The 263,555-nt window shown below is 42.0% G+C and overlaps 1 protein-coding gene across 2 annotated transcripts; it reads left to right on the plus strand.

Moving 5' to 3' along the window:
* The first annotated feature begins 97,260 nt into the window (after positions 1–97,260).
* GAB1 (GRB2 associated binding protein 1) lies at positions 97,261–229,020 on the plus strand. 2 transcript variants are annotated; one of them, XM_040967517.1, is made up of 11 exons: positions 97,261–97,453; positions 187,563–187,857; positions 197,753–197,978; positions 202,012–202,613; positions 204,211–204,296; positions 204,492–204,795; positions 215,629–215,718; positions 217,295–217,388; positions 219,592–219,715; positions 223,678–223,800; positions 226,994–229,020. In XM_040967517.1, exons 1-11 carry the CDS (start codon positions 97,382–97,384, stop codon positions 227,150–227,152), a joined length of 2,175 nt encoding a protein of 724 aa, XP_040823451.1. In that variant the 5' UTR covers positions 97,261–97,381; the 3' UTR covers positions 227,153–229,020. The 2 variants fall into 2 exon arrangements, with proteins under 2 accessions (XP_040823451.1, XP_040823452.1); XM_040967518.1 differs by lacking the exon at positions 215,629–215,718 and having other exon boundaries at positions 97,263–97,453.
* The last annotated feature ends 34,535 nt before the right edge of the window (positions 229,021–263,555 follow it).

Raw genomic sequence — 263,555 nt, forward strand, 5'->3', positions numbered from 1 at the left:
AGAAAAAAGAAAAGCACTTTACAGATGATGTGTGGCTCTTGGGTAGAGAAAGCATCAGTCACAAAATCTGCAGGCCAAAAAGCAGTGGAATGACATTCAAAATGTAGACACAGGATGGACCTCAACCCGAGTATACACCACATCCAGTGAAAATAATCATTAAAAGTGAACATGAAATGGATATTTTTAACCAAAAATAGTTTTTCTTTGAATGTTTGCACTGCAAGGTAACACATGAAAGGAAATTCTTCAGACTGAAGGAAAGTGTTGCCAGATGGAAATTTAGATCTATACAAAGGAAGGAACCATGTTGAAAACATTTGACACCATTGATTTGATTTACAGAATATTCAGGGAAGAAGGAACAGCTTTAGAAAGCTCTAGATTTACTCTGCACCTGTGGGCAGCAATTTGGAGTTGTGCTGTATCCACCATGCACCAAGCACATGGTATACAAGCAAAAGACTCCCAGGAACAGAAGCATACGCATGGATTAGAGCAGTAGTGGACAAAAGTCACCTTTGCTATGGAAAAAAAAACAAAACAGTGTAACAATGGTTTACAAATGAATGTTTAGAATAAATGATTTTAGTAAGTTTGTTAAAGCAAACTCTAAAATTCAAATGGATAGATGTTTAATGGGTATGTAGATAGAGATGGCAGAGTTAAGTGATACAGTATAAAATTTTTAAATTCCATGTGTAATAATAGAAATAAGCTTTACAGAAATCTATAAATTTAATGATTTTGAAATAAAAGTTACATAAGACCATAAAATACTATAAATCAATATTTAGGAAATTAAAGATTGTTAAAGTAAACCATGACTTACAATGCTGATTATTTTTTCTCAAGCTAATTTATAAAATGAATGCAGTCTCAAGAAATTTGTTTTTCTTTGATTGAATACTTGATTCTAAAATGTAAATGTAAAAATTCTAGAAATTGTCAAGACTCTTGGAAATAAAGATGACTTCCTTTCCAGAATAACAGTTCTTTTTAAAGCAGAAATAATAACTAAGATAGTATGGACTGATTTTTCCAATCAGAAAAGAGAAGGATAGATAGATATACATATATGCACACACACACATATAGTGTATATACATATATATGCCTAATTTGTGACAAAAATAAGGTGACTGTCCATTCTGGTATAAGATTAAGGCTGTTCACAGGAGACATAAATTTCCTAACAAACAATGAAGTCGCAAGCAAATTGCAACAAGTTGGTTATTCTAGACACATGAAACACTTTCCAGCAGTGTGTACAGGTTTAACTTTTCAGTACATTTTAGTGGTACAATGAGATAATGATGTAGCACAAAACAAACCTAGTCTTTCACCCTGCATACAAAAATATTGTGGAGTCAGGCATTTAGCATGTTAGTGAAGAAGCCTGCACACCTCATCACTCCCCAGCTCTGACTCCTGACTCCTATATTCCACTCCTATATTCTGCAAATATACAGCCTGGCAGGGTAGGGGAACAGCACTAATGGCTCAGATGCTTGCATTCCCAACTCCTGGTTTCAGATATGAAGTAAACTATTTGATAAGAGCTCTCTACATTTATCAATTTGTGTTTATTTTGCAGTGGCACATTGCATATAATTTTGTCCACTGATAATTCAAATAGACGTTTAAAAATAGGGCCTGGCGTAATAGACTAGTAGCTAAATCCTCACCTTACATGCCTGGGAACACAAAAGAGCTCCAGTTCCTGTCCTAGCTGCTCTACTTTTCATCCAACTCCCTTCATGTAGCCTGGGAAAGTAGTCGAAGATGTCCCAAACCCTTGGGACCCTGAGCTCACATGGGAGACATGAAGCAGCTCCTGGTTCCTGGCTTCAGATCAGATCAGAAACGCTCCAGTTATTGTGGCCACTGGGAAAGGAATGAGGGAGCCGATGGAAACTCTTTGTCTCTCCTCTCTGTAAATGTGACTTTCCAATAAAAATAAATATATCTTTAAAGAAAAAATTTTAAATAGAAATTCTGACAGCTCTTTTAAAATTGAACTTGTAGAGTATAAGACTAGAAGAAGGAAAGAAGTTCTGAAAGAACCCTAGTGATGGGTGATTCGCCTAAAGTTAAAGACCTGAAGAAAGTTGAAAAGGATGAAAGCGAATCACTTGCATTATGTAACTGAATACCCATTTTAAATTAAAATATTAGCGCTTTGAGTGTATTAGTCATATTTCAGTGACCTTGGTTACATTGATAGGATTGATGAACTATAGCAGTGACTAACTACATTTTGTTATTTTATACCTTTCCCTATCTAGTCAATTGTCTAGATACCCCTTATAAAAAATTTTAAAAATCAAATAGCTGTTATCTAATTATAAAATAAATTAAAATGCTTTAAAAATCCTGAGTACCTATTTTCTTGGCAGTTTCAGACCCAATTCTATTTAGGGACCAGACCATATATAGCTTTTAAAAGAGGCTAATATGAATATTAATAGATTCTCCATTATGATGCAACAAATCAAGAAGTATTTTTTTAAACCAGTCTGCAGCTGAAAAGAAAAGTAATAAGTCATAATATTTTGCTTGACTAATTCAGTCATCTTGTCTTCTTTTTCAGTTTTTCCCCTCCTTAGATCTTGGGTTATAATCTTCTCTACTTCCTAGCATTGTCCTAATTTATTTAATAACAAGTGCATATTTGACAAAAAGTCTTTATTGTGATTTGTGTGGTCTTGGTATAAAAATCACAATAGTCTGCTACATAGAGAGTATTAGAACTGCCACCATGTAATTCCTCCAGATATCTCTACCTGGCTAAGACTAAGACATGTGCTCATAAATACTCTGCATGCTATATTTTTGACAGCTTATGCTTCCAGAGAACTTCATCATCCTAATGTGTGAAAGACATGCTTGACCTTAATTTTATTATGTCTCCAGTAATTTGCACTCAAACTGTAAGCCAGAGTTCATAAGGAAAATATTCAAACTTGGACTCAAAACCTGGAAAATAATTTGCTGTTGAAATTGACAGTGCACCTCTGCAGTTTTCTGCCAGTTTCTTGGCCTGGGTAATTTTCACTCTCTTGGCTTTCAGCAATAGCAGAAGAAATTGCGTAAAGAGATTAGCCAATAGTCAGACACAAGCTTATTACTTCCCTCAGCCATAGCTAAGGAGAACACAAAGCTGGAAGGAAAATCATAGTAGTAGAGGTGGCAGTAGTAGTAATAGTAATATGTAATAATGTAGGACCACCTTGGCAAGGCTTTTAGTGATAACCCCAAAGGCTCACATTAGTCAATGCCTTTAGAAATTTGCCTCTAAATCTTCACCACCCTTCCTTATATCCTGGCAAAAAAATAATTGAGAAAACATTCCAAACTAAACTTAGAATCTTATTTTGGAAAGTGATTGTCCAAAATATTCTGTTCTGTCTTCAGCAAGGACACTGGCTGCCAATATAAACAGCTTAGCAATTGTCTGGAATGGTTAGTGCATATTCACTACCTCTTGTGGGGACATCATGATTAGGCCATTATGATTAGGGACTCAGAGGCATAAAAAAGGCCAAGTTTATGTTAAATACTGGAAGCAAAAATAGTTGGCTGGCTACCGTCTGGCAAGTGTGTTATCTTCCCTAATCTATTGACTTAGATAAGTGCCTTAAACAATTCATATCTCCTTTGTCCAGACATCCAAGTGTCATTTCATAACACCTAATATGCTAGAGACTTGGTTTAGAGGGAAGATGGTGAGCATGTTGTAGTGTTGTTTATAAAAAGGATCTTTCTAAAAAGCATACATGGCCCTGGTTGGCAGGAATTTGGTGATAACCACAAAAGCTCACATTAGTCAATGTCTTAACTCCCTCCATGGACATTTAACAGGACCTACTTAACTAACACGTACATCTGAGTATTACTCTAACAGTCTTCCCTGCCCCTTCCCAATCATCTTAATTTATGAAGACTTTTCCCCCTAACATAGTGCTCCAAAAGTAGGTAACAGCAGTATTGGAGAGAGAGTCTAAATCATCTACTGATCTAATAACCATACATTTAGATGAGAGTGAGTTGATTTTCTCCATCACTAAGTTTTTATGATTAAAATAATTTAGAAAGTACTGAATTATTTTATAAGCATTTTCTACCATTTCCAAATAGAGAATTCATTTCTAATTTGAACACTTTAAGTAAATTAATGTATTGTGACCATTTTGTCATTAAAAATATATTGGATATAATCCACTAATATGTAGAATACAAGAAGATAATTTATTGTTAAAGTCTGCATATTTGGGAATGTGATGATCTGCAACTAAACTGAATTCCCTCTGAGGGGATGAACTATATACTTTGTATCCCAATGTCTACTACAGCAGTTGACATTTAAACATTGAATAGATGCCTATGGAATTGAACACAAAGTTGTATTATGCAGGTTCATTTTCTTAAAAGTCAGAATTATAAGAATCTCAGGGAAAATATTGGGCATAATTGGTCAAGAATTTTATGGATGATATGTCATGAAAAAGAATGGGCTAGTGAAATTTTATGGATGATATGTCATGAAAAAGAATGAGTTAGTGGGTGAAAGTACTTTGCGCCCTATGGGATATAAAGGCTCCTGGACATAGGTGGTTAAGAATTGACATTCTACCTAAGCTGAACAATTTATTTTCTAGAAATCTGGAATTAGTACTTATACATAATAGCCTGTTTACTAAAGAAATGTTTATCTGGGGGGTAGACTTATGACTCAGACTCTAGCCATGTGGATCATGGTTACTCCTTTCTAAACCTTTGTCAACAGCTCCCTAATGTCCCTGCTTCAAAATCTGTGACATTTGAGCTTGGTGCATACCCTGAGTTCGATCCGCCTTTGCCTCAGAAAAATACATCAAATGTACTATGCAAAACCCAACTTGATAGGATTTCATTTTCATTTTCCTTTAAAGCCACCATGAGACTAATGAGGCTAATCCTTTATGGTCAGGAAGATAGGGTCGTGGGACAAAGTCATGGCTATCAGCTGAGTATATCAGTGAAATGGGCCAGACCCTTCTAGTGTGTAAATGACCCTGTGACAATTAGAAACACAGCTCCTGCCCTATCTGAGCAGACCAAATAAAAACAAATATTTCCTGCTCTGAGCTGATGAAGTCTGTACCAACAAGTCTGATGAGGATCAAGACTGTATTTCTCGAAGGTTTAACTTCAACTCCCAGCTCTAGTGCCCCTGTTTAGACAAAAATCTGTAAATGTACATACTATTTGGAATGAGTAGTTCTGAAAACCTAGAAGTTCAGGAGCACCCTAATAGTGCTTATGTGAAGTTTATCAAAGGCAAATAGTTAACTGAAATTTACTAATAAAAAAACAGGGTTTTTTTTTTTAAGCATTTTAGGATTCTTTCGTTTTTATTTCAAAAGGATTTCATGCATTTTATTAACATAATTGTACACACTTATGGAGATACAGTATGGCATTTCAAGATCTATTGCATGTACTAATCAAATCACAGTTATTAAAATTTCCATGCACAACATAGTTCATAAGTGCATAAATAATTCATTGATTCAGGGAAGCCAGCTGCATTTGTAAATCTCTTGCATAAGTTTATTATAATTAGAAAATATTGGAACAAGTGTTTGGCCTAGCAGTTAAAACATCAAGTGGGTCACTCACATCCTATGATCATGTAGATTTGGTGCCCACTCTGGATCTTGCCTCATTGCAACACCCCAGGAGGCCTCATATGATGACTCCAGTAGTTCCTGCCACACATGCAATTGACATAGATTCACAGAGTCCTGCCTTCAGCCTTACCCAGATGTGGCTGTTGCAGGTCCATGAGGAGTAAACTAGCAGATGGGAGCATGCTGTCCCACACACACACTGTCCATTTATTCTCTCTGTCTCAAAAAAATACAAAGAATACAAAACATTAAGTATCTACTATGAGGCAGGTACTATGCTGGGTGCTAAGGTTATGAACTTGAACAAGGTTAACTGAGTCTGGCAAGGAAAGGAGATTATCAAGCCAGCAATTATAGTAACAGGAGGAATGAGAGGTTTGATACTTAAAGCATGGCAAGAGTAAATGTCTGAAAAAGTCCTTGAAGCCCAACAATCATATATTTTGCTAGGTTTCTGAAGGCTTTTTATCATAGTGAATTGACATCTTTCCTAACATTTATGATATGTTTTCAATTCACTAGTCACAGCTGCTGCCCACAGCATTATAGAAAATTCCTCAAAACAGAATACATCTAGTTTTGCTCTATATGTGCAAAAAGTATGATTATCATTCCCCAGCTCCTGGCACAGGAAGATGAAAAATGTGTATTCTACAGAGGCTATCTCCTGGCATCCTTCATCAGTAATCTTTAGGCTGTAAGTCTCTTCTTGGGAATATGTAGTAAGAAGAAAATGGTTAAACCAAAATGGTCAGGGAGCCAGAATTATGGCCCAGCAGGTTAGTCCACTGCTTACAATGCCAGAAGTATCCCATAGAAGCACCAGGGGAGACTCAAATACTCTGCTTCTGATCCAGCTCCCAGCTTATGTTCCTAGAAAAGGGCTCAAGTATTTAGACCTCTCCCTCATGGGACAGATGGACTTCTAGATTCTTATCTTTGACCTGACCCAGCCATGAGTCTTGCAGCCAATTGGGAATGAACCATTGAATGAAAGATTCTCTGTGTGTATAATTAGATCAAAGATTCTGTGTGTGTGTGTGATTAGATGAAATGGGATGAAACATTCTCTCTCCCATCCAGACTTTCAAGTAAAGAAAACTAAACCCTGGAAAGAGGTGATGGGATTATGAAGTCAGTTAGAACAAGCATCCATGGAGTGTCACATAAATACCTCTAAATAGCTCTTTATCACTGTGCCTGCCAGAGTGCATTCCTTAGGAAGCATTCCTATAGATGATGTTCCTCCCTCCCATGGCTTACTGATTTGAGATACAGGCTCCAACGACAGCCACCCTGTGCTAGGCAACGAGCCAGCACTTCTCTCTTTGCTCTCTGAATGTGGTCACTCAGAAATGTATCCCATGAAACAAAATTAAAAGACATGCATAATTACCTATTAATAGTGAATGCTAATTATAGGTGATTCTATTGTCTGCAAATTAACAGAGTCCATCTGAGTAATATGGCTGATACAGATACAGCAGGCATGTAAAGACAGGCAGAGAACAAATAAGAAAAAGGGACTTGGTGAACAAGTAATCCTTAGAAACATACCAGCCGATCATGCTGGTTGTCTAATTTTTTCCTGGTTCCCATATTTTTCATTTTTAATAAACCTTTATTTTCACTGAAGTTGTTTTAATGAGTCAGATTTTACAGAAAGACAATTCCACTAAAACAGCTAGGTAGTTTATGTTCACATCTGGCAATTGTTTTTAAACACACTTGAAGGGGAAAGAATAGGACAGCAGAATAGGGTAAGGACACATCAAAACAGAAATATTAGCAGAGGAGGAGCAGTCAGGGCATGATATAAGGAAATAAGGAGTAGGCAGACTGATGGCAGAGAGACACCTGGAGACCTGTGGATGTGAGAGAGAGGAGTGATGCTGCGGTAAACAGATGCCCATGTAGGTATGGAAGCTCCACTGGCAGTCAGATGGGAAGGGGAAATCACTGGGAATGCAGCAGGTGAATCAAGCTATACAATTGGGAGTCCCACTCTCACTGGAGGGCACGAAAACCAGGATGGGGGCAGGGGTGGCTAGACAGAGAGGCACCCAACAACATCCATGAGTGCTGGATAGTTGAGCTGCTTAGATGGAACTAGACTTTAATACCCATTGAGATGTATGAGAGCCAAATGAGATGTAGGACAGACTGGACTAGTCTGCTACACATACTGGCAAACCAGGATGGGTGGGGGGCTGGTTGTGGTTATTGTGGATTGTTCTGATTAGGCAGCAGCTCCCACAGGTTTATGCGAGGGCCAAGCATGTGCTGGGCTGAACCAGACTGGAATGCAACACCCATTGGTTCCAGTGGAAGTCAGGACTGAAAACAGAACCAACCCAGCAATTGCAATCACCAGCTGATCAGGGCGATGGACTGTGCTGGGCCCTATACTTGCCAGTACATACAAGAATCTGGTCTGAGAACACCTCAGACAAAGTTTCTTTGGGGATCTCCCCAATCGAACTGCCAGACTCAGAACCCTAACCATCAATCAACCACCTCAGCTATATGTTGGCAGTGAAAAACTGGGGAAATAGAGACTCTATGTGGGACTATGTCAATCAGTGGATTCTTCAACAACCTCATCTTGCTTGGCATGGCGAGATTGGCAGCAATTCATAACTGGTGAACTATCAAAACCACCTGAGGAAGAATCTCGGAGCATGCTCCACATCAGGGACCTGGGGTAGGTGGGAGACTGAGTGGGGTTTCGCCCTTAATAGCCCCCTTTACCTCAGATACATGAAGGAAGCAATATGGAAATAATAGGTTTACCCACTTTCCTGTAGCCCTTGCACCTTTTTACCCTAATTAACTATGTAAAGATTGTCAAAAATACAATAAAAAACGGAAGAAGTTAAAAAAAAGATATGTTACTTTGTCTGCAGTTACTCACTAAATACCATCCAAAGATATGGTTTTTTCTATGGTGAAGTGCAATTTACTTTGGCATTTTCTAGCAGTTCAGTCCTCAGACTTGGGAGATTTCCTAACTTCCATGTGTTGCTCAGAATTCTGCTCAACTCGTAAGGAGATCTCTGCTGATCTTTGGCGTTCTCTCCGCATGCAGCTCCGCCCTGCAGGATACTCTACCCTGTGGCCGCCAACCTCATCGCTCTCCAAGAATTGTTATACATCTCCTCATCAACCTATCCTTCCTTCTCTGATAGGCAGTGTTTTGAAACATCATTTTGTTGGTTTGTTCCTTTTATGATTGGTTGTTTCAAGCAGTAAAACAAGTCTGATCCTGTTACTGTCTTGGTTGTAAGTGAAGTTTCATTATTTTTAAAACCTCTTTTATACTGTGAAATAAATCATATACACATAGGAACATTTAAAATGCAAATGCACATTTCCACACATTTCTACACATCAGCCAAGTTATGAGCGAGAATCTGAAAGTCATTTTACAATTTCCCTCTGGAGCTCTCCTCAATTTCATACTTTTCCTTTTTCTCTAGAGAAGATAAATTTTTCCAAAAGTCACTTTTATCATTCACTGTTTTTCTCACTTTTATCATCAATGTGTGCAGGCTTCAATAATGTAAGTTTTAGTTTTACCTTTTTTTCACATTTTATAAGTGCAATTATTTTTTGCATACTTTCTCCTTTTTTTTAAGATTTATTTTATTTTTATTGGAAAGGCGGGTATGCAGAGAGGAGAGACAGAGAGGAAGATCTTCCGTCCGATGATTCACTCCCCACGCGGCCACAACGGCTGGAGTTGAGCCAATCCGAAGCCAGGAGCCTCTTGTGGGTCTCCCACGCAGGTGCAGGGTCCCAAAGCTTTGGGCTGTCCTCGACTGCTTTCCTAGGCCACAGACAGGGAGCTGGATGGGAAGCAGGGCCGCCGGGATTAGAACCAGCGCCCATAAGGGATCCTGGGCGTGCAAGGCGAGGACCTTAACCACTGCGCCACCGTGCCAGGCCCTATTTTTTGCAAACTTTCATGAATTATTTGTTTTTACTCTGCTCTTTTATAGAGGTCTATATATTTTTATTTGAAGGGCTGATTTATGAAAAGAGGGAGAGAGGGTCATACATCCTCCATCAACTGGCCATAATGGCCACTCCTCAAATGGCCATAATGGCCAAAGCAGAGCCAAGCTGAAGCCAGGATCCTCTTCTGGGTCTTTTGCATAGATGCAGGGGCCCTATGACTTGGGCCACCCTCTGCTGTTTTCCCAGGCCATTAGGAAGGAACTGGGAAGTGGAACAGCCAGAATACACCACTGCTTATGTGGGATATTGGCACTGCAGGCCAGCAGAAGCAAGCCTGATAGGCCACTGTACTGGCCCCTCTATGCTACTCTTGATATTCACTCTTGTACTTGTATTTTCCTCATTCTCATTGCTGAGTACCACATTTTGTTTTCAGTTCTACCATGGATCCAGCTTTGGGAACTATTGTGAACAATGCTTCTTTGATTATTCTTAAACTTGTCCCTAGGTGCTCATGTGCAAAATTGATCTCATGTAAACACATTGTAGTGGAATTACTGAAGCTACACTGGGTGTCCACATTTGGCTTTCCCTAATGATCAACAATTGTTTTACAAAACGATCAAGTCAAATTACACAAATTTAAACAAAATATGTGGACTTCCCACAGAATTACTTATTCTTCTACATAGGGTATTGACAGACTTTAATTTTTATAAAGCTGATGGATATGTGATAGTATTTGTGTTATTTATTTGTACTTCCTTAATTGCTAGTGAATTTAAGTGAATTTAGTTGCTGCATTTGTCATTCGCTCAGTTTTGTCTTGTTTTTCAGTTTTTCACCTGTTATTAGTTCTAGAGTCATTATACATTCTGGTCCTGGTGGCCCCACTTCTCATCCAGCTCCCTGCTTGTGGCCTGGGAAAGCAGTCGAGGGCCACCAAGGATTTGGGACCCTGTACCCACATGGGACACCCAGAAGAAGCTCCTGGCTCCTGGCTTCACATCAGCTCAGCTCCAGCCATTGCGGCCTCTTGTGAGGGTATGTCAATGGACGGAGGATCTTCCTCTCTGTCTCTCCTCCTCTCTGTATATCTGACTTTCCAATAAAAATAAATAAATCTTTTTTTAAAAAAAGTATATTGCTGTCAAACATATCTTTAATGTGCATGTGATTTTTTAAAAGAAAGGCATATTTACTAAAATAAGCATTATTGTAGAATTTTTAAACTACGGAATTTGTCTTTATATTATTTTATGTCATTTTATTTATTTTTTTTGGCAAGTAGATCTTTTATATCCTCCAATTCTTACATGTTTATGTATTAGATTAAGAAGGCTTCACAGGGAGTTGGCTTCAGGCATCTTTTTGTGGCAAAACTATTTTTAAACTCAGTTTTAAAGTCTCATTATTTGGTATTTTAATACAAAGTTGCTGCTGGTATATATTATACCATTTTTTAGGAGGGCAACTTTGGAAACATTATCAAGACTGAAATAACTACACGCTTTGGCTAACATCTCTATACTCAAGAATTTCTATAACATAATTACTTGTACGAATGAATGAGGATGGAGGAGTATGTGTGAGGGTAGCAATTATAACATTATTTACAATAACTCAAAGCTAATGACAATCTAAGTTGTTTAACTCAAAACAAACACAAAATAAAAAATCTGTTGCTGAGACAAATAAGATAGATTTAATAGTATCCATGAGAAAAATATCCAAGAAACATTATATGACATGTTGCCTCAACCCATTTTTTGTTTAAAATGGTTTTAGACTATATGGATACATTTTATATGTTTAATTATTCATTGACACATTGTTCTATTTTATATGTATAGGAAAGGGGTGGGAAAAGCTATAGTAAATTCATTGTGTTTACTTAAGATTATCTTTTGTTAAGTTGAGAAACTTGATATTTGTTTCCTCCAGCTGCGGATCTTGAGACACAGGGGAAAGAATACTTCTCCCTTTATGCTCTATGTCGTGTTTTTCAATAAAATAATACTTGCATGCCTTTTTTTCTTAATGGAAGTCTGCCTTTTTAGAAAAATGTATTTCTTATCCTTGCTTGCAGAGGGTTAGATCCACAGTGAGAGATCTTCCATGCGCTGGTTCACTCACCAATTGCCTAGAAACAGCCAGGGCTGGGGAACGCCAAAGCCAGAAATTCCATCTGGGTCTCCTGTGTGGCTGGCAGGGCATAAGCTACCTAAATTATATCATATACAAAAGTGATTTCAAGAATACTTAAAGAGGTAAATATAGAAGTCGTATCTTATAAAGAACATGAAAATAATATTCGGTAGCTAAAGGATAAATAAGAGACTTCTAAAAACTACTCTTTTACATGTAAAGCAAGAAATTATCTAATTAAAAATTCTGTGATTATTTAAATGTATATTTAAATAATTGGTTGGAAGTTTTGATAAGACAAATCAACATTCAGTTTTTGAAAGATCTGCATTATAAGAGCATCTTATGTTTTTAAAGATGTCAGGAAGAAGAAAAGGGATGCCTTGGGACACTTCTCCAAATCGAACTCCGTAAAGCAGAAAAGGCTTAGAAGAGATAGATTGAGGGAGACAGGAGCTTGGGGTGAAAAGGCGGAGGCAAATGTGAGGGCCACATGCTGCTGTGCCACCCAATGGTCTCTCCTGTTCTCAGGCCTGCCAACCTGCAGCACAGGGGTGAAGAGGAAAATGCTTTGGCTTAAACAACCATAAGCAACCAGCCCAGTGAGATAGCCTAGCAGCTGAAGTCCTCGCCTTGAATGCACTGGGGTCCCATATGGGCACAGTTCTATTCCACTGGCCCTACTTCCCACCCAGCTCCCTGCTTGTGACCTGCGAAAGCAGTTGAGGACAGCCCAAAAACATGGGACCCTGCACCCATGTGGGAGACCCAGAAGAGGCTCCAAGTTTCCAGCTCGTGGTTTCAGATTGGCTCAGCTGCAGCCATTATAGCCGCTTGGGAAGTGAATCAGTGGACAGCAGATTTTCCTTTCTATCTCTCCTTCTCTCTGTATAGCTGACTGTCCATTGAAAATAAATCTTAAAAAAAAAATAAGCAACTGTTTTTAATGAATGCAGAGCATCTGCACATATTTGTAGAGGATACAATGCCGTTTTGACACATGTACACAAAGTGAAATGATGGAATTATGGGACTGCCATCATCACCATTTCTCAAATATTTCTCATTGCTTTGTATTGGGAACATCCAAAATCCATACTTTTATCCACTTTGAAATCATTATTAACCAGACTGACTCTACTGTGCCTTCAAGCACCAGAACTGAGGCAGGTGTTCACTGCAACAGTTAAGATAATGGTTGGGAAACTTACATCCTTATCAGAGTGCCTGGATTTGGGTCCTGGCTCTGCTCCTGATCCAGCTTCTTGCTAATGCATATCATAGGTACAAAATGAACTCTCAACTCTGTTTTGGCACAGCCCAACCCTGGCTGTTATAGGCTTGTACTATTGTCTATCAGTGTCCAGCTATGTCTCGGGCATTCTTCTCTTACTCCTCCTCCTCTAGCTCCTCTTCCTCCTTCAGGATCTTCTTCAGATTTATTTGGGGGGTGCTGCAGTGTTGTATTAGTTTAAGCTTCCAATGGCAGCACCAGCATCCCATGTAAATGCTGATTCATATTCCGGCTCCGCCACTTCTCATCCATCTCCTTGTTTATGGCCAGGGAAGGCAGTGGAGAATGAGCCAAGTCCTTGGGGCCATGCACCCATGTGGAAGTTTCTCTGTCGGAAGCTACTGGCTACTATTAGCTTCAGATTGGCTCAGCAATCTGGGGACTGAACCAAAGGAGGAAAGATATAATTTTTCTCTCCCCACCCCTCTCTTTATGACTCTGCCTTTTCAAAAACTAAAATTAAACGTAAAAAAGATGTATTCATTTATTTGAAAAACAGAGCTGGAAAGAGAGAGAAATCTACTTTCCTCTGTTTCACTTCCCAAATAGCTGCAATGGCTGGAGCTCAGTAGAGTGAGCTAGGAGGCAGGCGCTTCCCCTTGGCCACCCATGTGGGTACATGGGCCCAAGCATTTGGACTATCCTCCACTGCTCTCCTAGGCCATTTGTAAGCAGCTGGGTCAGAAATGGAACAGCCAGGTTGCTGATGGGAATCCATATGGAATGCAAGCATGGCAGGTTGAAGACCCACTAGGCCAAATACTGGCTCCTCTCTGCCTTTCAAATGAATTAAGTAAACAAGCAAAAACAAGCAAAACCACCAAAACTTATTCCTCCTATCTAACCATAATTTTGTATCCAATCACCAACTTCTCTTCAGTCTTCTCCTCCCACTACTCTTTCTTGCCACCAGTAACGACTCTTATACGCTCTGCTTCTATTAGATCAACTTTTTTGGCTTCCACATTTTGGTGAGAACATGTTTGTCTATGTCTGGTTTGTTTCACCTAGCACCACGTCCTATGTTCTATGTATGTCTATGTATGTTGTCCTCGTTGTCATGAATTTTGCTCTCTTTTTTTCCTGTTGCTGAATGGCATTCCATTTGGTGTGTGTGTGTTCCACATTATCCAGTCATCCTAGGATGGACATGTAGGTGTATGCTGTGTCTTGGGTACTCTGAATAGTGGTATGTTAAAGAAGAGTGTGGGGTCCGGTGTGATACTGTAGTGGTTAAAGTCCTCACCTTGCAAACCCAGGATCCCATATAGTTGACGGTTCTAATCTCAGTGGCCCCGCTTCCCATCCACCTCCCTGCTTGTGGCCTGGGAAAGCAGTCGAGGACAGCCCAATTGGGACCCTGCACCTGCTTGGGAGACATGGAAGATCTCCTGGCTCCTGGCTTCAGATTGGCTCAGCTCCAGCCATTGTGGTCACTTGGGGAGTGAACCATCGGATGGAAGATCTTCCTCTCTGTCTCTCCTCCTCTCTGTATATCCGCCTTTCAATAAAACAAATAAATATTAAAAAAAGAGTGTGAAGATATTTCTTCTACATGTTGGTTTGTTGTTTTGTGGATATATACTCACCAGTGGACTACTGGATTCATTTTAGCTTTTGATGCTGCCATTGCACAAAAAAGTCTGAGAAGACCTAACACTGAAAGACACCTCAGGATGGGCTGGGAAAAATCAAGAGTGGAGAAGTTAACTCAATACCAACCAAGCAGTTAGTATTTACAGGGAAGGAAAAGTGAGACAAGAACTTAGATATTCATCTCTGTTTAATGTTATGATAATTTTACTTGCAAGCTAAACTTAGCATTTAGACATACCAGCTCATCTTTATGCTTCGATTCCTCCCCACAAAATGCTGAGTGTGGCTTATTGTGGTGGTTTTCAGAAGCATAATTAAATGCAATAATGTGCTCACATCTTATCCCAATAAACTATTCCTGGGAGTTGCCTCATCTTGAAAGTCATGACACCACAGTATAACTCCAGTTTCCAGTGTAGAAGCCAGGCTTACAGCAGATCAGGAACCTTCCCTCTTCCTTCTAATTTCCTTTCAATATATATCAAGTTGATCAAATTAATCATTCAACATCTAAATCATCTTAATCAAACTGTGATTTTTCTTGCCAATTCTGTTTCTTCCAGCTCTTCTGGGCTCTACATGGGGTATGATACATCTGTTCCTTCCTGCCTTAGGGAAGCAGGCTTGGAACCCATACTCAGCACAGCTGGGCCAGTCTGGTTGCTGTTTGCAGGAAGGATGAGGGGCCCTGTCGATTTTAGACATTGCGCTATGTGGACAAGATTGCAAAGTACAAAGCCTGATGTTTGTCAGCCTATAATGGACTGCCCTGTTTGTTTTGCATATTTGTGTATATTTGTACACTTGTATGTACACAATTCAGGAAATTATAGTGTACTAGTAATTTACAAATAGAGATGCATAGTGTAGTTAATTTACCAATGCCTCTTTTAAAAGATTGTCATTTATTTTATTTACTTGAAAAGCAAAGAGACAGAGAGTGATCTTCTATCATGTGATTCACTCCCCAAACGCCAACAACAAACAGTACAGGGTAAGGCTGAAAGTAGGAGCCAGGAACTCAACCCGGGTCTCTAACGTGGGCGGTACCTGACCATCACCTGCTAACAGTCAGGGTGTGCATTAGCAAGAAGCTGTGATAAGAACCCAGCCACTCTTACATAGGATAAAAGCATCCCAAGCAGCATCTTTTCCACTACACCAAATGAACACACCCACATTTGACTCTCTAAAAATTTGGATCTAGGACTGACACTGTGACATAGTGAGTTTAGCCTCTGCCTGTGGTATTGGCATCTCATATGAGTGCCACTTCAAGTCCTGCTTGCACTTCTGATCCAGCTGCCTGCTAACATGCCTAGGAAAGCAAGAGGGGATTGGTCCTAGGATTGGTCCATGTATCCATGTGGGAAATGTAACTCCTGGCAGCCATTTGGAGAATGAACCAGCTGATGGAAGACCCCTCTCTCCATGTCGATATCTCTGTCTCTCCAACACTCTGCCTTTCAAATAAATAAATAAATCTTTAAAAAATGGTATCAGAATTATTTAGGTCTGCTTTCTGCTACTTTGCTGCAGTTCATCAAATGTTGGCACTGCTAAGCAGGGGTCCGGCGCAAACTGTGAAAGTCCCTCATTTTATCTTGGCAACTCGGTTTCTGACATGACCTTTGTTCCGAGATCATGCATTTATTTCCTCTGCACCAGAGTTTGAAGCTGACTCCTGGTTGTGTTGGATTTTAAAAGATCCAGAGTTAACATGCTATATTTTGGACTTTGGGGAGTTGGGGGAGGTGTCTCTTTTTGTTTTAAGGTATTTCCTGCATACTTGAGCAGCTTTTGGTATTTGAAATACAGCTTGGTCAAGGAAAGGTGGAGTTCCTTTACTTTGTTCTCTTTGACTGACAGGAAGAGTAGAAAATTCCTCTTTTCAGTTTTTTTTTTCTTTTTAGTAGCTGAGGATACTAATCAGCATATTAACAATACTTTGCCACATTTACATAGTACACAAATGATTTGGACCTTTCCATATTGTTACCAGCATTTTTATCTGTCTCCATGGGTATCTTGTGATAGATTACTGTGGCCTTCTGCAAAAGATTTATTTTCACTTGAAAGACAGAATTACACACAGAGAGAGAACTTTTATTGGCTCACTCCCCACATGGTCATAATGAACAGAATTGAGCCAAGATAAAACCAGGAAGCAGGATCTTCTGGGTCCTTCACATGGGTTCAGGGATCCAAGGGTTTGAGCCATCCTCTGTTACTTTCCCAGGCCATAAGCAGGGAGATGGATCAGAAGTGGAGAAACTGGAACTCAAACAGGCGGCTATATGTAATGCTGGTGCCACATCACTGGCCCCTCCTTGTGGTTTTAATTTGCGTTTTTCTTATATCTAATGATGCTGAGCATCTTTTTTGTGTTAATTTACCATAGGTATATTGTTTGATTGTGAAGAGTCTGTTCATGTCTTCTGCTCATTTTTTAGTTTGATTTTTCGGAGTGTTTATCTTGTTGAATTTTGACAATTTTTATATATATCCCAGATGCTAGCTTTTTGTTGGGCATGTTTTACAAATATTTCTCTCTTCTCTGTAACTTCTCAATCATTTTAGATGGAAATTCACAGAGTAAAACTTTTTAAAATTTTTGTGAGATTCAGTTTATCCTAAGTTTTCCCTTTTGTGAATTTTTCTTGGGGTGTCAAATGTAATAATTATTAAACTAGATCCATATCCTGAAGATTTTCAACTTGTAGGCTTGTGTCTCTTGATGACTTAGAGGCATTTTCAACTACTATTTCTTCAAATAGTCTTGCAGCTGATTTTGATATGAGTGTGGTGATACAAACATCGGCGCTTTCACTTTTATCCCCCAGACAGTTGCTTCAAGTTCATTGCTTCTTTGTTCTGCTATTTCTGCATTACCAGTCAGCTTAACCAATGCATTTTAAGTGTTCTGTTATGATATTTTTTAGTTCTATAATTTTTACCAAAATCTTTATTTATGTTGTGGAGAGAGAATGGGCAAGATCTTTCATCCATGCAATGACTCATTCATTGAGTAAGTGCAAAGGGCAGGCTGAAGTCAGGAGTTGGGGACTTGGCCTAGCTGGCCAGTCACGTGAGCTGCCTCTCAGTGTTGCACTAGCAGGCAGCTAGAATCAGGAGTGGAGCTGGAACTTGAACTAGGTACTTCGGTATGGAATGTGTTTATCTTCACTAGCATCTTAACCACTAGGCCACATACCTGCTTTGTTATTGCTTTATATCTTCACTTTCTTGGCTTAAATTTTCTTTCTTTTTCATTTGTCTTTCATCATGAAGATATTTTTAAGATGCTTGTTTTAAAATCCTTGTCAGATGAATCCAACCTCTCATTTTTCTTGGTATTGGCATCAGCTAATTGTATATTCTTATTTCAGGTTTGATTTTCTTGGCGCAATTTCATTTTCATGTTGGACACCTTGCCAATTATGTTAGGAGACTCCGGATCCTGTTTAAATCTTTTATTTTGGCACATTCTCTGTCTAGATTTTGGGCAACTTTTGTGGGCTGTGGCTCTAATGACAATTAATTCTAGGGGGTTTGAAGTATTATTTTGGTCGGCTTAGTGTATCAGGCCTCTGGGGCTTCCCTTACTGTCTGCTGGTGCTGGCTGGGTGTTAACTGACAACTCTGAGGAGGGTGGCTGCTTAAGTGCCTCTGGGCAAAGGACAGTCTTGGAGGCCTCCTGAGCAGGCCATTTGCTGTAGCTATGTGTCTCTTGCTAGTTCTGTCCACCTGCTGCAGTATTTCTTCCTTTTTTATCTTTTAAAAAATATTTTTAAATTTATTTATTTTTTTAAATGATCTTAGTTGATTAGGGTACAAAGGGTTAAGGGCTACAGGAAAGTGGGTAAGACCATTGTTTCCACACTAATATCATTTTCCCCCCTGTATTTGGGGTCAGGGGAGAAACAAAAGGAAAAGCCCCACCCATTCTAGGTCCCCAATGTGAGGCATGGTCCAAGGGTCCTGCTCAAACAGTTTTGATAGTTCAACAGGTCTGAATTGCTGCCAATCTCACCATTCCAATCACGATGAAACCTATTCAGAATCCACTGGCTGACATAGTCTCTTCATGGTTGGGGTTCTAAGATCAGCAGTTCAGTTGGAGGGATCTCCAAAAAAACTTCATCTGAGATGATCCCAAGCCTGATTCTTGTGTGAATTTGCCAGTACAGGGTCTAGAACAGTCCGTCGCCCCAATCAGCTTATGCACATGCTAGTTGCTGCAATTGCTGGGTCAGTTCTGTTTCCAGCCCTGTCATCCACTTGAACCAGTGGGTGTTGTAGTCCAGCTCGATCCTACCCACTTCATACTCATTCCTCATGCAAACCAGTGAGAGCTGCAGCCAAGTTGGGCGACTCCCCATTACCCCCATCAGGCCTGCTCCCTAACCTGGTTTCATGCATGCCAGTATGTACCACAGGCTTGTCCAGTCTGTCTCACATCCCATTTAACTCTCGTACATATCAGTGGGCATTGAAGCCTAGTTCAACCCAACCAAGCTACTATCCAGCTCACACACATACTGGCAGGTGCCTTTCTGTCTAGCCCCCCTGGTTTTCGTGCTGTCCAGTGCGAGTGGTAACCCCGAGGGAGGTGCCCAGCCCCAGTCCACACTTGTGCCAAGGGAGAATGCAGCCATGTTCAGACCAGAACACAGCCTCCACTCCAGGCCCTGCACTCACCAGTGGGAACCCCAAATCCAATTAGGGTGTCTTCTTAGCTCCCCAACCGAGCCTATTCTTAACCACAGATCATGCATGCCAGTGGTTGCTCTAACCCAGTTGGCTTAACCCTTCACCTGTCTTGGCCTTTGCCTTCGCTGCTGTGGCCTAGTATCCCTGGCTCATGCAGACCAGTCAGTGTAAGAGCCTAGTTTGGCATGACCTGTTCTACATCCTGATTCCTGCTCTTCCTTGTGAGTTAAGATTTGCTCAGCTCTGCCAGGTCCACATCATTCCAGTTGCAGCTCATGTTTGGGGTACCCACCCCACATCCTGCTTTAGGATGCACATTTGGGTGCTATTGCCTTGACCTGCTCAGACTGCTATTATTTCCTTGGTCACAACTATCTCAGCCCAATCACCACCTCAACTCATGAACTAATCAGCAGCGGGACTTGTATTTCCACAGGGTTGGGCCCACACTTCCCCCACAGAATCTACCACTGGATCTGGTTCTCTTGCATGTTGGTTATTGTCTTGATCCTGCCACATGTGACCCATGCTCTGTTCCTCCACCCAGTCAGGTACTAGTACCTAGTCCTGCCAGACAGGCCCCCATCCATAGCTTAGGTATGGACTGGTGTGGCAGTCAGTGATGCTGTATGCTAACAGCCCATCTTGGGATTTGCAATTTGGCTGGTGAATCAGTCTGACCCTAACAGATCTTATGGACACTCCCCTCCAAACCATTCAGGTCTCAGTCCCACACCTGCCCCAAAGTTTCATGACCCTGTTCCTGGGAATTACCCAGAATTCATCTCTCACTTACGCTAAAGCTGGCCTTATTCATGGGTATCCCTAAGCAGCAATTTCATATCCTAAGAACACCAGAGCTCGCCACTGGGCAGCCAGCAGGCAGAGCCTGGCACCATTTGGTGCCCTGGCTGCCCAAAGCCAAGGACTCAATCACTGCCTTTTGGTAGTGGCTTTGGACTGAATCCCCAGCCTTGGATCCGGCCCAGCAGGGGCACCCCCCACAGCCACCACACTGCAGGGAGCTGCAAGACGCCTGCTTCAGTATTTCTTGACAGGTTCTGCAGGGAAGGGAAGGGCTTTTGCTAGCAAGAGGGTGGACTTAAGCTTGAACTTCCCTGATGTTATGAGAGTGAATCCTGTTGAATATGTGCTGCTTTCCATTGCTAGATCAGGAGTAAGGAAACACATGCTTGGATGTGTTGTTCATTTACTTCTAAGATTACTTGTTTTTATTTGTTGAATATTGTCTGTTTCTTTGTTTTAGAACCTTCCCCTCCTCCCCAACAGCTCTGGTACAAGTTTGTACAACTGGAAGTGTTCTCTCTACTGATAATAACCTGAAGGAATATAGAATGTACCCAGCAGTAAGGATGATCATGTCAAGTGTTTCCTACTTTTCATCTATTAATTATTCAAGGTACAGGCAAGTTTCTAGGAATCAACAACAACCCTGTGCCTACTACATTTAACAATCCCTAAATGCTGGAGTAATGACAGGTATCACCGTTGTAAAATCACACACACATATTGCCATCAATAATCATGCATTGTAAGAAAGTCATCGATTTCCCCCTCTCCCCACCAAAACTTGCAACTTTGAGGAGGAAGACCAGTGGGTTAGCAACTAATAATAATGTAAGTGATTAAAATGAATGTTAGGAAGAGGTGAACATGCTCCGTCCTGGAAGCCTCCAGCAGAAGATGGTTAATTGCTGTTTGCTGAGATCCAGGAATGCTTTCCAAAGAAAGCACTTTTAGGTGTCTATGGAAATAATGCAGTCCAGTATATGGGAAATTCCTTCTCTAGAGTGCATGTTCCTTTTCCTGACTTCGATTCTCTTTCCTGAAAGGAGAAATTCTTTACAAACTCTTCCTGTCACTAAGGGGGTGCTTCCTGCGGAAAGTCCTGAATAGCATCCAGTGATTTCAAAACAAGAAATTCTGTGTGATAATCATGAACCCAGATCCAGGTGCTTAAGTCAGGAATGAAAATATTAACCAGATTTTCAATCCAGATACTATTCCTGAGCCTCTGGGAATCTCTCTGTTTTGGTTTAAGTAATTTCTTTTTGGCTCATAAGTAATTTTAGATGGTAGCAACGTTGCTAATTAGACCTCAGTTGTACTGATATAATTCATTTAAGAGTGTGAATACTTCTTTTCCCTTAGATTCATGGTGTTACCGACTTCTCTGACGACCAAGTGAAATATGAACTCCAGTAATAGAGTTTTCCAACTGAATGGCTACTACAATCTCTCAAAAGAATTCATTTGAGCTTTGTTAGTCTTACATAACGGGACTTTTTCACAAAATATTTTATTAGAATGTTATCAAGTAGGCTTGGCACTGTAGCCTAAAGTCCTCGCCTTGCACACGCTGGGATCCCATATTTGTCCCAGTTCTAATCCCACTGGCCCTACTTCCCATCCAGCTCCCTGCTTGTGACCTGTGAAAGCAGTTGAGGATGGCCCAAAGCCTTGGAACCCATGTACCCATGCAGGAGACGAGGAAGAAGCTCCTGGCTCCTGGGTTTGGATCAGCTCAGCTCTGGCCATTGCAGATACTTGGGGAGTGAACCAGCAGATGGAAAATCTTTCTCTTTGCCTCTCTTTCACCCTGTATATCTGACTTTTCAATAAAAAATAAGTAAATCTTTAAAAAAAATTTAACAAGTTGTTTTGAACAGTATCTCCAGGAATCTAATTTGAAGGTAGAAAAGAGATTAATTGTATTATTGTTTCTTACGTCATTTCTTTGTCACAGGAAGGTTAAGTCACTTGCTATTTATCACACAGCTGACCAGAAACAGAATCATTACCATATTACACATTGTGTACCAGTTTTGTGGTCATAAAAGAGGATTTAAAAATCTATGCCAGGGTCTGATGCAGTGGCGTTTCAGGTTGAGCCTCACGTCCCTCTATGGGCACCAGTTCTGGCTGCTCCACTTCCAATCCCGCTGCTGCCTAGGAAGGCAGCAGAAGATGACTCAAGTAATTTCATTTGGGAGTGCACTTCTCTCTCTCCCTCTCTGTAATGCAGACTTTACGATAAATATATAAATAAATCTTGAAAAAAAATCTCAAATGCTTTGTAAAAAGCCTATTTTATAAGTTCATTTGGCTGCACAAAGTTGACATTTAGTCGGCTTATCCAAAGGAGGGGAAGAGTATAAGACAAACATATTCAATTCCAACGTTCTACACCAAAATAAATCTGCATTCTTATTTTTCAAAAAAAATGTTTTTAAAATATTTATATATTTATTTGAAAAGCAGATTTACAGAGAGAGCGTAAGGGCCAGGCTGAAGTCAGGAGCCAGGAGACTCCCACACAGGTAAGAGGGAGCCCAACAGGAGGGCCACCTTTCACTGCTCTCCCAGGTGCATTATCAGGGAGCTAGGTCAGAAGAGGCACCATATGGAATATTGACGTCCCAGGGGGAGGCCCAATTTGCAATACCACAAGGCTGGCCTTGAGACTTTCCTTTATGGCGCAGCTGGATGTCAGGAACACGTTTATCCAAATACAAAGAATAAATAATACTTTGTCTTTCTCAAATGTTTCCTTTTTCAATTTGAATTAACTTCATGAAGACACCTGTAAGCTCAGGGACTATGGTTCACTCTCGGCTTTGCAAAAGAATTGCAAAAGAAGGCTGAGAGCACTAGAGCTGAGTTGATGACAGAAAGGGTGCTCTTGTTAATACTGAGGTTTCCATTTCAGACCCGCCGAGGTGAGGATGGGCTTGGAGTGTGTTACAATAGACATTTCAAAGGGGGATCACCTCTTTCAAAGGATAAGATAACAGTCACTAAAAGCCACAAAGACATTCAGATCCTTTGACCAAGTAATACTACTCCCAAGAATTTTTCCTAAGGAATATTTTGACAGATGTGAAACAAATGTTTCTATCTACAAAGAAAAAAGCAGAAAAAAATTAAATATACAGAAGTAGGCGATAATTTAGTAATATGGTGTGTCACATGGTGCCATATTACACCCAATATATGAAATCATTGTATAAATAATGTATCAGCTGTTTTCTCTATCTAGAATATATATATAGAAGATACTTATAATAGTGTTTTTTTCTAAAAATATAAAACATGATGACAAATAGATTATGATTATAATTGTAGATAAGATGTTGAAGTATATAAAAAAATACAAAAGTGGTCACTGGAGATAAGTGAAATAGATAATGATTTCCTTCATGTTTTTCCATGTTATTTTCATGTGTTTCAATATTTTGTGCCAAGGGCTGTGTCATGCCAAGATTTGCAAGTCGTGCATAGAAAGAAAAGCTTTCCTATCCTACACATAGCATATGAAATTAAGAAATAGCTTGTTTTGTGTTCTTGTGCTGAATAATCTGAGTGATGGGAAACTATTGAGCAGTAACAGCTGAGAACTAACAAGACCGGCATGACCAGAGGTAGGAATGTCCGCAGGATAATCGCAGGGCAGGCTAATGCTGTCCAGGGGGCCTGCACACTTCCTGCTCTGGTTTGAAGGCATCTCCCAAAATTCACACGTTGGAAACCTTATCCTCAATGTTCCTGTGCCAAGAGATGGGACTTCTAAGAGGTGACTAAGTCATAAGGGAATAATGTTATTGCTGGAGTGGGTTCCCTATAGAAGGATGAGTTTGGCTGCCTCCCTTCCTATCTGTCTTCTACATACACGTTCCTGGGCATGCCCACCCCCCCCTGCTATGTATGGCATGGAGGTTCTCATGAGACCCAGACTTCTCCATCTTGGACTTCCCAGAACCAGTAGGTCTCAGAGATTCTGTGATAGCAAAACAAATCAGGATGTCTTCTCCCTGCTGCCTTCTGGGTGGCTATTTATCTTCTTTTCTCAGAAGGGCTTTGGCATCTAACTAATCATCTCTTGAGCCCTCTGGAGTTGCCCCAGTGGCTGGACCCACCCCTTATATTGCTGGGAAAAGCTTTTGAGGAATGAAGTCATTTTTTTTCACTAGAATAAATAACTTTCTCATAAAAAATAATATAATCGGCATAACAACAACATCTGGAAAATATTTTCATTTGTGCTTTCAGATGAAAAAATGCTGGAATATGGGTAGGGCTAGGTTAAGACAGCCTTGGGAATATACTCCTAGGTGGAGCAAGCACATTAAAATCTATCTCCCTATCTTAAAATCAGATAACACTGAACTATACACCTGATGTTTATACAATAAAAAAGAATCCAAAACACTAAATAGTAATAGTCGTGCAGAAAAGACCCATGTTCAGCATGAACCATGGCTTAAACAGAGAAGAATACACCTCTGGAGGAAGTCTGCATTGTGTGTCAGAAATCTAGGGTGCCTCATAAGAAGAGAAAGTCACCTTTTGGTGAGAGGTGGCAGTTGTTCATAAACATGCTTGCTAATAGTGGTTCTTAGCTATGTGATTCCCAACGTCCTCATAGGCAATGGCAACATGGGGGAGAATTTCACGTTGCCAAGATGAGTGAAATGTACCTTGATTAAATGAGAAAGGTCCAGAAATACTAAATCCACACAGTGTTGGAAACTGTCCCAAGCAATTGTCCCCCATAAAATTCAAATAGAACCTCTGCAGGACAACACCACATAGAAAATCAAAGCTGGAAATGACCTTGACAATATCACCAAAAACACAAAGAGTGAGGAAACTGCAGAAACACTCCTCCTGAGATTGAATTTTGTTTCAGTGGGAATGATAGTGCTTCTGGCATATTCAAAAAGGCTTCACTGGAGATCCTCCTATAAGATTGCTCAGGCCAGTTCCCAGGAGCTGCCAGCAGTTTTGGAATTCTCTAATTAGATACATTCTGTGATACTGACACTTTTATTTTTGTTTCCAAGATATATCAACTGGGTTTCTAATTGTTTTTGTGATTTTTCAAAGCTCTATAATTTCATGTAGCCTTCTGGAATAGTCAATTTGAGAGCAGAGACATAGAAACTACTTTTCACTTATATTTTTCATGTTGAGTCTATTTCTCACTCAAAATAATCCAACAGGTTTTAGCTCTCATATATTTTCATTTGAATTAGTTATTACCTAGGATTCACAATGATTAGATAGTTGAGTTTATGCTAATATAGACAGGCTGTGATGAACTGATGCAAGATGAAAGTATCCCGCCGCACAAATTCTTCATCCACTGGGTTTTTCTACAATCACATAACATGATTATGTTTGCTCAACACACAGTTTTAGTCTTCTGATTTTAATCCCCTGTTCCCTGTGACTGAGGCTTTATTACATTTTACGAGGATTAATCTAAACGAAGGATGAGATCTGTCCTGAATTACAGCCTACACTCTGCCCATAGAAGCAGAAAAATCAACAAAAATAAGACTTCCCAAACTTAGCAGAAATGAACACTATCAACTTATTTTCAGTCTTTTCTGTATCCTACTATTTGAAAGTGTACGCAACTCTAAATTCTGGCTTCTTTATAGCTGAAGTTGTAGTTTTAAACTTTGTGGTGCATCTTTGCTTTTTCTGCTTCTCCTTCTACACTCTTACATAGACAGCCCTGGTGTCATGGCTAGTTCACAGCATTTTGCTGCTCTCCAAGGGCTTGTCTTTGCCCATCCTGAGAAAGGGGACTCAGTGAAAGAGAGAAGGAAGTGCACCTTTTCACCCCTCACTTCTGTGCTGTGTTGCTTTTGGCTGAGCAGACGGGTCCAGTTCCTGGTGAGTCTGTTGGGGAGAAGGGGGTGTGGCTTCCTTGGCTGGCCAGGGCTCATCTTCCTAGGTGGCTTTTTGGAGCCTGAACTGCACTTAGGAAAGTAAGGCTCTCTAAGGAAAAAAGATGAAAGGCTGTTTTTCTTGGTTTGGAGATCAAACTGAAAGCCTGATATTTGATTTTCAATACTCTTCAGCCCAAGGAAAACAGTCAAGGAGGTAGGCAGGGTGCTTGCTCTGCACTTATGTGGCCCTGATCCCGTTCCCAAAGGCATTCCCTTTGAGCAAGCAGAACATTGTTCACACCCTGGGTGGCCAGAGTAGCTCCCTCCTGGAAGGATGATCAGAGGGCAAGGGGTGGCCAGCGCTGGAGAGAAGGTAAGCTGCTTGGTGTTTATTCTTCACATCTCCCTGGTGAGGAGCAGGGGGTGGATGGGGGCAGGGAATTGAGTTGACAGGGCTAATGGAAACAGTTCTTTTCTTTGAGGTTTTTTTTTTTTTAAGGGTGAGGAATGTGACTATATTATTCTACTCTCTATTTTCCTACGTCCACAGCATGCCATTGCCTCTCAACAGATATCACCGACTTTGTTACGAAGATTTCTTGAGTGGACACAAGAAAGCATGGCAAGTAATCCAGGGAAATGCACCTTTCCCCCTTCTGCCAAATTCCAGAAGTTTGTCACATACAAATGTGCTCTGATTTGCCTGCTGCTGCCTTTTTTGTTTGTTTATTTGTTTCCCAAGGAAATAATTTATTGACAATCAGGGACACAGTCGTAAGAGAGGGAAGTACACAGGACTGCAAACTAAAACCCAAACGTCAGCAAGGGCCTTTTGGGCCAGGAACACTGCATCCCGAGGCCCTCACAGTCTCCCACCAGCAGACACACAGGCTGGGCATCCAGGAGAGGGGGCAGTAGCTCTGGGGTCCCAGAGAGTGACAGAATAAATGATGCTTCTTTATGAGCTTCAGGGTAAGAAGAGAACAAGGAAGGAGGGTTCTTTACGGCCTAAGCCAGGCTGTTCCCCTCAGGGCTAGCACCATGTGGAGGACTGACCACTCCCCCAACCCCCCACACCAGGATTTTGTAATCTGTTACTGTCTTATCATTCATCTGTTTGCCACTGCAGATGAGCCACCACTGTGGGGGAATCAGCTCCTTAATTCACTCCATCTTGTCCGTAGCTTCTATGTTAACTTCAACCTTCTTAGCAGTCAGCATCTTCACTTTACTTAGCATCTTCTTCCCAGTTTGGGGCTGCGCATAGACAAATTGTTGCTGCTACCATGGCAGTTACTGCTGCCACTTCCCCCTCCTGTTTTTAATTTTTATTTTATTTTTTGTATTATTTACATAATTGTAAATAATTATGGAATGCATGGCTTCAGATGGGCTCAGCTCTGGCTGTTGCAGCCATTTAGAGAGTGAATCAGCGGATGAAAGATTTTCCTCTGTCTCTCCTCCTCTCTGTAAATCTGACTTTCCAATAAAAATAAATAAATCTTAAAAAAAAAACCCTTATTCTCTAGAAAGTAGGCAGGCAAACTACTTATCAGCTTTTGTTCTTTTGAAGGACAATAAAATAACAGTCAATGGTGTCTGCCAAATATTTCTGTGTTGATACTAGAGGAATTCTTGAATATATGACTTTTAAGAAGATGACAACAATGATATTATAAAAAGGAAAATAATCAAATCCATGTGGTAAAAAAAACATACGTGGTTTACTATAGGCTTAACTTTGGATCTCTGTTGTGATTTTCAAAATCTTACTTAAAAGGCCAAGAGAAATGTCTTTAATTTGCTGGCTTAGTCCGCAGATGCCTGTAATAGCCAGAAATGGGCCAATCTCAAACCAGAATCCCAACCTTCAGTCCTGGTCTGTCACTTAGGTGGTAGGGACCCAAGTACTTGAACCACCTTCTGTTGCCTCCCAGGATGTGCATTCCCAGAGAGCTGGATCAGAAGAGGAGCTGGGACTCACAGCAGGCTGTCCAGCCTGGCACAGGAGTGTCCCAAGGGGTGTCTTCACCAATGACCAACTCTTTGCCTTGAGGTCTTAGCAGCAGTCCTCCCCTCTCACCTGTTCTCTTTTTGTGCGGTAGCATCTGAAGTCTAAAAATAACATTTTCCCAACTGAATTGTCACCAAGTCTCTAGTACAGATTCCAAAAAGGAAGACTTCTCCTTGAGATGTTGGCTAGAACAAAAGGCAGTGGCTCAGGAGCTCGGGCTCGGCATGTGTGCTTGGACAGAGGGGAGACCTGAGGCCTAGCCAGCAAGTAGGAGGTGTTCTTCCGGAAATGACGTGTTTGGTGCTGCAGGAAGTTGAGATCACTGTCAGAGGTTTCTTCTGATATCTGAGCTTCGAGATTTCCTGAAAGTAAAGAAGAACTTCCTTGACCTTTATCCCCCTAATCTTTGCAGTGTTTTGGGTACGGCTTCCTATTCTCTGTATAAAAACCCTTTCCTTCTTGGTTTTTGCTTTATTGACCAAACCCTTATAGATATAATCTAACAAGGCAGAAAAGATAGAAAGGGCTAAAGGGCAAATTCTTGATAGGAATTTTTAGTGACTGAGACCCAGATGATTAAATAAGAGTGATCCCCCCACTTCAATGTACTGAAACTCCACTTACCTTCTCTTGTGTGTTCCACTCCAAAGAGAGCTCATTTTTTTAAAGATTTATTTTTGTATTTTTTTATATATTGGAAAGTCAGATATACAGAGAGGAGGAGAGACAGAGAGGAAGATCCTCCATCTGATGATTCAGTCCCCAAGTGATTGCAATGGCCAGTGCTGTGCTGATCTGAAGCTAGAAGCCAGGAAGCTCCTCCAGGTCTTCCATGCAGGTGCAGAGTCCCAAGGCCTTAGGTCGTCCTGGACTGCTTTCCCAGGCCACAGCCAGGGAGCTGAATGGGAAGTGGAGATGCTAGGATTAGAACTGGTGCCATATGGGATTCTGGTACCTTCAAGGCAAGGACTTTAGCCGCTAGGCCACCATACTGGGCCCATAGAGTTCATTCTTTCATTTGTTACAGTGGCTTGCACATTGTAGTTCCACAATACTTGTGAGAATTCAAAAGAACGCCTTATTCTGTTTATATCCTCTTCTTGATAAATATAATATTTGTAGCTGAGTAGCAATCAAAGGGAGCTTTTCAGCTTCTAATAGATTTACAAAATGTCTGATGCTTACATGTAACAAGGAATAGTTTATCCCTCAGTGTAAATAATGTTGGATCAGTGCCAATTTAGTCATGAAGGAACGTGTTTGTAGAGTATGTATTTGTTGGTCAGCTACAGTGTTCAGGCAACACTGTAAGCACTTAGAACAAATTAGTGAACCAGGCAGAGATCCCAGCCCTGATCATCTCACTGCTTTGGTTGGGTTTTGCAATCTGAAACTGATTGTTGGTTGTTTTCTTTGTTCCTTTGTGTTATGTGCCTCATTGTGACATTATTCTTAGTAAGGGGGGGATACACATCTTAATTGCAGATCCTGATGGAAAACTAATTCTACATAGCAGGAAGAGGCATAGAGTCCAAGACCTTGTCTGTAAACCTCATCTTCCTGGAAAGCTTAATATAGGGATGACAATCTCTCTTTTCCTTGCTACCCAATGTCATAGACATATATGGATAGCATTTATTTTTGCATGAAAACCCTGATTCTTTCCCCTTTATTCTTTGCAGTGGCAGCTGGGCCCACTTTCTTTTTGAGCCTTGGCAAATTGTTCTACTAGGATAGATAAATTTACCAGTATTCTCATTCAAGTTTCCTCTTGCCTATAGTTTATAATATTGTTCTTACTATTTACTTAGACATAAAATGGTCTAGAATGATTTCTTGTTCTCTGTATTGTGTTTGGCACATTTCCACGAAGATGTCCTCATTATCTTTACTCATAAGGCACCTCTGAGTGGTTTCTGGAATGAGACTGACTCATTGCTTATGACTAAGTTTGGTACCTTTCCTTTGTAAAGAATTACCCTATGGTTAATCTGAACACACTATAAATATTCAAAAATATTAAGTAATACTGTTGTCGGTAGCTGGCAGGAATATGCCACTCGCATGAAGATATTCTGTTCTTCTTAGTAAAATAAGTACAAGAGAAGGAGAATTCACTCAAACATGTTTTAGGAATGTTTTGCTTCTATTCAGAAATTAAAGGAAACTGAAGCACTCAATGTGTTCCCTGTGGTCCCAAACGATGGCTGAAAGGAAACCAGAGATGACAATGATGCTGGCTGATGAGGAGTTGAAGGCCACTGAGATAGCATCTCAGCCTTTCTTTCTGCATTTAGGCTTTGTTTCCTGCTGCACGCTCAGGGCGTGGAACTCTGAGTAGTGCTAAGGAGGGCTGAGCTGGAAGTGGGTGTGGTAAAATCTGCTCCTGGGGCCAGAAGAGCAACGGGCATCCTGGCCTCAGCACTGTCCAAGTCCAGCTGGGATTTGGCTCTATTCAAAAGAACCAAGTGTTCAAATATAGCATAAGCTAATGGAATCCACTTAAATAATTAGGGCCATCAACACATGGTGCATTGTTTGCTTCAAACGACAGAAATCTTAACCTCCACACTTTCATTCTCTATGTCCAAATATGTAGATAGAGAATAGCATACGCAGCTAAATGTGCTGGCTTGCCCACATTGGAGGAAGTAGGTCAGATCAAAGAAGGATCTAGAAAATGTGAAGAGTATGGGAAGCAAAAGGGAAGGTAGTAGGCAGGATCACAAATAAAAAATTATAAAATGAGCAGAATTCAGGAAGTGCCACCCAGGAGTGTGACACTCTGGTGTGCCAATGATTTTTATTCTGGGCACTCAGATAACAGCACACAGGCAGAGCTTTTCTCTGAGTCCCCTGATCTACCTAAAGATTTATCCTTCAGAAGATGCTAGAAAGATTAATTTGGGTAAACAAGCAGCAGACTGAAGGATACTGCCACACCCAGAGCGGTCTTCCTAAGAGATGCTCCAGAAAACCTTTTAAGAATATGCAGGATTTATTAATTTAAAAAAATTATGTGCAAGGTAGAGACAGGGAGGAAAGGAAGAAGACACTCCCTCACTCCAGCATACTGGTTCGCTCCACAAATGCTTGTGACAGCTGGGAAGGAACTAGGTCTAAGCTAGTAACTGGACGCTCAAACCAGGTCTACCTTGTGGGTGACGGGGACCCACTTGAGCCACCACCACTGTGTCCCAAGGTTTGCATTAGCAGGAAACTTATGAATCAAGAGCCAGAGCTAGGATAGAACCTAGATATTCTGATATGGAAGGAGAATGTCTTAATAGGAAGCTAAAAATCCATTCTCAGATCACTTTTATTACCTGAGAGACATTTTACGTGCATGACACAACATCATTACTCACCTTACGTAACCCTCTAACAACTTGTGTCTCCACCCAACAAGCTACATCCCCTATTCTTTTCCTGTAGCTTAAGAACAAAATAAGCTTCAAGCATCTCATCCTTCTTCAAATGTCGGATTTTGTTTGACTATCATGCTTATGTACAAAATTAAATTCAAGTTTTCTCCTGTTGATCTGTCTTAGGTCCATTTACTTTGTAGCCCAGCCAAAGGACCTAGGAATGTGGCAAGGAGCCTTCTTCTCTCCCAGACAGTGTGCCAAGGCTGAGGCACAGCTGTGGAAAATCAGCAAGACGGTGCTTAATGGCTGCCCTCTCTTTTGTAGTTCATTCCCACTTTCATCCAGTCTATTAATATATTTATTTAAGTAGAAGAAAGTATGTAAATATGTTAAATGTGGAACGCACTGTGGGAGGTGTTCCTGGTTGGAAGCTGTGGTTGGTAAATGGCAGTTGAGTAGGCCCAGCCAGCACATTCCAGTTTTGTTGGCTAACTAGGGAACAGTACTGAAAAGAAATCCTAAGCAAATATTTTCACAGCTAATGGACACAATTACCGCAGTTTCACACAACACTTCAATCTTGCATTGCAGTTAAATTTTCCTTTCACATTCAATATACAATCTTTCAAAAACACATTTGCAGAGTCAAATTTGTTTTAGCACGTTTTTCCAAGCTGTATCAAATGGGTGGAAAATGGGTGGCTTGGTTCAGGCTGTGACTTTCTCTCTCTCTCTCATTTTCAAGACTGTTCTACTTTAGGGAATGTGTTGAGGACAGTGTTGATGTCCGGAGGTAGGAATAAGGAAGGGAGGCTTACGTATACTATCTAGAATATCTTTTAATATGGCAGTTGACATATTAACTTTAAAACCTTTAGTTAATTGTCTTCTTCTACAAAAATTATTTATGCCAGGAAAGATTTGAGGAGAATGTAGTTAAAACTAAATACAATAAGTAACATAATAAAACTAGGAAATACTTTTTAAAGAGATATTTTATTTATGTTTGAATGGCACAGTTACATAGAGGAGACACTTGGTTCACTCCCTAAGTGGCCGTAGTGGTCAGAGCTGATCTGATCTGATCTGAGGCCAGGAAGCAGGAGCTTCCTCTGGGTGTTTGCCACATGGGTGCAGGGGCCCAAGGCTGTGACCCATCTTCCACTGCATTCCTAGGCTATAAGCAGAGAGTTGTATCAGAAGTGGAGTAACCAGCTCCATATAGAGCACATATGGTATGCTGGCATAGAGGCTTAACCTATACGCCACGGCCCTGGCTCCAACTAAGAGATAAATGTAAAAGCCATGTATGTACCAAGCAGAAAAAGTATTGTGGACTACTATATAGACCATCAGAGCTTTACAATGATTCCCACCCCCTAAAAAACCCCACAAAGAAATGAAAAAGAAATATAAACATGTATTCATTGAATTTTAACATCTGTGTCCAACTCCTGGAACAAAGAAAACATTCAAAACAATATAAAATAGTGTCTATTTACACCATTATTGATGTTTTCACCCTGGAAAAAAATTAGCTAATTAGCTTTATTCTGACTATAGTTAACTGGGATAATCAAAATATCATTAGATAAAGGTCATGTGTAGACAGTTGTAGGCTATTTAAAAACACACCCTGAGATCCCGAAAGAGGGTCCAGAGCACGAGTCGGGACTGTGGCTCCAGATCAGAATCCTATGTGTGATCTGTGAGACCTGACTGTGGACAGTTGGTTACCAAGAGTCCATGCAGCATTCCTCATGGCCAAAGCGTACTGTTGATGCTAGCAGTCATGGGGGAAATCACCCTCCCACTCACAGACCTAGGTAGATGTGCTGTCTCTTATTCCCCATCACATGCTGAAACACTGGTTTTTGGAAAGCACAAGTCCCTACTATGAATAGTCAGTAAGGAAACAGAAGAAATGACTCAAATTTGTCTCCCCAACCAGGAGTTTTAGAGAAAGCTTCATGGTTTCGAAAGGAGACAGATAGTATGCAAAAACATTGGCAGGAAAATTCGTGGTGGGAGGGGTTTAGAATCAGTGACCTTCATTAAAAAAAATGAGGAAGTCAAAGGGGTTGTATACTAACAGCCCCCTCTGTTGTTCCGCCTCAGCCTCGACAAGTAGGGCAAGGACTGTTCTAGCCACTTTAGGGGGCGTGAGCTCTACACCTCAGGTGGGGGAGGGAGTGAAAATGGACTTACAGTTCATTGTATTGTTGGGTGCCAGGGTTTGTTCCTTCGAGAAGCTGCTTTTGCCATCAGCACAATCTTAGGATCTGTTTTTAAACATCTGGAAGTACAAAATATGCAATGAGAATAATTAAAACATTCACAGGAATTATAATAAGAATTTGTCATTTTGAGCAGGAAAAGGGGGTTGAGGCTGAAAATAAGACAGTCACCCCCTCATGTGGAAGATGGTGGCTCCCTGCCTCCTGTGACCAGGCCTTTTGTATTACTCTCTATTCAGGCTTTGGTGTCCCCAGAGGTATTCATGTAGGTACAAGCAACGGTATGAGAAATCACACAAAGTCCCCTTGCGTAATTAACATTCTAATGCTTTTCTGTGTTCTGTAACTATGTGAAGTGAGGGAAGTCAGGGATGCCTGCTCAACAACATGTTTCCAGAAGCTTTCAGTTATCAACCTGATAGCAGCTGACAGATTTTATGTCCTAGTTTGTAAAGAATCCAGAACGAGCTAAAACAATACTTTGTCCAACACTGTCACCATTTCAAGAGATTAGCCTCTCCCTTTTGAAATGTTCACCCTCTGTATACAGATGGCAGTTCGGCAGCCTTTTCTGAGAGTTACTCTCATGCAGGTTAATGCTACCTTTGTAAATTTTCGATTTTATTAAAGGCTGACACCAGTGACTCTATTTTGATTTTGATAACTTTTATATTCATTCCTTGTGATCAAGACCCTTTTTCTTAAAACACAACCAGACATCCTGTAGCTAGATTTTGTTTCTTATTGTCAAGATAGACTGACTCTGGTTGTTGATCTGATTCTGTTGCATATTGGGAAGGAAGTGATTAAACCATTAAGCTGCATTTTGTCATGGAACGAATGGGCTTAGATTCTTGCCTATGATACAAGAATTAGAGGACAAGACTTTAAAACAAACATTAGCAAATGAAAAAGATTTATTACAAAGCAAAATTACTCACTTGAGCAACAGAGAGTGGGCATGCTCAAGAGTGAATTATGCCGTGCAAAGTTTGTGGGAGATCATTTCTTTATGCAGTCTTCAGGCAGAGGGTTGGGGTGGGGAGCAGTGATGTTTTCAGTGGGGATTTCCAGGACTTTCTAAATAGCCCATTTAGAAAGTCTTAGGAGTATCTTGGCATCAAGCTAATGATGAGAGTAGCTGGATCAGCTGTGGTAATTTTATCACAGAATAGGTTATAATTGTGAGGATGCAGTCAGAGCCAGGCTGCCTATTTTCAACTGGTGCTGGTTCTGGGCAGTGGCTTCAGATTGCTGACCATATCAGTTTTACAGGCAACCCTGAGGGAAAATGTGGTGGCATATTTACTCTGGCTTTTTTAAAAAAGATTCGTTTTATTTTTATTGCAAATTCAAATGTACAGAGAGGAGGAGAGACAAAGGGGGAAGATTTTCCATAATTGATTCACTCCCCAAGTGGCTGCAAGGGAGCTGAGCGCAATCCGAAGCCTGGACCCTGAAGCTTCTTCCAGGTCTCCCAGGCAAGTGCAGGGTCCCAAGGCTTTGGGCCATCCTCGACTGCTTTCCCAGGCCACAGGCAGGGAGCTGGATGGGAAGTGGATCCACTGAGATTAGAACTGGTGCCCATATGGGATCCCAGGGCATTCAAGGTGAAGACTTCAGCTGTTAGATTACTGCGCTGGACCCTGATTGTTGTTTTCACACACACCACCACCACCCCCACCCCCCACCCCACCCCGTCTTCTCAGCTATATCAATTTGACTAGCAGAGATTTTGACCGGAGTCATTCTTAGACTAAATTTTTCTGAATTCCTTGTTAAGCTTAACAACGATATTCACAATCTCATACTGTTAGGCCAGCATTATTTTGTTAGGATTTGTGCTTCTTAGATTGTCAACAGGCACTGAACATAAGCTTAAAACAAAAATGCAAAACAACGGGGCTCCATGTGGTGTCTCAAAAGCCTAGTCCTTTGCTCACGACTGCGCGACTTCCAATACAGCTCCTGGGAAGGCCGAGGAGGGTAGCATGGGTACTTGGCCCTCTGTGGCCATGTGAGAAACCCACAAGAAGCTTCTGGCTCCTAGCTTTGGACCGGTTCATCTCCACACATCGCGGTTATTTGGGGAGTAAAACAGCGGGATAGCAGACGATGTTTCTCTTCTCTCTGTTAAAAAATCTGCGTTTCAAATAAAAAATAAATATTTTTAAAAGAGAAAAGTATAGATTCATAAAAATATAAAAGAAAAAATGTATCTTTAAAAAAATGAAAGGGCTGGGCCCGGCGCAATGGCACAGTGGTTAAGGTCTTCGCCTTGCATGCCCGGGATCCCATATGGGCGCCGGTTCTATCCCAGCAGCCCAGCTTCCCTTCCAGCTCCCTGCCTGTGGCCTGGGAAAGCAGTAGAGGATGGCCCAAAGCTTTGGGACCCTGCGCCCGCGTGGGAGACCCGGAAGAGGCTCCTGGCTTCAGATCAGCATAGCATCGGCCGTTGCGCTCACTTGGGGAGTGAATCATCAGACGGAAGATCTTCCTCTCTGTCTCTCCTCTCTGTATATCCGCCTTTCCAATAAAAAAATAATAAAAGTAAATCTTTAAAAAAAAAAATGAAAGGGCTAACAAAGACCAAAAAAGAGAAGAATTACATGAGATTAAATGGCCTAACAAAGGTCAGTTGTTTAAACCATTGTCAAATCTGTGTTGGAATAGATTTTTTTTATCTTTTAGGCTATCTTAAAAAAACTGTTTTCCTGTGATTTCTATGGCATGTCAGTAAAGCATACTTTATACACATATATAAAACCTTTTCTCCCTATTAATTCCTCTAGTGTTGAAACACTATGAATATTGTATTTTGTGACAATGTGATTATCTACATAAATTCATTAAAAATCGATTTTATTCATGTTAGGATACACCTGAAACCATTGCTATATTTTAAAATATACACAAAATGCTTTGCTTCAAAGATCTTCAGTTTTTATACGAACAAATAGACACTTCTTAATATTCTAAATAATCTCTCTGAAACTTCAAAAGATTAGATACGATACTTAAAAATCTAAAGTCAATCTTGATGTGGTTTCTCAACCTTGAGAATTTTTAAATATCTGTGATTATTATATGGTATTTTTCTTACTACTTTGACAAAATAAGCCCAAAACCTTAATATTTCTGATATTAGATTATAATTCAGTCCTTTGTCTTGAGATAAAAGCATGACTTCTTAGACTGTAATGGTTTTGCTTTGTAATTTCCTTTTTTTTTTAACACTTATTTTGGGGCCCAGGATAGTAGCCTAGCAGCAAAATTCCTCGCCTTGAACATGCCAGGATCCCGTATAGACACTGATTCTAATCCTGGCAGCCCCGCTTCCCATCTAGTTCTGTGCTTGTGGCCTGGGAAAGCAGTCAAGGATGGCCCAAAGCCTTGGGACCCTACAACCATGTGGGAGAACCGGAGGAAGTTCCTGGCTCTGAATCAGTGCAGCACTGGCCGTTACGTTCACCTGGGGAGTGAATCATCGGATGGAAAATCTTCCTCTCTGCCTCTCCTCCTCTCTGTTTATCTGACTTTGTGACAATAAAAACAAATCTTAAAAAAGAAAAAGATTTATTTTATTTTTATTTTAAAGGCAAATTTACAAAGAGAACAAAATATAGAAACAAAGAGATTTCCATCTGCTGGTTCAGTCCCCAAAGCAGGAGCTGAGCTGAGCCAACCCAAAGCCAGGAGCTTTCTATGGGTCCCCTAAGTGTTGGGGCCCAAGGACTTGGTCGTCCTCCACTGTCTTCCCAGGCCAAAAGCAGCTTGGACACAAACACGTCCATGTCGGGTGCTGGCACATAAGGCAGAAGACTAAGCTGATACGCTACCTCACTGGTCCCAAATTTCCATTCTTTTTGAATGTCCTAGTCTAGAGCATGTTATTATAGTGGCACAAAGAGACTGAGAAAGGATTCAGTCTAGTCCTCCATGTCTTCAAAAGCAACTGTCCAGCCCCAGATCATCTTGCAGGAAGCTCTGGCCTTAGGGCATCCTAAGAGTAGTTTCTAGACTCTTGGTAACTTAATGTTTCTCTCTATGTGTACACAGGGAAATACCTATTTATTATTCACTAAATTCTTTAGATTTTTTTGACAAAGATGCCTGCTATGGATTGAATTTCTGTTTCTTGCCAAATTCCTCATGGTGAAACCTTGATCCCCAGTGTGGAGTATATTTGGGAGAGGGGCCTTGACAGAGCTGATTCAGTTAAATTAAAGCCATTAATCTATTCTCACTGGAGTTCTTATCAAAAGAAGAAATTTGCATACACAAAAATATTTCTGGGATGTGCTTCCACATAAGAAAGACCACCTGCAGAACCAGGGAGAAGGTAGCCATCTGAAAGCCAGAGGGAGAATAGACGAGCCAAATCTGCTGACACCTTGCTCCCAGGTTTCCAGCCTCCAGAACTGTGAGAAACTAAGATTCTGATGTGTAAGACAACTGGTATTAATTATGGCATCCCTAGGAAGCAAATCCAACCACCTAGAGGACTTGTTACAACACGAATCCAATGGGCCTACCTTCAGAATTTCTGATTCAGAGATTAGCGAAACTGTGTTTGCATCAAGACGCTGATGCTGCTGGCCTGGGGACCATAGCTGGAGGTCCCTTGCAAGGATGAACTCTGACTCATCTCTCACTTGCTGAAGACTCAGACCCTGAGAAGTTAGGCATTATCTGGAAAAGATTGTCCAAAGGAGATGACAATGATTTCTGTCGGGTGGAAGAGATAACCCCAAACGCTTATTGTCTTGTGGAAGTTCCATTGACTTTCAAAACATAAATACTTGAAGTAACCTTCTCTCCAGTTTCTGTAAATACGCAACATTTCAGGCTTTGAATCAGCTTCACAATCCTCCCAGTTTGAGCTCCGGCGAGCTGAAAACATTTTGACATGTTTATGTGTGTCTGTATATATATATATACACACATGTATATATAATTATAGTCTTGCTTCTAACTTCTTGGAAATTTTGCTTTGACAAACCCTCCTCATGTAATCATAACTCAGTCACAGTGGTATGAACTTCTAACATACTCCTTTCGAATGTCCCCTTTTCTCTAGGCATGACTGTATCCTGAATTTTAAGATAATCTCTTCCTTAGTCTTTTAGTGTTTGACATCCATAAACACCACAGTTTAATTTTGCTTGTTTTTCAGGCTTACCTGGATGAAACCATACTGTACACATTCGTTGTGACTGATTTCTTTGAGCAACAATACATGTGTAACTTTGTATAAAGAATACTTCCTGTGAGTGGTGCAATAGTTCAACTGGTTAATCCTGCACCTTCGAGCATCACACATGAGTACTAGTTTATGTCCTGGCTGCTCTACTTCCCATCCAGTTTCCTGCTTGTGGCCTGGGAAACAATGGAGGCCGGCCCAAAGCCTTGGAACTCTATATCCACATGGGAGGCCTAGAAGAAGTTCCTGGCTCCTGATTTTGTATCAGCCATTGCAGCAATATGGGGAGTGAACCAGTAGATAGAAGATCTTTCCCTCTGTCTCTTCTGCTTTCCATGTATCTATGTTTTACAAAATAAATAAACATGTATTTTTAAAAGAATCTTTCTAGTAGTCCAGTTTCCAGGTAGAAATCACACCTTTAGATCATCCCAGTGTAACTATAGCGTCAGGATCAGTCACTGGCACATTGCAGATACATGGAAACTACAAACACAGGGAAATGGAAGAATGAATGAAGGGGCAAGTTCACATTTGCATAGAGTGTGTTTAGAGGACAAGAGAGGTTAAGGTTAACAGGGGAGATCCTCAACTAGTCATAACTAGTCTTGTGTAGTCTTCCCTTCCATCCTTACTCTTTCTTCCCTTTTTGGTTCTTTATGTCTTTTTCTTGACCCCACCCTCTGCCCACAAAGCATTTAGATTCCTGCTTGCTCTCTGCTTGATAAGAGCTTTCTGGCAAATGTAATCACATAGCCCCTCCAACTATGAATGGATTTTAAAGGAGGATACCCAGAAAGCAGCATCTATTATCTTTTCCTTGGCTGTGTGGCCTGTATTCTTTGAGTCGTGTCTGTATGTTTGGCACTTGCTGGGTAACTGTGGTCAGAAATATTTCAAATGTGAATGTTCAGTGATTTCTGTTCGCAGAAAGTGTTGAAGGTGAGTTTTGTTTGTTGAGTTTTAAGCAGGTGAGACTCGATGCTTGAAAGCCTGCATATTTTATAAAAGTAAAACATTGCTTTTTTTTTTTTAACCAAGAGGGAAAGGAGAAGGAAAAATACGGTTGGAAAAAAGCAGGTACCATTGCAAATGAAGGGGACAGTATGCCCTCCCATGGAGTGAAGTAAAGACAATAAACAACAGCACAGCAAAAGGTGACAAGTGGAAGGTACCCAAGGAGGAACAGCAGGAGCCAAAAGCTACAGACATGCCTGTTCTTCGTGAAGTCAGTGAAACTCCTGAAACCACTGCAGGAGTTAGCACTTGAAGAGATGGTAGCAGGCCAACACCCAATGCCTAGCAAAGAGGGTGTGTCCAATAAACTGCATATCTAAATAATGATATGCATTATTCAAGTTGATTAAAGCTCTTTGAAGCATTGAGAACTATTTCTCTAACTATACAATTATCTCCAAAATAAAGATCCCCCTGCCTTGGAGCCAGTGTTGAGGAGTGGGTTAAGCTGCTGCCTGTGATATCAACATCCTGTATGGGCATTGTTTCAAGTCCCATCGATCCAATCCCACTTCCAGTCCAGCTCCCTGTTAATGTACCTGGAAAAATAGCAGAGGATGGGCCAGTTTCTTGGGACCCTGAACCCACATGGGAGATCTGGAAGAAGCTCCTGGTTTTAGGATAGCCCAGCCAGGATGGAAGACCTCCCTCTTTGTATCTCTTTCTCTCTCTGTAGGCACCACAAGCATCATCTTGATTGCTATCACAAATGATCAGCCCCTCCAATATACAGTTTTAAAAGGCAAGGTGGACAAAATCACACATAGTTTGCAATCACTTATTTGAAAGAAGCTTATGAATGCAAATACATATACACATACACTTTATAATGTACATATGCTTTTAAGAAATAATAAGATGATCAGGTATTTTTAAAAGCAAGATAATTACTATTGGAAAAGGAAGGAATAGAAGTTGTGTTTTCTTCTCGGAATGGTAAGCAAGTAGCAAGGTTTAATTGGGTAGGGCATCCATGAAAACAGATGGGCTCCTCTCCACATAGAATATGAGGATCACATCATTCAGACTGGGGGAGGCCAGGCCACATGATTTAATGGAGAGAATACACCCGTCAGCCCAGGGAAGAGCTCAGCAGAGAGCCAAGAGCTGGCTGTCATTTGTCCTTGAATATACTTTGTTTTCTGGATTTTTTTGTACTTGTGTATATGTTTTACACAGCTTTTAAAATAACAAAAGCTCTAAAATAAAAATGCAAGATACTTATGAAGCTACCTTTTTCTTAAGTTAGAGGTGTAACTATTGAATAAGTACTTTAAATGTCTTTATAGCAATGTGAGTATAATCCCTAGCAGGTATACCCTATGGACAATTGGCCAACAAGGAAGTTGGTTCATCAATGACCACAACAAATTCACAAGGAAAATGAAAGAGAGAATAGTGAAAATGGACACATAAAGACTGCAAAGTCTGAGGAGGTATATTGCTCCTTTGCCATCTACAGGGCATGTTGGATCCTGATTGCACAGAAATGAACTATAGGAGCTAAAGACAATTGGGGATATGGACTGAAATTTTATTATTTTTGAAGATGGGAACATGAATTCTTAAGATATTAATGATAGAAATGAAAACATTTAGAGATAAAATTATGCTTAGTGTTGCTGTAAAATAATATCAACAAAAGGGAAGTGAGTATAGGTGTACGAAGGCTCATTATGCATTTTGTTTTCATATGAGAATTTTCAGTATAAAGATAAATTATATAGAAAACAGTAGGAGAAGAAAACAAAAGAAAAATAGTAGGAGAGTCAAACTTCTCAGAGTGGAACATGAGCAAATTGTCCTAACAGGACCGTCTATACAACTTTTTTGTTGAAAATGTGGGTCTCTGTTCTGTCTCATAGGATTTACTCTCATTGAGAAAAGCACTCGTTGAGATCTTGGGAGAAGGATGAAGGCTTCATCTCCTGTTGGATTTCATGGGTTCCTTAAATGAGCAGTCTTTAAAACTTGGGACACTGTGCCCTCTTGGGGGACCTGGAGGAGGCTCCTGGCTCCTTGTTTCAGATTAGCTCAGCTCCAGCTGTTGTAGCCACTTAGGGATGGAAGATCTTTCTCTCTGTCTCTCTTCTTTCTGTAGATCTGCCTTTCCAATAAAAAAAAGTAAATAAAATCTTTTAAGAAAAAACAATAAAACTAGATAATCCTGCTTTTGCTTTCTATCTCTAGATTCAGAATCGTGAGGTTTCCGGGTTTTTTGTTTGTTTGTTTGTTTAATGAGGACTAAAAGCATGGGAATCACAAAGTTATAACAGGATTTTGGAAAAATTTCCAGTAAAAAAAAAAAGCATTCTAGGCTCAAAACAGGAAGGAAGGACCCAGATACTAACTAACTACACCTGCTAGAGTGGTTGTGGGGAGAAAGGTGTCATCCTTCACTGCTAGTGGGAGTGCAGACTAGTACAGCCATTATGGAAGTGAGCATGACTAGTGCTAAGAAAATTGAAAATCGATCTGTTGAATGACTCAGCTGTCCCACTTCTGGGAATATGTGGAAAGGAACTGAAATCTACATATAAGAAAGTGACCTGCAGCCCTATATTGATAGCAGCACAATCTACAATACCAAAGTTATGGAAACAATTCAGATGTCCATCAAAAGAGGAATGGATAAAGAAACTACGGTACATCTATCTATGGAATACTATTCAGCCACTATGTAGAAGGAAATTTTACCATTTGCAACAAAATATTCCCAACTAGAAACCATTATATTTGGTGAAATAAGCCAATCCCCAAAGAACAAATATGTTCTCTCTGATATAAAACAAACTTCATGTAAAATACAAAATCAATAGATAATATGTGCAAACGTGTATAGCCATATATTCATCTAGAGGAGCTGTGTTGTGGAGACTAGAATACCAGGAAATGATGATATGGTTGCCATTTGCATCTCTACCCCAGAATAAAAGATGGACTCCCAGTGAAACTGTTAAATATGTTGACAATATGGAGGTGGTGGGAATCTTGGTGGGGATAGAGTGAGTAGGAAGGAAGAGAAGGTTGAAAGGCAACAACCTATATCTGTAAAAGCATATGATGAAAACAAATAATAACACAAAAATGAATCTTAGATATTAAAGAAATGTTCCAACAAAAGTCTCATAGTATTTCTGTATATTTAGACATTTTCATTAAAATGTTAAAAAATAAAGATAAAAATAAAATAAACACCAGTGATTCCTAGGGTAGCAACATTAGCATCATCTGGGATTTTGGTAAAAATGCAAATGCTCAAATTTCACCTTGACCTACTCAATCAGAACCTCTGAGGTTGTGGCAAAGTATGACGCAATTAAACAAGCCCTGCTGGTGATTCTGATGCACACACAGTTTGGAAACACTGCTCCATACTTATCTTGATTTACTCTGAATTGCTTGAAAGAAAGTCTTTGCCACAACTCTTCAGACAACTCTCTGTTGTTGAAGCCCTTGCCCAATCCTACATAACCCAGGAAGCCTTCCAAGTCTGGAGAGACTAATTTCAGTTTCTTCTGTCCTCTGAAAAAGAACACTTCCCCCAAATCCCAGCCTCTCCCAGACTATCCCAGCACAGGATATTCACACTGTTCCTTAAAAGACAAATAAATAAATAGAGAAAACTGAAATCAAAACTTCAAACCAACCACAAAAGCACATCATGTATGTTTAGACAAAATGGGAATAAACATGTGATATGTTTATTTTATCATTTTAAACCTCAAATTCTGCTGTAAAGTATCTATAATACGCTTTTTAACACTGGCTAATAGTAAAGCCTCTCCCCAGTCATAATTATCTGCTATAGAATCACACCACTGGATTTAAACCATGTGAATATCATTTACATTTAAAAATTGTTCCTCAGAGATGATATCTCTGTTGTGCTCTAGTCACTGCATGGAATATATGGCAATTCTAATACTATTCCTGTGGCCTCTTCCCCATGGCATTCTGTGCCTCTGGCTTAGCTGTCCCTGGGAAGAAAAACTGAAAACTTTCTTGGTACTGAGCCATGTTCCCATCTGGAATAGAGATTAAGGAAGAGGAAAGAGCTCTTGTGCACATTATAAATGCCAGATGCTACCACTTTAACAGCCCTGTAGATCCCAATGGTCCTTACTTCAAACTTTTGATTTTCCAGTCCTCACTCAATAGAATGTGTTTATAATAACCATCAGCAGACACAGAGGAGTGGCTTTCTGCATTCATGAGCACTTACTCCAAGTTTGCCCCTGACAGATTAAAGAGAAATCCCTAGACCTTATTGTGGCTTATCAGCTTTCACATGAAACAGTGTTTCCCAGATTGGAGCTTGCTATAGCCCAGGGAATCATGAGAATTGCTGAAGAGGTCAGTATGTCGGCTTTGAGCCAAGAGGACATAAACCACTATCAACAACAAGCGTTTAGCCTCCAGAGTTAGTGTTGACTTACAGCAAACCATTCCATTATTATAAATAAAAGGGTTCTTTGATCACATTCACTGCAAAATCCAGGAAGAGCAAATGGGCCAATGCTGATACCCAGAAAGAGGCAAAATGTGACACACAACAGAATAAAGGGAAACAAACGAATCCAAGAGAATGTGCAAAGGAAAACAATGAAGAGGGAGCAATACAAGAGCAGCAACACTCATCGGCACATTTTCTTCTTTTGTCTGTACTCTCCTCCTTCTTTTCCTTCTTTCTTTCCTTTCTTCCTCCGCTCCATCCTTCCTTCCTTCGCTCCCTCTTCCCTCCTTCCCTCAATGCTTCCTTCCTTCCTTGCTTGCTTCTTACAACACAGATCTTCCATCTACCCGTTCATCTCTCAAATGAAACAGAGTTAAGCCAAGCTGGGAATTCCATCTTTGTCTCCCACATGTCTGCGAGGGATCCAAGTACTTTAGTCATCGTTTGTTGCTTCTCAGCATGTACACTAGCAAAAAGCTGGATCAAAGCAAGAAGTAGAACTTGAACCACATGTTCCCAAATGGGTGTAGGTTTGTTCCAAGTGGCAGCTTAACCATTATGACAAATGCCTACCGTCAACTCAATTTTTAAGGCAATGTTGTTCACTAAAGTAATAATTTTAGGCACATTCTCTAAGAGAGAAATAGTTATGAGGAAGTATAAATAAGCTCTATTAGATCAGTTTTACTATGTTTTCCTTTTGGCTTTAGACTCTAGTATATATTGTTATTTATCCTACCTTTATGTACAGTTTCAAAATTTTGTCCATGATGAATTTTCTTACATTAATTTTAATTAACTTTAAAGTATCTCATTAAAATATAGTTTACCTTATTACTGAATTTTTTGATAGTCCCTAAATTTTACACCCCAGGCAATTGCCTCATTTGTCTCATCCAGATCCAGGCTCCACTTATCATTCATTTCTTCAACATTTGAGTTGTTGCTGATGGAAAAGAAGATATTTCTCTTTTCAAAATTTTTCAACTTTATTCTTACTTATTTTAAAGGGAGAGAGACAGAGAGAGGTGTTCTAGCTGCTGATTCAGTCTCCCAAGTTCCACAGCAGCCCAAGCTGGGAAAGGTTGAAGACAGGAGCCCAGAATTCAGTGTGGACTTCCTGCTTGGGTGCCGTAGATCCAAGGCCTTGAGACATCACTTGCCGTCTCCCACAGTGTGTTAGCAGGAAGCTGAAAGTGCATATGAGCCTATCGGCATCTTAACCTCTGTACAAAACTTCCATCCCAATATTGCTTTCACACGGAAGCCATGAGTATCTAGATTCAAGTGAATACAGGTTTTCAGTCTGAAAGGCTATTTTCACAAATTATGCAGTTGAAGCAATGATTGTACCTTGAAGATTTAAGTATGCAAACTTACTCTGACCAAATTTTTTTCTGGGTGTTCATTTACGTATCTGCAAAATCAGGCAAACCCTCATCTCATGTTTATCTCTTGCTCTGTCACAGTTATAAGGCCCTGACATAAAGGGAGATTCTTGTCCTGCCAGTTCTGGTGAAAAGGGCAAACCAGAAACTTAACCAACTCCAAGGTAGGAGCTGTAATTTGAACCTGATAAGCTTCTCCTTGGAATCAGGTAAGAAGGTTCAGGAAAAACATGTTTTGAATGTTTTCCCTGTGGGAAACGATTTAGAGAGCTGGCTTCATTTTAAGTGTGGATCTGTAGACTCACAGAAAATGGCAGAAATATACTTGGAAAATCTTTGTTGAGAAAAACTAAGGATACAAACCTGAGGAAATATGATTTTCTGTGACTTTGAAATAAATGTGTATAGTGTGTTCCCCCTGCAAATATAGGTAGCTCTGAAATTTGGTTCAAATGGTTAATGATAATGGTTTTTATTAGTTTGCTCTCATGTTAAGGAAGAAGAGAATACTGGGAATTTTACTTACGTTACAAGAATCATTCAGAAGAATTCATGGAAGGTGCCTGTGCTATGGCAGCATTATGGATTAAGCCTCTACTGTGATACCAGCTGCTCCACTTCTGATGCATCTACCTGCTGATGCACCTGTGAAAGCAATGGAAGATAGTCCAAACACTTGAGCCCCTGCTTTTTTTTAAGTTCATGAAAAATTGAATTAAAAGATGTTTATTTTGATGCAAAACATTTTGAAGTTTATGCATAATATTAGCATAATATACATTTTCTATCATTTTTTGAAAATCTTTTGTATATATGGGTTTCAAAAAATAATGCAACAATATAAATTTTTTTTTCGGGCCCGGCGCGGTGGCGCAAGTGGTTAAGGTCCTCACCTAGCACGCCCGGGATCCCATATGGGCGCCGGTTCTAATCCCGGCAGCCCAGCTTCCCTTCCAGCTCCCTGCCTGTGGCCTGGGAAAGCAGGCGAGGACGGCCCAAAGCTTTGGGAACCTGCACCCGCGTGGGAGACCCGGAAGAGGCTCCTGGCTTCGGATCGGCATAGTATCGGCCCGTTGCGCTCACTTGGGGAGTGAATCATCGGACGGAAGATCTTCCTCTCTGTCTCTCCTCTCTGTATATCCGCCTTTCCAATGAAAAAATAATAAAAATAAATCTTTATAAATTTTTTTTTCATTTTACTCAAGCATTTTGATGTACATTAATATTATTTTTAATCTCCCAAATAAGCAGGAGTACGATATTTTACTCTCCCCATTTCCACATGAGAGAACTAGAGTTTAGAAAAGTGAGTTTCCTGCAGCCAAATCAAACACCTATTAACAGTGGCTGAAGCCAGATTTTTATTCCAACTCTGGCTCATTTTAAAATCCCCATGCTCTAAAAGGGATCTGCCAGTTAGCACGCAAAAGCCAAGTTGGTTGTGCCACTGCACAGTCTACAAGCAAAGGATGGTTTATACATTATAAAATGGCTAAAAAATATTAAAAGAATACTTCTGTGATATTTCAAAACAGCATGATACTTCAGATGTCAGTGTTCATAAGTCAAGATTTACTGGAACATAGCCAATCCCGTTACAATTCTCTGTCGCTGCCATCACCTTACAATGGCAGAATTGAGTAGTTGTTACAGAGATCCTATGGCCTGCAACCCTGAAATATTTACTGTTTGGCTCTTTAAGACAAAGTTTCCCAGCATCTGCTTTACATCACCTTGCCTCACAGCTTTAACATTCTTAATCTCCCCTCTATAAATAAAACCAATACTTCACATTAATAGTTAAATCTCCCTGCTTGTACTTCTGATCTACAAGGGAAGTCTTTGTCCTACTTAATGTTCTACTAGTCAAGTCAAGTTTGCCCTTCTTTAACTTAGTTCTACTCCTCCATTTTACTTACATGCAAAAGAAAAATATAAACCAGGACATGGTTGCGACTATGACAAGCCATGAATTTCTGTCATAATTCATTGTAGAAACCTTAAGAAGCCAGGAGACAGCACATTGAAGTGGCAACAAAAGATTCCTTTTACAAGCTGTGTAAGTCCATGAGTGAAGAATATCAAAGTTATGGCAAAGTAAACACCAACGCACCATATTACAAATGAAAATAAAGGAGGTATTGCAATGTTCTGTTTGAATATCATGTTTTTAACATCTACTTCCAATGGATTTTTGCTGCTTGCATTTCCTTTGACAGTCACTCTGCTGACCTAGCATCCCAGACATCATGATGTAAAGTGTTCTGGGAATCCGGCAGTCAGGTCTGAGCGACTTCGGTCTGGCCTTCAAGTGTTATTCATAAAACTAATGTCATTGCTATGAACCAGTTGTGTTTCCATAATCCCCTTCCTTCATGTGAGGAACAAAACTCTGGAGAAATGTTTGCGCCTGCATATGAGCACTGGTTCATGTCTCAGCTGCTCAACTTCCTATCCAGCTCCCTGCTTGTGGCCTGGGAAAGCAATAGAGGATAGTCCAAAGCCTTGGGACCCCATACCTGTATGGGAGATTGGGAGGAAGCTCCTGGCTTCAGAACTGCTCAGCTCTGACTGTTGTAACTAGTTGGGGAGTGAACCAGTAGACAAAAGATCATTTTATCTGTCTCATTCTCTCTGTAAATTTGCTTTTCCAATAAAAAGAAAAACAACTAAATCTTAAGGAGAAAAAATACACTGGACTAATGTGAAGTCTTATTATTAGGGCTGGCAGAATGCATTTCTGTGGCTCAGAAGTTTCTATGCCAAAACAAATTTTTGTAGGTAGAACGTTTACATCTTTGCCTAATCTTCAACACTTTAATTTTGCTTTTACCAGTCTTTGGCCTTAGTCAAATCATCTTTTCATCAAAAAAAATGCTCCCAGTCATCTAACCACACAACTGACTTTCCATAAAAATAAATTCTATTTCTTCACTTTCCTGGCCTCCCAGGTTTTTAACACATTTGATATTTACGAGAGTCTGCCAAAGTCTCAGGAATTTTTAAAACACATCAAGCACCAATCTGGTTTTCAAACAAATTCAATGGGATGAAGTTGAATCTCAACAGGCTAGGAGAAAAGAAATGACTTAAATCAGAAGCAGGCTTGGTTTAAAATTGTCTTGTCTGTGTGGTTGGTTATTTTTTCCTAGATTGTTCCAGAAAAAATAAAGATTCTTGAGAGTGTCTCCTTTGGAAATTGCTTTTTCCCTTCTCTGTCTTTTCCTGCATGATCCCAGGGGGCCACTGAAGAGTGAAGGAGGAATCAGGGAAGACTCCCACGGCTCTTATCAACTTAACCCTTTCTCACTCAGAGTGGCAGCATATGACGGAGTTGCCCTGTGAACCAGCAGTGGATTCCCTATTAAAGGCTCACCCGGCTCCTTGACATCCAGAAAATGTCTTTTGGTTCAGGATCCAGAACAGTTTGAAAACTTACTTTAAAGATCTGAATAATATACCAGAAACAACTTAGAAATGATCTAGAGAACTAGGCAGTTCTAGACTAAATCATTAACATCTAAAGTCTTTAGGGGAAAAAAAATAGGCTTTTAAACAAGACAAACCCTAACAAGAGCAGAGATAACACTTTAAATTGTGGGAAGGAGCTGAGTCAGACCCCATCAGCAAGCTTCACTGAGTACCAGGAACTTGTAGCAACATGTTTTGTTTTGTTTCCAGACTTAACAGCAACTTTGGTCCAATGATCTCAAAGCTTTCTGCAAGAGTAAAGTTGTCCAATGTCCCACTAGAGGGGCCAGGATATTACCACTGACACCATAACCAAGGTTTCTCAGTCAGCACTATCGACATTTTGAGTTGGATCACTCTGGTGTGTGAAGTGGGATGTTTAAGAGCATGCCTGCCTGCTGCCCACTAGATGCCAGTAGTAATCACCTTCTCTGAATTCGAGCCCTGTGACAATTAAAAATGTTCCTAGACATAACCGAGTATCATCAGGAAAAGGGGGCAAAAGAGCCCACATTTGAAAAACACCTTTCTACATGAACACATCAAGGCACCAAGCAGCCAGTAGCACACAGCCAAGTAGTATTTGCCGAACTGGAAAAAGCTGATGGCTCTCCAGTGCTGAGCACCTGAGCTGGCGTACACCACCACTGCTCCCAACCTACATCAGGAGAGGCTCATCTCCCAGACCACCTCTGAGCGGCAAATTGGTTCCCATGGTCAATCAGTTGTCAGTATATATTTTCCCACATGCTACACAGAACTGTTGTCTGTGTTGGCTGATTGGTATTATTCTCCTGGGGATCCCTCAGTGAATTCCAAGCCTAACTTCTGTCTCAAAGGGGAGAATGTGCCTGTGTCACATGAAATGGACAAGGAGCAAGCCAGTAACTACACATGCAGAATCATGCATAGCTTAACCACCAAAAGTACAGAGCCTCTGGCTGGGCAGAAGGAGTGGGATAAGGAATCTATAGAATGACAGCCTAGCACATGCACACTTAAGTGTTTTTTTTTTTTTTTTGCACAGCACTTCTTGGAATTGGTTGCAACATGTATGTTTTCTAATTGATTTATTTAAACAGAACATTTTGTTTGCATATAAACTTTTTTGATATGTCAGTACTTGCCTCAATAAATTATAAAATGCCTGTCCCCTCCCAGTTCTTTATTCCCATCAGCATGTGAACTTGCTGATCCCTCCAAATGAGTCAGTGAAAGCAGTTACAGATTAACTTGAGCAATGAACCACCTCAAGTATTTGGGAAAGAGACAGGTGTAAAAAATCAGGTTTAAAACCGGAGCTCCAGCAGACACAAAAGGAGCATGAGATGCCTTGTCTTTATAGCTTCTGCACACAGCTGGGTATGAACGTGCTCCACTTGACTCTGCGTTCATTAAACCTAGGCTGCATAGCTACTGACTGCAAGGCCTAGTGTTAATACTATGGAGAGTGCAAGAAGACTAGAAGTTAGGCTTTGCTTTTTTTTTTTGGCATAAGCTAACAGAAGGGTGTGCAAAAGTATTTATGCTACGAAGCAGAAGGTAATCAGTAATTTAAAGGAAAAATAGGTGAAGCATGTGTTTTTGGAATTCACACTTTTTGGCCTCACATAACCACAAAGAATTAAGTTTTCATGAGGAGAGAGCAGGTGGTGGGTAGCCGAAGGTGCCCTAAATTTAGGATTGAAGAGCTGTAAGCTGTGATTTCTCCATTTTCTAGTTTGTTTCTGAGCAAGTGACATCTGTGAGCCTCTATTGCCTCATCCTCAGCAAGAAAACAACAGTGCCTCCAAGTGTAATTATGAGCAGCATAGCTTCTGCTAAGTCTTCAGTTGGATGTTACAATTTTGAGTGTTGTAAGTCAATAATATCTCTACTGTGTTACTTCTTACCTCATACAAAAGCCTTTAACATTACCTACACAATAATCCTATAAAATAAGTATTACTAGTCTCCTTTTATAGATGAGGAAATCAAAGCCCAGAGACGTTGAAAAAGTTGTTTAAGTGACACAGCAAGCCTTCAACAGATTTCATTATGCCAATCAGACTCAAAACAATGCACAATTTCCACACCTCCCCATGGTCTTTATTTTGCATAAAAAAACCAAAAAATATGAATAAGCACATTAACATGGAGCCCATTGACACATGACCATTTCTAAAATACCCATCAAGGATAATAATATTGAGTTACCACATTTCAAGAGCAAAAAAAAAAAAACAAATACAATACCTTCAATTGGACACTTACCAAAAATGAGACAAAATTAACTTCAAATTTGAGACTAAAAGCCAAGTGTGAGGTGTGAACAGAGGTCCTGTCCTTTCTTTGAATTAATGAGTTCCAACACATGAGTAGAATGAGGACCTGCAAACTTCAGCAGCTTTTCTAAGGTCACGTTTAAGCTCAAAACCCATTTGCCCCTCTCTAACGAAGGAAAGAAGGAAAGGAGCAGGCCAAATCTATATTCCAGGGTATAAAGAAAGAGAAAAAAATCCAACCAGCTCTTCTTAAAAAATGAAGATTATTTTTCTTTTGGTAGGTCATGAGGAACCTATGAGATGAAAATAGCAGATTTCTACACTTTAAGATTGAAAACATGGAGACAGAATCATGAAAAATGGTCAAGGTCAATAAGGATTTAAAGAAAAACAGATTCACACAGTACCCTATTTCAGGGTTGGCTACATTAGGCTATCTCATCTAATCCTCATGTGAATCATGTGAAGCTCATACCCCATCACTAACTTACCCATGATAAAATCGAGGTGCAGTGACCTTTACTTCCCTGAAGCTATCACTGAAGTAGTCATCTGTAATGCTTTATGAGAACTGGCCAGCTGCAACATTGGACAGTGTCCTCTCTGGCTCCTCCCAGGGCTGCCTGTTCCCTGAATATGGTTCACGACCCACTCAGCCTGCTCCACATTTCACTGTGCATTGTCCATCTGGCACAGAGAAGGAACGCCAGCTGATATGTAAAGTAACCCTGTAGATCTCGCCAATAGCATGTGACCCTTGAGCTAACCAATGTGTCAGAGTCAACCCTCAATTATCTATAAAAGGCTTGCACATCTTCTTGGCAAAATCCTGCCAGACAGATGTATTCCCACAACATAAGTGAATAATTCTGACAATGGAAGGGAATTTTTATCTTGGCTTATGCCAAGTATCAAGATAGATTTACAGATAAAAGGAAGCATCGAGGTCTCCAAAGTCAAGGAGAAATTTGTCCTCTTTGGATTATCTATTGCTGTTTTCCATTAAGGCAGACATTTGGGGTTACCTAAATCTCCTCCCTTATGACACTATTGAAAGCTAGGTATTAATCTACTTTTATAGATGATGAAAATGAGTCCTGGAGGTTAAGCAATTCGCCTTGGGCCATATGGCTGTTAGGTGCCAGAACTGAGACTCTTCGACCTCACTTACCTTTGGTAAGGTACTCCCCTCCCAATAAAACAAACAGCAGAGTGAAATGAAGGGAAAACGCTCCTTTGTTTAAGGCATAATTATAAACAATTGAAGTTTTTGACTCAATTTTCTAGTCACATACTTTCCCAGCTACTTGTGCTGAAGTTATGTCCATTAAATTTCTGTCCCTATCAATACATGTGCTTATTGACTAAGGGCTAATTTTAACATTAGCCCAAAAATATATAATTGCAAGGACAAAATCAGAGATATGTGAATCACCCCAAGTGAAACAGGAATATTTATTAATTGCAGATCTAAGTTCGAGTCTATCAGTTTATTTATATCAACAGTAAATTTCTCATTAAAAAATTCATTATGTTACCTCTGATTTAGATAGTAAAGATTATTATTCCAATATCAACTTGAGAAAATTTAAATGAAGAAAATCACTCAAGACTATTGGCATAGTAAGGACTAGAACTCGGATGCAAATCAAGGCCTTTCTTAATTGCAAGTCTGCAGTCTTCCTATTGCACTAACACCCATGGAAAAGAGCTGTCTGTGTGAGGATTTCAAAAGGCTTGAGGAAAACTGGAGTAAAAGAGAAGTTTATTCTGGTGCAAAATGATTCTGAAATTAAATATAGAAATCTTTATATTGCAACTTTTCAGTCTCTCAATAAATAGCAGATAGCAGAAAGGCTCAAGACTTCACTGCTGGACTGGCTTAACACTTCAAATATTCATACTTCCAGTCAGTCCAGCAGAAGAGCTAATTAAATATAAGAGTAAGTTGGGATAGACAGAACCAATGAACTTGAGGGAGAAAAGTCCTGAAACACACTCAGTCAAAACAATTCTCAGTGTACCAATGGCAGTGTAAGGGCACTGAATAACCAGAAATAGCAAATAACCTCAAAGACTAGCCAGACTTGCCCTGGTTGGGGAAACTCCAAGCAATGCATCAAAATTACTTGTGTAAAATCTTTTGATAAAGTAGTAGTTAATCCAGCATTAGGGCTCAGCATTACTGCTCTGCAGTAGGGCTAGTGTGTCTATATTGTGTCTGCAGGAAACAAATTGAATCAAAATCCTGATTGTGAGGTAACCAAGTGTCCAGGTAACCAAGTGTCCAGGTAAGCAAGTGTTAGCAACTGCGCTCAGTAAGTTTTTCGGTGAGACTCGGGAGCAATAGGGAACCCAGCAATCTTCACATGGAAGATTTGGAAAATTGCAGATTAGCCAGAGGAGGAATGAAGACAAAGCCATATTTGTGGGCAGGAAAACATCACAGAGAAACTGTTTGCCATAGGGAGAAGTTTAGGCAAAAGAGAAAGCCATGTGAAAGACAATAGAATAAAAGACCCTGAAGACATTTTAAAGATCTTTAAGGTTAGCCCTCCCATAACAGGCCAATTGAGTGTCAATTTATTTCAAATTTCTTCCAAATTAGAGTCTTTTCAGGAATGAACCCTAGGGAACTCTCCTGCCAGAAACCAGCTCCAAATTCTGGCTCACCAGGTCTGGATATGGCTCCAGTTGGGGGAACATATTAGCACTATCCACATGTTGCTTTTCTTAAAATTTTATTTTTCATTATTTTATTATACAATTCCATAACCTCTGAGATTTCCCTTACTCCCTCCCTAAATCCCATCCCTCCACTGATTTCCCCTATGTTATTATAATAGTATAGCACTTCATAAGCAGTCATAAGTCCACCATTCTGCTATCTAAATGAATCCTAATATTGTGGGTACCTTTTTTACAGGTGTGCAGACTGTGGCTTTGTGGCAACCTTCTCCATGGTTTCAAAAGCCTGGGCAGTTTAACAGAGCCCCTGCATGGAGCAGTGTGTAGTGGAGCTGTGAGAGTGGGCCTGCAGAGAAAACTGCTCAAAAGCAGAGGTGCAAGCAGTAGGAGACATCCACTGTAGAAAGCTGCAAGCAGTGAGGGAGATCAGCCAGAAAAGCCAGAAGTATTAATGGATCACCTCAGAAAGCAGCCATGTGGACCAAGCCCTAGATGGCTGTAGACACTGGAGACATGAACCTCTATTTAAAAGATCCCTTATCCCTAATTAAGGAAATAGCTGGTGGAGCTGCAAAGACTTAGATCTGCCAATAATAAACACTGGCTGTGATCAGCGAAGTTGGAGAGATAGGCTTCCAAAATCATCAGGACCTTGGCCTTCAGCACAGTGAGAAGAGGCCAGACTCAGAATATTGAGAGTTAATATTTGCCTAGCTGATTTTCAATCTTGCTCTGGCCCAATGAATCCTTCTTATTTCCTTGTTTCCCTGTGTGCCTGCCTCAGCATTATAACTTAGAAGTGAATAACTTGGGCTCAGCACAATAACTTAGTGACTAAATCCTAACTTTGCATGCCCAAAATCCCATATGGGTGCCGGTTCATATCCCAGCTGCTCCACTTCCCATCCAGCTCCCTGCTTGTGGCCTAGGAAAGTAGTAGGGGATGGCTCAAAAGCTTGGGATCCTGTACCCATGTAAATGACCTGGAAGAAGCTCCTGGCTTCAGATCGGCCCAATTCCAGTTATTGTGGCCACCTGGGGAGTGAACCAGCAGACAGAAGATCTTTCTCTGTCTTTCCTTCTCTGTAAATCTGCAGAATTTTATGGATTGAATAGGACTTGTCTCTTCCAAATTCATGTACACTTAAACTGTGGTTTCTTAACACCAATGGTTGAATTGAGGGTAGAGAACTGATGTGATTACGGCATCTGAAAGTGAATCTTGTGGGAGATATTTAAGTCATTGGGGGCATGCCCTTGGAGTGTAGGTCTCATGAAAGGTTCACGATTTGAATCTCAGTTCTGCTTAGCTCTCTCTGCTTCCTAGCTCACTACATGACTGTTCCTCTTTGTCTGCCGTATTCAGCCTCCCCAGACACCAACTCTGGGACTGCCCAGAGCTGAACGGTAACCTCCAAACTGTAATTTGAAATACACATTTTACTTACTAAGAAGTTCTGTTGTAGATTTTTTATTTTCCCATTAAGATGTTAGAAATGCTACAACTGTTTTGTGTTACACGTCTTACTCACTGCTGGGTCCTTTGTCCCAGGACCACAGAGGGTGAGGCATATGGACAAGAAAACTTGAGAAATAGAAAGGAAGTGTATGAAGCGAAAGAGAAAGAGGAATCCCTAGGATGGGATAGATACTAAGGGAACATGCCTTGGGCTCTTTAGGGGTCCTGAAAGGGAAGTTCTCATGGCAAATGAGGCATTGTACAGTGACTGTTCTGATTGGTCCTTGGGTATGGCAATTGGGTAAAAGTTCAGTCTCCAATCACAGAACTTGGCAACCTAACTTCTCTCATCTTGTCTGGTGCTCATGATCAAAGAGTAAAAAGGACCCGGTTTGGTCCCTGTCCACCCAGCTGAGGATCTATTTTTCTATCAGCTGCACTTGTGCATTTTAGTTAAAGTAACAAAAAAGCAAATGCAACCACACTTTCAAAATCTCTATAACACACGTTCATAATTCTGTGCAGCTTCCTACACCCCCAGAAGCAGGAGGAGACAAGATAAGTTCAAAGACATAAGAGTTAAAAACAGCTGACCAACCTCTGCTTTTCACAAAAGGTTAGGGTTCTTTAATCCTCAGTCCCTCTTATTGCACCAGCCACATGACAAGAAAAAAAAAAGTCAAATGAAGTATCTGAGAAAGCAAAATAAGCTGTTCCCCCTATAAGCTGTGGTATGCAGCAGAGTGGGGAAGTTAACCTTCCCGCTCCTCTCCCACAAACCACAACCCCCATGGTGACCCAGTGATGATCATTTCTGTACAAGATCTAATCTGAAGCTTGTCTGTGTCATTCACAAGGGTGCTAGTCACATGTTTCACCAGATGAGTGACATTTTGCAAATTCTTTTATAGTTACATAAAGAAATTGACACATCTGCTAAAAATATCAGCGTAGAAATGTTTGACCACCAGAGAGAAACACACAGACATGATCAACACACACAAAGGTAGTCAACACTGGCACACTACAGTTATGTTTCCTCCTTGACCTGTGGTTTCTGTACTTTCAACCATGCAAATTGGGGAAGTTGAGGTTAATCCTATGAGGCACTAGATGGTTGCTAGGATAACTATTGATTTTCTTTCACCTCAAGTAACATTCAATTAAGAAACATGTACAAATTGTCACTGCCTCTGGCTTGAGTGATAATTTATGAAGTTTAGAAACTAGGACATTTAAAATATTTTCAGCTTGGAAGATGTGATGCAGGCTGGAATGTTTGTGGGAAATGTTCTCTATGTGAAGAATTCCTGCTCCAAATATCTTGATTAATGAACAGGACTGCTTTGAGGGAAAGGGGAACAGCATCTCACCTCTGGCAGGGCCTCGGCTGGACCCTAACAGGACCCTTGCAGGGTTTTTTGGAAACTTCAGAGTGAGCCAAACACAGCAGTCAGGCCTCTTCCATTCATGGCTGGGCCAGGTCCAGAGAAACGCCTGGGGCTTGGGACTGCTCTGGAAAGGCTCTGCTCTAGTTAACAGCCAAGCAAAATCCTTTTCTGCTGCTGCTCCCTGGTCCCCTGAGAGAATGAGTCAGCTTGGAGCTCTGGAGGTGTGGGCTGCTGCTGAGATCTGGACACCCCCCCACCCCCCCTCCCGTAAAGAATGGCTCCATTACCTTGCTCTGCTCTCTGCGTCTGTCCTGGAGAAATTCCAAAGCAAAATGAGGCATTGTAGGAAAGAAATATGGTATTTATTGAGTGTTTCCTGTTGAACTTCTTAAAATTACTAAAAACAAGATTACTTTATTTATTTGAAAGGAAGAGTTACAGAGAGGGAAAGACAGAGATCTTCCACCCACTGATTCACTCCCCCAAATGGCTGCATTAATAGGGAGCTGAATCAGAAATGGAGCAGTCAGGGCAGTCATGATGGCTCGACTGGTTAATCTTCTATCTCCAGGCACTAGCATCTCATACGGGCACCAACTGGTGCCCTGGCTGCTCCACTTCCCACCCAGCTCCCTGCTTGTGGCCTAGGAAAGCAGTCAAGAATGGCCCAAAGCCTTGGACCCTATACCCACCTGAGAGGCCCAGAAAAATCTCCTGGGCTCACAGCTTCGGATCGGCCACCTGAAGAGTGAACCAGGGAAGATCTTTCTCTCTCTTTCCTTCTCTCTGTAAATCTGCCCTCCTAATAAAAATAAAATAAATACTAAAAAAAAAATTTCTTTTGAGCATCTGGGATTCGAAACAGTGCCAATTATGGGATTCCAACACTGAAGGAATCAGCTTTACCCACTATACCACAATGCCAGCTCCTCAACTTACTTTAAAAATTATTTTGGTCTCAAAAAGTTATTTGGTCTCACATTAGCCCTCAGAAATGAGGATTATTGCAAGATCTCCCATAATAAGGGAAGATGAGGGAAGATGTGCTCAGGGAGTTTAGGTCCTGTTTCTAGCATCACGCATGACACCTCCGTGGTAGAGCCAGAATTAGGACCAGAGTCCATTCACTCTTAAATCACCATCTTCTCCACTAGATCACTGTCATTTCCCACAAGAAAGGGGACAATTCAGAGCAGCGGTTTTTCTCCATGTCAGAGATTGATTCCTGTCACCAAGACCTTGGATAACACGGCAAAGAAGATGATGTTGAATTTATCATATCCTGTCTCCCAATTTCCACTTCCTATTCTACTTCCACCACCCGAAGCCCTGTTTTCTTCTCTATCAGAGCTCCCCTCTAGCTGCTGAGCTTTCCTGCAGCCTGATGTATTTTCCAATCCACTGTCATAAAGCCCATTTAATCGATTTATTGTCCTCTGCTCTATACAAGTAGAAATCCGTCTCATAAAAGTCTTGGTGGCAGGCATCCTTACTAAGAAATCAATCCTTTCTCTTACCACCAACCCAGTACCAATAAGAGGGGTATTCAATAAGTTCATGGAAAATGTGCACTATCTGTTAAATGCACTTTGCCACGAACTTTCTAACTTGATTTTTTTTAAGATTTATTTATTTTTGTTGGAAAGTCTGATATACAGAGAGGAGGAGAGAGAGAGAGAGAGAAAGATCTTCTATCCACTGATTCATTTCCCAAGTGGCCGTAATGGCCGGAACCTGAGTCCATCCTAAGTCAGGAACCCGGAGTTTATTCCAAATCTCCCATACGAGTGCTAGATCCCAAGGCTTTGGGCCAATCTCCACTGCTTTCCCAGGGAGCTAGATGGAAACGGGGCCACTGGGATTAGAATTGGTGTCCATATGGAATCCTGGTGCATGCAAGGCGAGATCTTTAGCCACCCAGCTACCACACTGGGCCTGCTCACCTACTCTTATACTTCCAATGCTTCCACATACCTTGTTAAATTTGTGAAGTGAAAGTAAAATGTTACATGAATAATTTGTAGCACTTGAACAGTAAGTTCAACTGTTCAAAGATATACCTGAATTGTACAGGAAATACTTTTAGTGAATTTTGAACTTTGAGCAATTTTCTTTTTGAGAAGTGAAATTGTTTATTGCAGTAGCTATAGAGCAGATGTTGATATGTATTCTAATCTAATTTTCAAAAATCTGCTAAAGCAGTCGTCACTTCATTATTAAGAATAACTCGTTAAGTTTGGTGTTTGTAGTTCAAAAATTTGGGCAAATGTTGTTAGCATGCATTTAAGTCTGTTAAGTGTAAAAGATGTAGATAAAAAGAGAATGTGAAAATAAAATGTAGATTTGGGAGCAAACTCTCTTCTTTTTTGTAAACAAGTTTCTGAGAGACCAAGTCCCGGCTTTTGAAAGAAGTTGTAACGAGTTTTGATACGTGGAGCATTCGATGAGCTGGAAGGGTTTCCTCCCTGAGTCATCACTTCTCACTCCCATTTCCCAGGCAGCAAGTGAGCAGTCAGGGAGCCAGCATCCTTCCAAAAAACGTGTCAAAATTCCATCTGAATGGTCTCAGTTTTAGACTTGAGAAGACTTCCTCGTCCTGTGGTGTATTCTGAATAAGAAGATTTGATATTTTAATGAATAACCTTCTACCTAGGAATGGACTAGTGCCAAGAAAACACTTCAGAGCTCAGAGATGCATGTGGTTTCAAACTTCCAAGAATTAAATTGGCGCAGTCTCCCTCAGATATATTATTAAACAGTATATATCAGCAAACATTGTTCCCTGTTTTTTTTGTTGTTGTTGTTAAAGTAACCAAATTGTTCTTTATTCAGACAGACTACTTGGTAAGGATTATTGAAATTAGCTGATCTTATTTAGCTTGTCTTATTAGCTAGTTTTATTTAGCACTGAAATGCATGTAACTATAGCCATTGCAATTATGAGAAGGGAAATCATGTCAAACTTGATGTTTAATTTCAAATCAAAAGCCAGATAACAGTATCTATTACTTATTATTAAGGAGTAACTGCCTTGTGGTTTAAAATAAGGTTCTGTGCTTTCCAAAGCAGAAAGGATGGACAATCCTTATTAGTATGGAAGACCAAGCTTGCCTCTAAAAAAATTCAAGATTAAGGGGAGGGGAAATACGAACCTGTGAAGATGTGGAAAACTCTGCCACATACTCTTTTTTACTCAATTAATCAGTCAGTGCCTGACTAGTAACTCTTTGGACATCTTCTGTAGGTAGCAAGTTGCCTTGGTGTGCCAGAGAACCAGCTTTTACAGAAGATTGCTCCAGACTGTCTTCCAGACACGCCATCCCTTCAGCCCCATTTCCCACCTGGCTGTTTCTCAGTCATACTCATACTGCAGCCACATCCTCTATCAGTCACTTGCTCACCAAACCTCCAGCGTTCTTAGGCTGATTACATGTGATTCATATTTTAATGACCCATTTCAAACGTTACTTTCCTCAAGTTATCGCATGATTCCGGAACGGGCACATTTCTCCCTAATGGGGGTCAAACACTGCTTTTGCATTTACCAAATCTGTTACAGTTATTTGATTTCTTCTTTTTCTTGTTTTGCTTTGTTTTTATTTTTAAATTTTTCTTTCTTTATTTCCTATTTTACTTTTAATGATGTTTACATAGTTGATTAGGATGGGAAGTTTTGAGGCTTAGATGAAAGTGGGTGAGACCATTGTTCCCAAATTTTCTTTTTCTTCTTCCCGTATCTGGGGGAGGGGAGAAGTAAGGGGAGAAGCTACAATCAGCCTCCCAACTAGCTCAGTACCTGGGGAAGAAGAACAGCCATCCGATGTCATCCCAGGGGCTCCGGTGCAGATCATGCTCCAAGGATCCTGCTCAAGTGGTTTCCACAGTTCTGAAGTGCTGTCTGAAGTGCTCCAAGGATGAAGAAATTCTTTCAAGGTCCTTTGGCTGACAGACTAACTTAGAGTCTCCATTCATCCATATATTTGTTGTCAACACTTGTCTGGGGTGCTTGACCAATTTGTTCTGCCCTCCTTCCTCTGCAATGCTGCCAAATGTCCTCTGTAGAACCCAATGGACTGCTATATCCTCCATGTGCATTTGGGTATGACATACACTGCTGTGTCTTAGCCACTGAAGAAGTCCAGTTCTGACACATGCATTCCATGATTAGACCACAGATCCTGCAGTTCTTGCCATGGTTGGAGTTCTAAGTCTAGTATTTCTAGTGGGGGGGGAGGTTCCCCGAGAAATCTCAGCTGAGGTGATCCCAGACCTGACTTGTGTGTGCATGCCTCAGTCCATAACCACATCAGCCTACACAAACACTGGTAATTGCCAAATGGGTTCTATCTCCAGCCCTATCTCTTATGCAAACCAATGGATGCTGTGGCCCAGTCCAACCCTACCCACCACACACTTTGCCCTCATGTATACCAGTGGGAACTGCAGCCATGTGGAAGCAACCCCCAGCTCTAGTTCCTATGTTTGCCGGTATGTGCAGTCGACTAGTCTGGGCTATCCCACATCCCATTCAGCTCCCATACATGTCAATAGACATTGAAGCCTACCTCAACCCAACTGACCCCACTATCCAGCCCTCACTCATGCTCACAGCCTACATAGTCAGCACCATCCCTGCCCCTGCTCCCAGGTGCCCGACCCCGCCCTGGTTCTCATGCTTACCAGTGGGAGTCACAGGCCTTCAGAGAGGTGCCCACAGTTTCCCTACTGAACCTTCTCCCAATCCCAGATATCCCACGATCCAGGTAGTTCTGCTGTATAGCTTGACAGGATTTGCCACTTGTCCCAGCACTTGCCAATTGATGCTTTACCAAAGCTCAACCAAACTTCACATACTCTGGCCCATGCATGTACCAGAGGATACAGTGGGTTAGCCCAGTCTGGCTCTACTCCAACCCAGTTCACATGCAGACCAGCAGGTATTGTAGTACTGCCTGCCCTGGTCTGCCCCCAGTTCCAGTTATCACATCAACTATAGGAGCAGTGGCCCAACAGGATAGTCCCCCACAGCCCTCCATCAGGCTCACACACCAGCCCCTAGTTCTGTGGTGTCCTGGTGGCCCAGTCTGGCATGGCCTGCCTCACCTCAGCATTTGATGGCAAGTTTTATAGTCTGGTCCTGCCTGATCTGCCCACAGTTCCAGCTCATGCTATTGGGTGCTATAGACTAGCCCAGCCCAGCCAGCTACCAGTCCCAGCCCTAATGTGAACTGGCTAGTGTTGTGGCCTGACCCAGCCTGTCCTATACCCTATCCTGTTTCTCAGATCTGCCAGTGAGTGTTATAAACTGAAGTAACTAGCCTTCCCCCAGACATGACCCATATCTTATACCGGTGTGTACTGTATCCTGGCCTGGTCTGGGCAGCTTCCACCCTTAGTTCTTTCATTGACCTGCAAAGACTGTGTCCTGACAGTAGAGTTCCCCAATCTCATCTATCGGTTCTCTTCCCAGTGACAGAACCTGCACACACTCCTGGGTCCTTGGCCCAAACTAACTTAGTTCACCTTTTATCCTGGCAGGAACAGTGGCCTTGCCCAAATTCTTTGCACCCATTCCAGTTCTTACTGTTGGGTGCAGCAACTCAGCCACCCTTGGTCCATTTACAGACACAGTTCTCATGTGGTTCTGCAAGTGTTGAGACCTAGCCCAGCCATTCTACAACCACTCTTGCTCTTGCAAGTATCACTGGGAGATGAAGCCTAGCCCAGTTTGACTCATCTCAGACCCAGTCCACATCCATGCCAAGGGACACTGAAGTCACGTCCAGCCCAGATCACTGCCACCCCCATTCTGGCTGTTGCCTTTACCAGTGAAAACCACAGCCCAGTTTTTGGTTCCCCAACCAGCCTATCCCAGCTACAGATTTTGCATGAGCCAGTGGTTGCTCTGATCCAGCTTGGCATTGCCCATCTCCCATCTTGGCCTTTGCCATTGGATGTTTCAGCCTGGCCTGACCCTGCCTGCCCCCAGTCCCAACTCTTGCTGGTGGTCTGCTCCCATTCCTGGCTCATACAAACCATGATAACATAGCCCAGCATGACTCACACTCCAGCTTAGCTCTTGCACATGCAGGTGGGCTAAGGCTTGGCTGGACCTACCAAATCTATCCCCGTCCAGAAACAACCCACACACTTGCTGACGTGTGGATCTACCTTGCCCAGTCTGACAAACAACAAGGCCTAAATTACACGCTCACCAGCAGGAGCTACAGCCTACCAGGGGAGTTTTCAAAGTTCTCTCACCAGGCACACTTCCATACCTAGATCTCACATGCACCAGCAGGTACTAGGTCCTTACCCAGCAGAGTCTGTCCCCTCCATCCCAGACTTTGTATGAGCTAGTGGGTATTGTAGCCAGGCCTATTTCATTCCATATTCTTGGGTGTGTCTCTGGGTGCTACAGCCTGAACCAGCCTAGCCTGTTCCTAACCCCAGCACCCATGAGTGCAGGAAGGTTCCATGGTTATGCCTAGCTCAGCTTGTCACCAGCCTCAGCTCTTAAGAAATTTAGCTGGTATGGCAGTTTCACAGGGGTAAACCCACATATCCCCCACAGTATCTGCCCCCCAGTCCTGGTTCTTTCTCATATTGGTAATGTCATCCCCCACATAACCCATCTCCTGTTCTGACTCTGTCTGGTGGGTAGTGTGATCTAGCCCTGCCAGGTAGACGCCCAGCCCTAGCTTTAGTGTGCACTGATGAATGGTAGTCAACAATGATCCATGCTGAATAGCCCAGCTTAGGTCTCCCACATGGGCTACTGCATCAGTCTGACCCAGAAAGGTTCTCCAGTTTGCCCCCTCCAAACTGCTCAGTCTCAGTCCCCCCACTTGCCTGCAAGTACAGTGGCCTTATCAATGCAAGCTCCTCAGAAGTCATTCCTCACCTGCAATATTCCCTGTCTTCCAGTGGAGATTTGTGCTGGCCTGGATCTCTTTCCACCCACTAGGGTCCCAAGTTCCTGGCACGTGTGCTGGCCTGGGACCTTATCCCTCCATGCATCTAACATCCAGGTCCATTCAAAGTTCCCCAAGCCTGGTCCACCAGCACACCAGGCCAGCATGCTAACCTGGGGCTCTCCCTTCCCCTCTCCATATTCCACCAGAGACGAAACACTTGTGGAAATCCCCAGGATCGCTCAACCTGCTTGGATGTGAGTCCCAGGTCCCTGCACACCCTGCCAGTCTCATCCCATAGTCCCCCAGCAAACCTTCATCCTAGACCCCACGTGCCTGCTGCCCTGGGTGCCCTGGCACAAAGGCCTGGTATTTTGATTTCTATACTTCTGTACCCCTACTAGAACTCCAACCAGAAGAGTTGCTTTCAATGAGATCTGATACAGGATTTTGGATACAAAATATTCAGTGAGTTCATTTTCCAATGGGAGAGAAATTTTTAGAAGGGTAGAAAAGAAATATGCCCAGAACATTTCTTCCTTCCTGGGTAAAGGAAACAGAAATTGTTCTTAAGCTTGCCTTATCTCCCAGGACTCTTTCTCTGCCTTATTTCAAATAAGAAATTAAATAGGAAATTCACTTTCTTCTTTTCAAATTTTTCCTTCTGTCAAAAATAGAAATACTGATCGTAGAGTTGACAATGGACATGAACTATTCTTCATCATTGGAAAAGAGGAGTAACAAGAAACCAGAATTTGGTTAACCAGAAATTCTTGTTTCCCACAGTGACTCACATTGTGGCCTTGTAAGCCAATCTATTAATTAAAACTGCATATCTAGACTGAAAAAAAATTATGGTTAACCTATTATTTTACTCACATTAGGAGACTTCCAACAACAGGATCTAAGTGATGATATTTATTTATTTGAATGGCAGAGAGAGATCTCACATCTACTTGCTAGCTCCCCCAGCTGCCTGCAGGAGCTGAGACTGGGCTGAGGTCAAGCTGGGATTAGAAAGCACATTCTGGATCTCCCACTGGGTGCCAGAGACCCTAGTGTTTGATTTGTCCCCTGATGCCTCCCAGGGTTTACACAGGCAGGAAGCTGAAATGGGAAATGGATAGGCAAGCAGCTAGATTGTTCTACTAAACCAGGGGTCACAAACTCCCATACGTAATTTTATCCTCCTGCTTGTCAATCAAGGTTTCCCCCTTTGCTGGGATGTATTGCTTTATCAGAGATCTAAAAAGTGTGCCATGAAAATGCAAAAATTAAGCCTCATGTGATCTTTGTGGCTTGGTGGCTTCATGTCTAGAAGCATCACCCTTTTCCTCGTAAAAGACCAAGAACTGGGAGGGACTCCATCCTCCTCTGTGGGTTCTGGCTACAGGGGAGGCTGGGAACTCTCTCTGTTTCTCTTACCCATCTTTCTCTTGTCCTGTATTCTGCTCGCCCAGTGCCCACTGTGACAAGTAACCCATGCTTGTGTGTGTGTGTGTGTGTGTGTGTGTGTGTGTGTGTGTACACGCTCATGTACTTACTTTCTCACATTGTAGACAAATTCTATCGTTTTGTGGACATTATATACATCACTCTTAGCATATTTATCTTTGTCCATGACAAGAACCCAGAGGGAAAAACTTAATACCCTTGCCCACAACAGAATCAGGAGCAGAAGTGGGACTTGCACGTGTGCACTGCCATTTGGGAAGCAGAAGTCTCAAGTGATATCTTGATTACTGTACCAAATGCGTACCCTGTCTTAAAAATGAAAAATCAAAATGTAACTTCAGATAATACACAGAAAAGATTCTTTAAGGTGAGTTTCTGCATCTTTACTGCTTCCTTTGAGGCATTTTAACTTGGTGGTTTGCTGTATAGCAAGGGATTCTAGCTTTCTGCACCCATTGCTACAAAGAGTCTTCTGTGTCCACCACCTGTGCCCTCGGCAGCTAGGGGCACAGCCTCCTAAACCCTGAGGGAGGCCTGTTCCCAGATGGCCTGGCCTGCCGACAAGGAGGCAATGTCCATCAGGGCAATTTGTTCAGTGTCTGAGAGGCTTTGGCTGCTCTCCTGGGGTGATATGAGTTAACGAAAAGCTTGCCCTAGGCGCCCATGCGTCTGTTCTGGACACTGCCAGGCAATGTGTTCCAAGACAGCCTCCTTCTTCTTCCTTTCCCACCATCCTGTGCACCCTGGCAACCGTGACTCCAGCCAGGGAACTCTCTCATAGTCTCCCTTTGTTACAGTAGAAGCTCCAGGGTAAACTCAATAACCTGTTTTCACTATTTAAAGTCTAGTTACACAGATGAAAATTGGATAGGACATGTGTTTCTTTAAAAAAAACATTCACTTATTTATTCATTTATTTATTTATTTTAATTGGAAAGGCAGATTTACAGAGAGAGGAAGAGACCGAGACCTTCCATCTGCTGATTTACTCCCCAAGTGTTCGCAATGGCCGGAGCTGAGTCAATCCAAAGCCAGGAGCCAGGGTCATCTTCTGGGTCTCCCATGTGGATGCAGGGTTCCAATGCTTTATGCCATCCTCTGCTGCTTTTGCAGGCCATAAACAGGAGGCTGGATGGGAAGTAGAGCAACCAGGCAACCAATTGGTCCCATGTGGGATGTTGACACATATAGGTGGAGGATTAGACAGTTGAACAATTGCCTCTTCCCCAGACCTGTTTCTTCTTTTCTGGCTTCGTCTTCTCTAATTTTTCCCAGGGAACAGGACAATTAGATGCTGCAAGGACCAAGCAGAGAAGCACAGGCAATAGAGATGATGCTGACAGCTTAGAGCAGCAAGGTTTTCTTCTGCAGGAATACCTGGGAACCTTCTGGATGAATAATTAAGAAAAAAGAAATTTCCTTGTTAGCTTGGCTCTGAGGCTCTCCTGCTCCTTCCCCTGACTACACACACACACACACACACACACACACACACACACACACACACACACACACATCTGTACTGCTTTCAAACTTCCCAGCCTCAACATTCTTTCCCACGCATCCCTCTTTCTCATGCAGCTGCAAAAGCCCATGGATCAAGCTGCTTCTGCTTGATTACAGACCAGTGAGAAAATGCTAAACTCCTCACGTCAGTGCATTTTCATCTATGAAAAGAGTGGCTCTGTTGCTGCATTTGGCATACAGATGAAGGCCCTGCTGGGACTCGAGTGTCCCCTCCTTAGACCCTGGCTTTGAGTTCTATGTATACTCCTGATCCCACCTTCCTGGTAGAATGCACACTTTGGGAGGTAGTAAGTGATATTTCAAATACTTGGGTTCCTGCTACTTATGTGGGGGGTCCAGATTGGGTTCCCAGCTCCCAGCATAAGCTTGGTCCAACCCCAACTGTTACAGGCATTGGAGAATTTGTGGCTAATGTAACTCTCTCTCTCTCTTTCTCTCTCTCTCCTCTTTCTTTCATCACATTTTATCGTTAAATTGATTAAATGAAATTTTGAAAGAAAAGAGTGGTGCTACCCAACTGCCAGAAGCATGAAAGCAAAGCTGGAAGGACCCATGATTTTGGCGTCATCCACATTCTCTTCAGAAGTTTATCTTCAGCTGTTTCACAGTACTGAAAGCTGTGCACAGAGGTACTGTTGTATGCCCCACAATGGGAACACTAATTACCTGGCATGTGATGTCACTTCCTGGGTGCACCTGATCTACATCCCTTGGGCAATTTTTCCTGGTATGGGAGGATATTAAGCTTGTATCTGTACATGTTTCTTAAATGACAGAGAAAATTTCATGTTAACACATTTTTTAAATCCAAAGCTAAGAGACAAGATAGTGGCTATGTGCTAGGCTTTGTTTGTTTTTGCTTAAGAGACAGAGATGGATACACTGACAGAGGCAGGGAGTGCCTATCTGTTGGTTCACTCCTCAGATATCTGCAAAGGCCTGCCAGAAATGCAAGCCAGATCACCTATAATGGTACCAGGAGCCCAATTTCTTTGACCATCACCTGCTGTCTCCCAGCGTGTGTATTTTGCAGGAATCTAAAGTCAGGAGTATAACCAAGACTTGAACCTAGGCAATCCAATATGGCATGTGGGCATCCCAACTGGTGTGCTAGGCACTGGGCCAAACACCCACCCATTGCAGTTTTAAATGGTGAGTCTATAATTCATTGCAATTTTAAAATCTTTTTATTATTGTATCACCTACTGCTTTTATGACAGGGAGCATGATGTTTTGGCTTTCTTGACCTTATGTCCTTCAGTTACTGCTAAGTGCTGTGAAGATAGGGCAGGTTGTCAGCACAACAAAGACTCTGGAAATTATTCCCAGTGTTGGATGAAGACCTAGTCTATCTAGTCTGATGTGTGAATGTGCTCCCTGGAAGTGCTCCATGAAACACCTGCAGGAATGCATTACCCTGAAGCTCTGGAAAGATGCAAGTAAAGGCGAGGACCCTTGAAAGTACACATAAAACAGAACTTATATAACTAATGGGTAATTCTCAGTAGTGGCAATTACATTTCCAGTTTTACCAAAGTATAAATTTGGTTCAGGGCAATTCTGGGGTTTGAGAGGATGCATGTTTTATTATTTTTTCCTACATCAAGGGAACATAATGATATGTTGCAGAACTGATTTAAATACTTGTGCTTGTGATCAAATGAACACCTTGGACTTTTAAAAAGAACACTGTACAAATAGAAGGAAACTTTATAACCATGCATTTATGTTAGGAAATAGGAGAATTTCTGAGTAAGGTACAGGAGTTGCCAATCAAATAAGACCTAGACAGAACAATCAGACATAATTGTTACCATCATGAAAGCTTCTGGTATAAAGAGAAAAGGTTCTTAACCTGAGAGTTATGAAAAAGTCTCAGAGGACCCACAACCCCCAATAGTCAGACACACAACTACATTTGTATTTGTGAACAATTCCTGGTCAGAATGTCTAGAACTTTCTTTAGATTCTCAGGGGGATTTTTTAAAAAGAGGGGTTAATAATAACAGGTCAAAACTAAAGAACCGTATAAGATTAGTAAATTTTCTGTGAAATGCTACCAAAAAAAAAAAGTTAATTGTACTCATCGAATTGGGGTTTCTCTCACTGATTTCAAGAAAGGGCATGTTTACTTTTTAGGTTATTGAAGTTAAAGATAGGATTAGTCTTTCACTCTCCTACGAGTAAAGGAGGTTTCAATATATTTGGGATTCTCAGAAATTGTTCACAAAACTTATGCCAAGATTCATGCTTCCCATGGTGTTATACTTGGGCTGCTCTGAGCCACATGATAATTTATGACCAGCCCACTGTGTTGAGCCCTTCTCCCTGTATGACTAACAGGAAGAGAAGCTTGGCAGCAACACTGCCTTAATGAATGAAAAATGCAAACCTTGCAAATCCCTCTGCATTTAAATCCCCCAGGGTCCTGATGCAGACACATTTGCAGAAAGCCTGCATTTCCAAGATGAAATTTACTGCCTTTACAGGTTCACTCTGGGCCACCCAAAGTACTAAGTGCATAGACCATAATAAAATAGACTTTATCAGACACATAGATATGGTGATTTTTATTACAAAGCAGGAAATTTGATGAAATGAGAAGTGATAATCATACATGATGTTGCATGCTTGTTTCTATTGTACACAGTCTGGAGAGTGAAAAATAGATCTCGGTTGCTACATTGCTTCTCTGCATCCCATCACAGTATCTTAAAGAAGGAAGATGTCTCCAGACTGCCTGTCCCCTTGCACAGGGAACTCATCACAAAAATAGTAGTGTTAGGGCCCGGCGCGGTGGCGCAAGTGGTTAAAGGTCCTCGCCTTGCACGCCCGGAATCCCATATGGGTGCCGGTTCTAATCCCGGCAGCCCCGCTTCCCTTCCAGCTCCCTGCCTGTGGCCCGGGAAAGCAGTCGAGGACGGCCCAAAGCTTTGGGACCCTGCACCCGCGTGGGAGACCCGGAAGAGGCTCCTGGCTTCGAATCAGCATAGTATGGGCCTGTTGAGCTCACTTGGGGAGTGAATCATCGGAGGGAAGATCTTCCTCTCTGTCTCTCCTCTCTGTATATCCGCCTTTCCAATGAAAAAATAATAAAAATAAATCTTTAAAAAAAATAGTAAAAATAGTAGTGTTACAAAAGAGGACTTCACTTGAATTGTCACGGGCAGAATAACTTCTAACAATGGCTTTTCATGTGTTGGGGGAGACTCTGGGAAAGTGTGGCTAGTTGAAGACGCCTTTGTTAGTGTGTGAAGAATATGCCTTCCTGAAGCATAGGAGCACAGTTCATCTGAGAAGAGGGATTTTATTATCCAATGCAAGACACAAATCACAGTGGAAGTCCAGGATTTATTATGTAAAGCCTTTAAGGCCAGGTATGTTTTCAGAGTTTGGGATTTTTTTATGTTTTTGAAAGAATAACTTGGTGCATAACCTTGATGCAGGAAGACAGGGTGGCAGCCCACAATCACACAGGCTCTCCATTTTCCCATCTGTCAATAACACAGTCAATCGTGTCTCCCCTCAGGGTCCTACAATGGAGATGGGTATAGCAGGAATGAGAACATCGCTTTCATACAGTGACAACCATAGCAGAAAGAAGGGTCAGAGTTTCTCTTTATTTCGCTTTCTAATCAGAGAAAACCTGTTTTCTAAAAGCTCCAGAGATATTTCCCCCTGGTATCTTTGCCCAGAGCTGGGTCCCAGACATAACCCAGTACAAATTCCAGAAGGAAATTCACTCCCTGCATTCAGGAAGCATGTATCTTTCCTATGTATACTGGTGCACTAAATGAACACTGCCAATGCGCTTAGAAAAGGAATGGGGAAGGAAAATTTCATTGAATAAAGCAACACGTGGAAACTAACAACCAGGTCTCTTCAGAGTCAAGGCAGGGTGGCAGCTCTTAAGAGTAGGAACTACAGAAACCACCAAAGTGGTATTTCATTAAAGAATTAGCCATTTAAAGGCCCAAATCTGTATGTCTCTTCTAAGGAGACCTCATGGATTTATATTTGTTACTCAGGTGCACAGACTACTAACTTATGTGACTTTATCCATCAAAGAAGATCATACAATCTTAGGATTTTGTATTATGGTATAGTGTCTTACCCTTAATGAAAGGAAAGAAAGGAATGAAAATAGAGGAGGTGAGGCCAAGAGTGTGAAAAATAAGACTATAAGATAAGTTACTACAATGTGGACAACCTATGGTGCTTGGGCCACATCTATCTGTTGCCTATTTTTGTAAAGATCTGTTAGTATGCAGTGATACTCATTGGTTTAGACATTGTCTATGGTTATTTGTTGAACAGAGCTAAGTAATTGCAACCACGTGTCTGCAAAGCAAAGATGTTTTCTATTCAACCCTCCATAAAAATTTTTTTTATTAATCCTGAACTGTGGTACTTCTTGAGGCCAGGTGATAAGTAAATAAACGTAAGAAGATAAAAATCTCCATGCTCAGATCACAGGAATGGCAGAGTGATTAACAGATCTCAAAGATGGGCTAAGATAGCAACACAAAACTTAGAATCAGTGCCCGGTAGTCTAGGTAAAAGACTATAGGCATCTGAGAATTCAGTCATCACCACTAGGGAAGGAAATCGCCAGAGTAGTGCTGCATCCCAGAGCTCACAGCAGGACCAAAGGATTAAGACATAACTAGGATAAGAGCTTGACATGAGGATGGCTTTTTCCCAACCAAGCTTCTGAATTAAAAAATAAGGGAAGATGATTTTGTGTGTGTGTGTGTGTGAATTTGGAAACTGAAGGCAAGAATTCCTGTTTTGGGCTAGAATACTGAAAATAAGCAAATTACAAATTGAAGAAATATAGTGGTCAACATAGATTTGTTGTACAGAGCCAGGTTTTGGACATTTTTTTAAAAGATCTGTTTTATACCAAAGTCAGATATGCAGAGAGGGGGAGAAACAGAAAGGAAAATCTTGCATCTGTTGATTCACTCCCCAGGAGGCCTCAATGGCCAGAGCTGAGCTGATCCAAAGCCAGGAACCTGGAGCCTCTTCCAGGTCTTTCACGTGGGTGCAGGATCCCAAGACATTGGGCCATCTTCCACTGCTTTCCCAGGCCACAAGCAGGGAGCTGGATGGGAAACAGGACTGCCAGGACACAAACCAGTGGCCATGTGGGATCCTGGCACATACAAGGTGAGGACTTTAGCCACTAGGCTACTGCACCAAGCCCTGAACATTTTATTTAGAATGAAACTGAAGAGGTGAACCTGCAGCAATTGAAATGATTCCTGCTTCATGTTGTCACTGCTTTACAAAGTGCCCAGGACTGAACCAGGTTGGGAGAGATGTAGTTCAGCTGATAATTTCTAGATCCAGTAGAAGTAGGGAGCTGAATAAACCTAAGCATTTTGGTTTTGGGTTAATTAACTTGCAACGTTGCATGTAGGATTGCCATCTACTTTTGGTAGTACTAAAGAAAACCAATTATATACACTCTTGTTTCAGGAAGCCTCCTGTTCATGGAAGTACAGATACATCAACCACATTCTTCTTTGTCATTCTGGGTTTTAATTGCGTTGTTGCAAAATGATGTATGATTATATTTCAGGTAAGTATTTCTTAGAGGTGGCTGGAAAGGTACTATCAACATTGAAAATACTTACCAATTGCATCGTCAGACAGGTTTCCTTTGGACTGTAAATCCGCAGATCAGAATATTCTTCACCTCTACTGGGAGAAGTAGGAAGTAGAGTAATCTCTGGGCCTTCCAGGCATAGCATAAGATTGTTCAAGCAATTTGCAAAGCCAAAGGGGAACTTGGTATTAAGCCAGCATTGATAGGTAGCTGATTCTGTTTTATTCTTTAGAAGAGAGGTAGAGTGCAGGACACCTTAGCAGCAATTTATATGCAAAAACATCTAGAATCACTCCAGAAACAAACGAGATCTTTTCCAAAGTCTTGGAATTGGAACTTAGACAACCTGGAGGTTAGCCTACTAGAAAATATACACCTTGTTTGAAGGGAGTTCATAGAATTTCCTCTTGGAATTTCTTCACATAGTATCTAGGGTGGAATCTCTTACAAGAAAAAAATTAAATAAATATGTTCCTTACAAGGAAATTCCAGATTAAAACTGGAATCTCCCAGAGCTTATACAAGAGGAATGTGAGTGTACTTCTGAAAGTTTATGGAGAATGGAATTAAGTTTATTTTTCACTGATGAAAAAGAATTGAAACCCATATACATTTTTTTCATTAAGTGTATTTCCCCTAAGCCTTTCAAAGACTCCTATCAAATTTCTCTAAACCAACTTATTAATGTCTCAAAGACTAGGTAAGACATTGAATACCAAAATCTAGGAAAAAATAAACTATTTCAGGTCATTCTGGAGAGGAATTCAAATGTTAACATTGAGAACGCCTGCTGTTGCTCTATGCGGCAGGATGGTGAATGAGTATTTGGTGGCCCTGTTTTAACTCATTTTTATTATTTCTTTGTTATAAGAAGTGCAACTCAGTTTTTTCCCCAATTTCTTGCCTCCACAGAGATAATAATTCAAAGCAGGGCCGTAAGTAAGAGTTATGAGTAAGAGTAGAATATATTCAGAAGTGCAAGAGTGAATATACATTTACAGGGTGGATGTGGATGATATTGTAGGGAGAGATATCCATCATGAATGGGCCAAAGAGTTGCCTATGAGGACAGACTGTGGGAAGAGGCCAGAAAAAGAACAAGAGCAAACACAGGAAGTCACAAGGCAGAAAGAGCTGCTTTCACAGGTACTGTCCCCTTTATGGGTGACACTTGGTTCCTAAATAAATACAAAGGAGGTGCAGTTTGGGCAGGACTTTGTGTGTGTGTGAAGCTTTCTGGGAGTTTCATAATACCTCCACATGGATCTTGGTTTCCATTCATACATTATAGCATCTTCTCCTTGATTTTAGAGAAGCTGGTTCATCTTGTGAGAGTGAATATAGTGGACTGACAAGCAAGAGTTTGGGGTTGCAGCACAGAACTAGAGGCGAAATGGTGAGGACAATTTTTCAACCTTCCTAATTGTCCAGCCTATCTTCCCCATATCACCTTTTCCATGACCAGGAAGCCATGTAGAGACCAACATTTCAGGTGAACCTCAGAGTTCTGACTTTTCTTGCATTCACCAGAGAAGACAGACCCAATGTTTACAAGAAGTCCTTCTTTGTGTTGTATTGGTAATGTATGAGTTCCCATTAATTTACTGGAAAGTTTTATTTAGTGTACATTTCTGCACTTTATTTAAGTGCAGGAATAAAAAAAAGTAGAAAAAAACCTTCTTTCATAGAATGTACTACTGCACAAGCTTAAATAATCACAGGAAAAGTTTAAAAATAAAATCCTGAGAAAGCATAAAAGAATACCAATAGTTTCATTATTCACTGCAAAATAGCATATGTTTATGTGGCAAAAGCATGAAAAAACTTGAGGATAAAATAATAGGATAATAGGATAATAAAACCTTGACTAGAAAGTAATGCAACTTTTGGAGGTCACAGTGTACAAATATTAACATGTTATCTTCCATTTTATTGACCAAGGTAGCTTTAAGTTGCAATAAAATAACTATGTTTTTTCTCTTAATCTTCTGTTTTTGCTAGCTTCAACTTGTTTTCTTGCAAAATTGAAGATTATTCATCACATATGTAGGAACTCAAAGATGTAACTATTTCTAAATAAATACCTCAAAGTTTTTCAGTGAGGAAATCTCATTTCTTAAAAATTCATAAAAAAAGAGACAGAAAAGTATCTACAAGGAAATATATGACTAAGTAATTTGCTATAATTTGTGCAAAATAACTTTTACATGAACACAACTGGTCATTGGGTTCATGAAGACATATTTTTTTGCAAATGTGTTTTTATTTTATAAATTTCATTTTTTATAATGATTAAACAGTGGATCAGGGTGGGAAGGATCGAGGTTTAGGGAAAATTGGGTGTATCCACTGCTTCCAACTTTGCTATTTCTTCTTTTTGTTTTGGGGAGAAGGGAAGAAACAAAGGAGGAAGCCACTTATGACTTTCCACATGTCTCATATGCAGGGATGAGAAACCGCCACCTCATATCAACTCAGAGTCTCAATGTGTACGTATTCTGAGGGTTCTGTCCAAAGGTTTGGATAGTTCTGAAATGCTTTCAATTTCACTCATCTGAGGATGATGTCACACTCTCAATGTCCATTGGCTCCATTAACCAAGTTTTTTTGCTGTCATTGTTTGTTTGGGGTAGTTGTTCAGTTAGTTCTGTTCTGCTACAGCATCAAATAAGCTGCCACATTCTCCATTAACAACAGGGTCTGTGTCCACTGGATTTTTGCATTAAGTAGGATATGTTCTTGCAAGTGAGTCCAAGGACCCGGGCCAGGCAACCCAAGCCCTGCTGGATCCCCCACCCCTGGGGTTCATGTAATCCTCACCCACCTAGAAGGCGGACCCCAGGACCCACGCCATGAGACCTAAGTCCTGTCGGATCTCCCACCCCTGGGGTTCACGAACCTGGCCCCCACCACGCAGGTGGACCCCAGGACCTGAGCCAAGCTATGCAAGCCCTGTCAGATCCCCTGTGCCTGGGACTCATGAACCCAGCTCCCCTTGAGCCCAGGCTGGCATGACTTACCTCACCTCAGCATCTGCAATCTTATTGTGCAGCCTGGCCTAGTCTAGTCTGCTCCATGTTCCATCTCCTCCTGGTGGGTGTTGCAGGCTATCCCAGCCAATCTGGTTGCTGTCCCAGTCCTAATGTGAACTGGCTGGTGTTGAGGCCCGATTTGGCTCCTCCTGCCCCCTGTCCTGGTTCTCAGATCTGCCAGTGGGTGTTATGTGCTGGGCCAGGTCTATCCCCAGACCTGGCCCGCATGTATGCTGGTTGGTACTATAACCTGGTGTTCTCTGGGCTGCTATTTGCCTTGCTTCTTGCACTCACCTGCCAGGACTGCATCCCAATGCAGGAGTTTCCCAAGCTCCTCCATTGAGTCTCCTCCCAGTAGCAGTTCTCAACCATACCATTGGGTCCTTGGCCAAAGTTGACTTTGTCTACTTCCTGCCCTGGCAAGAACAGTGGCCTTGCTCAGCCAGCCACACCCATTATGGCTCTTGTTGGTTGTTGCAGCCCATCAATACCCGTTCTGCACCCAGACACAGTTTTCACATAGTTCAGTGGAAGTCAAGACCTAGGCTAGCATGTTCTATGCCCACCCTGGCTCTCACGAGTACCAATGGGAGCTGGAGTCTAACCTAATCTGACTTCCACAATCACAGTGCATACCCATACTGGTACAGGCTGTAGCCATGTCTAGCCAGGCCTGCTGCCCCTAATCCTACTCTCATCCTCACCAGTGGGAAGTCCAATCCAGCTGCGGCTTCCCCTTAGCTCCCCAGCAAGGCCTGACTGCATGTGCGGTTCTTGGGCGAGCCAGCAGAGATTGCAGTTCCACAAGGCGTGGGCCCACATTCCGCCCCAGATTCTGCTATCAGACCCACTTCTCTCACTCTTGTTCTCCCCTCCTGACCAATTTGGTGTCAGCCCCCTACTTACATATACATGTCGTGGACTTGTCTGTGGAAATCCCTCAGCTATAATCCTAACCTGGGCATAAAACCACAGGTTATTCTCACTCACTACCACTTGTAGATTCCATCATTCTTCCATAAATCAAGACCCTTCAAACCAAGAGGATGCACAGCTGGATGGCCCGGGGCCCCAAAGGCAGTGGGCAAAGCCACCCCAGGCCCTTGAGGGGGAGGGGCAGCCACACGACCTGGCTATAGGCATCCGTGTTAGTCAAAAGCAAAACCAAAAACAAACAAAAACTTCCAGGATGCGGTGGTACTGGAAGCCCACTGAGCGTCCACCTCTTCCCCCCTCCGCACCCCGAACCAGTGTGCTCAGCTGTTTGTACCTGTGCCAGTTAGAAAAGCCTCCAAGCAGAGGGTCTTGAAGCACCTACCAGGAGTGCCCCTCTGCCAAGGCAGCCACACAGCCGGACTACCGAAAACATGTTTTTTAAACGGTGAGGGTTTGGAAGTCTGGAGAGACAGAACTGGGACTTGCAAGTGGCCCTGTCACTACAAAATACTCATCAAAGTCTCCTGTGGGCTCCTCTATCTCCCCTTTTCACATCCTGGATTTTCACTTCTATTTGGATTTGTCATCTCATTGTGTATTAATACTAAACTTGCTTCTTCATAGAGTTACAGACTTGAAAACACCCAGGTCTTTGGTGGAATTGTCTTTGATGCTGTCCTAATCAGCATTTCTATGGAACGCATTGGAGTATGGGTCTCATACTTCAGTAAAGAACTACTCCCCTGGGAGCAGTTCAGCAAGTCAATGAGGCAATGGATTTTACCTGCTCAAGTAGATGAGGTGATGTGAGGAACAAATCTAACAGTATAACTTGGTTTCCCATCCCCACCTTCTAGGTTACTGAACTTTTTATCTGCAATTCTGCCAACACTAGTTATTTTACTTGGTATGCAGTTCAACTTTGCTCCTGGCTCCAGATTTCTGACATTTCCTAGTATGTCCCTCAGTGCTTCTCACAAGAATATCTGTTGCCAGTACAGTCCTGTGACCATAGCCCAGCCTTTCAAAGATTGGGTAAGATCTAATACAAAAGTGGGATAGAATCTAAATTCTGACTGGGTTTTAGACAAGTCTAATTTAGACAAAGGTAAAATAGACTAAAGTTTTCAAATCTGTGGGTGAAACAAAGCTAAAAGAGGCGGCTCATACATGGAGACTGTTACAACTTACGGGAGCTTAAAAGACTGTTTCAAGAGCACCAGAATGGATTTCAACAATCCTGAGGTTGGGTTCCAGATACCAGCTTGTAAATAATGATGGTGGGGGAAAAGTCTTGATTATTTTATGTGAAAAAACCTGAGTGTTTGTGTTGATTAGAAGAAGGTCAGTGTGATATGACTTAATTGCTCTAAAGGTTAATCCTCTTAGGAGCGGCATTAATAAAACTGAATACAAATCACAGAAAGCAATAATTTCAGTTTACTCACCTTCAACTAGTCCGCCACCAGCTGCCTTCTCCGTTGTCATCTCCTCCCTGTAAAAGGGTCATTAATAATAAAGTAACCAGGAGAAGGAGGAGGAGAAAACAGAGCAGCCTGAGCTCTTCGTTGCACAAGGAATGGTTGGGACAGCTATTTGGCCAGAATAGAGTCTCTATGTCCACAAAAATTCTCTTGGTTCAACAGGTAAATTGTTGGTTTAAGCAAAAAGGCAATGTAACTCAGACACGACTATCATTCAGATGAGATGCATAAGTATGGCTGAACTGGTTGTTTATCTCTGGCATCTGTTCTGATTCTTTGGTTCCCATAGAGTATGCCTTTAAATATTTTGAATATCACCCCTGGAAACAAGTGTGTCTCATAGAATCCAAGGATAGGAATACAGCTGAGCTTCAGTGAGCGTTAGAGCCAGGAAATGGAATGTCACTGGGAATGCTGGCAGCATTGGCTCTGTGCACCTCCCCTCTACTTCATTCTCCTTTGTCTGTATGAGACAGCTTCCTCCAGACCCTCATCTACTTGCCAGGAACCAGCTGCCTCTCAGTCCCAGTTCCAAATCCCCCAAAGAAGGGATTTGCTTGGCATAGCTCGGGTCAAGTACCTACCCTGTGTCCATGGTCAGTGGCCAAGTGGCTGCAGTACCTTGAACAAACATGGCTGCTAGAAACCTGCCAAGGTGAACTGAGGTCAGCTTAATAATGAGACCATTCTGTGGCCGGCAAATGCCCCAAAATGTATCATATCCTTTTCTCAACCTCCTACAATGTTATAGGACCCCTTGAGAAATAAAAAAAAAACATAAACACACAATTTTGTTTATGCTTCAAAGATGTTCCAAGAATCATGGGATGTAGCCAATTATTTTCCTTGTCCCTAACTCTACTCGCTTTCTTTTTCTTTCAAGATTTGTTCGTTTTGTTTTTTTTTTTTTTTTTTTTGAAAGGTGGAGTGACAGAAAGAATTGGGGCAGGTATGGGGGTGGGTGAGAAATAGTAAGAGAACTTCTATTTGCTGCTTCACTCCCCCCAAAAAAACCACAGCACACAGGCTTGTGCCAGGCCAAAGCCATGAACCTGGAACTCCATCCAGGTCTCCTACATGGCTGGCAGGGGCTCAGGTGATTAGGAAACATCCTCTGCTGCTTTCCTGGGAGCATTAGCAGGAAGCTGGATGAGAAACAGCCCAGTAGGATGTGAACCATGCTCAGGTTGCACTCTGCTGTTGACCCACTGTGCGCAAACCTGGCCCTAGGATTTATATTTTCTTTTCTTTTCTTTTCTTTTTTTAAGGATTTATTTATTTTATTAGAAAGGCAGATGTACAGAGAGGAGGAGAAACAGAGAGGAAGATCCTTTATTTGATGATTCACTCCCCAAGTGACCTCAATGGGTGGTGTTGCACCAATCTAAAGCCAGGAGTGAGGAACTTCTTCCAGGTCTCCCACATGGGTGCAGGGTCCCAAGGCTTTGGGCCATCCTTGACTGCTTTCCCAGGTGACAAGCAAGAAGCTGGATGGGAAGCAGGGCTGCCAGGATTAGAACTAGTGCCCATATGGGATCCTGGCGTGTTCAAGGCAAGGACTTTAGCTGCTAGGCCATGGCTCTGGGCCTGGATTTATTATTTTGTAACATACTGATATAAATTGGTGATTTATATATATATATTTTAAAATGTGTTTATGTAGGTTTTTAAAAATATATTTATTATATTATGTGACACAGTTTAATATAGGCACTGGGATTCCCCCTACCCCTCTCCCAACCTTCCCCCCATGGTTGGTTCCTCCCCTCCATTGTGCAACCACAGTTCAGGTTTAGTTGAGATTCCTTCATTGCAAGCATACACCAAGCATAGAGTCCAGCATCTCATTGTCCGGTCAAGTTCAGTGGCTTCTTGGGGAGACCCTCCCCCAGTCCGAAGGCAGAGCCAACAGAGTAGAATCCCGGTCAATTAAAAGCCCCAACAAAACATCAGCAACGATATATAATGTTAAGGGATAAATTGACAAAGTATTGAGCAACCAATTTTTCAAAATTGGATGCATGGTCTTAACAACTTCCTGTGACTATTTCAATGACATTTCAACAATTGAGGTGCGAAAAAGTTTTAGGAAGGGTGTGCAGAGAAATCTTTCATACCTTAGTGAGGAGTACTTAATCCCCGTGTCCTACCTAGTAAGGTGTGTGTGAGTCCATGCTGACCAAGCCTTCCTTGTTATTTTCTGCCTATCCTTTCCAATTTGTCAGTGTGTGTGTGTGTGTGTGTGTGTGTGTGTGTGTATGTGTTGGGGGGGGGGGGCTCTGGAGCGTCCTCATGGTCATTGCAAAGAGGGTGGGGACCCGAAGTTGGAGCTAAGTAAGAACCAGAGATAGCTCCTCTCCCTAATCTTGAAGGGAGTTTACTGTTCTTCTGTTTCTGAAGACCACTCAGGTTTCCTGGTTGTTGTTCCGATGGCCTTGGATCCTATGATGAAGGATTCAGCTTCTTCCATCCCGTGTGGTAGGTCCAAAGGCAGGGGGGGATGTCCTCTGAGTTCTCGGCCTCCGAAGGCATTCCAGTTCCCCGTGGTCTCTTTGGCAGTTGGGATGTGGTCCTTGGCGCCCGTACTGATAGTCATTGGTGGGGATCCAGGAGTCTCCAGGTTTGGGATACAAGTCTCCTCCTGTCCACCTACTCCACTCTGTGGTCCCCCACTGCTCTGTGCGCATGACCTCCTGTTAATAGGTTGTCAGGGTCGCTCTTGATTCCCCCTGTATGTCTTTGTAGTTTTACTGTTGTCTAATGTTGTCTTGAATCTATTGTCTACAAGTTACCTGTTATGTGCCTGAGAGACAAGGAGACAGAGATTGCCCACCTGCCAGTTCATTTTCAGAAAGTTCTGTAACATCCAAAGGTGGGTCAGGCCAATGGAGAGTGCAGTCATGTGGCTCTCCCACGTGACCGGTTTGGCCAGGACTTAATGCCTGAGTCATCATCGCAGGAAGCTGGAATCAGGCAGATCCTGACTGGAGCCCAGGCACTTCAATGTGAGAGTTAGTGTTCCAAGCAGCATCTTAATCACTGTGCCAGATGCCTGTCCCAACTTTCTTATATCCTAGTGTGTTACATTTCTCCTCACTTGGATATAAGCAGAGAATCTATCTTTTTATATATTTGCCTAATTTGTCTAATGCCAAGCACCTAAGTTTGCACTTGTTGAACATTTGTTGGAGGGAGGGAGAGAGGAAGAGGTGATAAGAAAGAAAAATAGAGAGAAGAAAAGAGGGTGTGTGAGGGCAATCATTTAGAGAAGCTGGGCAGAGGCGGAGCCACTTTCCCAGTGAAGGGTCTCCTGAAATGTGGGAGAAGTTCAGTTTGGTTTGGATAGCTGGAAGTTTCCTTGCAAAACTAAGATTCTATGGTAAGATTCTTACTCTCTGCCACCACCACCAAGGCTTGTACTTATGCAGATTTAGTACTTGCCAAATGTTTTAGACAAGAAGAATTTGGGTGCAAGGAAGAGAGGCTACTCATGTTTCATTAAGTAAAAAAAGAAAGGCTTTCATTTAACACTTGAAACCCTATTAACTACAAGGACAAGGCCTCCAACGCAGAATCCAAACTGACCCTTTGGCCTTTGTGGTGTTTCATAAACATTCAGTCACCTTCCCTCAGCCAACTTCTCATGTCTAGGTAGTGAAGACCTACCAGACGCCCAAGCCCCAGAGACCATCATTAACTAACTAGATGGTCTTCCAGTTCCAAATTCTTGAAGAACAAATCTGATAGGTTTAGCACAGTTTATCAATTGTTTCCCATAAAGTTCAAGTGGTATCATCAGCTGGCACCGGAAATAACAGCAACAGAAGAGTAGAACCATGCCCAGAGTCTACCCTGGGGGGCGGCAGGGACAGGGAGGCAGTTTTCAAGGAAGAAGCCTATGAGCTGAACAGGCAAATTGGCTAGCATGCCAAGGAACCACTCCACTAGAATCTCACTACATTAAACATTCTGAACAATCTAATTGTGTTTCCCAAGCAATTTCCTGTCTGGAAGAGGTTGCTGATTTCTTTGAAGCTAAAATAGGCACATCCCTCACTTATAAAAATAATAAACAGCTTTCTGAGAAACTTCTGAGAAAATATTTTTTTGCCACCTGGAAAAGCACAGTGAGAGAATTCAGCTCCCAGAATAGGAGTGGCAGACATTCCCCTCAACAGATTTCAATTTGTTGTGAAATTCTGTACCATGCAATGCGTATATAATTTTTATTACAAATAAATCTTTAAATTGAAGTATAGTACACATCCAGAAATATGTGCAAATTTTAAGTGATCAGCTAGATGAATTTCCTAAAGAAACACTCCCGTGTCACCAGATTGAGATATCAACATATCATCCTCTGGAAATAGCCCTCCCCTCCCTCATATCACCCCAAAAAACAGGCCTCCGCTTGACTTCCACAGATTAGTTTTGTCCAAAATTACTTGTTCAAATCCCTTGCTCCTTTTTCTTTTTTGTAGCAAGCAGCCTTTTATTTTTTTAAAATAACTTTATAATGGTACATTGACTTTCAATAAAATACACATGAAAAATGTGTAATTTAATAAATTTGGGCATATATACAAGCCATGAAATCCATCATTGACATCACCAAGACAGTAAATATGGAATCCTATGTGGTGGTACAGGGTGTTACCATCACCCTGACTATTTTTCTTCCAATACAGCTTCCTGCTAATGTGCCTGGGAAGGCAGTGTAGGGTAACCAAAGCACATGAACCCTTGCCACCCATGCGGGAGACCTGGATGGAGATCCTGGCTCCTAGTTTGCCCAGGCTGAGTCTTGCTTATCATATCTATCTGGCAAATGAACCAGCACTGAAAGCTCTTGTCTTTGTCTCTCCCACTCTTTGTCATTCGGTTTTCCAAATAAATAGTAGCTTTTAAAATATGTATATATAGCATATTCATTTCTTTCAAGTCCATAAATGCTAATTTACCTTCTGTCATTCTAGAGTGTGTATTTTCTAGACTTTTTATATAGATGGAATTATATGGTAGATCTTTACTTTTGTCCAGCTTATTTCATCAGCATCATGATTCTGAGATTTCTCCATGCCATTACATGTATCCTAGTTCATTCCTTTTTGTTACTGGCAAGTGGAACATTATTTGGATATGCGATACATTGCTTATCCCTTAACCTACTGATGGGCATTTGGGTTGTTTCCAGTTTGGGGCTATTTGAAATAAAGCTACCCTGAACATTCATACACAAGTCTCTGTACAGGCATATGCTTTCATTTATCTTGAGTAAATACTTGAGAGTGGACAATTTAGATCATATGGTGGGTGTATATTAAACTTTATAAGAAACTGCCAAAATATCTTCCACTTTACAATCCATAAATCAGTGTATGAAAGTTTTAGTTGCAAAATATTCCCACAAACATTTAACGTGACCCATCTTTTAATTTTAAATATTCAAATTTAGGTATAATGGTATCTCATTGTGGTTTTAATGTGTACTTCCCTAACGAATGGTGATTTTTGAACACATCTTTTGATGTGCTTATCTGTCATCTGTGTGTCCTTTTTTGTGAAGTGTCTGTACAAATCTTCTGCCTATTTTTAAATGGATTGTTTCTTATTAAATTTTTGTAGCTCTTTTATCATCTGGATACAGTCCTTCATCAGATGTGGTTTGCAAATATTTTCTGTTTGTAGTTTGTCTTTTCATTCCACGAACCTTTTAAAAACACAGATTCTTGATTTTGAGAAAGTCCCATTTATCACTTCTTTCTTTTATGAGTCATGCTTTGAAAGTTGTATCCTTGCTTGATCCAGTGTCACAAAGGTTAAGTCGTTGCTTAGGATACCACATCCTGTATCACAGTGCCTAGTACAAAACCCAGCTCCTTTGCTTCTGATCCAGTTTCTTGCTGATGTGCACTCTATAAGGCAACAGATGAGGGCTCCAAGACTGGGTCCTTGTAACCTATATGGGAAACCAGACTGAGTTCCTAGTTCCTGGCTCTGGCCTGGCCCAGCCCATCAGTTGCAGGCACTTGGGGAGTGAACTAGCAACTAAAAGATGTGTGTGTATGTTTGCATATGTGTTTAAATGTCACACAGATCTTTTGCATTTTCTTCTAAAGGCATTAGTTATGTCCAACATGTAGGTCTGTGATCTGCTGTGAGTGCACATGCATTTGCTGCAAAGTCCAGATCAAAGTTTCAGTTTCTCTGTGTTTACATTTGCATACCCAGTTGATTCAGCATCTTTAAAAAAAACATCCAATTTTTCACCTTAAACATGGACAGCGAGAGATGGATAAGTATCTTCCTTTTGCTGGTTCATCCAGGGTTAGCAGGCCAGAAGCCATAAACTCCATCTGGGTTTCTTGGGTAGCAGGAATTTGGACATCATCTACAGGCTCCCAAGTGCATTAGCAGAGAGCCGGACTGGAAGTGGAACAGCCGGGACTCAAATTCAAGCAATGACTTAATTTGCAGCACCATTAACAGAAGATCCATCACCAGTTACTACACTTGATCTTTGCCAAAAGGCTGAGAAGCAATCTAGCATCAATTATTAAGAGGTGATCCTTTCTCTTTCGATTTCCTGTGTACTTTTATTGAAAATCAGTTGACTATATATGTTAGATCTATTTCTTGACTCTATTAAACTGTTCCATCAATCTGTTTGCCCATCTTGACAAATCATTGCTACTCCATCTCCATTATTGTGGCTTTATAATAAGTCTAGAAGTCAGTAGTACTGTCATTTGTTTTTGTTTTCAAAGTTACTTTAACTTGTTTAAATACTTTGCATTTGCACATGAATTTTTAGATCACCTTATCAATTATCCAAAAAAAAAACCCCAAGAACAAAAACAAGGTTAGCTGCTGGTAGGAATGCCAGGGTATTGATTGGGGTTGTCTCAAATTTATAGATTAATCTGATAAAATATTGACAATGTGTTTTGATTCTGAACTCACCATATCTTAATTCTTTACTTTTTCTCAGCAATGTTGTCTCTTAGATCTAAAGGGTTACAGTTGTGAAAAATCCAGATAATTCTTGGCCACTTTCTCTTAAAATTTATTTCAACACTAACCACTCCTTACTCCTTTGGGGAATCCATTGGTTAATGTAATTGGTCCTGTTTTCATTAATGCACAGCTCTTACTTCATCTGTTTTTTCATATTCTCTATATTCAAACTCAAGAATCATCTGTGTATCTAACCTATTATTAATCACTTGCAATATGCCTTTCATGCCAGTCACTGTATTTTTCATCTTCAGAAGTTTGATTTAGTCTTTATGGTATCTTCCACGTGACCACATAACTGGTTAGGTTATTCCTTTAACTTCATTGAACAACTACTCTAGTCTTTTGGCCACTAATTTTATCATCCAGATTATTTCTAGGTTGGTTTCCACTCATTTTGGATCGTAATTTTCTGCTTCCTTGTAACTGTATTTGAGACACCGAGACACTTGAGATTTTAGCTCGTTGAATGTGAGCTCTTTTTGTTCTTTTTGGGCGTGTATTCAGTTTTGTTCTTGGACATAAGTGAATTACTTAGTAACAGCATGAACCTATAGAGTTTTGCTGTAGGTTTTCTTATTCAAGACCGCAGTGGCATTTGGTGTGGGGCTAACTTTACACCTCCTGAAACAAAATCTTTGAAAACACTGCAATGTCCTGTGAATTACAACGTTTTCCACGTGAGCTGGAGTGAACAGGAGCGTCTCTTGTTGTGTGTGATTCCTGCTGATTTTTTTCCCCACTGATCTTTTTCAGTGATGTTTTCCTACTGTCGGGTGGTTTCTTTACCTTCACTTGCTCATCTGTATTCAGCTGAAGAGTCTAGGGGAAGCCACTTGCAGGGGTGTCACCAGAGCCCCTGTCTGCAGCTGTATGCTGTCCGGTCAGCTATCCTGCAAAATCTATCTGCTTTGCCTAACTGTACCCCTAGATCTATGTCCTCAATTCAGGAGACCTCCACACTCTCCAGCTGACTCTTAGAAAATCCCTGCAGGCAGTAGGCTGGGAAGAGTGCTTGCCTTGCTGATTTTCTGTCTGCAGGTCTGTTCATGATCTGATGCCCAGGGTCATAAACACTGGTGTTTTACATATTTTAACTTTTTTTTTTTGTAAAGTTACTACATGGCAAGTAAATCTACTCTCTTTTACTCTATTTTGTTAAGAAGCTCAAGTCTTAAGTTACCCATCATCACATAGATTCTGGAGGCATTTCATATATTCCAATGACAAGCGTTTTGACAAATACATGTACTAAAATAGTTTCATCTGGGTGCTGGCATTATGGTGCAGTAGGTTAATCCATCACTTGCAGCATCAGCATCCTATATTAAATGTCAGTGAGAGACCCAGCTGCTGTGCTTTCAATATATCTCCCTGTTCGTGGGCCTGGGAAAGCAGTGGGAGATGGCCCAAGTGCTTGGGGTCCAACCACACACAGGGAAGACCTGGATGGAAGTGCAGGTCTCTGTCTTCAGCCTAGACCAGTCCTAGTCACTGAGGATAACATTTGGGGAGTAAACCAGCAGGTGGAAGATCTCTTTCTTTCTCAGTCTTTTCCTCTCTGTGTCTCTCTGCCTTTCAAACAAGTAGAATAAATATGTATATATATTTAAAAGAAATAAAAATATCTACATCTACTTCATGACCTATTTTTACACTATTTTGGCTTTTGATGAAAAAAATGTCAGGAGGTGTTTGTTTGCTTCTTTGCTTGTTTAAGATTTATTCATTTCAGGCCCTAGTGGCTAAAGTCCTCACCTTGCACATACCAGGATCCCATATGGGCACTGGTTCTAATCCTGGCAGCGCCACTTCCCTTCCAATTCTCTGCTTGTGGCCTGGGAAAGCAGTCAAGGATGGCCCAAACCCTTGGGACCCTGCACCTGTGTAGAAGGCCTAGCAGAAGTTCCTGGCTCCCGGCTTCGGATCCACTCAGCTCCGCCCATTGCGGTCACTTGGGGTGTGGACCAGCAGATGGAAGAGCTTCCTCTCTGTCTCTCCTCCTCTCTGTATATCTGATTTTCCAATAATAAATGAATGAATGAATCTTTAAAAAAAAAAGATTTAGGATCAGCACAGTGGCCTAGCAGCTAAAATCTTCTCCTTGATCACGCCAGTACCCCATATGGGCGCCAGTTCTAATCCTGGCAGCTCCACTTCCCATCCAGCTCCCTGATTGTGGCCTGGGTAAGCAGTCGAGGATGGAGCAAAACCTTGGGACCCTGCGTCCATGTGGGATACCTGGGAAGAAGTTCCTGGCTCCTGGTTTTGGAGCAGCATAGCACCGGACGTTGCAGTTACTTGGGGAGTGAATCATTGGACGAAAGATCTTCCACTCTGTCTCTCTTCCTCTCTATATATTTGACTTTGCAATAAAAATAAAATTAATTTTTAAAAAAAGACTTATTCATTTCTATTTAAAAGGCAGATATTAGAGCGAGAGGGGAAGAAACAGAGAAGGTCTTCCATCTACCAGTTCACTCCCCAAAAGGTGGCAACAGTTAGAGCTGAGCTGATTGAAGCTGAGAGCTAGGAACTTCTGCCTACTCTCTAACACAGGTGCAGGGTCCCAAGAACTTGGGCTATCCTAGCTGCCTTCCAAGTTTATAAACAGAGAGCAGGATCAGAGGTGGAGCAGCCAGGACACAAGAAGAGCTTTCCTCTCTGTCTCTCCTTCTCTCTGTATATCTGACTTTGTAATAAAAATAAATAAATCTTAAAAAAAAGAGAAATATTCTGATTTTTTTATTCTGATTTTTAAATGTATTCTCAGAATTCTTTTTTTTTTTTTAATATGTTAGAAGGCACAGGGTAGGATTGCTTTTTTTCCCATATAGATAACTGGTTGGGCCAGAATCATTTATACAAATGGTTGTTGTTTCCGCACTGTACTTCAGTTGCAACTTTTCATAAGGAGTCTGTTTCTTGATTTCTGGTACTCATCCTATTAAATTTTCCTTCATAATTAAAAGTAATCTGAAGTAGTCATTCCTAATTTTATGTTTAAAGGAAAACTGAGTTAGGTAAATATAAAGTTGTACTTATTTACAACCTTATATGGATAAAAGAATTATTGCTTATCCAAATGAAATACATTTTGAACTCAGGTATGAAAAGGTAGTGATTAAAGCAGATGGTTCTAGCAATATAAATAGAAAATATTATATGTAATATTTTCCTGTTAAAACCACAGAAAATTTTTTTAAAGATTTATTTATTTTTCATTGCAAATATTTCATTGCAATATTTTTCAGATATACAGAGAGGAGAGACAGAAAGGAAGATCTTCTGTCTCTTGATTCACTCCCCAAGTGACTGCAACATCTGGTGCTGTGCTGCTCCAAAACCAGGAGCCAGGAACTTGTTCCCGGGTCTCCCACACGGGTGCAGGGTCCCAAGGTTTTGCGCCATCCTCGACTGCTTTCCCAGGCCACAAGCAGGGAGCTGGATGGGAAGTGGAGCTGTCAGGATTAGAACTGGCGCCCATATGGGATCCTGGCACCTTCAAGGTGAAGACATTAGCTGCTAGGCCACACCGCTGGGCCCCTAGGAATTTTGTATATATTTTCAAATAAAATCTCTTTTAGTCCAGTGAGCAGTTTAAGTTTTGAAATCCTAGGATAGAAAATAAAAGTCTACATTTTAGGCAAATGATACCATAATTTGTTTAAACTGGTCATACCAGAGTAGACATTTGGCACACCAATTAATTTGTCAGGTGGGACACCTGCACCCATTATAATGTGCTTGGGTTTGAGTCTCACTTTAGCTCCTGCCAGCGTGCACCCTGGGAATCACCAAATGATAGCTCAAGTACTTGGGTCCCTGCCAACTATGTGGGAGACCTGAATAGAGTTCCTGGCTTTAGCCTGGACCAGGCCCACTTGTTGCTGACATTTGAACAGTAAACCAGCTGATGGAAGCTGTCTCTTTTTCTGTGTTCCTTCCTTCCTCCCTTCCTCCATTCTTCCATTCCTCCCTCCTTTCTTTCTTTCTCTCTTTCCTTCCTTTCTTTCTTTTTAAGATGTATAAGTCTCCAAGTTATGGAATAGGAAGCAAGGAGAGAGAGAAATTAAGATATTCCATGTTCTGGTTCACTACCCACATGACCAAAATGGTCAGGTAGGAATAGAACCAGGCCAAAGCCAGGAGCTTCGTCCTGATCACCCACATGGGTGACTCAAGCCCAAACATACGGGTTGTCTTCCATTGTTTTTCCTAGGTCATTAGCAGGGAGCTGGAACAGAAATAGAGCAGCTGGGACATGAACTAGCGCCCATTTTGCATATCAGTGTCACATGTAGTAGCTTTAACCACTATGCCATGGCAGCAGTTCCACCTGTATTAAAAATTTATTTATTTTTTTATGTGAAAAGCAGAGTTAGAGAGAAAGATCAATCTTTCACTCACTGGTTCACTCCTCAAATGGCTTCTTCAACAGCCAGAGACAGATCGGGCAAAAGCCAGGAGCCTAGAGACCCATGTATGTCTCCCACACAGATGAGAGGGACTCAGGTACTTTGACCATAACCTCCATTGCTTTCCCAACTATTCTCAGCTAACTGGGTCAGAAGTGGTGCAGCTGGGATTTAAAATAGTAATCTGAGATGCCAACATCTTCATCTTTCAAGCTGAATCAGTAAAACAAAGTTGGAGTCTCCTTACTCTGGGTTAAACAGTCATATCTCTGTAGTAAAAAGACTTTTTAGGGACTGGCATTGTGTAATAAATAAAGCCACCACCTCTTATGGCAAGGTATATCAGTTTGTGTCTTTACTTCTGATCCTGCTCCCTGCTGATGGCCTCAGTAAAACAGCAGAAAAGCCTGTGGCCCCTGCCACCTCTGTGCCATTTGAAGCTCTTGGCTCCTGGCTTTGGTCCAGTCCAGTCTTGGCCATGGCAGCCATTTTGAGGGCGTGACCAAGCAAATGAAACATCTCTCTCTCCCCGCTCCTTCTCCTCCTGCTCCCCCTCTCTGTTGCTCTGACTCTTCAATCAAGAAATAAATAAATATTGTAGAAAAGACATTTTAAATAAAGAAAAAAATGTATCAAATCCCTAATTGTGGTAATTAAATGTTCTAAACACAATCTATTTTTTATCACTGTTTCAAAAGGCTATTTTATTATGTATCTGATTCCAAGATTTAAATACAACTTTTCTTAGAAATACTTAGATGTGTGAAAATCTCAGCTTTTGAAGTTTAGGCTTAAAAAATTCTTAGTAAAAAGATATTCAATGGCTTTCACTTATAGCTTGAAGTAAAAATTTTCTTTATGAAGTAATCTACATCTTTTATAAATAAATCATCAAATAGATACAAGATAAAAATTTATGAAGGAAAAGAATTACATCTTTAGATAATGATAAGAATCATGATTTCTTGGGGGCAGGAATGTGGTGTAATAAGCTAAGCTTCTGCCTGCGGCACTGGCATCCCATATAGGCACCGGTTAGTCTCCCGGCTGTTCCACTTTGGATGCAGCTGTCTGCATGTGGTCTGAGAAAGCAATAAAGGTAGGGGATGGCTCAAGTGCTTGGACCCCTGACCTATGTGAGGGTCTCAGCAGACGCTTCTGGCTCCTGGATTCAGATCAGTTCAGCTCCAGCTGTTGCAGCCATTCAAGGAGTGAACCAGTGAATGGAAGATTTCTGTCTCTGTGTTTCCTTCTCTCTTCAACCATGCCTTTCAAATAAAAGTAAATCTTTTAAAAAAAAAGCTTTTATTTTTTTGTTAAAAGAATCATTTCTCTCCTTTTGGAATCTGTCGCGCTATTTCCCCTCCAAGTCTGGCATTGTTTCTTGCAGACATGTCAGCAACAAATAAATGGCACTGGATCAAAGTCCTTCATTCATTCATTCATTCATTCATTTACTCATCCAGCAAACACATTTCATATACATATATGTGCACATATATACACATACACTTAGTATATTTATATATTTTACATCTATCATGCACTTTGCTATGCACTAGAGGTCTTGGTAAACTAAATAAACAAAATAGATTCAATCCTTTTCCTCTGTAGAATCCATCCTCCAGTGAGAGAGGTATTAATAAAAAAAAAACGGAAATAATCATACACATCCCACAGGACAGGTGCACAGGAGAGTAAGGGGGTAGGAAGTATGACTCAACCGGGGTATGAGAAAAAGGTTTCCCGTGGGAGAGAAGGCTGTCCTGGGAGCTGGAGGGTGGGCAGGAATTAACCAGTCTCAATAAAATCAAGGGGATGGCAGCATGCCAAGCACAGCAACAGCAAGAATAGAAGCCTTGTGGTGGAAAGAGAGCAGTGTGTTTGAGGAATCTGAAGGCCAGAGCAGTTGAGCCTGGAAGGTGATAGTAGCACATGGGACCCACACAAGCTGGAGAAGACACGGCACACTCTTTTTGGCAGGCCAGGCTAAGGATTTGAGTCTTCAGCTTATGCTCTATGGGTAGTCACAAAAGTGATCATACCTATGTTTTATAAACATCACTGGAGTTAAAAATTTTAAGAGTCTATTGATTAGGGAGAGTATGTAGATGCACCAATATGAAATCCAGATGAAATACTAAATAGCTAGAAAAAAAATTGGGAAAGGCAATGGATAGATGAAAAAATATTCCACAGGCAAGCCAACATTGGGTAATGATGAGAGAGGGAGGTAAAAAGGATGATTTTACAGAGCTATTTAAAGAGACAAACTGAAAGAGGACATGAGATTTGATGCGGTCTGGGGAGGAGCTCACGGTTCTGTGAGGCCAAGCAGTCAGAAGAAGGCAGTTATGCTTACAGGTTGGTTACTGGGCGGGGGGATAGGGACTTGTGGAGTGTCTGTGCATGGAGAGTAATTTATAGCACTACACACAAGAAGGTGTAGAATAAGAAAAAAATCTTAAGATCAGCATCAGAAATGCCTGCTCAAAAATCTGAGATAGAACAAGCAGATAGAAATGTTCAAAACTGTGATATCTCAGACACCAAAGTTATGAAGGATCTATGGAAGGAATACACACAAAAAATCCATGTCTGAGGTAATAATATGCAAGTGTGTTGGGAGTGACCATGCTAGGTAATTTTAGCAAGAATAAGGGAACTGTGATGGCGACCAGAATGTGGCCCATTGAGAAATGAGTGAAAGTTGAGTAAGTAGCGGTAGACACTACAGCAATGTTACTACAAGTCTGTGAAAGACAGAAAAGCTGTTGGCTAATAAAGGAATATAAAAGGAGAAGGTGTTCTTAAAACCTCCTTTTTTATTATTGGAAAATACATTTACAGAGAGAAGGAAAGACAGAGAGAAAGATCTTCCATTTGCTGGTTCACTCCCAAGAGAAAGCAACAGCTAGAGCTAAGCTGATCCAAAGCTAGGAACCAGGAGCTTCTTCCAGGTCTCCTAAGCAAGTGCAGGGGCCCAAGGCTTTAGACCATCCTCAACTGCTTTCCCCCACAATCAGGGAGCTGGATGGGAAGCAGGGCCTTTGGGATTAGAACTGGCACCCATATGGGATCTTGGTATGTTCAAAGTGAGGACTTTAGACACTAGGCTACCATGCTGGGTCCGGAATTCTGTACTTTAAAAAGGTGAATTTTGGGGCCTGGCGCAATAGTGTAATGGTTAAGGTCCTCGCCTTGAATGTGCCAGGATCCCATATGGGCACTGGTTCTAATCCTGGCAGCTCCACTTCCCATCCAGCTCCCTGCTTGTGGCCTGGATAAGCAGTTGAGGACGGCCCAAAGTGCTGGGACCCTGAACCCGCATGGGAGACCCGGGAAGAAGTTCCTGGATCCTGGCTTCAGATTGGCTCAGCACCTGCCATTGCAGTCACTTGGGGAGTGACGCATTGGACAGAAGATCTTCCTCTCTGTCTCTCCTCCTCTCTGTATATCTGCCTTTCCAATAAAATAAATATTTTTTTAAAAATAAAGGTGAATTTTGTAAAATATAAGCTGTATTTCCAAAATGTCAGTTAAAAAAATATTGCAGGGCCTGACACAATGGCTCAACAGGCTAATCCTCCAGCTCCTAGGGCAAGCACTGCATGTCAGCACCAGTTTATGTCTTGGCTGTTCCACTTTCAATCCAGTTCCCAACTTATGGACTGAAAAGGCAGCAGAGGATGACTCTAGTCCTTGGGCTGCCCTGTACCCTATATAGATTGCTCTTTTGAGTCCCTGCTGCTCTGCTTCTAATCCAGCTACCTGCTAATGTGCCTGGGAAAGCAGTGGAAGATGGCTTAGATACTTGGGCTTCTGCAACCCACATGGGAGACCTGGATGGATCTCTGGATTCATGACTTGCCAGGACCCACCCCAGGTCATGGAGATAATTTGGAGAGTGAATCAGCAGATGGAACACATCTTTTCTGTTACTCTGCTTTTCAAATGCATAAATCTTTAAAAAAATATGACTTGGCAGTTAACAAAAATGGCATAGATGAAGTATGTTCAAAAATGAATGGAACAATAAGATTCAAAGATCAGTTTTGAAGACTATGTCTTTTCCATGAACATTTTGAAGATCACGCCTGTGCATGGATTTAAGTTTTTTTGGCCCCAAATAAACTTATCTTTTAAAGGTAATTTTTAAGAAGATTTTATTTACTTGGTAGGCAAAGTGACAGAGAGATGAAAAGGAAAATAGAGCAGAACTAGTATCCACTAGTTCACTTTCCAAATGCCCACAATGTCGAGGGCCAGGCCAGGCCAAGTGGATGTCTGGGGCCTCAAATTCCATCCTGGCAGGGGTCCACGCACTTGGGTCATCACTGGTTTTCTTCTCAGTGCATTAGCAGGGATTTGGATCAAAAGTGGAACAACCAGGCTCAAAATTGTGCTCTGATAGGCAATGCTGCATTACAGGCAGCGGCTTAATCAATAATGCCACAATACTGGCCTCTACACTGACGCTTTAATTGTATTTTCCACGAACTTTCTGAAATACTCTGTTAATGTAAACGTAAAGAAAATTTCTTTTTGAAAATACTATACACACATAGAAACATCTTAAACCTCTCTTAAATCCAGACTTGATCTCCAGAAAGAAACACAAAGGCAAAAGCAAAATTACTTAAAGGACGTCTTATGGGGAAATAATTATTTACAACAAAGTGGGGATGGTGTTTGGCACAGTGGTTAAGACACTGCTGCCTGGGATGCCTGTATCCCAAATCAGATGCCTAGATTTGAGTCTCACTGCCCTCTACAGCATCCTAAAATGTGTACCTTGGGAGTCAGCTTGAGTGTTGGGTCTCTGTCACCCACAGACGTGACCTGGAATGAGATCCTGGCTCCTGGCCTCTGTCCGACCTAAACCATTCCTGGCCTTTGTGGGCATTTGGGGGATTGGATGAGCAGATGGCATATTTGTTTCTCTTTCAAACAAATAAAATTAATTTTTTAAAAATAAAAATTTGCAAAGTCCAAAAGCTAAATAATACAAGCTATATTACATTTTTCCAATTAAGAAACACTTCATAGGAAGAATACAGGGAGCAGTAAATTGGCTAACGCCTGCAGTTAATTGTTGACAGGTCTTAGCAAAGCTAACTAATTCCGTGTACACACTGCCTTTGGGAGTAGCTGAAAACACATTTGGTGATTTCTTCTCATTTGGAGGATTTGTGGGATGACTTATGTTAACATACTTTTACAGAATTGCTTTGGCTTATTGACATTCATAAAAATTACACTTCCTTGTGTTCTAAAATGCAGCAAAGTCCTCTGACATCTGCATAGCATTTAAAATGGTATCATTTCTAATTTTCATTAAAATTCCTTAAAGTCAGTATGATTTCCATTTCACGTACCAGGAAAGGAAAACTCAGAGACACTGTGTACTTTGCCCAAGGTCACAAGTACTAAACTGGTGATTTGAGAAATGAAACCAGATCTGGAAGAAGCTTATTCTGAAGGACTCACCAACAGATGAAAACCCCAACATAACCAGGTCTCCTCAGAAGTATTTTCTACTAATGATGCTCTTTATAGAAAATAGCTTACGAATGCCAGCTTTATTTTCTGGTCACCTACTCGGTCACTTAAGTAAATGTCTTCTACACTCAGGATATTTCAGAGGCTGATGACGGTCATGGAGATGGGAATCCAAAGGAGAGCTGGGGGAGCATGATACCCACTGAGCATAATGGGGGTGTCGCTTACCAGCGTAGGGGGCTGCAGCTTGGAGCACTCAACACCTCACTGACTCCCAACTGCCACGCGTGCTCCTTACCAAGTGACCCCTTTGTTGCTTCCTTCTCTTTCAGACTTACACTTTGTGTTTCATTTGGGGGGGGGGGGAGCTAAGAAAGTCTTCTTCCTTTCAAGTCTTCAAGCCTGTAGGCCTGTGGCAAAACACTTCCTGGAAGAAGGCAACCTCCTCATCGGTCGAGTCCCACAGAATTATTATTCTTTCACCTTGCTGTGTTTATCATCACAAGAGCACACATGTTTGCTGCACTGTCGTCTTGCTGACCTTCTGTTTATTGTCCTGCGCCACCACTTCCCACAGATGCAGGATCTTTGTCTGGTCACCACTGACACCCGATTTTTAAACTCCACTCAGGTAACATCTTGCACTCACAGGAACTCTCGAATATGAATGCTGTGCTAACAAGGAAACGCCTGAGGTTATTTTTTCCTAGACATGTCCGTTTATCTCCCCCCATATTCTCAACACTTTTATCTGATTATCTTCTAAAATGCACGCGGGAACTTTGCTTTTCAGAAATAATCTTCAAAGTGTTCTATTACAGGATCGTGACCAGACATAACTGTCAAACACGCAAGGTTAGGCAAACAGAACCAGGACATCCAGGAAGGTTCGTTTTCCTAGCCAGCGTCCCGAGGGTAAAATTTAAGCACCCTGTGGAGCAAACAGGCACCAAATGGAGGGAATCCAGCGTGCCCCAGACAGAGCTCGGCGCCCGCAGCCCTCCTTGGGGGTGCAGGGTGCAGCGGGACAGTCCAGATGGGTCTCCGTGGTCCTCCAGCCTTGCAGGGTGGTCGCCATGGCGCGCTCCCCCGCGCCTCGTCCCCGGGATCCCAGCGGTGGAGGGGGGGATGGAGGGAATCGCTGCCTCCCCCTGGGCTGGTTTCTCTATATAGGCTGTCAAGTCGGACAAATCCCCCAAACTTCAGGTCTCCGGCACCATTTAAACTTCAACTGACACCTGGATGGAGTCAAGATGGCAAACCCAGGGCTGACTACTCGGACGTCCCTCGCTCCTCCTCGCACCGGGGCCCTGGCGGCGTCGCCCTCCGCTCAGGCCTGGATTGCCTTTCCCGCCGGGCGAGGAGGCGGTCGGGGGCCGCCGAGCGCCTGAGGACCCTGCTCCAGCTTCCCGAACTACAGATCCCAGGGTGCCTCTCGGACTCGCCCCCTCCCTCCCTCGCTCCCTCGCTCCCTCGCTCCCTCCCTCCGTCGGTCTCCTCCTCCTCCTCCTCCTCCCCGGCCCTTGTTGTTGTGGCTGGAAGCGCTCCGAAGGAGTTTGCAGAGAAAAGTCTGGGCACCACACGGAGCTGGGCCCGAACGTGGGAAGGGGCGGACGAAGAGGGAGCTCGCCGTCCGGAGAGGGAGGGCTCGGGACCCGGGGCAGAGCCGCTTAGAACCTGCCGCGCGCCCCGGGGTGGGGGAGGCGGCCGGGGAGGAGCGCGAGGGGACGGGACAGTGGGATCCCTCCCAGGAGCCGCGCCGAGCGCCTAGTTCCTCCGCCGCTCCCCGCCCTCCTCGGCGGCCGCGAGAGTGGACCCACCCTCCGGCCGGACCCGCGACCTCTCCAGCGCCCGCCCGCTCTTCGCCTTGGAATCGGCAGCTCCCTTCCCTGGCCTGGGACCTGCCCTGCGTCCGCTGCCCGCGGGGAGCTTGGCGGTTTCCCTTTTCCTCCCCGCTTCCCGGGCGCCGCTGGAGCAGTGACCCGCCCTCCTCCGAGGAGAGGAAAAAGGAGAAAAGATCGCGCCCGGCTCCCCGCGACCGAGGGCGCACAAGCGGGACTGGGCTCCGTGTATGTGTGTGTGTGTGTCCCGCTGTCCCTTTCGGAAAGCTCTTGGCGGAGGTCCGGTCCCTCGGGGGGCGGAGCGCAGAGGACCGAGGCTCGGGCTCCGTGTCGGGGCAGAGTCCCGGGGAGCCCCAGCGCTGCTCGGTTCAGCGGCGGCCGGCGGGACGGCGAGGTGGGCGCGCTGAAGACGGAGGCCGGCGCGCCTTGGGTCCCGCGGCAGCCCCGGCTCACGTTCCGCTCCCGCCCGGGGACCTTCGCGGGAGAAGCTCGACCTCACCGCGCCAGCGCGCCGCCCAGCCTTGCCAGCCCCGACGGCCCGGGCTGCGCCCACCCGCCCCTCCGGCTATCCTGTCCAGAGCCCTGATAGGCGCGCACCATGAGTGGTGGCGAAGTGGTCTGCTCGGGATGGCTCCGCAAGTCCCCGCCGGAGAAAAAGTTGAAGCGTTATGTAAGTAAGAACCCCGGCCGCCGCGCCCACACCCCTCCTCGGGCCGCTCTTCTCGGCTTCTCCCCCGGCCGCTGCCCGGGCAGCCTCGGGACTCCAGTGCTGTTCACTCTCGCCCTGGCTCCACTTGACCAGGAACTTCACAGCTTCCGATTACAACCGCGCTGTTTCTCGGGCCTCGTCGCCCCATCGGAGGGCCTGGGCTTCCAGCTGAACGCTACTGCATGTTTTCCTTATTCCTTAAACAGGGGTGGGGTGCCTCAAGGAGGGAAGCCGTCACCTCGCTTTGATAGCTGCCAGTCTGGCCCCAGATTTCGCGTACTAAGAAAACCACCGCCTGCTCCCCTGTAGTCCATCTGTCGCTCCTTGTACCCTCTAGCCGGACCTGAGAAACTAATAGGAAATACCAGCATCTCGAGTGCGCGCAAAAAGGGCAAAGAAAGGAAAGTTCTTAACGCGCCCTGCCGTTTGCCTAGCAGGGTTCACATGTTCGCATTTTTGAATTGAGAGACAACTGAGGTTTGGCTGGAGAGCTTTGGCGGTTGCCTGCGAGAGGAGGGCGCTGGGGGGAGCCTGGTGGCTGGTGTCTGTGCGCGTGGGACTCGGGACTCGCTGTCAAGCCCCGCAGGAGGGGTGGGGAGTTGGGCAGCTGAAGCCAGAGGGGTTTCTGTATGCTGCGGTCTTTTGCCAGGGCACCAGAGTGGTTTATGGAATTTCTGTGATTGCTACAATATGCAGACGTCGTCTTAGCTGTTAGGAACAATGTTCCTTGAAAGAAGCAGCCTTGCTAGAGTGGGAATCGTGCCCTCTTCAGGACTCTGCTGTCTTAGTCCGTCTCCTCTTCGGTTCTTTTGTCACCGACCCCTGCCCATGTCTTTCTCTAAGATGCGTTTTCCAAATAAAAGGAGGACTCCTTGACCTCCCGAACGCCACTGGTCTGAGTGGAACCTGCTTCTTGCAGAAGGACACCTACGTTTGGTATTGAGCACCAGTTAATCCTGTTAGTCAACTGTTGACTTGCATGGCACAGAGTGAAGTGTGATATTTAACTTCACTGACAGCTCCCTAGTGAGTTTCTGGTTTACTTTCCATTTGTTATGGAAAACTGATGTTGTGGAAGGATTGGATACCACCAATCAGAAACCCCGCCTCTCCATCACTCATATCCTGGCAAAGGTACATATTTTATTCCAAACATTTAGCAGAAGCAAGGGCAGGGTGGTTGTTTTGTTTTGCTTCAGTTTTTAATTCCAAAGGGAAGGTTCCAAAGGAGGATAGATGCATTTATCTTGAGAAGGTGCAGTTTAGGAAAAACATGAACCTACAATTGAGTTCTTGGGAGAACTAAAGAGTAAAGCATTAGTTAAATTCGCCAGAGGTTGTAGGATTGAGTGCTTTCTTTTGCATGGTTAGTTTATGACTCACTCAAATAGACATCAAGGGTGTACTAGGCACCAACCCTGGTGCTAGAAAACCCAGTGGGAAAGAACCCTGCCTCTTAAGCTTGCGGTGATAGGTAAGAGTTCTCAGGAAGGGGCCAGTAGGTTGGCTCAATTGGCTTATCCTCAGCCTCCAAGCAGCAGGATCCCATGTGAGCACTGGTTCATGTCCCAGACAACCCATTTCCCATCCAGCTGTCTGCTTATGGCCTGGGAAACAGTGGAGGATGGCCAAAACTTTGGGATTCTGTACCTGCATAGGAGACCGGGATGACACTCCTGGCTCCCTGTTTGGATCTGGCTGTTGTGTCCATTTGTGGAGTAAGCTGGTGGATGAAAGATGTTTGTCTCTCCTTCTCTGTAAATCTGCCTTTCAATTAAAAAATGTTATATACATACACATATATGTGTATATATATATATATATATATATAAAGTTGTCAGAAAGAAAAGCAACCAAAACAATTACATATTGGGCCCAGTGCAATGACTCGGTGGCTCATTCTTTGCCTTGCATGCTCCTGCATCCCCTATGGGTGCCAATTCGTGTCCCAACTGACTGATTTTCCATCCAGCTCCCTGCTTGTAGCCTGGGACAGCAGCAGAGGCCAGCCCAAGGCCTTGGGACCCTGCACCCGCGTGGGAGACCCAGAGGAAGCTCCTGGCTTCAGATGTGGAGCTTAGACTTGGTCATCTCTAAAAGTCTATTCAGGATCTGGTATCTGACTCTGTATTAGTTAATGCAAGGAACAGGTAGGCCATGGCTCAGCTGCACAAAGCTAGTCTTTGCCTTCCAACAGATTTATGAGTCTGTAGGGTGATGAGATGAGACTATGTGAAAACATTGGCTAACAGTGACCAGATAAGTGGTTTAGATATTTTATAGCTTTTTTTTTAAAGATTTATTTCTTTGAGCGGGTTCCTGGAGGGACAATGGGAGGGCGGCAGGGAGAGAGAAACAGAGAGATCCATCTTCTGTCCCCTGCTTCACTCCCCAAATACATGCCACATCTGGGCCAAACTGAAGCCAAGAACCAGAACTTCATCCAGGTTACCCAGGGTGGTAAGGGCCCAAGCACTTGAACCATTTCTTGCTGCTTTTCCAGGTACATTAGCATGGAGCTGGATAGGAAGTGGAGCAGCCAAGACTGGAACCATGAGATGCCAGTGTTGCAGGCTTTGAATTAACTTGTGCCACAATGCTGTCCCCTTTATGGATATTTTATTTATTTATTTTTTTAAAGATTTATTTTTATTATTTTTTCATTGGAAAGGCGGATATACAGAGAGGAGAGACAGAGAGGAAGATCTTCCGTCCGATGATTCACTCCCCAAGTGAGCGCAACGGGCCGATACTATGCCGATCCGAAGCCAGGAGCCTCTTCTGGGTCTCCCACGTGGGTGCAGGGTCCCAAAGCCTTGGGCCATCCTCGACTGCCTTCCCAGGCCACAGGCAGGGAGCTGGAAGGGAAGCGGGGCTGCCGGGATTAGAACCGGCGCCCATATGGGATCCCGGGCGTGCAAGGCGAGGACCTTTAACCACTTGCGCTACCGCGCTGGGCCCCCCTTTATGGATATTTTAAAACATAAGCTTATGTAGACTGAAATCCTACAGATGCTTGAGACAAGCCCTAAGTGTTATTTTCAGTAGTGGGCAGTATTTCCTGGTGCAGCATTAGTTTCCTTTTTAAAATTTTTTATAACATGTATTTAGAAAGCAGAGGAGAGACAGAAAGATCTTCTATCCACTGGTTTACTCCCCAGATGGCTGCAGTGGACAGAGCTGAGCCAGTCTAAGCACAGGAGCCTCTGTATTCTCCGAGGTCTCCTGCATAGGTGCAGGGTCCCAGGCTGGGTCATCTTCTACTGCTTTCATAGGCTGTAAGCATGGAGCTGGATGGGAAGTGGAGCAGCAGAACATGAACTGGCACATATGAGATTCTGGTGCGAACAAGTGGTTAGCCATTGAGTTATTGTACCAGGCCCAGCAGTTAATTAGTTTCTTCCTTTCTTTTTTCTTTCCTTTTTTTCTTTTTTGAAGGTGTAAAATCTTCCATTTGCTGAGGTTCACTCAACAAATGGTCTTAACTGCTGGGGCTAGGCATGGCTGACTCCAGGAGCCTGGAGGAGTTTCACCTGAGTGTCTTATGTAGGTGTGGGGCCCCAAGGATTTGGGACCTCTTCAACTGCTTTCCAGGCACATTAGCAGGGTGTTGGATCAGAAGGAAGCAACTGGGACTTGAACCCATATGGGATGCCATTGCAGGTGGTAGCTTTATCTGCTATACTATAATGTTGGCCCTGGCATTTTTTTTTTATGAGTAGCATGCATGCAGATAGTACAGTAGACTGTAGGCAGGGTGCCTCAGAATTGACGGCCCAGGAGGACCAGGAGTGTTTCCTTGGTTTATCTGTTGAAGTAGTTGCTTAGAATATTTTTTTATTTTCTCAGATTAATGATCTTTTGGTTTTAATATCTAATTAGGATACTTCCTGCTAAATAAGTTTTGGTCATGGAAATGCAGGTGTATGCATGGATTTTCTGTGCTTGTTTTCATGTGGACTATTTTCTGGATAAAAGGGAACATTATTGGCTACCCAGTTGGCAAAATATTACTTGATAATGGATTTTAATGAATGGATTTTCTGTGAAAGGATATCTTGGAGGCTTAGAACTATAATTATGAAATAAGAATTCTGGCATTTAAGAGCATCCTGATTCCGTTGGGAAATATTTCACCCATGGGGTTTTGTCAGTTGTCTCACTGTTTACAGTGTTTATAGAATAGTCCAAATACTAATTATTGTAGTATGAAGGGCTTTGAAGATGAAAAATCATTTTAGTTTTAGCTTTAAAGATATCTCAAATTATGGCCTTCTGCAAGTCCTTTTACAAATCCACAATAAGTTGGGTCATTTCCTAGTCAATTTCAGCAGCATTATTTTCATGCATGTACAAGCCTCTTGAATTTTCTTAAGTTTTTAGATGTATTTATTTACATATTTGAGAGGCAGAGAGAGAGAGAGAATGATCAAAAGTGAGCCCTGGCCTTCTATGCATGTTTACTTCCATGCTCTTGCCACCCAGGCTAATGCCCTGAGCTAGAACACAATCCAGTTGTCTCACACTGGTGGTAGGAGCCTGGTCACTTGGGTCATCACCCTTGCTTTCTAGGGTCTGTAAGAGCAGGAAAATGGAATTGAGAGCTGGAGCCAGGGATTGCATAGAGGTGCAACTGGTGAGTTAACTACCAGGACAGACCAACTGAGGTTTCTAAAGAGAGGGAAAGAGATGAAATAAAAGCAAATACTGGAGTGCTGAGAAGATACTCTAGATTTTTCTTATGTTTTTATTTAAAGATTTATTTATGTATATTGAAGAGGCATATTTACAGAGAAAAGGAGAGACAGAAAGATCTTCCATCCTCTGGTTCATTCCCTAAATGGCCACAATGGCTGGAGCTGAGCCGGTCTGAATCCAGGAGCTTCTTCCAGGTCTCCCATTTCCCATATGGGTGACAGAGGCTCAAAAGAACTTGGGCCCTCTTCCATTGTTTTCCCAGGCACATTAGCAGGGATCTGGATGAGAAGTGGAGCCGCCAGTAATGGCACTGGCGCTCATATAAGGTCTCGGCTTAACGCACTGTATCACAACCTTAGTCCCAGTGAGAATTTTTTATTTCTATTTATAAAGTCTTTAAAGTCTACTTAAAACAGAAATATGGGGCTGGCATGGTAGCCTGGTGGGTTAGGGTTAATCTATTGCCTGCAATGCCAGCATCCAGTATGAGTACAAGTTTAAGTCCTGGCTACTCTACCTTTTTTTCCCCTTTTCTTTCTTTTTCTTTGTTTGTTTTCTTTGTTTGTTTGCTTGTTTCTTTCTTTCTTTCTTTCTGACTTCTGATTTCTTTATTTTATTGGAAATGCAGATCTACAGAGAGAAGGAGGCACAGAGATCTTTTGTCCTGTTTTCCATCTGCTGTTTCACTCCCCAAATATCTGCAACTGTCAGAGCTGAACTGATCCAAAACCAGGAGCTAGAAGCTTCTTCCAGGTCTCCCACATAGGTGCAGTGTCCCAAGGCTTTGGGCTTGGGCTGTGCTACATTGCTTTCCCAGGCCACAAGCAGGGAGCTGGATGGGAAATGGAGCAGCCAAGACATGAACCAGTGCCCATATAGGATCCCGACACATGTCAAGGTGAGGCTTTAGCCACTAGGCTGTTGTACCAGGCACTGCCCTGCTTTTGATTCAACTCTCAGCTGCTGTACCTGGGAAAGTAGCAGAAGATGGCCTATTACACCATAGTGCTGGCTCCTCTAAAATTTTCTTAAAAATGCTTTGTTGAGGTTGGGAGTGGCACGGTATACTGATCACTGTTGTTAGGGTTAAATAAAACTGTCGGCACTGTGCACTCAACAGCAGTGCTCAGATTTTTAAGAAGTAGAGAACTAATGGTGGAATTTTCAACATGCCTTGAACTACTATGTAAGTTTCTAAACAAAGGATTGCTTGAAGCCATATGGCTACAGCTATAACTCTGCAGGAGGTGCTTGCCTGCAGGCTGCCACAAGCTTGGACACCAAGTTCAGGATCTTCCCTGGCCAAGCTATTGGCACTGGGCAGGTGCACACCTCAGCAGGAAAACCTGCTTCTGAGGACAGAGCAAGTGGCTGAGGAGCTGCCTACCAGCCTGGGAGCAAGGCTCAGCCTGTTCTTAGGTGGGTAATCTGTGCTCAGCTTGGGCTCTCTCTGCTCTGCAGCTGTCAATTAATAAGACAGCTCTTGTCTGGACTTTGAGAACACACCCCTGGTTCTGGAAATGTGCCTAGAAACAGAAGTAGCCCCTCCTGCTGGGTGAGCACCTGACATCTGACATGGATGATGGAGCGTGGGCCAGCATCTCCTTGGTTCAGGGACAGTTGAGAACCTGTGCTGGCGTGTCACACAGCAAAGTGGTGTCTGGAAGCTCCTTCTGTCCCTTTCGTCAGAAGCAATCACAGATTCTGATCTTTTACTTGGTGACCAAATGAGCCTAATGATTCTGTTGACAGAAGTATTTTCTTGCCCTCTTGGTGTAAGGAAACATTTGATTGGAATTCCTGATGATTTCTTTTTGCCTTTTCAAAAGTAGCAGGAACACTAACTATTAGCAAAGCATCAACTAACATTATATTTTAATTATTTTAAGATTTTAAGATTCTAATTATTTTAAGATTTTATAATAGTTAATTGTTTCACTGTGTTTAGGCTTAATGATAAGTACAGAATTCTTCATGTAAAATTTGCTGAATCTCTAAATCTGATTGTTGACTACTGGGATTGAAAAATTACTCTTAGGAAGGCATATCAACTGGGAGAGTAGTTTTAAAATTTTCCTGCTTTTGGAAAAAATTATTTTTAAAAAGAGCAATACAGTAATATGGTAAGAACTATCCTTTCATTGTATTTTGCTTTAATAAGTCAGGAAATATGCAAAATATAAAATGACAGGAATGTGGGGCGTACAATTCCATATTCTGGAGTTAATTTTTTCTTTTTAAGATTTGTTTTTTGAAAGAATTACAGATAGAGAGGAAGAAATAGATTTTCCTTCCTCTGGTTTACTGTGCAGTTGGCCACAACAGCTGGGTGCAGGCTGAAGTCAGGAGTCAGAAATTTCCTCTAGGTCTCTAACATGGGTGCTGGAGGCCAAGGCTTTGGGGCATCCTTTGCTGCTTTCATCCCTGTTAGTAGTGAGTTGGATTATAAGTAGAGCAGCACCCACATAGAATAAGGTCTTCATAAATTGCAGATTGAGAAGTGTAAGAAGTGTTTGATTCAAAATATTATGTGCCAACATTCCTGATTTGCTTACAGAAATAGAAAGAATGTGATAGTAGATGGGGTGGAGTACAACTTTTGCAGGATTTTATTTTCACCAAATGTTTTGACACAAGTACGGATGCTTCCAGTGCTGGAAGGAAACCCATGCTAAGTGTAAAGACTTGCATTCAACTTGGCTTTGTCACACACTCACATGAGATGGTTTGACCCTTGTGATCCAGTCCTTCTTTATGGGAGAGAGGGAAGAGCCTGGATCATCCTGCAGTTTAGTGTTCCCTTTTGCAAAAGTTTCCTTGAGTACGAGAGGGTGGAAGGGGAACTTTTTTGGTAGGCTTCCTTCTGGGGAAATAAATCTTAGCTTATTGTTTATCTTGAAGAGTTTAGTGAATGTGTGGGGAACTGATGAAGCAGAATTCTTTGGGGCTTGGCCAGTGTTTGTCTTAACAGAATACAGGCATGCTCACTGGCAAGGGTTTTGGCTGCTGTGCTCCTGTGCTGGTTGCAGGATACAGTCCCCAGAGAGGACAGTGCCTGGTTCACAGTAGAAGTTCAAGAAATATCCATTGACTGAATCAGTGTATTGAGGGAGCTTTTGTATCGTGCCATGCATGTAGTACAGTGAAGGACTCATGCCCTGTTTGTAAAGACAAGCTGTAAATGCACAAACATTTAAATAATTTTACAAGAGATATGTTACAAGGCCATGTATGATTAATTGTCAGATGAGGGATACAGACTGTAATTGCCTAAAGAGTTGAGATTGTGAATGGAAGCGGAGGAGGACTGCCAGCAAGGAGTTCCCAAAATGTGTTTCAGGCTCTGTTCTTGGAAGAACTGAGTTAACTGCTGGCAGCCATAACACTAGCAAATGGGAAGGCTAGCTTTACAGGGAGGAGGAGGACTTCCTAGTGAAAAAAACACCCCAGTTTGAAGCCTAGAGTTTGGATGTCAGCAGTAACTTCTAGCTTGAGAAGTTTTGGGTTGTGCCATGACCCACTGCTGAGGATGGGTTCCTAACTGCAGATGCATTTTCTGCATCAAACCAGAAGCAAACAAACAAAACAACTTGTTTGGTCACCTGAACTGATTAAAATTCAAAAGGGCATGCATTATTTAAGGTTTCTTTATGTCTGTTTTGAGCTAAATAATTCATTCTGGCAAGCATTTCGTTTGCAACAGAGAGGGAGCATGTTCTGGTGGGAGGAAGAATAAAAGAGCCTTTGATTGCCTTGCTTCTGAGTTCCAGCAGGAGGCCAGGGCCGCCCTGGGCTAGCGTCTTATTTTGGACGTTGGAAGCCATCTTAGCCCAGTTGTGGAAGTGCCAGCTAGCGCTGGAAGAAAGAGAATAATGCCATCGGATCATATCACATCCTTGGGACTGTTGATAAGAAGAGTTTCTCTCATTTCACATTCCTTGCGTTAGCATATGGTTAATTTCCACCAAGTTAAAGCTGTATCTTGAATGTGCCATTTGAACTTGTACTGAAGTCAGAATATCTCTGTGACTCCTTTTATCTCTTGTCTGTCAACCAAGAACAGAACACTTAACAAGTCACAGATCTTTTTACCCTGCCTTTTTGGACTTGAGCACAAATAATGTTAGCATTCTTTTCTTTGGATTACTCTGGGAGAGGGAAAAGTGCCCACTGTACCATGGATTTGCACACATATTAAATAAGTCGCCTCTTCAGTTGCCAACGTGATGTTTCCAGGATCCTTAGTACCTGTAGCTGGCAGTACAAGCCTATAGACTTGCTGGCAAGAGGCCTTTAAGAACTGAGGAACGTCCAGGCTTTATGTGTGAGCACCTTAACTAATACAAGAATGGAGAACGCCTGAACTGAAACAAAGAATCTTTTGTATTCTAGGCAATTCACTTATTCACAGGTCAAAGGCTCCCAGTTCTTATTGCTGAATGGCACCTAGGAGATCTAACCTACCACTTTTTCACACACACACACACCCTCCCCCATCCCCCCAGCAAGTTTTGGCCCAGAAGAGTTAAGACTGTGTGCACTGTGATGCATATTTGGGTGTTATCTCTGTTACATTAGCTCTTGAAGCATTCTGATTACAACTTGTAGCTGCCAAGCCCTGTCCTGCAGTATTATCTGGAGCAAAAAATTTTCCATGTGGTTGTTCTGCAGAGCGTTTGCATGCATGTACACATTGCACATGAAGACGTATGATAGAAAGGAATGGTGCTTTTAGGAGGGTAAATGTGAGTTAAAGTTTTTTTTTCTTTTACCTCATTGTTCTTTCCTTACTTCTTTGCATGTTTTTCAGAATTATTTATCATATTTCTAAATTAAGTTTACTTTTTTATGTACTTAAAAGAATGCCAAATTTAACGAGAGGTTTTATATGATGGTGTTTTTTTCCTCCCAGTTTTTTACTTTGATTTCGCATTTTGCCTAGGGACTGCCCTAAGTTATGTGTTAAAAAAAAAAAAAAAAGAAAAAACACAGTCTCCTGAAAGGAAAAAAACAAATGGCTACATTGTTCCATGAATTAAAAACAATATACTCAGGACACAGGGTCCAATATTTCTTTTCACTGTAAAATCTTAGGTCTTTTTTCTTTTTAAGAAGAAAAAATACTAAACTTTAACTATCCTGTTCATTGTTTTTCCTTTCCCTTTCTTATTTATTTTCTTTTGCTTGGACTTGTATACTTTAAAGTTTCTTGAACTAGTTTCCTATGCTCTTCTTTAAGGCTGTTCTTTAAGAACTGTGACTACTGAGAGAAACCATCTCAATTCTATTTTACATTTCAAGGAAAAAGTGAGAGGAGGTCATCCTCTGGTCTGGGTGGGGTGGGAGTGAGAGGAGAGAATGTCAAATGGCACCAAGGTTTTGTGTGACTTACTTTCATGTTGCTTGGTCACATTGAATTCGTCGTTGTCGCCTAAAGGTACTAAGCTGTTTACAGGGGTCCCTCAGACAACTCTTGGGAAGAAGAAAGGAATTAAAAGATGGTGTGCGTTTTTCCGTGAACATTTTGAGGCCTTCTCACTTGGCTGAAACTAGCAGATAAGTGATAATTTACAAGTTTGTTTTTATGAAAGGTATGAGCACATAGCAGTGTTAGGAACAGGCAAGAGAATGCAGCCAGTTTTTGTTTGGGTTTTTATTGTTACATGCAATGCACCCATTGGCCTGTTGCTATAAAGTTTTATTTGCAAAATAGCTTTTTTAAATAGGAGGAAGGCGAAAGTACTCTTTATCCCTTAGTTGCCTGCTCACCCTGGCTCTTCTTACTGGTTTTCACTTGTTCCTCCGTTAGAGAAACCTAACCATCAGTATCATGGGCGTTTCTGCAGACTCCAAACACACCGATTCTTTTGCTTTTTCTCTGAAAGAGGAGCAGTGTGAATTTATATCGCTGTGAAGGAATAATGATGATCCACCCAGCACACACATGGTTTTCCTCTCCCCAAATCCAGTTCTTAGTTACTACTCTATTGGGAAATGTGGTCAGCCCACTTTCTGACTAGCCGGGACTCCTCCCTGGCGTGACTAAAGAACTAAGTGTCTGGTGGGTTTTCTCAGCCCCAATCCATACCCCACACCCATGGGTCCCTCTTCCAGATGATTGCCTTTCTTGGCTAGAGGGATGACGGACCCCGGGATCATTGGGGGTGAGAGAGGCATTTTCATCCTTGCCTTTGCGAAGAAATACTTGGTAAAATGCTGCTTTGGTGTTTGGAATTCCAATGGTGTTGTGTAGAGCTTGATGAGGAATTATTACCTCATTCAGGTAGGGAGGTATTATTTGAACCCTCTGCCTTCTGGCAAAGTTATAATTGACCCCCAAAGTTATGTAGGAGTATTTGGAGTTGACAGGTTTTGCCTGATGCTCTCAGGCTGCAGATTTGGAGCACTGAGAAAAGGTACAAGAAAATACTGAGCTGGTAAGGAAGGTAGTTGTTTCTAGTGATGCTATTTCATAAAATCAAAGCCTTATGAACAGTGTTAACTGGGTTTATCCATCCCCAAAGAGAAGGGCATGCAACTAAACGGGTGCTTTTGGACAGTATTCGTTGTTCTCTCTCTCTCTCTTTTTTTAATGACATCAAATCAGGAGAGGGTCAAATTTACAAATGTGTGGTGCTTTAAAAATGAAATGTAAATCCAATGTATTTTTAGGTGGTTTTCATAATGACCCACAGCATGCACAGTAAAAGGTGTATACATGTGATCTGTTAACAGAGAAAATTACAGCTTTTGTTTATCATTCTCTAGTGTTTGTAATAGGATATTATTTGCCAGGGGACAAAGATGGCATTTGTTCTTTGTTTAAAATGTGCAATGTGGTACCTTGTACAATCTCTTGAACAGCATGAACAAATAGTTCTAGAATTTTGAACCTAGATTATAAACTGTGTTGTCCAATATTTCTCTACTTTTTCTAACTCATTCCTGTATTGCTAGATCATCTTTTTGGCTTTCAATCATGTCTTGCATTCTACGACTTATATTACAAAAACAGTAAGTACATGGAGTATCTTTTTCCCAGTTCCACACATCTCTTTTACTGGAGGAAAATCCAACCTCATTTGACAGGGAATGAAAATTTGCCCCTGGGTGACTAATGGATTTGTCCAGAGGTCATGCAACTTAGCCAGCTGTTCTGTCGGGGTCAGATCCCTCACCTGCCTGGTCAGTCCCTTCAGCCTCTGATGTACGGCCTGCCATGAGAAGGAACCGTGAAGAATTTAGAGAGCCAAAAGGAGACCGCCTTCTCCTTGCAGTTTACGTGCTGCTAGAGAGCGTAGGGTGCTCCCACTGTTGTGAGTTGCACACTGTGCATGAAGTGAGTACGTAAAGGCTTGTTGAGGGACTCTGTGAAGGCTCCGTGAAGCCAGCCGGTGTTACTTAGCCAGAACTTCTTCAAAGGTAGGCACAGTTTTCGAAGCTGGGACTAGAGTGAGACATGATTTTGCTTTGTTTGTTTCCTGTCAGACTCACGAGGTTGGCTGGGTACGCCAGGCTGCTCCTCACCGTCCCTGGCACTCACTTCATAGTGGAATGAAGCACGGGAGCCTCCTTTTTCCATCCCTGGCCTAAACTGTTCTTGCAAGGTTCCCTCAGTGGCCTCCTTGCTGTCAAGTTTAACAGACACGTATTAGTGCCCGTTTTTCATGGGACTGTAGAGTTACATGTTGATGGAGATGATCCATTTGTCTTCTCAAAGTGTTGTTTCTCCTCTCCCTTCTTCACACCAAGCTCTAATTTTCTTAGTGTTGGAGTTCCTGAAGATTTCACTGCTAGCCCTGGTTGGGCTGTCCTTCCCTCTCTGTTAGTGCTTTGTCATTGGTTGTAAGGTTAGGAACTCCTGTGAAAATTTGATAAAAGCTCTGGGCTCTCAGTCTCCATGAGGCTTCTAGAAACATACACATCATAGGCTGACATATTTTCTGATCTTTAAAACTGATCCATGGATTAAAAAAAAAAGTTTATTTCTTTACTAGGCAGAATGACAGTGAAAGAAATAGAGAACGGGCTCTTCCCTCTGCTGGTCTACTCTCTAAATTGCTACAACAGCCAGGTCTGGGCAGGGTGCAAGCCAGGTGTCAGGAACTCCTTCCCATTCTTCCACAGGAGTGACAGGGGCCTGAATACATGGGGAGTCCTGTCTTTCCCTGATGCACCAGCAGGAAGCTGTGTCTGGAACTAGAGTAGCTAAGACTTCAGTATGGGATGCTGATACTACAAGTATAAACCACTGCACCACAATGCCAGATCCCTGTGTGGCTCTTCATGCCCCATTACGTGCCTCCAGGTTATAACTGATTAGGTCTGTAACTGCAGAGCGACCCCTGGCTACTGGAAGTCAGCCTGCCTTTTCCTTAGCTCTCTGATCCTCCTTTCCGCAGACCTGGTGCTCTGGGTGTTCCCGCTCTCACCAGCATCCCTTATCAGCCTGTGGCTTAAGCCAGAGGTTTTCTTCAGCTCTTTTCTCTCCCCCATTCTCCATGCCCACAGACCAGACCTTGTCAGTTTTACTTCACCAGTGTCTCTTGACTTGTTAGGGCTTCTGCTGTGTGAGATATTTTGCCTTTCTTTGAGGTTGCTCCAATAGCCCTTTGGGTCTCTGCCTGAGGCCTATGCCCCTCAACACTGTCTTCATCAAGGCAGCTAGAAAGGCCTTTCCAAGACAATTCTGATCCTGCCCTTTTGCTGCCAGAAGCAGCTTTGTGGCCCTCTGCTCTTAGGAAGGCCTTGGGCTCTTTCCTCAGCTTGCAAGCTTATCTGAGAGGGGCGCTGCTGCAGGTGCCCACACTGGGTGCTGCCCTCTGCACACTGTCAACCTCAGGCCTGCTGAGCCTTCATGATCCAACAAGGTCCTGGGGGTTCCCACTCTGGCCTTTGGTTTTCTCATCCTTTCTCCACCTCTTCGCCCCCCTCCCCCTGGGGCCCTCTGGCAGTTTCCCCTGAGCCCCTGCTTCCCTAGATTAGTAGCTGTCACACTGGATTCTGTCTGCTTGGTTGATGACCCAGGTCCCCTTAGATAAAGGATAGGACTAGACAGGTGAGTATTGGGACTGTGAACCCCAGGCACTCTGGCTGTCATGTGTACTCCTTTCTTCTCTTAAAAAATTAAAAATTATGTTCTGCAGCTATGTTAATATAAACATTACAACCTAGATTGGTCATTATATGCCTTCTTGTCATGTGCTTATTGAGATATTTTTTAAAGATTTATTTATTTTTATTGGAAAGGCAGATATACAGAGAGGAGGAGAGATAGGAAGATCATCCGTCTGATGGTTTACTCCCCAAGCGGCTGCAATGGCTGGAGCTGAGACAGTCCAAAGCCAGGAGCCAGGAGCTCTTCCAGGTCTCACGGGCGGGTGCAGGATCCCAACGCTTTGGGCTGTCCTCGACTGCTTTCCCAGGCTACAAGCAGGGAGCTGGATGAGAAGCGGGGCTGCTGGGACTAGAACCGGTGCCCATACGGCATCCAGGTGAATGCAAGGTGAGGACTTTAACCACTACACTATCACACCAGGCCTGCTTATTGGGATTTTAAAAGAAAGTTATTGCTGAGGCACTTTGGGTACTCCTCAAAGTGCCGTCAAGCCCAGGCTCTGCCTTCTGTGTCTGAGGCAAGTGTCAACTCTATTCAGTGATAACCTTGGGGATGAAGTTGAGATCATCTGTGAGTTGATTAGGACTAAGAAAGTTAAGGAGACTACTTAACTGTTTTGTTACACTTTTGTAACAGCTTAGTGCACTAAACAATCATGATTTAAATAAAAATTATTTTGTTTGGTTATTTGCATAGGAGAGAAAGAAAGAAAGTGTTTGCTTTCACTGTTTGGCTCTCAGATACCTTCAGCAGGCAGGGTGGGGCCAGGAACCAGGAACCTGATCCAAGACTAGCACGTAGGTGACAGGAACCTGCTCTCTTGTACTGTCACTGCTACCTCCCAGGGTCTGCATTCACCGGAAGTTGGAATCGTGAGTCAGAGCCAAGAATGGAACCTAGATACTCTGACGTGCAGGAATGCCTCTGTTGCTAGGACAAACGCATGTACCTACAGAACTTATTTTTAAAACAAAGTCAATGATAGGTTCTATGAGCTGCTTTTACTAACAGGCATGTTTCTTCCTGAGGTTCATGTGTAGAGACACCATTTCTACTAGGATGTAGAAGCTAGTTTGACTCTTTCCGGGGGACATTTAGCAATGTCTGGAGCATCTGGATATCTCTTGCCAAGTGCTTCCCATGCCAGTTACCAGCAGCAGAGGTTGGCACAAGCATATATTTCTGACTTAAATGTCAGCACGTCCAAGTTGAAGAACTTTTGCATGGAGCAATCTTTTTGAAAGCTTGATGCTTGCATCTTTATTCTTTCGTTCTTCCCCAGCCCCACTCCCATCATTTCCAGTAGAAGTCATAATTGGGACATAGGATTGCATCATGTGACGAGAGCCAGGCGTTGATTTCTTCTCACGTCGCTAATGCTGAGGAGGCTGCACTTTGGGATGCTGGAGGTCGGGAAGGGTTTATGTGATAGGGAAATGTCTTTCTCCAACAGGCTGCAGCCATTTAAATCCTTACCAAAACACTCAGTTTGCCCTTGCCCTTCTAGTTGGAGTACAACCTATTGTTGTCTGGGGGAGGGGGTGCTGAGTCATTTATTCATGCTTTTTATTACCTCTTGGCTGGAATATCACCATTCATTGTTCACAAGCTGCCCCACTTGTTTACTTTTTATAAATTACATGTAATCAAGTCCTCTTGCAGGTCTGGCTACTGTAATTGGCATTAGCCACAGAGCAGGGCTGACGAGTCTGCATTTGTGCTGATGTCTCACATTCAGTTTAGGCTCCACTTGCCACACTTTCTTGCCTCTTATATCTGTAGTTTAAAAGGAAGGCAGGGTCTGGTGCTATGGTGTGGTAGGCTGAGCTTCTGCCTGTGTCAACAGCATCCCATGGTGTCCTGATTGGTGGCCCTGCTGCTCTGCTTCTGATCCAGCTCCCTGCTTATGGCCTGGGAAAACAGAGGAGGAAGGCTCATGTTGTTGGGATCCTGAACCCACCTGGGAGACCTGGAAGAAGCTCCTGGCTCCTGGCTTGGTGCTTAGGATTGGCTCAGCTCCAGCCATTGTGGCCATTTGGAGAGTGAACCAACAATGGAAAATTCTTTCCCTTTCTCTCTCTCTCTCTCTTTCTCCCCTCCACCCCCCAGTAATTGCCTTTCAAATAAGAATAAAAAGGAAGGTAAGAAGGGGACTGCGCTACTGTTGTTTTCCTCTCAGATCATCTGAGGGCACTTACTTAGAGCCTGTGTTCCTTGTTTAAGGAAGGGTTTTGGGTAGTGGTTCTCAAACTTGAGTGTGTAACAGTCACCTGATTCACTTGTAACATGAAGATTCTTCATTTTCATGTTTTCCCACATGTGATATTTTTAGTGAGTGTAGGTAGGTTGGGACAACTCCATTTCCAACTTTAACCTCGGCCGATTCTGATGTAGATGTTTCTTAGGTCACAGTTGGGGAAGTTCTGTGTTGGCATGCATGGAGGGGAGATGAAAGAGAGAAAATCGAATAGAAGTAAATACAGAGGGATTCCAGCATTGTGGCACAGCACGTTAAGTTGCCACTAGTGACAAAGGCATCCCTGTGTGATCACCAGTTCTAGTCCTTGCTGCTCCACTTCCAGCCCAGCTCCCTGCTGCTATGCCTAGGAACGCAGCAGAAGATGGTCCAAGTTCTTATCATCCTGCCATGCCCGTGTGGGACAACAGAATGGAGTTCTAAGCTCCAGGTTTTAGCCATAGCCCCAGCTTTTATGACTATTTGTGGAGGGAAACAGTGGATGAAAAAATCTGACCAGTCTCTAACTCTGCCTTTCAAATAGAGAAAGGAGATACAGAGAATGTAATTAGCAAAGAAAGGAAGAATTAAAACTCAGAATGTAACTGTAATCTCTCTTCTGCAAGATGAAGGCGATAGCTGTGATCCTTTAAAAAAAAAAGAAAGAAAAAACAGAAGGTATGGTGATTAGCATAGTGAAACAGTGGTTAAGCCACTGCCCGTGGCAGTGGCATCTCATATGAACATATGTTCAAGTCCTGGTTGTTCCACTTCCTATCCAGCTCCTTACTAATGTGACTGGGAAAATAGTGGAAGATGCCCACGTACTCTAGCTCTGGATACCCATCGCCCCTGTGGGTGATGGATGGAGTTCTAGGATCTTAGCTTCAGCCCGGCCCATCCCCAGATTTTGCAGCTATGTGGGAGTGAGCCAGTGGGCGGAAGATTCTCTCCCTCCCTCTGTTCTTCTCTTCTCTCTCACTGCTTTTGTCTCTCCCTCTGTAACTCCACCTTTCAAATAAATAAATCTGTATTTTAAAGATAGATTTTTTTTGCCATTAATGATTATGATTAAACTTTCAAAGGTGACATCTAGAAAGTATGACAAATGTGAAAGGGAATTTTTGGAAAGGTTAGCATATGAGAAAATACTTAAGTATCACGGAGTATTTCAAAAAAACTTTGTTCAGTCACAGAAGGTATTAAGTATCGATTTAAGAAAGAATGTGCATTCCTGAATCAAGAGTGTATGGATGGCTTATAGCTGAACAGCAGAGATGAAGGAGGCTCAGCTGTGTTCCAGAAGTACTGGTTATTCTGGTTATGGAGTCTAAGAGCTTGTTATTAAAGAAAGCATAGTTTGCATTTCCTGGAATGGTTCAGAATTCAAGTATTTTTGCTCTATTTTATGCAACATACTTCTTGTTTTAATTGGTTGAGATGTGGTTGATTTCAGCTTGGTGATTTTGCACTTTTGTGTTCAATAACCATATTAGAATCTATGCCTTTAAAAAAAAGATTTATTTTTATTGGAAAGACAGATATATAGAGAGGAGGAGAAACAGAGAGGAAGATCTTCCATCCGATGGTTCACTCCCCAAGTACCACAACGGGCAGAGCTGTGCCAATCCAAAGTGAGGAGCCAGGAGCCTCTTTCAGGTTTCCCACGTGGGTACAGGGTTCCAAGGCTTTGGGCCGTCCTCAGCTGCTTTCACAGGTCACGAGCAGGGAGCTGAATAGAAAGTGGGGCCACCTGGATACAAATCGGTGCTCTTATGGGATCTTGGCACATGCAAGGCAAGGACTTTAGCAACTTGGCTACCGTGTTTGGCCCCAAATTTATACCTTTTAACCTAGACTTTGATTTTCAAGTCCACATCAGAGAAGAAAATCAGAGAGCAAGAGACAGACTATATCTAAAAGAATGGTTAAGAAGTAGACAAGGTGGAAATGGTTATATAATCCTCAGTGGAGGTATAATGGATTTTATTTCCAACCATGTGTCTACTGAACTTTTGCAGAAAGCTTTCCTTTTCTTTTTTTAAATGACATTGCATTTTCTGCAGGGGAAAAATTTGGGAGTTATTTATAAAATAATGTAAATAATGCATATCATCATCCTTTGTTAAATCATTGATCTTTCCTTAACCACATGTGCATAAAAATATTCATTTTTCCATAAATATATGCTAGAAACTCATATTGTATTTGAGGACTTTTCACTACTATGGCACTATATTAATTTGGTCATCTTTCCTCCCTCCTTTTTTTTTTTTTTAAACAATCCGTCTTGCATGCTTCCTTCTGCACTGACGTACTTGGGAGAGTGAGTTCCCTGAGTTGCATTCCCCTGCCATCTGCCCAGAGATCTTATAGAATCTTCACATCTGCTTTGTAAGTGTTGAGGATCATTATTGTTATTAAATGGAGTGTCTACCACACCCTCTGCTTGCACTGAAAGCTCCGGTAGGTTTGGTTAGTAGATCATTTAGCTCCTGAAGTGAGAAGGGCTGTTGCTATGTGCTGGTGGAGACCCAGGACCAGCTGCCGTTTATTCTGGCAGCCAAGGAATGAAGACACCCCTCAAACCATGGTTTCTATTCTGCACTGAGAATTACAGGCTGGACTCAGGACTTATCTTCATTTCAGGTGACCTTGTTTTCCAGCTTGTTTGTATTTTTTAAGGCATGTTTTGGTAGATCTTTTTTCTTACTAGCTTCATAATATTCCAAATTACTTTTTCAGTTTCAACCCCTCTGTTTATTATACTGGTGGATGTTTGTATTTACTGAAAACAAGCACAGGTGCTCTTAGCAAGAAGTGCAAAATTAAGTAGGCACCCAGTGCAACATAAAAAAGATACTGCCGATAAATTTTCAGTGGGAATGTTTTCTCTGATGGTTTCCTTTAGGTTTAGCACATAGAAAAATGGGTTATAAAAGGTTAGCAGATTTATTGCTGTTTACATGAGTTACTAAAGGAAAGTGTTTCATTAATGTAGATTTCCCATTGACTTATAATATTTAGACTCATTTTTATATTTAAACAGAAAATGTAGATTATGTTGAATGAAAATCAGCACTCATACCTCTTTATCTATTTCTTCCAATAGTTTTAAAACAGATAAAAAATGTTTTGTGAGAGTTGTATGCATACTAAGGATAATAGTGAATGTGGTAGGGTTTTTGCTTTGCTTTGTTTGGTGTTTGCTCAAGTGGAATATTAGCTACATGTTGAGAAAGTCATGCTCTCACCAGAGAAATGGAATGTGGATGTGAAAGATCTTTAATCCTTCAGATAAGTTCTAGCATCAGAACCGTGCATATGTATTTTCACATAGGGTTCCGTTGTGTATTAAAGTCATGTGTTTCTAAAGCATGTATTTAAAAGACAGAGTGACTCAAGGAAGATACAGGGCAGTTAAAAGAAAAAAAAAAGAAAAAAATGAAAGGACAAACGTTTTATTACTTTCCTGTTCTTAAAGAGAAAAATGAGGCTCTTAGGGGAGTAAGGCCTCACTAGTAAAGAGCCCAAAGCCATTGGCTTTCTGTAAGTTTGATTCCCAGCCTAGAGCTATTTGCAGTTTGCCACATCTTCCTTTGTCCATCATCAGGGAATTGCTATAAATTCTAAAATTCATACCCCTGTACATGTCAAGAGCTTTCTAGCTGCCTCTTAGAACAATAGTAGTATCAGAAATTTGTCCTAATTTCTTTTGCCTTTCTCTCTGCATTTTTTGGTAAGATTTACCTAGTTATTTGAAAGGCAGAATTAGCTCTTCCATCACTCCCCAGATGGTTGCAACAGTTGGAGATGAGCTGGTCCAGAGCTAGGAGCCTGGAGCTTCATCCTGGTCTCCCTTATTGATGCATTGGCCCAAGCACTTATGGCAGCCTCAGCTGCGTTTTCAAGCCCATCAACAGGGAGCTGGATCAAAAGTGGAGCAGATGGGACTGGAACTGGGACCCAGCTTACCAGATAAGCCCCACTGCCAGCTACCATGACTTAATTGTGATTAAGAAAAAAATACTCCACATAGTATAAAAATGGACCACCTCGACTGTCTTAATGTTTACAGATGGGGGTATGTTGCTGTGCCAGCCCAATCCCTTGCTTCTCCATCCAGCCCGCGCAGCCTCCTCAGCAGCTTTGTAAGGAGCTCTAGCACAGATATCTTTCAGGAGGGCATCTGCCTCACCTGTGCTTCCTCCGTCCCAGTAATAGGAAGTCAATTATGTGGGATTTGCTCACTTGATCCACACAGATGATCCTACTTGATGCACATTGAAAATCCCACACCCCTTTCTGCCCCTAGGAAAGGTTCCTTCCTGATTCTAGATTCAGTGGTGTTTAGCGTTGGGCATATGAGGATGAGTCACCGTGGTTAAGTGTATGATGCCATTTGTACCTTCTTTCCAGCTCTCCTTTAACTTCTGAAGATGAAGACACGAGGTTCCAGTTCACTTCCTAAGGCCTGGTGATGTGGAGACAAATGTAGGGACTGGGAAGTGTTGAGATGTTTTTGGAACCAATGCTTTTTGTTCCGAAAAGGAAGCTAGCATCATGGCCCGAGTTCTAAAATTCAGACTATGTGTGGAATGTCTGTGTGGATGAAGAAACACGCTAATGCTTTTTTGGGGGAGGCAAGGAGAAAGAGGAATGAAACATTTAAATGTTGTTTGATTTTTGTGGGGAAAATACTGGAATTTTTGAAGTATGTACAAACCAGAGATGAACAGGGAGTTGCTTTGTGATCTTTTTATTATGTCCATGCAGGAAATAAGAGATAATTATAGAATAGGTAAATTAACTGATGAAATCACTGCATCCTAATCTTGATTTCATTCCTCTATACAGTACATAAATACAATTTTCATTTCTTCCTTCATGGAAGAAGTATTTCACCAAGACATTATTTTTAGAAGAATTGTCAAGTACAGTGGAATGTTTTGGTACTTTGAATATGGTTCTCACAGAATGCATGTTGCTAGTGCTTATGTTTCTGCACTGTGAGAGGAATATGGGAGTGGGAGTGACTTGAAGAGCAAAATGAAAAATCTGTATTCGTTTATAAATGCAACATACATTTCAGGGAAGCCATTCTCCCTAAATGCTTATTTTAAATTGGCAGTTGTTCAGCCAACAGCCAGTAATCTCACTTAGCAAGTGTTTGGCACGCCTGTTTTAACCTGCACAGGTTCAGATCACACAAAGAAAGGGAGGGTGGGGTTATGTGATGCAAGCACCACGTTAGCCTCATTAACATATTTTGAATAACTGTGTTTGACTATGTGCCATCTGCTAGCCTGTTTGGAGGGCTGCCAGAGGAACAGTGGGAATTTCTCATAGGAATGCAGAGATTTGAGTCTGTAAACTTCTCACTTTTTCTTCTTGTGTGGAAAGATTGTAGAAAGTGCTAATTAGGGTACTTCCCTTCCTCTCCCAACAGAACAATCTTTTATATTATTGTCACTATTTTTTTTAATTCTGTATAAAATTTCAGTCTTCTCATTCCACTGCATTTTTATGTGTTTTTAAATTACATACTGTGGAACATGTCTTCAGTATACCTATTGATGTCCTCTCCCGGGTGGATTTGAATGATTTGAATTCCTACTCGTGTGTGTGTGTGTGTGTGTGTGTGTGTGTCTTTCTCTGCGGACTGTGGGAGGCTGGCTGGGCAATCTCATCTATGAACTGATCCTGTGAACACAGATGGTTGGAACAGGACAGACAGGCTAAACTAGGGTGCCTGTAGCGTCAACTCCTACTTAGTGGGTGCTCAGATCATAAAGATGCCAGCTTGGTCAACTCCCTGTAGTATAAAATGGTCTTTACAAGGTTCTAGTTCTGGGGACGGGGTTCTGCATTTTTCCAGAAATAACTTTTTTTGTTTGTTTGTCTTTGATAGCTTTCTGGCAAAAACCACAACACTGGGCTCTGAGAGTAGACGAGGTTGGAGTCAGTTTGAAACCAAGGGCTCTCAGGTGTTCCATCCTACAGGGTTTTAGGAGTGAGAAGGTAGGTGAGGCAAGATGTACTTATTTTGTGGGCTAGGTCCCGGGAGTATCAAAGTCACCAGAGAGCCTTCCCCTACTTGCACTTCCTCCAGCCTGGTTTACCATTGTGGTGAAGGCTGGGTTAGGATGACAATGTAATGAGCTGGTACTTGAATCAGATCTGCAGAAGGTGTGGGTGCTTGCCACAGTATGGTAGTTTCCAAGGTTAGGGCCAGTTTGCAAGCCTGCTTGTGCTTATTTACTCTTGCGTATGGTAAGAGGCTGACGATACTGAATCCCACTCCTCCCCACCAGAAGAGGGCATGGCCAACCCTGAAGGCGTCTTTCTCCTGTATTTCTTCACAGGTGACTTTTAAGTCTTGCTTTCAATCACTTTATTGGGGCATCAGTAACAGGAAAGAAAACATTTAATAGTGCTATCTCTTTTTGAAAAATTTACAAAAAATAGAACCTGGGTAAGAACTCCAGAACACTAAATAAAGTCCTAAGTTTTTATCAAACATATGAATTACCATAAAATATTCATTTTCATTATTTAATTGGACTATTTTAATATATTTATGACTTACACGTTAGTGATATGTGATATGCTTTTAAATTTCTAGATTCAGGTTACTAAATTTCATATCTTCTGTTAAGTTTTCATGATTCACTTGAGCTTGGCCAATTTCATGTCTGAGTCTCAGTTACGATCATCACCTACTTTGAACTGTGTAAACACAATTACATTTTTCACACATTTTAAAAAATCTTTGACAGCCTGTTGAAAAAAATTTATAGGTGATTATAATTATCTCAAATCAGTATAAAGAATACCTTTGATCACATCAGTATTTTTCCTTTTTATTATGAAATCTTAAATATTTCATTTGTAGAGATTCTCTTTGTGTCATTTTGTCTTACCACAGAAACACTTGCAGAATTTTACCCGTTTCCCTATTTACTATGTCCTCAAAAATCTCTGAAGGTGGTAGAGACAAACTGCTTTACAAACAAGCACACATGTGAAGCTAAATTTATTCTAGTCTTAAAAAAAACTAGTGAAACTCTGGTACTGACTTGGGGCCCATTTAAAGCTGATAGAATGCGTATGTGTGTGTAAATTATTAATAATTTGTTTAGGTGTATTCATATTATCAGGCCCAAATATGAGTTACTCAATTGGAATACCAGATTTTTATATATATACATGTGTATATATGAAAGATTCATTTATTTTTATTGGAAAGGCAGATTTTATAGAGAGGAGAAACAGAAAGACCTTCCATCCATTGATTCATTCTCAAAATGGCCACAACGGCTGGAGTTGAGCCAGCCTAAAGCTAGGAGCCAAGAGCTTCTTCTAGATCTCCACATGGATGGAAGAGGGTTCCAAGGCTTTGGGCCATCCTCGACTGCTTTCCCAGGCCACAGTCAGGGAGGTGGAAAGGAAGTGGAGCAGCCAGGACATGAACCAGGGCCCATATGGGATCCCAGTGCATGTAGGACAAGGACTTTAGCCACTAAGCTAACATGCTGGAATAGCAGATTTTAACAAATGAAATTAACTAGTGATTTTTGTGACTTACTAGTTGGTATTGTCAAGGACATGAATAACTTGTTAGCAGTTTTGATATTCTGCATATTTTAGCTTATAAAGCACCAAGAGGAGAAAAGTGAAGAGGCTGCCTTCAGGTGTAGTAAGGTTGAACTCATTTCGCCACTGTTGGGACTTGTCAGGCTCCAGCTGGCTCAGTAACTCATTGGCTTATTTACATATTGTATAATCCAGACTGGCTGGTCCTGTTTTGTTGGTTTGTTATAAAGTGCAGAACTAAGTAAATGTGTGATAACATTTTGAATGGAATTGGAAGTTAAACAGTCCTTGAGGAGTGACAGTATCAGTAGGCCTCAGCTGTCAGGTGCCCCAGGTCTCCTCTGGGGACACTTCCATTTTCTATGAGTAACAGAAAGTCAACCTGAAACTATGGTAACTAGAGTAACACCTGGTGGGAGTCCTCTCCTTCATGCAGATGGCACTCTGCCTGTCACATCTGGTATTGAAAGTTAACTCTGCCCAACAGTTAGTTTTCTGCATGAGCCAAACAGACAGAACTGGTAGAATCGTTTTTCGTCTGTTAAGGCTCTACATGAAGACAAGGAAGGCTAGACAAATCCCATCTCCTATTTCAGTATGTAACAAGAGAACACTTCCATGAGCTTTGTGAAGAGGGTCTGTAATGGCTGCAGGATGCTATGTTGCCCCAGATTCAAGATATTTGGTTTCTGGAAACCCCTACAAGTCCTGTCTGAATTCAGGAAAGTTAGACCTTGTTCCTAAGACCTTTGCAGGGCTGTGTGCCCTCAGTAGCTGTTGTTCTTGTTCAGTTTTAGTCAGCACAGCGGCAGAATGGGATCTAATAACGTATGTGGAAGTCTTTCCCAGAGCACCTCGTCTCTTCAGAGTGGACCTGTTGGTGACTCTAGAGGTCCTAGTGTGACATATTTGTTGAACTCAAGGTTCTGATGATGAGCCTCCCTCCCTTGTTACACAGTGTAGACTGTCACCTGCTCCCATCTTTGGGCTGCTCACTGGAGAGACTGCAGAACTCTCACTGGAAAACTTCAATGTAACAAGCAACCAATTTTCTTTCTTTCTTTTTAACCCATGAGTCACTCTTAATTCAAAATACCCTAAAAAAGATTCTTATTTCTGAGGGCGAGGCAGGTTGCAGCCTGCTTTTTTTTTTTTAGCATCTTTTGTTTATAATAATTAGAGAATAAGAGAGGAAATGGCTAAAATGACATGGCCTTGTGCACATGACCTAGCTTCATATGAATCTTGACTTCAGTGCGTGTTTGTAGTGTCCTGCTCAAATATGAAATGAGATGGCACATAGACCACATGAATGAAAACACCTGGAATTCAAGAACAGGCAAGTTTTTCAAGCTGTTTTTTTCCCCTGTTTTAAGGGAAATAATAGCTATTTGAGGTAAAAAAAAAATCATTTCTAACTTTTAATCTTTGGAATAAAAGTTAAAAATGCACATTCATGGAATTACCATCATTGTAGTGGTTAACCGTTAGGCTTTATAATAAGAATGTGGAGATCTTTAGAGGATAGAATGGAAAAATAAAATCCGATTTGAGGGTAAGGAATTCTGCTTGGACATTGCAAAATAGGGAAAAAAGGGGAATGAATAACTGGCAACACAAACTCCTTTTCCTGTAAGTTCCTTTTCCCTAAATTCTTGCCATCATGCTAAAAAAAGGTTGTTGTTTTTTTTTTTTTTAGTTGATTTTTCTCAGAATCCTGCTGCTTGCTGTTAATAAGAATTTTTCCATGTGCCAAAGTTTTGCTTTTCATGTGACTTTACAGCAACTTGTGTCTTACCAAGAAGATTGATTTTACAATATAGTGATGGAGGTTATTGGTAATAAGTGAAAAAGAAAATTTAATAAAAATTTCTATATAACTTAAATGCAGTGACTACAGGAAAACAAATGTATTCACTTAGGTGACACAAGTTAGTTTATTCTAAGAGAAATATCAATTCTAATTCACCACAGAGTGAGTATGTATATCAAGTTTCAGAAATCAGGTTTTTTTTTTCTTTTTTTTTTTTTGATTACATAGTCGAGAAGGCTGCATCCCAATGTGGCCCACTGATTAGGATGGGAAGGGTTGAGGAATAGGTGAAGGTAAATGAGACCGTTGTTTGCAATTTTCTTTTTCTTCCTGTATCAGCAGAAAGTGGGAGAGAAGGTGAGAAAGCCACACCCAGCATCCAACTGCATCAGTACCCAGGGATGGGTAACAGTAAAGTGATGTCATCCCAAGGTCCTGGAGAAATCTTATTTATTATTATTATTTTTTCCCTTCTATTTTATTTTTAATTTTATGATACAATTCTATAGACCTTGGCATTTCCCTTGCCTGCTTCTTAAGCTTCCTTCCCCCCACCGAGGGCAATTACATTTTAAAAATTTTCAATCTGACCTTCCCTCTCAATGATGTGTTTTTTTTTAAAAAAATTATTTATTTTAATTATTTTTATTTCTTGAAAGGCAGATTTCACAGAGAGAAGGATAGGATACATAGAGAGATCCTCCATCGGCTGGTTCACTCCCCAAATGGCCTGAATGGCTGAAGCTGAGCCAATCTGAAGCCAGGAGCTAGGAGCTTCTTCTAGGTCTCCCACAGGACTTGGGCCATCATCCTTCACTGCTTTCCCAATCCATAAGCAGAGAGCTGGGTGGGAAGTGGAGCGTCTGGGACTTGATGTTACCTGTATGGGATGCTAGTGCTGCAGCTGGACAATCAGCTACATCTCTGTTTGATAGGTGCACAATAATCATTTTAGATTACTGCTATTAAGACAGCATGTTTGGGACCAGTATCATGATATAGCTGGTAAAGCCACTGCCTGCAATGTTAGCATCTCATATGAGTGCCAGTTCATGTCCTGACAGCTCCACTTCTGACGCAGTTCCCTGCTTATGTGCCTGAGGAAGCAGCAGAAGATAGCCCAAGTCCTTGGGCCCCTGTACCCACATGGGAGATCTAGAAGAAGTTTGTGACTCCTGGCTTCAGCCTAGCCCAATGCTGGCTGTTGTGGCATTTGAGTGGATGAAAGGTTTCTCTCTCTTCTTTTCTCTGTAACTGACTTCCAAGCAAATAAATCTTTAAAAAACACTCAGCATGGTTATGTATTCACAATATCCCTTTTATTATTTAATTCCAAAATGATTTTCGCTTCTTATTTTGAGTAGCGGAGAGACGGGGAATGAAAAAGAGTCGAAGCTGAAAGCTAAGAATTCAATCCTGGTCTCCCTGTTGGATAACAGGAGCCCTCACTGCTGCCTCCCAGGGTCTGTATTCATAGGATTCTGGAGGTAGATGCAAGAGCCAGATATTGAACCCAGGCACTCCATTGTAGCATGTGGATATCTTAGCCCATAGGCCAGATACCTACTGTTCTTTGGCCTCCTTTATGAAATGACTTCAGAAAGGCCAGTAGCATCCTGCTCAGCAGCACACCCTGACTCCACTGCTTACTGAGAAGCCCCCACTGTTCTTGTCCACATTATCTTTTGACCAAAAACAGCAAAACTTTACCTGACTTGGGAGATCCATGTGGATTTGAAGTTGGCGGGAAATGAATGTCAGATTCAATCAGAAGAGTATAGTAAAGACATTAGGTAGTTCACAGCCTGGGAAAGCTGGGAAGCAGCTTAGAAATTCTTCATCCAGGAACAGAGGCACTGAACTGGTCCAGGGAGCACAGCCTCTGTGACCATTGCTGTGGTGCCCTAGTCTCCCATGGCTGACAACCAGAGAAGCCAGCCACTGAGCACAGCCACTGCTACTGCCACTAGACATGGTGTTCACTGCCCAACCTGCAACCCAGCCTTCTTTAAGGCCCCTCTTTTTGTAGCTGCTTGAATTTAGGGTGCACGTATTGGATAGGGCCAGTGTACTTGATTGTTTGCCTGCATTCTAGATGTAAGAGCAGCAGAGAAAGCAATGATTGGCTTTTATGGTGCTCGGGTGGATAGGAAGCTCAGATGCTGAGCAACATGAAAGCATCAGATAACTCCAGCATCTAGATCACTGTCATTTAGATAAATGAATAAATCTTTAAAAAATAATCTATACAGGGAAAAATGATTGTATTAGTGTGCAAACAATGATATTACCCACTTTCACCCTGTAGCCCTTGACCCTTTGTACCCTAATCAACTAAGATTATTAAAATAAATTAACAAAAAAATCTGATAAGTTATGAAAAAAGTTATAACAAAGTATGTAATTTTTCAGCATTTTTGTTAACAAAAGTATCCACAGATATAGTGAAAATCAACACTGTTCACACCACCACCTTGAAAAGTACACAGAATTGCCTTCACTGTTACAGGTAAAGAAATTTATGCTTGGACTACTTTCCAGAATGACATAGCTGGTATTTGGAAACTTTGAGAGGCAAACCATGCATCTAATTCACAAACCTCGGTTCTTGACTATGTGTCCATTTTCCTCTGCTGGTACTCAGGAGAGAGCACAAATGACACCCCTGAGTTAAACCAGAAACTTTTCCAGGTGCTTCTACATGGATTCCCTCAATCTATTGCTTATTGCTTATCAGAAACTGCAAGACTGTCCATTTCAGAAGTGATTGGAACCTGAGAGTCCCTGCATGCTTTGGGTATCAATGATGCAGTCCTGGAAGAATCTGTAGAGTAAGAAATGATGAGGCCTAACTAGTTTTGAGGGGGGATCAAGGAAGACAGAGGTTTAGTACATGGTGAGAAAGCCAGATTAAAGGACCCAAAGAGGATGGTTTCAGGAGGAGGGTGTGGTCAGGAGCCTGGCATTAAGGGAATCCAAATAGGATAAGATGGGAAACAGGCCAGTGGAGTATACCTACCATGCAGGAAATTATGGTGGCCTTGTGCAATTGAAAATTGTATTCTGGGGTTGACTGTTCCTACTGCTGCATGCATAAGTCAGAGTATATGTGCATTGGTTGGGCTCTGCCATAGCATCAGCTAGCAGATGCTGGCACGAGGACAAATTCTGTTAAGTTAAACTTGCACCTGGAGAGTGCAAGATCTCAGAGTGGAAGTGGGTCAAGTAGGGAAACAGTGGGCATCTCCCTCCTGGGTTGCCACTCTGACTGATGAGCAGGACTGGGGCAGGCATGACTAGACAGAGTGGTACCCATCGGCAGGCATGTGGGTTGGATAGTGGGGCTTGTTGGGTTGAACTAGGATTCAGTGCCCATTGACATATATGAGAGCTGAATGGGATGTGGGACAGACTAGACCAGTCTGCTGTACATACTGCAAGCACAGGAACCAGGGCAGGGTGGGCCTGGTGGGGTTATTGCAGGTTGCCCTGACTAGCTGCAGCTCCCATTAGTGTACATGAAGGCCAAGTGGGTGATGGTCAGGATTGGGCTGGGTTGCAGTACCTACTGGTTTGTGTAAAAGACAGAGCTGGCCTCAGAACTGACCCAGCAATTGCAACCACCAGCATGTGCATAAGCTGATGGGGCAACGAACTGTGTCAGACCCTGTATCAGCAAGCACACACAAGAAGCAGGTTTGGGATCACCTCAGATGAAGTTTCTGTGGGGATCCCCCCAACTGAATTGCTGAACTCAGGACCCCAACCATGGAGAGAATTGAAGGTTCCATGGTCTGACCTGTGGAGTGCATGTATCAGAGTTGGGCCTCCTCAGTGGCTTAGATGTAGCAGTGGACGGCATGTCTGGGTGCACATGGTAGATATGGTAGTACATTGGAGTCTGCAGAGGACACCTCATACCACAACAGAGGATACAGGTCAGAACAAATTGATCAACTACCCCAACCAAGTGTTGGCAGTAAGTAAGTGGGCAAATGGAGACTCTAAGGTGGACTACGTCAATCATTGGATTCTAGAGAGATTTTGTTGTGCTTGGAGGGGCAGTAATTCAGATCTGTTGAACTATCAAAACCTCATGAGCAGAACCCTCAGAGCATGCCCCACATTGGGGGCTCCAGGGTGGTGTCAGGAGCTGTCCTCCATCCCAGAGTGCAGAGGCGTTTGGGAGGCTGGGTGTGGCTTCTCTCCTTCCCTCCCTCCTTCCCCCAGATACAGGAAGGAAAAAAAGAGAATGTGGAAATAGTGATCTCACCCACCTTCCTGTAGCCCTTGACTTTAGCCACCCTAATCAACTGGGTAAAAATCATCAAAAATAACTTTAAAAGAAATACATACCCTGGGGGCAGAGCTGTGATGCAGAAAGCTAAGCTGCTGCCTGTCACATCCATGGGCTGTATTTTCAGTGCCAGATCAAGTCCTAGCTAACCTACTTCCCATCCATTGCCTTTCTGATGTGCCTGGGAAGGCAAGTGGAAGTTGACGCAAGTACTTGAGTTCTTGGGACTCATAAGGGAAAACAGCAAAGGTTGCAGCTCTTGGCCTCAGCCTGGGCCAGACAGACCTATGGAAAATGAAAAAAATCTTGTGTGTGTCACTTTGCCTGCCAAATAAATCAGTCTTTAAGAACAAAACAAAACCATTGATTCTGACACAGAAAAATTAAAACCATATTCTTTGGATCTTCCCCTTCCGTAGAAATCTACCTTGAAGGGCAGTGATGGAAACCCTGCACTGTTTTAGGTTCACATCCACAAATGACATGTCCAGTTTTGTATTTGAATTTTGAGTTTCTTCTTTTTGCTGCTCTTAGCTTCTTTTCTATGTTGTTTTGGTGGGTTTCTGGGGTGCACGTGTGAATTGTAGGTACATTCAAGTGTTTCTTTCATCTCATTCTAGAGTCATAGCTGTTATTTTCAGGGCCACGTGCCTCAAGGATGACTTACATTAATTCCTCTGAGACTTGTTTCTGCCCATGTTAAAGCTAATCATCCACTTTCCTTCCCACATTCATGGCCTTGTGGAATCACGCAACCATATATGCTACTTGTCTGTCTTTTGGTGAGTCCAAAGAGGCTCATGTTACACAACAGCATCTTTATAATTGAACTTATTTAATTATTTAATTATCTTTCTTGAGAGTCCACAGGCATAAGCCTATGTAACAATGGATATATTCCCAAATTTGTTGCAGAAAATTGTGCAGAAAATCGGATTTGTGTTGGAACAGATTTTAACATCTTCAAGGTTGACAGCCAGAGTCTAATCTGTTCTGGATGAACCCCAGGCAGGATAGCTTTTTCTGACTTAGATGTTGTGTCATCTTGCACATAGCACCATTTCCCCCTTTGTCCTGGGGTCGTCGGATTCCCCTGCTTGTAGTCCTCCCCTGTTGCCGCTACAGCCCCACTGTTTGTCCAGTTGCTCCACCCACATCACTCTCTTCAGCCCTGCAGTGGCTGTCATGGAGACCTGTTAAAAAGGAATAGAAGTAGGGGAAACAAAAATAGAAGCTCTCTTTGCATGTACTTTTTAGTTGTTTGTTTCTGTTCCTCATCTCATCTCACCACATGATGACATGGACACAGATGGGGGAAGAAGGAGAGGGAAATGATACCTCCGATTTCTAGTATTCATACTGTGCCTCCCCTTCTCTTCCTCCCTGCTCACATTCCCCATTTCTCTTTCGTAATCCTTCCGTATCTGTTTTCTCTATTGGCCCTTAAACTCCAGGAAGATTAAAAAAGAAAAAACTTTTGTCAGTGATGGACTTTGCTGGGTCTCCTGGGCCTAGCAGAGAACATGGCATATAGGAGAGATATAGGAAAAAATATGCTTGCGTGATGAATGAGGGGGCAGGAGGGGAGTCAGGAAGTAACCCATCTTTTACTTAACAACACTTCCCAGCTCTGATTTCGCTCATCTTGAACAGACCTGCCCGCTGGGTAAGCAGATGATTCCCACAGTGCCAAGCTGAATGCATTTTCTCACGCAGCATTTTTCTGCATGGTGGTTAGTGTCAGTTGGAACTGTATACTTAAGGAAGCTTTTTGTGGGCTGGTCAAGGAAGTGAACCATAATGTGCAGTGTTCCTGCTATGGGAAAATGCCTTCTGAGCTCAACGAATCTACTTACATGCAAACTTTGAGATTAACAACCTTCCCATTAATTGGGAACTGCCATTACATGTTTTCCCACCCAGGCTTTTTTATTCATTGTTCTTATATAAATGAACAATAAGCTGTTTCTTTGGAGAAGGACTAGAGCTAGAAGTCCTTTCTGGGTTTATAAATTATTACATTAAACTGAATTTCATTCATCCAACAGACATTGATGTATTTCAGATGTGTCTTCAGAGTCCCTGGCACTTGAAAAGCTTTGTGTGACAGGTTCACATGTGAATCAAGTAGGGACTCTGTCCTGGCAAGGTCCCAGGCAGTTTTCCCTTAGATAGCCCAGAAGGTCACTTAGATGTAAAATTCAGCAGTTGATCATTTTCTGAATTGCTGTGTTCATTTGCCCATTTTCTTTGCTGTATGTAGGCCTGTTGTCAAATTTATTTTTAGATGCTAATAGAAAAAACATAGACATTTTTAAAAAAGAACAGTTGTAACCCCCACCTTTATCTTTTAAGTATTACTGAATTTGTCTTTCGTATCAAGAATAAGAAATTCAGAAACTTTTTTATCCTAGCTTTTTGTCATAAAAAGAATGGAGAGCCACATGCATTATGAAATTCATATAAAGATAGGAAATAAAACATTTTCTGGACAAGTGGAATTGAAAGATAAGCTTATGTTCATGGAAAAACACTAAAATTCATGTGTAATTTTTTGTAATAGACTGCTGCCATGAATTCTTTGAAGACCCCCTCCCAGAGTGACAGAATGGTTGATAGAAATCACTCCAGAAGCTGATGGTTTGTACAAGGAGAGTGATCATAGATCATATAGGGATATTAGGCTATACATTTTTTGTTGTTCTTTCAAAACTCTTTTCTGTAGTTTCTAAGCTCATATCAAGTGTGAGTGTTATTCCCCCAAAACAACTATCATACATGTACATGCATGCAGAGCATATAATCCAGTATTTCTTCAAATCACAAAAATATTCAGTGGCCTAAGTTTCTTTCCCCAAGGTCATTTACCCCATGTATCTCAGTCATTTTTATAGAAAAAAACCTGGTTTCTGCGAGCTGGAATGTGGGAAGTCTGGATGTTTATCTAAAAAATTCTGCCAGTATTTGTAAAGTGTACTGAGAACTCCCTGGAGTAAAACATAAGTCTTTTTGGAGCCTTCTGAATTGTAACTTAGATTATGCAAAATAGACCTTTTCTTCTTTGAAACTTGAAAAAACTTACCTAATCTTTAATTTCAAATGATTTGAAGCACAAACCTCTCTGTTAGTGAATCTTTTATTTTCAATTCAAGTCTGTAATGTAAGTGATTTAGTAACTGTTTCTGGCAGATGAGCTAATGACTGCGTCCTCCCAGAACCAGTTACTGTCTCTAGAATTCCACTTTACAGAGTCTACACATGGTGATTCCTGGATCAGTACCTGAATTTGAAAATATGTTTGAGAGTGCTCTTTTTCTTCTCTATAGAAACCACTAATAAATCATATACTGTATTGCCTTGTTAGTTTTATTGTTTTCAGACTTTGAGAGGCGTAGAGAGGGAGACCACTTCCACCCTCCATTTCACTGCTCAGACTTTGCCCATGCCCAGGGCTCTGCCAGGCTAGAGAGGGAGCCAGCAGCAGGAACTGAAGCCAAGTCTCACAGGGTTGGCAGGGATCCAGCCATCACATGCTGCTCCAGGGATGCGTATCAGCAGAAAGCTGGAGTTGGGGGCAGAGCCGGGACTCAAACCCTGGCAGTGATACTCTATTTGGGTATCTTAGGCATTAGGGAAAATACTGTTTCTTTGTGAGTTTCTGCATTATTTTAGCAGTTTCTTTAATGTGAAAATCAATCTACATTGTAGTCCCCATAATTATGTGAAATTGAAAAACTGACATTTGAATAATTTATAAAGATTTATTAGTTTTTATTTGAAAGGCAGTGAGAACTGCCATCTGCTGGTTCATTCCCCAGATGGCTGTACCAGCCAGAGCTAAACCTGATCTAAAGCCGGCAGCTGGAGCTTGTTTCTGGATCTCTTGTGTGTGCAGAATCCCAATGATTTGAGCCACCACACTACCCTCTCATTCCATAAACAGGGGGCTGGATCGGAAGTGGAGGAGGCAGAATATGAATTGGTGCTCATTTGGGTTGCTGGCACCACAAGTGGAGGATTAGCCTGTTGTACCACCATACTGACCTCTGAGTAATTTAGTTTTAGTGAGAGAACAGTCCTTAAATCCTTCAGTGATTCACATCTGTGAATATTTGCTGTTCTGTTTACTACAGAATGATAATTCTTAAAGATAAGCTTAGTCATGTTTCTGTTGACAAAAGTGAGATTATTATCAAGAATTGGCAGTAATTTTTTCCTATTGGATACTTGATCAATTTTTATAATCCATACTTTTTCATCATTATAAAAATTAAAAGTACAGTATATTGATAAGCACATTGGAAGTTTTTTTTTTTTTTTAAGATTTTTATTGAACCTGGCCAAAAAGCTCAGTGGCTCAATCCTTGCCTTGCATGTGCCAGGATTCTGCATGGGTACTGGTTCATGTTCTGGCTGCTCCACTTTCCATCCAGCTCCCTGCTTGTGGCCTGGGAAAACAGTAGAGAATGGCCAAAGCCTTGGGACCCTAAACCCACATAGGAGACGTAGAATAAGGTCTTAGCTCCTGACTTTGGCTTGGCTCAGTTCTGGCCATTGAGGAGTAAGCCAGGAGACAGGTCTTTTCCTCTGTCTTCTCTCTCTTACTCTGCCTTTCCAATAAAAATGAATAAATCTTTAAAAGATTGAAATATTATTTATTTACTTATTCACTTACTTAATTTTATTGGAAAGGCAGAGTCCCAGAAAGGGAAGAGATCTGTCTGCTGGTTCACTCCTCAAATGGCCACAGTGGCTAAAACTGAACCAGTCTGAAGCTAGGAGGCAGAGCCTCTTCCAGGTCTCCCACAGGGGTACGGAGACCAAAGGACTGCCATCCTCCACTCTTTCTTCATACAATAAGCAGGGAGCTAGCTCAGAAGTGGAGCAGCTGGGACATGAACCAGTGTCCATGTGGGATTCTGGTGCCACAGGCAGAGGCTTAACCTACTGCATTGGGGTGCCAGTCCTGAAAGATTGTTTTTAAGGCAGATTTGTTTTTTGGAAAAAAAAGAAAATCATATCACTGCAAAGTATAGAAATTGAAAATCAGCAAAAAGATTTTCCTGACAAGAGGTACACAGTAAATAATAGTTACATTTATGACCAAGAAGATAAACAAAAGTAAGACCATCCCTTAAGCCACTGGTTTGTACTATGGATAGTGTTTTCCTTGTATTTGTCCTTTAAGTGTTAAAGTATTTCTGAACACTCTCAGAAGGAATGGAAGTAAAAAGTAGGTCTATGTATGGGCATTTTGCCCAGCAGTTGAGCTAGCAGTATCTGCGTCCACAGTATCTGGGTTCAGCATACCACTCTGACTCCTGACTCCAATTTCCTGCTGCTGCGATGTTTGTGAGACACCGGGATGGCTCACGTAATTGGGTTCTTGACACCTACAGGAGAGACCTAAGCTGAATTTCTGGCTCCCAGCTTTTATCCAGTTCAGCCTTCCTCATTGTGGTGGAAATTTAGGGAGTAAATCAGTGGGTAAGAACTGTCTCTCATCTTTTGTTTAGATCAGACTGCGTGTCCAATAAATAAATGAATGAAAATTGTTTTAAAATATAAGGTTGTTTTCATAACATGCATTTTTCATAGACTTTTTGAAGTTGTTTCATATGTGCAGATAGAGTATTTTATCCATGTGTAATTTTTTCACTTTCATTTGTTTTTTCTCAATATTAAATTTTTTGCTTGTAATGAGTCAGGTTTTGCTTATACTCGTGGTTTTTTCTAACATCGTTGTTAGCAAAGCAGAAAATCAGAATTTAATGGTACATGTGAGAAGAGGAAACTTGTGATTTTCTGAAGTCTTTGCATTTTTCTCTGCAATAAAAGCATACTGAATTAAATACTAATGTTAGACTCATTCCCTGTTATTAAGAATAAATAAATGAAATGGACAACGCAAAACAAAAAGTAGCATCTGAAAATTTCTCATGTTTCACTTTGAAATATTTTTATGTGTTTATATTTTCATTTTTTATTTGCAAAACAAAGAGACAAAGAAACGTTTCATGCGCTGATTCACTCTGCAGTGACCACAATGGCCTTGTAAAGGATGCTGATTGCTCACAGTAGCTATGGCTAAGTATGCCTCATGCAGAATTCTTGAACAGAATTTTGGGTTTTTTGGATTTTGGAAATTAACAGCTATAATGAGACATCTTGGGGGTGGGCACCATGTGTGAATACAGAATCTATATATATTTAATACATACCCTGTACACCCAGATGGAAGATAACTTTGTGTTTATGTGTTTTTTTTAAATACACTTGTGTTTTCACTACTGCAATCCGTCACATGAGATCACATGTGGAGTTTTCCACTTGTGGTATCATGTTAACCCTTTGAAGTTTCGGATGTTGAAGTATTTCAGATTTCAGATTGCTTAATTAGGGATGCTCAGCCTGAACATTATTTTATGTTCAAATGCTAAGTCTCATGTAACTGGTCTTCATCATTGATTTTTCAAAGCCTGAAGTGATCTTGATCTGGAGGGCCTAAGTAGCAATTCAATTTTTTCTTGCTGGAGAAGCCCCAATGCGATGAATCATTATCTGGTTTAATTTGGCATTTAAAAAATTTTTTTCTTTATTTGAAAACAACTGGGAGGAGCTAGTGTTAGTATCAGTTTGTGTTCTGACTATAGCACTTCCCATCCAGCTCCCTGCTAAAGCACCCGAAAAGCAACAGAGGATGACCCATGTACCCACCTGGGCCTCTGTATTCACATGCGAGGCTCAGATGAAGGTCCCAGTTCTCGACTTGGGCCTGTCCCAACCCCAGGCATTGGAGCCACTTGGGGAATGAACCACCTCTTAGAAGATCTCTCTCTCTCTCTCCATCTCTTCCTCTCTTTCTGTAACTCTGCCTTTCAAATAAATAATTCTTTATCAAAAAAGGGGGAGTGGAGAAGGTAGTAAGGAAGGAGAGAGAATAAAACCAGAGATCTTCATGCCTACAGTAGCCAGTGGTAGGCCAGCTGAAGCTGGGAGCGCAGAATTTCATTCCAACCTTCCATGTGGGTGGCAGGAACATGGGTCGTTGAGTTATTATTTGCTGCCTCCCAGGCTGCCCGTTAGTAGAAGCTGACATTTGGAGCAAAGCCAGTACTCCAAGGCAGGTACTGAGATGGGGAATGTGGGTATCGCACAGAGAGTCTTAATTGCTTTGTGATTTGGCATGTTTTTAAGGTTTGTCCATGTTGTAGCTTGCATCACGGCTTCATTCCTTGTTATAGCTGAATAACAGTGTGTTTATGATTAAATCACAACTTTCCTATCTGAAGTGGATTCAGCTTACTTTTGAACTGAAATGTCCTGATCTTCATTCAGTTTTCACGGGCTCATTTCTCTTACTTCTGTCTGCCCACATCCCATATTTGTCATGAGTGAACGTTTGTTGTACTGTTTCCTCTTCTATGGACTGCCTAGAATGCTACTGCCTTTTGTGGTGTTTTCACCTTGTCTTCCCCTTGAGCTGTTGAGTAACAAATCACCTCCTTCCCTTCATTATCAAAGTATTTATGCATTGCACTCTAGGAGTGTGTGAATTTGATTATATATTTATCTCTGTTTCAGATTCTGACCTATGAGATAAATTCCTGTCACTATCAAAAGTAGCCTTGCAGCAGTCAATAAATTGTTTTGAAGTTAATAAATGAAATTGTTAATGTGAAAAGCAGAGAGACAGAGATCTCCTATCTGTGTGTGCACTCCTCAACTACCCCTTAACACCCAGGTCTGGACCAGTCCAGAGGAGTTCAGTCTGGATCGCCCATGTGAGTGGCAGAGACCCATATGCTGCTTCCTGGGACACTCATTAGCAAGAAGCTGTATAAGATATAGTGGATCTGGGACTCAAACCCAATTGCTGTGATATGAGGATTCCAAGAAGAATCTTAAAATCTGACTCAAACTTCTTTTTTTAAGATTTATCTATTTTTATTACAAAGTCAAATATACAGAGAGGAGAGGAGGAGAGACAGAGAAGAAGATCTTCCATCCCATGTTTCACTCCCCAAGTGACTACAACGGCCAGAGCCAGTCCGAAGCCAGGAGCAAGGAATTTCTTTCAGGGTCTCCCACACAGGTGCAGGGTCCCAAGGCTTTGGGCCGTCCTTGACTGGTTTCCCAGGCCACAGGCAGGAAGCTAGATGGAAAGCAGGGCTGCCGGGATTAGAACCGGTGCCCATATGGGATCTCAGCGCATTCAAGGCGAAGTCTTTAGCCTCTGGGCTACTGTGCCAGGCCCTCAAACATTTTTTTTTTTAAGTTATAAATGTTTTGTGTTTATTTGAAAGCTGGCTAGCAGGGAGGAGGAGGGAAAAGGACCTTCCACCTGCTAATTCACCCCCTAAATGCCATAATAGTCTGGCCTGGGGCCAGGCTGGTGAATGAAATTAATAGATATCATTTGGGTTTCACAAGGTGAGGGCTGTAACGTAGAATAACTGGTGGTTAATGTTTGTAGTTGAGATGCCACAAACTTATATCTTAAGAATTAAGAAAGACAACTTCGTTTCTGGGGAAACCCGTCTTTCTGTTGTTAGTGTAATAGTCTGGTTCCTGGCACATGGTTAGAATTCAATAAATGTGTGTTGAAATGGACCCAGTATCTGTTGGCAAGAGTCGGGAAAATCTCAGTGTTTCTGCAAAGGAAATTCTGTGTTTATTTGTATACTTAGAAGGCCCAAGTTGAAAAGGGACACAGCATGAACATTGTTGGCCAAATGAGGAAAATGTATGGTGAATACCTGTTTGTGGGGCAGAGGCCCAGGACAGCTGCTTTTTACTTTTATGTCTCCTGCTTGTGTAGGACCCTTCATTTGTGCCAGGAGAATGTTTGGTTTTTCTTTTCCCTTCCAGGAGAGTATATTCTAGTTATATTCTTGTTATTAATGAAGCCTTACTGAGACAGAGTACAGAGAGTTCTCTAAGTGCAGGGGCCGAGGGTGCTGTTGTACCTTTTTCAGGGCCATGTTTTAGTCAGGGCCATTAAGGTAGAGGGATGAGGATCTTCAGGCTGCAGGCCCCAGAGCAATCTTCTTGGATGCAGGTTGGAAAGAACTTTGATTCTGGACTACTTTTCTTAGCCACAGCCACAGGTCTTTGAAAGAGAAGAAAGATGTTTTGATAAAAAGTGGTAAATAGAGGTTCCTTTCAGGGTAGCAGAGAATTTCTTCTAGCTTGGTACTGATGACTTAATGTGTCTCAAGAGCAAAAGGAGCCTTCAGCAGGAAGTGAGTGGTGAAAGAAGCATACACCAGTCTGTCAGGGTTCTCTTAATTCCTGTTTTTCTCAGAACAGTCATCAAGTTTTTTGGAATGTGCTGTTTTTAGAGACATGATGCTGTTTGGGATTGGCTAAGGCCTAGCTAATTAAGCAGTTTGAGAAGCTGTTGCAATCCTATAAAAGTGTTGGAATTATAAAATTATTGCAGCTTTTGTTTTTCTTGTTCATGCTGTCCTTTAGTTATTTAGATTCGTACTTAATTTCTATATATCTATACTGTTTAAGTATTTTTTCTCTGTGTGTAATGATTTATAATGTTATTTTATTTTCCTTTGTTGAAACATATCTTTTAAAAATTATTTGAAAGACAGAAGATAGGCATACAGACTAACCCAAAGAGGTATCTCCAGTCTTCTGGTTCACTTCCCCAAATGTCTGTCACATCTATGACTGGTCCAGACAGAAGTCAAGAACTAGGGATTGCTGCCTCCCAGTGTTGGCATTAGCAGGAAGTTGGAATCATGAGTGGAGCCAGGACTCAAGGCCAGGCAGACATCCCAGGTGGTGTCTTAACCACCATGCCAAATGCCTGCCCCATGAATTCATCTTTTCTCACACCATCTGATTGCTTGGTGCTTGCTATATAAACAGTAAGTATCAACCCTTACCAAACATTTTACTTGATTTTTATACCTCTCTGTAATAGGAAAAGACAACATTTTCCCACTCCGTATCAATTTACAAGGTAAAAATCGATGCAGGTGAAAATATATTGTCTAGGGGCCAGTGTTGTGGTACAGCAACTACTTGCAATCCCAGCATCCCGTATTGGAGTGCTGGTTCCAGTCCTGCCTGCCCCACTTCCAACTTTCAGCTAATGTTCCCAGAAGGTAGCCCAAGTTCTTGGGCTTCTGCCAACCATGTGGGAGGCCAGAATGAAGTTCCTGGCTTTGGCCTGGCACAATTGTGGCTACTGTCGCCATTTGGGAAGTGAACCAACAGATGGAAGATTTCAAGCTCTCTTCCCCGCCTCTCTCTCTCTCTCCACTCTCCTTCTCTCTGTCTCTACCTTTCAAATAAATGCTTGCTCTTTTTTTTAAAAAAAATATTTTTATTGGAAAATCAGATATACAGAGAGAAAGATAGCAAAGAGAGAAAGAAAGAAACAGAGAGGAAGATATTCTGTCCACTGATTCACTCCCTAAGTGGCTGCAGTGCTCGATGCTGAGCTGATCCAAAGCCAGGAGCCAGGAGCGAGTGTAGGGTTCCAAGACTTTGGGCTGTCTTCCACTGCTTTCCTAGGCCACAAACAGGGACCTGGATGGAAAGTGTGGCTGCTAGGACACAAACTGGTGCCTATATGGAATCCTGGCCATGCAAGGTGAGGACTTTAACCACTAGGTTATTGTGCCGGGCCCAATAGTGTTCTTTTAAAAAGAAAAAAAAGTAATAATTCCCACAGAAAGTCAGCTGTAATAATAAAAACTGAAGAAGCTTGGTGGTGTTTTTCCTCTTTCATAAACATATCTGAAGCAGGAACACAATATATACATGATTTCCTGATTACTGCCCTGAGTGCTCCAAATCTGATGAGTTCACATGATAACCTGTCAGTGCTTCCTGTTCCTGAAGGAATGATTGAATGCGAAGCCAGCAAGTTTGCTTAACCCAGAAACTAAAGCTCAAGAACCCACAAAAAGTGAAGTTGCTTATGCAGTTGTGCTGAGATGGCTCACATAATGTGACTTGCATGTGCTACGTGTCTCCCTATTGTAGTGACTGGAAAACCATTTTTAATAAGACAGAGTATTTTAGCAGTGCTGAAAACTAATGAGTAAGAGTTATAGCATTGGCTGAATGTGAAGGAGACGCAACTAACCATCAGAGATGTGCAACAAAACTCCCTCCCCTGCCTGAAAGTGTTCCCATGGAAACTGGATGAGCACCAATGAGGTCAGAGCCAGAATATGGGAAATTGGGTAATTTGAAGACAATTTTATAAAAAAAGACGATGAGAATGTGTCCATCAAAGGATAAGACTGTCCGCTGAGAACACACGAGGGCATCAGACTTCTGGCTTTGAGCTCCTCTCTTCATCTCTTGTGCTTTGTTCCACATTGGCCAAACCTATGAAAGTTAGAGAACAAAGAGTGTCTGGGGTCACTAAACACTTGAGCCTTTGCAGGTTAGAGCCAGGTAGAAGCAGGTGGAGAGGTAGCTGGAAATGGCCTAACTTGGCTGTGATGAATGGAAAATCTCTATCATCCCCATAGCACTACAGAACTCGTTTCTAGGAAGAGTCATTGACTGCAGAATGCCTGAGGTTACCCAGGTAGAGTATCTTTAACATGCAATTTCATGCAACATGTAGGTTAATACTTATTGAGAACAATGTCTTAACTCCAAGAAGCATCTTATTCTGTTGTTTGCAAAGGCTTTTGTTGAATGAAACTCCACCATCTCAGGAACAGGCTTCTAACCTAGCAGTTGAGATGCCTGCATTCCACACTGGAGTGCTTGGATTTCTAGATCTGACCTCCTGACTCCAGCTTCCAGCCAGTATAGACCCTGGGAGGTAGCAGGTGAAGGCCCAAGTGAGTATGTTCCTGCTGCACACCCAGGTGAGAAATCTGGCTTGAGTTCTTGCTTCCTGGCTTCCTTCCTGGCCCAACCCTGGCCATCGCAGAGATTTGTGGAATGGACCAGTGGGCGGGAACTTTTCTGTATGTCTGTTTCTCTTTCACTGCCTCTCAAAGAAAAATAAAGAAATCTGCCTTCTTGTAATTTTCCAGTACCAGTTCTTTTTTGAAGTCATACCAAAAACAAAACCAAAAACATTAAGTTGCTTTTTGTCTTTTATCCTCATAGCTTTTTGCTTGTTTGTCATCTGTTTGTACAATACATATTGTTGGAAGTCTACTGTGGGCCAGGACTTGTTCTCAGTGCTGGATATAGACTATAAGCAGGACCAGCTCCTGCTTTCCCAAAGCTTGCACCGCAGTGTGGAGACAGACAGACATGAAACAACCAAGTGTCTTTTGGTGATGACTACTGAGTCTAACACCAGCTCACCAAGGTCCTAGAGAAAACTGGTTGAATTTGGGTTTGAACTTGTTAGAAGCCAGCTGGGGAGCATAGTTGCCAAAGAGACAAATTCCATTTTAGGCTGTTTGAACAGCATGCTGGCTTCTGAGAAGTCCCGTTTGGCTGGAGTATTGCATTGACATTTGGAGAGATACTGCAGACTGGACAGTGTTCCAGAGTGTCCCCATTATAATCTCTTAACAAGTGGAGACTAGCCATCATATTCACATGGAGTCATCATTAGGCCAAACCCTCCCTGTTTTGTCAAGTGTTTCAGATGATGTGATTTCTATACTCAGCCATCCCAGTCTTTCTTCCAATAATTCATTTTCTCTTAAAATGCTGTTCCCAGAATTTAACTCATTTTTCCAGATGGGATTGAAACTAGGATAATATCTGTCAGATAATTTCTTCCGTTATACAGGGCATTTGATTTTAATAATGTAGCCAAAGATTGAATTCCCTTCAACACACACACACATACAACATAGTTGTGTTATCACTGTCAGTACAGATGTACTGTTAAACTTGGTCTCTGGCGTTTCTATATGATTTATTTATTTAAATACAGTACCAAGCATTTCTATCAAAATGTCACCTCATTGTCATTCTTACCATATTCAACATTAAGAGCCTTTTGAATGTTGTTTTTTGCCTGACAGTGTCACTTGAAAAATTAATAAGCATGTACTTAAGATTCATATTTGTGATTAATTACTTAATAAAAAGTTAAAATATCAGATCATTAATTTTAATGTTTATTTTAAATTTATCCTCATCTTCTTGAAAGGTGGAGCAAGAAGGAGATCATTCATCTGTTTGTTTACTCCACAAAGTCTCTGCACAGCCAGGGACAGGCTGGGTCAAAGCTGGGATTCATAATGCCTTCCTGCTCTTCCATGTGGGTGACATGTGCTCAAGCACTTGGGCCATTATCCATTGCCTTTCCAGGTGCAATAGCAGGAAGTTAGAACATAAGTGGAGTAGCCAGGACTCAAATTAGCACTCTAATATGGGATGCAGGTCTCACAAACTGCTGCTTAATTCACTGTACCACTCCATCCATGCCTTCACCCCCCGGGACATTCTTCTTGGTTACAAGTTACTGGCACTTCATCCTCATTTAGGATGGCATTTTAAATAACTGTGAACACTTTTAACAATGTCATCCATTTCATATTTCATCATTTTCTCCAAAAATTTTCAAAAACTAAAAATTCTGTTCATGATATTTCCTGATTTATACCTAGCTCATCAAAAACAAAAAATTTACTCATGGAGCAGTTGCTGTGGATTAAGCTGCAGCTTGAAATTCCTGAATTCCATATTGGAATGCTGGTTCAAGCCCTGGCTACTCTGCTTCTGATCTAGCTTCCTGCTACTATGCCCGAGAAGGCAGCAGAAGATGGCTCAGTGTTCATGCCCCTGCCACCCACATAGGAAACCTGAATGAAGTTCCTGGTTCCTGGCTTCAGCCTGACCTGCTCTCTGGTCTTTGGGGCCATTTGGGAGAAGAAACAGATGCGTGATTGATCTCCTCTTCCTGCCTTTCTCTGTCTGCTTTTTTTTTTTTTTTAATCTGAAAAGCAGAATGACACAGATATATACATAAATATCTTTTAAAATATATTGGGCTAATTTGACATGATATTTGAAACACAGTAGCAATTTCTATTCCTTATCCACATCAAATCTTTACAGTCTGTCTAAATAAACCCAAAGTTGAAGTTCCATCTGACTTGATACCAAGATTGCCTATCTCTGGTTTACCCTGCCTGTATCTACCCTTTTCATCTTTTCTGGAGCCACCGCCCTCCCTGTGTGGAGTGTGTGCAGATCATCGCACCTTGGTTCCTTTGAATGAGGTGAGGCTAATATTTGGGATGAATTTTGCCCTCTTTTCAGGATGGACTGTCATTTCTAGTTGTAAACCCCTTCCTTGATCAAATTGACAACATTGAAGTAAAGTAGAAGTTGAATACTTCTGCCTCTTACGTCTATGAAGGTGACATCAGATTCCCTAGGATCTTTGAAGTCCCATTTACCTGGAGTATTGCATTGACATTTGGAGAGACACTGCAGACTGGACAGTGTTCCAGAGTGTCCCCATTATAATCTCTGATAAAGAGATTTCTGATAAAGCTTAAAGAAAAGTGGGAAAGTGGGTGTGCTGTCATCCTTGCTCCCTGCTGTTACTTTTGGCTGTGCCTGGGTCTGTGTAGTCTCACTAACCTTGCTATGGAGAACAAACTGTCTCTTGCTTTCAGGCCCAGTAATGTGCTCAAAGTACCTGTGTACATTTCTGGTTTGACTTTTAATTCGCAAGTTCTGTGTAAGGCCACCCTGCTTTCTTGTTTTGTTGTTTGGTTTTTTTTTAAGCCCTTCCTTATTTATGAGTTAGTATCAGTAAGACAGAGAGAGCATTGACTTTATTCTTCCTGGGAAAATTTTGTTTTCCAAGAAGTTTGATGTCTCTCCTGTTGTGTAAATTATCTAAGTTAATCACATAACATCTTGGCACCACTCAAATGCCCATACACTTGGCTGGAAGTGTGACTTTCTCCTGCCCAGTACAAAAGTGTCCATGGGTCAGAGTGTTGTTGAACATGCAAAACCTGTACTGTCAAGTGACTTTTCATTGAAGATTTGTATTGGCAGCAAGTACGAGAAATGTATCTATGTGGACTGGAAGGTCAGTGTTTGGAGCATGGTGAAAGAAAAGAAGCCTTTGAATAGTCTCTCTTACTTCTCATGTGCTACAAGGGAAATGCTGAATCCCATCTGGCTCACACTATTTTAGGAATCCTTTGCTGTAGATTCTGAAACAAAGTATATTTGTTTTCTACATTGCTTGTATAGTCTGTGTGGATTTAATAATACATGTCAGGTTGGGTTTTATTTGTTTTTACTTAACTGATTTATAAAGATTAATTTGTTTATCTGAAAGGCAGAATGACGGAGACAGAGATCTTCCATCCACTGGTTCCCTCCCCAGATAGCCACAATGCATGATGCTAGACCAAGCAGAAGCCTGGAACCCAGCATTCCACCTGTGTAGCAGGGATCCAGATACTTGAGCCATCTTCTACCTTCCAAGGGGCATTAGCAGGGAGCTGGATCAGAAGTGGAGCCACTGAAACACTAACACTCTGATGTGGGATGTTGGATTGTACCCGCTCTGCCACAATGTTAACCATACTATAACTGATTTTTGGTCCTCTGGAAGTAGCAGCCTTGCTTCAGTATCTTACTGTCTGTGGCTATTACGATTCATCTGGTTCATAGGGACATTATTGTCCAGCTGACGGGGCTTCGGATGTGCTGCATGGCTCTGAAGAACACTTATTCTGCAGCAACTCCCTTTCAAAAGTGTCTTAATTGGAAGGAAAAACTGTGTGGCTCCCCTGTGTATGCCCCAGAGTATGCTGTAAAGCAGGTGTTTCCTTTGTGCAGTCACTGTTCTGACCTCTAGCCCTCCCTCATTCCCTCCCTGGAATGAAGAATCAGAATGAATTATAAGGCCAGAAAACCTAACAGTCCTTGGATTCCCTTAGTCTTGAAGGGGTGTTTGAGTATATCCTCCCTTAGAACGATCAAGGTGATAGTCACAGCTGAGCGGCAACTTCCACCATTTTGGTAGAATGAAGCCACATTTGTCAAACATGACTGAACATTTTAAGTCAGATTGATCTTTTAATAATTTCCCTTCAAGACGCCTCTATAAAACCTGCTGATTAAATGCACATTTGATATCTAAGAAGAGTCATACGGAACTTACTCCGTCTGGACACTTCCATGATGATTTTGAGAAAGTCTCCTGCAGGGAAATAGCACCTGCAAGACAAGGGACCCTGCTTGTCTTGCCTCTCAGCACTGATCTATCCATGGGTGCAGACGAGAGGAAGATAGGAGAAGAAAGGGAGGCAGCAACAAGCCCTGTTGCTTTCTGTTTCTCTTTGAGGAGCTGATGTCCCTTGAGCTACCTGACCAGGGCAGGAGAGTAGCAGAGAGTTTAGAGACTGGTCTCTGTTGGCCCAGTGCAGTGGCTCCATTGGCTAATCCTCAGCCTCCAAGCACCAGCATCTCAAGTGGGTACCAGTTTCTGTCCCGGATACTTCATTTCCCATCCAGCTTCCTGCCTGTGGCCTTGGAAAGCAGATGAGGACGACTCAAAAGAAGCTCCTGGCTCTAGCTATTGTGGCCATTTGGATAGTGAACCAGCAGATGGAAGATCTTTCTTTTTCTTGTCTGTAAATCTGCCTTTCAAATAAAAATGAATAAATTTTAAGAGAAAAAATCATCACTGTAATTTTCTGCATGTGGTAAAATAAATATTTTAGTTCCTCTGGATCATTGCTTGGCACCTTAGCAACACAGTGTTTTGGCCTGGATAAATCGGAGTCAATGGAGAGGCCTTGTGGGATTGGTTAGTTAGCAGTGAACCTTGTCTCAACCAGCTAGATGAGGACGGCCCATCTCAATCCCAAATGTGCCAACCAAGAGTGACTCCAGATACTGCAAGGTGTCTCTTGGAGGCAAAAGAAAGCCCCCCACTACATACCCCCATCCCTACCCTGTTGAGAACAACTGCTATGCAGAAGTTCACAGCTGAAAAAATACAGGTCCAAAGAACTAGCAAATATGATTAATTTGGCTTTGGAAGGGAATGTGGAAGTCATGTCATTTCCATATTAGCACATGATGCCAATTAACACCCAAAGAAGCAATGACCTAGGGGAATAACTGGATGGCAAAAGGGATTAACTGCAAGAATATGAGGTGTGGCTGTCTGGGGACTACAGGGTTATTTGCACAACTAGAAAGGATGTGAAGGTGTATGTTGAATATTGTGGAGATTGAAGAAAGTAATCAGCTCACTAGAATGTGGCTGGATTCTCCAGCACAGCCCTGTGGAGCAGGCCAGGCCTTGTATTATGGTTTCTCAAGTGTGTGCATCAAGAACTAGACAGAGGACAATGCTTACAGTCACAATAATCTGTCTCATCTAGAGGTGATGTGTTTGTGGAGCTGGGTCGCAGGGGGAGTGGTCCTAACGAGATAGCTAAGTTGCTCTGTGTTCTAAGGGCATTTTGTGTCTAAGAATTCTCACTTGAAGGTCAGAAAATCAAATTAAATATTAGCTGCTTGTGGTTATTTTAAGACTCATCTCAATAGCCAGGAGTATTTGATTCTCACACTTTGTTCCTTTTGATTGCAAACAGCTTTAAAAAAGGTTTATGTTGTACTTCATCGAAAAATTATGGCGCATTGGCAGACTGAGACGCTCTGGGACTCAAACGAGGCCATTCAGAGCTTCTCATGCGTGTTAGCTGCTTTTCATCCTGATCCCTATCATGCTTAGTCGTTTTTTCAAAGATTCTGTGGGAGGGACTGCTCTTGGGGAGGGCAGAAGAGAAAATGGCAGGATATTGAGCCACCAGGTCTACAAAATACCTGCTCTCCGAGGTAGAGTAAAAGCTGCTGACAACTCTCTCATTACTTTTGGCTGATAATTGATAATATTTAATTAGATCTAATCTAAATTAATTAGATCTAATCTCATGGTCCTTTGGTTTGGTTTGCTATTTAGTTTAAGGCTAATGCCATCTTTTCTGAACTATACACAACAAAAATGTTTCTGAAAGTACTGGACAAATCCTTTTTACTAAGTCATAAGAAAAGCATCAGGAGAATTTGTTAATTTATCCTGCTGTTCTGATCGCTGCATAGATGCAGTGGTTATAACCATGCTTCAGTTTGTCTCTTTGTTTAGCTGACTTTGTGTGTGTGTGGAGGGGTGGGGGTTGGAGATAGGGGTTGTTTTGTTTTGTTTTGCAGGGTTGGGGGGCAGATATCTGAAACTTGACACCACAATTCATTGTGACAACTTTCAACCACAGATGTTCACAATTTGTTAAGTTTATAACTGAGAACTTGCCACTCTGCTTTTAGTGTTGAAATTCCTTCCCAGGGAAACATTCTTTTCTCAGAACAAATCTCTCAGAGAAACTCAAAAAGTTAACTATTCTGGTGAAAAAGTCCTTTTTGAACTTTTTGGAACATTGCAGTATGTTATGCTGATTTATCTAAAAACTGGATTGTGAGTTGAATCACTGTGTAGTCCTGGCAGACACGAGCATGTCAGATGTCTTGGCACAGCGTTGGGGTAGAGGGGACTTTCTCACCCATTTATGTAATCCACCATCATTCTATGTGGGAGTTTTATGAAGTTTCTTCTGTTACACTGCATTGCTCAGTTTTTTATGTTGTGTGTGTTACTCAGTAAAAACAAGCTGTGTGTATGTCTGTTTAGGTTTAAATCACATGGAAAAGAAGCGAAATCCAAGAAACTACTTAAGCTTGCCATGATTATATTTAGCCACGTTCCCGTGTTCTCTCTCAGTGCTCCCTTTCAGGTCCCTCCTTTGGAACAAAGCTTCCCAGGCAAACAATAGTGGAAGCCCTTGAAGATCATTTAACCCATTGTGTTCCAACATGTTTTGCAGTGCCTGGGGCTTAGCAAAACCCTGTTTAATACTGTTCACACTGCAACCAATGTCATGGTAGGAGTGAAATAAATTTGGGAATAAAAAACATGAAGAGGAGCAAGGATTTATCTTGCATGGTGACTCTAGAGGAAAAGTGGTCATAAAGAGACTTGGTGGGTGAGTGGAAGAGTCTTGGAGAACCTGAAGATGCACTTCTCAGAAGTTTGAGCATCTGGGACAAGTCAATCAGGCTGGTGAGGCCTGGTGTCTTCTGATGTCAGGGCACAGTTGTGAGAATGAGAGTTTTCCCATGAGAACATGGTCTGTGAAGTTTATATGAGTATACCATCCACATTCTGCTTCTTTTAACTATGAAGAATCCTGTACCTTGGCCTCTCTTTGACTCGACACTTGTATATTAGTAGCAAATCTCTTCACTGGTAACAGCACTGAGGAAGACTCCTTTGGCTCAAATATAACTGCATTTTTTTCTTGTCTCCCATGGGTGACAGAAACATTTGGATTTGTGAAGTAGTCGATTGGAACTTGCAAAGGTAATGTCCCCTTGCGGTCTGATTTTTTTTTTGGTTTCCAAATCTTTCCTTTCTTTGTCTGAGAATCTCTTTTTTAATCACATTCTCCAGTTTCGGGTTACACACCAGAGCTCAAACAGCGAGACCTGGCCTCTCTCTGACCTTGTGGCTCTGGCCTTCGACCAGCCCCACACCTTTAGGCCCTGCAGTTGACCAGTGTCCTGTTAAAGATCAGACTGCTGAAGCAGCCGCTCTGTGGCCGTCACTTCAGAGCAGTGTTTCTGACTGATATGCTTGGCCTAGCTGTACACACTGATGCTGGGACTACAACCAGAACTACCCCCTGCTTCTAATCTCTCAATCCTGAGAGATTTCTGGCAGAAGTAGTGGTAGGAGGACAAAGTGGAACTCAGTGGCCCTTTACAGACCAAAGCGTGCCTCTTGCATCATGGTTCGGGATCCACCAGCAAGACAAGTCAGAAAGGGCTTAGGTTTTTTAATCTAACTTAGAAAATTGATGGAACAGACATAAAAATAACACCAAACGTTAGAAGATGACTCAAGAGTTCAGGAAGAACAATGTATTCATTGTGAGTTGGAAGTATCATAAGCCTGATAGGTTAATAGATACAAGTGACTCCTGCTTGCCAGGTCCAAGTCCTTCAGCAGAACTTCTTGAAGACCACAACTCTGGGCCTGACTATTCCTTCTGTGCTCTGTGAATCTCGGCACTAATTCTGTGCAATTGTGACCTGAGACCCTAGGGATTTAAACAGTCTGCAGACTACAAACGAACTAGGCTTTATTCCCGCTGGTCCCTTCTTCCTACAAAGAGAATTTGAAAGTTAGTAATATTATCAACAAGGCAATTTTTAGGAGCTATGACACCACACACACATATACACACATACTAATATTATGTTACATTATTAGAACCCTTTCTAACTTGCTCTGAATTAAGTGTTGGCATTCTGGGTTCTCGTTTTGAGTCATACATTGAATTTCTTTCAGAGACTCTAGTTAAGATTTCAAAAAGATCATTTAACTCTTAAGACTCAGTTTTCTGGTAATTTTTTCAAGTTTATGTATTTATTTAAAAGGTAGAGTTACAGAGAGAGAAACTTCCATCCACTGGTCCACTCCCCAAAAGACAGCACCAGTCAGAACCAGGCCAGTCTAAAGCTGGAAGCATCTTCCTGGTCTTCCACGTGGATGCAGGGGTCCAAACACTTATGCCATCTTGTGGTGCTTTCTTAGTCACGTTAGCAGGGACCTGGATTAGAAGTAGGTCATCCGGGACTTGAGCTGGTGACTAAATGGAATGCCAGCATTGCAGACAGTGACTTAACTTACTGCACCAAGCACTGGTCCTGAGACTCAGTTTTCTGGTCTTTAAAATGACTCACTAACTTATTATGTTTTTTTCATGTTTATCACCAGGAGTTTGACCCCAGTTACTTTTTTTTTTTTTTTTTAAATTTCGAGGTATCCCTGACTGAACTGTAAGAACAGTTGAATGTGTTTGCTTCTTACAGAACTACAGGTAGAAAGAGACTAGAAATATACCATAGTCCATTTATTTCCATCTTTAGTTAGAACTACATTATAAGCTTATGTAAAATAATTTGGATTATATACCTTACCTCAGTAGGTCTGCCCTAAATAGAAAATAATTGCTTTAGGAAATTCAAAGACTTAGAAAGTAAACTAGGATATGATTATCGTGAAGAATGCTTGACTCTACACAGGAATTTAACCACAGAATTCTTTTGAATGATGAATTTGTCCAGTTCATTAGAAATGTAAATATGCTTTGCAAATGTTTAGTATACATACAAGAAATATGCTTCTGAATATTTGTAGCTCATATTCCCCTGCAACAGTGCTGGCTATCTGTCCATCAAATACTAAGGATCTTCACAACTTCATGCAAAATTCAAAGTTTTTACATCAAAATAAACTTGTCTTTTATGATTTCATTTGATGCAAACCTTTGGTGATGCCATCTTACACGTTCTGTTAACCAATTGGAATTTTCTATGGTTTGAAAATTTTCTTGTGGTTGCGTTGGCATTTTAGATTTGTCATCCCTGCTTCCTATACCCTTTCAGTGGTCCAAGCAGTCCTTACTTGTAAAATGATCAGTTAATATAGCAAGAATCATCTAGTAACCCAGCTGAGGGATGAGCCTGTGACTAAGGGGGCAGGAAACATAGTGGCAGAAACACACAAATGGTTTTCGGTTCACAAATGTTGGGGGCCCTCGCTAGCTTTAAGCAAGCTTCTTCCCCCAAAATCTGGTTTTCATCTATAACATGGGAATAATACCATTACATCATAGCAGCTGAGAGCATTTATCTTCTCTGAAGACAATGACATAAAGTAGATATTCCGTAAAAGTGAGCTGCTTGTCCTTGGCCTCAGATCCAGGGAGCAGCCATTGAGCAGCCCTTGGGAGTTCCAGGCCTAGGCCTCCTTGTGGTGTTAGGCACGCGGGGCTTAGGAGTTGGGATCATACACAGTGAGGTACTTTGATGCAGAGGCTCAGGTTCTTGGCCTCTAGCAAGAGAGTCTGTGAACACAGGAGGTGAAAAGCCTCCTATTGTGAATGTTAGAGTTAGTTTCCACATCTAGAACCTGAGGCTAGTATTATCTGCCTCTTTAGGTGACTGGAGATAACACATTAGCATGCTAACATGTTAACATGCTAATGCATGTTAGCAGCCCCTGACACATAGCCTGTCTCAGCATGTGCTCCAGTCTATTCCAGAGAGGATCACTCAGATGCTGATAATCTAATGCAGGGGCTAACATTTTGGCACAGCACGTTAAGCCTCCGCCTGCAGTGCCGGTACCCCATAAGGGGGCCAGTTCTGAGTCTCAGCTCCACACTTCCCATCTAGCTTCCTGCTGATGGTCTTGGGAAAACAGCAGGAGATGGCCTAAGGACTGCCACCCACATGGAAGATTCAGATGGAGTTCCAGGTACCCGGCTTCAGCCAGGCCCCACCCTGGCAATCACAGCCATGTGAGGAGTGAACCAGCAGATGGATGATCTATCAGGATCCCTCTGATGTAACTTTGCTTTTTAAATAAGTATAAATAACAAATCAATAAATTTTTATAAAAAAACAATCATGGACCAGGCATATTAGCGTAGTGGTTAAGGTCCTCACCTTGAATGCGCTGGGATCTCATATGGGCACCAGTTCTAATCCCGCTTCCCATCCAGCTCCCTGCCTGTAGTCTGGGAAAGCAGTCGAGGACAGCCCAAGACTTTGGGACCCTGCACCCATGTGGGAGACCTGGAGGAGACTCCTGGCTTTGGATTAGCTCAGCACCAGCCGCTGCGGCCACTTGGGGAGTGAACCATCCGATGGAAGATCTTCCTTTCTGTCTCTCCTCTCTGTATGTCCACCTTTCCAATAAATAAATCTTTTTAAAAAATCATGCAAACAATTTTTTTAAAATTTTATGTAACAATGGGTGGACTGCCTTTAGGTTTCATAGACACAACTCCTGTTCTTTTCCGAGGAAGCTCTTGCTTCTGAATGTTCTTGGCTCGCTTCTTTACCAGGAGCAAGCTCTGCTCTTAGAAGCCTGCCTCGGAGTCTTTCATCTCTTCCCCCTCTCCCCGCATGTCCACTCTGTAAGGCTTTTGTGATTAATGTGGAGCGGTTGAAGTCACTGACTTGGGTGCAGGCCAGGCTAGCATTACTGAGGTCATGTATTACTTTCCTGGATGCTGGTTGCGAACGGGATGATGGAAGTCAGAGGAACAGCAAAGCTGCCTTTTGGGGCAGCCACGTGAAAGGTGTGTTTGTTTTCTTCATCATATTTGTGCTGATAGATCAGAATCGTCTGTTTCATCTCGTGGTAATTTTTTTTTTTCTGCAGCCTTTTCCATGCCGCTCTGATATTTTTTTGTTCTCAGGTTAGACTGTTGTATCCTTGCCCATTGTTTGATTGTTGGAAGGCTTCAGCTCACTGAATTTATGTTTGGGGCAGGTAGAATTTGTCAGTGAAGCTGTTTGTTTCTGTAGGTACAGACATTTGAGAATTGTGTGGTGTGTGTTGTTTTCTTCTCTGGAAATGAGATAATGACCTTGTGAAGAGAGTATTCATTGAAGTAGCACGTGAAAGAGGATGAGTGTCTCTCAGGCAGTGCCTAACTGAGGAACAGGCTTTTATTTTCTCCGCTTTTGTATCTGGGGCTTGGGAAACCATGTTTCTGTTGTTGTGGAAAAGCAGTAGAATTTTATCAGACATTTTCCTGACCCTCCCTACTTTCCCTTTTTCCTGAACGATTTCTTTCAAAGACTTGTTTTGCTCTGCTAAGCAGACCCATCATTTAAAAACTAAAGGAACTTGGCTGCTGTCGGCCGCTCTGGTCATCTGTTGGCTTTGCAAGGGCAAAGCTTGTTTGTCAGAGAAAGACAGTCTGAGAAACAGCACTCGGGGAACATGTGACCATTACCAGTGGCTTGTTAACATTTTGTCCCTCGATATCTGCAAATACAGTAGGAACTCGGCCCTTGTGCCTTGTGCCGACTCGACTGGCTGCTGCGGAGAGCGTTCTCCAGGGTTCAGCTTTGTCCTGACTTGTGTGTTCTAGTTGTAGGGATTTGCCCTGGCTTCAGTAACTAGTTGTGGAGGAGGAGCTGGTTTCTAGTTTGGTTGATCTCCTGCTCAACTGTGACTACACGTGCATCTTCTTAGTTCAGCAGTTGTTCTCTGCTGTACTCTCAGTTTGAAAGCAGTCATCTTGAATCAGAATTCCTGGAAGCGTGCTTCTTCCATAATGATATGTCACAGATGTTTGAGTGCTGTGTGCACTCGCCTCTCCATCTTGAATGTCAATTTAGTGGAGCTGGGACGTGGATAATAGCTGCGTTGTAATGGGGCTGCCCCCCTGTCCCTAGGGATGCCGCGTTTCCACTTCACAAGGTGCCCTTCTGATTCTTCTGAAACATCCACCATCAGGTCCTTGAGGCCTGTGTGCTGTTTTGTGAATGCGCTGCTGACATTTCTGTGTATGATCTGGACACAGCATGGTTTGTGTTCTTCCCAAGTCACTTTCTGCATTCCCTTATAAAACACAGTGCATTCTGCATTCCAGAATATTCTTTGAAAATAAATTTTTCATCATTTTTATCTTATACCATTTATGATTTTCCTCTGAAAAGAGTTAATGAGAGATATGCTGATTAAAAAGTCCATTTAGGAGACTAGGTTCTTCTGAAATTTAAAAATTTGTTCAAAAGAGTAGCTGAAAGTATGTTAATTCTATATTCTACTCAAGATGGATTTTATTCAGTGCAATATATCTAACAAAGTAAAACCTTGTCTTTATATAATTCTTAGAAAAACAGTAACTATAACTCAAAATATTTATCCATTCATTTATTTGAAAGGCAGAGGAGCAGAAAAGGATGATGAATGAGAGGAGGGGGAGGGATGGATAGATGGACTTATTGACTTATTTATTTGAAAGGCAGAGGAACAGAGAGGGAAGGTGAGAGAGATGGGCTTTCACCTGCTGACTGATTCAATCTCTAAGCAGCTTCAACAGCTAGGCCTGGGCTAGGCTGAAATACGTTGCTGGGAACTCCATCTGAGTCTCTCACCTAGGTGATATGAGCCCAAGTACTTAGGACCTCTTCCACTGCCTTCCCAAGAATGTGAGCAGGAAACTGGACCAAAAGCCAAGTAGCTCAGATTCGACTTGACGTTCCTCCATAGAGTGCTGACATCACAAATGGCAGCCTAACCAGCTGCACCACAACGCTGGCTCCATCTTGTTCATTTTTCAGTTAATAATTCATAGCTGGTTAAACCAGTAAGGTTTTCAGGAAATCAACTTTTATAGTGCTTTAGGAAATTAAACCAGTTTTAAAAATAGTTGTGTTTCTTGAATTCACAATAAGGTTAACATTTTTTACAACTGAATTTTGTGTTCATTCACCATAGTCAGTTGTTGCCATTGGCTGTCCTGTAGTTTTGAGGTTAAGGTGACTTTTCTTGAGCCTCCCCTCAGTGCAGGACAAGGCATTGTTGTAGAGGTCAGAGGAATGGGGCCAGATGGTCCCCGTGATGGGTGCCAAGCCCCCAGCAGACTTGGCTGCTATGCCTGACAGACGGGGGCGACCACACATGGCAGTGGGATTGCTCACCCTCTCCCCTGGAAAGAAATGAAGCTCTTCGCTTCTGCTGGCACCTTGTGGAGCTCTGTTCACTCTGGTGGTAGCAAGTGTCTGGCCGTTAACTTCTAATGAGCAGTGAAGAAGGTGACAGTGGGGCTGATTCGCAGCCCCTGGGACTGTCTGATGAAATCCACGTTTTGGCATTCTTGAGGTACTTTCAAAGAAATCTGGGTAAGTCATTTAACCTTGCATCATTTTGCGTGACTCTTACAGCAAAGGGAGCCATTCACCACCAGGGTTTTACTGCGGTTTTTCTGTTGAAAATGAAGCCTGGTGCCATAGAGCCATCTCTAAACGTCACACTGCAACCAATAATAGTGCTATCACTGTGGCTTCTCCAGAATGTTAGGAAATGGCTATGGAGGAAAGACAGCTCAAGCGCTCTGGTTCCTCCCATAGCTTATGGAGCCATTGGAGATTCATGGCTGCCTAGGAGCAGGACCACTTCAGGAATAGAAGCCACATCTGAAACCCCTTAATAATACTATAAGGATAAAGTGGATCTGGCAGTTTCTAAATGCATGGCACATAGTGAGCCATCACTGCATGTCTCCTGTGAAGATCATATACAGTGCTGAGTCTCTGACTCCATGGTGTGGGTATATGGTTGTTTGCTGGAGTTGAGTCATCCTGTGCTGTGAGGTGAACTTGACAATGCAAATACTTATGAAAAAAAAGTATCCTAAATACAGTGACTGAAACAAGTTAAAGGATTTTACTGCATTTTCCCTTTCGTTCTGTTATCAGAACAGTCTTGGTAATCCATGTTGGTCTTAGACTAGGGTGGTGCCCCACTGGACATTTGGTTTCCATCTTCTTTCTTGACTATCCTCTTCGTCCCCAGGATATCTCACCAGAGTCTCATTTCAGCTCAAGAGAGTGGAGATGATCTAGAAGTTGTACAGGTCCTTTTCGCTTATGCTCTTATTGCTGAGAACAATCACGTGACAACAGTTAGCTGCAAGCGAGTCTGCAAATGTAGTCTTTAATAAGCCAGACACCCTATAAAGTTTCTGTGACTGTAAAATGGGGGTAAGGAAGCAGTGTCTGAATGCTGAATCAGTGAGCCATCTGCAGTGGTAAATGAAGTTGTATTGGAACACAGTCAAGCCCCTTCATGTATACCCAGAATATAGTGACTCAAGTTGAAAGGATTTGGGTGTCATTTACCTCTCATTCTGTAACAGAACACTGATGGTGAACCATGTCTGTCTGTCTGCTTGCTTGCTTGCTTGCTTTCTTTCTTTCTTTCTTTCTTTCTTTCTTTCTTTTTTGTCTGTCTGCTTTCAACATTACGGTGGAAGGGATCAGTAGTTGCTTCAGAGATCATATGCAATACCCAAAGTATCTACTATATTGCAGAAGAATGTGCTGGCTTCTACTATAGAAAATGAGGAAATGGCTATTAGGAGAGCAGCTGGTACTCCCTTCCACAGAAAGTGACATGGTAAGCAGAGTGAGTCACCTTGGACTTTGTACTTGTGGCAACCAGTAAGTAGCCCATGGGAGAATGGAACAACGTGCAAGTGATTGTTGAAGAAGTTGTTTTCAGAGGTAGGTATAAGGAGCCAGACATGAGATAGGATGGCAAAGGTAGAAGGAGAGAGTGTAGAATGTTACCACCTTCTATGAGCTCTACCTGTATATTTCTTCTTCTTCTTTTCATTGTGTGTAAAAGACAGTGGCAGAGAAACCTTCCATCTGCTAGTTCTCTTCCCAGATACGCCTACATGGGAACAAGGACTTGCATACTTGAGCCCTCATCTCCTGCCTCCCAAGATGTGCATTAACAAGAAGCTCTATCAGAAATAGAGCCAGATCTGGACTAGGCACCCCAGTATGGTATCTGGGCATCTTCTCTGTCTTCAAAGTACAGCATCCTAATGCAAGAATGTCACTCCTCTCTAATGCCCACTGCTCTGTCTTGCTTTATCCCTACTGTACTAGTGTAAGTCAGACCTCACAGGTCTCCCTGTCTAGAGCCTCAACCTCTTCTAAAGCTACCTTCTATAAGTGTGTATAAGTGTGGCTCTTGAGTCTCCATCACTTACTCTGTACCTGCTCAGTACAATCCATGCTCCTTGGTTTGTCACTTCAGGTCCTCCTCCCACTTCTGAACCCTTTCCCTCATATCCTACTCCCTCATATTCACAGGTCAACACACTCTGACTCCATCCTCACAGACATACTTGGTGTTAACCTTACGCCTGGCAGTCTCCCTGAATTTGCCCATTTGCTGCCTGTCTGAATCCAGAGGTTTGGGGATTTGGGGTCTATGGCTCCCAGAGAGACAGAGTATCTTCTATCCACTGGTTCATTGCCCAAATAGTTACAACAACTACTGGAACCAGGCTCATTCCGAGCCAGGAGCTTCTTCTGATTTGCGTATAAGACGCCAAGGCCCTCTTCTGCTTTCCCAGACATATTATCAGGGAGCTAGATCAAAAGTGCAGTTAAGACTTGAACCGGAACCCAAGTGGGATGCCAGCACCACAGGCAGAGGATTAGCTTGATATACCACTGCACTGTCCTCCCCAGTGATTTTTATACTAGTTTTTGGCAGAGAAAGCTAAGGTTTTAAACAATTGTTCAAAGAGCTGAATCTGTTTTTGCACATATTGATGTTTGGAAGTTTTTCTTTGAAAAGCCATGACTGAGCCAAAAATCAGAGGGAGCTTTGTGAGACATACGGGAGGAGTGTGTGGGCAGAAGCTTCTTTGAGTGCAGGAGATGGGCCACCAACAGGAAGGCTGCTCAGTCTACTCCAGAGAGAATTGGAGCATTTTCTGCATTGACTGCAAGCAGCATATCTGACAATACCAAGAGCCACCTAGACCCACTCACGTCGGACTCACACAAGATAGGGTTTTCATAACTTCCTTTGTCCATAGTGGATAAGCCAATGTGCAAAGAGCCTTTCTTCCCTTGTCTTTTTAAATCATGCGTAAAATGGGAAGATTGGTATCAGTCTTGAAATGCTTGCTTGTGCTGGCAAGCGACTCAGTGATGCTCACTCATATCCTATTAATGGAAACCTAGTGAGGTTGGCGACAGTGTGGGGAAGCAGATGGGGGAAGCATGAATTTCCAGTGTGTATTCAGACCTTCTGGAAGGAAGGGTAGGAAAGATGCCATGCAGGTTAGGTGCTGAGACTTGTGAGTTTCCTGGATGCCCGAAGCTTCCACACACCTGGTCCCCAGCCCCCTCTGCAGGGATGTCTGACGGGTGAGAAGGAAAAGCAAAGGAAGTCTCTTTGTTGTGACCTTGTGCATTCTGAAGCTGCTAAGCAACAAGACAGTTTATTCTGGAATTTTTTTACTCAAGTATAAGTTAGGATATGCATCATCACCTTTGTTGTATAAAAGCAACTGCCATACTTCCCCGACCTCACTCTGCTTTAATTACTCCTCTGTAACCAATAACTGGCAGAGAAGTTACCTGGCAGAAAGTGTTCTGTCCATATTGAATGACTAAATACGAATTTTGGCACCTCATTATAAGCTTTCTGAACATGACAAAACTCAAGCAAAATTATCTTCTCACATGCAGACAAAAGAAGCTTGTCTTGCAGTCTCCTCCCATCACCCTGCCAAATCCCTCTTATACATTCAACCATACCTTTCTGTTACCTCCCTTGATGGGAGGATTTTGGGTTTGCATTTATAAGCTTATCCTTTTAGGGTTTTTTGTTTGAGTTTTTTTTTTAAATTGGAAAGGCAGGTTTACAGAGGGAAACAGGGACAAAGGTCTTCCATCCACTGGTTCACTCCCCAGCTGGTTGCTACAGCCAGAGCTGAGCCAATCCAAAGCCAAGAGCAGGAGCTTTCTCTGGGTCTCCCATGAGGTCACAGGTTCCCAAGGCTTTTGTACCATCTTCTGTTGCTTTCCCAGACCACAAGCAAGCAGCTGGATAAAAAGTGGAGCAGTTGGAAGACAAACTGACACCCACATGGAATCCCGATGCTTGCAAGGGTAACAATAGCCATCACACTGGGCCCAGTGTTTCTTCAGTTTCACAATTTATGGTTAGAGTTGCAAATGCTGGGGAGGAGTGGAGGTCTGTGGCCTCATATTACTGAATGGAAAATCCCCTGTTATCGCATAACAGTGTTTCTGGGGCTCTTATGATGCACAGTATTAGCATAGTTGAATGAGTTCATTTTTAAAAATTAACAATCCTAAACAGATTGGCTATCTTTTATTCAAAATGTTTGAGACAAGGGAACATTTCAGATTTTAATATACCTGTGCAAACCCTAGTCATTGAGCATCCCTAATCTGAAATTTGAAATTTCAAAATTTTTGAGTACCATGTTGATACTCAAAAACCTTTGGATTTTGAAGCATTTTAGATTTCAGGTTTTTGGATTAGAGATGATCAACCTGTGTCGTACGGTGCTAAGTTGAGGTCAGATCCAGGCCTTGTGTACAACATAATTGAATTTTAGAAATAGAAGGAAAAAATGTCACCCAGAAAGCTGTGTTTTTATTGGCTTGCTGGATGATTCCATCAGTCTTACAAAAAAATTTAAATCTTTAGTATTACAGTAAGGGTATTTATACAATTTGAACAATTCATATAAATTTGTATGGTTTACAAATATACAATTTAAGGAGATTTATAAAATTTATAGAAATCTATAAATCTATAAAAAAATCTATATAAATTTATGCCACAGAAGAAAAAGCTCAGAATGAGATCATTTGTAAATTGATCAATGTTAGATTTCCTTTTAGGCAGCAATGTACAGTAGTAGGTGTTTGGACTTCACACCATGCAGACCTACAGTTAGTCATCACTATTCTTTGTGCACTTGGAAAAACTCACCTGACTGTAACTCTGTGTCTCCTCATCTGGAAACCGGGAATAGTAATAGTACCTTTCACAGAAGCTCATTCATGAAATAATTCAGAACAGCACCACACATAGTCTGTATTGATGTCCATTATAATAAAGCCTTGCCTGTTAGAACACAGAAACCATGATATTCTTGCCCTTATAACAAGAAGGTATTCCAGGCTAGCATGCCCCTTGCAGAATGCCAGGACCCAGGTTCCTCCCTGCTGGAACCCAGCCCAGAAAAGGCCACACCCCTTCATCCAAGGAAAGCCACCTGACTATCTCTGTTTGCCAGAGAGGCTGAGAAGTGTAATTTCTAGCTTGATGACCATGTACCCACATACAGCTTATTCATTGGGACAGAATAGAAGAACAGGTTTGGATAAGCCGCTAATGATCTGCGCCAAGCATTTTCACAGGTGCAACTGACATTTATTTATTTAAGAAGCTTCTAAATTGTGTTGCTTTAAGGGGAAAGACATTACAAAGCTGCTTAGCACAGAATTTGCATCTCCCAAAAGGGGATCAGTTGTCTGCTTTGGAGAGGGATTTCCCTTATTTTTGGAAGCTCAAATCCAGGGGAGCCCAGAAGGAGCCCAGAAGATAAAGGTGAAAACTGGGCGGATGCATGATGGAAAGAGGGAAAGTTGATTTGGGATGCTCTCCTTCGCCTCCCCCAATCCTCTCTGCCTGCTCTGTAAGTTACACTTAACCCTTATCTGACCTGACAAGTACAAAGTACAGTGGCTTTCAAAGCAACTTTTCTTCTGGGAGCAGTGTCATTATCTCAAAGCACAGGAGAGGGCAGAAACGAGGAGACTTGCACAGGGTAAAACTTCAGCAGTCAAGGTCCTGAACAACATACTCGCTAAGATTACCTCTGACTCCTCACTACTGCCAAAGAGAAAACAAAGGCTAAATATATGCATTTCTACGTTGAGAAGAAAGAACTGTGGGTAAAAATTAACTACTAAGTAAGCAACTTTTCTCAGCAAAGAAAATGTTCAAGTTCTTTAGGGCAGCCAAATGGTGAGGGAAGATTCTAGTGTTATAGCAAATATTGTTGAATACCATACAAAGATTATCTCCTTGAATGTTTTGTTTTCCTTTCTTGTGTATTTGGCAACTGCTAAAAACAATGAGAAGGAATGATGTCTTGAGTTACTGCCTGGTATTTTTAAAAAGCTGTATTTTTAGGTCTGCCCAGTAGCATACTCTGGACACTCTTTAAGCTGGAAATGCTCCTATTTTGTTCTTTAAGTGGAGGCATCTGTTTTTATAGGTAGCCCCTTGCCTATGTGACTGGAAATAACTGCAGTTATTTTAAACAGCTGATCCCATGTTAACAGGAAACAAAACTAAGTCTGTTTTCTCAGTGTCTTCAACCTCCCCCCCCCCACACACACATGGAGAAATAGCAAATAATTGAGAATAGATGAAGTATTTCTAAGAAATGGAATTTGTAGTTGGAGCTGTTTGTTTTTGTAGTCACGAGCCAGTATAAGTTGCTTCATTTCCTACTTTAGGGTCTTTTCAAAATGATTGTTATGTTGTTGAAATAGAGCTCTTGGCTTTTAAAAGATGCGTTGGAAGTGCATCATCGATGCAGCCTTTACAGAAGCGTGTTTATAACATGTTGAAATGTGTTCAGAGGGCGGTAATGTACTGGTGTTTATGTGAGTTGGGCCTTACCAGTTCACTAGGAAAGAATATAGGTTGGAGATGTTTGTAGTTTTTTGATTTCCAGATTTGAGCTAACAATTAACCTGTTGCATTTCTAACATTGAAGAGCATGAGTACTTCGAGAATGTAACTATTAACTAATATATGTAAGGGACTTTGAGGAACGGCACTACAGACACTATTATCCATAAGGAAATAGATGACACAGTTGTCCCTGTTTCCAGCAGATAGAGAAGAACTTTTTACTGCTGAAACACTTGCCTATTGAAGCTAAGATTTATTTTTGTATTACCTCCCATTTAGTAGTAGTTAGATATGATGATATCTATGAGCTGAATGTCCTTGTGTCTGTTCATAAACCTCCTACAGCTATTTGATTTTGAGAGTTTTGCATTTTTTTCACCTGTGTTTGTTTCAGTGGCTACTCACAATTAATAGTTTGCAAGTATCCACTGGCCATAGATTTGAAGCTTGCCCATCCAGAATCTTTCATTTTTGTTTCTGTCTGAATTTGTTTACATGAAAAGTACTAGACTAACTCATTTGAAATAATAGAACCATACATCACAGATTGGCAACCTACAGCCCCTGGTCATGATTTTGTCTAAGAAGGTTCTTCACATTTTGAAAGACTGTTGAAAGTAATATGAAACAGAAGCCTTGGGTAGCCTATGAGACCTGAAATGGTCACTGTTGGCCTCTTTATAAAAGTGTTGGCTGCCCCTAATTTATTAAGTGGTTAAGGATAACCATTGGTTTTGTCAAATCCTGGCCTTGCCATATTCATTATGACCCTGGGCAAGTTGTTTAATCTCTGTGACTTGTTGTCTCACCTATAAATGGGAATAATTACTGTCTATCTCATGTGATTGTGGTAGGGATTAAGTTAATATATAAAACTCTGTATAACAATGTCTGGTACTTAATGGGTACTCAGTAAATATTAATTATTATTGTTACTAATAATAATAACAGTCTTTTAAAAAGTATTGAAGGATCATATATACTAGTTCTTGCTTTCATCTGTTCAGTGTCCAAGCTATCAAAAAGCATTTTCTGATTTCTGTGTCAGAAAGAGGAGACAGGGAGAAGATATTGCTAGAGAAAGCAAACTTCAGAGAAAATAAGAAAGACAGCAGGGGACAAGGGAGAGTTAGGTCAAAAGAGAGGCTGGAGGGCTGTCCAGGGTGTTCAGTGCTAGCATCCCCTCATCCCTTGGGAATCCACCTCAGTTGTTCTGTGTGTCCACTTTAATTGTTCCTGTTTAGAGGAAGGTATAGCTGCTTTTGTTCACTTTTTATTGCACAAGTAAATTTTCATTCTGGAGTCACTATTTACATGGGATATAAATAGGGTTGTTCTCCAGAAAAATCAGTTACATGTGTATACAAAGTCATCATTTAGTGTGAGGGTAGATCAAAAAGTTCATTTAATTGAAAGTAAGAGATCGTGATTCCTAAAGAGTAGGAATATGTAGATAGTTTTTATTTTCTAATTATAATACACATTTTCACTGAACCCTTCCTGTGTTTGGATTTCAGAATTTTCCCACCAAATTTTATTTTTTAATTCTATTTTTCTGAACCTTTTTGAGGTACCCTCATATGTTTTCTAGATCAAACCAGTTCTCTTACCTTTAGCCACTTGCCCTAATCATCGTTATTGCTTCTTGAATTCGAAAATACTTCATCTTCCTTGATACTTGTTTGCTCTACTTGTTCTTTCAGGTAGGAGGAAAACAAGCAGAGCTCTAACAAAATGTCAAAGTGTTTAGAAAACAAAACAGGTAATGAGGTGTAATTCTGTCTTCTTTCTCCACCTTTTTTGCTTGGATCATTGTGTTGATGGATATTGGACTGGAGTGGTGAGTGTTCCGGGATGGGTATTTGATGATGGCAAGGGACTGAAGTAATGGCCTTGCATGGAGATTACACAGTGAAGCCACACATTGATTACCTCATCTTATTAGCTGATGGAGATGTTCAGAGGACAAGATTGAAGAGCTTTCAAGCCCATGGGCTCCCAGGATCTGATCCTAAGAGCTTGGTAATTGCCGTTGCCCAGAGGGACTGAATTAAGAATGGTGGCTCACATCTACTAAAAGACATTTTATGGATGGTGTTAGGACAGTTCCCCAACTCCTTTGGGTTGATTAGGTAAGGTGATGACTTGCAATCAAAGTGAATTTCCCTTCATAGCAGTTAGATGATTCCAAAATGGATGTACATGTTTTTGTCCTCCTCCACTAAAATTTATGTTCTCTTAATTTTCTTTCTCAGTTTCCTTAGTTTTCTTTCTGAGGTGACAGATTTTTGTTTCTTAAACTGCTATCCCTCTCATGACAACAATGGCACATGTAGGTGCTCAAATGTTGTTTAATGAATAAACAGACCAGATATAATTGATCATTTACAATTCAAAAATCTCCCCAGATGTATTTAGATTGCCAGGTTTAGAATTATGTGCATTTTAAATTTAGAATGAATTTTGTATAACAGGTATACAGTTGAAAAAAAAATACAAAGGAAAATTGAACATTACCTCCCATTCCTGGATTTAATGTTTTTGCAATTTAAATGATGAAATGATGATTGTTGGGTACAAATAACCCACACAGAGAAGGCCTATAATTCTCAACCAACCAAAATACTTGAGAGATCTTTTAAACTTTTTTCCCTTTATTCTAAGATACTAAGTTTTGGAGCTGTGTTTGCTCACATAGAACTGAATGGATAAACACTGTTAGCAGCCGTTCTGCCAGTCTCCCTCCCTTAGAGCATGACTTTTGCATGCTTCTAGGACTGGGATAAAACAAAACAAGGAGTAAACTGAGAAAGAGAGTCATGGCATGCAGAGATGGGTGGACTGACCTGGGAGAGCCATGTAGGTAGTTGGAGGATGAAAGCTACCTCCAGACTGGTTAGCAGCCACTCCTCAATGGAGAAGAGGTTGGGATGGGGCAGAGGGGAGAATGGTGAGAGATTCCAACAAGGGGCTCTAGGAAAGGAAGGGATTAATAATTGCAGAAGTATAATGGGAGTCTGAGGCTTAGGAAGAGTTGAAGATTCAATAAACAATTGGTGAGTTTAAAAATGGAAGGCAGGAAGGGAAGAAAGAAAGAAGGAAAGAGGAAAGGGAGGGAGGGAGGGAGGGAGGGAGGGAGGGAGGGAGGGAGGGAGGGAGGGAGGGAGGGAGAGGGGAAATCTGTTGGAATTTGACCCTAAGATATTCTCCATCAGGTGACACCAGTAGTGATCCTGACAAGTAGAGGAGTGGGTGACCTACCCTTGGTTAGGACATCCATGGTCATGGTAGTGTGAATGCTGCTTATTGATGTAAACTCTGTGCCTTAATCTTTAGAGTGAAAAGTCATAAACAGTTGAGCTAATTATAAAACAAAATGTAAACGTTACGCATCTTGGCAGTGCATGGCTACCTTGGATGGATTAGGCAGTGGAAGAATGTAAGGCAAGAGGGAGAGAATGAACATTAATTGTGTGAAGAAAAATAGAAAGTGAACTCTCTAAGACTGAAAAACAGTGGTGTGGGTGTGTGGCCCAGACAGGTGGTATGGTTACTTTGGGAAAAGGAAGAGAAGTGAGCTGTTCAGGCAGGTATTCAGTGGATGATGTCCAAGAGTGGCAAATCCGGTGTAAGCCATTTGGAAGCATGAGGTGTCTCATCTAGTTCCCTTATGATAAGAAATAGATTCACTCCCAGATGCATCAGAGTGAGACTTGTTTGAAAAAGCTACTTCAGTGCTGTTAGCTGGGTTACGTGAGGGTGTTAACACTCTGAGGGTTGATGGACAGAGGAAGAAATCATAAATTCTAATTTTAAAGATTGTGCATACAAACCCAGTGAGGGTTAGAACAGTAGGAGAGCGGATGTACTCTGATGGTACTCTGATGGTACTCTGGTCGGGATGTCTGGAAATGATCCATGAGGGGGAATTAATAACACAGAGGGTCAGAAAGTGGGCAGAAATGAAAGAGGCCAGGTAAGGGGCACAAGGGCTAGCCCACAGGAGAGGTAAGAAGCCAGCACTACCGTGATACAGTTCTATTTAGAGTAGAACTGGGGATGCAGGTGCCTGGGGCAGAGCATTGTGTTGCTTCTGAATCATAGGATGGTTTAACTCCTACAGAACACTTTAACATTACTGCTTGTATTGAACACCTATTATTTCCTGGAATGGGCTAGGAGCTCAGTGGACAGTGGTGACTCAAATGAGTACCTGGCCTCAACTTGCTGATAATGTGGTTAGAGAAACAAGATGCTGAACTATTCAGCAAAAACGTAAGAAATATGTCTAAAAATTGTGACTACAGACTATGTGTTTACTTAAAGCACACAGAAACCCAATGCTGCTTGTATAAAAAACATTTAAATAATGACCCTGCACTAATAGTTACAACATAATTCTTTGGGAGTAGGAGCAGTTCTTTCCCATTTTGCTCTGTTTAACTATAAATATACTACACACTGCAAATCCAATATACAAATGCAACAGCTGCTCCTTTATTGTCGTGTTCTTTGTTTCTCATTTTAATGAATAATTTGAACAGACTCCAAGACATTAAATTAGATGTATAAGCATGCTTTAGGGATTATATCATAATGTTAGTGTATTTTAAACTTCATGGTGATGTCACCATCTTAATATAGTAGATTTAAAGAAAGTGAATTATTTGAGTTTGATGTACTATGAATAGTTTGGCAGTACAGCAGATAAGGAATAAAAACTGAACTCAAGAATCCATGTCCAAGTTGAGAGAACTGGGAAATCCCCAGCACCCTGCTAGTATGTGAACTTCGAAGATTGTAATATATCCATTGACCATTGTTGGCTGAAATTTGCCTTTTCTGGTAGAAATCTAAGCAATCACAGAGACATTGGGGAAAGCTTCCCAAGCAAAGGAATTTTGTTCTGTGTTCCTTGGTACTTCCTATTACTCAGATCTTGCCTGAAGGGAAAGAAATGGAGAGAAGAAAATGAGTGTCTGCCCTCTGTGTCCCTCCTCCCTTTCATAGCAATCACAACAGTCTGAAGAAAAAAAAAAAAGCCCAAATCCAGTGTCCCTTGATCCTGAGCAGTTGCTTGTTCAGATGAGTCTTTGAATACTTCATCTGCCCTGATATAGGCTAAAAGCTGGGTGAGTCTTTTAAGCTGCTGCTACATACATGCAATCCATAGTCATAAATCACTAAATGCTAACTGCTTTTAAAACTTTCTCAAATTTATTATACTCCTGCACTTCTACAGAGGGTGTTAAAAGTGCTAATTTAGTAAACACTTGTTGAGTGCCTCTATTTAAGAATATTTTTATGTAAATTTTCTCTTTTGATTGTTCTCACAGTGCTGAGCAACAGAATTCCAACTGCAGTAGGAGTCATTTTTCTGTGCTGTCAGATACAGGAGATCTTGAATTACCTGTCTGTCTCAAGATGATTGTATTTATCACAGTTATGAGTAAGAAGGCATTGTGGTTGTTGTAGAAGTTAAGAAACAGAGTGACTGAGTCACTAAAACCCAGAAACTGTGCCCATCACTTAAATCTTCCCCCCACCTGGCACCCAGTTTCGCTCAGTGCTGTTAGGAATTCTGATTGACATTCTTGCACACATATCACAGTCAGAAGGATGAGGTCTACTGATGGGTTGTCTGCTTCTGTCGGGCTATGTATCTATCTGGTTCATATTTAAAGAAGTATGTATGTTACTGTGAAACTTGAGTGTTGAATGAGCGGCTGATTCTGGGAGAGTCGGCTGTTGCTGCTGATGAGATCATCGGCAAAGCCCACACTGCCTTCTAAACATAAAGATCCCCACGGGGATCTTCCCAGAGGAGTCACACAGCCTCACCCACTGGCACCAAACCCATGTCCCACTGTACCTGTTCTTTACTTCAACTCCTGTGAAAAGGAATCCATAGATCCCAGACTTTTCTCTACAGAAATGGTTGTTTTATTTGTGCCTGTCCAGAATGTCTGAAAACCAAAAGGAAAGTTTTCAGACCATGTTGGCTGGCAAATCAGTTTTGTTATCTTAGATAAAGCCATAAGTTACCTAGATACCGTGTAGGTATTGGCACTTCCTTAAGAGGCTGTGTTGGAGAGTCCAAAGGTGCATGAGGAAATTGTTTAGCTTATCAAAGTTATACCAAAGTTTTGTCTTTAAGTCAAAAGTGTCCACTAAGAATTTAGAAACTACCTTTTTTAACTTAATTGTCTGATTTGGTAGACATTCGAGGTTACCTCTGTGGGCTGTTTTGTTCTCTTGTGGTTTTCCTAGATTTGTGTAGTTGGTGGCCTTTTTAAGTGTTCTGCTTGCTTGTTAATACTCCACTAGAGGGCAGGCAAAAGAATGAAGAAGCAAGGACCTTCACATTTATGACACATTTAATTGTCCATAGACATCTTGGAAGGGTTTTCTGCTTCATAGTATTTCATAGAATGGCATCTGAAGTATCATGTGCTTTTCAACCTGCATTTAAAATGTAAGCTGACATCCCCAAGTTTAATGATAAATCTTCATTGTTGTAGAAGTTTTTCCTCCTTTCTGGTTTGTTCCCCATTCAGCGACTTCATACTGAACACTGTATGATTGCCTATTGATGACAATGATGATTCTTGTAGGGTTCATCTTGTATTGCACACCTGTACCCTTAGCCCTTCATTCCCACTTCTCGGAACACGTTTGTCAGTCATCGTATGTGTTCAGTTTTCAAAATAGAATGATGGAGGGAAAGAGCCTGGGAGACTAAATGAAAGCCAATGGTTAGTGGTGGCTACCCTAAAAGCTACTGGTGAGAGAACCAGGTTATGAGAGGAAGCAGAAGAAATTCCTGATAGTTGCAGTGCTGAGTTGTTTTTATTTCTCATAATTTTTTTCAAATGTCTACTTATTATAAAGCTATATGAGTATAGAGTAGGGGGCAAAGGTTGTGAGAGAGGAAGTCCTTATTATTACTATTATTTTAAAAATTGTAAAAATTTGCCTTTCAAACCAGAGAGAGGTATTCCATCTGCTGGTTTATTCCTCAAATGGCTGCAATGGCCATAGCTGAGCTGATCAAAAGCCAGAAGCTTCTGTGTCTTCCCGCGCGGGTGCAGGGGCTCAAGGCTTTGGCCCATCCTCCACTGCTTTCCCAGTTCATAAGCAGGGAGTTGGATCAGAATTGGAGTAGCTGGGACTCAAACCGGTGCCTATAAGACCTACCAGCACCACAGGTAAAGATTTTTCTACTGTGCTACTGCACTGGCCCCGTTTTTTGTTTTTGTTTTTGTTTTTCTTTTACCATTTATTTTTATCTGAAAGGCATATATTTGCAGAGAGGTGGAGGAAGTTCTGACTCTTAACCTGTGAAGTTACTTCTAGGAACAAGTAAAAGATGTGGTTTCTCATTCTTCCTTTGTCTGAACCCTTGCAAAAACAGTCCAATTACCAAAATATATATATGTATATATATGTGTATATATATTTCCTGCCAACCTAGAATTACATTATCTTTAAAGAGAAATGTCATGGCTTTGCCTTCTCACAGCCAATTTTCTACAAAATACCAGGTGACGTTTTTACTTTTCTTTTTTTAAAGCCCAATCTAAAACAGAGATGTTTTGTTTCTCCTCCCAATGTCTGTCTACTTTTGGAATAAACCATTCTTTGTTCATTGTAGATAACTGTAAGTAGATTGGGTAGTCTTTTGATTTTTCAATTGTAAACATTTAAATGGCTAAGGGGTAAAGATATTTATTCTCACAAATCTTAGATTATAATGCCTACCAAACTGAATATCAAGAGATTTTGTTCTAAAGGAGTAAGTTCTTAATTTATTAGGTTTAATCCATTTTTATATGAGATTATAGTTGCTATGTTGTTAAGCAAAGATAATAGCATTAGAGTTGAGAATTGTTTGTGTATTTGTTCTAGTCATTAGTTACTTAAATTATTGATTGCATACTGTACCAAATTGATGAAGGAGAACAGAACATTCTTGGAATTATAGCTGGATAACTTAATTATTAGAATGTATCTAGAAGTTCTGCTAAGTTAGAAGGTCCTTTTAATATAAATACCTTCGGTTTTCACATTTACTAAATCCATTTGTTTGAGTTTCAAAAGGTATTTCAATCAGGGCTTCATCTTTCCCTTCATAGTTCAGGCATAGTAAACATAGACCTGGGAGAAAGAAATAGCAATAAGTAAAAAAAATTAATGAACTGCGGAGATCTTAACCTCTGGAAGCCACCTGGCTGCGGAGGCCACTGGGCAAGATGGTCGCTTCATGCCTACTTCATACAAGCCAGCCACCACGTGCACGTGGTGAGCGGCTCCCGGGCCTGCCTGACAAAGCTCCAGGAGCTGACCTCTCAGGGAAGCCTCCAAGCTTTGTTAGGTAAGTCTGACTCCACCTACTGCTCGCTTTGGCTGGAGCTGGGGTAGGAAATGGGAGGGGGCAGATCTTGGAGTCCAGAGATCTTAACCTTAGGCAGCCACCTTGCTGTGGAGGCCGCCAGGCAAGACAGTCACCTCATGCCTACTACATGAGCCAGCCACCATGTGTACGTGGTGAGCTGCTCCCATTTGGCGCTATGTTCTGTTTGCTGGCTGCCCAGCAGGGGAGCTCTGGGATTTTGGTTCTCTGATGCGCTGCTTAGATAGCTCCATGCTGAACCCACAGTGCTTTGAAGCAATGAATCAACTCTAAAGATTCCCAATGACAGTAAATCTTCCTCTGAAGAACCTGTAATTACATAATAATGCTGAGCACCGAATACCAGTTCATTCAAAAACTGACTCTGTGCATGCCCAGCAAGATGTCCCCATTACCTGCCATGATGATGGATCAACAGACGGATCACAGTGGGCAGGGCCATGACATTAACTAGCACTCAAGAACCATATCTGGGGGTGGAATGGATGGGGGGGTGTGGGCCACATCCTGTGGAAATTCTAACCCCACTGGGAGACTTAGGAGAGGGGAGGGTGACAATCTAAGCTGGGTGAGAACAAGGAGCTTAGCCACAGTGTCTAGGGCAGGTTTTGTGTCAGGCGACGGGCTGTGCTGAGCTGAGCCAGAGCCACCACTGGCACGCTTAGCACTGGCTGTGATCAGGCCCGATTGGGGAGCTGGGGGGAGACCCTGGCTAGGTAAAGGTTCCCACCAAGGGGCGCACATGCTGGAATGGGGCTGCATTCTGGTCGGGACACAGTTGTAGCCTCCCTTGGTACAAGCGTGGACTAAGACTTGGCGCACCGGGCCAGGTCAGACTGTAACACCTTCTGGTGTTCTGGAGGACCAGGGCAGATGTGGGACAGACTAGGCTGGCTTTCAACCCCAACTGAGCCATGTATGTGCTATATGTGGGTATGGACAAGCCGTGGCTGGGCTGAAACATCCAGCAGCAAGAACCAGAATGGGTTAAAGGCCAGTTTAAAAAAAAGCCATTGCTCCTGCTAGAATAGGAGATGAACTGAGTGGTGCTGGCCCACGGACCCACACATGTGCGTGAAACCTGGCACCAGGAGGGGTTCTGAGGGAGAAGTCTGAGCAAATCCTCTGACAGGACACGGATCCTTCAAATAAATGCGAGAAGCATGGAAGGAAACAGCCTGGAAAAAGTGTACCACTGGCATACATTTGGCATGGATTGGGGGCAGACCAGGCTGAGTCAGTTCGCGTTGTCCACTGGCAAATACAAACGCCGGAGTAGAGTGTGGGTCGATCCAGGTTCGGTCGCGACAAAAGCAGGATACAACACAGAATACCCAGGTGAGACTGCCTGTGCCAGATGAGACCACAGCACCCAATTAGCACACGTGAGAATCAGGAAGGGGTAGCAGAGCCAACAGGGGAAGAAGGGGTGGACTCCCACTGGAGAGCATGAGCTGGGACCAGACTAGGTAAGGCTGCAGCACCTGTGTGCCTCATATGAACCAGATCAGGGAAGAGCCAGGACGGGTGGACTATTCCTTGTAGTGTTAACAAAACAGAAGGGGGTAAGAGCTGTCGGGGCTTAACCATAACAGAAGCTGGCACTAGGGGCCATTACTGTCAAGTCCAACCACAGAGCCACCTGGAGAGAGCACAACCAAGAGTGAGAGTGACCTGGGAGAGAAATAGTGGGCTCCCCCCTCCTGGGTCAACACTCCCATGGGAGGGTACAATAACAACTAGGACAGGGGCTGGGTTGGCTAGACAGAGAGACATTCAACAACATCCGTGAAGGCTGGACAGTTGAGCTGGTTGGATGGAACTAAGCTCCAGTACCCTTCGACATCTACGAGAGCCCAATGGGATATGGGGCAGACTGAACTAGGCTGCTACACATGCTGGCAAATCAGGGCAGGGGCGGGCCAGGTGGGGGTTATTGGGGATCGCTCCCACTAGGCTGCAGCTCCCAGTGGTTGGTGGGTGTGAGGGCTGAATATGTGATGAGCAGAACCAGGATGACTACAACACCCATTGATTCCAGTGGAAGTTGAGGCTCAAGACGGAACCAATCTAGCAATTGCTACCACCAGCTGAATGGGGACCATAGAAGGTCTCCCAAGAAGCCGTTGAACTTATCTGGACAATAAGATGCTGGACTCTGTGCTTGATATATGCTTGCAATGAAGGAATCTCAACATATATATATATATATATGTAAATTAATACTAGATTAAATACTTTAAAAAAGCATGTTTCAGTGGCAGTTGGATTTTAGTTATTTCCTAGTTTTTTAACTGACTTTGTTTTTGCTAATAGTAATAACTAACATGAATTGACAAAAACAGTTTTGTTCTAGAGAACACTTTGCTACAGTTGGACAACCCTCAGAAATACAGATTCTACCACAGTGCTTTATGGGCACAAGCATTTTAAGTCTGTCACATAGAAGTATAGGACTTAGCTTGTTGCTGCAGGTTTTTCTTCCTTATTTTCTTAACAGCTGCTAATTATGTAAAACTTATCTGTTTGGAAGAAAGAGCAACAGAGCAATATGGTTGGGATTTGTCCTTCCACCTCTGGTTCGTTCCCCACTTGTCAGCAACAGCCAGGGTGAGCCAAGCCACAGCCGAGAGCCAGGAACTCCATCTAGGTCTCCTGTGTAGGTGGCAAGGGCTCCAATATTTGGACCATCATTCCCTGCCTTCCAGGCAGGAAGCTGGATTGGAAGAGTAGAGTAGTCAGGACTTGAACCAAACCATATAAGATGGGGGAGGGTGTCCCAAGAGGCAACTCAACTTACTGGTGCCATACCCCCTACCCCAACAGCTATTAAATTTTTAAGATTTCTTATTTTGTTTTGTTAATTTATTCATTTTTATTAGAAAGGCAGATCTACAGAGAGAAGGAGAGACAAAGAGATCTTTCATCCATTAGTTCACTCCCCAAATGGCTGCAACAGCTGGAGCTGATCTGAAGCTAGGCACCAGGAGCTTCTTTTGGGTCTCCCACATGAGTACATGGTCTAAGACTTTGGACCATACTCTGCTGCTTTCCCAGGCCACAAGAAGGGAAGTGGATGGGAAATGGAGTGGCCGGGATATGAACTGGTACTATATGGGATACTGACACAGATGGAGGATTAACCAGTTGAACTATTACGCCAGCCCTAAACTTAAGGTTTCTTAGAATTGAAGTCAGAACATAAAATTAAAGACAGTACAGGCTAAAAATTAATAACAAATGGTTTTACATACATGTAGAAGGCAAATAGACTCATTTCTTATACCACTAAAATACTACAGTTGAATCCTTCATAGTCCATATCCAGCTGCCCCAAACCATTGTTTAATGTAAGCATCATGATTTTTAGTTGGAACATTTTCCCCATACTTGATATAGAATTCTTTCACTTTTCAGGAACAGAACAAAAATTAGAGTTGCCTTCTACTTGCCTAAATTAATGTACCAGCCAAGGATGGGGAAATTTGTGTACCTGTGTCTGGGTTCCATATGACATCATATCTACATTGCCTGTTGCAGCACCATCTATAGCTTCCATCTATAGCTTTGGGCTAGGGCCCACTGGAGTGCACATGTCAAATGGAAAAATACAGACACGATGCCCTTTTCAGAAATTCATGAAGGTCAGGCCCTACCACAAAGAGCTGGGGGCTGGTGGCTAACTGAAGCCCTCTCATTAAAAGGAGGAGTGGTACCATCTTCTCCCTCCTGCTTGCCTTCTTCCGCACCCCAAATCCAAGCATCCTCGACACCAGTTAAATACAAACAATTGTATATTTAAGGTCAAATACTGAAATGTAAATTTCTGTGGTGAAATGTGGGATGCCCTGATGACATCTCTGAAACCCCAAAGCGAAGCTCCAAACTCCAGACTCACGGTTTATATTTAGAAGACTGTTTTGTGGGTCCTGTATTTTTAAAATGCTGTAAACATGTTTGTGTGGTTATTTTTAGCTTTTACAGACTTCAGTGAACTTCCAAGTTGGCCAGTAACAGTCGGTTGTCTTCTGTTGCCTCAAATGTCAGCCCTTGGTGAATGACTTTGCCTGTCTCCCAGGGCTTGAACCAGCTGGGTGTATAGGTTCTCTTGTGTCAACAGCACATGATAGATTCCTATACCAGTGGCTCTGTTACTGTACTGAACATGCTTTTTTCTTTCTAACTTGTATTACTGTATAACTTGGGTAGAACGCCAGTTGAATTCTGGTAGATGACACTGTCGTTCCTTGGACAGCAGTAGCCTATCTTCTCTTTCCTGCAACCCTTGGAATCTCCTAGTCCCCAAGCATGCACTTCAGCAAAGACAAGTCTCTGAGGTCTGTGTCACTTTTATTCCATTGTATCTACTTTTTGTGGCCCAACGGTTATGGGTGTTGAGTGGCAAGTTGACATACACACGGGAAAACAACAACAACAACAAAAGAACAGTTTAGAGCCAGAACGTGAGAGAATGAGCAGCGTAGCACTTGGATCTGTTAAAAAAGATAATGGATGAATAAGCACCAACAGCTTTTCTTGTGCACTGAGGTCATTATCCACATGATGCATTGATGAACAAATCACTTTTTCTGTTTCCCAAGAAAATTTTTTTTAAAAGATCCATTTTATTTTTATTGCAAAGTTAGATATACAGAGAGGCAGAACCAGAGAGCAAGCTCTTCCATCTGATGATTTACTCCCCAAGTGGCTGCAGCGGCTGGTGCTGCTCCAATCCGGAGCCAGAAGCCAGGAGCTCCTCCAGATCTCTCATGCGGGTGCAGGGTCCCAAGACCTTGGGCCATCCTCAACTGCTTTCCCCGGCCACAGGGAGGGAGCTGGATGGGAAGTGGAGCTGCCGGGATTAGAACTGGCGCACATATGGGATCCTGGCGCGTTCAAAGAGAGGACTTTAGCTGCTAGGCCCCCACACCTGGCCCATTCCCAAGATTTTTTATGAGAGGGTGGCGAGTGAGCCCATCAAGCCCTGCCCAGCCTCATGGAGAGACAGCAGGAGGGGCACAGCCTGATGGAGAAACAGCAGGAGGGGGGCAGCCTGATGGAGAGACAACAGGAGGGGGACAGCATCATCATCAACCTTTAGGCTGGGCCTTCCAGGCACACACATCTGCATTGAAGGTGCTGGACTTTACGGTGCATGCAGTGACTTTTGTCTTGTATTCAACTCTGTGCTTAGCTCCCTCTGGATAAACTTATTCATACTGACTGGTTGAACTTAATGGTAAAATAGTCAGTGACTCCAGAGCGCATCATTTATCTCTTTGAAAATTGTGTCTTTCTAAGGAATTTTTTCATTGCCACATGTCCTTGTTCTAGAAATTCTAGATTGTTTTAGTTCAGAAGAAAATGTTACTGAACATTGTTTTGACTTATTACATCTAAATGTAATTACGAAAATTTGAAAATTTATTTTTGTGACATTTCAGTACTTTTACTCTAGTTGTTAATTTGAAACTATTGTTTTTGAACTGTGATCCAAGCCTTAAATAGCAATGTTTTATGCCACTGTAAATTTTAAATGTTCAGTAAGAAACTTAGAAAATAGGAATGTTTTTCTTTGTTTTGCTGAAACTCATATCAGTTGTACCCCTGCAGTAATTATTTTAGATTGAAAAACTGAGCAGGAAATAGAAATTTAAAATCTCTTGGTTTATGGAAAATACATATTGTCTTAAGGATTTATTTGTTTGAGAATCTATAGAGAGAAAGGAAGAGACAAGGAGATCTTCCATCCCCATGGATTCACTCCCCAAGTGGTCACAACAGCCAGGCCTGAGACAGGCTGATGGGTGGCAGGGATCCAAGCACTTGGACCATCTTTTCCTGCTTTTCCGAAGCCATTATTAAGGCGCTGGATTGAAAGTAGAGCAGCCAGGACTTGAACCTGCACCCATATTTGTTGCCAGCGTTCCTGGCTGTAGCTTTATCTGCTATGCCACAATGCCAGAATAAAAAAACTTTTTTTTTAGTTTCTTTCTTCTTTTTAGATTATCAGTTTGAGTTAAGCATGTTGTTTCCCCAAATAATGTCACTAATAACATAGGTGATATATGTTAATGGGGTGAACAAAAAGTTTGTGGAACACAGTTAAATCAAGAAATAGGTCCATGTACTTGGTAGAATCCCAGTAACAAGACAAAATTTAGAATTTGTGGATTTCCTTTGTAAGAGCTTCATCCTTTTTGAACGTTTTTAAAAACTGGACTGCATAGGGGGTATAAAATTTGAGCTGCTTCTTGGGGACACCTGCATCCACATCAGAGTCCTGCCTATTTCATTTCCAATTCAGCCTCCTGCTGATTCACCTGAAGGCAGCAGATAATGGCTCCAGTTCTTGAGCCCTGCAACCCACATGGGAGACCCAGATTTTTCTGGAGTGCTGGCTGTTGCAGCTATTTGGGGAATGGACCAGTGGATGAAACATACATCTCCTATATCTCTTTGTCGCCTTCTCTAACTTCTAACAACTACTCAGCCAACAACTTCTAGCAACATTTGACTAACTTTTAAAATTTGTTTTTCATAAGATGATTTATTTACAAGTCTGTTAAGAAAAAGAGAGACAGAAAAAGAGGGATTGATCCTCTCTCTGTTGGTTTACTCCCTAAATAGCTGCAACAGCCAGAATTGAGCTGGCCCTAAAAGCCAGGACTTGGGAGCATCTGCCAAGTGTCCCACACAGGTGCAGAGACCCAAGACTTGGGTTTCCTCCTACTTTCCCAGGCACATTAGCAGGGATCTGGATCAGGTTCAGCAGAGGGATTCAAACCGGCGCCCATAGGGGTTTCTGGAGCTATAGGCAGAAGCTTTACTTACTATACCACAACTCTGTCCCCATGACTAACTTTAAATTAGAAAATGAGGTTCTGATGCACCAGCTCTGTCGAGTACTGTGGAGCCAGACACAGATGACTGGGGAGATCCTGTGATGGTGCAGTGCTGTGAGGTTACAACTAGAGTTTATATCTAAATGAGAAGATTTTGTCTTTGAGATGTAACATCAATTTCCCACCCCATTTACTACATTTTTTAAGTAAAAGGCTTCTTTCTTGTTCTTCGCTCATGTTTTTTGGCAATGAGACTTTATGGCATTTGGCATTTCATCCTTATCCTCCATATTAACATTATGGTGAACTCTCAAAACCCAGAAAGCTGTCACATACATATATATACAGAGGAAAACTGAGTTTGTATATGTTAAAGGAAAGCTATGTAACTACATGTGAAAATATGCATCTAAATCAGGTATTATAACTAAAAGGTGTGACCCCTTTCATGGTACTATCTGAAATGATAGGCATCTAGTACTGGCGTGTTGGTGTAGTTTGATTCCCAGGGTTCCTGTGGACTTGGCCATTCAGTAAGGTGTGTTTTTAGTGTGCTGAGCTTGAGAGGGGTGGAGATTGATGGAGTTCATGGCTGAATTCTTAACTGCTCCTCATTGGTTTGTGCCTCATGCATTCCGCCTGAAAACCTAGCTAGTGAAGAACAGGGAGAGCAACAGCAGGGTCATTCACCTTCATCCATTTGTTCAGTTATTCAGGTAGCAGTTACTGTGCATACCTTTTAGCTACCACGTTTTCTTCTTCTTCTTCTTCCTTCTTTCTTCTTCTTTCTTCTTCTTCTTCAAGATTTATTTATTTTAGGCCCAGCAGCATGGCCTAGCAGCTAAGGTCCTTGCCTTGAGCGCACTGGAATCCCATATGGGTGCCGGTTCTAATCCCGGAAGCTCCACTTCCCATCCAGCTCCCCGCTTGTGGCCTGGGAAAGCAGTTGAGGACGGCCCAGAACCTTGGGACCCTGCACCTATATGGGAGACCTGGAAGAGGTTCCTGGTTCCCGGCTTTGGATCGGTGCAGTACCAGCCATTTCGGTCCCTTGGGGAGTGAATCATTGGACGGAAGATCTTCCTCTCTCTCTTCCTCTCTGTATATCTGACTTTGTAATAAAAATACATAAATCTTTTAAAAAAGATTTGTTCATTTTTACTGGAAAGGCAAATTTACAAAGAGAGGCAGAGAAAGAGGTCTTCCATTTGCTGGTTCACTCCTCACATGACTGCAACAGCTGCAGCTGAACTGATCTGAACCTGGGAGCCAGGAGCTTCTTCCAAGTCTCCCCCGTGGGTGCAGGCTCCCAAGGATTTAAGCCATCCTCCACTGCTTTCTGAGGTTATAAGCAGGATGATGGATTATGGTGGAGCAGTTGGAACATGAACTTGTGTCCAAATGGGATACCAGCAAGCACAGGATTAGGCTGTTGAGCTACCATGCTGGGCTTTAGTGGACACATTTTCTCATGCTCAGCATTTAGATCAAAGAGGAGTAAAACAGAGCATTGAGAGAACAAAGGGTTGACTCAAGTGCAAGAGGAAGCACAATGGTGGAGATGTGCACAAGGTATAACAGGCACCCTGGTGCGACTGGTTACTGCTGTGGAGCCAGAATCATGCAGAAAGAAAGCTGTTGCCAGCATTCCTCAACACCAAAGTCCACTGTTTCCAAATGGAAAAGACAGGTTCTTTGCCATGACCTCTTAATGTTTTGGAAATGTTGCAGTCTGTGGGAGGAAAAAAAAAGAATCTTTAAAATGCCAGTTCTAAGCATCATCTTCATGACTGTGTCTGACATCTTTATGGGAATGTGTCATAATTTATGCACACAATTCCCTGCTGTGACCAGCTATCCTCATTTGCCCAGGACTGAGAGATTTCCCAGGATGTGGAACCCTCAGAGCTAACACTGGAACAGTCCTGGGAAAACGAGGATGTTGGGTCCTTCTGCCTTCTGTTAAATGTTTAAACTCAGATACTATCAGAGACAGCACTGTGTGTATGGAATATCATGGGACCTAGGTACATAGCTCTATGGTTGCATTCTTTCCTTAGGTGTGATGATTAGGAATGGATTTAATTTCTCAGTAACTATGAGCATGCTTGGATTGTGTGACGATGCTCATGCCACTTGCCTGTGAGCTGGAGGAGTCATCCTGGACATGCGTTCTACTCCTTGCACCACAGGCTCTTGGGGGGATGGGCACAGGGGAGAACCAGATACCTGTTCTTCCCTAGTGCAACTCCCATTCCAAATCAGTTCACTGACAACATTGACTTAGAAACTCCAACTACCTTTTGTCAAGGCTGGAGCAGACCAAAAGCTGATCTGAAAAATGCTGAGTTGGGGCAGGCATTGTGGCACCACTTTGGGATGTCCCCATCCCAGAAGAGTACCAGGAATAAGTCTAGCCTCTGCTACTGATCCAGCTCTACTGATGTACATCATGGGAGGTAACAAATGATGGTCCAAGTACCTGGCTTCCATGTGGGAGGTCTGGATGGGATTTCTGGTTCCTGGCTTTGGCCTCACCCAGCCCTGGCTGTTGGGGGCATATGGGGAATGAACCAGTGACTAGACCATTTCCTTCTCCTCTCTTCCCCTCTTCGAGCCTCTCCTCCCCTTGCCCTGCTCCTCCCCCTCTTCTTCCTCTCCCATATTTTCTGTCACTGTGCTTTGCAAATAAATCAACAACCTGAGAGAGAAAGAGGAAGGAAGGAAGGAAGGAAGGAAGGAAGGAAGGAAGGAAGGAAGGAAGGAAGGAAGGAAAAGAGAGAAGAGAAGAGAAGAGAAGAGAAGAGAAGAGAAGAGAAGAGAAGAGAAGAGAAGAGAAGAGAAGAGAAGAGAAGAGAAGAGAAGAGAAGAGAAGAGAAGAGAAAGCCCTGTTCTGCTGTGCTCACATCCTCACTTAGCTTTTTGTATGTGGTGGTAAGAAATGGATGAGATTGGTAACTGATGCTGTGGCATAGTAGAGTAAGCCTCTGTCTGTGGAGCCAGCATCGTATATCTCAGTTGCAACACTTCCAACCCAGCTCCTTGTTTGTGGCTTGGGAAAACAGCAGAGGATAGCTCAAGTTCTTGGGCCCCTGCACCCACATAGGAGACCCGGAGGAAGCTCCTGGCTTCTGATCTGCTCAGCTTCAGCCATCATGGCCATTTGGGAAGTGAAGTAGCAGATGCAATCTCTCTATCTCTCTCCATAACTCCTCCTTTCTAATGAAATTAAGTCTTTTAAAAATCCAGATTAAAATGAAAGAAAAGGATGATATATAATTAATCCAAGGCAGGTAGTCTTTCTGATAACCCTTCGATTGTGCAGTCAGCTGAGGCTTCTGTCCTATGCACACAGAATTCTGCTTGCTTGTCTTGGGCAGACTCCCAGCTGGGCTCTTAACTCTCTAGCCTCTCCCAGTGAGGTAGGAAGCCTGGAAAACCCCAGAGTCGGTGTGAACAGAAGCCCCAACAGTTGGGGATATGATGAAAAGCATGAACTAGCAGAAATAGTGCTTACTAATGGAAATACATATGAACTACCTCATAGCACTCCATTGAGAATTAATGTCATAATTCAGTCACAAAATTGGGTCCAGGACAGATCATACCACACTGTTGTCTATGGTAAAAAATATTAAAGGGAAGTCCTGTTTCAGGGGTTCTAGGAACCTGGAACTGTGTACATTATACCTTAGGTCCTTTTTTCTTCAAAAAAAAAAAAAAAGTTCCACTGCTTGTGTTGTATCCTTATAGAAATTCCATAGCCCAGAAAAGATTCTAGGTGAAAGCTCAAAGGCTTACCTAAAAGGAAATGTTAAATAGTAAGGAGTGCTTAGCATTGCTTTTCTGTGTGTCCTATACTCATGCCTAGGCTTTTTAAAAGCAAAATTCACCAGGTAATGCATTATTGAGAATTCAAAATTCTCTGAATTTTTCCAGATTCCATTATTACTTCTGAGTTGGGTTTGGGGAGAGAGGTGGAGTGTGTTGTGTGTGTGTGTGTGTGTGTGTGTGTGTGTGTGTGTCGCTTTTTGGGTTTTTTGGTCTGGTTGGTTGGTTTTTTGCTTTTAAGAAATCATTTCATTTCCAGCTAATTTGTTTTCATCCAGGCAACGTATGTAAACTCCAACATTGAAAAGCTTGAGCGGTTGAAAACCTCCATCTAGGCATTGTTCTGCCTTATGTTTGGTGTATTCTTTTGTTTATATTTCTAAGCTAAAGTTAGCACAGATAGCACAAAGCTAGAAAATGGTGACAATAGTTGGAAAACAGGAAATTTTAGGCTTGTATGTGTTTGGAACAGATGATCATAATGATAGAGCTGGTGGAGTGGAAACTTCCACCGAACCTGTTTTTTCCTTATTTTCCTCTATGTGAAAAGATGGTGCTTCCTGGAAAACAACTCAAGTATTTTAAAGCAACTGCTTTTCTTTTGTCCCAGCCTCAGGCTTATTTGTTTTTCTTCATTAAATTTTCTCAATCACTAATAATAAAGGCATGGAATAGTTTTAGTAAATAATTCCCAAAGTACTTATTATAAGTATTTAAGTATCAGAATTTATTGCCATTAGATTATATGGTTTTAAAAGTTAAAGCAATAGGAATGTCATAACCGTTGAACTTTTAAGGGCAGAGAAGAAATTTGTTCCTTGATTCTGATGTTTCCAGTGTTTCTTGTTTGTTTTTAACCCCCTAAGTTCCAGTCTGTAAAACAAAGTTCCTAAGCTTTATTTATTTGACCAAAATTCCTTCCTGATGTATCCTGGAATTACATATATATATATTTTTTAAGGATACATTGGTTCATTAGTTGTGGAGTGATAAGAAAAGGATGATTCCATAATTTTTTATAGTTTAATTTTATGTATCTCATTTTTACATTTTTATACTAATAACTTTGTTTCATTGGCATAAACTTTTTGAGTCAGCAGTTTAAGTTTTATTGGTTTATTTACTGATTTGCAAGGCAAAGGGACAGAGAGGTAGACAGAGTTCCCATCTGGGAGTTCACTCCCTAGTTGCTCAACCAAAGCTGGGAACCAGCAGCTGGAAACTTAGTCCAGGTGTCCCACATGGGTGGCAGAGACCCCATTACTTGAGCCCTCCTCATTGACTCCTGGCTCTGAATTGGCAGGAAGTTGGATTCGAGAGCCAGAGCCAGGATTCAAACCCTATTACTCCAGTGAAGGGTGTGAATGCCTTCACCGCTAGGATAAACACCTGTTCCCCAGAATTTCTTCTTAGCTCTTACAAGCAAATGGGTTTTCGTTGGTAGATTACTCAGATGCACCAAAGAACAAGAAAAGATTCTTCATGCAGGGGAAGTTGAGGACAGCTTTAAATAGATTTTAAACCAGGTCTTCAAGGATGAGTAACTTCTTGGGTAAAGCAAAAGTAGGTGTTTCGGATCACAAATAAAAGAAAGCATAAAGCCATTAGGAGAAAAAGGCACGCTGGCGAGAGACTAGAGAGGTGAGATCAGTAATTTAAAAAAACCTCGTATGCCATCCTGTTAAGTGCAGGCTTTCATAACAGATTTGAACTTCTCTTTTTGTTGAGATCTTTTTCTTTTAGTTCAGTGGCTCTCTGTGATCATTCTGATAAGCAGAGAACTTTAGAGGCCCTCATCAAGGCTTTGCCTACTTATAATGTGGGAAGCACTGCTGCTAAAATAAAGTGAAGAAAAAAGTTGAGGAATGGCCTCAGCTTTTAGCTGGGTTGTTGGGAAAATAATATATTCGCATTCAGAGAGGTTTGAAATGTGTAACAACTGACTGTTCCGACTCCTTCTTCCTCAGCAATGCGAAAGACATTCATAATTGATTGTTCAGGGTTATGAAGGGGAAGGTGTGGGGAATAGAGAAGGCTTGAAATACTTTATCTTGAATGAATTGGATTTGAAAGCAGTTCAAAAACATTTCCACTGTAATAAATATTATGGACAAAAATAGGGCAGTGCAAGGGCAGGCCCTTGTCCTGGCAGTAAGCACACTAGTTTGGGCGCACTCATACCACATTGGCAAGCTGGGTTTCTGCTACCATGTGGGAGACATGGATGGAGTTCCTGGCTCCCAGTTTCATTGTTACAGGCATTGAGAGAATCAACCAGCAAAGGGGAGTATGTGTTCTCTCTCTAGTCTCTGATTCTTAAGCAGGGAAATAACTATATAAAATTTTTAAATCATTTCTTTATTTGAAAGGTTGAGAAAATAGAGGCAGAGTGAGCTTCATCTCCCATGTTCTGATTAACTCTCCAAATGGTTGCAATGGCCTAAAACCAGGAGCTGGGGCAGAAAAAGAGCAGCCAGGCCTTGAACCAGTGCCCAGATGGGATGCCAGTGCTAAGCAATACTTTACTCACTATGTCACAGCATCAGCCCCAGAAATAAAATTTATAAAAATGGGAAAGTGCAGACAGCAGGAGCAGAAAATGAAGAATTAGGAACTTGAAAAGACCTGTGTTTTTTAAATTCTATTTGAGGTAACAGTTCTGTACACTGATTGGACTTACGGTTCTCAATCTTGTTTTGTTTTTAAATTGCTTTCATTGATATAAAAAGAGTTGATTTCACATTTTTCACATTTTTCAAAATGGATTAAGAAGCAGAAGGACTCCTCTCTCCCTGCTCCCTCCTCTTCTCTGTCACCAACATCCCCCTCCTTTTTTCCCCTGACACCATTACAATGGCACCGTCCTTCACTTCACAGTAACAAGCTTAATAATCTGGTGTTTCAATCATGACATGGTTAGTAGGCAGTTCTCAACCTTAATGGTGTGTTAAAATCACCTGTTGATTTTTTTTTAACAAACACAACATTTTTACTTATTTGAAAGGCAGAGTTATGGAGGGATGCAGGCAAGATGGGGGGAGTAGAAATAGAGACATCTTCCATGCATAGGATGAAACTGGGAGCTGAAAATTCAACTCAGTTCTTCCATAATGATGGCAAGGGATCCAACTACTTGAGCTGTCACCTACTGCCTCCCAGCTGCATGTTGGCAGGAAGCTGGAATATTAAGTAGAGCTGGGACTCAAACCCAGACACTCCCATATAGGGTGCAGATGCCCCCAAGCAGCTTCTGAAGCACTACATTAAACACCTACCCTGCCTGGTACTCACAGTGTGCACTGAACGTTTAGGGACTACTGGGTGACTCTGAACTTTGCTCTGCTTTGTCCTTTCACCTGCCCATAGGTTGGCTATTTCCTCAATAATTCACTCTTGCAGTAAAGGTGCAGATTAGGAGTCAGCAACACCGCAGCAGACATGTGTTTCATTGTGTATACCTTAGAGAGCTCATAAGACCAGTGTGCAGTAGTTAAAATGTTTTCCTTAAAAGCTAAATCCGTTTGCTATTTGGATTAATAAGGCAATTTTTGTGAATCTGTTAATGTTTCTGTAGGTAATGGTTTGGAGCGAATCCAGGTCAAACATTGTTGTTTGTCATTAAAAAATGAGATTCCGCCTGCACTTTTTTGGTCAGAATATACATACCACCATCCTTGATAGCATGTAATGAGACTGTCTTAAACCCTAGTTTTAGCATAACAGGTTTGTCCTCATTGCATCCAATTTTCTTAAGTGCAATAAGTTAAAAAAAAATGGTTGTTTAAACATGAAGCTTATAAGTGTTTCTTATATATCTAGTTTTTTAAACTAATGTGTTGCCTATACACATTTACCCTTGCCTGATGATTATTGAATAGGCTGACAAAATGAGAGTGATGTCATTAACCCTGGAATATGTGCAGTGAGAGAAATTTCATTGTTGTTTTTTTAAAGATTGATTTATTTTTATTTGAAAGGAAGAGTTACAGAAAGAAGAGACAAAGAGAGAGAGAGATCTTCCACCCGCTAGTTTACTCCCAGGATGGCCACAAGGGCCAGAGCTGGGCTGGTCCAAAACCAGGAGCCAAAAGCTTCTTCTGGGTCTCCTACACCCAAGGATTTAAGCTGTCTCCAGGCCATAAGCAGGGAGCTAGATCGAAAGTGGTGCATCCAGAACAAGAACCAGTGCCAAAATGGGGTGTTGGTGCCACAGGCAGATGATTAGCGTAGTACACAAAGATGCCGACCCTGAGAACTTGTTTTACTCTGTCCTTGCCTAAATGAGGTTTTGAGTGCATGTTCAACAGACATAGATGGAGGTTAGGTAGCAAGAAAACAAAGATGAAAATTTAAAAATAAAATAAAATAACAACCTGACTCCAGTTCTCAAGAAATTACTAAGTGGGGATGCCAGTCATGTAACTGGGAGCAAGGTAGAAACTTTAAGAGTTCCGAACCATCTCAAGAGTGGTGGCTGGCTGGAAGGGTTTGAGTGAAATCCGTAGTCTGGATCCTATGCCCTGAGGGCAACATGCATCAGGTGCAGTAGTGGGACAGAGCATGGTGTTGAAGGGGATGACAAGCATGTCTCATGTAGTTAGAAGGCAAAGAGATAACAACAAGGTTTGAAAATTTAGAGACAGCAGATAGGAGCTTGTTGGAGGACCTGAAGCCTTGTATGTAGGAAATAGAAAATCCCCGAGCATAGGAATTGGGTACTGGTTCTTTGAAATTACTTCACAGCGAAGGTTTGTTGATGAAGTCGTGCTGCTACATCATCTGTTCAAGTTAAAATGAAGTGACTTAGATTGGATATAAAACACGACAACAAAATAAGTTTTTCCTTATTGCTTCTCAGTTATTCAAAAAAATCTTTGCAAATTTCATCCTCGTTACCTGCTTGTGATGGAAGCCAAATAGTTGAAGTGGTTTCTCACATGAATTTTTATGAAATTGTTTTGAGTATTTGCTTTTGAAGGAGTTCTAGAAAACTTGTCCCTTTTTGTTACTGTTCTACAGGGATTGGCAAGCTTTCTCTGGGGCTACCAAGGCAGCAAGGATAAAAATAGGACAAACTTTAAGAATCTGAGATATTTTCAGATAACAAAGACTGATTTATATGGGCCCATTTTGTGCTCCGACAAAACATAGAGAAGCTTTTGTGCTATGATTACCAAGAGTGCTGATGTCAGTTCTCTTGTCAAGCATCAAGCTTTATTCTGTGGCTAAATTGTGCTTTGTACCATAATCCAGAGAACCTTTGTATCTGCCTTATTAGAGTGTGTAGTTTATGTAATTGCTTTTGTTTTCCATTTTAATCTGTGCCAGATTCAATGAGAGTGACTCATTTTCTGACTGAGACAAACATTCACATTTGGACCACGTTAAAAATAAATAAATAAGTGGCAGGTGCTACTTGGCGAAAGTCTGTATTTTCATGCTGTCATTTCCTGCTGTAAGGGTTCACGTCTCATATAAAGTCTACTCAGCCTATAATTGCTGGTCCCGGCTATCCAGTGCACCTCGATTCATGGCCACTCACTTAGCTGTTTTTGTTTCTAAGGGAATTTTGAATGTTAGCAATGTGATTTCAACAAGGAGGCAAAGGAATGGCTAGAAGAAGCCACAGGAACCCAGAACACAAAGTGTGACACCGAAGCCATAGCAAAAGGGCATATACCACTCTTTCTGTTTTTGTCATTTTCCTGAGGTGTTTGATGTGTGCGAGTTTCATTGTGTATAGTGTGTATGTTTAGTGTCGGAGCTTTTTTTTTTTAAATAAAAACGTTTTGGAAAGTACTCCTGTTTATGCAGTACATAAAACTTACAAATTACAAAACTTATAACTTTATACTCTTAGAGGTGTATTTAATTGTTGTACAAATATTTTTGAGTGCAAGATGCTGTGCCTTGTACTGAGTGTGTAATGGCAAATACTCACTGTCTTCTTGGGCTGTCGATCTAGTTCAAAGCATTAGATGCCAAACAAATACATACAAAGAAACATTGAATTACAGAATTAGAAAAATCACAACATTGCCAACAGAGCCCCTACTTTATGTAACAAGTGGCTGAGTTGAAGTAATTAGGGAGCAAAAGCCTAGTGATTGGAGCTATCTAGGCAAAAGCTGGGGGAAAGTGCAAAATGTTTGTGGCATGTGTCACATAATGGGACTAGCATATGCAGAGTCCCCAGAGCAGGAAGAATTCAGCCCACTGCAAATGGTATTGTCTGAAGAGACAGGTGACAATTAGCAAAATCTGCATGATAGCAACACCAGAAATCCATATTTCAAAGATCATAGATGAACTATCTAAGCACAGCAGAGAGACAGGGGCACATAATGCCCCATCCAGCTCTGCAGCCCCTGAGCGCCTCATTAAAGAGTGGTTTAGGAGGTGGTGCCTGTAACACTTAGCCTGAATCATTGGGAAATGAGTGGATTATGTTCAATGAATTATGTAATAAGGCATTTTAGAAAGTTTCCCCCACAAGAAATTAAAGTTTTTAAAAGTCATTTTTGTGTTCAAAGATGGAGCTCTCACTTATCTAGAAAAGTTATTAAAAGGTGCAATTTTGTAATGGCCTGGAGAAATCACTAATACTGTATTCTTTTTTTCTTTGACTTCTCCATTGCTTTTTCAAATTTATTGCTTAATAAGCAAACATCTGTGAAAGAGGTAGTTTTACCAAGAAATGGTACTTATTTTTAAGGAAAAAAATACATATTAAATGTATTCTGGAGCTTTTTAAACTTACTAATTTTTGAAAGTGAAAGATAGAAAGATCTTCCATCTACTGGTCCACTCCCCAAATGATAGCAACTAACATTGCTAGGCCAGGCTCAAATCAAAAGGCAAAATCTTCATCTAGCCTTCTCATGTGGGTACACAGGCCCAAAGACTTGGGTGGTCTTCTGCTGCTTTCCCAGTTGTATTTGCAGAGATGGATTGAAGTAGAGCAGCCAGGACCAAAGCCAGCATTCATATGAGATAGTGGGTTGCAGGTGGCAGCTTTAACCCACTATGCCACAATGCTGACCCCCACATTCTGGATTTTTAGAATCCAGAAACCAGTGTAAATTTATGTAAGTCATATTCTTTATGACCCTGTTGTGTCACAATGGTGATTTTGGTGATTCTAAATTTAGTAGATGTATTAAATAAACTATGTATTTATATATATACATATATATATAAGTATATATGTTAAAATATCGAAACAACATTTGGGGAAATTGGCTTAGGTTAACATTAGTAAGTAACATTAACATTCTTAATTGCATTAGGCTGCCCGTACAGCACCAAACCCATGTATTGATGTGAATATACTATCAATATCAGAGCTGTCATCCCAGTTTTCATAACAAGAGAGAGACATTATTTCACAAGGAAGAATTGATATTATTTCTGGTTATATTTTTCCATAGTGGAAGGATTAGAGATGTCATGACCGATACTCAGCCACAACCTCCAGGTGATTAGATGTGGACAGTGCCTGGGAAGAATGTTTGATTCCACTGGGGTCATGAGATACCCTTTAGCTCAATCCTTCCATTCCCCAGAGTAACATCTTTGGGTGAACTTACCTTGCATGTTCTATCTGCAGTGCTCAATGTCTCCTACTTTGCATGCTCAGACTCAAGTGTGAAATTTCTCCTAGTAGGCAGCTCTTGCTAAAAACAGGTCTTCGTTCCATACAGCTGACTGTTCCTGGAGAAGAACTTAAAGAAGGAGCAAGGCATGATTTTGTTCAAATCATTTAGTTCTGCTTTTGTTTGATGAATACAGACTTTAAGGAGAAAGATAGTAAAAGAATTTTAGTTTTCTTAAGGCACAGTACTACACAGTCAAATTTACCAAAACTTTGGAGGTGGTGTTTAGTGAATGTAGCTCCAGATTGCCAAAATATGGTTTTGGGAAAAGGAAGACAGAACAAGCAAGTGTTATATTCCATACTCAGGAATACAGATGTACAACAATCTGTCCGGCCAAAGAAAGAAAACAGTGCATTGCTTGCTTCTCATGTGAGAAGCCAGAAAGTTCTAATCCATTTCTCCCCTCAATGCTCCTTGCCCCCACACCTAAGCACAAGAGGAACTTATAGCTTAGAAGTGATAGAATGTTTATGAAGAAGCAGCTCTATATACAGTCTTCAGGACATAATAGCAAGGCATGCAAAACTATTACCTTTTATAAAAATTATGCTAAAATATAGATGGTGTAAAATGTAACATTTTAATTAGTTTTTGTGTATGCAAAGTTAGTGTTATTAAGTACCTTCCTGCTGTCATGTGGATCGGCACCATCCGTCTCATGAACTTTTGCAACTGTCTGGTATGAACTCTAGGCCTACTAGCCACTGATTCTGCTTTTGTCCTTTCGCACACTCCTTGGCAAACGCCCTTCTGCTCTCTTTCCCAGAGTCCCTCCTGTTTTAGGGGATGTGTGCATCATTGGTCCTTTTGCATCTGGCTTCTTGGCATAATATCCAACTTAATGCTTTGGCATGTGATATCCAATCTTTCTTACACTGTTTGTTAAAAAGTATGACTTTTGGGAGCCATGGTGTGGTGGCGTAGTGGCTAAAGTCCTCATTTTGGGCGTACCGGGATCCCATACAGGTACCGATTCTAATGGATTCCCATCCAGCTCCCTGCCTGTGGCTTGGGAAAACAGTCAAGGATGGCCCAATGCTTTGGGACCCTGCATCCCTGTGGAAGACCTGGAGGAGGTTCCTAGCTCCTGGCTTCAGATCAGCTCAGCTCTGACCTTTGCGGCTACTTGGGGAGTGAATCATCGGATGGAAATATTCCTCTCTATCTCTCCTTATCTCTGTGTAACTGACTGTGCCCTTTTATTTAAAACTATGACTCTTTATATTTGATAAAATCCAACCTTTCTTTGGTTTGTTGATTTGATATTATATTAGCAGGAGATTTAATATAAGATACTAAATATATGTACGTTACTAAGTTAACTGAGTCCTGGCTAGACTCAATTTTTCAAAGTGGCAGATTATCCTATGGAAACAAAGCAAAAAAAAAACCATTTTGATTGATGCATTTATGCTTAGTGAAAATTTATTCTGAATACTAACTGGCTATTTTATTTTTTGTTTTTGTTATTAGGCATGGAAGAGAAGGTGGTTCGTGTTACGCAGTGGCCGTTTAACTGGAGATCCTGATGTGTTGGAATATTACAAAAATGATCATGCCAAGAAGCCTATTCGTATTATTGATTTAAATTTATGTCAGCAAGTGGATGCTGGATTGACATTTAATAAGAAAGAGTTTGAAAACAGCTACATTTTCGATATCAACACTATTGACCGGATTTTCTACTTGGTAGCAGACAGTGAGGAGGAAATGAATAAGTGGGTTCGTTGCATTTGTGACATCTGTGGGTTTAATCCTACAGAAGAAGGTAAGTGCAGGATTTTATCCCTTTATTTTGATAAAGGCCATATGATTATTTGGTATCAATTAGGTTGTACAATATAATGTTTTGTTTCATAGCAGGAATGTGGCATTTGGAAAAAGCACTAAGCCCTCTAATCCATTTGGGAAGAAACTTCACAGAATCTAGAGGGAGAAACTTAGTAAGGGTGGGACAATGTCTGAATTACTGTCCTGAGGAAGAAGATGGCAAGAAAACACGATTGACAGCTTATTTAGGGACCAATATTGTGGTACAGGGGATAAAGCTGTTGCTTGCGACACCAGCATCCCATTTCATGTCCCAGCTGCTCTCTGTTGGTGGCCAGGGGCCACAGTGGAAGATAGCTCCAAGTGTTTGGGCTGCTATACCCATGTGGAAAACCTGGATGAAGTTCTTTGGTTCATCCTGGCCCAGCCCTGGCCATTGTAAGATTGTGGAAGATGAACCTACAGATGAAAGATTCTCTCTTTCTCTCTCTCAAGTCTCTGTCTCTGAGTCTATTCCTTTCTTTGCAACTCTGACTTTCAAACAATAAGGAAACCTTTAAAAATGAGTTAATTGAATTCCAAGGCAAGTATTAAGAAAACTAACACTGCTGATAATTTGACTATTTCAGCCTGCCAAAACAACATTTTATGTGGCTCCACGGAATTACTTAGGTCTTATTCTTTAAAAAACTACATTACATTATGAAATTATAGAATAACCAAAGTGATTATCAATACTCCTACAAAAGCTAATGAGACTCAATTACAAACCACAATGGAAAAAATACCTAACAAATAGTTTTCTCAGCACAAATTCTGAAAGTAGCCTGGAAGAGGGATGATCGTCTGGTGTTTTTCTGTACTGTTTTCTCCCTGTCATCTTCTGTGTTTACTTCTTCCTCTTCCTCTACTCCTCCTCATCTTCCTCCTTCTCTTTCTCCTCCTTCTGCTCCTTCTTCTTGTATTTATTCTCATTGGAAAAGCAGATTTGCAGAGAGAAGGAGAGACAGAAAGATCTTCCATCCACTGATTCACTCTCCAGATGGCCACAACATCCAGACCTGAGCCAATCTGAAGGCAGAAGTCAGGAGCTTCTTCTAGGTCTCCCATGTGGGTACAGGGTCCCAAGGCTTTGGGCCATTCTCCACTGCTTTCTCAGGCCACAAGCAGAGAAATGAATCAGAAATGCAGCAGCTAGAACACGAACCAGCATCCATGTGGGATACCAGCACTTGGAAGTGGGAAATTAGCCAATAGAGCTGTTGCGCTGGCCTCCTGCTTCTCCTCCTCCTCTTTAATTACTCAGAAACCAATACAAATTTAGGTACATAGAGCTAAGCATCAGAAGTAACAGTGAACTCAGTGAACTCCTTATTGTTTTTGTGGTAAGACAATCATTTGCCCTTATCCACAAGCAGTTTGTACCAGGATCTATCCAGTGGATGCCTGAAATTAGGGATGCTACCAATTCATATATACTCATTTTCTTAGATACATGCCTACTGGTGGTAGTTTAATTAGTGAATTAGGCATGATGAGAGATTAGCAGTAGCAACCAGTAAACAACTATGGCATATAAAATAAAACTGCCAGCATCTATTCTGTTATGTCTGGGGACCATTAGTAAGCAAAGTAAGGGTTACTTGACCTTGAGACCTGTGACACAGCAGTCAATCTGGCACCAGTGGCTATTGAGTGACCAACAGGTGAGCACGCTATAAAGCACAAGCACACCAGACAGGATGATTCAGTTCCCTTCCCCACCCACCAAACAGACTGACACAGAACTTAAATCTCAAGAATTGTGGAGCTAAAGCAGTGGTGTTTCAAGCTAATCCTCCACCTGTAGTACCAGCATCCCATATGGTACTGGTTTGTGTTCCATCTGTTCCACTTCTGATTCAGCTTCCTGAATATGACCTGAGAAAGCAGCAGAGGATAGCCAAAGTCCTTGGGCCTTTGCTCTCAGATGGGAGATCCAAAAGAAGCTCCAAGCTTCCATTTGGCCCACCTCTGACCATTGGTTGCCATTTGGGGGATGACCCTGCAGTGGAAAATAATCAATCAATCAATCGCTCTCTCTTTCCTTTCTGTAAAATTTGCATTTCAAAAAAATAAATCTTTTAAAAAATTAAGAATTGCTTACTTCTGGGATTTTCTGTTTTATGAAATATCTACTTACTTATTTGAGAAGCAGTTACGGGGGAAGAGAAAGGTATTTTCCGCCTACTGGTTCACTCCCCAAATGGCCACACAGCTGGGGCTAGGCTAAGCCCATGCCAAGAGCTAAACCAGCTCTTCCATCTGGGTACAAGGGAACAAGTACCTGAGCTGTCTTCCATTGCCTTCCCAGGGACCTTTGCAGGGAGCTGGATCAGAGCAAAGCAGCTGGGGAATCAAATCTGTACTCTCATGTGGAGTGCAGGTGTCCCGGGCAGTAGCTTAACTTGCTGTGCCACCACACTGGCCCCTCAGATAGTGTTTGACTGAATAACAAACCTGTCTAAGGGGAGACCACTGTCTTCCCAAGTAGGAATACACATGTTCTGATGTGTGCATTTAGGTTGTGCTGCTGGAGAGTCGCTGAAGGCTGCAGCAGTTGTATCAATAATCAGTGTTGAGATTTGGCTTGGTGGCATGAGCCCTGGTCATCCTGCTGCTTGCCTTCTGACCACCTGACGGCCCTGGAGAAAGGCAGCCTGACCTGGGCTGTGGCTGACCCAGTGGGGTAGCAGAGGAAACCCGTAGTGAGAGGGTCTTGAAAGCCCATGGGAGTAGCAGAGAGAGGAAAGGGATGACCTAGTTCCCCTGGCATTGGGGATGGGCTGATGATGAACTAGCAAGCCCCTCTGCAAAGCCCTTATGATTTCAAAATTCAGAAAGTTGTTCATAGGCGGACTCTAACTTTGGTTAAACTCTTCCTTTCCTGTTTGCACCACAGATGGTCTGTGACTGCAGCACAGGGTTTTATAGTCACAGATGAGGTGACTGTCCTTTTTTTTTTTAACCAGTTATTTAGCAACTAGTTAGTAAGGATGATTGTCACATTTCAGCACCACATTGGTTTCATTGTGTCATTCAGTTAAAATAGATTGTCGCTCTATTGCTGCTCTTGTTGTTTTGCCTTTCACTCATTAACTCACTTGTGTATTTGAAAGGCAGTTATGAAAAGAGAGAGCATGTGCTTACTTCATCAGCACATATACTAAAAAAAATAGAGAGAGAGACTGAGAGAGCTTCCAGCTAAAGGTTGGAGCTTTGCCAGTCCAAAACCAAGAGCTTCTTCTTGGTCTCCCGTGTGGGTACAAGTGCCCAAGCATCTTCTTCCACTTTCCCAGGCTGTTATCAGGGAGCTAGATCAGAACTGGGACAACCAGACATGAATGAGCTCCCATATGGGATGCAGTACCACAAGCAACAGCTTGACTTACTGTACCGCAGCACGTGACCCAACCTTACCAGTTTAGAATTTGTTTTGAACACAAAGGTCAGGCTCCTGTCTCCATTGGTTACTTATACTGATATATTCTGAAGGGATAAGTAGATCTGTGGTTTTTAAAAAAAATATAATCATCCTAACTGTATTTAACAAAGGAAATGAATTATCTTGGAAGATATATGTTGTTCAGTCAAATTACTGAATTCTTGAAACCGCATTTGATTGGGTAATGGAGTTGAGAAGACCCCACTCCCATTGGAATTTCCAGTGTTCCAGAATGTGAGATCAACATCGCAGGTGTTACAGCTCTGAGTCTATTCTGTTTGACCACCAACGAGCATTGGCGTCCTGGAGCTTGATGAGTACCCACAGTGCTCTCAGGAAAGAAGAAAGGCAGGGCTTGTGGCAGGAAACTGATTCACGAGCTCATCTACCTGCATGAATTTTCTCATATTCTGCTTGGCTCTGGGCATTCACTCATGAATGTGTATAAGAGAGGTAAAGGGTAAAAATGTGAGTTCATCATCAGCCCATCTCCAGCCCCAGGGGAACCAGGTCGTCCCTTCCCTCTCTCTGGAACTGAGCCTGTAGTGGGACAAGATTCATGTAAGAAACTAAAATAATTCATGGAACTTGCTGAGTGCAACTGCATATATGTGTGCATAGATACATATATAATGTGTGTTAACGTGTGTATATGTAGAGAGAAAGAATAATAGTGTGGAAATGTGTGAATACAGTTCTCATTCTCACAGAGCTCACAACCCACAATTATAACACCAGTTAACAAGTGCTCTGTCATTAAAACAAAAAATAGGTGATCACAAATAGCAGCAATGCCTGGTTTAATTTTAAGAGTATGAAAAAAAATGTAGGTAGTTTCAAAAGGTTCTTACTATAATGAGAACATTATTTTAATTTTTTTTTTGCATTTTTATTGTTATATTTTCCATGATACGGTTCTGTAGCTATAGGGATTCCCCCTTCACCTCCTCTTTCTCCCTCTCCATTCTCACCACCACCACCACCATTTTTACCTCTGTTATTACAATAATATGGTCCTTCAGCAACAGTCACATGTCCAATGTTTAAGTGTATCATGGCATTGTAAGTGTAGGCAATGATGGAATATGTAGTATCAAATTGTCAAGCTATATTTAACAGTTTCATTGGGAGTCCTTTTGTTCAGGAGTAGAGATGCATACTCCAATGTATCTCTACTTACAGTGTGTGCTAGTGTCCACTATACAGGTCATCTGTGAGAATATATGTGTTCACATGTTTACCTAGATATTGTGCTTAGCAGAACATTATCATTGATTTTAAAAGGCAGGTTCTTTCAGTCTCAATGAATGTGTGATTTTACATTACAAACCTTCTACCGATATAGGAGGTGACTTAAAAGTTGCAGTGCTCATCTTAGAGGAGAACTCCCAAGTTCTTATAAAATGGACTGTATTATGCAGCATATTTGAGTTGAGTGAAGCTCTTTATTTGTATACTTATTTTACAGTGTCAGGGTGTGTGAATGGATGCTGCAAAAAAAATAAAATTTATAGTATAATAATCAAATTTGACACGTATAGTATATGAATCAGTTACCAAGAAAATAGCTATGCTATTTATGAATCATTGATATCCACTCATTATAATAAGCCCCAAAGGATTTAATTTGCCAATACTTTCTACATTTAGTTCATAAAATTTATCTAAATGCAACTGCATTCATTTTTTAACATTCCATAATTTAGCTTTTTGCAACTTCAACCTAGCTATCTCGCCAGTCACAGTTAGCAATGTCTTCATATACTATATTAGAATATATATTGAGTTCCTTGGAATAAATCAGTGAAACATTCACAGTTCTAATAGGTAGCACCCTGTAGCCAAAAGTTATTTTACTACATTCTGCGGCTTTAATTTTTGAGACAAGAAGGCAAACCTGAAAAATAAAACTTAAAAGGCAGCCCCTCTACTTCCTTAGGCATTTGTAGTGGCTGACTTTGAAAAGCATTTTGGGGTGGAAAAAAGCCAAATTTGCTCATGTAAAGATGTGTTTTAAACTGTAAACAGCAGACAGCCACAGTTACCTTTTGTAATCATAGTCATAACATTAACAGTCACAAAGTAAGTGTCACACCATCTTTAACTCCTCTGCTAACTTTACCATCTGTTTTATATTGTCTTGTTCCTGCATAGACCTCACCACCAATCACTTAATAGTTGTTTTTGTTTTCACCTGTACCTGTTCCCTGAACGCTGTGCTCTTCTCATCTCAAGAGAGCTGAATGTGCTCCCATTCTTGGCTGAAATTGACTAATATGAGATGATTATTTTTTCCACTACACTTAAATTTCAGCTCAGAATGGGAAGAAATAAACTGTGCTGGGATAACACAGTCTGAGAAAATAAGTATCCCTAGTCCCTGTGAGAATAACTAATTTTCCCCTGAAAACAAAAGGAAGGGGGAAAAATCTGACCTGTGTTTTGATTCCAGGAACCTCTCAAAATATCGTTCCCATGTTATTTCCGCTGCCCCAGGTGACTGCTGCTATTATTGAATACTCAGAATGCTGGCAAGCTCTGTCTGTTTTTAAATTTGAGCTCATTGAGCTGTGTGTGTGGTTCCTATGAATGCTTTCCTTTCGCAGAGGAGAGGAGAGAAACCAATTTCTTTTGTTTTTCTTGGAAATGTGCAGATTTATTTTTGTTTCTGCAGCACCAAGGTGGAAGCGATTCCATCTGCTGAACAAGCGGTGGGAAGCAGTGCCCTGCATGAGGCTCACCAGCTACATGTAAAGGACCAGTCTAGATTCAAGATGTAAGAGTAGAAAGTTGCCTCCTGCTTGCTTTTCTCCAAATTCCCAGATTTTAGTGCCTTCATTAAAAAAAAATCTCCAGCTTTATATTCTTTCCTTTTATACAAGAGTAAATTGGCATGTCAGGGTATACATATATTTCCTTTCCTTAAAGCAGTTTTTCTTTAATCAGGGGCGCTTTTTTTTCTTGCGAAATATAATAACAAGGAAGTGCATAAATACACAACATCTATTAACTCCCCCTCAGGTTAAGAAATACCACATTTGTGTTCTCCTTCGAGATTTTCTGAGGACTCTCTCCAGGAAAACCCCCATCCAAATGTAGCCTTTTTCTTTTGTGTGCTTTGATTACCATAACTTGTTTTGCCTATTCACAAACTGAATAGAAATTGAAACATTCAGTCTGGGATCCCTATTTTCCAATATGAAACAGGTGTTTTTTCCCCTTAATATTCACTTTCCAAGAACTTTTGAAGCACCCTTCTGCAGGTAAAGCTATGGTAAGCATTCTCGTTTGTGTCTTTTGATGGACATAAATACTTAATTCTTTGGGGTGTACATAAGAGTGGAATTACCAAGGTGTAAGATGCATGTATATATAACTTTTGTAGATTTAGTTTTCTAAGATCATTGTTCCAGTTATTTTCTTGCCAACCCTATATATTTACTCCACTCACATTTTCATTATCTGGTCGTGGCAGTGACTAATTTTAGACACTATAATGTGTATGTTTGGTGATATCCAGTAGCTTTGATTTGCAGTTTTTCTGAGGACCAATTCAACTACTGAGTGGGTTTGTTTTTTCCTTTGTGTTTTATTACACACCTTCAAGCTATTTCCTTGAAGATCTTGGTTCGTTAGGCACCCATGTTTCTCAAAAACTACTCAAGTGATTCTAATGTCATCACACCTCTGGATAAGAATTATGGCACTTGTCAGCATTAGCTGAGAATTTATTTTAAAGTCTACAGGAATGTGTTTGCAGCCTTTTAAGAAGACTGTTATAAAAGTGATTTACAATAAACACCAAATACATTCTTAGCAACAGAGGTAGTCTTCTTCAGTCTTCTGCTAATAACAGTGGGCAACCCCATGATACTGTCATTGTGCTCTTAGATATACTAGGTTGATGGTTACAGTTCTGAATAACCTGTCACCTTCATAATGATACTATACTATATCTTACGAAAGAACAGCATCGTATTCTAGGCCTTGGGCCTTATCATTTATCCTCAAAGTGATGGTTGTGAGTGTTGAAAGGCATTTTCTAGGTACCCCAACTTCTGTGAGGGACACTAATGCCCGGTTTTTGAGTGCTAAATAGTATAAGTCAGTGTGTCAGGTTAGGGATCATCTAGATCAGTTTACCGTTTGTGGCTCTTATCAAATATCTACTCTGGAAGCTTGTTTGCTGAAAGGTTTTCCTTGGCGATACTTATTAGATTTTCGGGTAAATTTCAATTAGAAATTTGCTCTAGCACCACTTATTAAAGATCTGTCTTTAATGGGTGTTAATTATACTCCTTATACCTTCTGAATTAAGAGCTTAGGAATACTTTTATACACATAAGCAAACTCTACACCAATGTTTGGCTCTTAGAAATAATATCAACAATACTTAAAGGAACAGAAAGTCAGAAGCTCACACAAGGTGGAAAGCAAAACAGTCTGTTCCAATACTTGCAGAATAGAGGAAACTCACAAATCGTGCCAAGGTAGAACTGTAATTTGTTTTTTAAGCCACTTGTTTGTTTGACCAGAAATTTTGTGTTGGAGAATAAACACAGTGGAATATTTGTGCAAATATACCCAGCTGACTATGTGAAACACCTTCCCAAATATTCATGGGAATGTGTATGAATGGAAAAACTATGCAGAGATTTCACAATGTTTTGCACCACAGTCAACTTATCTTTTGATCCCATTTCCTATTAACTTTTTGAGAGATCTATATATATTCCAGCTAAGATTCAAATGCAAGTTTCTTTGCTTGTTACATTACCAGAGCCAGTGGATGGGCATTTCATGCAGCAGTTCGGATGCCCAAATGCCTTATCAGAGTGCCTGGAATATGTCTCAGCTCTGCCTCTGATTCTGGCCCCTGCTAATACATGCCCTGAGAGCCAGCAGATGTTGGCTCAAGTATTTCTGTCTACCATCCGTGTGAGAGACATGGATTGAGTTCCCCATTCCTGACTTTGGCCTAGTCCAACTCCAGCTGTCGCAGGCTTTTGGGGAACGGACCAGTGCGTGGAAGAGCACTAGCTTACTTTCTCCATTCCACTTTGTCTGTTCTTAAGTCTTTCTCTGTATGTCTTTCTGGAGAATATTTAAATATTTCATCCCCAGAGAACGAGGCCAAATGGCAATTCTAGTTTGTTTGGGTTCTTAGAATAAAGCCCACATGCTTTGGATATAGTTATGTATTTAACAATATTTATGTACACACCATGGCAAATTTCACTTAGCTCAATTTACAGCTCTTATTCACAGGCATAGATTATATATCCTGTGATGTTGGATTACTATAAGGCTTTTTAGAAATAGCAATACATCTCGGTGGGTCCCTGTAACAGACAAGGATCAGAACACCTGTTCTGATGGCCTTACATGTGGTAGGTGGTGGGGAAAAAAGGTTGCATTCATGAGCCATCAACTCACTAAGCACTTTCTCTGAGTGGGTTTTAGAGAAAACTAAACAAGGAGTCAAAATCTGTAAGAATTGTTCACCTGCATGTACAGTTTGGGCTTTGCGCCTCAAAATTTTGTGTGCTTTGTCAGATGCTAATTAATTGAAAACTACTTTTAGTTTGAGAAAATAGCAGCTGAGCTTGTTTCTGAATTTTTGTCACTTCATTCCGTGTGTTGTCAACTCTTCATAAGGCACCCCTAGCAAAATGTAACCACTTATGCCAAGAGTTAATTCATTCATTCTTGGGTATGAGAGGTAAGAAAAGTGGATTTTCATATATTTCTTTAACATAATGCCATAATTTCAGTGTTGACTTGTGATAGCTGTAATCACATTTATCAGATATTGATTATAAAATGGTGTATAAAGCATACACCATGAAGTAAATGTTTTGTTGTTTTCATTCAGCTCAAAATATTTAGAGATTTAGTTAGGGAATTTCAAATGCCACAGATTAAATAGTGACTTAGAGTAGATCCTTGTGGGACTGAGAGAAGTAGAAAAATATATGCTGCCTGGGAGCAAGCAGGAAAAGCACAAGGATCAGAAGGCAGCCAGTGTGTTGCACAAGTTGTATTTACAAGTGGCTTCTATGTACTCCTCAGACGTGGCCTAGGAAGCACTTTATCATAGAAAAATGTACCTGTCCTCCTAAATCCACACAACACCTTCATTCCAGTAGACTCAAAACTAAAACCTGCTCAGACCAGGCTAGCCATGACTTCTGAAGAGCTTCTGGGATGGAGAAGGCCTCCTACCCTTAAATCTTCTGGACAAGAACCAGTTATTTCCTGTATAAATGTTACCATTTAGAAAGTACTTGTTTAAACTGACATTTTTTATGGACGATTCTGCTTTAGTGTGTTCAAAAAGTTTGTCTCCATACTTTAAAGTAGCTTTGTTTTACAAATTAAAAGTGTCTGTCAAACGTTGGTGTTGCAGATCCTGTGAAGCCACCTGGTAGCTCCTTGCAAGCACAAGCTGATTTGCCCTTACCTATAAACACAGCACCACCCTCCTCCCAGATGGACTCCTCCTCCACTCTACCTCCTTCCTATCAGCTCATCAGCCTTCCGCCACCACATGCGGAAACTCTTGGCATCCAGGAGGATCCCCAAGACTACCTCTTGCTAATCAACTGTCAAAGCAAGAAGCCTGAACCCACCAGGTAAATTGTGTGTGCATACCGACCTTCTAACCTGTTTACCCTTAACGTGAAGGCTTTCATGAACCATTTATACAGGTGTCTTGATATATGTTTGAGCGCCATAAGATGCTTGGATTATTGTGTTAATGAGTACCAATATTCAGATTTTTGTTGAAGAAACCCAGTGTTTGCTGTCTAGGGCAAAGACAGTTGTGCCTACAGGGCTCTTCTGGAAAGCTGTCTGTTGATGCCGTAGTCTTTGTTACAGATTCACAGTGTGACTTGCTTAACAGACTTCACTGATTTATAAATGGTGATCTTGCTCCATTTCTTATGTGATTGTAAACCAGCCAAGGGTCATCTTTTGTTTCTGAAGAAGGAGAGGAATACCTACTGCTAGAAGATTTTGAGAGCAAAACGATTCCATTGCAGTGAGTGTGTTGATTGGTTTGGATTTGTGTGAGAAATTAATCATACAGGTAAAATCCCAATATAGCAAATTTTATGGAATAATGGATAAATGGGGCTTTAGTAGATTTTGATGAACTCAAATAAATTCATGAAACTGAGATGAAGCAGAGCTTACTGCTGGCTTTGACTTGACTGCTTTCTAGATTGAACTAAATATGTGGCTTTTCAGGGCTTACCCAAAGGGTCATTCATGAAGCATTACTCAAAGCCTAGCCCCCACACCCTTCTCCTCTTCTAAAAAACCATAAGGTATTTTAGTCTGGTCAGCTTTGCCATTTGATGTTGCATAAGGCTCAGACTGACAGGGAATTTGAGAGCAGGTGTGTTTGCTTACTACTTAACAAAAATCAGTGATGCAAGCATTTGGTAAAGCAGTTGAGACTGCTCTTGGGATGTTTCCATCCCAAATCAGTGTGCCTAGATTCAAGTCCTGCCTCCACTTCTGATTCAGACTTCCCACCCTGCATCTTCAAAGGCAACAGTGATAGCTCAGTTAGCTAGGACCCTACCACCCTCACCGATGTGGGAGACTCAGAATTCTTAACCCTTTGCTTCAGCCTGGCCAAGTCCCTGCTGTTGCAAGCACCTGTGTTGAGTGAACCAGCAGATGGGAGATTCCTGTCTCTCAGCCTTTCCCATAAAAAGAAGGCATTTTTGGGACACAGCAAGGAAGCAATACTCATCAGACTAATTTCTGCTTTTAATAGCTGTGTGACAATTACTGATATGATTCATTGGGTGTGTTTTTTACAATAAAAAAAGTGGGGTAAGTCATAGAGAAGTAGATAAACAAGGTGTTTTTCAAACAGAGTCATTAGATATTAAAGCTATGCTTTTCTGGAAAAGTCATTTTTGATGTAAAAAGTGACTATTCTGTACCATCAAAGAAAGCACTTTAAATTTTTTTTTTTTGCATAGAAATTGTTTTTATCCACAAAGTGGTTTCTATGAGCCATTCTGCGAGGTGATGATTGGAAACAACTTAGAAAAGTTCCAAAGATGGGATTCTGAATATTTGTTGTAATGGGATTTTACTTTTAAGAAAAAAAGAAATATTTAAAATAAATCAACACTAGTTAATGCTATCAAATTCTAACTTGATTGTGCTTGTTTGCTGTGAATTTTTAAAATTACACACTTGCAATTTTGTTACCTGTGCTACTAACTTTTTATGTTAGGGAGATTCACAATTATCTTTCAGTATCAACTGTGAAATGCCAAGAGCTAAGTGGCAGTTTTCGGCACATTTTCTTTTATGTAGCGTTCTTCTTTGATTTCAGTTGGATCACGTCTTTCTTGATACAGTAGAAATTTTGAGCAAAATCATCACTCAGATACATTTTGCAAAAGTGACAGTTAAATCACAAATATTTGTGAGGTACTACTCACTATGTGCCTGCTATTATGTTTGGCGCTATCAAGGTACAAAATAATTACGTAAGATACAGTCCCGTTAGACAGAAGTGCCTTTGAAGATGACAAAGAAGACTTGTTAACAAGTCACAACATTCAGTATGTGACACATTCAGAAAATGACACATGAGAGCCACCTTACCAACTGTTCATTCTGCAAGACTCGGTTCAGACACGTGCTCTTCTGGGATGCATTCCCCCTAACTCATGGCTTGGAATAAACGTCAGAGTACATTTGTATAGCACCCTAATTGTGCCTCCCTATCTCTGTTTTATCACAGTATTAGAAATAGTTTGCTATTTTTACTTGTTCACCACTAAGCTAGTCACAGCAGGAAACTTGTTACTCATTATACCTTAGTTTCGCTTAGTGCCTGCATTTGAAGTAAATGAAGTGTAAATGTTGGAATATGCGTGGGTACATTAGAAATTCCTCAAAGGGAGAGTACTCGTGCTTTTAAGATGGGGGAAAAAAAGAAACTTCATCAGAAGAGTAAGATTTAGACTAGACGTATACCTGGTAGATGAAGGAAGGATGTCATTGGTAATTTGAGGGGGAAGAGGGGATGAGCAAAATACGGTGGGAGGAAGATGAGGATAGCGTGTAGAGGCCAGGGCTCTACTAAGGAGAGGTAAGCCAAGTTATTAGTTGTGCTTACAGTTCTGGCAATCTATAGAAAGCAGTAAGTGATCTACGGTTTGAAAATATTGGTTTAAGGAAGTGTAGAACTGTGTTCCCATGGGTAGACTGGGAAAGGGAGAAACTAGAGGAAAGTTCAGCTAGGAGAGCTCAGAAATGTAGATTGCGGCAGTCACAGGCTCAAAGTTCAGCAGTGGCAGTGAAAACAAGTGGAGCAGTGGATGCTGGCAGAGGGCAGGGCTCCGGTGCTGATCACTGGGTTTTGAGCCCAAAGAATCTGGGTAAATCAGAGTAATGCCAATGAAAAAGGGTAACTGAATTTAGTCTTGGGCATATGAGCAAATACTGGGATTAACAAACAGTAATACCAGCTTGGAAATACAGGACTCCAAATTTTATAGGAAGATGGGAGTTTGTGTTCGAAGGAGGTGATGTTGCAGAATAAGAGGATTCTTCTTTAGGGGCACTTGGAGGAAAGGGTTAGAGCAAGGAACTCTCAGGGCTCTTCCCAGGATGGGAGGCAGAAGGAGGAGCCAGTGAAGCAAGAAAATCATCAGTGAGAAAGAAGGAACATCCAAATAGCACAGTATGGGTTTTTTCACACACTAGAGAAGAGAGTTTTAGTGAGCTGGACCAACCAGGGCCAGGTATTACTGTAAAGTCAAGACAATTGAGCCTTTCAAAAAAACCATCCCAAGTTACTTAAATAATATATATTGCTTAAAGTGCTGTGGAACTTGGGACAACATCTGTGAATGTTTCGGGTGTCTTTGTTAGTATTGAGAAAATGAGAGTGTGTTTTATTGTTCATCTTGGCTTATACTACAGGTGAAAACTCCAAGTGCAGAGACCACACATGTGTCCAAAGCCTAAAATACACTCTCATGGGATTCCTTCAGGTTGAGTGTCGTTTGAAGGTGGTTAACTCTCGGAACCTGTTTACAGTGTTGGCTAAATATTTGATAACAATATTAGTAAAAGAGAGAATAGATGAAACCTGTTCAGTTGCCCCCACACTGTGGGTCACGTTGAATTTATTCATATCCAGGTCATCACTGGACTTGTAGTTTCACAGGACAACAAATTTGCCACTGGCAGGTTCAAAAGCAGTGGATCAGCTTTGTAAATTGTACTATACTAGATCTTTGCATGTTCTCCAAGGAGATGCGCTTCTTTATGCCTATCCCTTAATTATTCACCTTCCTCGGAGTTTTGTGATGTCTGATTCCAGTGCTTCCGGGGTTGCGGTTTTATGTGTGACTTTTATTGGGGATCCTGGTGGTTGCAAGCAGATACAGGACAAGAATTAAGGTTATGCTTTTGGTGGGTTAGTGGTGGTGGTTTTATTGTCTGATACATAATCATAAAAGGCTAAAGATATTTTTTGCTTTAAATCTTATGGATCATGCCAAAAAATCCAATGAGAAATGCCATTTATTTGATTGCAAAACTACATATGTTTGTTTGTCAAAGCTATATGATTCTCATCTTCACCATGTTTTTTCTTGTTTACTAACAATTTTTATTTAGAACACATGCCGACTCTGCAAAATCCACCTCTTCTGAAACAGACTGCAATGATAACGTCCCTTCTCACAAAAATCTACCCTCCTCCCAGAGCAAACATGGAGTGAATGGCTTTTTCCAGCAGCAAATGCTGTATGACTCTCCCCCATCACGGGCTGCTTCTGTGTCCATAGACCCCAACCTTTACAACCTGCCCAGGAGTTACTCTCATGATGTGCTACCAAAGGCATCTCCCTCAAGTACTGAAGCAGATGGAGAACTCTATGTTTTTAATACCCCATCTGGGACATCAAGTATAGAAGCTCAAATGAGGCATGTCTCCATCAGCTATGACATTCCTCCAACACCTGGAAATACTTACCAGGTTCCACGAACATTTCCTGATGGCACCTTGGGACAGACATCTAAGCTAGACACTATTCCTGATATCCCACCACCTCGGCCACCGAAGCCGCATCCAGCTCATGACAGATCTCCTGTGGAAACGTCTGGCCTCCCACGCACGACTTCCGACACCGATAGTAGCTACTGCATCCCTACAGCAGGGGTGCCGCCATCGCGTAGTAATACCATTTCCACTGTGGAGCTGAACAAATTGCGAAAAGGTCAGCTGTGTTTGGCTTCCACTCTGCTAGAGGTCAATGAAAGAAAGCCTGGCTTTTCTAAATATCTGCTTTATATATATATATATATATATATAGTATGATTATATATATATATATAGTATGATTATATCTTTTTCCTTCAGTTGTAGAGTTAGCCACTCTTATAGCAGAGATACAGAGTCTCAGTAGGTCACAGGACGGGAATGCGTGTGTGTGTGTGTGTGTGTGCGTGTACCCATGTGTACTCTGCTAGAAGGTTCAGCAAGTTTGTACTTTATCATTCCAGAAGCGGACAGCCTTCATGATGCCTTGCTCCCTTAGGATGCCTGTACCTATCTCTCCCACTTTTTCTGTGTCCTGGGTGTGCAGGCCCTCCCTTGTGGCAGAGCAGTAGGGAGTAGCCCAGCCAGAAAGCAGCTCCAACTCATACCCTTTCCTATATGTGTGTACTATTATGGCTACTTTTGTGTCACATCTGTCAGGTCCTATTTCCTTCCTTTTTATACAACCAAATTTTACATAGTGTCTAACAGGTGAGACTTTGTACCAGTCATGCCCTTATGCATTTTGTTAGTGGGTTTTTTGTTTATTTTTGAAGTACTGAATCTTCTCTCCTGTTATCACTGGCTGTTTCACGTCCTGCTCTAGCGAGTATAACCCTTTACTGCCGCCTGACCTACAGCCTGCTGACCAAAGGTCACAAGCTTTGAAAGGAGAAAAAAATGAGTGTAGATTATTCTCAGATTCTAGAAATGCATAAAAATGGAAAACCAGTGTTTTTAACACACATGCCCTAAAAGCTCTGGGCTAAACTTTATGTATTTTGTGATGGTTTTCCAACCATCTTAAAGAAAGGTAGATATTTAGTGTATCAAGCATAGTTCCTATTTTAGTGCCTTTGTACTCACACATTCAGTACCAATTTCTAAACCCCTTTTCAAGGTTACTGTATAAGCTAGCTGTAAGGTAGTGAGACATAAATAAGGATGAAGGTGGCTTAGAAGATGAGAAAATAGGGGTGGGCATTTGTCACAGTGATTAAGCCATCATTTAGCATGCCAGCCTCCCATATTGAAACACCTGGATTCAAGTCCTAGCTCTAACATCCATTCCAGTTTCCTATGAATGCACACACTGGAGGCAGTAAATAATAACTCAAGTACTCTGGTTTCTGCTACATGTATGAGTTCCAGGCTCCTGGCTACAGCTTCACCCAGTCCTGGCTGCTGCAGGCATGCAGGGAGTAAACCAACAGGTGATTCATTCTCTTTCTCTCATTGCTTTCAAATAAAGAAACAAAAATGTTTAAAATAAGAGGAAACCAAAAAGTGCTGTTTTCTTTGCTATCTTTAGTTATAACCCAACTCATCCCAGACTTAGGCAATCCTCAATAATCAGATACTGTCGTGGGCATTGGTTAGCATTTATGTGTCTGTTTTTTAGTGATTTCATATGCTAATTTGAGATATTTCAAATCTCTGTGTATGCATGCGTGCATATCTATGTGTGTGTTGTAGAGACTGGTAACCTGGCTCATTCCTACCTACCCAAAATCTGATAAAGATGAGAAGAAATGATAGTTTGTTCTTTATTTTAGATGCTAGTTCTCAAGACTGCTATGATATCCCACGAACATTTCCAAGTGATAGATCTAGCTCACTTGAAGGCTTCCATAATCACTTTGTAAGTATAATTGACCTTGGCATCTTTGAGTGCATGTCATTGTCAACATCTTTGTACTCGGTGTCCTGAGACTAGATGAAATCACGAAGTAAAAATAACCGTGGATCCCTTTTGAATAGATGTGATTCAATGATTATGTTTTCACATATGATGGTAGTTTCTGTTTATTAAGACAGATGTTAATGTGTATTTTAGAAAATCAAAAATGTGATGGTAGTGGGAAGTGTATCAAGTGAAGAACTGGATGAAAATTACGTTCCAATGAATCCCAACTCACCGCCACGACAACATTCCAGCAGTTTTACAGAACCCATTCAGGAAGCGAATTACGTGCCAATGACTCCAGGGACATTTGATTTTTCTTCATTTGGAATGCAAGTTCCTCCACCTGCTCATATGGGCTTCAGGTCCAGCCCAAAGACCCCTCCCAGAAGGCCAGTTCCCGTGGCAGACTGTGAACCACCGCCAGTAGACAGGAACCTCAAGCCAGACAGGAAAGGTAAGAGGAGCCTGGAGAAAGAGAAGGGTGGGAGGATTCCTGTCACGAAATCCAAAACAGAGCTGGGACTAGAATGTCTGAAAATGTTCATGTTACCTTAGTCGTCAGCCTCATCAAGCAAAGCAGCGCTGATGTTGGTACCTTAATTGTTTTTATAGCATGTGTTGATGCCTTGGTGAGATTTCTTAAGTCTCTGATCTCTAGAGAAGAGGTTACAAACTAAAATGCTCACAGGGGTTTGCAGGGAACATGAGTGTCCTTACATTCACCTTAATAGAGCAACGAATTGCTGCTCAACTGCAATCTTTTGTCGAATTGTGAAAACAGGGACCAAACAGGCATACCTTCTGTTATATCAACACACACCCAAAAATGGAATTTCACATGCACTATCTTCTGAATTCTAATGTTATAATTAAAATATTATTATATAATTACAATATATTTTTATGGAACTATTTGGAAAAAAAATTTGCAAAACCAAGCATTTCTCCAAGCTAGAAAGTACATTTAGTTACTATTTTGTAACCTGTTCTCCAGAGTGTATGATACCAAACCAAATTTTAAAATTGTTAATGTACTTGACCTAATTGTTTAAGATCAATGCAGTAGCCTGGATAATGTTTCTATTCTGCTGGTGTAACAGCTTTTTAAAAATTATTCTGCCTTTGCTGGAGAATATAAATAAATGCTTCTCTTTTTTCATACTGGCCTTCTAAAGTAGCACTAAATTTTAAGGTAGCATGTTCTGTTAGGAACTCTGATATTAAAAAAAAAAAAATTTCAGCCATGTTGGTTAATATCCACTCGAGTTTTTCAAATTTGTGTTAAAGTGGTTAAAACATAGACAACTTGCTGGGTTCCCACATACTACTTGTGTGATTTAATCTTGACAACCAAAAAATTGGCGTACATATGGTAAGTGGCACAATTTCTGGCTCTCTGCAGGAATTTCAAGCACATTTAGAAAGTCTCATGCTGTCTGCAGTTTTTTAAGAACATGTACTGTATGTTTCTCGTTAACCTTGGCCAAGATCACTAGTACTAGTTCGATGAAGGTCCAGCCGTGGGAAAGCAACCTACAGACACTCAGAGTATCTTAAGGGTTTTGCTGTGTTTGTGAGCACTCTTGCAAACCAGGCGATTCTAGGAGACTGTCCTGCTCTCCACCTTCCTGTCTCATGGGATATCTACCTCTGCTTTCTTTCATCTCCTTCCCTTCCCTGTTCTGCTCTGTAACTGCTGCCTTCCTTGGGTTCTGCCTCCTGAGGTTTCTGACTGCCATGTGCCTGAAAGGCGGGACCCTTCCTCCTGGCTCCTGTATATGTCCCCTGTCTACGCCCATACCACCCTGAACGCACCCGCTCTCATCTGTATATGTTCCCTGACAGCCTTCACACCAGCTTTTGACTCCTTCGTCCCTTATTCACTCACTTGGGATGACTTGGTTGGCCTAATGTCTTTACACAACAGGCCACCTAATAGTGTGGTCGTGTGTCCAGGGTCCATCTTTGATCCAACAGCTATGAAGATGGTCATGTTCGATGCCCAGAGCCATCCAGACTGCCTGGGGAACAGGGCCATGGTTGGGGTGGTTATCTGAGAAAGAGAAGGAGCTTTTTATTGGGTCAAGTTTCCTTTTTTCTTTGTCCTAATGTGTTTCATAATCTGTACTTTAGACATGAGTTATTTTCCTCTTTGCAATATGCACAAGTGTACTTGAACATGTACAGATCTGTAATCACAGATCATGGAAAGATTCAGATTGTATGTACAAACTCTGAAATATTTGGATATCCTATTTTCATGTTTCAACTAAGACTTTAATGGATACATGTTGGCAGCAGATCACTGCCTTTTTAAAATAGACTTATTTATTTGTTTAAAATCAAAAAGAGAGATCTTCCATTCACTTGTTCATTCCCCAAGTGGCTGCAACACCCACAGCTGAGCCAGACTGAAGCAAGATGTTTTTGTGGTGTGTGATCATTGTTTCCAGGTTTCCTATTTCTTTTTCCTATATCTATAGGGAGAGGGGGAGACAAGGGGAGAAGCCACATCTAGTTCCCACCTGCCCAAGCACCCAGGGGTGGGGAACAGCCATCTGATATTAACCCACGGTCTTGATGTGGCTTATGCTCTGTGGGTTCTGCCCAGATGGTTCCAATAGTACTGAAATGTCGTTCTCGCCAATCCAAGGATAAGGGAACACTTTCAATGACCATTGGCTGACCTAGTCCTCATTCACCCAGATGTTTACTGTCGTCCTTGGGCATGAGTAGATGTCTAATTTGTTCTGTTCTTCTATTGCCATGGTAAGAGATGTCTTCTGCAGGCTCCCATGGGCTACAATGGCTTCTATGTAGATCTAGGCCAGCTGTCTTCTACTCCATCTTTTCTACTGAGGAGGACCAGTTCTCACAGGTGGGCCCAAGAGTCCAGGATAGGCAACTCGGGCTCTACCAGGTCCCCTGCCCCAGGGGCTCTCAGATACAGCACCCACCATGCATATTTTTAAAGCCCAAATTCAGACCTCAAAGCCAAGTTTAAAAATCTCATTTGGATTTGAAATTCTTAAAATTATTCATAGCAGCAGATGAGTATTTTAATTTCACATTTTGTTACATCATATAAATGCCTTAATCTGCTATTCTGTCATTTTAGTAATTAAAGCTTAATTTTAAAAAAACTTATTTCTATCAAATATGGCTTGATTTATTTCAAAACACATTCTAACTAGCTCAGTACCCAATATCACTGATTTGGGTCTTGGAAGGATTTACAATAAATGAGTGACATTCTAGTCTTGTTAATATACCCAGTTGTAGTTTATAGTGAGCATAGTAGTTTATATACTCTTGAGTCAAACAAACTGTGAAAATACACAGGCTCTGGATACTGACATGTAAGTGTCATCGTGGCATCTCTGCTGACACCCAATCTGTGGTAGCCATATCCATATTTTCACCATTTTCTTTATAAAGTTGCAAAAAATCCTCTCACCTCCATTCATCTGTTTATTAGACTGTGGCTCTCAGACTGCCCTTTGATTTCTTTGGCATTGTCCATCCATACTTTTTTGCAGTAGCTCTCAACATTAATTATTGTATTGAGTCTTTAATAAAACAATGCTGGCTTTCTTAGTGTGTTTTTAAATGCACCAGTTAGGTTAAAGTAACTTCAGGCCCAGGTCCCTACTGTGGTGTCCAAAGCCTTTAGAATATCAGCCCTGAGGAGCTTCTTCCCCAGGTGAATTCTTTTTTATTAGGCATAGTGATATAGCTGCTCTCAACACTTTTGTTTATCCCAGGACAGCCCCCAAAGAAGTTTTTGAATAAGATATTGCAAAGATGATAATACATGTGTAAGTGACAACTGAATGATAATAATATAACTAGGCTTTTATGAACAGGTGTTAAAATTTGAATCTTAAGTCAGGTTTTAGGTTAACAGAGCAATTTTTTTAAGATTTATTTATTTTTATTGGAAAGGCACATTTACAGAGAGAAGAAGATACAGAGGAAAGATGTTCCATCCTCTGGCTCAATTCCCAGGTAGCCACAATGCCTGGAGCTGAGCCAATCTGAAGCCAGGAGCCAGGAGCCTCTTTCAGGTGTCCTACACGGGTGCAGGCTTTGAGCCGTCCTTGACTGCTTTCCCAGGCCCCAAGTATAAGGAGCTAAATGGGAAGTGGAGCAGCAGGATATGAACTGGCACCCATAAGGGATTCTGATGCATGCAAGGTGAGAACTTTAGCCACTAGGCTCTCATGCTGGGCCCAACACAGAGCAGTTTAAAGGCAATAAATGATGATGCACAATTTTACAGCTAGACGTCATGTGAGGTTTTATTTTTCCCAAATATTCTTGACCTTCAGATTTGTATATCAGCATTACTTTACTGTATTACTCTTTATAAAATGAGACCACTAAAACAAGTATAAAAAATTTTCAGTACTGTTCATAGATAAATTTTGTGAGTTAGCAAAAGATAATATTGTGAATTACTTTTCTCTCTTGGTTTTGGAGATACTGACTAGAAATGGCATAATTTCCAAAATGCTTGGAAGATTAATCTGTGCCACATTACACCTGTAATGATACAGAAAGTAAATTTTGCACATTAAATTGAATTTATTCAAGCAGTGTCTACTAGAGTATGGCACAGCATTCCATTAAGTTTTCAAAAAGGCTTGCCTGCTGAATTAATCATGACCATGTGTGGCTACTTTGATCATATTTGAGAACCAGCTAGGGGAAGGAAAACTGAGTTCTTCCTCATTTCTTTATAAAAGATAAGCAAGCAGAAATGTGTGAAATCAATCAACTTTAAAAGAAAGGCAGTTTAACATTCTATTCAAGGCAGAGTTACATGCCTACCAGTTACGGCATAAAGTCATCGCTGGGCCTTATTTCTCCAAAAACGGGGAAGGAAAAGGCTTTTTCCCTGAAGATGCTCACTGTCTCCTGGGGGAGGCAGAAGAGTAAACACATTATCATAATGACCATGGAAGGGGCTATGGTACAGCGGAGCTCTTGAAACTGGTAGGGATGCTCCCCTGAGGAAAGTCTGATTTGCAATTAAATGGTGCTGGAGGTTGCAGGATTGAGAAAACATGAATCAGAACAACCTATTTGGATGCTTTGAAAAAGAGGAGAGCTACAACAGGCCCGACATCTTGGGTGGATGGGCGGGCGGCTGGCAGGCAGTCTGTGGACAAGTGGAAGGAAAGCAGCAAAGGAAGAAGAAATGCCGAATGCCTCGCAGGTGCCTGATCCTGAGGGTGTTATAATCCATGCTAATGAGTTTGGACTTCATTCTAAGTACACTATTATGCAGGCAGGTAACTTAATCCGGTTGGCCCTAGAGTGTTCATTCTGATTTAAGATTGCACTTGAAAAAATCAGCTGCACCATAATGTAAGTGTTATGAAAACCACACTGGTTCCATCATCCCCCTCAGAGGATGCTTTGCTCCGCTTTCCTGTGGAGAGTTCCTGAAGCCTTGGTTGAGGCAAAATCACACAGGAAAGGCCCAACAGAAGGCCATGGTCCACTTGCTTCAACTCTCAGTAAAAGTGGAGGTCACATAGTTATCCATTGAGAGGGTATGCTTTTCAGAGAAACAGTGGGTAGGTGAAGTACATTCTGAATTAAAAAAAGACACATGGTGTTTTTTGGGTTTTTTTTTCTATTTTCTAAAGCAAATGTATGAAACCTTGTATGGCCTTCATTTTAAAGAACAGCAATGGAAATGCCAGTTCAAGTTCCTGTGTCACATCTGATCCAGCTGCCTGTTAATGTGCATCCTAAAAGCCAGCACATGATAACCCAAGTGCTTGGGTTCCTGCCACTCAAACACTCAGATGGAATTTCCAGCTCCTGGCTCCGGCCTGACGCAACCCTGACTGTGGCCAGCATTTGGCACGTGAACCAATGGATAGATCAATCTCCTTCATCCTGTCTTTTGAATAGATGAATGGAAAGAGCACGATTGATGCTGTTCCTTCTGTCAGGATTGAATGAGAGTAGTGCTATATTGTGGGTCTTTTTGCCTTGAGATCACTGCATAAAAAAAAAAAGGCATTGGTGCACTGCACTTTGCTAGGCTTTTCTTCAACATGCAGAAGAATAGTTCCTCAGAATAAAAATCCTCTCACAATTTTTGATGGATCATTTTTGCTAAGATCACTTGACTGCTTTCAAAATTACTTACTCTGGGGCTGGTATTGTGGTACAGCAAGTTAAGCCTCTGCATGTAATGCCAGCGTCCCATATTCAGCCCCTGCATCCACATGGAAGGTCCAGATGAAGCTGCTGGCTCCTGGCTCCGGCCTGACCCAGACTCCAGGTGTTGCAGCCATTGGGGATGGAAGAGTCTCTCTCCTCTTCTCTGTAACTCTGTCTAAAATAGAAAATGCTCTGTGTAGTTTGCAGCATCATGTTCGCTTCCATTTTACATTTGTCTGTATTTACTGGACACTCCAAAGATGGGTTGGAGGAGTTGGTCTGCTTGACCAATGCAGAGCAAACTCATCATTGAAACCAGAGTAATGGGGAAAAAAGCAGGTGGCTATGGCAAATCACAAGCAAGGAGTCAGACAGCTGATGCTTAATTCCTGAACTGCCCCCTGGGGAGCCAAGGCACTGGATATTGTCATTCATAGCTGGGTGTGATCAGTTCACATGTGGGCTTCTGACTGGTCCACAGTGCATGTGGCCTTCTTTTGATTGGCCAGTATGCTTCCTTTGGAATGGCACAGGTGGATTCCAGACTGTCTGGGTCCAAGGGAAGACTGGGTGTTAGTTTCTCTGATCAGGTTCTGTAAATGTCTACAAAAACTCTGAGAATTAAGATGTCAACCATGAGAGGTTTAGGTGCAATTTCTGTCTTTAGAATTAGAGTCTGTGTCACTCCTTTAAAAAAGTCAGTCTTCTCAGAGCAACTGTAAGCTGAGAAAGAGAGATGGAGGCATGATAAGATCTACACCAAAGGCATTAGGGGTATGGACTTAGCTCTGTAATGACTGACAAGAAATTACTGGTCCTGAAACTAAAGCTTCCAGAGAAATGTAATGATTTTAAATATCTGTTTAATGTTTGAAGTACTTAGAATTTACTTAGGAAGACTCACTTTGTACATAAACACAAAACAATTCAGATCCTTTCCTATAGTGAGGATTATCAGACTAGAATAGGATATAGGAATGACAGAAAGAATTCTTTATCTAGATTCTTGATCCAAAAGATTCAAATCCTGGCTCTACCTGTTTGTCACCAGCTCTGTAACTCTGAGCAAATTACTCAACCTCTCCCTCTAACAAATGCTGTAAATTATCAAAGGTGTTCTAATTGTACCTTCCCTACAAGGTTGTTGTAAGTATTACATGAGTTTTTACAAAAAAAAAAAATCTATTTATTTTTATTGGAAAGGCAGATATACAGAGAGGAGGAAAAGAGAGGAAGATCTTCTGTCTGATGGTTCACTCTCCAAGTGGCCACAGTGGCCAGAACTGAGTCAGTCCAAAGCCAGGAGCCAGGAACTTCTTCCTCCATGTCTCCCATGCAACTGCAGGGTCCCAAGGCTTTGTGCCATCCTCAGCTGCCCTCCCAGGCCACAAGTAGGGAGCTGGATGAGAAGCAGGGCCTCCAGGATTAGAACCAGCAACCATATGGGATCCCGGTGTGCGCAAGGTGAAGACTATAAGCATTAGGCTATTGTACCAGACCCTACATGAGGTTTTTAGCATGCCTAGGACCAAGGAGTCCTCAGTAAATGTTCATTATTAATGATTCGGTGTAGTGATTTTTCTCAGGGCACTCTCAATGTGTTAAATAGAAACCATTTGAGTGTTGCATAGCAATTCACAGAGATGGATCGGTAAAGCTGTGACAGAAATTGATGGTAAAAGAGCTGAAATAGAGAATAATCTTTCCAGAGAAAAGCTGTGGTTCAAAGAACACAACACCCAAACCACAAGAAGCTTTTCCTTGCAGCACCTTCCATGTCCTGCAGGACTTCTCCAGATCATGACAGGAATTCTGTGTCCTGTGGAACCATTTGTTGTCTTGGAATGGAATTTTTTGAGTAGAACTTGAAAGAAGCTGGGCCGTGCATTAGAATTTTTCTCCCATAGCAGGCTCTTTAATGCATTCTGTTGTTGCTTTTCAATTTGAATAGCATTCACCTAGCTGAAGAAGAATAAAGCAAGATAGGAGTTGAGTTTCTTTCTCACTCTCTCTTTTTTTCTATTAAGACTATTTTTCTTCCTTCCCAAGCAGTAGATTTGTCTTGGCCTTGTTCTTCTTCTTCTAAGCATAAGTTTCAGAAGAGCCTTTGTAGTATTTTTCTTAAGCCTTTCCTTTCATTTTGGAAAGTTGCCATGAAGCCAGCATTTATCCGGGCTTGAGTAACTTGTTTCTGACCTTGGTTATCTGCGTTCTCCATTTCAGTGGTACTCACTTGAAAAGCACTTTTTGTTGTCATCTTGGCAACTCGTTAGTGTTTCAAGACCAAATATAGATGCAGGTGAGAGAAATGACCACTACCCTGTAACTGAGGCTGTACTCCTAGACACCCAGCAAATGGTACCGTTACTAAGCCTGGGATGGTGAAAGTGGTGTTGGTTTAGAGAAGAAATTATCCATTTGGTTTCAATTTTAGAAGAGGCATTTGGAAGTGACTTATTACAAATGATGGGAAGTGGGCGACTAAAGAAAAAAGTGAGAAATCATAACTAGGCAAATGAGGTAGTCAAGCCTTGGGTATTGAACCAAAAACTCGGATCAGATACTCACGCTGTCAAGAAATGCAGAATAGGGCCCAGTGCATTGGCCTAGCAGCTGATGTCCTCACCTTGAACATGCCGGGATCCAATGTGGCCACTAGTTCTAATCCCGGCAGCCCCGCTTCCCATCCAGCTCCCTGCTTGTGGCCTGGGAAGGCAGCTGAGGATGGCCCAAGGCCTTGGGACCCTGCACCTGCATGTAAGACCCAGAGGAAGTTCCTGGCTCCTGGCTTAGGATTAGTTCAGCTCCGGCCATTGCAGCCACTTGGAGAGTGAATCATTGGATGGAAGAACTTTGTCTCTCCTCCTCTCTCTATATCTGACATTCCAATAAAAATAAATAAATCTTTAAAAAAAAGAAGAAGAAGAAAGAAATGCAGAATAACCACTGAGAGAGAACCACAGTAAAAGAAATCAGGAAGAAGTTGCAGAGTTAGTGAAAATGGGTCTTTCAAGAAAAGAGGGGTATGTGGGAGACCTAGAAGAAGCTCCTGGCTCCTGGCTTTGGATAGGCTCAGCTCCAGCTGTTACGGCCACTTGGGGAGTCAACCAGCAGATAGAAGATCTCTGTGTCTCCTTCTCTTTGTGTATATGACTTCCTTTAAAAAAAGAAATAAAGAAAGAAAGAAACTAAGTAAAAAAAAGGAGGAGGGCAAGGACAAATTGGGCAATCACCCACAAGCCAAAAGTGGTTATTAAAGCTTTTCATAATTATTAAACATCACATCATGCATGTATCAGCCACCTGTGGCTTCACGTGGATGTAGTGCTTCAAGTACCTCCATCTAGTCACAGCACTGTCAGCTTCACACTCGAGTGAAGCAGTAAACACACATTTCTTTTCTTCTGGCTGAGTTTTCTTCTTTGTGATTTTGTGTGATCCCAGAGGAGTTCCAACTGAACTCCAGACGTCCTTAGAGTCCCCAAATCCCAGCAGGCACAGACATGCTGTACAAAATAGAAAGCACCACACCGGTAGGTCAGAGAGGAAGCGTTAATTTGCCTCTGATTAAACTTGTAAGCTGAGCATTCCCCTTCTTTATATCCTCTGGGAATATCTTATCCATAAAATAAAGAAACTGGATTTGATTTGTGAGGTCCTAAAATTTTTTTTTGAAAAGTAGTGCACTGTTTAGGAGACTTTAAAAAGTTGACTTTTTCTGACTTCTAATTAAATGCTCTGCCGTTGTGGATCCTGGATATCATTGAGGTTAGTAAATGACTGTTGCCTCAAATTTCAATGTTGCCATTTTAAGCTAGGCCTACCTCATTTTTTTGTTGTTGTTTCTTAAACATTTATTTGAAAGTCAGAAATACAGAGCGAGAGGAAGGAACAAAGCAAGAGCCTCTATCTGTTGTTTCACTTCCCATATGTCTGCAATGGCTATGGCTGGACCACACCAAAACCATGTGTTTCATCCAGTTGTCTCACCCAGGTAGCTATCCCAGATCATTAACAGAAAGCAGAATCAGAAGTGAAGCAGCCAGGACATCAACTAGACCCATTTGGGATGCCAGCATTTTAGATGGAGACTTTACCCAGTACACCAAAATGCTGGCCAGCCCCAGGATCACCTCATTTTTAAATAAACACATTGTATTACTTATCTAACATACAAAATTGGTTAATTTGAGAATTTTTATCTTTTATAACATGGAGAATAACATTGTAAGGAGACAGGAGCTAGATACCTTATTGAAATTTTATTAACATGCCAACTTTTAAATTCCAGTAATTAGGACTATCTGGTACTACTGTGACTAGGGTGGATTACATTACCCCTTCAGATGATATTGCTTCTTCGTTGATTAACTAATAGGGAAAGTTCGATTACAACAACGGAATATCAACTCAGTGCTTTCCATGGGGCTTGCTTGTGTGTGAGAGAGATTAAAGGAATGGCAGCTAAATATATCTAGATTAAAGGTGGACAGTACCGCAATCTAATTGTGAGCATCCACTGAGCATTGAGGAGAAACAAATAAATAATGGTGCTGGCTTTGGGTTTGAGAAATACAGTGGAGGCCCTGCCTGCTTTACAAGAGCGGAGTCTGGAGGCATAGAAGTAGTCAGCTGGAGTTTTAAAGTTATCTACAGCAACTTAGAAAAGTCATATTATCAGAAATGCATAATCAGAAACATAAGAAAAATTTGCATTTTCTTAGACACCAAACTTCAATGAAAAGATGTCGCTGAGATCTGAGGGATTCTATAATTTCTTCTTTTATCCCATGTTATAAGACATGTTAGAAGAAAACCTAACATGGCCCATGCTTTTCCTCCCTTTCCTCGAAGTTAACTACTAACCAGGCTGGTGACGCCATTCATAACCCTGCGCTTATTACACTGGTGCATGCAGCTTCCCCCTTCGCATGGTGCCTAGCATGCAAGAAATAGAGCAAGACTGGAATATGTTCCACAAACTGATATTTATGCTTCTGAGATGTAACGTTTCTGTATGGGGCTTTGTTAACTTTTTTTACAGAATCCATTTTCCAATTTAAAAATAACATCATATTAAGAGAGTCTTCTTTTTACCAATTAGGTCAAAGCCCTAAAATTTTAAGACCCAAACCCCATGGTTTAGAGCGAACTGATTCACAAACCATAGGTGACTTTGCTACAAGAAGAAAGGGTATGTACTTCAGCACCGCATGCCGTATGGGGTGTTGGGAATTTATCTTGCAATGTTCATTTAAAAAAGTAAATAGTGAAAAAGAGCCTTAAATACTACTGCTGTTATGAATAAAGCTCCCCAGCATGTTGTTTGTAAAATGAATGCTTCCTGTAATATGCCATTAACAGCAGCATGTTATATATCAATAATATGTGATACTCACGTATCCTTCAGTGTTGTTCTTTTAATTTTTTGGACAACATAGTGTTTTCTTTAAGCTTGTAAACTGCTTTTGTGTCCTGTCTTTATGTGTGTATATTCTGTCCTGAAACAATAAAAGATCATTTCTTGCATTAATTATCCCATTACTTAGAGGTGAACAGCTATATTGCTATGTATTAGCTTTAGAGTATCAAAAAAGTACATTAAAGACATACCTTTGATCAGTATTTTCTCTACATGTCTATTTTAAGAATATAGACAAAAATCATTTTAACTCAAATTTAATCAATTTGGTATCACTATATTTAATGGAAATGCTTACTCATGAGCCTCACTGAAACTGTGTGGTTCTTGAATATGACTACCTATTTTATGGTTTGATCATAATTACAACTGTTAGTTAAAACTACACACATAAGAACAGAAACTATGTTGCAAACTGAGAAAATAAATTTTTTTAAAAGTGGCAGGATTAAATAATGCCTAAATATTCTTCTAAAGCATAATTAATATTAACAAATAAGATTATGTTAGTTATTTTCCTTACTCTAAACAATCCTGTCAATCTTAGCAAAGGGCTAAGAACCCTATTACACATACTAACATGATAATTATCTACTGTCACAGTGAGATAAAGACCACTTATAAATAAAACTAGAACAAATGCTAGCATGTGCTGAATTTTATTTAATTGCTATTTATTTGTTGACTAAATTAAGCTGAAATTATCAGGTAATGTTTTAGAAACTATGGCCTTTTCCCAGAGCAGATTTTGAGTCTAAACATACAGTAATTATGGGTTTGCTGTTTCCAGATTATACATGAGTTGTCACAAATGGTTTGATTATTTCTCTGGACCTCAGCAAAGTTGTACCTTCTTTTTAACGAAGATTTGTTTTTCAAGCTTTCTGTGCATCATTTTTGTCTGTAGCTTCTAACTGATACTTCAGTATTGAAGAATAGGAACTCTTTATATAGTTGATTAAATTTTCATATTGGCAATTTAAAATTAGTGAGAAGAGTTCATGAAAGAAAGAGATGTGTTAATTGAGCACCAATGGAGGAATTGAGTCCTATTGTGCTTTCTTGTTCTCAGTTTATGTTCATAAAGTTTTACTTAAGGAACAACATGTCAGATTAGAATGTGAGACCTTGAGCTATTAATAATTATTATGAATCATTTAGTTTTTGTTACTAGTTATTTGGATCCTTGGAAAAATCACTTAATAGCCCTAAACCTCATTTCTTGTGTGAAACAAGCTGACCATAGATGTACTCTGGCTACTTAATATAGTCTGAGATATAAATGGAGGTTCTTGTTATGTTTTCCAAAGCTCTATAAACTAAAAATCTCTTCTATTTGTCTTTTCAGCCAAGCCAGCACCTCTAGAAATAAAACCTTTGCCGGAGTGGGAGGAGTTGCAGGCCCCAGTTAGATCTCCCATCACCAGGAGTTTCGCTCGAGAGTGAGTCCTCTGTTCAGAACACCTTATTGGAACAACCACTGTCTGGAATTGTTGTTATTGTGGAAAATATCAAAAATTAACAAACTTTAAAGAATGGCCTGGGAAGTGCCACCTTTTTGGGGTTGCTAAGTCTATTTTCATTCAGTGTTGATTTTTCCACTCCACTTTTCCTGAACCTATCATGCAATTTTCCATAGGCTCCATGGGATTCCATTGTGACAGCTAACAGAATATGTATGTGTAGACCTTTGTGTTTAAAACGGTTCTACTTTCGTTTCTGTTATGATAAATATCAATAGATACTTATCTTATGTAAATAGAAGTTCCTTGGGGTTCTCAATTTTTTTTTGAAATGTGAGGTGTTTGTGAAACTAAAACTTCCTGAGAACAACTGATCTGGAAATTTTTTTAGAAGATTTATTTGTTTTTATTGGGCCTGGCACGGTGGCTTAGCAGCTAAAGCCCTCACCTTGAACACGCCGGAATCCCATATGGGCGCCAGTTCTAATCTTGGCAGCTCCACTTCCTATCCAGCTCCCTGCTTGTGGCCTGGGAAAGCAGTCGAAGACAATCCAATGCCTTGGGACCCTTAACCTGTGTGGGAGATTTGGAGGAAGTTCCTGGCTGCTGGCTTAGGATTGGCACAGCACCAGCCGTTGCGGTCACTTGGGGAGTGAACCATTGGACGAAAGCTCTTCCTCACTGTCTCTCCTCCTCTCGACACAGACTGACTTTCCAATAAATATAAATTTTTAAAAATGTATTTATTTTTATTGGAAAGGCAGATATACAGAGCAGAGGAGAGACAGAGAAGAAGATCTTCCAACCGATGATTCACTTCCCAAGTGGCCGCAATGGCTGGAGCTGAGCCAATCCAAAGCTATGAGCTCTTCCAGGGCTCCCATGCGGGTGCAGGGTCCCAAGGCTTTGGGCCATCCTTGACTTCTTTCCCAGGCCACATGGAGGGAGCTGGATGGGAAGCACAGCTGCTGGGATTAGAACCGGCACACATAGGGGATCCTGACGCATTCAAGGTGAGGACTTTAACCACTACACTATCATGCCGGGCCCCATGATCTGAAAGTTTTTTGTTTGAGAATCATGTAATTGGGATTTATTTAAATATATATATAGGGTGGTGAGAATAATTTGTGAAGTTAGAGGAATATGTTGAATATGTGTTTGTGTTTTATATGCATTGTTATATATTTCTTATATGTATATGTGTATATATATATATGTATATAAGAATTCTTGGAGTGGGAGTGGTGGCATAGGAAGTTAAGCTTAGAACCTCACAGCCTATACCTAACACCTGGTTTCTGCCCTGGCTTCTCTGCTTCTAGTCCTCTTCCAGCTAACACACATCCTGGGAGACAACAGGTAGTTGCTTAAGAACTGGAATGCCTGCAACCTACCTGGGAGACCTGGATGGAGTTCCAGGCCATTGGCCTCAGCCTGACCCAGCCCAGATTGTTGTGGGCATTGGGAAAGTAAACCAGGGGCTAGTAAAAAATCTCTCTCACATTCTTGCCCTTTCAATTAAGTAAGCATTTTTTCAAAATAGGAATTTTTAAATATTCCTTTTTATATTTATGACTTCCTACTTAGTGGCTAGGTCACTGGTGATGTGTTTTTTTAGTTGCATTTATTTGAAAGGCAGAATTACAGAGAGGGAGTGGGAAAGAGAGGGAAGGGGAGGGGAGGAGATTTGAATAGAGAAAGGGGGATCTTCTACTCTCTAGTTCATGTCTCAGATCCACAGCTGGGGCTGGCCAGGACTGGGCCAGGGCTGGCCAGGCAAAAATCCAGGAGCCCAGTACTCTCTCCGGATCTGCTTCAGGCGCCATCTGCTGCTCTCTCAGGTGCATTGCAGGGAGCTTGACTGGAAGCAAAGCAACCAGGACTCAAGCTAGTGCTCTGATACAAGATGCTGGTGTTTCCAGTAGGAGCTTACTACAGTGCCACAACACCAGCATTATATTTTTTTACATCCTTTTTTTTCTTTGTTTTGCACATAATAATTTGTCCAGAATATACAGCTGTTGGTGTTGTGTGCTTGAGTGTATATAAATAAATAGTGTCAAAATTATAAATACAAATAAGTATTTCTCAAAGAATACATACTGTCACTTTTATTTTGGATGTGATTTCATACATTTTAAACAAGGTTTTGTGTTACAATAATATTCTCTACCATTAGCTCCTCTAGGTTCCCCCTGTCTCCACGACCGGATTCAGTGCACAGCACAACATCAAGCAGTGACTCACATGACAGTGAAGAGAATTACGTTCCTATGAACCCAAACCTGTCCAGTGAAGACCAAGTATGTAACAGCTTCCTCTGGACCTCTGTCTTGAGTAGCCTTTTCAGTCTTCTCTTTTTTCTTCTCATTCATAAGACTTTCCTCACATCCTTCTTGATATGTCTAAGGAAAAGAATTGTAAGGACAGCATTTTGTAGGGTTAAGGATTCTTCCCTTCTCTTCCCCTTCCGTCCCCTCCATTGTTCCCTGGATTATCATAGTAGTCCCTTAGTAACAATTAGAAGGCTACTTTCTGCTGTCATGACATGGTAGGGTATATTTGTAGGTTATGTATGAATATATTTACAAGTTTCAAAATGGAAATCCTTTTATTCAGGAGTAGAGATGTATACTGCAACACAACTTTACTTCCTTGTATGCTAATTTCTGCTGTGTCATTCATCTGTGAGACTATATGTGTATACTTGATTACCTATCTTGTCTATTTTAAGGCTATCTATCTTAAGGTTGTCTTGTATCAGAGAGAACATACGACATTTGTCCTTTTGGGACTGGTTTATTTCATTAGGCATGATGGTCTTCAAATGGGACCATTAAAACTAAAATAACTACTTAAGTTATTTTTAACTTATTTATTTTTATTGGAAACATAGATTTACATAGAGAAGGAGAGACAGAAAGATCGTCTGTCTGCTGGTTCACTCCCCAAGTAGCCACAACAATCAGAACCAAGCCAATCCAAAGCCAGGAGCCAGGAGCTTCTTCTGAGTCTCCCATGCAGGTACAGGGTCCAAGGCTTTGAGCCATCCTCTACTGCTTTCCCAAGCCACAAATAGGGAGCTGGATGGGAAATGGAGCAGCTGGGATATGAACCAGTACCCATTTGTGATCTTGGCAGATGCAAGGTAGGAATTTAACCCCTGAATCATTATGCCAGCCCTTTAAAACAAGTTTTAAAATAGTATCAAGAAATCTAAAACCAAGAAAGAGGCTAAATGTGATATCATTTATTCACTGTAAATTAGTTGAAAAAATATAAAAATGTTTTCTGCTATATTTATGATGTGCTTTTTTTTAATTTTCAAGAAAATATATAGGAAACATTTTAGTATGCAGCTCTCAGGCGCAGTTCATGCTCAAGTGGTCATATGAAGGAACTCTACATAATTTACTTCAGATTGGCTATTTTACCACAAGGCAGGAGAATTTTCTAATAGTATCAAGTGTTTGATATCCCAAAAGTCACATGCTTGCCAGAAATAACTCCAGATGTTTAAAAACAGCCAACTAATTCTATAATCATTTTGCTTTTTCTCAGATTTAAGACTTGTTCAATTACCAGGTTTTAGTGCATAGATTAGGATTCGGTTCATCTCTGCATTAACAGAAAATAAAAACATGACAAAACAGAAAAAGCTGACTTTTTCATGGCAAAGTTCAGAGAGAGTCGATGCAAGACTGTAGCATCCTCAGAGACTCGGCTCAGTTCTACAGCATCCTCAGAGACTCGGCTCCTCCCAGCCCACTGTGCTGTCTGCCACCGACTCACCACTCCAGGCATGGTCCACATGCTCATGGACTGAGATAGCACCCCTACACCACCTCATGGAGTCCCATGGCAAAATTCAGGATAAGGAGGGAAAGAGCAACAGAGACTGCAACATACCTGCCTCATGAAGAAGGTTCTTGGAGACTGCCACGGCCACACCACCCACCAGAACCTGGCCAGTACAGCCACACAGACACCAGCAGAGCTGGGAGGTCCAGCTTTTGCTCTGCTGGACAGAAGGCCCCCCTGAAGTAGCAAAGGGGAGAGCTGGTGTCGGGACACCAGGCAGTGTCAGTCAGAATAAGCAAGTATCATGTGTCAGAAATGGGAGTGAGTGATATTTTTATGACAGTTTTCCTTACAGTAATCCTATTTGGAGACTAAAAAAAAGTGTAAAACCCAATTCTATCAAAGGATTTAATTCTCATCTTTAATAGACTTCAGTCAGAATGGTTCCTTATGTAAGTCTGTTATCAGTGAGTAGTATTAAGTGATCTATAAACTTGATTTGGTACTTTTAAAAAAAGGATTTATTTATTTTACTTGAAAGAGCGATCCACCCCACATACAGAGGAGAGAGAGAGAGAGATCTTCCATCTGCTGGTTCACTTCCCAGACTTCAAGACATGCATTAGAGCAATTGTAACACACATTAAAACCAATGGAACAGCTCAGAAATTCCAGAAATGAACCCACACATCTACAACCAACTAATTTTTGACAGATGAACTGAAATCAATCCAGGGAGAAAGAAAAGTCTCAGCAAATGGTGCTGAGAAATTGGATCTACACTTGCAAAAGTATGAAACAAGACCCCTGCCTTTCACCTTATACAAAAGGCAACTCTAAACAGAACAGGGATATAGATCCTATGACCTGATACCATCAAATTGCTTGGATAATATTGGTGACACTTTGCAAGACACATGTGTCAAGAAAGGCTTCTTAGAAAAGAATCCAGAAATACAAACTAAGAATCTTTTGCACTGTAAAGGAAACTGCCAACAAAGAGTCAACCAAGAAAGGGAGAAAACATTTACGAAATGCACAACTGGTATAGGATTAATATCCAGAACCCATGCAGAACTCAAGAAATGCAACAATGAAACAAAACAAACCAGTTAAGAAACAGGTGGAAGTGTAGTCTAGTGCAACCATTATGAAAAACCATTTGCAAAAGATACCTGTTTTCTAACTCAACTGTCCCACTCCTGGAAAATCTATCCAGAATGAAATCAACATATAAGAGAATTATCTGTACCCCCATATTCATATCTGTGCAATTCACAAAAGCTAAGATTTGGGATCAACCCAGATGTGGACCAACTGATGACTTGATAAAGAAAATCTTGGATCCATGTACAGTGGAATACTATTCAACCATTAAAAATGGAATCTCATCATTTGCAACCAAATTCAGTTGGAAACCATTATGCTTAGTAAAATAAGCCAGTCTCAAAAAGACAGTTATCCTGTTTTCTCTGATTAGTGACAACTAATACACAGAGCAAAAAAAAGTGTGATCTTTATAAGTGAGATTAACATACTGAAATTTGATTACTGTCAACGGCCTTTGTCTGTACCATGAGTAATAGTAGGATTTTTTTCTCTCTACTTGCTGTCTTGACATCTTTGCCTACTACAGTGTTAGGTTTGTGATTGTGAAGCAAAGGTAAAATAGGCCTTGTAATGATTAGGAGGAAGAAGGGAGGAGATAAGGCAGAGTTGGGAGGGAGGATTCCCATCATGACTTGTATCATGAAATAGGAGAAATTTACTTACTTTGTATAAATAAGAAAACTGTAGGAGTACATCCTCTAATTATGTATATAGGGGCGTAGTTCGTGTCATCCTTTCCTTTTTCCTTAGCATTCAACTTCAGCGTCCTCCTAGCCTTTTTCTTTTTCTGCCTTCATTTTTTCTTGCTGTTTATTACTGTCATCTATCTTCATGTTAACTTATCTTGTTTTAAAGAAAACTCTTATTGCACAATTCTTTTTAGGACAGAAAGAATCACGCTAGGAGAAGACAGGGGAAATTGCGTGATAAGATTATAGATGATTGAAACCAAATAGGCTTTGTAAGTGAAGTCCCTTTTCAGAGCTCTTAGTTGAGAAACTAGTTTTATTTTGAAGCTTTTTAGTAAAATGTAGAACATGTATTTATTTGCAGGTAATATAAGGATTCTACCTAAAACTTTGAGTGCAAGTGTCATTTTAATAATGTTACTGCTGAACTGTCACAGCTGGCCTCAGCTTGATGCTCTAATCAGTTTGAACCATGGTTAACTTTTGCAACTACTTTTAAGCTTGCTCTAAATTGCAGTTGATTTTTAAAATATCATTTCCTCCAATTCTAAAAGTACTTAATTTTCTAAGCAGACCTTTCTTTATGTCCTCTTGGAGCAAATTTATGGCAGAGAAGATGAGCAGGACCTCTGGTGACCATTGACGTTGTTGTATTGTGCTTTCAGAGTCTTTTTGGCAGTAACAGTCTTGATGGAGGAAGCAGTCCTATGATCAAGCCCAAAGGAGACAAACAAGTGGAATACCTAGACCTTGATTTAGATTCTGGAAAATCCACACCACCACGTAAGGTAAGTGAACTCCTGTTCTATAAATTCAGATAACTCAGATTTTAAACCTGAAGAATAATCTCTTTTGGGAGGATTTTATTATGTTCACTTAGTAAAGCTCATTACTTAATGCTATCTTGTAAACCACACCAAAAAATTCTAGAGATTGACAATATCTTTTTTTCCTTTCTGGTGATCACTATTGACATGATCATAAAAATCTAAAGTTAGTGTCTTCATGCTCTTGAAACTTCACTCAAATTATATGCTGTTTCCTAAAATTTTAATTTCATCTTGGTGTTAAACTCATGAACAGTACAGGAATACTGCTCTTACGGGTGTTTCTCTTTTTTTTCTAAGATTTATTTTTATCTACTTGAAAGGCAGAGAGAGAGAGCGAAAGAGAGACTCTTCCACCCACGGGTTGGTTCACTCCCTAGATGACTGCAACAGCCAGAGCTGAGCCAAGACTAAGCAGAAGGTTCATCTGGGTCTCCCACAATGGGTGCAGGGGCCTTCTGCTTTCCTAGGTGCATTATTAGCAGGGAAAATGAATTGGAAATGAAACTGTTGGGGCTTGCACAAGTGCCCATATGATATGCTTGGCATCACAGACCACACCCTGCTGCCACATAACACCAGCTGCAGAAATCTTCACTATATAAGGAATGTTCATTTGTATTTTCCTTTGGTTGCCAACTTCCTGACCATCACTCATGTCTCAGTTTTCCTTTCTGCTAAATTGCATCTCAGTGGAAGTCTGTTAGTGGTTAATTCTACCAATTTTTAACTAGCATGACTTTATTCTGCCATCATTCTTGGAAAAGTGGTTTTATTGAGTTTAAAGTTCATGTATGGCAATAATTTTCTGTCAGCACTTAAGAAATACTGTTCCTCTATTACGAGGCATCTGTTGTTCCTGCTGCAAAGTGTGCCTTTAGCCTGAGTGTAGCTCCTTTACAGAACTCTTTCTGTTTGATTGGTTTTAGGATCTTTTTTGATTTTCTGTTGGTTTACTACTGTGTGTTTGGACACTGATTTCTATTTATCCTGCTTGGGGCCAGTTGTGCTGCCATTTTTTTTCTGAATTTGTGTTTGTTTTGTTTTCATTCTATGAACGTTTTAGCCATTCTGGCAAAGTTTTTGTCAGCTCTTTAAATACTACTTCATTATTCTTTTTCCCCTTAGACATGTTAGAACTTCTTACTTTGCTTTCCATGTTTTACCATTCCATATTTGCTATCCATCTCGGTATTTGATTGAATAGTATTATTAATTCTCAGTTATTATGTTTACCTTTTAATTTCAGTTATTTTCATTTCTAAAATGAATTCCTGATTCCTTGATTTTAGTAATTCTTTATTTTACTCCTTTAGTTTAATCTGTTTCCTTTAAATAGGTTATTTAGTTTATGCTTTAATTCCAACAGCTGAAATTCTTTGAAGTTTCTGTGTTTATTATTTCTGCTGACTTACACCCTTCCTGGCTTATGTCCTTACATGTTCTGTGCATTTTGGTTGAAAATGTGTTTTTCGGAGCCCAGCACAATAGTTCAGTGGCTAACTCTCCCTCCAAGTGCCAGGATCCAAGTTGGACATTGGTTTGTGTCCCGGCCGCTCCACTTCCTTTCCTGCTCCCTGTTCATGGTCTGGGAAAGCAGTGGAGGATGGCCCAAAGCCTTGGGACCCTACCCACATGGGAGACCCAGAAGAAGATCCTGGCTCCTAGCTTCATATCTGTGTACCTCCAGCTGTTAACGGCCACACACTAGAGGAGTGAACCAACAGGCAGAAAATCTGTCTCTCCTTCTCTCTGTAAATCTACCTTTCCCTCCAAAAAATAATAAATAAGCCCCCCAAAATAAAGAAAATTTGTTTTGCTGAAAATCTCTGCAGGAATACTAAAGACCTAAATTCCCTCCAAAAAGGATTTCTGTTTGGTTCTGCTTGAAAGCAGGAGGGGACACCACCTTCAGCCAACATCAGTTAATCAGGACCTCTTAACAAGAGGGTCTCGGTTTCCTTATCTCTTCCTGATGGCATTGTTCAAATTCAAATGTATCCTGGGAACAGCAATGCCACCTTTACATCTGCAAGCTCCATCTAGAAGCTCCCCTTGCCCCTGGTTCTCTTACCCCTTACCAACCCTTACTTCACATCTGGTGATGCATGATAAACTACATTTATCTAGTACCTAGATGGATTTTAGAATTAAAAGTGACCATCGGGCCCGGCGCGATACCCTAGTGCTTAAAGTCCTTGCCTTGCACACACCGGGATCCCATATGGGCCCGGTTCTAATCCTGGCAGCTCCACTTCCCATCCAGTCCCTGCTTGTGGCCTGGGAAAGCAGTGGAGGACGGCCCAAAGCCTTGGGATGCTGCACCCACGTGGGAGACCTGAAAGAAGTTCCTGAATCCTGGCTTCGGATTGGCTCAACTCCAGCCATTGCAGTCACTTGGGGAGTGAACCATCAGAAGAAGATCTTCCTCTCCGTCTTTGCTCTCTGTATATCCGCCTTTCAATAAAAATAAATGAATCTTTTTTTTAAAAAAAGTGACCATCAATCTACAAGCTTTTCAAAAAGTGTTCCTTATCTTTGCATGTGAACACTAGTACATGTTCTCCAGGCTTGAAGCAAGGCAGGCTCTGGACAAGCATTTGGCACAGCAGTGAAGATGCTCCCTGGGACCCCCACATCCCATGTCAGAGCACCAGGTCCAAGTCTTGGCTCTATTCCCAATCCAGCCTCCTGCTCCTACACACCCTGGCAGGCAGCACAATGGCTCACATAGTTGAATCTCTGGTACCCATGTGGTGTTGAGTTCCTGGCTGCCAACTATGGCCCAATGAAGCAGTTGATCCAAGATCTCTTTCTCTCTGCTTCTTAAATAGAATGAAAATATTTTTTCTAATCAACCTTAATTTATAGGGATAGTTCAGCTCTGTGTGGTTACAACAAGCAAGGTATCTTCTGTCCTTATTTTCTGCATATGTTGTCTGTGGACAGTAGTTTGAATGTTTATATGTAATTTTAAAGTTAAAGGGAAATATTCTGTAAGTAAGATAGAGGAAATCATTGTTGAATTTGGCAAAATTTTTGGTGACCTGATATAACTTCAGAGTATTCTTGGTACATTTGTGTGTGTTGCTGTAAGAATGAATTTCACTGAAATACTCCACTACATATGTGACCTTTTTTCTTTGCATTTTAGCAAAAGAGCAGTGGCTCAGGCAGCAGCGTAGCTGATGAGAGAGTGGATTACGTGGTGGTTGACCAACAGAAGACGTTGGCTCTGAAGAGCACACGGGAAGCCTGGACAGATGGAAGGCAGTCCACAGAGTCGGAAACACCCACCAAGAGTGTGAAGTGAAGGCAGTGCCCTGTCATTTCTGAAGAAGAGAGAACTGCCTTGTACCGATAAATCCTGTTGCAAGATGACATAACACTTCTACTCTAGGTAGATCCTTCTAGAATTGAAGTCAAAGGACCTTTCAGATATAAGTAAGCAATTTTGACTGTAAATGGTGCTTTGTGGTATCTGAACAGTTCATAATGTGTAAATAGTATGGGGAAATAGTATTGTTTAGCTCCCAGAGAAGCATTTGTTCCATAATTAACACACTTGTAGTATTATTGTATTTATGCACTTTTTCATTTAAAACATCAATCTGGGTATTCCCAATGTACTTTAACAAAATTCCTTTGGAAATTTCTTGTTTTGTTTTTGTTTTGTTTTTTTTCCTCCCCTCCCTCACACTACTCTATATAACAATACTAAGTTAACTAAGTACTTTTTAGATTTGGAAGTACTATGGTCTAATGACATTAAAACGAGAAGTAGATATGCAAGTTAGCTTTCCCTGGAGCTTCAAGTGGCAATGATTAGTTTAGATGACAAAGTAGAGTAGGACTCCTCATTCATTGCCTTCCAAAATGCCGAGGACAATGCATGTCATATCCTAATGGTGTCAGGACCTGGTTCTCTAGCTCATGTACATTTAGTGTTTAATGGTGGAACTTTGTTATATTTTGCTCATTACAAAGTTTTTTGTTTGTTTGTTTTTGTTTTGTTTTGTTTTGGTTCATGGAGTAAAGATTCTGCCGGGTAGGATCTTGCACTATTCAAGGACTAAATAACACTATCATTAAGCCTGCAAATCATTGATGGTGTGCAGTGAAGATGTACTCTTCCATTTGTTAACATGTATTAAATGTTGTTTGCAAAAGGTAGATTATATAACTAATCAGGTACGTGCCAGGCACTGATGTGCTCATACACCGATCAGGTTTAGACCATGAACTTTGGCTGTGTTCTTCTTCATCCTAATATTGGTTCCCAGTTTGGAATTAATGAGACAGTTGACATTCACTATTAGCTATAGCAACATACTGTGATTTTTAATTTGACAGTAATTCAGATTTATTACTCTATGGATGAGATTTTATCTTCTGACACCACAGTGCCCTTTCTGATTTTTTTTAACTTACTATTCTTCTTGGCCTTATATTTAAATCCCTATGCAATTAATATTTTATATCTACCTTTTTTTAAGAAAAAAAATGTTATCTAAGTGATTTTCCTATGTAGCACCTGTTGCTTTTTTCATAGAATTAAAGATTTTGTACTGTGATTTGTATTCACTGCCCCAACTCAAGAAATATGAAATATTTAAGCCTTGCTATAAATAATGTGAAATCTTACAGTCATGGACCTGCTTCCACTTAGATTTCTGAAACTACCAAAGGAATAGTATAATTCTGTCTCACCTACAACATAGTCCTGTAATATGGATATCAAGACCACAAATTTAGTGAGGCTACAATTATATTCATCTGCCTTGCCATTGCAACATAATTTAGAAGGCAGGTGTAGTTTGTTCACTAAGTTACTTGCAATTTCTTATGTGTTGATTTGAGACTTACTAACAGTTTTAGAGGGAACATGCATATAGACAGGCTCATGGCTGAGGCAAGACACCCCTTCCCTCCATCCCTCCACTGAGATGCCCAACTGTTGCCTGAGTACACATATGTGCCGATTTCTGGCCCCTGGCCATAGTACTGTGCCTAATCAGTGTAATGGGTTTGTTTCCCCAGTCCACAAACTAAAAGTGTTTATAACAAGATGAATTGTAGACTAGTGACATTTAATGCTTTTAAATGTTTGCTTCTTTTTAAACAAAAGCTGAAGTCCAGAAATGAATTTTAAGGTGAATTTTTAAATAAAAAAGATTGTTTGAATTGTGTGCAAGTTTTTTTAATAACGAAACAACAAAAAATCTGAAACCATTGAAATGTACCTCAGCTATCAAAACACATGTTCATATGTAATGATACTAATGTGTTATCTGGAGGATGAACATACTTTGATGCTTACAACACAAAAGTGTATAATTCAATAAAAATGGAAACTTTTCTTTAAAGCTATCCTATTATTAGGGCCCAAAACAACTATGACTGTGTATATTGTAATTTCTCCTCGCTTTTTTACAAGTTAACTCACCCGATTTGAAGACCTATGGCACTCTGATCTGTAGACATTTTCCTGGTATGCTGAATAATTTGAGAGTTGAAATGAGTTTGAAAGGTTGTTTGCCTTGGAAAACTAAGTCCCATTAAACATTCTTTTAACAATAGATACTTTCTTATTAAACAGCATTTTCCAGACATTTTTTATCAATAGCTTTTTAAAAATTTTTGTTATCCAAATACATATAACCTAAAAAGTCCCTTTTACCAGTATATTTATAAATGTATTGGGTACCCATGTATGTTTGTTTATTTTAGTCCATTGCTAAGAACAATAAGATTTCTGAATTTCTGAATAACACAAAAGAGCCATGGGGAGTTTATAAAATCTCAGCAGCCAATTTGTACCTTATTTGTATTCACTCAGCAAATTTTGGTTCACACAAATACAAATGCAAACAATAATAGCTTTCAAAGACATCTCAGGAGACTATTTAGAAATAGCTAAAGTTGTGTTCTAAAGTCTATACAAAGATAACAACCTGGTAATAAAGGCTAATACAGAATAAGTTTGTAACATGGTATAACAGGGAGTGTAACACATTAGAAAATTTACTTTTAGGTTTTGAAATGATGTCCTTCTAAAAACAGAACTGAATCAAAGCCTTTAGCTCACCTCCTAACTCTTTAAGCAACTAGATTTTGGCAATGAGTTGAAAGCTCATTGACCATGTGAACCAGACAACTATTATGTTACCGTTCCAAATTCTTTTTCGCTTACGCACCTAACAGTGTCAACTTTTTTGTTTAAAGATTTACTGATTTTATTTGGCAGTCAGATATCTTCAATTCACTGGTTCACTCTTCAGATGACCACTACTGTGTCCAGTACTGGGACCAGGTTGAAACCAAGAGCCAAGAGCTACATGTGGGATACTGGTGTCACAGGTGGCTGCCTTAACGCGCTACACATCAGCCTCTGTCCTCAACTTATTTTTTTTCTCTGATGATAACAAACTAAAGCTTGATGAAGGTTTAAAATGCCAAAGTACACACTGCTGTGCTTTGAAAAGCTCAGTTCAGGTTGGGAGACTATAAGCTGTGGAACCCCCCAGAACATTTCACCAATAAGCTATAAGGGATATTTGAAATCTCCCTAGTTTTAATCAGTACCACATAAACTACTGTGAGCATTTTACAGAGTTCCATAAAGAAACTATGAATGTGTTCTTGTATGTAAACAAAGAGCTTGATATTGAATCTTAGAAAGCATATAAATCTATTTACAAACACTGCTATACCCGTACATTACGATCAGAATTTCTTCTGTACTTTTATATTCAGTGTATGAGGCTCACAATCTTGCTAGTCACATTTATGCTAGAAATTGAATGCCAAGGCCAGTGTTTGTCTGCTTTCTCCCTTTAAGAAAAGTACCATTTCTAAATTCCGTTAAAATGCTTAGTGCTTCAATGTGTGTGAGCTGCACGCTGTCAGAACTGACGATGCTCCTGACATGTTCACAGACACTGCTGCTGTGTCTGCATCTGGGCCCACCAGAGGTATAGATGACAGTGTGTTGAATGATTCCGGAGTTTTCAGTGTTACAGAAGCAAGGCCTGTTCTTACCTCTGGATTGTTCTAACACACCTCAGAGGCCCCCGTGGTCAGATAAACAGTACAGTTTGTAAGAGAAATTGTGCACACGGGTACAGGAGCAAGAAAGAACCATGCATCCTGGCATAAGAGTGATCATCAGTGACTTCTGTAGCATTATGGAAATCACTACATAATTTCATGGCCTGGCCAATAAGATAAAAAGCCATGGTACAAGGGAAGACAGTAGACAGCATGGACTTGATAATGGTAAATTTGATTTGGTAAATTAGGTTGCCAGGTTACTGAGATAATTAGCTTTAGTCTTTCTAAATACAGGTTACTATGAAGTAATCTAATTTGTCTTCTTTTACACAGAATTATTCTGTGTAAGGTTCAGTATTGTCTGTTAGGAGTTTCAAAAATTAGTCATGGGGTTAACATAGCTCCTACTGTTTTCAGGTAAAAAGACATTAAGTTGTTTATGAGTTTTAAGTTGAATGTTATCATCCCAAATTTTACACATCATCTTTTGTAAGCATCCAATTGTATATATTTTCTACTATAAAATAAAACTTTTCAAACAGTTTGGTTTCAAGACCTTAAACACACAGAGTGAATACTGAATTGTGAATTAATGGAAGTATTTGTATCTCACATCTATGTTTAGTCTTTCTGTGGGGTAAAAGCCCAGTTTGGGGGCTGGTGTGATGGCACAGCAGGTAAAGCTACTGGCTGCAATGCCCGTACCCCACATGGGTGTCAGTTTGTGTACCAGCTACTCCACTTCTGATCCCCCTGAGAAAGCAACACAAGATGGCCCAAATGCCTGGCTCCATGCACCCTACAGGAAATGCAAAAGAAGCTCTCCTTCAGCCTGACTCCGACGTGGTCAGTGAAGCCATTCTGGCGAGTAAAACAGACAACTAAAGATTTCCCTCTCCCTTTGTTCCCTCTTTTTCTGTAACCCTGATTTTTTGAAAATTGAAGGCACTGCCTTCAATACTGTCATCCCATATGACCACTCTGGGTCCCTGCTGCTCTGCTTAATATCCAGCTCCCTACTAGTGACCTGAGAAAGCAACAGAAAATGATTCAAGTGTTTGGGCTCCTGCCACCATTTGGGACACGTGGATGGAGTTCCAGGCTCCTGGCTTGGGGCTGGCTAAGCCCTGGCCATTGCAGCTGTTCGGAGCATGAACCAGCGGATGAAAGACCTCTCTCTCCCTCTCATCCTCCTTGCATTTCAGTCTTTCATACAAATCTTTACCAAAAAAAAAAAAAAATCACACCAGATTTGGCCATCAGCTGTATTTCCCAACCCTGCTTTTCCGGGATCACTTTCCACAACAAAGATCTCATTTAATTATGCTAAAATATGTCATGATTGGGTCAGATAAAAGAAGAAAGGTTCTGAGGTTTTCACCATGTGAATATGCTCTATTATTTGATCCAGCCAGTGCTACCAGTAATTCATTGAAGGAAAGCCCAAGAAAATTACCTGGATACAAACTTTTTTACCATAAATTACATTTTGCATGTAAATTACAATTTAGGGAAAAGATTCTATTTAATAGTTGACTGGACTTCATTTCTGTGAGAGTTTGTAAATGTCTCCAGTAGTTTATAAAATCCCAGACATGGATAAAAGTCAGCCCTTTATCTGCTCAGCCTAGCAGTTTGTACCTTTGCCTTTCACTAAGTCATATTTAGGAAGTTTAGGGAGAGAGGGATTATTTTCTATATTTTGACCATCTTATCAATTATGAAACATGAGTATCTACATGTAACTCAGGGGAAGAAGCGTCCTCTGATACAATGTTTTGAGTTTCAATTTTATTCAAGACATATAGAGAATTGCTTGGAAACTCTATGAATGCTGTTGTATATTTTAAAGCTGGATCAGTATTGAGAAGCATTTCGTGTTTGTTCATTTTTGTTTTTTTTTTTTTTAAGGATTTATTTTTATTTGAGTTACAGAAAGAGAGGGAGAGAGAGATCTGTCTGCTGTTTCATTCCCCAAATGGCTAGAACAGCCAGGGCTGGGCCAGGCCAAAGCCAGGGGACCTGAACTCCATGTGGCTTTCTGAAATGGGTGGTGGGAGCCCACGTACTTGCAACCAGTGGGCCGCTTTCCAACGCTTTCCCAGGCACATTAGCAAACAGCTGGATCCGAAGTAGAATAGCTGGGCTTGAGCCAGGCACTCATGTGGGTGCCACCATCACAGGCTGTGGCTTAACTTGTATAATAACACAGGCCACATGGAAACCATTTTAACTGTTGATTTCTCCTTTAGTTCCCTAATTTAACATTACAATTATTGTTTTAATAAAATGAGTGAACACCTATGGCAAAGTACATTCTTAAGACATGTTTCTATATGACATTAGATAGAATTTTATTATTATGACTCATGGTTGATGTTGATGATTAACTCTTGGCTCAATGCTTCTCTGATTTTTGTGATCTGCATGTTGACTTCAGCCAACCAGTTGGAGAATTTAGGTGAAAAGCTGGGGTTTTCCAAAGAAAGTTGTCTGCCTCAGTACTGTAATGTGTTAATTCCGTTTGAGTTTCTAGCCTGCTGGCCCATGCTGCTGACTTTGAATTCACCTTTTAGCTATGTTTCCAACCTACTGGCCTACTTTATGAATTTCAGATTTGCTAGTCTTCACAAGCCTGGAGCCTACTTTAAAATTCAGTTAGGTGGGCAGATTAAGTAGACTGTCTTGTCTGGGCCTCTGTGGTCCAGAACATTCAATGAAAATGCAGTCACCGGGACCAGCTGGTGGTACAGCATGCTAATCCTCCACCTGCAGCACGAGCGGCCATATGTGTGCCAATTTGTATCCCGGCTGCTCCACTTCCCATCCAACTCCCTGCTTGTGATCTGGGAAGGCAGTGGAGGAAGGTCCAGAGCCTTGGGACCATGGATCCGCATGGGACACTGGGAAGAGGCTCCTGCACCAGGTTTTGGATGGAATGAAGCAGCAGATGGAGGACTTCTCTCTGCCTCTCAGAGTCATGGCAGCTGGGGCTGCAGTCACCTAGAGCGGGAAATCACAGCTGGCACTTGGGCAGTTTGTTGCTGGGAGCCTCTGGTCCTCTTCGTGTGCACTTCATCACAGAGCTGCCTGAGTCTCTTCATGGCATGGTGGCTGCTTTCCCCAAAGCTAGTGATCCAAGAGGCCAACAAAGACCACAGGAATATTTTGGGACCTAGCCTTGGAGATGACACACTGTCATCTCTGTGCTACTCTCACTGTGCAATGCCATCCAGTCCTCTTGATTCATTGTGGGAGGCGATTTAAAAGATATGAAGACCAGGAAAAGTCAAGGCATGAAGGGACTGGTGTCAGTATAACATATTAGGCACCACCTGAGATGCCAGTATCCCAAATGGATGCAGGTTCAAGTCTTGGCTGCTCCATTTCTGTTTCATCTCCCTGCTAATGGGCCTGGGAAAGCACAGGATGGTGGCCCAAGTGTTTGGACCCCTGCCATTCATTTGGGAGACCTTGAAAAGGCTTCTGGATCCTGGCATTGGCCTGGTCCAGTCCCAGCAGTTGTGGCTGTTTGGGAAGTGAACCAGCCCCTGGAAGGGCTCTCTGTCCAAAACTCTGCATTTCAAAGAAACAAATCTTTAAAAATAAATAAATAAAATCCTTAAAAATTAAAAACAAAAGGGAGTCCAAGCAGGACTCAAATGCCTTGAGAATCTTAGTGATCATTGTGAAGCAGCACATGGGAAGAGTATGCCACATGAAGTCAGTTCTCTACCTAGGACTATATGTTTAGTAATGTATTTGCATAAATGACAGAGCTAAGGACTAGCACTATGGCATAGCAGGGTAAGCTGCCGCCTGTGACACAGTATCCCATATGGGTACCTTTTAGAGTCCCAGCTGCTCCACTTCCCATCCAGCTTCCTGCTAATGGCCTGGGAACGCAGTCAAGGATGGCCCAAGTCCTTGGGACTTTGCACCCATGTGGGGGGACCTAGAAGAAGCTCTAGACTCCTGGATTCAGACAGGCCTAGCCCCAACCATTGTTGCCAATTGAGGAATGAACCAGCAGATGGAAGATTTTCTTTGTTCTCTTTCTCTCTTTTCTTCTAACTCTCTGCCTCTCAAAGAGAAAAATAAATCTTTACAAATAAATAAATAAATGAACTTTGTAGTTATTAAGACTCTGTGAGACAGGTAAAGTTAATTTTAGCAACTTTCAGTTTAAACAATTCCACAAGGATTTCCTTTGGTCTCACCAACCAAAGATTGCAGCTCCTACCTCTGAAAGTTAGAAAATTAACAACTTTTCACACATTTTTGTATTACCTTTTGGAGTAAAGGTAAACACAAAAATGTGTTATCTTTTGGGGCTGCCAGCAAAATATCACAAATTGGATTATTTAATCAGACAAAATTTATTTTTCACAGTTTCAGAAATGGAAAATTCATTATGAAGGAACGAGTACCAGTTTTCAAAAATGCATCAGCTAAGAAAGCGCTTAAATGTACATTTACACGTTAGTATCTCTCGGACACTTGGAACCAAGTATGCCCACAGCCAGTCACCGCTTAGGCTCAGTACCACATCAAAGGGTTTAGTCACTGAAAAGTATAAAAATGCGACAAGCAGGCACTGTGGTATGATGGAATAGGCTGTCATTAACAATAGCTATATCCCATATCAGGGTGGCTAGTCAATGCCCTGGCCACTCTGTGCTTGCATTCTCACTCCCTGCTAATCTGCTAATCTCTGGGACGCAGCAGATGCTAGCTCAAGGCTGGACACCAGCTGCCCACATGGGAGACCACAATGAAGTGCCTGGCTCTTGGATTTGAATGGGATGTGCTCTAGCTATTGCAGCCACTTGGGAAGTGAACTAGGGAATAGAAGATCTTTCTGTCACTCCTCTCCATAAATCTGATCTGCCTTTCCAATAAAAATAAATGCATTTTAAAAAATCTAGAGGCGTCTAAATACCAGACAGCAAATGCACAGCAGAAGACAGTCTGAGCAGTGGCACGGCAGGGGTATCTGGGCCCCCCAGCCATGTGGCTATAGTTGAGGGTACCTGTGCCGACCCAGACTTCCTGCTGGAGATCCTAGCTCCCCTGCAGTGCTGCTAGGTTGCTTGGGAGATTGGAGAGGGGTTGTCCTGGGCTTGTCCAGGCCTGAGGTCCAAGAATTTCCTCTGTCCACAGTGACTATGCCAAGGACAGATCTCAGACAGCTCTGGGCATGCCTAGGACCATGGCTCCACCCACCACTGCCATGTTCATGGACGGAGTCCAGCTAAGTCTGAATAATGGTATGGCACAGGTAGCTGGGGGTACCCGTGCCAGCCCAGACTTCCTGCTGGGGATGCTAGCTCCCCTTGCAGTGCTGCTAGGCAGAGGGAGGGGCCTGGGCTTGTGGGCAGCCAGTGTGTCACGTTGCACCAGGCTCTGCTGGCTGACCACCCAGCGGCAAGCTCCAGGGAGTTGGGGACATCCCTATGAATGCCTAGGGACATCCATAGATAAAGCCATAGTACATGTAAGTGAAGATTGAATCCTGAGAGACACCCAATGACAGGACCACAGTACTTGCAGGTAAGCAAGAGGACTGAGACCAGGTGGTTTGGAGGGGAGAGACCTGAAGATATTTTTGAGTCAGACTGATGCACTAGCCCACATGGAAGTCCCAGGTTGGGCTTGTTAGTATGGAACATGGCTGACTACCACACGCCAGTGAACACATAAGCTATGGCAGGGGGCCTGTCAGAAAGGGCTAGATTCCAGTACCTGACAGTGAGTTGTCAGATCATGGAATGGGCCGCATTAGACTAGGACATGACACAAAGCAGCACGCAACAGAACCAGGTCAGGAGGTGGATTCTTTGAAGAATATGTGGGCCCAACTCTATGAAACTGTAAGTCTCACTGGTTAGCTTGAGAGTTGGGATGGTGATGGGCTGAGCTAGGCATGACCATGGAACTCACCGATGCTCACCAGTACTGAGACTGGGAACAAGCATGCAGGTCCAGGCTGCAGCACCCATATGAGCACCCTAAAACAGGGTGGGGTGGGCCAGGCCACACCAGCTAATACAAAGGCCAGGATGGATGGGGCAGACCATGTTGGATAAGAGCTAAGCACCCGCTGGCATGCGTGAGATCTGGGTCTTGGAGTGGCCTGATCAGGGGAACCTGGGAAACTCCCCCATGGGTCATAGCTCCTGCTGATGAGTGGGCACTGGGCAGACCTGGGTGTTGGGCAGGCCGAACAAAGCAGCTCCATCTGTTGGCAAGTGTGTGAGTTGGTTTTAGAAGGGGATGGAATGGGAGGGGCCGAGCAAGTCAAAGCCCATTGGCAAGTGCAGAAAACAGGATGGAGTGCAAGTCATGCTGGGCTAGGCTGCCACACCTACTGGTTTGCATGAGTCAGAGATGAGAGTAGACTGAGGAGGCCCAGGTTCCAGCACCTGCCAGTGAGAGTTGGGCCTGGGGGCCAGCTGGACCAGGCCAGGCTACAGCATACAAAGGCAAAGGTCAAGACATAGAAGGGGCTATGCCAAGCTGGGTCAGAGCAACCACTGGCACACATGAGATCAGGGCTGAGATCAGCTCTGGTTGGAGAGCCAAGGGAATGCCCTGGCTGGGTTGTGGGAGCCATTGGTGTGCACAGGGGCCAGAGTAGGGGATGCAGTCTGGTCAGGATATGGATGCAGTCTCCCTCAGCATGAGTGTGGACTGGGTCTGGTACATGCCAAACTGGGCTAGGCTCTAGCACCCACTGGAGTTCCTGAGAACCAGGATGGGAATAGAATGGGCTGAGCTAGGTCTCTGCCCCTGCTGAGCCATGTGTGAGCTGTGTCTGGGTGTGGACCAGGCTAGACTGAGCTGTAGCCCCCAACCATAAGAATCAGACTAAGTGAAGGCCAGTCAGGAGAGGCCACTGTTGCTGCTAGGACAGGACGTGGACTAAGTAGGACTGGCCCATGGACCCAGTGGTGTGCTCAAGATCTGGTATTAAAGAGAGGTTCTGATGGATGAGCTTGGCACCTCCTCTGTCAGGACATAGTCCCTACAGGTGAGTGCAAGAACCAAAACAGGGAGCAACCTAGACAAGGCCAGGTAGCAGTACCCATGGACTTACGTTTGGCTCAGATCTGAGGCGAGCCTAACTGGACCAGTTCACATCACCCACTGGCAAATCCGAGAGCCAAAATGGTGTGTGGGTTGTGCCAGTTCGGGCCACAATATCAGCTGTTCACACTAGGGGACAGGCTGGGCTGGCTAGGCTGTAGTCCCCACCAGCACGAGCTGGAGCTGCGGGCAGGCCTGGTTGCATCTGGTACAACACCCACTGGCAAATGCCGAGTTGAGGCAGGCCATACATACCAGACTGGGCCACAGCACCCAACCTGCACAAGTGAGACCTGAGGGAGAGTGGGTGAACCTGGTAGGGGGCTTCAGGGCCACTATTCCCACTGATGAGCATGAGAGTGGGATCAGGGGCAGACCAGGCCAGGCAGGGCTACAGCACCTATTGGCCTGCATGTAAGCTGGATCTGGTACAAACCAGGCTGGGCAGACTGTACCTACTGGTACATGCATAAGCCAGGGTGGGTAAAGGTTGGTTGGGCTTTGCCACAGCATCAGCTAGCAGATGCTGGCACAGGGGCAAATTCTATCGAGCTAAACTGCAGTACCACCTGGAGAGTGCAAGGTCTCGGGATGGGAGTGGGTCCATTAGGGAAACAGTGGGCACTTCCCTCTTGGGTTTTCACTCCAACTGGTGAGAATGAGAATCAAGACTGGGACAGGAATGGCTAGACAGAGAGTGGCACCCACTGGCACATGTGTGGGCTGGATAGTGTGACTGGTTGGGTTGAACTAGGTAGGCTTCAAAGCACATTGATAAGTATAAGAACTGAATGGGATGTGGGACAGAAAGGACCAGTCTGCTGTACATACTGGCAAGCATAGGAACCAGGGCAGGAGGCAGGCTTGGTGGGTTATTGTGGGTTGCCCCGACTAGGCTACAACCCCCACTGGTTTGCATGTGGACTGAGTATGCAGTGGGCAGGATAGGGCTGGACTGCAAAACCCATTAGTTTGCATAGAAGACAGGGCTGAAGGCAACTGACCCAGCAATTGCAACAGTGTGTGCACAGGTTGTTTTGTGCGACAGACTGTGCTGGACCCTGTATTGGCATACACACACAAGAATCATGTCTGGAATCAACCTCAGATGAAGTTTCCTTGGAAATCCCCTCCCCCCGCAAATGAACTGCTAGACTCAAAACTCCAACCATAGAGGAAATTACAAGTTCCAGGGTCTGACCATGGAGTGCTTGTGTCAGAGCTGGGCCTCCGCAGGGGCTTAGATGGAGCAGTGGACAGCATATCCAGATGGAGGATGTGGCAGTACACTGGAGCATGCAGAGGACACATGGTACCTTAACAGAGCACAGAACAAATTGATCAACTACCCCAGCCAAGAGTTGGCAGTGAATATCTGGGCAAATGGAAACTGTAAGTTGGACTATGTCAGCTGGTGGATTCTGGAGAGATTTCATTGGGATTGGAGTGCAACGACTGGCAGCAATTCAAAACTGTTGAACTATCAAAACCACTGGAGCAGAACTCTCGAGGCATGTCCCACATCAGGGACCCTGGGATGATCAGGAGGCTAGGTGTGGTTTTTCCCTTTATCTCTCCCTTCACCCCATACACAGGAAGGAAAAAACTGAATGTCAAAAAAATAAAAATTTAAAAAAACAAACAAAAAATTAAACAAACAAAAAAACCCTGAATATCAAAATAATGGTCACACCAACTTTCCTCTAGCCCTTGGCCCTTCACACCCTAATCAAATATGTAAAAAGTATCAAAAATAAAATCAATACAGTAAAAATAAAAATATGTACAGCAAGGCAGCTGTAATAAAAACAGCCTGGAACTGTTACAAAAACAGATCCGAAGATGAACAGAATAGAGTAGGAATCTGAGGCGTGAACTCACACAACTGCAGTTAGGCAATTTTTGGCAAGCAAACAAAAATCAATTCAGGGAGAAAGAACAACCTCTTCCACTACTGGCATTGAGAAAATTGAGTCAATGTGTGCAAAAGTATGACACAATACCCCTACCTTGCATCCTATATGGGCACCAGTTTATTCCCAGCTGCCTACTTGCAGTTCAGCTCTGAGGGAATGTACCCAGGAAAGCAGCCTAAGATGGCCCAGGTACGTGGCCTCCTGCAGCCATGTTGGGAGATTGGGATGAAGTTCCTGGCTCTGGCCTGGCCCGATGTCAGCCACAGTCATATTGAGAATGAACTAGCAGATCAAAGACTTCTCTTTCTTTGTCTCTTTTTTCTCTACATATACCTCATGCCTTTTAAATAAATAAAACAAATCTTAAAAAACATAAATAAATAAAGCACATACGGGGCCCAGCACAATGGCCATTGTGGCCATTTGGGGAATGAACTAACAGATGGAAGATATTTTTCTCTGTCTCTCCTCAGCTCTGTAAATCTGATTTGCCTAATAAAAATAAATACATCTTTTAAAAAAAGGCATAGTACAAAGCCATAGTAGTTAAAACAGCTTGATGACTGGCATTAAAACACACACACACAAAGAACAGAACACACAAAATATAATGGCCAGAAATTTATCAACTTTTTAATAAAGGCACCAAAAACATGCATTGGAGAAAAGAGTGCTTCAATAAACAGTGTTGTCAAAACTGTAATACAGGGCCCGGCATAATAGCCTAGTGGCTAAGGTCCTCGCCTTGCACACACTGGGATCCCATATAAGTGCTGGTTCTAAACCCAGCTGCACCACTTCACATCCAGCTCCCTGCTTGTGTCATGCGATAGCAATTGGGCATGGCCCAGGGCTTTGGGACCCTGCATGTGTGTGGAAGACCTGGAAGAAGCTCCTGGCTCCAGACTTTCGATTGACTCAGTTCAAGCTGTTGCAGCATTTGGGGAGTGAGCCAGTGGACGAAAGATGTTTCTCTCCATAAATCTGCCGTTCTAACAAAAATAAACTTTTTTTTAACAAGAGTGTTCTGTCTCTCAAACAAGAAAGACATCAGTTTAGGTAGTCATTTTTTAGATGAGATCCAAAATCCCAGGCAATAAAAACAAAACTAGACAGACAGAATTATACAAAATGAAGCTCCCGTACAGCAAAGGAAACAACAGAGTGATTAGACTTTTGACAGAATGGGAAATAGTTTCATTTATTTGGCAAAGGACTATCCACGATATAGCAAGATCTCAACAACAAACAACCAATCAAGAAATCAGCAAAGGGCTGGTACAGATAGGCATTAGGGCAATGTAAATCAAAACCACAATCAAAAAGAGGATGGTAAGGATGCAGAAAAAGAGGAAATGTACATTAGTGAGGCCACTGTGGAAAACAGATTTCTTTAAAACCTAGAAATAGTACTGTTGCATAATCCAGCAACCCCATTACTGAATATATACACAAAACATGTGAGTGTTAACAAAGAGATACCTGCACCACAGTGCTTAATAGCACTGTTCACGATAGCTAAGATAGGAATTCAATCAGTGTTGTCCATGATTTGATAAATGGATAAAGGAAATACAGTACATACATACTATGAACTCAGGAGCCTGCCACAATGGCTCAATGACTAAATCTTTGACTTGCATGTGCTGGGATCCCATATGGGTGCCAGTTCATGTCCTGGTTGCTCCATTTGCCATCCAGTTCCCTGTTATAGTCTTGGAATGCAGCAGAGGATCGTCCAAAGTCGTGGGACCCTTTACCAGGAAGAAGCTCCTGGCTCCAGACTTTGGATGAGCTCAGCTGCAGCCATTGCGGCCACTGGGGGAGCAAGCCAGCAGATGAAAGATCTTTTTCTCTTTATCTACTTCTCTCTGTAAATATGCCTTTCCAACAAAAATAAATAAATCTTAACAAAAAAAGAAAAGATACTACTCAGGCCATAAGAAGGAGGAAATCTTGTCATTTGCAACAAAATTGATGAAGCTGAAGGACACATTAAGTGAAATGAGCCAAATAAGAGCCAAGTAAAATGGGGGATGGTCCGGACCAGTCTAATGCATATACCAGCATGCATAAGAACCATTGCCAGGGCGAGCCTGGTGAGGGTTATTAGGGGTGTTCCCACTGGTGTGTGTGAGGGCTGAGTGTATGGTGGGCAGGGTTGGGCTGGAGCAACAAAATCAACAGACTCTCAGAACAACTGAAACCACTTAAGTTCAGAACATGTTCCACACTGGGCAACCTGGGCTGACATCGGGTGCCATCTTCCATTTGTGGATACTGATGCAGTTGGGCTGTGGCAAGTGACCCTCTCCCCTACTTCCCCCAGATACAGAAAGAAAAAAAGGAGATTGGAAACAGTTGTATCATCCACTTGCCTCCATTCCTCAACCCTTCCCACACTAATTGGTGGTCCACATGGGCATGCATCCTTAACTGTGTAAACATCATCAAAAACAAAATAAATATATTACACACATTTTCAAAAATAAAGAATACTACTCAGGACATAAAAAGAAGGAAATTACAACAAAATTTACCGAACTGAAAGACACATTAAGCAGGATGAGCCAAACACAAAATGACAATTAAGTCATATTCTCCCTCATATGGAAACCAAACACACACACACACAATTTTTTTTGAGATTTATTTATTTTTAGGTAGATTTACAGAGAGAAGGAGAGACAGAGAAAAAGATTTTCCATTCGTTGGTTTACTCCCCTAGTGATCGCAAGGGCCGGAGCTGAGCTCATCCAAAGCCAAGATTCAGAAGCTTCTTCTGGATAGAAGGTCCCAAGGCTTTGGGCTGCGTTCTACTATATTCGTAGGACACAGCAGGAAGCTGGATTGGAAATGGAGCAGCTGGGACATAAACTGGCACCCATATGGGGTACTGGCACTTGCAAAGGAAGGAGTTAGCCATTGAACTGTTGCGCTGGACCCACAGAATGGTGTTCGGATCATAATGGAAAGGATAGCAGGGAGACTGAGTAATTTGGATAATAGATGCCAAATTAGAGTTTGGTCAACAAATAGGTTTTTGGTATTATATACAACAGTGGGAAACTAGATAATAACTCTGTGTGTGTGTGTGTGTGTGTGTGTGTGTGTGTGTGTGTGTGTGTGTGATATAAAACAGAATACAGAAACCCCAAGCCTCCAGTCACAAACTAACGTCAGAGAAGGAGAAATGTGAATTTACCTTGATCTCAACACTGACTGTCATATACATGCATTGAAATACCACCGTACAGCCCACAAATATGGATAATTATTGCTAATAATTTTTTTAATTAAAATTTTAGACAAACCAAATTTAGGTCATCTGAGCAAGAAAACAATTAGTGAGTTGGGTAACACCTTGAATGAGTTAAGATTGAGAATTCCACCCAGCAGGCAATGTTTATGGACCTAAAAAGGAAGTGCCTCATTTGGACATGTCTGGACAGTCTGCAGTCTGTGTTTGGCTGAAAACTCAGCCACTGCAGCCGGTGGAGGCTCAGCTACTGCTCTCACGCACGCATTCTCAAGTTGGCATGCAGGATTTGTGCATTTTAGGTTAGCTTAGCATTCACTGCATTCAGAAACAATGATGTGACCAATTTAATAGGATACAGGAATTGTATCTAATTCTTGACAACTCATGTTTGTACAAGCACTTGCATGAATCTTAAAAATATAATGTTGATTAAAAGAAGCTCCACACAAGGAACACTTAGCACGTGCTTTTACACACAGAAAGTCCCAAAACAAATCAGCTCAAGATCCAAAGTATGGTATTTAACGTATGCTTCAATGGAAACTGCACAGGAACTTCTCAAGGAGTCAGTTTTCATGCAAATGAGAATGGTAAGCATGTTGAAGGGAGAGGAACATGGGAAACCTCCCAGATGCTGGCAACATTCCATTTCCCGACCCCACAGTGGTTACACGACATGTGACTCTGGCACTCATTGTGCTGCATTTTGCTTCATGCATTTCCCTGTTCTATTTCACAATTAAAAGGCTTAAAAAAAATGATCAAAGCAGCATTATGCCTTAGCTAAATTGCTGCCTATAACAGCAGCATCCCCTACGGGTGCTGGTTCATGACTGGACTGCTCCATCTGTTTCTCTGTTAATTGCCTGGGGAAGAAGCAGAGGGTAGCCCAAGTGCTTGGGCTCCTGCAACCATGTGGGAGACCTGGAAGAGCCTCTTGGCTTTTGGCTTTGGCCTGGCACAGTCCCAGCCATGTGGCCTTTGGGACAGTGACCCATCAGAAAAGATCTGTCTCTCTTCTCTGTCCAACTATACCTTTCAAATAAAATTTTTTTAAAGACTTATTTTATTTTTATTGGAAAGGTGGATATAGAGAGAGGAGAGACAGAGAGGAAGATCTTCCGTCCAATGATTCACTCCCCAACTGACCGCAATGGCCGATGCTAAGCCGATCCAAAGCCAGGAGCTTCTTCTGGGTCTCCCACGCAGGTCCCAAAGCTTTGGGCCGTCCTTGACTGCTTTCCCGGGTCACAAGCAGGGAGCTGGATGGGAAGCAGGGCTGCCAGGATTAGAACCGGCGCCCATATGGGATCCCGGGCATGCAAGGCGAGGACCTTAACCACTGTGCCATCGCGCCGGGCCCTCAAATAAATTTTTAAATTTAATTTTTTGGGGCCAGTGCAGTGGCTTATTGCCTGTGGGATGCAGCACAGGCATCCCACATGGGAGCTGGTTTTAGACTGGGCTGTTCCACTTCCCATCCAACTCACTGCTTGTGGCCTGAGAAGGCAGCAGAGGATGGCTCAAGTGCCTGAGACCCTGCACCCACGTGGGAGACCCAGAAGATACTCCTGGATCCTGATTTTTGGATTAGCTCAACTCTGGCCATTGTGGCCATTTGGAGAGTGAACCAGCAGATGGAAGATTTCTCTGTATGTCTCCTTCTTTCTGTAATTCTGATCTGTTTTTTCTATGAAGATAAATAAATCCTCAAAAGAAAAAGATCTGGTAATTCTGAACAGCTCATGTTCTGGCTGATCCACTTCTAGTTCAGCTCCCTGCGAGTGGTCTAGGAAAAGCAGAGGAGAATGGACCCAATGTTTGGGTCGCTACAGCCCACAGAAGTAATCCTGATAAGGTTCCGGGCTCCTGGTTTAGGCTAGTTCCAGGCCAGCCATGTGGCCATCCAGGAAGGAAGCCAGAAGACAGAAGGGTTTTCTCTGTCTCCTGCTCTTTTTTTAAATAAGCAAAGTGTTCAGAATGTTTTCCAATATAATAATAGCAGCATTATAGCAATCTCGCTGAATATTCTCCAAATAGATATGTATTGAAAAATATAACATTATTGCCTCTCGGTCATTTGGCTAAGATCAAGTGAAAACTATAACATTAGGCCCAAATGAGGTTCCTGGTTCCTAACTTGACACCAGTCCAGCTCCAGTGTAACCATTTCAGAAGTGAATCAGCGGGTGGAAGATCTCTCTCCTCTTTCCTTTCAAATTCCTTTCAAATAAGAAAATTTGTCTTTAAAAAAAAAAAAAACCTACCACAAAATATCTCCTCGCCTGTGTTTTGTTAAGTGTCTTCTCAGACATTTTGTGTGCTTGTAGTAAAATTCATACATATTAACTCATGTGTACTAATGAGGATTTCAAACTTAAATTATCTTTGGTGTTTCTGGGATTTCCCCACCAAATCCTATTTCAGAGTTGCCAGCAGGCATCGAGTTATTTTGGTGGACAGCGCCCTCTTGTGCATAAAAGTGAAACTTCAAGACAAGTCTGAACTAAAGGTGGAATAAATCTGTGACCATCCATTAACAACACATTTATTTACTTTTTTGAACGATGGAGTTAGAATGACAAGAGGGTATAAGGAGGAGGAAGGGAGAGAAGGAAGAAAGGAGAGAAAGTGATCCTCTATAGCTGGTTCAGTTTCCAATTGTCCCTAACAAACAGGGCTGTGACAAGGCCTCCCATGTGGGTGCAGCGGATGGAGAGGCTGAACCGTCTTTTGATGCTTTCCTTAGGTGCATTAGCAGCACCTGGATCAGAAATGGAACCGCTGGGAATTGAACCAGTGTCTAAATGAGATCCAAGTATAGTGTAGGGATTGGTTTAACTCACTATAGCATAACTCTATACTCCCCCCTTTTTTAAAACAAAGATTTGTTTATTTTTATTGGAAAGTTGGATACACAGAGAAGATGAGTGACAGAGAGGAATATTTCTTTTTATATATATAATTTTTTAAGTTTATTTTTAACTTGGTGGTTACATTGTCTTATGAGATACAGTTCCATAGGTACTGGGATTCCCTCCCCGTCCCCCCATGGTGGATTCCTCCACCCTGTTGTGAGACCTCAGTTCAAAATCAGTTGAGACACCTTCACCGCAACCATATACCAGGCTCAGAGTCCAGCATCTTATTATCCAGATAAGTTCATCCGCTTCTTGGGGAGACTTTCCCTGGTCTGTAGGTATGGCCCAGAGAGCAAGATCCCGCTCAATTAAGAGCCCCAGCAGCAACAGTATATTTCGTTATGTAGTAAATTGACATAGTGTTGAGTAAACAATATGTTAAAATTACGTGTAAGTTCTTGACAACCTCCTGCAACTATTTCAATGACACCTCATCAGTTGAGGTGCATAACGGGTTTGGGGGGGGGGGTGTTGCAGAGAAATCTCTCATACCTTGGTGATGAGTACTTGTTTTTTGTGTTCCATCTAGCAGGGCATGTGTGAGTCCTTGATGACCTATCTTTCTTTATTGTTCTCTCTGTGTATCTAATCTTATTAGTGTGTGTATATGAGAGTGTGTGCATGTGTGTGTGTGTGTGTGTGTGTGTGTGTGTGTGTGTGTTGGGGGGTAGGGGGTTTAGGAAGAACCTTGTTGGTCATTTTACAGGGTGGAGGCCCAGAGCTGGAACTAGGTAAGGACTGGAGAAGGTTCCTCTCCCATTGTCCTGCAGGAAGTTTATTGATCTTCTGGTTCTGATGACCAATCATGGTTCCTGGCTGTTGTTCTGGTGACGTTGGTTTCTATGCAGAAGGACTCAGGCTTCTTCCATTTCGTGTAGTTGGTCCAAAGGGAAGGGATGTCTGTCCTCTGGGTTCTCGGCATCCGGAGGCATTCCAGTTCCCCGTGTTCTCTTTGACAGTTGTGATGATGTTCTTGTGTCCGTTCTGATAGACCTTGGTGGGAGTCCAGGAGTCCTTATGGGTGGGATATAAGCCTCCTCCTGTCCCGCTGTTCCACTCTGGGGTTCTCCCCTGTTCTGTGCATACAACCACCTGTTAATAGATTGTTTGGGTCGTTCCTGATTCCCTCTGTATGTCATTGTAGTTTTTGCTATTGTCTAATGCTGATCTGGATCTATAGACTTTAAGATACCTGTCCAGTTCCTGTAGGTTACACTATGCAGCTTGCTAGCTTTTTCAAAGGAGATGAGAGATTTCCCACCCAGTTACTGTGTATCACAAGGAATTGGCAGTATATTGGGAATTACAATCATTCAAACCATGTGGGGTGAGATCGTATTAGCTGCAGGTTCATCTGAGGAAGATTTACAGTCATTGGAAATCTTTAGGGTTGCTTGGTATCCCCAAAACACTGCAGTTTCGGCATGGAGCTGTCTGAGCAGCATTCAGAGAGCCAAGTTCCCAGAGCTCCCTGGCCAGGCGGCCAGCAGGTGAAGCCATGCCCCTAGCGACCCTCAGCTCAATCGGACTAGCTGCACAGATTCCCCCGACACTCTGCCCAAAGTGGGCTGTGCGTGGGGGTCCGGCCAACCTGTAGCAGTCCCCCGAGTGAGTGTGGGGACTGCTTATATGCTTACCGGGTTAGAAGCGGCCGGGCCTGGGGACCCCGGCCGCAGCATGGAGGAATATCTTTCATCCATTGATTCACTTCCCAAGTGGCCGCAGCAACCAGAACTGCGCTGATCTGAAGACGGGAACCAGAAGCTTCTGGCAGGTCCCAAGGCTTTGGGTTGTCCTCAACTGCTTTCCCAGGCCACAAGCAGGGAGCTGGATGGGATTGAAAGTAGGGCCACTGGGGTTAGAGCCAGCACCCATATGGGATCCCAGCATATGCAAGACAAAGACTTCGGCTACTATGCTATGTATCGTGCCCCGTCCCCCTTCCCCCTTGTAAAAGTGTTTAATGGAATGCCTTCATTAACTTGGTTTTGATCAACTCCAAAGCAGGAATCCTTGCCTTTAAACCTTCCAAAGAAGTTATTTCCACATTTGCCTCTCTGGAGTCCCATTTATTTGTATTATTATTATTATTTTCCTGAATTTTTACATCCACAATATTAAAACAGGCTTAAAACAAGACTTACTGCATTTATTTCCTATTGAGATAGTGTTGCTTTAGTATATACCTGATCCATTTAAGGTATACAGCTAGAGCCTAGCCTAAGATACCAGTGAGCGGCTGGCTCAATGGTTCAACTAGCTAATACTCTACCTCTAAACCTCAGTATCCCATAGAAGTACCAGTTCACATCCTGGCTGCTCCACTTTCCATCCAGCTCTCCGCTTATGGCCTGAGAAAGCACTAGAAGACAACCCAAAACCTTGAGACCCTCCACCCACGTGGGATACACGGCTTCAGATCAGCGCAGCTTCAGTCATTGTGACCATGTGGGGAGTAAACCAGCAGATGGGGGATCTCTCTCTGTGTGTCTCTCATCTTTCTTCTCTATAACTTTTTCAAATAAAAATAAATCCCTAAATAAAATAAAATCTGGGAGCAGGCATTTGGTGTAGGAATTAAGGTGCTTGCATCCCGTATCAGTGTCTGGGTCCAAGTTCTTGTCCTGCTTCTGATCCAGTTTCTTGCAAATGGCCACTCTGGACGCTGGGAGGTGATGGCTTGGGTAGTGGCATTCCGCCATGCTCGTAAGAGATGCAGAGGAGTTTCCGGCTCCAGATTTCAGTCTGGCCCAGTCCTGGCTGATGGGGAGTGAACCAGCAGATAGAAGATATATCTCTGTGCCTTTCTCTGTCTCCCCGTCTCTTTCCTTCTCTCTCTGCCTCTCAAATAATTTCTCCAAATTTAAAAATATAATTTATTTTCATATAACTTCAGTACATTACTTATAATTTTATAGGTAGTATATGTAATATAGTTGCAGAGTTGGTAAGCAATATCATAATCTCTTGTAGAATGTTTTCATCACTCTGAGGGAAGCAATTGTACCTTTCCCTGTCACTATCCATTCATCCAATGCTACCCTAGGCTTCAGCAGCCACCAGAGAACCTGCTCTCTCTCTAGATTCCAATTTTCTGGACATTTACTACTGTAGAAATACATACTATTTACAAATGACTATGGAACGTCCTTCTTTTATAGTTACAAAGATGGAAATCTTCTGAGCTGAAAAGATGACCCAAAAGGTGCCACCATGAGAACTTCAGTGTCCTCCTAACCAACACTACCACCAGATTACTTTAGCTTTCTAACCAATGACCATTTTCAGTGGCCAAAATTCAATGACACAGATGTCTGTATGAATGAGGTAATGTGGCTAAGTACCTGAAAACTTAGCAACTTCAAATGCGCATCTATAAAAGCAGTGTTTACTAAAGTAGGAATTCTCCAAGTATGGAGAATTTGCAAGAAGATTGCACAACTAGTTCTGCCTGGAGGACTCAGGTGAAACTGTAGCCATGATGCCTGCCAGAGCGCAGAGCCATCTGCAGGCTAGATTGGAGCTGGAGAAATAGCTTCTGACATGGCTCCCTTCCAGCAACGTCAGCAGTAGCTTCCCTTCCTCACTCTGATGGCCTCATCTTGGATCCTGGCCTTGGAGCATCTGGCTAACTGCCTCCTGGAATGTTCCTTTTGTGTCTGTCTCAGTATTCCGTGCATAAGGCAAACTATTAAAGAAAAAAAAAAGTCTATAAGAGGATTGAATTGTAAAATAAACCTTCTGTGGTCCTGGCGCAATAGCCTAGTGGCTAAATCTTCGCCTTGCATGCACCAGGATCCCATACATGCACGGGTTCATGTCCCAGCTACTCATCTTCCCATCCAGCTCCCTGCTTGTGGAGGGGGAAAATAGTAGATGATGATCCAATGCCTTGAGACCTTGCACCTGCGTAGTAGTCCTGGAGGAAGCTCTTAGCTCCTTGGCTTTTGATCAGCTCATCTCCGGCTGTTGTGGCCTCTTGGGGAATGAACCAACAGTTGAAAGATTGTTCTGTCTCTTCTTCTCTCTGTATAGCTGCCTTTCCAATAAGGAAAGAAAGAGCACTGAGGAAGGAAAGGAAAGCACTGAGGAAGGAAGGAAAGAAAGAGCACTGAGCACAAATTGCGAGTGGGTATGTAGGAGAATTATAAGGAAGCTAGGGACATTGAATTCCTGAATTCTGATAAGATTTGTCTGCCAATAATCGGTCTCCCACAAACATTTTCTTCCCCGCTCAGGCAACAGCAGCAGCCTCCCCAGGCCCCCTTAGCGGCTTATCCTACAGGAACTTATCCTACAAGAGCAAAGCGGTTTAGCTCTGGGCTACCTAATGCCGTGGTAACGGCATTCCTGAGACAGTTTCCAAGCCAGAAAGTGCAGCAGCCAGGATTCAAACTGGAGCCCAAGTGGGATCCCAGCATCGCAGGCCTTGTCTTTACCCATTACACCGCAACATCCACCCTGATCTCCTTTCCAACAACACCATGATTAACCAGCCCGAGCCATAGATCCACATGAGTCAGAATACTTTGAAGGCCAGGCATTGGGTGAAAGTGTATTTCTGAACCACTCTCAGCTGGGTGAGTAGGTTTTAAGGAACGTATTCATCCTAGAATTCCATTCTCCGTAAGCCTCTGAATCCCTTACTCTATAAGCAAACCAAGGGAGATCAGGAATCTCGCATCGACTCATAATGGGTCATGTTTTGATTCATAGTTCAGCCAACCAAACATTCTTCTTTTTTTTTTTTTTAAGATTGACTTATTTATTTGAAAGTCAAAGTTACAGGGCCTGTTGTGACGGCTCAATTGACTGATCCTCTGCTTGCCAGTGCTGGGATCCTATAAGAGCATCAGTTCATGTCCTGGCTACCCCACTTCCCATCCAGCTCTCAGCCTGTGGCCTGGGAAGGCAGTAGAGGATGGTCCAAGCCTTGGGACTCTGTATGCACATGGGAGACCTAGAAGAAGCTCCTGGCTTTGGATCAACTCAGTCTGGCCATTACAGCCATTTGAGGAGTGAACCAGCAGATGGAAAAATCTTTCTCTCTGACTCTCCTTTTCTTTATGAATCTGCCTTTCTATAAATATAAATATAAATATAAATATAAATATAAATATAAATATAAATATAAATATAGTTACAGGAAGAAAGGGAGCTATAGAGAAATAACTTCCATCCTCTGGTTCATTCTCTAGATGGCCACAAAAGCCAGGCCTGGATCATGCAGCAGCCAGGAAATTCTTCTGGGTCTCCCATGTGGATGGGAGGGGCCCAAGCATTTGAGAAGAGTGGAAGATGGTTCAAGCACAGGAGCCCAAGCTGTCTGCAGATACAGCAGAGCCTTGCTCCATTATCCTAAGGGTTCTCACTGAAATTCACCTGCAAGAGTCTGCCAAAATCCCAAATGGTATCGCCATCTGCCACTGACACCAGGTGCTATTGGATTTGCAAAATCATTTGTGCCAAAGGACAGAGCAGCTTGCACAGAAGCCTTAGTCTGTTACAGAGCCTTCTATTCTGGGCCCACTCAAAATCGTCGGCTTTCCAGGCTGCTCAGTGCATGGGCTTCAGTTACACAGCCAGATGAGGAGTGTGCTGACTCCAAAATCCAAAGAGGCACGTGTGTTTCTTTTTTGGTTGTAGGAGGAGCCAGCTGCAACCATTTACCCTCTGCCTTAGAAGGTAGAAGGCTCAACCTGCATATACCACTGCTGGACTCCCCACAAAAATTCACAGATGTAAAAGGCCCTTGCATTCTAAGCAGGCTTATTTACCACCCTCTGATAAGCACATGTGCAAAATATTTGCTCCTTTATGTCTGCAGGGCCCCATAAGCACAAAGTCATAGATGTAATGGGCCAGGACGACAACTAAGAGAAAGAGAATCCAGATCTCTGGGTCACAGAGTTGGAGAGTTGCTATTTCCCATGAGGAGGACCATGAAGGCATGTTGCTGCTTTGAGTGGATCAGGTATGCCAGATCAATAGTTACACACCAGACACCAGAAGATGCGTTCATCTGTTCAGCTGTGAATAGAACCAGCTCTTGCTTAAGCTTATAATACACCATCACTCCCCGGGCCAAAGAGGAGAAATTAATTGTACAACCCTGAGGCTGTCTCTAGTCTCTGCAGTCCCTCCAGGAATACAGCATTGCATTCTGCTTACTACCTTCCTGCATAGGAACAACTCTAGTGGCTTCCACTTGGCACTTCCCACAATAATGACCACTCACTTATAGGTTAGGAATCCAATAAGAGGATCCTGATGGTTTCTTTTTTTGTTTTTTAAGATTTATTCATTTTTATTGGAAAGTCAGATTTATAGAAAGGAGGAGAGACAGAGAAGAAGATCTTCTGTCTGCTGATTCACTCCTCAAGTGGCCACAGCAACCCGAGATGAGCCAATCCAAAGCAAGGAGTGTCTTCCGGGTCTCCCATACAGGGTCTCAAGACTTTGGACTGTCCTTCAATGTTATTTCAGACCACAAGCAGGGAGCTGGATGGTAAGTGGAACAGTGGGGACATGAACCAGTGCCCATATGGGACCCTGGCATGTTCAGCCACTAAGGTACTGTGCCAGGCCCAATCCTGATGGTTTCTCAGCTTACTTTATTTTTGTGTCTTGGAGTCAACTAAGGAGATGATTGTAGGGTGGGTTGGGGGATTCCCAGGACCTTCTGTGGCTCAGGGCTAAGCTCAGATTCCCCTAACCCCTGTCCTCCCTCAGCTCCTACTCCAAATCATGGGCCACAGTAATATTTTAGGTTTCCTAAAGTCATGTCAATTTATAGTCAATGTCCAATAGTCCCCCTCTCCAATATAGTTAACCAGGTAAAAGACCCTGTATGAGTTTGCATAAGTGTGGGGTTACAGCCCTTGGTCTTCTACGACACAGTTGTAGAAACTGAAAACTTGACCATGTGACATCAAGTGACCTGAGATACCCATCATGACCTGCATGTCACAAAATTGAGCACAGGTAACAACACTACATCATTGAATTAAAATGGTTTGAGTAGGACCTAAAGGTGCAAAATAGTTACATGAAGAAGTCGCTAGGTGCCAACACCATGACGAAGCAGGCTGAGCCCCTGCCTGTGGGGCTGTTATCCCATACAGCTGCTGGTTCCTGTCCCAGCTCCAGGCTGGTGGTCTGGGAAAGCAATGCAGGATGGCTCAAGTCCATGGACCTCTGTACCCATGTGGGAGAGCTAGAGGAGGCTCCTGCCTTCAGATAGTCTCAGCTTTGGTCATTTTGGCCATTTGGGGAGTGAACCAGTGGATGAAATATCCCTCTCTCTGTCTTTCCCTCTCTGATAAATCCTTCAAACAAAAATAAAGTAAATCTTAAAAAAAAAAAAAAAAAAGGTAGCCCTTTTGGGCCTGGCACAGTAGCCTAGCGGCGGAAGTCCTCACCTTGCATACACTGGGGTCCCATATGAGTGCTGGTTCTAATCCCAGCAGCCCAGCTTCCCATCCAGCTCCCTGCTTGAGGCCTGAAAAAGCAGTTGAGGACAGCCCAAAGCCTTGGGACCCTGCACCCATGTGGGAGACCTGGAAGAAGCTCCTGGCTCCTAGATTTGGATTGGCTCAGTTCCAGCCATTGAAGCTATTTGGGGAGTGAACCAGTGGATAGAAGATCCTCTCTACCTCCTCTCCTCTGTGTACATGACTTTCCAATAAAAAAAAAAAATTTAAAAAAAAAAGCAGCCTAGGTGTGTGTGGTCCTCACTCCTCTTACCTTTCTTTCTCTTCTATGAACTCATGGGTAGTTCCCTGCAGTCAGATGACGAAGGAAGAGACCAGGACCTACCTGGCTTACAGGTTGGTCTGCCTGTTCCACTGGAAAGCCTCCACTACAGCCTCTCTGAAACATGGCTGAGTTACTCTGGTGAAAGGCAATATTCTCCTTTTTTTTAAGATTTATTTTTATTATTTTTATTGCAAAGTCAGAATTACAGAGAGGAGGAGAGACAGAGAGGAAGATATTCCTTCTGATGATTCACTCCCCAAGTGACTGCAATGGCCAGTGCTGTGCTGATCCCAGGAACTTCCTCCAGGTCTCCCACGTGGGGGCAGGGTCCCAGGCTTTGGGCTGTCCTCGACTGCTTTCCCAGGCCCCAGGCAGGGAACTGGATAGGAAGTGAAGCATCCAGGATTAGAACCAGTGCCCATATCAGATACCAGTGCGTTCAAGGCAAGGACTTTAGCCACTAGGCTTAACGCGTCGGGCCCAAAGGGCAATATTTTTAGAATGCTAAACACTGAACCTGGCTGAGCACTTTACTTAAAAGAAAAGTTGGCAACACATGTGATTATAAATGGATTCATGGACTCTAGCTCATAAATTGGCTAGATGGTCAGGAACTTGGAAGGAACATGAATAAAACATTGTTGCCAGGCACAGTGTGATGGCTCAGTGGCTTAATCCTTACCTGGTAAGCACTAGGATTCCATATGGGCATCGGTTCTTCTCCCGGCTGCTCCAATTCCCCTCCATCTCCCCGCTTGTAGCCCAGGAAAGCAGCAGAGGATGGCCCAAAGCCTTGGCACCCTGTACCTGCATGGGAGACCCAGAAAAAACTCCTGGCTCCTGGCTTTGAATAGGCTCAGATCCAGCCACTATAACCATTTGGGGAAGTAACCAGCAAACAGAAGATCTTTCTCTCTGTCCTACTCTCTGTAAATCTGCCTTTCCAATAAAAAGAAATACATCTTTTTAAAAATGGGTGACAAAGAAGTTTGAATAACAGAATGTGAATAGATCTCTTTGTTACCTAAAGATAGAAAAATATTTGTTACATGCCCACTAAAGGATGACACTAAGAGGTTGTAACAGCCTCTTATGTAGATACCAGTTACTCTCATTCTCCAGCCAACCCATTATTGCCGTAGTGACAAGGATGGAGGTTATGCCTGGGATCAGCAATACAGACTGTCACCCAGAAAAGCCAACCTGGCTCTGGCCACTACCGAAAGCTCAGTCTACCAGCAGCTGGAAATGAACACCGAGTCCCTGATCTGAAGCCGTTCCCCATGGTGATCAGCCAGCTACCCATGTACATATTGATGATATAGAATTGGAAGGGAAGTGTGTTACCCTTGCTAAGACAAACTTGATAAGGATTTGCCTTCCCAAGAATACCACCTGTGGAATCATGAGTGCTTCAGCCAGTGCCATGGAATTCCACACAGCATTGCTTCTGACAGCAGGACTCACTTCTCAGTAAGTATAGCAATGTACTCATGTTCCGAGTTACAGTATTCCTCATCCTGAGGCAGTTAGCTTGACAGAACAGTAGAATGACTTTTTGAAGTCATTGGCATAGCTCCACCTATGTGACAATACCTCAAAGAACTGGCGAAGCTTCCCTGGAAGGCTATATATGCTTTGAATCAACATATATTATTTCTCCCATAGCCATCATTCACAGAGCCAATAATCGAGGTGACGCAATGGAGTAGCACCTTATATCATTACCCTAGCAATTCATTAGTTAATAATAATGATAAATAATAAACCCCTTTTAAAAGATTTAATTATTTAGGCCTGACACAGTAGCCTAGTGGCTAAATCTTTACCTTGCATGAATCAAGACTGCATGTGGGCACCAGTTCGTATCCCAGCTGCTCCACTTCTCATCTAGTTCCCTGCTTGAACTGGGAAAGCAGTCTAGGACAGCCCTACACCTCCTGAGAGACTTGGAAGAGGATCTTGGCTCCTGGCTTCAGATTGGCTTGGCCATTGAGGCCACTTGGGAGGTGAACCAGCGGATGGAAGATGTTTCTATTCCTCCTTCTTTCTGTGAATCTGACTTCCCAATGCATATAAAATTATTTTTTTTAAAAAAGGTTCATTTTATTTTCATTGGAAAGTCAGATAAGATTCATGGAGAGAAGGCAAAGCGAAGCAACAATTTTGCTTCCTGTTGTCTTGATATTAGGCTCTGTGGGTCTATAGATCTTTGTTCCAAAAGGAGCAATGCTTCCAGGGCACGCAATAATTCCATTGAATTACAAATTAAACTTTCCACTGGCCAACTGGATCCCTTATGCTTCTGAGTCAACATGCTAAAAAGGGAGTTCTGGTATTGACTGGAAGCATTGACCTCCTAGGACACATCTTACTGTTTATTATTATGTGCCATGGTGAAGTGGGAAACTAGAATAACTCACAAAGACTACAAATAGTCCAGACTTTCCAGGAATGAAAGAATCCATTAAGCAAAGAACCACCAACTGATATTCCCTGGGAGCGATGGATATAGGAATAGATGGTAGGACAAGGCCGATATAAGTACCAGCCTGAACCATGTGGCCACTTGCAGAAATGAAGACTGTAATTGCCACAAGTGTTTCCTTTCTGATTTAAAAACAGTGTAAGAAGAGGAGCAGCTGGGATTCAAACCAGCACCCATGCAGGATGCTGGCATCACAGGCAGTAACGTAATGTGTTTCTATGCCATAACACAATCCCTCTAGGTATCAATTCATCTGCATCAAGACATACCCAGTGTCCTATATGTTGGCAGTGAAGTACAGGGCAAACGGAGACTCTATGATGGACTATGTCAATTGGTGGATTCTTCAAAGACCTCATCGTGCTTTGAGTGGCAAGATTGACAGCAAGTTATAACTGGTGAACTATCAAAACCACTTGAGCAAGAACCTCGGAGCATACCCTACATGCGGGTCCTGGGGAGGGTGGGAAATTGGGTGGGTCTTCTCTGTTAATACCCCCCTTTAAACAAGAAGGAAACAATATGGAAATAATAGTCTTACTCACTTTCCTATAGCCCTTGAACCTTTTTACCCCAATTAACTGTGTAAAGAGTGTCAAAATATATATATATATATAAAGATATACCCAGAGTCCTGAAAGCATTGATTATGTTTGTAAAGATCTTTGCAGTTGAGATCAACTTTGCGTCTGAGTGAATCTGTGAATGTGTGTGTGTGTGTGTGTGTGTGTGTGTTATAGGTGGTGGTGGGGGGCTCAATGTGGATAGGCATGATCAATTAGCTGTATGTAGAGAGAATAAATATAGAAGGTGAATTGATGTATTGCTCAGGCCTTGGACACACCCAGGCTTGTTAGCTTTTGGATTCTACAACTTACACCAGCATTCCCATTATGAGTACTTCAACTTTGGTCTTTTTAAAATAGACTTATTTGAGAGATAGTTATAGAAGAGGGGAGGGGAGAGAGAGAGATTTTCCATTTGTTGGCTCATTTCTGAGTGGCTATAATGGCTAGGGTTAGGAGTCAGTCTGGAACTATCGAGATCTGGAAGTAGAGCAGCCAGGACTCGATCTGAAATGCTGGAGGTTCAGTTAAGAGTTAGTGGCTTAACCTGACGTACAACACTGGCCCCAAGGCTTTGGTCTTTTTTTTTCCCCCAAAGAATCTATTTATTTGACAGAGTTCCACGAAGAGGAGGAAACAGAGAAAGATATCCTCCATTCCCTGGTTCACTTCCCAAATGACCACAATGGCTGGAGCTGGGCCCGTGTGAAGCACTTCCAGGTCTCCCATGTGGGTGCATTATCAGGGAGCTGTGTTGGAAGTGGAGCAGCTGGCACTTAACTAGTGCATACATATGAGATGCTGGCACCACAGCCACCAGCTTCACCTTCTCAGCCCTAGTGCTGGTCCCCGCTTCTGATCTTTTTTGGGGGAGGGGAGTTGTTTCTCCATCCGACATAGCGGGCTGGGAGGCTTTACTGTAGGCGCACTACACTGGGCCACAGCGAGGGACACAGTCCGCACTTCGGGGGCAGGGGCACCTGTGGTTCCCGGGCTGATGGGGCGGTCTCCGTGTTCTCGGTGAAGTGGGCAGGGTAGGGGTGGACGCCCAGGAGCAAGCAGGCCGGGCTCCCTCCTGCCACGAACATCTACTTGGACCTTTGTCTCTTCCTTCGCTTGCGCTTCAGCCTACGTATCCGCTACTTCCTCCACTTGGTTTTCATTGCGTGGAGGTGTCCACGAAGATGGCGCTAAAGCCAAGAGACTCCGTCTCTGACCTTAAAGAGTTAAACCAATTCCCTGTGGTCTCCTTGGCAGTTGGGATATAGCCCTTGGTGCCCGTACTGATAGTCCTAGGTGAGGGTCTGGGAGTCTCCAGGGTTGGGATACAAGCCTCCTCCTGCCCTCCTGCTCCACTGTGGGGTCCCCCTGCGCTGTGTATATGACCTCCTGTTAAGAGGTTGTCAGGATCGCTCTCGATTCCCCCATATGTCTTTATAGTTTTGCTAATGTCTAATGCTGATTCGAGTCTGTTGTGTGTAAGTTACCAGAACTGGATATGAACTGTACTACTGCAACAATGTGGAGGAATCCAACATGGGGGGAGGGCCTGGGGAGGGGTTGGGGGAATTCCAGAGCCTGTGAAACCATGTCATAAAACAAAAAAAAGTTGGGCCCAGCGGCGTGGCCTAGCAGCTAAAGTCCTCCCCTTGAACACACTAGGATCCCATATGGGCACTGGTTCTAATCCCGGCGGCTCCACTTCCCATCCAGCTCCCTGCTTGTGGCCTGGGAAAGCAGTTGTGGACGGCCCAAAGCCTTGGGACCCTGCACCTGCGTGGGAGACCCGGAAGAAGTTCCTGGATCCTGGCTTCGGATTGACATAGCATTTGGACGGAGGATCTTTCTCACTGTCTCTTCTCCTCTCTGTATATCTGACTTTCCAATGAAAATAAATAAATCTTTAAAACTCAAGGAGACATGAGAATGCATTCTTATACCATAACACTAAAAAACAGACCAGCATATTTTATTTCTGATCTTGGAAATTTTGGGGCAGTAGTGAAGTTTACTTTACTAGTTGGGATGACAGACTCTGTCAGATGTATATCTGACTTTCCAATAAATAAGTAAAATCTTAAAAAAAAAAAAAAAAAGTTAAGCCCTCAGTCTGCCTGGTTCTGAGACTTTTGACTTGGACTGAGCCACAGCCCAGGGTCTCCAACTTGCATGAATCAATTTCCCCAATGAATTCCCTTTCCCTTATGTACATATTCTATCAATTTTGTCTTTAACTAATACACTTAGGAATAAGTCACCTCATACATGTTAGGTTTAAGATTTGGGGGCTTTAAAAGCATTCAAACATGACCAACCAAGGCAGAAAAGTTCCATTTTAGGAGAGACAGAATAGTAGGGTCTGAAGCAAGGTTTTTAGCTTCTCTGGAGACTGGCGCTCATCTTTATAAGCTACTTGTTGCCAGGGCGTCATGTGCACATGCCACATCAATCCTAATATGTTGTTGGGAGTTGCAGAAAATCCCGATGCTTGTAGACCAAAGCCACTTCATTGCAATGTATTGTCTTAGCAGTTTGGAACGTCCTAAACTAGATGCTTATAAAAACTGATGCCTAAAAGGCAAAAAAAATTCCTATTTGTGCCAAATTTAATTAGGATTGGGATTAACTATTTGTGCCCAACAGCCTAAGAGGCACCGACAGTGAAGTTTTGTGCACCAACTGGAGGAAAATCAAGAGAAAATAATGCTCCTATGAAACGTTGGGCTGGACAGATCATTAGGCAGTAATCAGCTTTAGAAGTATGTACGAAACCACAAACTTTGCTTAAATGAAGCAGGAGACTTGTACTATATTTAAAACCTAGGATTCACTGTCGGTACAATACCATTTGGCTGGGAGCATGTGTATCCAGGGAGACATGGTAAGGGAAAAATTTATTTCGTGTTAACACAGACACACGTCACTCATTTCTCTAATTTTCAAGCACCTAATCTCCATGCTATTGTTTTTTTTTTTTTAAAGATTTATTTTTATTATTTTTTATTGGAAAGGCAGATATACAGAGAGGAGAGACAGAGAGGAAGATCTTCCGTCCGATGATTCACTCCCCAAGTGAGCCGCAACGGGCCGATACTATGCCGATCCGAAGCCAGGAGCCTCTTCTGGGTCTCCCACGCGGTGCAGGGTCCCAAAGCTTTGGGCCGTCCTCGACTGCTTTCCCAGGCCACAGGCAGGGAGCTGGAAGGGAAGCGGGGCTGCCGGGATTAGAACCGGCGCCCATATGGGATCCCGGGCGTGCAAGGCGAGGACTTAACCACTTGCGCCACCGCGCCGGGCCCCATGCTATTGTTTTTAACAAGGAAACAGCATTGATAAAGGCGGAAATGTTATGGGGTATGAGCGAGATCACACCAGACATGTCTAAGGTTTATTAAGGAATCTTTATTAACCATGCTTGGTGATAACAGGGCCCACTAGATATAGCAAATCACGAGTCCACTAGGCAATCTAATCAATTGTTACCCCAAGAGGAACAAATGGTCAGCACCCTCAAGCCCATCCATTAAGTTAAAGACCTATGTCCCAGTTTCCCCAACAATATAAGTTATCCTAAGACACATGCAACAAATAACCTAGAGTCACTTACAAAGCTGCAGACATTGACCTTTCCCTGGCTTCTCTACCCACATTGCACTACTGCTAGGCCTCAGCTCCCCTGGAACTCCTGACAGTACACAAACCAGAAATACAAAGCATCTTAGCATTGCTATCTTCATTGTCCCATCCAAGCAGTGAACAGAGGGCGAGGAATACAGACACACAGGGGCCATGCTCGGGATGCCTGTCTTCAGAGGTACTGGGGAGGGTCAGGGGTTGGAGTGCCAGTGAAATGGAAGCACAGGACCTAGAGAGTGAGCCCTTCCTTATCCTGAGCCTGGTTACACAACAATGCAATACTGCCTCCTTTCAGATGATAGGTGAGAGTCACAGGTGGGCTGGAGGGAACACCTAGGTGGTGGGGGAGTGGCTTCTAAGCTTGTGACCATGAACTAGCTGACTACTTCAACTACAGAAAATGTTGCCAAGGCCTTTTTTTTTTTCAGATTTATTCATTTTTATTGAAATGTGGATATACAAAGAGGAGACAGGAAAAAAGATCTTCAGTTCACTGGTTCACTCCCCAAGTGGCTGCAAAAGGCAAGAGCTGAGCCGATCCAAACCCAGGAGCTAGGAGCTTCTTTCGGGTCTCCCATGTGGGTGCAGGGTCCCAAGGCTTTGGTAGTCCTCACTGCTTTTCCAGGCCATAAGCAGGGAGCTGGATGGGAAGAGGAGCAGCGAGGAAAGGAACCAGCACCCATATGGAGCCCCAGTGGATGCAAGGTGAGTACTTTAGCCACTAGGTTCCCGTGCCAGACCAGCTTTTACATTTCTTACTTGTAGGCGGAATTACTTTGGGACCAGGTTTGCTGTATGTGAAGTCAAAAAGGTATTTGCATCCTATGGGCTCCTTAATACATCCTAGGCTTGTCTAGGGTGATCTCTCTCAGACACCTCCCCCACCCCCAACATTTGTAAGGATTGCAATAAGCACTCTTGATTTTCAATTCTCTGACAACTGAAAGGCTGTTACAGAGAGGACACTCCAGGTCACATTCCTTTTGTTTGTTGAGATAGTCAGCATTCAAAAACAGCCTTAAGCATGGGGAGTGGCTTTGTAGGAACTGAAATGGGCCCACCAGATATTTGACTTTGCTTAAGGAATGTTAAGGAACAGACAAGCCTGGGTATTTTTATGTTAAACTGCAAATTTAAGCTGCGGTTACCTGGCCCTAAGTGATTGCTAGGGGTTCGGGTACTTTAGAGACACTTGCCTAGAAGTGGACTTTGTTGTGTGCATCAATCAGCAAGCTCCACCTAACCAAGGGGATTCAAGGCCTGGCAACTCTTACCTGCCCCCTGGGGTGAGGCCAGGGTGCCAGCAGCTCCTAGAGCTCCCGCCTTCACACAGTAATTTGTCCTTGTGAGTGTAACTACTTTATGCAATTTCTTATCTGACGCTGTGTTTCTTTCCTTCCTCTTTCTGTTGCTTAAGTTTTTCCCTCACCAGAGATCTGGGAACCCAGCCTCTGTTTCTAATAATGTGGATTGGAAATAGAATAATACACCTTAAGTCTCCAGAAGGCCGTTTCTTGTTGTTATTCATTCATTCATTCATTCAAAAAGTAGAATTATAGTCAGGGAAGGAGACCCAAAGAGGGCCTGTTCACTCCCCCAAAGACTGCAATACCCAGCAATGGGCCAGGCTGAAGCCAGAAACAAAGGACCAGTACATCTAGATCTCCCATGTTTATGGCAGGGACCCAAGGACCTGCGACCATCTTCCACTGCTTTCCCAGCCGGGAGCTGGATTGAAAGTGCAACAGCTAAAGCCGGAGCGGGTGGGCTTCTGGGGACCTGGGATTGTGGGCGTGCTGGGTTCTGTGGGAAGGGACTGGTGGGGACCTGGGAGCGCACACCCAGGCAGGCTGAGCGAGCCTGGGGATTTCTGCATGTGCTTGATCCTGTGCTGGGCAGAAGTGGGAGAGCGGAGGTAGAGTCCTAGATTAGTATGCTGTTGTAGTGTACTGGTGGACCAGGCTTGGGGAATGGTGAAGGTGCTTGGGTCTTGGGTGAGCAGACGGGTAGGGTCCCAGGCCAGTACACATGCCAGAGAAATAGGCCTGGGGTACATCTATGAGCTTCTGTGAGCTTCCGTCAAAGCCCACATGCCACCCCACCAGAAGACTGGGTTTGAGAAGACTGGGTTGGGGAGCTCTTGCTGTCCAAATTGCAGGCACTGTGAATTGCTTAGGGATGGGGGTACAGAGTTGTGTCGGAGGAAAGACTGATGAGGGAGTATTGTTGCAGGTGAGGAATGAATTCTGAGGGACGTACACTGACAAGGCTGTTGTACTGTCAGGTGAGCATGGGAGCTGAGACCAAGCATTTTGGAGGAGAACCTTTCTGGATCAGACTGATGCATTAGTCCACATAGGAGATGTGAGCTGGACTAGTTAGCACAGACCACTGCCAACTACCACCCACCAGATCACACTAAAGCTAGGGCTGGGGGGTCTACCTAGCAGGTATGGATCATGGTACCCACTAGTGGGTATCATAACAGGGCATGCACAATGTTAGACTGGGCCATGATGCTGACTAACACACAAGAGAACCAGGTCTGGGGGCAGATTCTGTAGGGGATATATGGGCTCACCCCTGTGGAATTATAATATCTGCTGGTTTGCTCAAGAGTTGGGGGTAGTGATGGGCTGAGTTAGGCATGACCATATGACCATGGAACCCCACCTCACCCACACACACACACACACTCATGAGTACTAGAATTGGAAACAGATCAGGCTGATCCAAGCTGTAGCACCCATAGGCTCACCCAGGAAGAAGGTGTGTGGTGGGCAAGGCTATAACATCTACCAACACACACAAAGGTCAAGACAAAGGGGGCTGACTGTATGTGGTAAGGGACAAACACCCACTCGTACCTGTGAGATCTGGGTTTGGGTGTGGGCGGTCAGGGAGAACTTGAGGAACTCCCCTGATAGGCTGTAACTCTGAGTGGTGAGCACGTGAATCAGAGTTGGGTGTTGGTTAGGCCGGGCAAGGCAATTCTACTTGTCAGCAAGCATGTAGGTTGGTTGGAGG

The sequence above is a fragment of the Ochotona curzoniae genome, unplaced genomic scaffold, assembly GCF_017591425.1.
Source record: "Ochotona curzoniae isolate NIBS_2020 unplaced genomic scaffold, NIBS_Ocur_1.0 scaffold_4506, whole genome shotgun sequence".
NCBI lineage: Eukaryota > Metazoa > Chordata > Mammalia > Lagomorpha > Ochotonidae > Ochotona > Ochotona curzoniae.

Coding starts and splice junctions, on each gene's coding strand:
- GAB1 (XM_040967517.1), top strand. CDS start 97,382: ATGAGTGGTGGCGAAGTGGTCTGCTCGGGATGGCTCCGCAAGTCCCCG. Junction 215,719..217,294: donor CTTTGCTACAAGAAGAAAGG/GTATGTACTTCA, acceptor TTGTCTTTTCAG/CCAAGCCAGCACCTCTAGAA. Junction 219,716..223,677: donor ACCTGTCCAGTGAAGACCAA/GTATGTAACAGC, acceptor TTGTGCTTTCAG/AGTCTTTTTGGCAGTAACAG.